This window comes from Microcaecilia unicolor, chromosome 1 (genome assembly GCF_901765095.1).
Source record: "Microcaecilia unicolor chromosome 1, aMicUni1.1, whole genome shotgun sequence".
Taxonomy (NCBI): domain Eukaryota; kingdom Metazoa; phylum Chordata; class Amphibia; order Gymnophiona; family Siphonopidae; genus Microcaecilia; species Microcaecilia unicolor.
The window spans coordinates 763032352-763311486 of NC_044031.1; the positions used below are offsets into that span (position 1 = coordinate 763032352).

Below are 279135 nucleotides of genomic sequence, written 5' to 3' on the forward strand. Positions count from 1 at the left end.
TCCACGCCAAGCACACAGACATCATATAACACACACATACACCATGACAGCAACACAGAGAGGGTCCAAAGTACAGAACAAGTCCAAAATACAACAAAAAACAACCAAGAGCCTTGAGATACGGGACACAGTTCCTTTAATTGTAAAAGTCCATTTTCCAAGATGAACCCGACACAGGCCGTGTTTCGGTGCATAGCACCTGTGTCAGGGGTCAAATTTGTTCTGATATGCAGTGAATGCTGTGTTCAGCAACCAAACTTCTTCCGTGTCAGGTCCATCTTGGAAAACTGATGTTTACGATTAAAGGAACTGTGTCCCTTTTCTGAAGGTTCTTGGTGCTTTTTTGTTGTAACATATAACATGTAACTAGGTTGCGCCATCATGTATGGAGGTTTCCCAGATATCTGATAGACGATACGGATTTTCAAGATTACCTGAAACAAAGGTGGTCCCACTTCTTAGACACTAATGGGGGCCATATGAACGAAGCGAGGTTGTTCTGGGAGATTTCCAAAGCGGTGATTCGAGGGGATATAATTGCCTATATGTGTGCCCGTTCGAAGCGACTGGCTCAGGGAGTGAAACACTTAGAATCCGCATATCAAGCAATGAAGCGGGCACACATAGCGCACCCCTCACAAGAGACCAGGGAGGTTATGCTAGCCTCCTTGGCAGCACTGAATACAATGATCCATGAGAAAACAAAGAAACAATTCTTTCATAGGTCCTTCTCTTTTCATAAACATGGTAATAAGTCTGGGAAACTGTTGGCTCGCCTTAACAAAACCTGGGGAGGGAACAGGTTTATACCAACACTCCGAGACGTAGAAGGCAAACAGGTGAATAACCCGGAGGAGGTAGTGCGGTTACTGGAACAGTATTACACAAACCTATACGCAGCCCCAGAACCACTTTTGGGCCCACCCATAGAAGATTACTTGGCAGATTCCGGAATGCCACGCCTGAACCCTGAGATACTAGAGAAATTAAATATACCCATACAGGCCAAGGAGTTGCAAAAAGTAGTGAAATCACTAAAACGAGGATCGGCCCCGGGCCCGGATGGGTTTGGGGCTGAATATTACCAGTTGCTATTTCCACAAATGTGTGGCCCACTTCTGGATTTTTTTGATGAATCCATTGAATGTGGGGAATTTAGGCGAGAATCAAATGAAGCCTTGATAACCCTAATACCAAAAGAAGGCAAACCCCCAGAAAACCCAAGTTCATACAGGCCTATATCACTTATAAATGTGGATCTCAAGATTCTAGCGAAAGTCCTCTCTGAGCGTCTGTCCCCTCTGATGCCAAGTTTAGTGGGAGAGAGTCAGGTGGGGTTTGTACGGGGTAGGCACCCTTGCCACAATGTAAGGAAGGCATGTTTGGCTATCGCACAGAGTCTTGCCCAGAATGAACCACTGTTGCTGGTTAGCCTTGATGCGGAAAAGGCTTTTGATAAGGTCCGATGGGATTATCTCTTTTCTGTTCTTAAATACATTGGCCTTCAGGGGTGGATACTCAATGCTATGGAAACTCTATACGCAAACCCAAAGGCTTCATTATTGGTCAATGGTTTGGGATCAAGCTCCTTTTCTATATCATGCGGCACGAGGCAGGGTTGCCCACTTTCACCAATCTTATTTTTGTTATACCTTGAACCCCTATTGTGCACTATTCAAAGGGATCCAGATATAAGGGGGGTTAGATTTCAACCACAAGAGCTTAAAACTTTAGCGTTTGCAGATGACATGCTGTTAACCTTGACAAGGCCTCAATCTTTTATATCCCACTTATTTGGCACTCTTGAAGAGTTTGGCTCATACTCGGGTCTTTCTCTGAATATGAGTAAATCCATGGCGTTACCAGTTCAGATACAGACCCGCACTGCTTGGGAGGGTGAATTTCCGTTATCTTGGGCGGAGGGTAAACTGAAGTACCTAGGCATATGGCTAACAGCTGACGTGAACTCTTTATACAAACTGAACATAGAACCTCTTAAGCTGAAAACTAGACAGACGTTGCAGACGTGGTCAACTCTGCCCCTCTCCTTGATGGGGCGGATAGCCCTCTACAACATGATCCTAGTTCCAAAATGGGTTTATGTCTTGCAGGTGTTACCCTTGTTTTTGAAACATAAGGAAGACCTGATGTTGACGAGGGTGGTCACCAGATATATATGGAACGGGAAAAAACCAAGATTACCAATCTCTAAATTATATCTCCCCAGAGTTAAAGGGGGGTTGGGACTTTTAAACTTAAAGCTCTTCTCTGTGGCCAGTAACATGCGACACCTTTCAGATTGGTTCCGTAACACGAGTTACTTCTCGTGTACTAGCATGGAGACCAAAGTGTTTTTCCCCCGTCATTTCAGTTCTTGGTTACATGCTGCTCCAGGGACAGTAAATACACCCAGATATTTCACATCAGTGGTGTCTCCGTTGAGACAGACTTGGCGTTGGCTGGGCCGCAAGTTTGGCTTTCTGGCGACTTGTACACCGCTACTACCGATACGAGGCAACAGTCAATTCCCCCCGGGAAACACAACCAGACTTTTCTCAGACTGGGAAACACGTGGTATAAGATACATTTACCAATTATACTCAGACGAAGGTATTTTAAAATCCATGGAGGAATTAGATAGAGAATATGGTCCCCTTAGTAGAGACTTCTTTGCCTCCTTACAATTACGACACTATTTACGGTCACTTCCTCCCGCACATTTGAGTCCCCAAATATGGAGCCGACTGATGTCTCTTTTGGCTTTGGATGCTCAGGGGTCTGTCCCATTAAAATACTACCATTCGGAAATACGGGAACAACTAGGTGAGAACGATTATGAACACCTGGCTGCACAATGGAATAAAGAACTGACAGTGAACATTCAAGCTGAATATTTGAGGGCATGCTTTCTAGACATCTCCAGAATTTCGGAGAGTGTGGCGCTGCAGGAGACGGCATATAAATTCCTGTCTCGAATGTTTTTTTCCCCACATAGAGCATGGAGGGCTCACATGAGTCAGGACGACAGATGCCTGAAGTGTGGCCACTCCCCAGCAAGGATTGGACACATGTTCTGGACTTGCCCCAGAATAACCCGATTTTGGACACAGGTGGTTGAGCATGTGTCAGAAATGTGGAAGATCACTTGGCGGAAGAAGCCGCAACTGCTATTCCATAAATTTCATTTGGCCCAAAAACCACCTAAGGGGTTGCGCCCATTCCTAAAAAAAACGGTTTTACTGGGTAAGAAGGTCATCTTACACCTATGGATTACACCAGACTCGCCGAGTTTGTCTCAATGGCGAGCGAGAATGATCTTTTTATGCTCTTTAGAACGTAGAGCAGTGGGTGATCTGGCTTCACATAGAGGGGAGTTATTTTGCCTGACATGGGCCCCCTTTTGGGACTCCTTAACAGAGGTAGCTAGAAGTAGAATTTTGAATTCTTAACGGCTGAATGGATGGTTTTGCCCTGGTGCGGCGATGAGGAAAGGGGAGTTGATAGGGTCTCGTGATAAGCTGTAGGAGATAAACCAAAAACCAATGAAGTATTGGCCTAAGTATCCTAGAGACCCAGGTGACTAGGAGTAGCAATATGAGATGATCAATGAAGGAGAACCGAAGTAGCTTGACTGGAAGACATGAACAGGTTTTCTGGCTGAGAAATGAGCTGAATGTTGTATAATTGCATAAGCTGCAGGGCTGATTAGTAACAATCTGACTTCACATCCATAATGAAACTTGGGGTAGGGAGGGGGGGGGGGTGGGTTGGGCGGGAGGGGGAACCTCAACATAAAAGGAAAATGTTAAAACTTGTTAGAGGCTACTGACTGTATAGCAAAGTCTTTCAGTTGTATTTTTGGAAATAGCCCTGTAAATTGTATTGTTCTTTCTTTAATAAACAAATTCAAACATAACATGTCATTCACATTCAGTCATCATATAACCCACACGCACACCATGCCAAGCACACAGATATCACATAACATACACATACACCATGCTAAGCCAAGCCACCATCAAAAATTATACATACACCATGTCACCCGCATTCAGTCATCATATAACCCACACGCACCAAGCACACAGTCATCACATAACACACATATACACCATGTCATTCACATTCAATCATAGAGCATATATGCACGTCATGCCAAGCACACAGATATCACATAACATATACATACACCATGCTAAGCCAAGCCACCATCACAAATTATACATACACCATGTCACCCACATTCAGTCATCATACACCCCACACGCACACCATGCCAAGCACACAGTCATCCCATAACACACACATACACCATGTCGAGCCAAGCTACCATCAAAAGATATACATACACCATGTCACAGACAGTCATCATGTAACACACACGATCTATACCAAGCACTCAAATATCATATAATGCACATATGCACCATGCCATGCCAAGCCACACATTCATCATATACACACATCATGCTAAGCACACAATCATAGATACATATATAACACATTCCAAGCCAATCCACCATGAGAAATTATATTGTATACATACACCATGCCACACACACAGTCACCATATGACACACATAGCACATGCCAAGCTAAGTCACCATTTAAAAAATCTATATACCACACCACATGCATCCTAGTATATAAAACACACCCTCATCATATGACAAACATACTGTAAGCCAAGCTAAACCACCATCCAAAATTACACACATATCCTGTCATCATATTTTTTAATTATTTTGTTTTTAATTTTTGTTACATTTGTACCCCGCGCTTTCCCACTCATGGCAGGCTCACTGCGGCTTACATGGGGCAATGGAGGGTTAAGTGACTTGCCCAGAGTCACAAGGAGCTGCCTGTGCCTGAAGTGGGAATCAAACTCAGTTCCCCAGGACCAAAGTCCACCACCCTAACCACTAGGCCACTCCTCCACTGTTGCTACTATTTGAGATTCTACATGTAGAAGTCGGCCCTTGCAGATCACCAGTGTGGCCGCGCAGGCTTCTGCTTCTGTGAGTCTGACATCCTGCATGTACGTGCAAAACAGAAGCCTGCGCAGCCTTCTACTTGGAATGTTGCTAGTGGAATAGCAACATTCCATGTAGAATGTCCAATAGTAGCAACATTCCATGTAGAATCTCCAGTAGTATCTATTTTATGTTTGTTACATTTGTACCCTGCGCTTTCCCACTCATGGCAGGCTCAATGCGGCTTACATGGGGCAATGGAGGGTTAAGTGACTTGCCCAGAGTCACAAGGAGCCTGTGCCTGAAGTGGGAATCAAACTCAGTTCCTCAGGACCAAAGTCCACCACCCTAACCACTAGGCCACTCCTCCACTGTTAATGTGGCCGCGCAGGCTTGTGCTTCTGTGAGTCTGACGTCCTGCACGTACGTGCAGGACGTCAGACTCACAGAAACAGAAGCCTGCGCAGCCTTCTACATGGAATGTTGCTAGTGGAATAGCAACATTCCATGTAGAATCTCCAATAGTAGCAACAGAATCTCCAATAGTAGCAACATTCCATGTAGAATCTCCAGTAGTAGCAACAGAATCTCAATAGTAGCAACATTCCATGTAGAATCTCCAATAGTAGCAACAGAATCTCCAATAGTAGCAACATTCCATGTAGAATCTCCAGTAGTAGCAACAGAATCTCAATAGTAGCAACATTCCATGTAGAATCTCCAATAGTATCTGTTTTATTTTTGTTACATTTGTACCCTGCGCTTTCCCACTCATGGCAGGCTCAATGCGGCTTACATGGGGCAATGGAGGGTTAAGTGACTTGCCCAGAGTCACAAGGAGCTGCCTGTGCCTGCAGTGGGAATCGAACCCAGTTCCCTAGGACCATAGTCCACCACACTAACCACTAGGCCCACTCCTCCACTCCATAACATACATGCTGCATGCCAAGCACACAGTCATCAAGTGACATACGTATCACATGTCAATCCAGACCACCATCAAAGAACACAAATATACTGTGCCTTATACATCATATCTAATAAACCATATCGTCATATAACATACTCACTTAACACACTAAGTACACACAGTAGTCACCATATAACGAATACATACCACATGCCGAGTGCCTTTCTTATCACACAGCACAGAAACTGTGTTTTCAGCTTACAGCACACATGGATTGCTATAGGGGGAGACGAGGTCTAGCTGGGTGAAATGATCCAGAGCTGTTTAAGACACTCGTAGAGTGTGTAAGAAACAGGGGGTTACACCAGCTCATCAGGCAGTGAACACGACCAAGGCAAATACTGTAACCCAGAGTGGAGCTTGGAGCCACCTGAACTTCTGTGGGTGTGTGAACATGTGTGTTGCCTGTGCTGTGCTCTCTGTATCTGAGCTGCTCCCACACACACACACATCTGTGGGTGTGTGAACATGTGTGTTGCCTGTGCTGTGCTCTCTGTATCTGAGCTGCTCCCACACACACACACACACACACACACACACACACACACACACACACACACACACACACATTGAATTCTGTAAGAGCTGTACAAATCCTGGTCCCTCCCTTCCCCCAAAACTGTATTTTGTAAGAGCTGAACTGAACCCTGGACCCACACACACAGAACTGTATGAGAGGTGCACACACTCCCTCTGTCTCTGAATTCTGTAAGAGCTGTATGAATCCTGGCCTCACCCCGCTACCCCCCCCCCCCCCCCCCCCCCCACACACACACACACACACACTACATTTTGTAACAGCTGTACCAAATTGTGGACCCACACACATGCTACACTGAACTCTGGGCACTTAAAGCACGATGACAACACACACCCAACGTGACAGGCGCTGTGTGGCACAGGAGCAGAGCAGGTTACTAAGCAGGAGCTCAGGGCCCTCGGATTTGAAAGCAGAAACAAATCACAGGCAGTTCACAAGCCAGAGTGAGCCAGGGACCTTTCACATCCTCAGCGCAATCTCTTTTTGGTTGAGCTCAGGCCTTTTCAGTGGTCATTCAAGGGAGTGACAGAGACTTACGCGGTGAATTCTCTGGGGACAGGGAAATTCCTTCTGTACCCTGAATGTGACTCACCTTGAGCGATCACTGGAAAGGTCTGGGCTGAATACTTACAAATTCAGGCAAAGGAGGGGATTCTCTGTTCCTGGAGGATTTATAATCTAAGTCCGTACCTGAGGCAAAGACGGGTTAAAGACTTTGCCCAAGGTCACAGCAAGCAGAAGTAAGAGAAGCGGGATTTGAACCCAGAACATCCTTGATCCTCAGTCTGCCATTCTAATCACTACATATTTCTCCATGGGGATCTAGCTTCATAACTAACATGTTAACTGGGAGAGGGTGGGGAGGGGATACACCCCGAGTGGCGTCCATTTCGCTGGAGTGGGAGTGCATGTTTAGGTCACAGGATTGCTGTTCTTATATATGTGTGTGAAGTCTGTGTTCCTTCTCGTTGAAAGTTTCCCGTACATAATTCTAGCCGGTTACCAAGAATTTCTCCCTTGGACCTTGGTGTGCTGTGGGTATGAGCGTGTTCCTTCCACATCAGATAAATATTTTATAGTCAATAAAAAAACTAGAGATTTTTGGTACGGCCCTCAGGTGTACACACACACACCTTTCAGTTCATGTGACTGAAAAGTACACCTGTGATGTTGTTGTAGACAGGTGAAAAGTAAACACGAGAAAAAGAGTGTCCGTGTTTTCACTTACAGGAAATGTGGACAGGCTCAGAGGTGGACAGGGAGCCACCTGCACCTAGTTCTGCTTTTTCAGTTCTTTGTACATTGTTTCCCATGGAGTAAAGACCCAGACAAAAAAGTAGGTGAAAATCTCTGTTCAAAGAGAAAATAGCCCTGGGCTGAAAGTTGCCCCAAAATGCAGGCTGGCCCTCAGAAAGGCATCACTTAAATCTGGCAGCACAGAGAGACGATGCTTAGCCACTCTCTCACGGCTGAAACCAGTTCCTTCTCATCTGCCGTGGCTCTGGACACATGTTCTCGGCCACTAAGGCCTCTGAGCGTGCCCATCTGATCAGGAGAATTAGGGTCCTGCTGCATCACCAGCTTATGTCTCTGCTGTCTCTTCTGGAAGAAAGTTCCTCTCTCTGTCATCTCCCGTGACACCGTGACACTCATTTTCATAGATGTTGTTCCTCAACCCGTGACTTTCGCCAGCCTCCTCTGTGTTTGCGTCTGTCTGTCTGTCAGTACTTAAGAGAAGGTCTTGTCCTCTGCATCCCCCTTCATCTCCACAGTTCCCCTGTAGCGGGAGGTCGGGGGCTGAGGGGGAGCATCCTGAATGCCACTCCTCAGAAACGGGCATGGCTTTATCCTCTGGCTCCTCACACTGCCCAGCACAGGCTCCTTCAGAGGCTGAGAAATTGGAATGGACGATGACATCGGCTTGCAGTCGACAGCAGCTGGAAGACAGGTCTCTGGGGCTCTGTGTTTCACTCTGCATTGAAGAGAGAGTCAAAGATGAGGAAAGTGAGTTACCTTGGCACAGACATGCACACATGATAGGACTGATGCTACAGGGTCACTGTTCTGTCTAAAGCAATGCTCACAGTCATTTTGGGGTGGGGTCCTGAGAAAAGGATCATAGGGGCACCATGTTCTAGGAGACGTGAGTAACGGGTGGGGCATCCCGTATTATCGAAACAAGATGGGCGTCCATCTTTCATTTCGATAATATGGTCGGGGCCGCCCAAATCTCAACATTTAGGTTGACCTTAGAGATGGCCAACCTCGGTTTTCGCTGATAATGGAAACCGAGGACGGCCATTTCAAAAACGAACAAATCCAAGCCATTTGGTCATGGGAGGAGCCAGCATTCGTAGTGCACTGGTCCCCTCTCACATGCCAGGACACCAACCGGGCACCCTAGAGGACACTGCAGTGGACTTCACAAATTGATCCCAGGTGCATAGCTCCTTTACCTTGGGTGTTGAGCCCCCCAAAACCCACTACCCACAACTGTACAACACTACCATAGCACTTAAAGGGTAACGGGGGGGCACCTAGATGTGGGTACAGTGGGTTTCGGGTGGGTTTTGGAGGGCTCACATTTACCACCATAAATGTAACAGGTAGGGGGGGGATGGGCCTGGGTCCGCCTGCCTGAAGTGCACTGCAGTACCCACTAAAAACTGCTCCAGGGACCTACATACTGCTGTGATGGAGCTGGGTATGACATTTGAGGGTGGCATAGAGGCTGGAAAAAAATGTTTTTTAATTTGTTTTTTTGGGTGGGAGGGGGTTGGTGACCACTGGGGGAGTAAAGGGAGGTCATCCCTAATTCCCTCCGGTGGTCATCTGGTCAGTTCGGGCACCTTTTTGAGGCTTGGTCGTGAACAAAAAGGGACCAAGTAAAGTCGGCCAAATGCTCGTCAGGGACGCCCTTCTTTTTTCCATTATCTAGGGTTATCATATTGTGTCCTCTGAAAAAGAGGACACATGCCACGCCCCCTGACACACCCAGCCCACACCACACCTCCTGCCCCGCCCACACCACGTCCCTTTTGGATCCTCGTCCCGCCCCGTCACATCTTCCCCTCCCCTCCTCTCTTGTCACATATTCCCCTCCCCTGCCCCCCCCCCCCGGTCACCTCCCCTCCACTTACTTACTATCTACTGCCCTGGTGGTCTAGTGACCTCTTCAAGGCAGGAAAGGGCCCCCTCTTTCCTGCTCGAAGCGCTGCCTGCCCTTGCCTGCATCCTTCTCAGTCTCAGCTGGGGATTCAAAATGGCCGCCGAGAGTTGAAGCTGCCTCGCGAGACTTCAACTCTCGCACGCACGCACACACACACGTTTGTCCAGAAATCCGGACAAACGTGCATGCGGGCAAAACCCGCCAGACGCCCCAGACATGCCCTCAAAAAGAGGACATGTCCGGGGAAATCTGGACGAATGGCAACCCTACCTTTATCGGCCGAGGACGCCCATCTCTTAACACGCCCCGTCCCGCCTTCAGTACACTGCCGACACACCCCCTTGAACTTTGGTCGTCCCTGCGACGAAAACGCAGTTGAGGACGGCCAAAATCGGCTTTCGATTATGTTGATTTGGCCGCCCTTAGGAGAAGGTCGCCCATCTCCCAATTTGTGTCGGAAGATGGGCACCCTTCTTCTTCGAAAATAAGCTGGATAGTAACATAGTAGATGACGGCAGAAAAAGACCTGCATGGTCCATCCAGTCTGCCCAACAAGATAAACTCATATGTGCTACTTTATGTGTATACCTGACCTTGATTTGTATCTGCCATTTTTAGGCCACAAACTGTAGAAGTCTTGCCCAGCACTAGCCCCGCCTCCCCCCACCGGCTCTGCCACCCAATCTCGGCTAAGCGTCTGAGGATCCATTCCTTCTGAACAGGATTCCCTTATGTTTATCCCACGTATGAGACTGGCTGATTTTGCCCCCCCCCCCCCCCCCCCCCCCCCCCCATGCTTGTCTATGGCTTTGTCATTCTGCTTTGCTTAAAGAAATGAGAATTACACATCACAGCAAAATCAGAGCTGGCACTTCTGAAATGGAGCCTTTGGGTCAACTTACCTACAACTCGCTCCAAACCCGAAGTGCTGAGAGAAAAGTCAGCACTTCCAGAGGAGCAATCGTATACAGCAACATCACCCCCCCAAAGCAAACCAAAGACTGCCTTTATCTCCTTCAGAAACTCTTTGCGCTTCTACAGGTCGAGAAAACCCAAGAAAGCGCTCTTCATGCACATATAGCGAACGCCCCTGATGGAGTGGGGGAAGGGCCAGTAGTAGTAATGGGCCTGTTGCGGGATCTCCTCAGGCTGGAAGCAGCTCCTCATAGCCCTGACTGGGAGGGGAGGCAGAGGCGGTGGTATTAGAATATAAGAAAGCACAGAGGCGAGAGAGTAGCAGATGTGTGAACCCAATTTGAGTCTACAATAATGACTTACGCATTTACTTCTGCTTGATATCCTGCCACATGGTCTGTTCTAGACTTCAAAGCGGTTTACAATACAATAAAATGAGAGAAGAGAAAACGGAGAGAGGAAAAACAAAATCTTGAAGCAAAGACTTGATTAAACAGGTGGATTTAAGCGATTTCGAAAATGTTGGTAGGTTCCTAATGTGAAACAGAAGGCTCGTTCCACAGTTTTGGCCCAACATAGCAAAAACCAGCGTTCAAATATTTGAAAGGTATTAATCCGCAAACCACCTTTTCCGTAGATGGGAAGGCGGTAGAACGAGAGGACATGAAATGAGATTGAAGGGGGGCAGACTCAAGAAAGATGTCAGGAAGTATTTCTTTACGGAGAGAGTAGTGGACACTTGGAATGCCCTCCCGCGGGAAGTGGTGGAGATGAAAACGGTAACGGAATTAAAAAATGCGTGGGATAAACATAAGGGAATCCTGTTCAGAAGGAATGGATCCTCAGAAGCTTGGCGGAGATTGGGTGGTAGAGCCGGTGGTGGGGGCGGGGCTAGCGGTTGGGAGGCGGGGCTACTGCTGGGCAGATTTCTACGGTCTGTGCCGTGAAACTGGCAGATACAAATCAAGGTCAGGTATACACATAAAGCAGCACATATGAGTTTAGCTTGTTGGGCAGATTGGATGGACCGTGCAGGTCTTTCTCTGCCATCCTCTACTATGTTACCGTTACTATGTGAAGAAGTGAGATGGAGTTCCGAAGGTGACAGCAGACAGAGAAGGTTGAGGTCGGCAGAACAGAGGAAACGGAGGGGAGTGTAGGGGATAAGGAGTTTATGAATGTAGGCAGGGGGAGTAGGCGGGTGTGATTTGTAAACTAGTGTGAGGAGTTTGAAAGTAACACAAGCAGTAACTGGGAGCCAATGCTGAAGCTTAAGCGGGGAGGTGGGGGGGGGGTAACATGGTCAACTTGATGTTCATTGTAGAGCATTTTAGCTGATGTGGATTAAATGAGCAGTAGGCGCTTGAAGGACTGAAGGGAGATGCCAGCAAAGACAGAGTTACAGTAGTCGAGATGAGAGAATAACCACAGAAGGAAGGAAGAGAAAAGAATGAGGCTCAGATGACTGAGTCGATTTATGGTTTGAAAATGAATTTGTTGTCAAGGATGATACCTGAGAATCGGTAAAAGAAACCTGATGAATTTTTGTAAGAATACGTCCACATGGGGCAGAAAACCTGAGGACAGGGTGTTGCACAGGGTCTGCTCTATCAGCCTCTTATTAATATGTCTACGGCCCCATTTTGTAAATGACTACATCTCTTAAATATCTCTTTTTTCAATAGCATTATATTATTAATTGCTCCATTTCTGACGTCGGTGCCGGGGAAAATGGTAGAGGCTATTATCAAAAACAAAATTACAGAGCACATCCGAGGACATGGATTACTGAGACCGAGTCAGCACAGCTTTTGTGTGGGGAAATCTTGCCTGACCAATTTACTTCAATTCTTTGAAGGAGTAAACAAACATGTGGACAAAGGGGAGCCGGTTGATATTGTATATCTGGATTTTCAAAAGGCGTTTGACAAGGTACCTCATGAAAGGCTACAGAGGAAATTGGAGGGTCATGGGATAGGAGGAAATGTCCTATTGTGGATTAAAAACTGGTTGAAGGATAGGAAACAGCGAGTGGGGTTAAATGGGCAGTATTCACAATGGAGAAGGGTAGTTAGTGGGGTTCCTCAGGGGTCCGTGCTAGGACCGCTGCTTTTTAATATATTTATAAATGATTTAGAGATGGGAGTAACTAGCGAGGTAATTAAATTTGCTGATGACACAAAGTTATTCAAAGTCGTTAACTCGCGACAGGATTGTGAAAAATTACAGAAGGACCTTACGAGACTGGGCGGCTAAATGGCAGATGACGTTTAATGTGAGCAAGTGCAAGGTGACGCATGTGGGAAAAAAGAACCCGAATTATAGCTACGTCATGCAAGGTTCCACGTTAGGAGTTACAGGTGTGAGGATGTTATAATGCCGTTATATCGCTCCATGGTGCGACCGCACCTCAAATATTGTGTTCAAAACGGAGTGAATTTGCACCGGGTATCTGAAGTCTTTTACCTCTTAATAAGAGACTGTGTGGAATTTCATAGTTTGCAATAAAGACAGATGTTTATATACGCAATTCATCTGCAGTGCATCCAAATCTGAAGGGGGCATTTCGAAGGCAGGCATAGGGCGTGCGAAACACTTGGACATTTTACAGCAATAATGGAAAAGCATAAATATCCAGGGCTAAAACTAAAACTTTTGGTCTAGACCTGTTTTCAGAACAAATAAGACACAAAAAGGCCCTAAATGACCAGATGACCACTGGAGAGAATTAAGGATGACCTCCCAATACCGCTCCCTCCCCCTGGTGGTCACTGACCCATTCTCACCCCCCAAAAATGTGAATACAAATATGACTTAGAAGCCGCTATGACAGCCTCTGATATTCATCAGGTCTATTAGAGAAGCATGCAGGTCTCTGGAGTTATGTAGTGGTCAGTGCAGTGCATTATGGGAGTGGGGACTCAGGTGGTGGAAACTGTGACCCCACCCAAACTCACCAAAACCCTACTGTACCCATATATACGTGCCCCCTTCACACATAAGGGCTATTGTAATGGTGTACAGTGGGGGTTTAGAGGGTTTTGGATGGATTTTAGAGGGCTCAGAGGACAAGGTAAGGGAGCAAAGGTGAGATGTGTACCTGGAAGTATTTTTATGAAGTGCACAGAAGTACCCTCTAGGGTGCCCCATTGCTCTCCTGGGATGTCTGGGGGCATAGGAGCCAACTTTTCAAAATGATTGGGGGTGCTGAAATTTTTTATTTTACAGGTGGTGCATTCCCCCCTCCCCCATCCCCCTACCTCTCCCTGTCCCCCTCCCTTCCCCCTCCCCTTCCCTCCTCCCCCTCCCCTGCCCCCTTCATCTCCCTCCGAGTTCCAGGCCCCCTCCCTCCCTCTCTTCGAGTTCCAGGCCCCCTCCCTCCCCCTCTCTCTCTCTCCCCCTCCCTCTGAGTTCCAGGGTACCCCCTCCTTCCCGCCGAGTTCCACAGGGTCCCATCCCTCCAAGTTTCACAGGGCCCCCCCTCCCTCCCTCCGGCAGCAGCAGTAAAAAGCGTGCAGGCTCGGTGCTTACTTCAGTTTTCCCTTCTCTCTGTCTCAGCTCTGGTCCCGCCCTCATTTCCTGTTTCCGCAAGGGTGGGACCAGAGCTGAGAGAGAGAGAAGGGAAAGCTGAAGTAAGCGCCGAGCCTGCACACTTTTTACCACTGCTGCCGGCCGCTGTAACCCCGACGAGGTAAGTCAAGATGATTTTTAAAATTCAGAGGGAGGGAGCCTGGAACTCAAAGGGAGGGAGGGACAACGACCATGGAACTGGGAGGGAGGGACGATGACCCTGGAACTCGGAGGGAGGGACGACGACCCTGGAACTCGGAGGGGGGACGACGACCCTGGAACTCAGAGGGAGGGAGGGAACGAACTTCTGGTGGGTGAAATATTGGGGGTGCTTGAGCACCCACAGCACCCACAGTTGGCGTCTATGTCTGGGGGACCAGTCTACTAAAAATGCTGGCTCCGCCTACATCCCAATTGCAAGAATCTCTACGTTTTGGCCTTATTCCTATTTTTATTGAAAATGGACCAAAAAACAAAACGTCCGAAGTACAAAACCTTGTTCAAAACAGAATTTAAAAAAAAAGATAAGATGTTTTTTCTTTTTCGAAAATGACCGCCTTTCCTATTCGGATTTTGAACGTTTTATGCAAAACGTCCAAAACTGGACTTAGATGTCATATCGAAAATGCCCCTCTAAATCATTAATAAGAGAAGAAATAAAATAAATAAGAGGAGGAAACCAGCGTGTGCTGGAAAGGGGTCTCTGCAATGCTGTCGGAGGGTGCAGCTTCATCCATTCTCACCTTGTCCCCTTCTAGAGGAGCGAGCGGATCCTCCTGCCCCTGACCAGACTCTGCAGCTGCTCTCAGAGATCCATTGCTGGCTGTGGCTGGAGACTCACTTGTGATGCTGCTGATTTTACTGGCCCAGGTTTGGCGGACGGATCCATTCCATGTGAGCTGCGTCAGAAGAAATGCCATCAAAACAAGGAAAAGGCAAGCGGGAACCATCCCGATGATACGCTGAAACCTTCTGCTCAGTGTGCTGCTGCGGCTAGGAAAGCGAATAGAATGTTGGGTGTTATTAAGAAGGGTATGGAGTCCAGGTGTGCGGATGTTATAATGCCGTTGTATCGCTCCATGGTGCGGACCGCACCTGGAGTATTGTGTTCAGTACTGGTCTCCGTATCTCAAAAAAGATATAGTAGAATTGGAAAAGGTACAGCGAAGGGCGACGAAAATGATAGTGGGGATGGGACGACTTTCCTATGAAGAGAGGCTGAGAAGGCTAGGGCTTTTCAGCTTGGAGAAGAGACGGCTGAGGGGAGATATGATAGAGTGTATAAAATAATGAGTGGAATGGATCGGGTGGATGTGAAGCGACTGTTCACGCTATCCAAAAATACTAGGACTAGAGGGCATGAGTTGAAGCTACAGTGTGGTAAATTTAAAACGAATCGGAGAAAATTTTTCTTCACCCAACGTGTAATTAGACTCTGGAATTCATTGCCGGAGAACGTGGTACAGGCGGTTAGCTTGACGGAGTTTAAAAAGGGGTTAGATAGATTCCTAAAGGACAAGTCCATAGACCGCTATTAAATGGACTGGAAAAATTCCTCATTTTTAGGTACAACTTGTCTGGAATGTTTTTACGTTTGGGGAGCGTGCCAGGTGCCCTTGACCTGGATTGGCCACTGTCGGTGACAGGATGCTGGGCTAGATGGACCTTTGGTCTTTCCCAATATGGCACTACTTATGTACTTATGTACTTATCCCGGAAACCAAAAGAACTAGGAAAGGTAGGGAGAGATAAAACGTTTTGTGGCTTGAAAGAGGTCCTGGAGCTGGTGGGTAATGCGGGTTTGAGGTAAAGGGGAACAAACAGTACAGCGCATGCAAAAAGGTTTGTGAAGAGGGTGGAGGAGACGGAAAGTTCTGGGCTGAGAGCCTGAGCAGACGTGATGGAGAAACCCTGGGGAGGGTCTGCAAGTCAGCCAATCAGCTGTAAGAAAGGAGGGCAGAGGGGCAAGAGGAGCAGCTACCAGAGGAGGACGCAGTAACAGGGGCAGCTTCAGAACCCTTTCTACTGGCACAGGGCTTCCCAATCCTGTCCCGCCGACCTCCAGGTTTCTATGAAATCCACACTGAATATACTTGACCATAAACTTACATATAGCCCTCGTGTACCTAGATTTACCTGAAGCATGCTCGCTACAACTATGCTGAAAACCCGAATGGCCGTGGGATGGAGGGTCAACCGGACCATATTTGCACAGTTTGATAAACAGGTGCCAACAGCTCTTTAAACCTACCGGTGGGAGAAGAGCTGTTCAAAGCCAGATGAGCGACATCAAACCCCAACACTGCCACTGGCTTTCTATGTCTACCATCTCCCGTCACTGGGAGTCTCCTCCAGGACCCTCCTCCACTGCTCTGTTAGTGCAGCTTCAACTCTCTAGGTTCTCACTACCAGCTCTCCTTCATCCCACGGCATCCAATGAGGACGACTCTCCTCCCACCGCTGTCCTGTGGCCTACTTTATAGTGGCCTCAGGTCTTGTAAAGGAAGGACAAAGCAGCTCTACCTATATAACCAAGGCAGAAAAGTAGGGATGGAGAAATAGTCTTCCAATGAAACCCAATGAGAGGCAATGGATATATTTATCACTTTATTAGTATCATCATCTGTGTAAGGACTCAGACCGGCTTATTTTCGAAAAAGAAGGGCGGCCATCTTCCGACCCAAATTGGGAGATGGACGCCCTTCTCTCGCGGGCGCCCAAATCGGTATAATCGAAAGCCGATTTTGGGCGCCCCCAACTGCAGTCCGTCGCGGGGACAAACAAAGTTCCCAGGGGCGTGTCGGAAGGGTAGCGAGGGCGGGACAGGGGCGTGCCAGGGTGTGCTTAGGACATGGGCGACCTCGGCCGATAATGGAAAAAAGAAGGGCGGCCCTAGCGAGAATTTGGTCCGCTTTTTTTCGACCCTTTTTTTTAGGTCCAAGTCGCAAAAAAGTGCCCGAACTGCCCAGATGACCACCGGAGGGAATCGGGGATGACCTCCCCTGACTCCCCCAGTGGTCACTAACCCCCTCCAACCAAAAAAAACAAACTTTAAAAACTGTTTTTTGCCAGCCTCTATGCCAGCCTGAAATGTCATACCCAGCTCCATGATCGCAGTATGCAGGTCCCTGGAGCAGTTTTTAGTGGGTGCAGTGCACTTCAGGCAGGTAGAACCAGGCCCATCCCCCCCCTACCTGTTACAATTGTGCTGCTTAATGCTTAGTTGTCCAACCCCCCCAAAACCCACTGCACCCACATCTAGGTGCCCCCCTTCACCCATAAGTGCTATGGTAATGGTGTAGAGTTGTGGGGAGTGGGTTTTGGGTGGGATTTGGGGGGCTCAGCACCCAAGGTAAGGAAGCTATGCACCTGGGAGGTATTTTAATGTTTTTTTAAATTTTTAAAAGTGCCCCCTATGGTGCCCGGTTGGTGTCGGCATGTGAGGGGGACCAGTGCACTACGAATCCTGGCCTCTCCCACGACCAAAGGGCTTGGATTTAGTCATTTTTGAGATGGCCAGCTTTGGTTTCCATTGTTGCTGAAAACCGATGCCGACCATCTCAAATCCGCCCAAATCCTAGGCATTTGGCCGGCACCAACCGTATTATCGAAAGAAAAGATGGCCGCCCACCTTTTTCAATAATACAGTCTGTCCCGCCCCCTCACGCCCCCGTCTTCGGAGATGGGCGGCCATAAAGATGGGCGTTCCCGTTTGATTATTCCCCTCCATGTGCGTCAAAGTGTCACCAGACTTGATACAGAGCTATGTTTCAGTGTAAAAACACTAAGTTCCGTGCTCCTCTCATTGGGTTTCACTGGGTGGGGGACAGAAGGTTGAGGAAGGCGAAGGGTGAGGTGGAGCACTGGGAGACACACAGGGAGGGCACGGTACAGGAAAGGATACCTTCAGTTTTGCAAGCTGGCCATCATCCTCTGGGCAGTGAGTCCTGATTAGTTTGGGGTCCTCTGACACAGGGGTATTGCTCAGAGGGAGGAAAAGATCCTCCACCCGTGCAGACATGAGAGATTCCAGCTCGTGAGAGCCTGAGCAGGGGGTCTGGTCCGTGGTGCCCTGATGCATCTGGGGATAGTAGGAGGGATTTCCTGCAACCGCTGGATCCATGCCTGCTGCCTCCTGTCTGTGGCAGGAGATACAATGAAAGCCATTAGTCCCTGCCCAGCCTGACATCGCGATAATAACTGGATTCTTACTGATCTGTACTCGAGGCCCAGATAAAAACTGGAAACGTGATAAAAATAATTGGTTGATTAGTGTACATTAAATCAATTTAGTCTGCATTCAAAGTCCCCTCTTAAAACAATTAGTGACCTTCTATCAAGCTTTTTGGGGTTGCGCTGTCATTAGGGCTTTCTGGAGATCTTTAATCTGATATCTAGAACACATTTCTGCAACAATCTTTTAGGTTTTTCCCTGGGGGTATACTTTTGGGTCAGATTTCAACCTTGGGTGCGCCAAAATCTGGGTCATAAAAGTCTGTATTTTGGGGAAGCAGAAAATGCAAGTAGGAAGCACCATCATACTGGCATTGGAGGAATAATGATTTGCTCTTAAGGGAGCCGAGAGATACACCTCAGAGTTTATTTTACTCAGGTTGGGGGTGTTACGTTCACTCTCTGGCACCAAGGGCTCGTAGTTATATCTTAAATTAGTAACATAGTAGATGACGGCAGAAAAAGACCTGCACGGTCCATCCAGTCTGCCCAACAAGATAACTCATATTTGCTGCTTTTTGTGTATACCCTACTTTGATTTGTACCTGTGCTCTTCAGGGCACAGACCGTATAAGTCTGCCCAGCACTATCCCCGCTGCCCAACCACCAGCCCCGGCACAGACCGTATAAGTCTGCCCAGCACTAGTCCCGCCTCCCAACCACCAGCCCCAGCACAGACCCTATAAGTCTGCCAAGCACTATCCCCGCCTCCCAACCACCAGCCCCGCCTCCCAACCACTGGCTCTGGCACAGACTGTATAAGTCTGCCCAGCACTAGCCCCGCCTCCCAACCACCGGCTCTGGCACAGACTTTATAAGTCTGCCCAGCACTAGCCCCGCCTCCCAACTACCAGTCCCGCCTCCCACCACCGGCTCTGGCACAGACCGTATAAGTCTGCCCAGCACTATCCCTGCCTCCCACCACCGGCTCTGGCACAGACCGTATAAGTCTGCCCAGCACTAGCCCCACCTCCCAACCACCAGCCCCGCCTCCCAACCACCAGCTCTGGCACAGACTGTATAAGTCTGCCCAGCACTAGCCCCGCCTCCCAACCACCGGCTCTGGCACAGACTGTATAAGTCTGCCCAGCACTAGCCCCGCCTCCCAACCACCGGCTCTGGCACAGACTTTATAAGTCTGCCCAGCACTAGCCCCGCCTCCCAACTACCAGTCCCGCCTCCCACCACCGGCTCTGGCACAGACCGTATAAGTCTGCCCAGCACTATCCCTGCCTCCCACCACCGGCTCTGGCACAGACCGTATAAGTCTGCCCAGCACTAGCCCCACCTCCCAACCACCAGCCCCGCCTCCCAACCACCGGCTCTGGCACAGACTGTATAAGTCTGCCCAGCACTAGCCCCGCCTCCCAACCACCGGCTCTGGCACAGACTTTATAAGTCTGCCCAGCACTAGCCCCGCCTCCCAACTACCAGTCCCGCCTCCCAACCACCGGCTCTGGCACAGACTGTATAAGTCTGCCCAGCACTATCCCTGCCTCCCACCAGGGTGCCCTTTCACATACTACTGGTTGATTCTCCACAATCGATCCCCATTCTATCAGAATAATAAAATAAATGTTTTCTCCCTACTGTTACTATGGGTGGGGCGTACGTTTGGGGGCTGGGATTTAGATTGGCAGGGCCATGGGTCAGGTACCCGAGCTGTTAGATGTCAGAGTTGTCCTCACAGGGAGGTGGTTATAAGAAACCAGACCTTTCCTGATATTTTATTTTTCTTCAAAGCTAATTCTTGGGGGGATTTGGATGCGGGAGGTGTGGAGGGGGGGGGGGGGGGAAGAAGGGGATGAGGGTAGTTTGGATTGTTGAACCTATATATAAAATGACGATGACTGTAGTTCTAACTCTGGATTGTTTATTATGCTGTGCTCGTCATCAATAAAAATGTTTAAACTAAAACAATTAGTGGCTAACAAAAAAATCTACCCTAAAACTAAATGTCAGTTCAAGTGAGATGCTTGGGTTAAGTGATCATCCTGCTTATTTTCGAAGGAGATGGCCGGCCATCTCCTGAACCCGGCCAAATCGGTATAATCGAAAGTTGATTTTGGCCAGCTTCAACTGCTTTCCGTCGCAGAGCCGGCCAAAGTTAAAAGGGGCGTTTCGGCAGGGTATGGAAGGCGGAACGGGGGCGCGGTTACGAGATAATGGAAAAAAGAAGGCCGGCTCTGACGAGCACTTGGCCGGCTTCACTTGGTCCAATTATTTTTAGGACCAAGCCTCCAAAAAGTGCCCTAAATGACCAGAGGACCACCGGAGGAAATCGGGGATCACCTCCCCTTACTCCCCCAGTGGTCACCAAACCCCTCCCACCCAACAAAAAAATGTATTTTTTTGCCAGTCTCTATGCCAACCTGAAATGTCATACCCAGCTCCCTGACAGCAGTATGCAGGTCCCTGGAGCAGTATTTAGTGGGTGCAGTGCACTTCAGGCAGGTGGACCCAGGCCCATCCCCCCCTACCTGTTACACTTGTGGTGGTAAATGGGAGCCCTCCAAACCCCCCCCCCCCAAACCCACTGCACCCACATCTAGGTGCCCCCCTTCATCCCTAAGTGCTATGGTAGTGGTGTACAGTTGTGGGGAGTGGGTTCTGGGGGGGGATTTGGGGGGCTCAGCACACAAGGTAAGGGAGCTATGCACCTGGGAGCAATTTTTGAAGTCCACTGCAGTGCCCCCTAGGGTGTTGGTGTCCTGGCATTTGAGGGGGACCAGTGCACTACAAATGCTGGCTCCTCCCATGACCAAATGCCTTGGATTTGGCTGGGTTTGAGATGGCTGCCATTAGTTTCCATTATCGGCAAAAACCAATGGCAGCCATCTCTAAGGCCGGCCCAAATGTTGAGATTTGGCCGGCCCCGACCGTATTATCAAAACGAAAGATGGCCGGCCATCTTGTTTCGATAATACGGTCGGGTATGCCGCTTTCCGGGGCCGGCCTTAGAGAGGGCCGGCCCCATTCGATTATGCCCCTCCATATGTGCAATTTATTAAACGCAGTATCCAATCAAGGGTAGTCTGCTCCTATCCACTCCCAGTAATGTGATTAGTACTACTACTACTACTACTCATTTCTATAGCGCTACTAGACGTACGCAGCGCTGTACACTTGAACATGAAGAGACAGTTTAGGGGCAGCTTTCTCTTCCTTCCCTATAGTCCATAACACATGGCCATACCAGCCAGCTGAAAATCTAACCACAGTTATGCATACATTAGGATTTAGAGAAAAAAAGGGAAAAGGATCATGGACTCCCAAGATGAAAAGGACAATCAGGATACTTGAGAAGATTTATTGATCAGACCCGACCCAGTACTGTGTTTCGGCCGGTGGCCTGCCTCAGGGTTCTTATCCCAATCAATGAATATCAGTGTCTTCGATATAAAATTTGTCCAGTCAGTAATACAATGAAGTAGGTCTTTAAAAATGACTTTGGTGGCCCTGTTGTGGGTCTATCGATCAGAGGACTGAGGGGACGGTATAAGAAACAGAAACCCTGTGGCTAGAATTCTAGGGTTTATTAGGTTTGATATCATACAATTTGAAAGAGAAATTCATCAAAACAGGACAGGGAGTAGAAAGGTGGAGAGAGAGACAGTATAGTAAGAGGACATAGGTGAGACGGTCTCAAACTGCCACATCACTCAAGGCTGTGTCTGGTCGCTGAATGTTTAATTTAAAAAGGTTAAGTTTTAAACAGCACCTTGAATTTGGGAAAGAAGAGTTCAGTGCAAAGCGATGTGGGGAGAGAGTTCCAAAGGACAGGGCTTGCGAAATAGAAAGCGCTCTGGCGCTTAGAATCAAGACGGGCCCGTGAGGCTGGAAGAATAAAGACACCTGCCACGGAGCGAGCAAAGAACCCTTGCAGGGTTGTGAGGGATGATCAGTGAGGAAAGATAAGAAGTTTGAATTGAATGCAGTATTGTATAGGGAGACAAAGATGTTTGAGCAGGAGAGGCATTATACGGTCACATTTTGTTGCTTGAGCGAAGTTGTGGAGAGCTGTATTTTGGATGGTCTGGATACGTTTACAAGAGCATTGGGGTTGGCCAGCACATTCTGCATTATAATAATTAAGTCGGGAAACGATAATTATATAGAGAGACATTTAGGATGAAGGGTCTAGGTATGGGCGAATTGTATGAAACTGGCAAAGGGCAAAAAACATGATTTGGGGCTTGAAAGACAGGCGCGGATCAAGTTGAATTCCTAAATACTTGAAGGAGTTACCTTGTTGATAAGAGTGGTACCAATGGATGGTTGAAGAGGGGAATTCCCACATAGCAACTGTTCGGACCTAAAATTCTCTGATCATAGTACTGCAGTGGCGTACCAAGGGGGGGGGGGCGGTGGGGGCGGTCCGCCCTGGGTGCACGCCGCTGGGGGGGTGCCGCGGCACGCGCCTGCTCCAAGTTCACTAAAGCCAGGCAGTAAACGGGGCTGCGCCGGAGAGCGCACTGAAGAAGGCTTCAGCTGGTGGGGGTTGGGGACCCCTGCCAGCCAAACCAGGGGCCCGGATGAAATTTGCGGGGGCCCAGGCCCCCCGTAGCTACACCCCTGATTGTTGCTACTATTTGAGATTCTATAGGGAATGTCGCTAGTGGAGGGGTAGCCTAATGTTTAGAGCTCACTACAATGTCCCTCCTCTGTGAAGCCCTTGTTATTGTTGCCGAAACCTGCTGTCCGGCCCCTGTGATCTGAGGTTGTGATAGGGTCTTCTACAAAACGAGAGCACCCTCAATCCGTAACTCCCATTACCACAGGATCCACTGAGAGTGTCAGTGTGAATGCTGGACACCCCCAATATTGAGTAAGCTCCATCCTTGTGTCCAGGGAGAGGTAATTTGTATTGTGTTTGGCTTCCCCCCCACCCCAATCATTTTGAAATGTTGCGCTGCTTTATCGATTTCCCTGTGAGCACTCATCTCAATATCTCCAGAGTCCAGCATGTTTGTTCTTCCTTACAAATGGGTCAGAAGAGCAGTCCCGGATTTTCTGCATCTTATTGCTGGTTTAACCCTCCCCACCGCCCGGCCAGAGGGTCTCACCTCACTCACTACTTACCTTCCTATACGCTTGCGACAGCTGACACACACACAGAAGAGGATACAAAGCAGAGCCAAACACACACCAACAATGATTCCTGTGACAGCGTGGATATCCAGAAGTGGGCCTGGGGAAGGAGAGGGGGCACAGATTACACAGACTACCAGTAAATCAGAGCTGCAATATGTATTCCATAGATTTTCCATTATATATATATATTTTTTTTTTGTTACATTTGTACCTCGCGCTTTCCCACTCATGGCAGGCTCAATGCGGCTTACATGGGGCAATGGAGGGTTAAGTGACTTGCCCAGAGTCACAAGGAGCTGCCTGTGCCTGAAGTGGGAATCAAGCTCAGTTCCTCATGACCGCGCAGGCTTCTGCTTCTGTGAGTCTGACGTCCTGCACGTACGTGCAGGACGTCAGACTCACAGAAACAGAAGCCTGCGCAGCCTTCTACATGGAATGTTGCTAGTGGAATAGCAACATTCCATGTAGAATCTCTAATAGCAGCAACATTCCATGTGGAATCTCCAATAGTAGCAACATTCCATGTAGAATGTCCAATAGTATCTATTTTATTTTTGTTACATTTGTACCCTGCGCTTTCCCACTCATGGCAGGCTCAATGCGGCTTACATGGGGCAATGGAGGGTTAAGTGACTTGCCCAGAGTCACAAGGAGCTGCCTGTGCCTGAAGTGGGAATCAAGCTCAGTTCCTCATGACCGCGCAGGCTTCTGCTTCTGTGAGTCTGACGTCCTGCACGTACATGCAGGACGTCAGACTCACAGAAACAGAAGCCTGCGCAGCCTTCTACATGGAATGTTGCTAGTGGAATAGCAACATTCCATGTAGAATCTCTAATAGCAGCAACATTCCATGTGGAATCTCCAATAGTAGCAACATTCCATGTAGAATGTCCAATAGTATCTATTTTATTTTTGTTACATTTGTACCCTGCGCTTTCCCACTCATGGCAGGCTCAATGCGGCTTACATGGGGCAATGGAGGGTTAAGTGACTTGCCCAGAGTCACAAGGAGCTGCCTGTGCCTGAAGTGGGAATCAAGCTCAGTTCCTCATGACCGCGCAGGCTTCTGCTTCTGTGAGTCTGACGTCCTGCACGTACGTGCAGGACGTCAGACTCACAGAAACAGAAGCCTGCGCAGCCTTCTACATGGAATGTTGCTAGTGGAATAGCAACATTCCATGTAGAATCTCTAATAGCAGCAACATTCCATGTGGAATCTCCAATAGTAGCAACATTCCATGTAGAATGTCCAATAGTATCTATTTTATTTTGTTACATTTGTACCCTGCGCTTTCCCACTCATGGCAGGCTCAATGCGGCTTACATGGGGCAATGGAGGGTTAAGTGACTTGCCCAGAGTCACAAGGAGCTGCCTGTGCCTGAAGTGGGAATCAAGCTCAGTTCCTCATGACCGCGCAGGCTTCTGCTTCTGTGAGTCTGACGTCCTGCACGTACATGCAGGACGTCAGACTCACAGAAACAGAAGCCTGCGCAGCCTTCTACATGGAATGTTGCTAGTGGAATAGCAACATTCCATGTAGAATCTCTAATAGCAGCAACATTCCATGTGGAATCTCCAATAGTAGCAACATTCCATGTAGAATGTCCAATAGTATCTATTTTATTTTTGTTACATTTGTACCCTGCGCTTTCCCAGTCATGGCAGGCTCAATGCGGCTTACATGGGGCAATGGAGGGTTAAGTGACTTGCCCAGAGTCACAAGGAGCTGCCTGTGCCTGAAGTGGGAATCAAGCTCAGTTCCTCATGACCGCGCAGGCTTCTACATGGAATGTTGCTAGTGGAATAGCAACATTCCATGTAGAATCTCTAATAGCAGCAAACATTCCATGTGGAATCTCCAATAGTAGCAACATTCCATGTAGAATGTCCAATAGTATCTATTTATTTTTGTTACATTTGTACCCCACGCTTTTCCCACTCATGGCAGGCTCAATGCGGCTTACATGGGGCAATGGAGGGTTAAGTGACTTGCCCAGAGTCACAAGGAGCTGCCTGTGCCTGAAGTGGGAATCAAGCTCAGTTCCTCATGACCGCGCAGGCTTCTGCTTCTGTGAGTCTGACGTCCTGCACGTACGTGCAGGACGTCAGACTCACAGAAACAGAAGCCTGCGCAGCCTTCTACATGGAATGTTGCTAGTGGAATAGCAACATTCCATGTAGAATCTCTAATAGCAGCAACATTCCAGTGGAATCTCCAATAGTAGCAACATTCCATGTAGAATGTCCAATAGTATCTATTTTATTTTTGTTACATTTGTACCCTGCGCTTTCCCACTCATGGCAGGCTCAATGCGGCTTACATGGGGCAATGGAGGGTTAAGTGACTTGCCCAGAGTCACAAGGAGCTGCCTGTGCCTGAAGTGGGAATCAAGCTCAGTTCTTCATGACCGCGCAGGCTTCTGCTTCTGTGAGTCTGACGTCCTGCACGTACGTGCAGGACGTCAGACTCACAGAAACAGAAGCCTGCGCAGCCTTCTACATGGAATGTTGCTAGTGGAATAGCAACATTCCATGTAGAATCTCTAATAGCAGCAACATTCCATGTGGAATCTCCAATAGTAGCAACATTCCATGTAGAATGTCCAATAGTATCTATTTTATTTTTGTTACATTTGTACCCTGCGCTTTCCCACTCATGGCAGGCTCAATGCGGCTTACATGGGGCAATGGAGGGTTAAGTGACTTGCCCAGAGTCCCACTAGCAACATTCCATGTAGAAGTCGGCCCTTGCAGATCACCAATGTGGCCGCGCAGGCTTCTGCTTCTGTGAGTCTGACATCCTGCACGTTCATGCAGGACGTCAGACTCACAGAAACAGAAGCCTGCGCAGCCTTCTACATGGAATGTTGCTAGTGGAATAGTGACATTCCATGTAGAATCTCCAATAGCAGCAACATTCCATGTAGAATCTCCAATAGTATCTATTTTATTTTTGTTACATTTGTACCCTGCGCTTTCCCACTCATGGCAGGCTCAATGCGGCTTACATGGGGCAATGGAGGGTTAAGTGACTTGCCCAGAGTCACAAGGAGCTGCCTGTGCCTGAAGTGGGAATCCAACTCAGTTCCTCAGGACCAAAGTCCACCACCCTAACCACTAGGCCACTCCTCCACTGTTGCTACTATTTGAGATTCTACATGGAATGTTGCTATTCCACTAGCAACATTCCATGTAGAAGTCGGCCCTTGCAGATCACCAATGTGGCCGCGCAGGCTTCTGCTTCTGTGAGTCTGACGTCCTGCACATACATGCAGGACGTCAGACTCACAGAAACAGAAGCCTGCGCAGCCTTCTACATGGAATGTTGCTAGTGGAATAGCGACATTCCATGTAGAATCTCCAATAGCAGCAACATTCCATGTAGAATCTCCAATAGTATCTATTTTATTTTTGTTACATTTGTACCCTGCGCTTTCCCACTCATGGCAGGCTCAATGCGGCTTACATGGGGCAATGGAGGGTTAAGAGTCACAAGGAGCTGCCTGTGCCTGAAGTGGGAATCGAATTCAGTTCCTCAGTTCCCCAGGACCAAAGTCCACCACCCTAACCACTAGGCCACTCCTCCACAAACTGCAAGAAATGACCATCTTACACAACAAGAGACAATTGTAAACCTATAAGTCTTTATCTGCCGTCATCTACTATGTTACTATGAATTGAGAACTTCCAGTACAGTGGCACGGCGAAGAAATGGGACATCAGTAATACCAGAAATGCATTAGCTCTCTCTCTCTCTCCACACTGGTTGACCTTTTGAAGATACTTCAGAGGACTGTGACAGCAGAGGTTAATAATACATAAGTACATAAGTAATGCCATACTGGGAAAAGACCAAGGGTCCATCGAGCCCAGCATCTTGTCCACATGTAGCGCTACAGTAACTGTTGCATTCTCAGAATTACTATTTCTAGAATATTCACTGTTACTTAGAAACATCATCCTGGAGCAAATGGCAGAGCTGGGATTACAATCAAGGCAAGGCAGAAAATATAGGAACCCAAGCTCACACAGGGAGTCAGTGACAGGGCTGGGATTAGAACCCAAGGACATGCAGGGGAATCGATGACAGGACTGGGATTAGAACTGAGGCACAGGGAGACAAATGGACTTGCCCAGGGTCACAAAGATGGTGAGTTCAAAGCTGGGATTAGAACCTATGTCCCAGGTGCTCCCTTAAAGAGAAACAATGATCCATATAAAATCACTTCAGCACAGAATAGTTAGGACTGTAAAGCAAGTGTCTCCCATTCCCCTCTCATCCCCTCCCTCCTTCCCTTGGATATAGGTGCCGAGTCCGTGGGTGCTGTGGGTGCTTGAGCACCCCCAATATTTTCACCCGCCGGAAGTCGGAACCAGAAGTTCCCTTCCCAGCCACCCTCTTCTCCCTCAACAGTCCTCCGCAGGTCCGCCCTCGCTTTCCTGCGTGCCGCCCAGAATTTTAAAACTCATCTTACCTCGGGGTCCCGGCAACAGCAGTGAAAGGCGAGCAGGCTCGGCACTTCAGCCTTCCCTTCTCTCTCAGCTCTGGTCCCGCCCTCATTTCCTGTTTCTGCAAGGGCGGGACCAGAGCTGAGAGAGAAGGGAAGGCTGAAGCGCCGAGCCTGCTCGCCTTTCACTGCTGCCGCCAGGACCCTGAGGTAAGATAAGCTTTAAAATTCTGGACGGCACGCAGGAAGGTGAGGGCGAACCGGCGGAGGACTGTTGTGGGAGAAGAGGTCGGGCTGGGGTTGGGACTGGCACACGGAGGGAGGGAGAGAGGGGAGGGGGGCATGGAACTCGGAGGGAGGGAGGGCGGGCCTGGAACTTGGAGGAGAGGGAGGGAGGGGGGACGAGGAGAGGGGGGAGGAGGGGGGAATGCACCACCTGTTAAAAAAAAATTTCAGCACCCCGAATCGTTTTGAAAAGTTGGCTCCTATGCCCTTGGATTCGTTCTGCTGCTCCCCTGAACGCAGCCAGGCTCAGAACGGGATCACATGTGACTTGAGGCACTTAGGATCTCATTTCTCCATATTAGCTCACAGGACTTAATCTGCTCTGTTCTGAGCCTGGATACTGTCAGGTGTTAAGGGAGCAGCAGAGTGACCGCTGAGATACTAGTGCATGAGAGGGGAGGAGAGGGCGGTCTGTTATTTTGCTTGGTTTGGCTACAGTTCTAAGAGCCTTCATCCATAAGTACCCCCTCCAAATTCATTTAGCCACCCTTTCTGGTTTTAATGCTTCATTGCAATAACCAATATACAAAATGAATAAATCAAATCAAACAGCCCTTGACTGAGGGCCACAAACCACAAGGCTTCTCCAAATCTGACCACTAGGGGGCTCATTTTCAAACCACTTAGACTTACAAAGTTCCATAGTAACCTATGGAACTTTGTAAGTCTAAGTGCTTTGAAAATACACCTCTAGGTGTCACTGTTGAGTAACAGCTGGGACTCTCGCCTTCCTCCTCCACCAAGGAGTTGTACACACTGCCTTCATAGCCCCCCCTCCCCCAGACCCAGCTGGTTGATGAATGGAATACCCGAGTGTAGCCCACCGGAATAAGAGACCCTAAGAATATACAGGGTTTACTAGTCTGACACTACAAAGCTGCAAACTGAGGGTGGTCTCTTTAAGAGCTGTAACACTGTAGGCTAGTATGGATCCCACTAGTTCAAGCCAGTGGCATAGCTAGGCCCACCCAGTGGCAGCACCCCACATCAACATCTCTCTTCTTCTGCGGCGTCCTGGCATCTGACCGCCTGTCGCTGAACCCCGTCCCTCCCTAGAGTACCTTAAAAGTGTCCCCAACACCTCCAGTGATTCAATTATTGCTGCCACTTCCATCGGCCGAGTCCCGCCCTCGCTTTCATCATTCCCTGCCACTTAGTAAACAATTATTGGCACTAATTGGCATTAATTAGAATTTACGTGCACAACTTGCTAGGTGTATTCTGTAAAGTGGTGCGCATAAATTCTAATGCACACTGCCAAAAAGGGGGCTTGACCATGGATGGGCTGTGGGAATTCCAAAAATCTACACGCAGGGTTACAGAATACACCTGCTCCAGGCCTAACTTAGTTTTACTTGGTGTAAATAGATGCGCCTACAGTTAGGCGCAGGCATGGCTGTACGCCTAGGCGGAAATATTTTGGACACCGATTTTTCAGGCACCATATATAGAATCTAGTCTTAATCTCCCCCCCCCCCCCCCCCCCCCATTGAATTCTACATCTGCTTGACAGGAGTATTAGATCTTCACTCAACCCCTTATTCAAACAAGGCTCCCCCTCCCAAAGCCTGCCTTGAATTCACAGACTGTCACTCAGATAACCAGCCTGTCCATCCTCACACAGTCATTGTCTAACGTAAAGCCCAGTCACTTGATGCCGCAATTAGCTTTGCGCACAACAGATTCCCCTTCAATATTGACCTTGTCTGGTTTCCCCTGAAGCAGCCTAGAGACAAAACATGGCCACATTGGGCTTTTGTTGGTCTTCAGCTTTTGGAGAAATAGCCTACGTAGTCTATTTCTTTGCTTGAAATACACTTGATTCATTCTCATCAGAGAATAAGTATCTTCTGCTAATAGACCTCTTAACTTTCCGGGAAGCCTCCTCCAATTTTTGCTGGATATCCCTAGATGTCCGTTCTTTCTCACTTCTGTATCGAATCAATGCTTTCTGCTTTTTTCTCTTTCTTTTTTTTGGGATGCCCACATCAATAGCTTGCCCTGAATGACTGCTTTAAACCAATTCCATATTTCTCCAGTTTCGTTCATCTTGAAGTACTCCTATATTTCTGCTCTTATCTTCGCTAGGGTTCCCTCAACCTCCAACAAGGTGCCATTAAGATGCCAAAAGGTGCGACCCCTTACATGACGTTCTGATTGAACGGAGATAGTTTGATCACAATACCAATCTCACCACCACCACTCCTGGTACTCGTTTCTCATCAACAAAGAAATAATCAGTACTTGAGTATGACCTATGGAGGGTAGGAGAAGATATGGTCCCCTCTTCCTTGGACAAGAAAATCTCCATATAGCCACAGCTCCTAAACTCTCCATAAGCTGTTTCAGCTTTGCTCTGCTCCTGGCTTTTCCCTGGCCTCCATCTGAAACATCCAGACCCATTGTTGGGCCAGGAGCAGCTCTTGGCTGGTTAAATAACACTTAACTGGCTAGTCAATTCTGCCGCATGACTTATATTCCGACAGTGTCACTATGCACGTATTAGCCCTCTCCTCAAGTCACTTCATTGGCTCCCTATCCGTTTCCGCATACAGTTCAAACTCCTCTTATTGACCTATAAGTGCATTCACTCTGCAGCTCCTCAGTACCTCTCCACTCATCTCTCCCTACATTCCTCCCTGGGAACTCCGTTCACTGGGTAAATCTCTCTTATCTGCACCCTTCTCCTCCACCGCTAACTCCAGACTCCGTTCCTTTTATCTTGCTGCGCCATATGCCTGGAATAGACTTCCTGAGCCGGTATGTCAAGCTCCATCTCTGGCCGTCTTCAAATGTAAGCTAAAAGCCCACCTTTTTGATGCTGCTTTTAACTCATAACACTTACTCACTTGTTCAGTACCCATGTCTGTTATCATTTCCACCTTAGTAATTCCCTTATCCCTTATTTGTCTTTCTTGTCTGTCCTAAGTAGATTGTAAGCTCTGTCGAACAGGAAGTGTCTTTTTATGTCCAGTGTACAGAGCTGCATACATCTAGTAGCACTATAGAAATGATAAGTAGTAGTAATAGTAGTACTATCTGTAATCTCTTTAAATTCCCTCTGCCTCCTCAGGGTCACCAGGGCCAAGTCTGCAAAGACTTCCACTTTATAGGAGTTCCAGAGAATGTGGCCCACAGATCGGACTTTCACCGTAATCTGCTCTTTCATCAGAAAATCATGGAAGCATGCTGCTATACCTCTTGACACCCAATGTCCAATGAGCTCTCTCCTCTTTAATAGTGGGAAGTTCTCCCTCCACAAAAAGGCGCAAGCTAGCTGGACCACTGTCTCTTCACAAGTTTCACTGCTTTCGGGCTTTAGTACGCCACAGAACCAAAGGTTCATGTTCCGCAAGTGATTCTAGAGGTCTTCTGGCTCCAACATCTCACTTGGCTCCACATTACTTCTTTGCAGTCCTTCAATCCTTTCTTCCATTTTTTTTTTCCAATTTTTTATTTATATCATTTTTCACAGTTATCATCAATAGCAATAGATCAAATTTCACAGTAGATTAATACAACTTTGGTATTTTTACTTCGCTGAGACTATGAACATCGATTGCTAAACAAGATAGAAACCCTATTTACCCTCCCTCCCTATTCCCTCCCACCCTTTAGAGTGTTTGTGTAATTGGTTCTATATGTTCACATTTGCAGATAGCCAAGTGTTATAAAGGGTCCCATATCTTCATGTGGTGTGCCAATTGTCCTTTGCGCATTGCGGTGAGTTTTGACATCAATTGGATGTAATTCAGTTTTTCCAGCACCGATGGCAGGTCAGGTAACTGAGGCTTCCTCCAAGCTGCCGCCAATACCAGTTTGCCCGCCACAAACCCCTGTGGCAAATTGGTGTACATGCTTTTTGACTACTGGCGGTCTAAAATGTAGAAGACAGTATTCCATACCCATCTGGTATTGAATGTTCGTCACTGATTTTACAAAAGCCAATATCTTTTCCCAATATCGAGCTGCATGAGTACAAGACCACCAAATATGATACATATCCCCCTCCATCCCGCAGTCTCTCCAACAGAGGGCCGAGCCCGACTTATACATTTTCACCAGTCGACTGGGAGTGTAGTACCAGCTATATAAAATTTTGTGCCCGTTTTCAACCATAGCGCTGGACACTGATACTCTAAGCAATGATCTGAAGGCCAAAGCCCATTGTTTGGGGTCATATGAGGCCCCAAGTGCAGTTTCCCATCTATGTGTATAGTATTCTACTGGATAGGTGCGAGCTAGTAGCGCTTTATAAAGCCTGGAGACACCCCCTCTCCCTCCTCCTCCCATCAATCCCTTCTCTAGTTGTGTTTCTTCCAGACTGAGTTCCTCTGCCGCTCTCCGGCTAATAAAATCTTTTGCCTGCCAATATTGGAATGCCTGAAGTGGGGAAAGTTCATGTTCCTGACAAAGTGTTTGGAATGATGGTGACTGACCTTGATCATGCATTTGTCCCAGCTCACATAGACCCATGTTCTCCCATTCCTTGTACGCTGTATCTATTCTACCCAGGCCAAAACGTGGGGCAAATCTTAAGTATGTGTGTTTAAAATATATGCGCTCTGAGAAAAATTGTTCTCTAATCTTACACCAAATTGTGAGTGGCCACTGGAGAATTAAAGGGCTCTTTTTAGTTATTTCCTTAAGCTTATGTATCGGCAACCAGGGTATTGCCCGGAGTGGATATGGGTCTAGCCAGCTCTGTTCTATACAGGTCCAAATTTTCCGTGTGTCTTGTAGCCAGATTGCCAGAATACGCAGGTGTGCTGCATAGTAATAACTGCGAAAGCAAGGCACCCCCATCCCCCCTCTATCTTTAAACTGATACATTGTCTCCCGCCGTACCCGTGGTGGTCTCCTCCTCCAGATGAAGGAGAATACTCTACCCTGTAGACCCCGAAAGAAGGAGTCTGGGATGGATATTGGGAGAGCCATAAATAGGTACAGGAGCTTTGGAAGAACCACCATTTTTACAGCATTAATCCTACCTATCCAGGATAAATTCAGGCCTTCCCAACGCTCTAGTTCCTGGAATAAGTCCTGCACTCTTTTAGGGAAATTATTATTAAAGATATCTTCCAGGCGGCGTGGTATGTTAACCCCTAGATACCTAATGTGCTTATTGGCCCATCTGTATGGAAACTGCTCTTTCAACAATTTTAGGGTGGTACTATTTAAGTTTACGTCAAGAGCTTCTGACTTCTCAAAGTTGATTTTAAATCCGGAGACAGCCCCATATGATTTTATTTCATCCCCTATGATCGGGAAAGCTGTTACTGGATCTTTTATGGTGAGCAAAATGTCATCTGCAAACAATAAGATCTTGGTTTGAAATCCCCCCCCCCCCCCCCCTTCAGGCCCTTGATGTCTGGGTTGGCTCTGATTTTAGTCGCCAATGGTTCCATTACCAGGGCAAATAGCAATGGGGATAATGCGCATCCCTGCCTAGTGCCTCTATGGAGTTGGAAAGGTCGAGTTAAAGTCCCATTAATGCGAACAGTTGCCTCTGGTGTCTTATATATAAGATGTAACCATTCTACAAATTTCCCCCCCATGCCCACTCTTTTCAAGACCGCGAAGAGGAATGGCCAGCTGACCCGATCAAAGGCCTTCTCCGCGTCAAGCGATAGTATACATAGGGGTGTTTTGGTAATTTGTGCCCCTTGCAATATTTGCAAGGTTCGCCTTATGTTATCAAATGTTTGGCGATGTTGCACAAACCCTGCCTGGTCTTCATGTATGAGTAAAGGAAGACATTTCTGCAATCTGGTGGCCATGATCTTAGAGAATATTTTATAGTCTACTCCAAGCAGAGAGATCGGTCTATAAGAGCTACATAGTTGGGGATCTTTTCCTGGTTTTGGCAGAACTGTAATTGTGGCCAAATTCCAGGTGGGTGGTAAACCTGTTGACTCATCTAGTGAATTAAACACTTTAAGTAATATGGGGGCTAGCAATTTCCCAAACAGTTTGTAGAATTTATTAGTAAATCCGTCTGGACCTGGCGCTTTATTGAGGGACAGATCACGGATTGTCTGTTCCACCTCTTCCAAGGTAATAGGGACTCCTAGCTGCTGGGCCGAGAGCTCAGGGAGTGTCGGAAGATCGATGTCTTCGAGATATTTTGTAATTTCTTCCTGCTCCCTTTCATCTTCTGGGCTATAGAGAGCCTTATAGTATCCCCTGAATGCTGATTCTAAGAATTCATTGTTTGAATGGATATTGCCCCCCTCATCTCGTAAGCCCCCTATTAAGTTCCTGCTAGCTTGTTGTGCTAGTTTGTGGGCCAACAGCCTGCTGGGCTTATTACCAAATTCAAAGTGTGTCTGTCTAACTCGTTGTAATTTTTCCACCAGGTCTGCTAATTCAAGGTCATGTAATTGATTACGGAGTTCAAGCACCCGTGCCCTGCGGCTAGAGAGGCCTTGATCTATCCCCTGATGCAATTCTGCCTCAGCTGTAGCCAACTGTTGGTGCAATTCAGTTTCTCTAGCACAACGTGCCTTCCACACCCGCGATCGCAGTGCTATTAAATGGCCCCGAGTGACAGCCTTGAGCCCTTCCCAAACAGTGGTTGGCGACACCTCCCCATTATCATTAAACTGAATATAGTCTCTAATATATTGTTCTATTTGGGAGATATTAGCTGGATCTATCAGCAATGCGTCATCCAGGCGCCAGGTTCTGTTTTTTTGGTGCGGTCCCTGCCCTGTAAGTTGGAGTATCACCGGTGAGTGGTCAGACCATGTACTGGGGAGAATCTGCAGATCTCCAGCTACCCCCACGAGGGAAGCATCCCCTAGCCACATATCGATTCGTGAGGAGGATTGATGCACTGCTGAGAAATATGTGTATGCCCGCTGTCCGGGATTATCCCTTCTCCAGTAATCTAATAGCTGCCAATGTGTTATAAAGTCCTGAAGTTTTTTCCTATCTTGCTTGGCATAGTTTTTTGTGGAAGCTGAATTATCTAGGGATGGGTTGATTGTCAAATTGAAGTCCCCTCCTATTAGCAAGGACCCCTCAATATTTCTAGTAATTACCTGATCTATTTCTGTAAAGAAGTCTCCTTGTGGTATGTTAGGCCCATAGATGTTTACCACTGTATATACTCGTCCAGCTAGTGCCAGGACGATCAACAAGTACCTCCCCCCCCTGTCTTTTTGTACCTTTTTTATTTCCCAGGGCTTCTTGCCACTAAGTGCTATAAGTACTCCCTTGCTTTTCGTACCATCTGTGTTAGAAGCAAAATGAATGGAAGGAAAAAGTTTATGTTTGCATAACTGTTCATATCGGGGTTTAAGATGTGTCTCCTGTATCAACCCTATGTCTATTTGAAGCCTCTGCAGTTCCCGAAATAGTAGCTGCCGTTTCCTAGGTATGTTTAACCCTCGTACATTGAGTGACATACATTTAATGTCTCCCATTATACCTTAGTGTGCATGCTGGTCATCTTCTATCACCGCATGCGTTTTGGTCAATCTATGCCTATGAACCAGATCATATATCATATCTCTGCTTTTCCCACTCTTTCCCTTCCCCTCCGTTATGTCCCCTCCCCCCTCCTTTGTCCCCCTACATAGTGTAGACACCTCTGTGTAACCCAGTGTGTGTCTAAAGTAGGAGGAGTGAGCCATATTACAACTTCCCACAATCATCCCATATACAACAGTAACAAAACTACCTTTCCACCATGTCTGGAGAGTTGCTCAACTTGTGCAGCTCTTTCATCAGAAACAGTAACATTGTCATCAAATTTTGTTCCAGTTTATCAGTCTCCACTGTTTCAAGTAACTCGTGACGCTGACTGCTGGCGCTGTAGCCTCCTTGGGCCTTTTCCTGCTCGTTGCCACTTTGGTGGAGCAGAGCTCCGAGTGAGTTGTTTCCCAGGGGTTGTTGCCGGTCTCTCTTCCTGGCCCGCAGCCTCTGGACAAATTATGCGTGCCTCCTGAATTGTTTTGATCTGATGTAATTTCCCATCTTTATAGAAGACCAAAGCAAAGGGATGTTTCCATCTATATTGGATCTTAAGCTCTCTTAAATATCTTGTGAAGGGTTTTAATTCGCCTCTCCTCCTCAGAGTCGCTGCTGCCAGGTCTTGATAGATTTCAATTGCATATGTGTCCCATTTATACTCTGGGGCCTGCCTTGCCATTTTGAGCACCTTTTCTTTCAATTTATAACTGGAGAAGCAGGCAATGATATCTTTAGACTGATTATTGCGCGCTGGTCCCAGCGCTTTGTGTGCCCTCTCCAGCTGTACTGTTTCTGGATCCATCGCATCTCCATGCGCTGTTAATAGGTCACTAACCAGTTTTTGAATCACTTGCTCGCACTCTTGGTATGATGGCGTCTCCGGGAGGCCCCGAAATCTTAGATTATTACGACGGCCCCTATTTTCCAGGTCTTCAATTTTTTCCAACAATTGTTGATGCTCACCCTGCATTTCTGTCATCTGATGGTCGATGGCGCCCAGCGCTTCGCTATGAGCCTCCACTTGTGTCTCTGTATCTTCTAGGCGCGAGCCCAGTTCTCGAATTTCCCCTCGCAAATTGGCCCCGAGCGTCGCCACCTCAGTTCGCAGGGCTTTTAGGTCTGCGCTGATATTTTGCAGCCATGTTTGTAAATTTGGGACCTCCTCTCCCTCTATTTCCATATCTTTCAGCTGTTCCGGCTGATTTCCTGGGGATCTGGGGCTTTCTGCGCTCGTTGGCTCTTTTGCCTTCCGAGCCTCCGCCATCTTGTTTTTTGGCTCCGCCGCACCTCCGGTATAAGCAAACCGCGAGAGATCTTGTAGCGCTCGAGCGGAGCTCATATATAGCTGCAGTTCTTTATCTGGGCTCAATTTAGCCTGTATTTCGGCTCTCCTGACTTTTTTTTTTTGCGTGATAATCGCTCGTTTTTTCTGCGGGAAGCAGGAGCTGCACTCTTAAGCGTCCATGCAGCTCGATGACGTCACTTCCTCCCCTTTCTTCCATTTTCCACGATCATTTCTGCTTGACCTTCCACATGTCCTTCAGCCTCTGTCACACTCTGTCTGATCTCGATTAAGTCCCCTTTCAGCTCCGATATTACTTCCCTTATTGCCAGGTGGTGCTGATGCTCCTTGAAACATTTGTGCATCTCTCCACGAAGACCTCCATCATTATCTGCTTCTTCCACTGGGGACTGGTCTCTGCTATCCCTCGGAGAAGCATTTCCCACTTCCACTCCTGTTGTTGCCATCTTAGAGGGCTCACCATGGGATGAGCTTCCACCCAGATAGGAATACGCCCTCAGATCTACCTGCTTTTTTCAGGCTGCCATATTTTCTCACTTTTCTGGGGGGAAGGGAGTTAAGACACCTCCACAATCAAATCTTTCTGTTTCACTGTAAGCCATGCAGAGCCTTGGGGCTATGTGACCAACATGGATGGGGATGCCACTTCCAAACTCTATGAAAGCTGTTTGGAGTCTGAAAAAGAGAAAGACTACAGCTTTGAACAGTACACAGTCAAATCCTTTACCAGAGCACTTGCTTATTGGTTTGTGAGGAATTAGAGATTGTAAGGGAACAGACCATTAAAAAACTCCAAACAACCCAAAACACGGCAGCTAGACTCATCTTTGGAAAATCTAAATATGAAAGTGCGAAGCCCCTAAGAGAGAAACTACATTGGCTTCCGCTCAAGGAACGAATTGAGTTCAAAATCTAAATCATTCACGCAGATGCCCCACTTTATATGCTAAACCTAGTGGACCTACCACCCAGAAACGCCAAAAGATCGGCCCGCAAATTCCTAAATCTGAATTTCCCCAGCTGCAAAGGAGTGAAATACAAACAGGCCTATGCTACGACCTTCGCATACAAAAGCACACAGGTCTGGAATGCGCTACCCAAGACCCTGAAAACAATGAACAATCCAACCAGCTTCCGCAAAGCTCTGAAAACTCACCTCTTTAACAAAGCCTACAAAAGTCACCCTCAATGATACAAATCATCCCCCAATCCACCCAAACACACCTAAAACACTTCTCACACAACCTACCCAACATCCGCCCATCTAAATCCTCTTCTACCTCAGCTTATGAGCAACTGTATTTAAATCATGCATTGACTTTATCATAACCTTACTCTGTAAGCCACATTGAACCTGCAAAAAGGTGGGATAATGTGGGGTACAAATGCAATAATTAAATAAATAATAAATAAATAAACTCTTCCTTTCCCTCTCTAAGTTCTCCCCAATTGTCTTTACCATACATGTATCTCACTCTACCATAATATCACCTTGATATTAATCGCAACTTGTATTTGTTCATACCGAAATCGGTTAACGCCAATTACGGTACCAGTAAGCCACATTGAGCCTGCAAAAAGGTGGGATAATGTGGGGTACAAATGCAATAAATAATAATAATAATAACTGAATCTATCTCCTCTACACAGATTGCGCAACGCGGCCACTGAGTTGATGAGCAACCCCAGAGAATCAGGGGCCACTGTTCTCTTTCGTGGTACTACCACAGTGCTGCCCTTTTTAGCACAGTAACTCACAACACCTCATACCTGCAGCTTCCTCTGGTAACGTGTACACTTCCAGTAGGCTTGAGTAAGGTCCTGAACCCACAATGGTCCGAGCTCCCATCCGGAAGAAATACCTGGTGTTGCTCTCCAAGCCATTTACATCCATCTTGAAAGTGTCTCCTGAGAGGGAAAAAAAGGGGGGGGGGAGGTGTCAAGAAATCAGAAATTATCTGAGTAGTTCAAAACATCACGTGTGTTGAGACAAATGTGTGTGTATATATCTGTAAGGGGATAGGGAAGGTAATGTGAGGAGGATCAAAGCAGGAGCCATCCAAGGAACTTGAAGTATCCACAGTCAGGCATAGATCAATCTCCTTGTAAGTATGGCTGACTGCCATGTGCCCTCTTAGTGCTCACTCCATCTTTCTCCAAGAATCTCCTTTCAAAAAAAAAACCAAAAAGGTTGACTCTACTTAGAGAAGAACTAGTTACAATTGGAAGGGCCTCCTGCAGAATACAACATAAAGACAATCCACACTCTCTCCCACAAGAAATCATTACTAGAAGACATACTAGAGATTACCAATAGAACGACTAAGAGCACATTACCAGAGGCTGTACTATGGGATTACCAAGGGAATGAAGAAGAGTTTGTTACCAACCGGGGGATTACCAAGGGAATGAAGACGAGTTTGTTACCAACCGGGGGATTACCAAGGGAATGAAGAAGAGTTTGTTACCAACCGGGGGATTACCAAGGGAATGAAGAAGAGCACATTATCAGAGGACCTACCAGGACATTACCACTCTTCTTTGTTCTCTTGTTAATGTCCTTGTAGAGGACCTACCAGGGGATTACCAAGAGAACAGAGACAAGCACATTACCAGAGGACTTGCAATGGGATTATAAAGAGAATGAAGAAGAGAACATTATCAGTACATAAGTACATAAGTATTGCCACACTGGGACAGACCAAAGGTCCATCAAGCCCAGCATCCTGTTTCCAACAGTGGCCAATCCAGGTCACAAGTACCCAATAGTAGCAACATTCCATGTAGAACCCCAAAGAATAGCAAGATTCTAGAATTCTAAAGACTAAGAAGATTCCATGCAGAATTTCAAAGTGTAGCAACATTCCATGTGGAACCCCAAAGAGTAGCAAGATTCCATTCAGAATCCCAAGCACATAAGTACATAAGTGTTGCCGTACTGGGACAGACCAAAAGTCTATCAAGCCCAGCATCTTGTTTCCAACAGCGGCCAATCCAGGTCACAAATACCCGGCAACATCCCAAAAATGTACAAAACATTTTATACTGCTTATCCCAGAAATAGTGGATTTTCCCCAAGTCCATTTAATAACGGTCTATGGACTTTTCCTTCAGGAAGCCGTCCAAACCTTTTTTAAACTCCGCTAAGCTAACTGCTTTTACCACATTCTCTGGCAATGAATTCCAGAGTTTAATTACATGTTGAGTGAAGAAATATTTTCTCTGATTAATTTTAAATTTACTGCTTTGTAGCTTCATTGTTTGCCCCCTAGTCCTAGTATTTTGGGATGGGTGGTGAGCATGGAGAAAGAAGAAATGTCAAATGGGCAGGAGACCCTGGCAAGTGAGTTGAGAAGACAGAAGGAAACGGAAACCAAAGGCAGGGACCAACATGATTTGAAAAATAAAATGACCAGACAACAAAAGGTAATAAATGTATATATATTTTCTATTTTGTAATTAGAATATGTCAGATTTGAAATGTGTATCCTGCCAGAGCTGGTGGTAGACGTGGCTAGGGCCCGGGGCAGAAATTTGGGAGGGGACCCCAAAGCCCACTGCCAGGCCATGCCTTCTTCAGCTTTCAGCAGGCTTAGGGCTCTCTCTGGCCAGGGGGCAATTGTCCTAGTTGTACTCCCCTAACACCATCCCTGGCACGTGTGATCTTTCTATTTCTTTGTTGTGACTTTTTGGGGTTTTGGTTTAATATATGTTTATCAATTTGAGTCAGCTATTATGTATTTGGCATATGTGTTCTGTGTCTGTGTCCGAGGTATTCTGTTAGCATGAATTTTCTATGTAACATTCTGTAGTAATTTCTCAGTAGTGGAGAGGATACTTGTGAGGGGGGAAGGGGAGACAGGGTTTTTTTAAAAATCCTTGTGATTTATTAAATGACAGTTGTACAGAATATTGTTTCTTTATATACTTTAATAAAATGATTTGAATATAAAATCCTAACTATTTGAGGCTTCTGCGGATGGGATCAGACGGCGCTCGTGGGGATGGGGCGGGGACAGTCCATGGGTACGGGGCAGGGATGGGGGACAGAGCTCACGGGGACAGGGACAAACTTTGTCCCCATGTTATTCTCTATTACCAGAGCTGAGGACAGGTAAGAGAACTCTACTATACAGCCACTAGGGGGCGCTCTATCATAGGCTGATTCCAGGCTTTCTGGCCCTGGACTAGGCCAATGTGGGTTTTAGTTGCACCTGAGCCCTGTCCTCATGGTACTAATGACGCAGGAGAGGAGAAATCATGCAGGTGGGGGGCAAGAGAAGAAAGCAGCATTAGTTCAAGTGGGTGGGGGGAGGAAGTAGTAAATGTGGAGGGAGGAAGCATAGGAGCCAACTTTTCAAAATAATTGGGGGAGCTAAACCCAATGGAAATCACTCCTTCCTGGATAAAATCAAGGAGTTTGTTCAATAGAGCTATCATCTATGGATGGAAGGAGGAGAAGCAGGAAGTGGAAGGGGAGATATTGAGGGGCAGAAAGACGGAGGGATATAGGGCACATCGATACAGCTCTCTGTGCCAGTATGAGTAGGGTTGACCCAAGGAGGGGCCTGTGGCAGATCAGCCTATCTAGAGCATCAGATACAGGTAAGAAGTGCTACTGTAATGGATGGGGACAGGCCTGAAGTACGGGGTCCCTGAAAGCATGGGCCCTGAGGCAGTTACTTAGTTTGCCCCTGCCCCAAGGGTGGCACAGAATATTAACAACCCGCAGGATTTGCTCTTCAGTTGCAAACCTATATCTACTCAGAATTACACCAACCATATCCTGCTGTTAAGACCTTACTACTACCTTCACCTTCCTGGAAGCAGAAGGGGACCCAGCTCCCTCATCCGCTCCCCTTCCTGTCCTCTTACCCAAACCACAATCCTTTCCCCAGCTCCACCTAGGTGCATTCCCACCCCCTGTCAGCTCAAGGGATTTGTACCCAGAGAAAATGCTGCTCATTTCTTGCAAGGACACACAATACTCTAACCTGTACTCTCAGCCTTCCCTCACTTCTGTAGCCTCTTCTATGTGCACACGCAGTCCACTCACACCCTGAAGCACCCTTTCCTACATGCATACACAGCCCTTTCCCCCACGTACCACCTCTCGTATGTACACACCCTGAGGAAGCCTTTCCCACACAAACACACCTGGCCCTCTCCCCCAAGTGCACACACAGCCCTCTCCCCCTCCACCCCAGGCTGCCTTTTGCACACAGCTCTGGCAGGCACCACATTGTATCAGAGCTGGTTCACCTCCTGTCACCAGAAGCGTCCATGTGTCTTCGTGCTGGGTACGGTTGCAGCTGTACACTACGATGTATTCCAGGATCACGCCATTAGGCTGCGTTGGAGGCTGCCAGTGTAGTTGTGCCCAGGTCTGACCAGTCGCCGTTAGTTGTACATCAGAGGGAGGCGTGGCAGGTCCTGACAAAATACCAATAAGAATATAAGAGGCAGGAACAAAGCTTAGGCTCAGTGGAGGAGTAGCCTAGTGGTTAGTGCAGTGGACCTCAAGCCTGGGGAACTGAATTCAATTCCCACTGCAACTCCTTGTGACTCTGGGCAAGTCACTTAACCCTCCATTGCCCCTGGTCCAAAATAAGTACCTGAATATATGTAAACTGCTTTGAACGTAGTTGCAAAAACCACAGAAAGGTGGTATATCAAGTCCCATTTCCCTTTCCCCCTTTCCCTTATGACATCACAATACCAGAAGTGAGCCAAGTATCGGGCAATCAAGCCATTGTGACATCACTGATGAGGTTGGCTCTTATTGGTGGAATGAGTGGAGGAGTAGCCTAGTGGTTAGTACAGTGGACTTTGATCCTGGGGAACTGTATCGGGCAATCAAGCCATTGTGACATCACTGATGAGGTTGGCTCTTATTGGTGGAATGAGTGGAGGAGTTGCCTAGTGGTTAGTGCAGTGGACTTTGATCCTGGGGAACTGTATCGGGCAATCAAGCCATTGTGACATCACTGATGAGGTTGGCTCTTATTGGTGGAATGAGTGGAGGAGTAGCCTAGTGGTTAGTGCAGTGGACCTTGATCCTGGGGAACTGAGTTCAATTCCCACTGCAGCTCCTTGTGACTCTGGGCAAGTCACTTAACCCTCCATTGCCCCTGGTACAAAATAAGTACTTGAATATATGTAAACCACTTTGAATGTAGTTGCAAAAACCTCAGAAAGGCGGTATATCAAGTCCCCTTTCCCATATAGGAAGCCTGGCCCAGCCCTGCTGAGACCTCTGCTAAAGCTTCATTAGAAATGTTGTCAAGGGATTGGTCAGCAGCATCTTTGCGATTGTTGGGACAGATATGGGAGGATGGGAAATGCCATTCGTTTGAAACTTTAAAAGAGGAATTTGGTTTGGGGGACAGGGACAGGTTTCATTATATGCAGATCAGAGATTTTGTGCAGAAGAAAGCCAGAGAGGATCTGTCTCTGGTGGCCACGGAGCTTGAAATGGCAATGAGATCTGGGGAAGGTAAAGGAGGGATTTCCCGAATTTATAGAGCTTTACTTCATAAGTCCCAACCATTAAATGTGGAGTACCACAAGGATCACCCCTCTCACCAACCATTTTCAACCTAATGATGACCCCCTTGGCAAAACTCCTATCAAACCACAACCTCAACCCATATTTATATACACGCCGACGATGTAACAATATACATCCCTTTCAAACAAGACATCAACGAAATCTCCAACGAAATCAACCAAAGTCTACACATCATGAACACATGGGCAGATGCATTTCGTCTGAAACTAAATGCAGAAAAAACTCAATGCCTGATACTCACTTCCCAGTACAACACAAATGAATTCACCGCTTTAAACACACCAAAACTAAACCTTCCAATCTCAGAAACGTTAAAAATCTTTGGAGTCCACTATCGACCGCCACCTAACACTCGAAACTCATGCAAACAACACAACCAAAAAGATGTTCTACTGCATGTGGAAACTGAAAAGAATAAGACCATTCTTCCCAAGATCCGTCTTTCGCAGCCTAGTGCAATCCCTCGTACTCAGCCATCTGGATTACTGCAACTCACTATACGCAGGTTGTAAAGAGCAAATATTGAGGAAAATTCAAACAGCCCAGAACACAGCAGCCAGACTCATCTTCGGAAAACCAAAATTCGAAAGTGCAAAACCCTTACGAGAGAAGCTACACTGGCTCCCACTCAAGGAACGCGTCACTTTTAAAGTATGCACATTAGTCCACAAAATCATTCACGGTGAAGCCCCAGCCTACATGTCTGATTTAATAGACTTACCACCCAGAAACGCTAAAAGATCATCCCGAACTTTCCTCAACCTCCACTTCCCTAATTGCAAGGGCTTGAAATACCAGGGGCTGCATGCATCAACCTTTTCTTACATGAGCACGCAGTTCTTGAACACACTACCACGCAAGAAAACGATCTACGAACAAACCACCTTCCGCAAACTATTGAAGACCCATCTTTTTGAGAAAATTTACGGAAAGAACCAAAACACATAAAGCCCACACTCATTGTTCAGTTATGCATCAATACAGCCACTCCTGAATTCTCATCCCCCGGAATCTTACCATACTCATACCTTTACTCGCAGAAAATGTATACCAAGTGTTTTCCTGTTATTATATATTGCCCCTTTTTGTCTCCCTTGTTTCCTTCCAATGTTTCAGTGCTTTTTCCATGATTATACTCCTTAACGATACTTTAACTTTGACTCAAATAACTCATCACAATGTAATCCATAACCAAGTTGTAACAAATTGTATTTCCATGATTCATAATGTATTGTAAGCCACACTGAGCCCGCAAAGAGGTGGGAAAATGTGGGATACAAATGCAATAAATAAATAAATAAATATGTGTATTAATAAATGGGAGTCCCTATTGGGTTCTACATATGAACCAGAAACTTGGAAAAAGATATTCAAACGACTACTGTCATTTTCTGTGGCTACCCCTTTATTGGAAAATGCGTATAAAAGGCTGTACCAATGGTATATGACTCCCAGTCGGTTGTCCCGTATGTTTAAAATGGGAAGGGCAAGTTGCTGGCGTAATTGTGGGGCGGAAGGAACATTTTGGCATGTATGGTGGGACTGTCCGATGATACAGCAGTTCTGGCAGGACTTACAGATGAGACTGCAGAATGGCTTGGGAGCTGAGGTTACACTAACTCCTGGGCTATGCTTGTTGAATATCCCGCCGAGGGAAGGATGTGGCTTACGTCATGGGCCCTTATCATACATTGTAACTGCAGCCAGGATTCTAATTGCAAGACATTGGAAGCAATCGGCGAGTCCCACCGTGGATCAAGTATTGACTAAAGTGGACTATTGCTGTCTGATGGACAAACTTACAGCCCTACGGCGAGGGGGCCTGGTGAGATTTTCAAAAACATGGTCTTCCTATGTGGAATGGCGAGGTTTAACAGGGTGACATATGTACAATGAGGATACTCTGTTGCAGGGGGAGCCTGATGTATACCTGAGATGCCTAGAAGGGGGGGAGGGGGCAGGGCCGTGCCTAGGGTCTCCGGCGCCCCCCTGCAGTTGGCCCCGCCGGCGCGCCCCCCCCCCCCCCGAAAACGATCGCTACACTACCCGCCCTCTTCTCCCCAGATCCTTTTCCTTTTTGTTTAAATTTACCTCTCCGGCGCGCGGCAGCGTAGCGTTAGTGAGAAGGAGGCGGCGCTCCCCCACCCCGACGTGTCTTCTTCCCTTCGCTCAGTGTCCCGCCTTCTTCTGATGTCATTTCAGAAGAAGGCGGAACCGAGCGAAAAGAAGAGACTGACACATCGGGGCGGGGGAGCGCCGCCTCCTCACTAACGCTACGCTGCCACGCGCCGGAGAGGTAAATTTAAACAAAAAGGAAAAGGATCTGGGGAGAAGAGGGCGAGGTAAGCATGGTGCGGTGGGGCACCCCCCAGAGGATGGCGCCCTCCTGCCATGCTTACCTCACTTACCGTGTCGGCACGGCCCTGGGAGGGGGGGGTGGAGGGATGTTGTTGATATATATATGAGAAAGTTCTGCGATAAATATATTCAGCTATGTGGATGTTATGTAAAGAAAAAGTTAATAAAAAGATTTTTTTTTAAATGTTGTCAAGGGAAGTGGATTTAAAACTGGTCCATTTCCCGCTAGACTGAATCCTGAGATTGTTGATGACATCTTATTCATCCACGGATTAAAAAGTCGTAACAGTGCTTCATAGGGCATATTTCTCCCCTCTAGGGCATACAGAATGGGTTGTATTTGGTACCCCTGGGCATTTTAACAGGGTGGATTGGGATTCCTTGGGGTAGTAGAAGTCAGCTGTTGTTGGGGTTGGAAGGGTAGAGGGTGGTGGGGGTGGGGGTGGGAGGGTTATTATAGCTGCTCGTTGTTATTATTGTTTTCTATTTGTAATTTATACACAACAGTTGCACAGCACATTGTTCCTTTTTATACTTTAATAAAAACATTTAAATATAAAATCATAAGTGTTTGAGCCTTCTGCAGATGAGAGCAGAGTCCGCAGGGACAGGGCAGGGATGGAGACAGAACCTGCGGCAACGGGGTGGGAAACAGAGACAAACTTTGTCCCCGCGTCATTCTGTACTCAAGACTTCAGTCAGTAGGCAAAAAGGTTTACTCTGAACCTTTCAGATGTTCCTTGTGCACGAGGGATTTGGATTTTTGGATTTCATCACTTGCCTTCCCAGACCCAAGCTGAAGGCAAGTTACAGTTTCAGTTCCAGTAGGTAGACCCCCTCCACTGTGGACTTTTAATCTAAGTTTGTCTCCATACAATGGAGAGAGAAGTGAGTTGCACAAGGAGAGACTTTTTGGCCAGTCTTGGATTTCTGCCAACCTTATCATGGTGCATTATGGGTCCTGCTGCAATAATTTCAACGGATAGAATCTGTTCTGCCCCCATATTCATGAAGACAGGGTACGTTGTTATGTATATTTAGTATGAGTATTATCTGTATTCAATTGCATTGTCTGTGTAATAGCACTGTGTACTGGGGCTTCCCCCCTCATTGTAGTTTGCAGAAACCTGTGACTGACTCCTTGCGAGCTTTCCCTATTGGCTCTCAGGTCTGAGCTAGGGCCAGCCATCCCTCTCTGTCCCTGCGGGCTGTGTCCTGTGTGACAGTCTGAGAGCCCAGTCTTCCTAGAATGCCTTTGTGATCATGCCTTTCCTTTGGGATGCCTTCCTAGCAGTTGTTCTAGGAGCTGATCCCTCCTTAATCTACTGTAATCCCTTCACAATTTTTCAGCATCTCCCCAAGTCATTCCCCTTTATTTTCCCCAAGTTTCTCCCCCTTGTTCTCCTTTGAGTGTTACAGCTTTTCCTCTCAGCTGGGCTGAGGTTCTGGCCATCTTCTTGCCTCTGAGGTGGCTAGATACAGACTCTACGTGCAGAAGGCAACAATTCTGTCCAAGCAACTGAACTGTAAATTGGATTTTCTTTGTTTTTCTGAGTACTACAATAAAGAAGATTTGCTTAAGAATTGAGAGTCTGCTGGTAGAGCTTCTACTTGGAGATGGTTTAGCTGGCTGTTTAAGCTACACTACACTTTGCCTAGAACAGCACAGAATCATGGTCTACAAATATTACACTGCTTTGGGCGTTAAGTTTAAAAGCAGGACTGGCCAAAAAGTCTCCCTTCTGGAATGGGTAACTTGGTAGCTCTGCATCTGTTCATTTGTAGGGTTACCATATGGCTCCAGAAAAAGGAGGACGGATTGAGCCAGCCGGGTTTTACTTCCATTGCTTTCCATTGAAAGCAATGGAAGTAAAACCCGGCTGGCGCAATTGCTTTCCATTGAAAGCAATGGAAGTAAAACCCGGCTGGCTCAATCCGTCCTCCTTTTTCTGGAGCCATATGGTAACCCTATTCATTTGCCAAGCACAGGTAGAGGGACAATGTTTATCAGACTGGAGGCCAGCAGTCAAGCAGAAAGACTGATGAGTGAAGGACTCAAGAAAGAATCCAGGAACCTTGTGGCCAGTCTGCTCATAATGAGCCTAGGAAGGGACTTCTGGGCAGTCCGGAGATGTGGACTCCTTTCCCAGCTTCTCTGATTTTTTTTATTTAAAGATGCACACTCATAACCACCGAACACAGAGATACCGAGTTACCCAGTTCCAGGATGGAGATTGTAGGGCAGTCCTGGATTTCTGACCACCCCATCCTGGTGCATTATGGGACTTGCAGCACTGGTTTCAATTGGCAGAATCAGGCACTAAAAATCCCACAATGCCTTGGAATCAGCGGCATTACCTACCTCAGATGCCACCCAGGGTGGAGCACCTCCCTCCTCTGAGCAAGGGGGTGCGTGACGTAGCTGCCAACTCTGCCGGCCCCCTGCCCAGGAACAGGAAATTGACATCAGAGGGGGCAAGGGACCTGCTCCATGCACCCCCTTGCCGACCACCCCACTGTCCACTCTTGGTACGCTAGAGCTTGGAATGTAAATTCAAAACCAGGCCTGGCCAAAAGGGCTCCAGCCTGGAACCGAGTGACTTGACATCTCTGGTTTCAAACATTTACTTTACATTACATTTGCGACATCCCTTTCCCACCACAAAGGTGTCATCGAAACACTGATATTTATCTTTGTATTTTCCAATGTATGACTGATTACACCTGAACTTTGGATCTGCACCCAGATGCCCCTTCTGTAGCAGGCTTCTCAACCCAGTCCTCAGGGCACACCCAGCTAGTCGGGTTTTCAGGCAATCCACAATGAATATGCATGAGAGAGATTTGCATACTAAGGAGGCAGTCCATGCAAATCTCTCTGATGCATATTACTTGTGGATATTCTGAAAAGCAGACTGGCCTTTCTGTGCCCTGAGGACTGGGTTGAGAATCACTTTATCTGACTTTTAATTACACATAAAAAGGCATTTACAATGTATTTTTTTAATTCAAATACTACTTTATTTATTTTATTACATTTGTACCCTGCACTTTCCCACTCATGGCAGGCTCAATGCGGCTTACATGGGGCAATGGAGGGTTAAGTGACTTGCCCAGAGTCACAAGGAGCTGCCTGTGCCTGAAGTGGGAATCAAACTCAGTTCCTCAGGACCAAAGTCCACCACCCTAACCACTAGGCCACTCCTCCACTGTTGCTACTATTGGAGATTCTACATGGAATGTTGCTATTCCACTAGAGAAGTCGGCCCTTGCAGATCACCAATGTGGCCACGCAGGCTTCTGCTTCCATGAGTCTGACGTCCTGCACGTACGTGCAGGACGTCAGACTCACAGAAACAGAAGCCTGCGCAGCCTTCTACATGGAATGTTGCTAGTGGAATAGCAACATTCCATGTAGAATCTCCAATAGTATCTATTTTATTTATGTTACATTTGTACCCTGCGCTTTCCCACTCATAGCAGGCTCAATGCGGCTTACATGGGGCAATGGAGGGTTAAGTGACTTGCCCAGAGTCACAAGGCGCTGCCTGTGCCTGAAGTGGGAATCGAACTCAGTTCCTCAGTTCCCCAGGACCAAAGTCCACCACCCTAACCACTAGGCCACTCCTCCACTGTTGCTACTATTTGAGATTCTACATGGAATGTTGCTATTCCACTAGCAACATTCCATGTAGAAGTCGGCCCTTGCAGATCACCAATGTGGCCACGCAGGCTTCTACATGGAATGTTGCTAGTGGAATAGCAACATTCCATGTAGAATCTCAAAGAGTAGCAACAGTCCATGTACAATCTCCAATAGTATCTATTTTATTTTTGTTACATTTGTACCCCGCGCTTTCCCACTCATGGCAGGCTCAATGCGGCTTACTTATTCCACTAGCAACATTCCATATAGAAGTCGGCTCTTGCAGATCACCAATGTGGCTGCGCAGGCTTCTGCGAGTCTGACGTGCTGCGGACGTCAGACTCACAGAAACAGAAGCATGGAATGTTGCTAGTGGAATAGCAACATTCCATGTAGAATCTCCAATAGTATCTATTTTATTTTTGTTACATTTGTACCCTGCGCTTTCCCCAATCATGGCAGGCTCATTGCGGCTTACTTGGGGCAATGGAGGGTTAAGTGACTTGCCCAGAGTCACAAGGAGCTGCCTGTGCCTGCAGTGGGAATCGAACCCAGTTCCCCAGGACCAAAGTCCACCACCCTAACCACTAGGCCACTCCTCCACTTATCTCTGATCAAAGGGTAAAGTGCGGGAGGATTATCCTGAGCATGCGCTCAGGCACAATCCTCCCGCACTTGTGTGAGAGGTCTGGTCTGTCAGAAGCCCAGACCTGTCAAACACTGGGGCTGGAGGTCAATGGGACCACCAGACCCCAAGTACCCTTACCCCGAGCCAAGCGACACGGGGGCTGGAGGTCCGGTGAACGTCCGGTCCCTGACCCCTAGCATCCCTCAAATAGAACCTTGGTGGCCCAGTGGGCCGAGAGTCAAACCCCCACAGTCCCCTGACCCCCCCTCTGACATAGGTTCAAGGGGGCTGGAGATCCAGTGGGTCTGCAGTCACCCTAATCCCCCATGGCAACCCCTCACATGCAGCCCTGGTGGCCCAGTGAGCCGCGAGTCAATTCCTCCCTCCCCCCCCCCCCCCCGACCTGGTGGTCTAGTGGCCCTTCCCCACCCCCTACTTTCATTGGAGGAGGGAGGTGGCCTCCCTCCCCTTCCATCGGCGCCACCTTGAAAATGGCGGTGCCCAGCCCTGCCCAGGGCGTCCTGGGATGCGCTCGGCGGAGCTCACAACATATAAGGGACTCATTTTGTACCTGGGGCCATAGACTTTCCCAGAGTCGCCAGGAGCTGCAGTGGGAATTGAACCAGGCCTACTCTTCCACTGTAGGTGGCAAGGAAAGCTCTCTTGAGCTGCAAGCACACAGGCCACCAGGGGACCCACCACAAGAAAAAGCCTTGCTATTATTTGAACTGAAAATCATTTAAGGAATCTGATTTCATTCATTAGGTGGCTGAATCTCCATCCCTGGAGGCTTTTGTGAGGGATGAATTGGACTCCTCAGGCCTCTCCTAGCTTGACCTTTCCAGGACTTAAGGTAAGGAAATGTTCACAGCTATATGTATAGGTAAAACAGTGCTTTTCCTAAGGAAATGGGTTATCTGCAAACAGTCCTCCCAGAGTTATGCAACAGGGCTCATGCTTTTTCCCACACCATGCGGAGGTTGACCTGGGACCAGAAATAGAGACGTAAGCGTCCATAAGAAGTTTTAGCTTGGGGAGTGTGTTGGAAACTGGCACAAAGTCCATCGTAGGAATGTACCCACACATTTTGCAACTATGGGGGGAGGGGTAATACTTGCCCCCAAATTTCACAGCAATCTCTGAATGCACCACTTCTGTGCTAGGAGTGGACTAGTCCCCTCCCCCGTCATTTTACTTACGGTCCGGAAGGGTGAATCTCTCCACTGTGCTCCCGAAGGGTCCCTCAATCCCGACACCGTCGGATCGAACTGCAAATTCGTACTTTGTGTAAGGTTTCAAGCCACCAATGAGAAGAGCTTCCTCCGTGCTATCAAAAGAAAGCATTCCATCAGGGGGGGGGCCTCATTTGCTCCCTCCCTCCCCCCCAGCGTTGGTGATTCTGACGGGGCCATACATCTGCTAGGGTTCTGGAAGCCCAGTTTTATTCCCACAGACTGGTACTCAGGAGAACCTTCGCTAGCCCTCCACATGCCGACGCATTATTACCTGGCGTAGTAAGTCACCAGTGAAGTGTTTTTCATCCCCCGGGGGCTGCAGCGCACGGTATAACTGGAGATCTTTGTGCTGCTCAAGCCTGGCTTCTTCCACCTTAACCACACGGAGGTTGAGCTGTTTGGCTCAACGTGGACATGGGTGGGAGGCAGAGGGAGCTCTTTCTTCACCTGGGGGTCTACAATACAAGAGCAGAAAGAGGGGTTGGATCCTTACATGGGGCAGAGAGCAGTGACTGTGGCCAAATCCAGTGGTAGTTAGTGGTGGTGGAGATTTAGGTACGTTCGTGTTGATTCGGATGTGTTTCTAGTTGGTAGGTCAATCATTAACAGACTGGATTTGAAATCTATCCTGAAAGCTGCTGTATTTGGTTTTCAGTGGGGTGAAATTGTCCACCGCTTCTGGCTGCAGTTTTGCACGTTTCTTACCTCCAGAGGGTGAACTATGGTAAATTGAAATAAAAGACTAAGCTCTTTGGGGATGGAACCCTCCTTAGCGACATCAGCTGCATAACTTGTGGGGGTAATTTTATGAAGATTCTTCACACATGAAAGAGGGTTTTCCAAAACCAAGGGGTCCTTTTACTAAGGTGCACTGAAAAAATGGCTTGCAGTAGTGTAGGAGCGGGTTTTGGGCGTGCGTCGATCAGTTTTTCAGCGCGCCTGTAAAAAAAGGCCTTTTTTAAAGAAAATTTTGCCAAAAATGGACATGTGGCAAAATCAAAATTGCCGTGTGTCCATTTTGGGTCTGCGACCTTACCGCCAGCCATTGACCTAGCTGTAAAGTCTCACACGCTAACCGGGTGGTAATGACCTACGCCCGTCAAACGCCACTTGGCACGCCTCCGATATGCGCATCTGAAAGTTATTCAGCCACGCGTATCGGACTCGCACTAAAAATGAAATTAGCACACGAGCGGGGCGGCAAGTCCATTTTGGTGCGCGTTGGGCCCCTGAATGACTCCATCTGCATTCCTGGGAACATTGTTTGGCTGAGGGGAGATATGATAGAGGTCTATAAAATAATGAGTGGAGTTGAACGGGTAGATGTAAAGCGTCTGTTCACGCTTTCCAAAAATACTAGGACTAGGGGGCATGCGATGAAGCTACAATGTAGTAAATTTAAAACGAATTGGAGAAAAGTTTTCTTCACTCAACGTGTAATTAAACTCTGGAATTCGTTGCCAGAGAATGTGGCAGTGGCGTAGCAAGGGGGGCTGCCACTCGGGGCGGTTCGCCGTTGCACCCCCCCCCCCCCCGGGTGCAGCATGATGATCCCCCCCCTCGGCACATCAACACCCCTCCAGCCGACCCAGTGCCTACCCTCCTCAACTTCGTCCAACCAGCTCCTGCACCCTACCTTTAAAGAAATCTCAGAAGCCGTGGTGTGGCGAGGCGCAGCACCTTGCGCCTGCATGTAAAAGAAGTGTGGATCGTCTCATTGGGCCTTCCCTCACTCTGTCTGTCCTGGAATTGCGGAAATAGGAAGTTGCGTCAGCGGAGGGCGGGACAGACAGAGTGAGGGAAGGCCCGATGAAACGATCCACACTTCTTTTACATGCAGGTGCGAGGCGCTGCGCCTCACCTCGGCTTCCGAGATTTCTTTAAAGGTAGGGTGCGGGAGCTAGTTGGACGGAGCTGAAGGTAGGCACTGGGTCTGGGGGTGTTGATGCGCCGAGGGGGGGTGTCATCGTGCTGCACCCGGGGCGGGGAGCTGGCAGGGAGCACGCCCCTTGAGCTGACACCTGGGCGGACTGCCTCCCCCGCTCCCCCTTGCTACGCCACTGGAATGTGGTAAAGGCGGTTAGCTTAGCAGAGTTTTAAAAAGGTTTTGGTTGGCTTCCTAAAGGAAAAGTCCATAGACTGTTATTAAATGGACTTGGGGAAAATCCACTATTTCTGGGATAAGCAGTATAAAATGTATTGTACTGTTTTTGGGATCTTGCCAGGTATTTGTGACCTGGATTGGCCACTGTTGGAAACAGGATGCTGGGCTTGATGGACCTTTGGTCTTTCCCAGTATGGCAATACTTATATACTTATGTACTAGCAGCATTGCAATGTACGGGCATATTTCAGGAAAACACATTTACAGGTGGAATTCTGTGCACTGGAATGTGCAGGCTATGCCTTCCGTTCTAAAACAGGTGAGCACCCTGTTACAAAATCAGAAAACCATTCTTAGATTGCAGGAGGCAGCGGGGACCAGAACTCGGGATTATGGGGAGACTGCCTCTCCCACACATATTACTGACCTAATCCAGTTATTTCAAACTCTTTTTTTTTCTTCTTTATCTTTCTGGGGCCCACACCCCAACTTCCATTTCTGTTAGTCTCGGCCAGGCTCTGGTTGGCTGGTCCCTCGTTGCCCCCTTTCCGGTGATAGAGCTTGTACCCAGATATCTTGGTATGGTTAGCCGGCGGCTGCCACATCACCAAAAGCGACTCCATCCGTGCTTTGACCTTCAAGTCAGTAGGCGCCAACGGAACTAGGAAAAGAAGCCAAAATCAAACATAGCTCTATTGTAATCCAAACAGCTAAATTCCTGACCCCATTACTGGAGTCTCCCCTGCCCCTCGGAACTGTGCTTCTGCATCGTCCCTCCCTTGCTGTGAAGGCTCCATACCATGTGTTTGGTTCTTCCTGTTGGGGGTGCGATGTTGGGTCCATTCAGAAGGAGTGCCGTACCCCACCGCAGTGCCGGCTGCGATTCGCACCTTGTACTCCTGGTGGGCCTGAAGGGATCGCAGCATCACTTGTGTTTGATTTGCTGGAAGTTCTACGGTGGAGATCTGGCCTGCTGTGAGGAAGAGGGTAGAGGGAAAGGAGAGGTAAGCCAGTGACCGGTCTTGGTGACAAGCTACAGATACATGTCCTGTGATCCCTGTAGGGAATGTATGAGGCATGTGTGTACTTCTAAGAAAGCTACACGTGTCTTATGATTCATGTGGGGAATGCATGATGCATGTGCGCAGTTCTAAGAAAGCTACACGTATGTGTCTTATGATTCATGTGGGGAATGCATGATACCTGTGTGCAGTTCTAAGAAAGCTACACATATGTGTCTTACGATTCATGTGGGGAATGCGTGTGCACAGTTCTAAGAAAGCTACACGTATGTGTCTTATGATTCATGTGGGGAATGCGTGTGCGCAGTTCTAAGAAAGCTACACGTATGTGTCTTATGATTCATGTGGGGAATGCATGATACCTGTGTGCAGTTCTAAGAAAGCTACACTTGTCTTATGATTCATGTGGGGAATGCATGATGTGTGTGCACATTTCTAAGAAAGCTACACGTATGTGTCTTATGATTCATGTGGGGAATGCGTGTGTGCAGTTCTAAGAAAGCTACACGTATGTGTCTTATGATTCATGTGGGGAATGCGTGTGCGCAGTTATAAGAAAGCTACACGTATGTGTCTTATGATTCATGTGGGGAATGCATGATGTGTGTGCACAGTTCTAAGCTACACGCATGTGTTCTGTGATCCCTGTGGAGAATGCATGATGCGTGTGCTCAGTTCTAAGAAAGCTACAAGTATTTGTCTTATGATTCATGTGGGGAATGCGTGTGTGCAGTTCTAAGAAAGCTACACGTATGTGTCTTATGATTCATGTGGGGAATGCATGATGCATGTGCATAGTTCTAAGAAAGCTACACATATGTCTTATGATTCATGTGGGGAATGCATGATACCTGTGTGCAGTTCTAAGAAAGCTACACGTGTCTTATGATTCATGTGGGGAATGCATGATGCGTGTGCGCATTTCTAAGAAAGCTACACGTATGTGTCTTATGATTCATGTGAGGAATGCGTGTGCGCAGTTCTAAGAAAGCTACATGTATGTGTCTTATGATTCATGTGGAGAATGCATGATGCGTGTGCGCAGTTCTAAGAAAGCTACACGTGTCTTATGATTCATGTGGGGAATGCATGATGCATGTGCACATTTCTAAGAAAGCTACACGTATGTGTCTTATGATTCATGTGGGGAATGCGTGTGCGCAGTTCTAAGAAAGCTACACGTATGTGTCTTATGATTCATGTGGGGAATGCATGATGCGTGTGCACAGTTCTAAGCTACACGCATGTGTTCTGTGATCCCTGTGGAGAATGCATGATGCGTGTGCGCAGTTCTAAGAAAGCTACACGTGTCTTATGATTCATGTGGGGAATGCATGATGCGTGTGCGCATTTCTAAGAAAGCTACACGTATGTGTCTTATGATTCATGTGAGGAATGCGTGTGCGCAGTTCTAAGAAAGCTACATGTATGTGTCTTATGATTCATGTGGAGAATGCATGATGCGTGTGCGCAGTTCTAAGAAAGCTACACGTGTCTTATGATTCATGTGGGGAATGCATGATGCATGTGCACATTTCTAAGAAAGCTACACGTATGTGTCTTATGATTCATGTGGGGAATGCGTGTGCGCAGTTCTAAGAAAGCTACACGTATGTGTCTTATGATTCATGTGGGGAATGCATGATGCGTGTGCACAGTTCTAAGCTACACGCATGTGTTCTGTGATCCCTGTGGAGAATGCATGATGCGTGTGCTCAGTTCTAAGAAAGCTACAAGTATGTGTCTTATGATTCATGTGGGGAATGCATGATGCGTGTGCGCAGTTCTAAGCTACACGCATGTGTTCTGTGATCCCTGTGGAGAATGCATGATGCATGTGCATAGTTCTAAGAAAGCTACACATATGTCTTATGATTCATGTGGGGAATGCATGATACCTGTGTGCAGTTCTAAGAAAGCTACACGTATGTGTCTTATGATTCGTGTGGGGAATGCATGATGCATGTGCGCAGTTCTAAGCTACACGTATGTGTTCTGTGATCCCTGTGGAGAATGCATGATGCGTGTGCGCAGTTCTAAGAAAGCTACACGTATGTGTCTTATGATTCATGTGGGGAATGCATGATGCGTGTGCGCATTTCTAAGAAAGCTACACGTATGTGTCTTATGATTCATGTGGGGAATGCATGTGCGCAGTTCTAAGAAAGCTACACGTATGTGTCTTATGATTCATGTGAGGAATGCGTGTGCGCAGTTCTAAGAAAGCTACATGTATGTGTCTTATGATTCATGTGGGGAATGCATGATACCTGTGTGCAGTTCTAAGAAAGCTACACGTATGTGTCTTATGATTCATGTGAGGAATGCGTGTGCGCAGTTCTAAGAATGCTACACGTATGTGTCTTATGATTCATGTGGGGAATGCATGATACCTGTGTGCAGTTCTAAGAAAGCTACACCTATGTATCTTATGATCCGTGTGGGGAATGCATGAGGTGTGTACAGTTCTAAGAAAATGTGACACTGTCCAGCTAAACATAACCTGCTTGCCTTTACCCAGAATCCTCCATGTTACGCTGTTTCAGACTATAAGCTAACACGCATGAATACAAGTAGAACTTTTTTTATTTGTACTCTGTCAAGCACATTTATTTTGACACGTGTAATGATGTCAGTTTAGGAAAGAAAATCATCCTGACCTTCCTAATCCATAAACCTCTACAGTAACCGAGACTGAATTACATTGGACCCAATATTCAAAAGGGCTTAACCAGGCAGGACAGGCTCCTCCTGCCCATTCAAACCATGCTGAGAGGGTGGACAGAAGATATTCAGTGGCGTTTAAGTGGGCAGCACTGATGAATATCTCTTCTGACCATGCAGCACTTTCTGGGCAATGCCAGGGCAGCCTGGAAGTCATGCAGCCACCGACAATATTCAATGCTGGACAATAAGTACATAAGTATTGCCATACTGGGACAGATCAAAGGCCCATGAAGCCCAGCTTCCTGTTTCCAACAGTGGCCAATCCAGGTCACAAGTACCTGGCAAGATCCCAAAACAGTACAATACATTTTATGCTGGAGTGGAGGAGTAGCCTAGTGGTTAGTGCAGTGGACTTTGATCCTGGGGAACTGAGTTCAATTCCCACTGCAGCTTCTTGTGACTCTGGGCAAGTCACTTAACCCTCCACTGCCCCAGGTACAAAATAAGTACCTGAATATATGTAAACCACTTTGAATGTAGTTGCAAAAACCTCAGAAAGGCGGTATATCAAGTCCCATTTCCCTTATCCCAGAAATAAGCAGTGTATTTTCCCAAGTTCATTTTAATAATGGTCTATGGACTTTTCCTTTAGGAAGCTGTCCAAACCTTTTTAAACCCCGCTAAGCTAACCGCCTTTACCACATTCTCTGGCAACAAATTCTAGAGTTTAATTACATGTTGAGTGAAGAAACATTTTCTCTGATTCATTTTAAATTTACTACTTTGCAGCTTCATCGCATGCCCCCTAGTCCTAGTATTTTTGGAAAAAGTAAATAAACGATTCACATTTACCCATTCCACTCCACTCATTATTTTATAAACCTCTATCATATCTCCTCCCAGCCGTCTTTCTCCAAGCTGAAGAGCCCTAGCCAATTCAGCCTTTCCTCACAGGGAAGTCGTCCCATCCCCTTTATCATTTTCGTTGCCCTTCTCTGTACCTTTTCTAATTCCACTCTATCTTTTTTGAGATGCGATGACCAGAATTGAACACAATATATGTAAATAGCAGCCCTATCTGCCAGGTTTCGCTATGCAGGAGTGGCACAGAATATCAGCTGTAGCCACGTAACTTCCAGGTATTACTGCTCAACCGTATAATCAATGTTGGTGCCCAGACAAGGCCCAGCATTGAATATCCAGGTCTAATTTGGCCTCCGGCAGTGAGCAGGTTAAAAAACACTGGAGTACGAGTAGTAAACAGGGGGCAAGAGATACAGAAAAACTACGTTTCATTTTTTTAATGTGACTTATCAACAGAGGGTGCCCTGGACTGCAGTGCCAGATCAAACGTTCAGCAGCCAGTACCAAGCAATGAAAAATTCACCTTCTCTTTGTGACATTCCTTTGAAACTTTTGAAAGTTCATTCTCCTGTTTATACTGAGTCCATAAACTGTGGCTCGGGGTGCTTCTGTACTGTTTACCATCAACACTGATGACAAACACAGCTGAAGGAGCAGCCTAAGGATTAGAGCAGCTGGCTTGAGAATCAGGGAAGCTAAATTCTCCTTATGACCTTGGGTACATCACTTCATCCTCCAGTGCCACAGGTACAAAACTTAAGGATTATGAGCCCTCCAGGGACAGGGAAACACTTACTACACCTGAACGTAACTCACTTGGAGCTATTACTGAAAAAGAAGTGAGCAAAATCCAAATAAATAACTAAAATATTCATTATGGATAGCCTGAAAGCATTACTGGTTTGCAGCCCTCCAGGATTGCAGTAAACTTAAGCCGACATGGAAATATACACTATACCTGAATAACTCGCCTTCAGCCACTACTGAAAAAAAGGTGAGGAAAATCCAAATGAAATAAAAATAGATCTGTAAACTGGACAGGGAGAGGCACCTCTGCTGTGTCCTATATGAGCCCTTCCAGTGATCTATGCGAAGGTCTCTTACCTTCCTGCAGAGGGCAGTATTCCACTTTATACTTGATGATTTTGCCATTGCTAAGCTCTGAAGCGAGAGGCACCCAGAGGGCCTGAATATCTCCACTTGATGTGCTGGACAGGGAGAGCTGGGGAGCAGCTGCAGGAACTGCAGAGAGAACAGGTCATGAGTACCTCAAAAACCAGGTGAAAACAGTATCAACAGATATTACCCCTTCCCATCATCCACCCCCCCCCCCCCCCATCTGCTCCATTTTCACCAGACCTCAAGGGAAGAGCAATTCAGTTTTTATATTGCAAACTGTAATCTCTCAGAACACTGACTGAGCATACTTTGGTGTTTTCTCTCTCTACCCTTCATTAATTTAACTTTTTTTTTTTTTTTTAAATATCCAAGCAGCAGCCAGCTCTCCAGGTCCCAGTAGATGCTGAGCACCCCAAATATCGAACAAGCTCGTTCACTGTGTCCAGGGAGGGAGAATTTGAATTGTGTTTGATATCCCCAATCATTTTGAAATATGCAGAAGCTATTTCCCACCGCTAGGTGCTTTGGTGAGAGATGGCTGATGTCTCTTAGTGCAGTGGTTCCCAAACCTGATCCTGGAGGCACCCCAGCCGATCAGGTTTTCAGGACATCCATAATGAATGGCGTGGAAGAGTGGCCTAGTGGTTAGGGTGGTGGACTCTGGTCCTGAGGAACTGAGTTTGATTCCCACTTCAGGCACAGGCAGCTCCTTGTGACTCTGGGCAAGTCACTTAACCCTCCATTGCCCCATGTAAGCCGCATTGAGCCTGCCATGAGTGGGAAAGCGCAGGGTACAAATGTAACAAAAATAAAATAGATACTATTGGACATTCTACATGGAATGTTGCTACTATTGGAGATTCCACATGGAATGTTGCTGCTATTAGAGATTCTACATGGAATGTTGCTATTCCACTAGCAACATTCCATGTAGAAGGCTGCGCAGGCTTCTGTTTCTGTGAGTCTGACGTCCTGCACGTACGTGCAGGACGTCAGACTCACAGAAGCAGAAGCCTGCGCGGTCATGAGGAACTGAGCTTGATTCCCACTTCAGGCACAGGGCAAGTCACTTAACCCTCCATTGCCCCATGTAAGCCGCATTGAGCCTGCCATGAGTGGGAAAGCGCAGGGTACAAATGTAATAAAAACAAGAGAGATTTGTATGTACTATTTGTTACATTTGTATCGCACAATTTTCCACCCATTTGCAGACTCAATGTGTCTTACATAGTACCGATAGGCAATCGCTGAGATCGGTAAAGGAACAAATATAATTAAATGATGGGGACAGGTAGGTAGGTAAATTAGGTACATAAGGGTTGGAGATAGGGAGGGGTAAATAATGTCCAATATGATCTTTAAATTTGTTGTGTTGCGGAGCTGAGGGTCAGTAGGGTATGCCTTTCCGAACAGGTGACCTCAGTTCCCTATTTCTGATGATAAATATTCTATAATGCACCATATCTTCCTCTCCTAATATTACTGAAATATATTTTATCAACTATAATTACCAAAACAAAATTTCATTATTCAAAAGGCTGACGTCGGTGCCGGGCAAGATGGTGGAGGCTATTATTAAGAATAAAATTGCAGAGCATATACAAAAACATGGACTGATGAGACAAAGTCAGCACGGATTTAGTGAAGGGAAGTCTTGCCTCACCAATCTAATGCATTTTTTTGAGGGGGTAAGCAAACATGTGGACAATGGGGAGCCGGTTGATATTGTATATCTGGATTTTCAGAAGGTGTTTGACAAAGTGCCGCACGAAAGACTCCTGAAGAAATTGCAGAGTCATGGAATCGGAGGTAGGGTATTATTATGGATTAAGAACTGGTTGAAAGATAGGAAGCAGAGAGTAGGATTGCGTGGCCAGTATTCTCAGTGGAGGAGGGTAGTTAGTGGGGTCCCGCAGGGGTCTGTGCTGGGTCCGTTGCTTTTTAATGTATTTATAAATGACCTAGGGAATAACTAGTGAGGTAATTAAATTCGCCGATGACACAAAATTATTCAGGGTCGTCAAGTCGCAGGAGGAATGTGAACGATTACAGGAGGACCTTGCGAGACTGGGAGAATGGGCGTGCAAGTGGCAGATGAAGTTCAATGTTGACAAGTGCAAAGTGATGCATGTGGGTAAGAGGAACCCGAATTATAGCTACGTCTTGCAAGGTTCCGCGTTAGGAGTTACGGATCAAGAAAGGGATCTGGGTGTCGTCGTCGATGATACGCTGAAACCTTCTGCTCAGTGTGCTGCTGCGGCTAGGAAAGCGAATAGAATGTTGGGTGTTATTAGGAAGGGTATGGAGTCCAGGTGTGCGGATGTTATAATGCCGTTGTATCGCTCCATGGTGCGACCGCACCTGGAGTATTGTGTTCAGTACTGGTCTCCGTATCTCAAAAAAGATATACAGTGGGGGAAATAAGTATTTGATCCCTTGCTGATTTTGTAAGTTTGCCCACTGACAAAGACATGAGCAGCCCATAATTGAAGGGTAGGTTATTGGTAACAGTGAGAGATAGCACATCACAAATTAAATCCGGAAAATCACATTGTGGAAAGTATATGAATTTATTTGCATTCTGCAGAGGGAAATAAGTATTTGATCCCCCACCAACCAGTAAGAGATCTGGCCCCTACAGACCAGGTAGATGCTCCAAATCAACTCGTTACCTGCATGACAGACAGCTGTCGGCAATGGTCACCTGTATGAAAGACACCTGTCCACAGACTCAGTGAATCAGTCAGACTCTAACCTCTACAAAATGGCCAAGAGCAAGGAGCTGTCTAAGGATGTCAGGGACAAGATCATACACCTGCACAAGGCTGGAATGGGCTACAAAACCATCAGTAAGACGCTGGGCGAGAAGGAGACAACTGTTGGTGCCATAGTAAGAAAATGGAAGAAGTACAAAATGACTGTCAATCGACAAAGATCTGGGGCTCCACGCAAAATCTCACCTCGTGGGGTATCCTTGATCATGAGGAAGGTTAGAAATCAGCCTACAACTACAAGGGGGGAACTTGTCAATGATCTCAAGGCAGCTGGGACCACTGTCACCACGAAAACCATTGGTAACACATTACGACATAACGGATTGCAATCCTGCAGTGCCCGCAAGGTCCCCCTGCTCCGGAAGGCACATGTGACGGCCCGTCTGAAGTTTGCCAGTGAACACCTGGATGATGCCGAGAGTGATTGGGAGAAGGTGCTGTGGTCAGATGAGACAAAAATTGAGCTCTTTGGCATGAACTCAACTCGCCGTGTTTGGAGGAAGAGAAATGCTGCCTATGACCCAAAGAACACCGTCCCCACTGTCAAGCATGGAGGTGGAAATGTTATGTTTTGGGGGTGTTTCTCTGCTAAGGGCACAGGACTACTTCACCGCATCAATGGGAGAATGGATGGGGCCATGTACCGTACAATTCTGAGTGACAACCTCCTTCCCTCCGCCAGGGCCTTAAAAATGGGCCGTGGCTGGGTCTTCCAGCACGACAATGACCCAAAACATACAGCCAAGGCAACAAAGGAGTGGCTCAGGAAGAAGCACATTAGGGTCATGGAGTGGCCTAGCCAGTCACCAGACCTTAATCCCATTGAAAACTTATGGAGGGAGCTGAAGCTGCGAGTTGCCAAGCGACAGCCCAGAACTCTTAATGATTTAGAGATGATCTGCAAAGAGGAGTGGACCAAAATTCCTCCTGACATGTGTGCAAACCTCATCATCAACTACAGAAGACGTCTGACCGCTGTGCTTGCCAACAAGGGTTTTGCCACCAAGTATTAGGTCTTGTTTGCCAGAGGGATCAAATACTTATTTCCCTCTGCAGAATGCAAATAAATTCATATACTTTCCACAATGTGATTTTCCGGATTTAATTTGTGATGTGCTATCTCTCACTGTTACCAATAACCTACCCTTCAATTATGGGCTGCTCATGTCTTTGTCAGTGGGCAAACTTACAAAATCAGCAAGGGATCAAATACTTATTTCCCCCACTGTAGTAGAATTGGAAAAGGTACAGCGAAGGGCGACGAAAATGATAGTGGGGATGGGACAACTTTCCTATGAAGAGAGGCTGAGAAGGCTAGGGCTTTTCAGCTTGGAGAAGAGACGGCTGAGGGGAGATATGATAGAAGTGTATAAAATAATGAGTGGAATGGATCGGGTGGATGTGAAGCGACTGTTCACGCTATCCAAAAATACTAGGACTAGAGGGCATGAGTTGAAGCTACAGTGTGGTAAATTTAAAACGAATCGGAGAAAATTTTTCTTCACCCAACGTGTAATTAGACTCTGGAATTCGTTGCCAGAGAACGTGGTACGGGCGGTTAGCTTGACGGAGTTTAAAAAGGGGTTAGATAGATTCCTAAAGGACAAGTCCATAGACCGCTATTAAATGGACTTGGAAAAATTCCGCATTTTTAGGTATAACTTGTCTGGAATGTTTTTACGTTTGGGGAGCGTGCCAGGTGCCCTTGACCTGGATTGGCCACTGTCGGTGACAGGATGCTGGGCTAGATGGACCTTTGGTCTTTCCCAGTATGGCACTACTTATGTACTTATGTACTTATGTACTTCCCGAAGTCCGCACAAAAGAGCGCTCCTTTGTCGTGCTCCAACGGCGAACCTCCACTGCATGCAAATCTCTCTCATCAATATTCATTGTAGATATCCTGAAAACCTGACCAGCTGGGGTGCCTCCAGGACCAGGTTTGGGAACCACTGTTGGTTTAAGAAACTGTACCCAGAGTTGTGAGGCAGAGGGACCCCCAAGGTGAACGCAGTGGCATTCTGTGGTTCACTGTCACCCGGGGTGGATCGCTGCTGCGTGCACTCCCCCCCCCCCCCCGGCTGCAGGGAAACACAGCACCCCCCTGGCGTGACACGGCGACACAGCATCCCCCCCCCCCCACGACCCAGTCCCCACCTGCCTACCAACTCCATCCACCCGGCGCCTCGCGCGACTCTGCGCTGCTGTAAAAGAAGAAAATCGCCTCGTCAGCCCTTCCCTCACTGTGTCCCGTCCCGCCCTCTGATGTAACGTCCTATTTCCTCGAGGGCGGGACAGAGTGAGGGAAGGGCCGACGGGCAATTTTCTTCTCTTACAGCAGCGCAGACACGAGGCACCGCACCGCACCACACAGCTGCCGGGTGGATGGAGCTGGTAGGGACTTGCCAGCAGAGCACCCCTCCACCCGTTGACACCCGGGGCGGACCGCCACCACCGCCCCGCCCTTGCTACGCCACTGGGTGAACATCTCTCTCAGCAACAAAAAAAACGACCTCTCTCGTATAATAGGAAACTCAATCCTTGTACCATGGTCTTAGAAATTGGTCCTGGAGACAACCCAGCCAGTCAGGTTTTCAGAATACCCACAATGAATATTCATAAGCGAGATTTGCATGCACTGCCTCCATTGCATGCAAATCTATTTTATGAATATTCATTGTGAATATACTGAAAACCTGACTGGCTGGGTTGTCTCCAGGACCAGGCTTGGGAACCACTGTTGGTTTAAGAAACTGTACCCAGAGTTGTGAGGCAGAGGGACCCCCAAGGTGAACGCAGTGGCGTTCTGTGGTTCACTGTCACCCGGGGTGGATCGCTGCTGCGTGCACTCCCCCCCCCCCTCCGGCTGCAGGGAAACACAGCACCCCCCTGGCGTGACACGGCGACACAGCATCCCCCCCCCCCCCGACCCAGTCCCCACCTGCCTACCAACTCCATCCACCCGGCGCCTCGCGCGACTCTGCACTGCTGTAAAAGAAGAAAATCGCCTCGTCAGCCCTTCCCTCACTGTGTCCCATCCCGCCCTCTGATGTAACGTCCTATTTCCTCGAGGGCGGGACAGAGTGAGGGAAGGGCCGACGGGCAATTTTCTTCTCTTACAGCAGCGCAGACACGAGGCACCGCACCGCACCACACAGCTGCCGGGTGGATGGAGCTGGTAGGGACTCGCCAGCAGAGCACCCCTCCACCCGTTGACACCCGGGGCGGACCGCCACCACCGCCCCGCCCTTGCTATGCCACTGGGTGAACATCTCTCTCAGCAACAAAAAAAACGACCTCTCTCGTATAATAGGAAACTCAATCCTTGTACCATGGTCTTAGAAATTGGTCCTGGAGACAACCCAGCCAGTCAGGTTTTCAGAATACCCACAATGAATATTCATAAGCGAGATTTGCATGCACTGCCTCCATTGCATGCAAATCTATTTTATGAATATTCATTGTGAATATACTGAAAACCTGACTGGCTGGGTTGTCTCCAGGACCAGGCTTGGGAACGTCTGAGGTAGGCTACAGGATTAGGGAGGCCGCTGTATTAATTGGCCTTCAACAAAGAAAATTACTTTTTTGTGGTAATTGTCATTGACTGCCTTTTATATGCAAAGTGCTTTGAACATATATTTGAGTAGAGAGATGTGGTAGCCGTGTTAGCCCACTTGTAAAGGTAATCAATAGAAACAGAATAAAACAAAACATAGAAAAGAAACTAAGATGATACCTTTTTTTATTGGACCAGGGGCGTAGCTAAGTGGGGCCACGGGGACATGGGCCCCCACAGATTACGCCCTAGCCCCCTCTACATTTGACCCCCCCCCCCCCGCCACTGCCCCCCGCCGCATCAGGTACCTTGTTTGCTGGCGGGGGTCCCCAAACCCCGCCAGCCTAAGAGTCTTCTTCAGCGCCTTCGTTGTGTGATCATCTGTTTCTGACGCCTTACGTCCTGCACCGCGCATGTAGCCCCATGCAGGACGTAAGGCGTCAGAAACAGATGATCCCACAACGAAGGCGCCGGAGTCGACCAGCGATGAAGAAGACTCTTCGGCTGGCGGGGATTGGGGACCCCCGCCAGCAAACAAGGTACCTGATGCGGCGGGGGGCAGGCGGCAGGGGGGGGGTTTGCGGTGGCGGCGGGGGAAGGTGACTAAACAGTGCCCCCCACCTCAGGCTCTGGCCCCCCCCCTCCCGACGAGGTCTGGCTACGCCCCATAAGTGGACTAACTTAATACATTTTTATTTTTTTTTTTTATTTTTTTTTTATTAATTTAAATTATTTAACAAGCAACTATACTTGTACAGAAAAATTCAGTTAATTATAAACAATAATGTAAGTTAGCGTAATAAAAAAAAAAGAAGGAAAATTATAACTGTTAACTTCACATAAGTCCGCAATGTGGATCCAAGATACCTAATAAATACTTAACACATTTTCAATTAGCTTTCTCAGGTAGCCCTGCTTCATGATTTCTGATCTGATGAAGAACAGCTACCTTCAAAAGCTAATCAAAAAATGTATTAAGTTAGTCCAATAAAAAAGGTATCATCTTAGTTTCTTTTCTATTTGGATAAAAGGGAAGCCAGTGTCCTGCAAAGGCTGGATTCTCACATGCTACCCTAGCTGAGAGTCCTGGATTGCAACTCACCATCCTCCCACGTCCGGACGACAGCAGAGGCAGACGGGCGGCTGGCTCCCAGCTGAGAATACGCTACCACGTAGAACTTGTAGTCTGCGCTTGCTTCCAGGTCTCTGACGTGAAACGCCAGAGTGTCGTTATTCACAGCAAACTGGTATTCTATGTTCTCAACACCTGAAAAAGGAAGCCAGGAGCAGTCGGTGGAAAGATTAAGCAGCCCTCTTGCAATTCAGTCTACCCCATACACTGACATGTGGGTAGGCTGAGTCTGGGAAGAAAAGCGCAGTGTGTGCGAGGCTGAAGTGTAAAGGGAAAGGGGGTGGGATTTGATACACCACCTTTCTGTGGTTACAATCAAAGCAGTATATATATTATATACAGGTACTTATTTTGTAGCTGGGGCAATAGAGGGTTAAGTGACTTGGCCAGATTCACAAGGAGCTGCAGTGGGAATCGAACCCAGTTCCCCAGGATCAAAGTCCTCTGCACTAACCACTAGGCTACTCCTCCACTAGCAACAGTCCATCTAGAAGCCTGCCCTTGCAGATTAGCAATGCGGCTGCGCAGGCTTCTGTTTCTATGAGTCTGACGTCCTGCGTCAGACTTACAGAAACAGAAGCCTGCCCTTGTGGATCAGTGACGCGGCTGCGCAGGCTTCTGTTTCTGTGAGTCTGACTCACAGAAACAGAAGCCTGCGCGGCTGCATTGCTGATCTGCAAGGGCAGGCTTCTACATGGAATGTTGCTAGTGGAATAGCAACATTCCATGTAGAATCTCAAATAGTAGCAACAGAATCTCCAATAGTTTCAACATTCCATCTAGAATCTTAAATAGTAGCAACATTCCATTTTGAATCTGAAATAGGGAAAGGGAAATGAGACTTGATATTCCACCTTTCTGAGGTTTTTGCAACTACATTCAAAGTGGTTTATATAGTATATACAGGTACTTATTTGGTACCAGGGGCAATGGAGGGTTAAGTGACTTGCCCAGAGTCACAAGGAGCTGCAGTGGGAATCGAACCTGGTTCTCAGGCCACTGCGCTAACCATTATGTGGAACATGGAGGTGGGAGCATTGAAAGGAGGGGCGTTACTCGGCAGCTTTTTAGGTTTGTTTGGCTTATTTTATGTATTAATTTTTTTTTTAATGTTTTCTAACATATGTGTATTTATGTCTTTTGTTTTATGTTTTCACTACTTTATTTTTCTGCTTGTTTTCTATACACTATCACCTATGTTTACTAAGCAGCGCTATGGGCGTGTGAGCGTTTTTAACACATGTTTACATGTGTTAAACGCTAACATGCCCATAGAAATGTATAGCGCGTTAGCGTTTAACACACCTTAAATTTACAGGCGCATTAAAGACGCTAATGCACCTTAGTAAACATTCCCCTATATGTGTGTTTAACTACTTTATTTTTCTGTTTGTTTTCTTTTTTTTTGTTTTTCTATACACTATATTGTGGGGGATCTGTTTTGTTCCCAGGAATAGGGTTTATAAAGCTTTTAATTAAATAAAAATTCTGCTTAGTATTTTTCTTGTTTCTTCTTTGGGCTTCCGCTTCTGTCGGACTACGGCACCAAAAGCCCTCATTCATAACCCCCAGGGTGTCTCCCCCTCCCCTTCCTCATTTTAAGTTCAACCATCGCAGCACCAGGGTTCTCAAGACTACAATACCCAGGCACCCTGGAGTCTGACCAACTGAGGTCACCATTGCACAACTACAGGGAGTCCCCCGTGCCCCCTCCCTCCAAGACTGTGAATGCTTCTTCCACTGGTTCCCCAGGCCTAGCTGGCAGAGCTGCCAGGCATGCCCCATATATTGAAATTCATGTAAAATTCCCAGCCAGTCATCGCCCATCACAGCTCAGCCCCTTGCTAATCAGAATGTAGGCGTTTGTATTCAAATTTCCATATGCGCACTTATTAGAAACAACCTTGCCACTTCTGGGCTATCTGAGACACTGCTGTGATATCGGGCAGGCTGAGGACAGCCCAGGACCCTCTCTGAGTACAGTGGGCGTGGCCCCAGAGGCTCCTCCTCCTCCTCCTCTGTCATCTACGCACCGGCAGCCTTCTGGTAATGAAGAGAGAATCCGATGATCTGCTGACTGTTCTGTTCCGGGCGCTGCCAGGACACGGTCACGCTGGTGCTGGAGAGGGGCACTGCAGTCACGTGCTGCGGGGCACTCGGCAAGCCTTCGCGGACAATGACGAAGAGCGTGGCGGTGGCACATACCGTCCCCAGGCTGCTCTCCGCCAGGCACTGGTAGTAGCCGGCATCCTCCAATCCAATCTGATTGATAACTAAGCTGCCGCCGGGCTGGACCTTCATGCGGCCCTTGGTGCTGAGTAGCAGGCCATCCCTCAGCCACGAGACGGCGGGGGCTGGTTCACCTTCTGCCCTGCAAACAAACCGGGCAGTGCTGGCCCTGGTGCGAGAGATGGTCTTGGGATACTGAGAGATAAATGGAGGAACTGAAACAGAAGAACGGGAAACAATTAGCACAGCGCCTTTCACCTGGAACAGCCACGTCTGGCGTGGAAGCTTCCAGGGAGAGATACTTCATTTCTCTGTCCTTTATTACACTTGGGTCCAAGAAAGCAAAATGGCAGACGATCTGCAAACTCCAAGATGGAAAAATAACAGAGCAGATCGTTAAGAGACAAAATGTAATTTATTAATAAAAACCAAAAATGTGTTGGGCTGACTTGTACATTTTTGGTTTTTATTAATAAACTAGTAAAGAAGGCCCGTTTCTGACACAAATGAAACGGGCGCTAGCAAGGTTTTCCTCGGCTCCCCTGCAGCCACCCATGTCCAGCGAACCTCCTCTCTCCTCTGCCCCCCTCCTGCCATCCATGTCCAGCGACCCCCTCCAGCCACCCGTCCAGCGACCCTCCTCGCTCCCCTGCCCCCCTCCAGCCACCCATGTCCAGTGACCCCCTCCAGCCACCCATGTCCAGCGACCCTCCTCTCTCCTCTGCCCCCCCTCCTGCCACCCATGTCCAGCAACCCTCCTCTCTCCCCTGCCCCCCTCCAGCCACCCATGTCCAGCGACCCCCTGCCCCCCCTGCAGCCACCCATGTCCAGCAACTCTCTTCTCTCCCCTGCCCCCCTGCAGCCACCCATGTCCAGCGACCCCCTGCCCCCCTGCAGCCACCCATGCCCAGCAACTCTCCTCTCTCCCCTGCCCCCCCTGCAGCCACCCATGTCCAGCGAACCTCCTCTCTCCTCTGCCCCCCCTTCTGCCACCCATGTCCAGCAACCCTCCTCTCTCCCCTGCCCCCCCTGCAGCCACCCATGTCCAGCAACTCTCCTCTCTCTCCTGCCCCCCCTGCAGCCACCCATGTCCAGCGTCCCTCCTCTCTCCCTGCAGCCACCCATGTCCAACGACCCTCCTCTCCCCCTGCGCCCACTGCAGCCACCCATGTCCAGCGAACCTCCTCTCTCTCCTCCCCTCCCTCCTGCCACCCGTCCAGCGACCCTCCTCTCTCCCCTGCCCCCCCCCCCCGCAGCCACCCGTGTCCAGCGACCCTCCTCTCCCCCTGCGCCCACTGCAGCCACAAAGTGAGACACAGGGAGATAAAGGGGCCCTTTTATAAAAATCTGAGCTTAGCGCATTCTAATGTGTGAAATTCCCATGTGCTGACCGTAGATTTACCACAGCATTAAAGCTGGGCCTCTCCTTTCTTTTTTTTCCCATTATCACATGACACCTGCCAAAACCTAAGTGCTCCCACATTAACCCTGCATTATCTGGTATGCAGGAATGAAGGGGGATGGGATTTAATATGCCCCCTTCCTGGGGTTGCAATCAAAGTGCTTTACATATTACATACAGGCGCTTATTTTGTACCTGGGGCAATGAAGGGTTAAGAGACTTGCCCAGAGTCACAGGAAGCTGCAGTGGGAATCAAACCTGGGTCCCCATTAGACTCCTTCTCCACTCTCTGCCTGTGACATGTGTTTCCCACTAGCCCACTTCTCCACGCAAAAGCCATGTATGGCTGCCAACTGGCTCCAGATTTGCCTGACAGGGTGGATTCCATCCTGGGATTACCCCATTGCATGCAGGGACTTGTAGTCTTGCTTTTCTTGGGACATTCAACTTGGATATCAGAACTACAAGTCTCTGCACGGAATGGAGTAAACCCAGGACTGGATCAACCCTGCTAGTGGGATCGGGAGCCTGTTGCTATCCCTACCCCAAGGTGACTTATGCAATATCACACAGGGATCAGTGGCCGACGTACTATCCCCATCCCTGGCATTATGACTGAGGCGTGTGAAAGTGAATTTTGCTACGATAAGGGATTTTGTGGCTTTTACCAGATACTTTCTTTGAAGGGTTTTTTTTTTAATTGACAAAAGTTAAAGTAAAACCAGCTGAACACATAAGAATTCCCCCCCCCCCACCCCCCACACACACACACAAATACAATTCCCTTGATATTCAAAACATTTAACCGGCAGGAACATCACCGGTTAAATGGCACTTAACCGGCTGTCTGGCAATATTCAGCAGGGGATAGCCAGTTTTCCCCCCGCTGAATATTCCTGGTAGGCAGCAGCAGGGCCGCCAGCCCCCCCCCCCCCCACACACACACACACTCGGGCCACTGACGCCGCTCCCCTACTCGAGCTGCCCCCCTTATCTTCCTGCATCTGCTGCTCCCTAGGTCTGTCACTCTCCTGGCTCCTGTGTGCTAGGACCCAGGTCCCGACACACAGGAGAAGAAGAGAGCAGAACCTTCTGGCGCAGGGCCCCCCTTGGAGACCAGGCATGGGGAATCTTGCCCCCTACCCCCTCCCCCCCTCAGCAGCCCTGGTTAGCAGCCTCAAAGTCCTAGAAATCATTCTACACCAAAACCTGACAACAGACGACCAAATAACCTCAATCAAGCCTTCAGAACACTCTGGAAGCTAAGAAGAAACAGAAGCCGCTTCCCTATCATTCAAACTCTGATACTGTCCCAAGTTCACTATTGCAATGGTTTATACACAGGTTGCAAAGATCTGAGCCTGAAAAAATTACAAACCGTCCAAAACACGGCTGCCCGCTTGATCTTCACGTCTCCCCGCTATCAAAGACCCCCTCCTTTACTGCAAGCACCCCATTGGCTCCCCACAAAAGCCAGAATAAGTTTCAAGATCCCCTCCAGGGCCTAACCCCCGCCTATATGATCAAATTAATCGACCTCTCACTAAAGAATGCCCTGATGGACACCCGAAACTACCTTGGGGGAAATTCACTGCTTTTTTCTGGGATAAGAAGCATACAATGTATTGAACTTTTTTGGGGGATCTTGCCAAGTATTTGTGACCTGGATTGGCCACTGTTGGAAAGAGGATCCTCTTTCCAGATCTGTCCCAGTGTGGCAATACTTATGTCCTTAACACAGGATTCTCCTATCTCGCAACCAAGACCTGGAATACCCCACCCTTAAACATTAGAAAGATAACCGACTACCTTACATTTCGCAAAATGTTGAAATCATTCCTCTTTGAACTTTTTTTTTACTGCTACAGGGTAATCCACCAAAGACGGCTCACACAACAGAATTCGATTTCCCATCACTCTTAACCTGATTCAACAATGATACTTCCCCGTGTGCTAGATTTCGAATATCTTGCTGTCCCAGCTACACTGTTCTCAGTACGTTCTGTGTTACACTGTAAACCTGTTGATTGCAGATCTCTGTTCCAATGTAAGTCAGACTGATTGTTCTTTGTTACACAGTAAAGCCCAGGGGCAAAGCCAGACTTCGGCGGGAGGGGGGTCCAAAACTCGAGGTAAGGGGGCACATTTTAGCCCCCCCCCCCCGGCGCCGACGACCTCCCCATTGCCGACCCCCCCTCATGCCGCCGCCAACTTTGATAACCCCTACCGACGACCCTCTCGACCCCCTCCTCATGCCGCCAACCCTCCCCCACTGTCACCATGGGCTACCTTTGCTGACGGAGGAGCCCAATCCCCGCCAGCCGAGGAGGTCCTCTTCTTCCCGCGAAGGCTTCGTTCTGTTTCTGTGAGTCTGACATCCTGCACGTACAAACAGAACGAAGCCTTGCAGATCAGCCAGCGAGGTCCTCTTCTTCCGACGCAAGGCTTCGTTCTGTTTCTGTGAGTCTGACGTCCTGCACATACAACGTGCAGGACGTCAGAAACAGAATGAAGCCTTCACGGGAAGAAGAGGACCTCCTCGGCTGGCGGGGATTGGGCTCCCCCCGCCAGCAAAGGTAGCCCATGGCGACAGCAGGGGAGGGTTGGTGGCGGGAGGGGGGGGAGGTCGAGAGGGTCGTCGACAGGGGGTCCAGGGCCAAATCTATGGGGGCCCAGGCCCCCCAGGCCCCACGTAGCTACGCCACTGGTAAAGCCACATTGAAACAAACCTGATTTGGAGAATGTGGGATATAAGTCTAAATAAATGGAAGTGGAAAATAGGATACAGCCGGCTATCCCCAAATATTTAATGCATACCTGGTTATTGTAAGCTGCCACATCGGGCCGCTTAAATAGCTGCTATATTTTAGCTGGTTTAAAAGTAACTGGCTATCTTTGAGTATCGATTTAGCTGGTTAACTTTAAACTGGCTAAAAATAAACCAGATATTCAAGGACGGTCACCGGAAACAGCCTGGCATTGAATATCCGGGCTGACCGCCGACCACAGGAGTTAGCTGGGCTCCCTTTTGCGGTCTGAATATCAGCCTCAAATAAATCCCCTAGTTCCCCTCCCTCTTACCCATAAATACCATATGAAGCTGACATACAGGGTCTGGACTCTTATAGCCCCCCTGTGTCTTTCTGGAACAGGTTTCCTCTAAGCAACGCAATCCCAGTATCCTCCAATACCCCTCATTCCCATATACCCCACCCCCACCCTAACGCTCCACCCCCTTGAGGTTTTTTTTAAGGTAGTTTTCATTTTCAGATTGAACTGGTTTGTGTTTGTTTTTGTTTTCTCAATTCTGGTCCAGAAATGGATTCTGCTACAGAACACAGCAAATAAAATGATTATTTTGCACCCATATAGAAGGAGCATTTCCTGTCCCATCCTGCTCCTGGTTCCATCAAACCACTTTCAAGCAGTTCTCTGCCTGGGAATATATGGTATTGAAGGCGACGCCCTGAGACTCACCAAGAACTCGCAGGTCAGCTTCTGCTTGAGCAAAGTGTTGGGTGCCGGGTTTATCGGCACGACACACGTAGACTCCGGCGTGATGGGGCTGCGTGTGAGGGATCAGGAGATTCACCTCTCCCAGTACCAACACGTCTGTAGGGATGGGGTCTCCATCTGCAGAACAAAGAAAGAGAAAAGAGCTTCTTCTGTCTCACTGTATCACATGGTGCAGAGGAAAACAGCCATCCCCAGGTGCCGCTAACAGGCTTATTTTCGAAAGAGATGGACATCCAAAAAGTGACATAAATCAGCATTTGGACGTCCGTCTCACAGAAACGTCCAAATTGGTATAATCGAAAATGCATTTTGGACATCTTTCTCGGAAGTCCGTTGGAAGGACGTCCAAATCTTAAGGGGGTGTATCGGGGGCGGGACTTGGGCATTCCTAAGACTTGGACATCTTTGAACCATAATGGAACAAAGCAAAAACGTCCAGCACTAAAACTTGGACGTTTTGAGCTAGACCTGTTTTTATTACAAATAAGCCACAAAAAGGTGCCCCAAATGACCAGATGACCTCCCCTTATTCCCCCAGTGGTCACTAACCCCCTCCCACCCCAAAAGTTGTGTTGAAGAACATTACTCGCCAGCCTCAGATGTCATACTCAGATCCATGACAGCAGTATGCAGGTCCCTGGAGTTTAGTGCACTTCAGCCAGGTGGACCCAGGCCCATCCCCCCACTACCTGTTACACTTGTGCAGGAAACTGTGAGCCCTCCAAAACCCACCAGAAACCCACTATACCCACATATAGATGCCCCCTTCAGCCGTAAGGGCTATGGTAGTGGTATACAGTTGGGGGGAGTGGGATTTTGGGCGGGGGGGCTCAGCACACAAGGAAAGGGAGCTGTGTACCTGGGAGCATTTTATGAAGTTCAATGCAGTGCCCCCTAGGGTGCCTGATTGCTGTCCTGGCATGTCAGGGGGACCAGTCTACTAAAAATGCTGGCTCCTCCCACGTCCAAATGGCTTGAATTTGGATGTCTTAAACTTTGACGTTGTTTTTTTTTTCTTTCGAAAATGGCCAAAAATCAAAGACGTCCAAATCCAAGGACGTCCATGGTATTTTTGAACACAAAAGATGGACATCCATCTTTTTCAAAAATGACCTTCTCCCTGCTTCAGAATTTGGATGTCTTTGTAAAATGTCCAAATTCTGACTTAGACGTTTCTTTCGAAAATGCCCCTCTTCTATCTCATTGCATCACACAGTGCAGGGAATAAGTAATGGGGTAATTTTCAGTGGTGGTCGTCACCATTGTAATTTGAGTGTCTGCATTAGTGTTTAATATGTGTGTGTGTGTATATACATTTTTTTTTGTTACATTTGTACCCCACGCTTTCCCACTCATAGAAGGTTTAATGTGGCTTACATATTATATACAGGTACTTATTTGTACCTGGGGCAATGGAGGGTTAAGTGACTTGCCCAGAGTCACAAGGGGCTGCAGTGGGAATTGAACCCAGTTCCCCAGAATCAGAGTCTGCTGCACTAACCACTAGGCTACTCCTCCACTAACAACATTCCATGTAGAAGCCTGTCCTTGCAGATCAGGAACGCGGCTGCGCAGGCTTCTGTTTCTGTGAGTCTGACGTCCCGCACGTACGTGCAGGATGTCAGACTCACAGAAACAGAAGCCTGCGCGGCCGCCTTGCTGATCTGCAAGGGCAGGCTTCTACATGGAATGTTGCTAGTGGAATAGCAACATTCCATGTAGAATCTCAAATAGAGAAAGGGGAACTGGGACTTGACATGCTGCCTTTCTGTGGTTTTTGCAACCTACATTCGAAGTGGTTTACATAGTATATATAGGTACACCTGGGGCAATGGAGGGTTAAGTGACTTGCCCAGAGTCACAAGGAGCTGCAGTGGGAATTGAACTCAGTTCCCCAGGATCAAAGTCCACCACTAGGCCACTCCTCCACTCCATATATATATGAAGAATTGAATATCTCTCTCTGATGCACTAAGTGCCTCTGCCTTTAATTTACGCATGAACGTCAGATCTAAACTAACTTGACAGATTATATGGAGAGCTGATATTTGGCCTGATGCTCTCCATATATAGGGTTACCATATTTTGTCCACCAAAACGGAGGACACGTGCCCCGCCCCCACCCCACCCCGCCTCCTTTCACACCCTCGCTGCACCCCCTGTCACATTTTCCCCGCCCCCCTGTCACACACCCTGTCACCCCCCTCCCCTTACTTTACTACTGCCCTGGTGGTCTAGTGACCTCTTCCACCTTCGGGGGCAGGAAAGAGCCCCCTCTTTCCTGCCCTGAGCGCTGCAACTCTCGGCGGCCATTTTGAATCGGCGCCGAGATCAGCAACAGGAAGGAAGCATGCAGGGCAGCGCTCCGGGCAGGAAAGAGGGGGCTCTTTCCTGCCCCCGAAGGCGGAAGAGGTCACTAGACCACCAGGGCAGTAGTAAGAAAGGGGAGGGGAGGGGAGGCTAGCAATCTGCCCGTTTGTCCGGATTTCTGGCCGTCCTACAACACCTCCCCCAACCCAAACACCTCCAGACATCAGCACCACATGCTTAGCCATATCTTATTCTCTCGGGACCTCCCCCAACCTGAAACCTGTCGGCCCTGACATAATTCTTATTCTGAGATCTGACCTTACCCCGCCGCATCCAGGAGATCCTAGGTGAGGGGTTTGCGGCTGCCGCACACTCCAGGATTGCACTCTGACCCGCCACCACTGTCGTGTTCTGTGGAGCAGCGACGATAGTCACCTCCTCAGTGACAGGCTGAGATCCTGCAGAAGAGGTCACATAATCAGTCTGGTTTATGGGAAGCAGTACCATCTTCTTCCTGGTAATAGACGGGGGGGGGGGGGGGGAGGGAGGGTCATATGGCTCCATGCTAAAGGAGAAGACTGAGCCAATCCACCCTTCCCCTCTGCCCCATCCCAATGCATGCAGAATCATGTCATAAGTACATATAAGTACATAAGCATTGCCACACTGGGACAGACCAAAGGTCCATCAAGCCCAGCATCTTGTTTCCAACAGTGGCCAATCCAGGTTACAAATACCTGGCAAGATCCCAAAAAAGTACAAAACATTTTATGCTGCTTATCCCAGAAAGAGTGGATTTTCCCCAAGTCCAATTTAATAATGGCCTATGGACTTTTCCTTTAGGAAGCCGTCCAGACGCTTTTTAAACCCCGCTAAGATAACCGCCTTTACCACATTCTCTGGCAACAAATTCCAGAGTTTAATTACACATTGAGTGAAGAAAGATTTTCTCTAATTCGTGTTAAATTTACTACTTTGTAGCTTCATCACATGCCCTCTAGTTCTGCTTTGTCTAGGTACAACCCGCTCTTGAAGTAAAGCAGGGCTGGTTCCTCTCTCCCTGCAGACCTGGAGCTGTACGCCCCCCCCCCCCCCCCCCCACACACACATAAGCGCATGGCCCAGAATCTTTCCATCATGTTCCTGCTGGAACAGCACAGGAGCCTCATCTGTGTTGAAATATCTCAGACACAAAGAGGGGCATAATCGAACGGGGACGACCATCTCTAAGGGCGCCCATCTGTAAGGATGGCACCGTGAAGGAGCGGGGAAACCCATATTATTGAAACAAGATGGGCGTCCATCTTTTCGTTTCGATAATACGGTCAGGGACGCCCACATCTCAACATTTAGGTCGACCGTAGAGATGGTCGACCTAAATATTGAGAATCGCCGACCTTAGAGATAGGCGACCTCGGTTTTTGCCGATAATGGAAATAGAGGATGCCCATCTCAAAAACAACCAAATCCAGGGCATTTGGTCATGGGAGGAGCCAGCATTCGTAGTGCACTGGTCCCCCTCACATGCCAGGACACCAACCGGGCACCCTAGGGGGCATTGCAGTGGACTTCCTAAATTGTTCCCAAGTCCATAGCTTCCTTCCCTTCTGTGCTGAGCCCCTCAAAAAAAAAAAAAACCAAACCCACTTCCCACAACTGAACACCACTACCATAGCCCTTATGGGTGAAGGGGGGCACCTACATGTGGGTACAGTGGGTTTGGGGGGGGGGGGTTTGGAGGGCTCAACATTTACCACCACAAGTGTAAGAGGTAGGGGGGGATGGGCCTGGGTCTGTCTGCCTGAAGTGCACTGCACCCACTAAAAACTGCTCCAGGGACCTGCATACTGCTGTCAGGGAGCTGGGTATGACATTTCAGGCTGGCATAGAGGCTGGCAAAAAACTGTTTTTAAAGTTTGTTTTTTTTGGTGGGAGGGGGTTAGTGACCACTGGGAGAGTCAGGGGAGGTCATCCCTGATTCCCTCCGGTGGTCATCTGGGCAGTTTGGGCACTTTTTTGGGACTTGGACCTAAAAAAAAGGGTCCAAAAAAAGCGGACCAAATTCTTACTAGGGCCGCCCTTCTTTTTTCCATTATCGGCCGAGGGCGCCCATCTCTTAAGCACGCCCCGGCACTCCCCTGTCCTGCCTTTGCTACCCTTCTGACGGCTTTTGATTATACCAATTTGGGCGCCCATGAGAGAAGGTCGGCCATCTCCCGATTTGGGTCGGAAGATGGCCGCCCTTCTCTTTCGAAAATAAGCTGGATTGTGACATAGGTCCATCTGTAATTGTACTATCCTCTGATGGACATTGTTATATGGAAATTGTTTGGCCTTTTTTTACAGCGATTGATTTTATTAAAGGGGTATTGAACTTTTATCCATCCTCTGGTACCTCTTTCTCCTCTCCTGTGGCAAGCCCTTGGTCCATCCCTACTTGATATTTGTTCCTGCAGTGCTCACAGTCTCCACTAGGTGAAACCAGAGAGCCAGAGATGAGAGCCGGCATTTAGTCCATGTGAAAGGTTCTCATCCTGGAACACAACAGTGCTTAAATGTCTGACACCCAGCATCCAGCACCCACATAAAGCTCCAACTCCACTGAGACAAGCAGCTACTGGGGCTACTCTAGCGACTCTCTGGCAGTTCTGGGCATTGCCATGTGGGCAGGATTGCCAGTTTGTTGCCGACGTTCCTTGTAGCCTTCGGTAAGTTACTTCAAACTCAGTTACCTCAGGTATAAATTGGAGACCGAATATTTAAACTATTTATCCAGGCAGCAGGTGTTACTACTTGAACAAACAGTGCTGACCAGGGTCAAGCAGTAATTGATTTTTTAGGAACTATTATATTCAATAGACAGTAATTAACATTTATCAGGATAGAATTCAGAACAACAAGCAACAGGGATATATACAGTGCATCCTTTCTAGCAAAAAAGGTGCCGGTACTCAAATGCCAGGCTACTCTTCAAGGGTGGGGTGATCACTGAGGGATCCACTCCACAATAGCCAGGACCCTTGCAACCAGAATCTATGACAAGGCAGAATTGGTGTGTAGAGCCTGAGCTCTTTCATTAAAACTTGGGGTCCTTGGGTCAATTTTAGCAGACAATGGAAAAGGTGCCGGTGCTCAGTACCCCCACAAAAAAAGCCCTGGATATATATCAACATTCAACACATAATTAGGGTATTCCCCCAGGCCCCAAGATGAACAGAAGGCCTAACTTGGAGGTACACAATGTCCAGCATTTCTCCAATCTGCTCTTCCTGCTTCTGTTGCGTCTCCTGCCAACGTGGTTCACAGCTCAGACGGGCACTTTCGCCCACGTGGTGCTCCATAGACTTCTGTTAAATAATAGAACAGCCCAGTGCTAATAATCCAATATTTCCTAATGTAATTCAAGGAGAACTCAATTAAACCACAACAGCCTCAGTGGTGACTCATAGTAACATAGTAGATGACGGCAGAAAAAGACCTGCATGGTCCATCCAGTTTGCCCAACAAGATAAACTCATATGTGCTACTTTTTGTATACCTTACCTTGATTTGTATCTGTCATTTTCAGGGCACAGACCGTATAAGTCTGCCCAGCACTATCCCCGCCTCCCGCCACCAGCTGGCTCTACCACCCAATCTCGGCTAAGCTCCTTAGGATCCATTCCTTCCAAACAGGATTCCTTTATGTTTATCCCACGCATGTTTGAATTCCGTTACCGTTTTCATCTCCACCATCTCCCGCGGGAGGGCATTCCAAGCATCCACCACTCTCTCCGTGAAAAAATACTTCCTGACATTTTTCTTGAGTCTGCCCCCCTTCAATCTCATTTCATGTCCTCTAGTTCTACCGCCTTCCCATCTACAGAAAAGGTTCATTTCACACGAGTTCATGGCTCACCTTAATCTTCATAGGCTCCAAACTAAGTGGTGAGATTGCTTTTTTAACATAATTGAATGCAAAATGTAACTATTGTCTTCATAAAAGAATTTCTTTTAACAAAACATCAACTTATCTTGAGCTTGACTGAAAGAGGTCCGACCGACACGGGCCATGTTTCAACGCATCGGCAACAAAGCTCAAAATCATACAATTGAAACAAATTTAGAAAGAAACACTAGTCAACTTTTGAATTATAAGGAGCATAAATGGATCTTTTTAATTAAATCAGTAACCCCGACAGGCTTGAATCTCAATTGAGTATCTTTGCTCTGACACGTCAGGTTCCGATTGGGAGTTTTTCAATCAACTGACCCGTTTAAATTGAGTTTGGGAACTGTTTTGTTACAATTATATCATTTTGAGCTTCGTTACATTTTAGGACCTTCCCTAATGCAGAGTTTAAACATGGCCCGTGTTGGTCGGTCCTCTTTCAGTCAAGCTCAAGATAAGCTGAAGTTTTGTTAAAAGAAATTCATTTATGAAGACAGTAGTTACATTTTACATTCAATTATGTTAAAAAAGCAATCTCAGTACTGTTGTACTTCCTTGAATTGACACGGATAGCAACAGGAAGATTCCTGAGACTTTGGAAATTGAGTGGTACAGGGGTTGGGATGGAGGGGATGGGAAGGGGAAAAGGGCGGTTTACAAGCTGTATGGTTCATGCATTGTATCTTATTGTTTGTAAGTTGGCAATATTGAGTATGTTGTGTGTTGTGTTGCTTAACTTTGAGTTATCAATAAAATTAATTTAAACTTTAAAAAAAAAAAGCAATCTCACCACTTAGTTTGGAGCCTATGAAGATTAAGACGAGCCGTGAACTGTAGCTCGTGTGATACAAGTCACCACTGAGGCTCTTGTGGTTCGACTGAGCTCTCCTTGGATTATAGTACGAACTAAGCATTGGATTATTAGCACTGGGCTGTTCTATTATTTGATTCTGAAACCCCCGCTATAGCGATCCACTCCGGTCCATTGAATTCGATTTACCATAGTCTTCTGTGGCATACAATGTGGCTCAACATTTGGTTATCAAAAGGAAGAGTATAAATCAAGAAAACCCCTTGTGCTACATAGCAAAGCACACAACAAAAGCACAGGTGAAAATGAAAAATGACAAAAAATAATAATGTTACCATAATAAATCAACTGCACATATAATGAGAAAGCTACGTTTATAAATGTGATGAATGACATTGCACCGTGAGACTCAAATGAGGAACCATCTCAGCACATTGACATTCCCCAATCAACACATGCGCCAAAGTACGCAATAAAATACTTATTTTAGCAATTGTCCTTGCGTTACTTAATGACAGTTCCATCCAAAATAAACTTCACAAATTAAATAGTCTACTTATCATTTCTATAGCACTACACTGTACACTTGAACATGTAAGAGACAGTCCCTGCTCAACAGAGCTTACAATCTAATCAAGATAAACAGGACAAAAAAGGGATAAGGACAAAGAGTAGCAAGATTCCGGAATCCCAAACAGTAGCAAGGTTCCGGAATCCCAAACAGTAGCAAGATTCCATGCAGAATCTCAAAGACTGCTACTACTTATCATTTCTATAGCGCTACTAGATGTACGCAGTGCTGTACACTTGAACATGTAAGAGATAGTCCCTGCTCAACAGAGCTTACAATCTAATCAAGATAAACAGGACAAAAAAGGGATAAGGACAAAGAGTAGCAAGATTCCATGGAGAATCCCAAAGAGTAACAAGATTCAAGAATCCCAAAGACTACTACTACTTCTTATTTCTATAGCGCTACTAGACGTACGCAGTGCTGTACACTTCAACATGAAGAGACAGCAGTGGCGTACCGAGGACGGGGCGGTCTGCAGGAGGGGTGCAGGGAGCAGCTGTCAGCTCCGCTTGTTCCCTGCTCCCTCTGCTACTACTTCCTGTTCCGGGGCAGAAGGAGCAGGGAACCAGCAGAGCCGACAACCGCGTGGCTGCTCCCAGCACCCCAGCACCCCAGCAGGTAAGATGAATGGACTCAGGGAGGGAGGGGGCTTGGAAGTGATGCACCAGGGGGGACAGTGATGCACCAGGGGGGGTCGTGCTGTACCCGGGGGGGGGGGGGGTCAGACGACACTGCACCCAGGGGATTGTGCAGTGGCGATCCGCCCTGGGTGGCAGCCAACCAACGAGTACCACTGAGAGACAGTCCCTGCTCGAAAGAGCTTACAATCTAATTAGGACAGACAAACAGGACAAATAAGAGATAAGAGAATTAATAAGGATGTGAAAGATAAAACATACAAGGGTATTGTACAAGTGAATAGGAATTGCGAGTTAAAAGCAGCATCAAAAAGGTGGGTTTTTAGCCTAGATTTGAAGACGGCCCGAGATAGAGTTTGATGCTCTGGCTCAGGAAGTTTTTTCCAGGCATATGGTACAGCAAAAAGGAACGGAGTCCAGAGTTGGCAGTGGAAGAGAAAGGTACAGATAAGAGAGATTTGGGGGTTCCCAGGGTATGTCAGACACGGAAGTGAGGAATGTCGTATCTTGATTGAACAAGGGACTGTTGTGCTGGGAAGGAGAGAGGGATGGTTTGGGGGGGAGCGGGAATCCACAGTGTTTCCTCAAGGCAATCCCCTAGGCGTTCCATGACACAGATCTGGGTTTCGCTAATGCTTCATCGGAAAGAATTGCCGATACGGTAAAGAAAACCTTCAAGTCTGGTCTCTGCAGGGCCTAGGTCAGAGAAAAAATTCACGAAGGGCATTGGTTGAAGCAACTTGGTTCTGCCTGACCCATCTGTAATATGCCCATGCAGCCAGAATGGACTCAAGCCACCATTCTGGACTCTGGCAGAGCACTGTCCACTCATTACACTGCAGATTTCTCAGCTCTCAGTGTGAGAAAGCAAAAGCATTGTGTTCACTGCTCTTTCGTGTATGTGCAGATAAGCTGGGGGTTGAATTTTTCTCAGCACCAACAGCAGGCTTGAGAACCTTGGACCTGCAACATTGTACAGACGACTTCGGGCCCTCATCATCCCAAACCACTCCGCACATGATAAGAAAAGTATTTATTTCTGAGGTGCTATGGAACATCCAAACAGAGAGAGACTGTTACCAGGATTTGGCCTTGTTTGCACAACTTTGGCGCAGACTATGGGAAGAAGGACAGAAGACAGGCAAGGAGAAACATCTAGGGACTGAGAGAGAAAAGACTTCTCTTGCTAATCACTGGTAACAGTGAAGGATCTGCTTCTATTATTTTCTCCCAATGTGGTCCCAAACCCGGGCTCTGTTGTACTTTCCTAGTGGGATATTACAAGCTGTTTGACCCTCAGGGTCAGATGCATCAAACTTATCGTGCCGGGAGCGATCGTTTTGAGCCCGTTTGAACCGGGTTAGCAATCGCGGTATCTAGCGACGAATGCGCAAAAGCCTAGAGCGGCCTGTTTACTGCACTTGCAAACGCGCAATGAAAATTCCATGCAAATGTATTGTAATTATGTGGTTTTCATTTAAATAAAGGCAATGCATGATGCACTGCCGTTTACGGGCAATGAACAAAAAGGTCCGCACATCTTTAATGTGATATATTTAACGGGTGCTCAGGGGCTGCCGGTAACTCCAGCGATCTGTCATCTGTCATCAAAGTGGCCTAGTGGTTAGAGCACTGGTCTTGCAATCCAGAGATGACCAGTTGAAATCCCGCTGCTGCTCCTTGTGATCTTGGGCAAGTCACAGGTACAAACTTAGATTGTGAGCCCTCCTGGGACAGAGAAATATCCAGAGTACCTGAATGTAACTCACCTTGAGCTACTACTGAAAAAGGTGTGAGCAAAATCTAAATATATAAACATAAGCACGTCCATAAAGTGTGTGCATAAGCACTGTCATTGACGTATTATTTATGCATGCATTCGCGTGTGCGTATGTGCACATCCGTGTTGGAGAAGCCACGGCTGCACATGGTCCCCACGGGAGAAAGCCCAACTTCTCCGACATGGATGTGCTCTGGCTTGCGCAGCTCATAGTTATAAATGAGAAGCGCCTCTTCCCCCAACAGGGGAAGAGGAGAAACATAATTAGAATGGACGAGGGCTGTGAGGTGCTGCAACGCCTCTTCAACAGACGGTCTTCGTACCCGAGATCTGTAATTATTTTCATCATTTTTTGTCCCTTCTTCCCTCCCTGCCTCCGTTATCAAACAGTTGGACTGCTGCCTGCATATTATACATTGTATATCATGGATGTTCATAATGTGCCTGTAACCAAAAAAAACCTGCATATTGTTGATTCCCATATTTTCTTCTGTCCGCTATTTCTTTCGTTCTCCTTGGGATCGCAATGACACTTGCATCCCTCTTGTTTTCCAGGTTGAAGAGCTGAAGAAACGCACAAGGACCACCGGGCATGGCTCCAGGAGGTTAAGGCAAACCTCGATAACAGCCCAGGTACTTATTGGTTGGCCACGGGGTTAACTACAGCGGGAGATATAATAATGCCCAGGGGTTGTGACAGTTCCCTTGTCTCTCTGCAGAAGTGTCTTCAGAGGAGGAGGAGGAGGAGGAAGAGGAGAATGAAGATGATGATGAACGGTCCCTGGCAGGTGTCATTCTTCCCCGCCCTTCTGGTCCTGCCCCTGGTCCGCATCCCTGTCCTTATGCCCTCATCCTTCCTGGCCCGTCTTCTGGTCCCCCCCTCCCACAAAACCCCCCCTCATGAGACTGCCCACCCCAAAGCACGGCCCTTTGTGCCTAACCTCTCCCACTCCCCGCCCAGAATTGAGCCCCCACCTTCCCCCCCAGAGCCGCACAGTCCCGCCAGCCCTCCCCTCCTCCAGCCCACCAGCCCTCATCTCCCCCAGCCCACCAATGTGCTCTGGCTTGTGCAGCTCATAGTTATAAATGAGAAGCCCCTCTTCCCCCAACAGGGGAAGAGGAGAAACATGATAAGAATGGACAAGGGCTGGGGGGTGCTGCAGCACCTCTTCAACAGGAACCTCCCCTCAAAAAACTTTCTGCAGGCTCACAGAGAAGACCAGTCAACTCTCTCCTTCCTGCCCCTCTACCAATGCAAAACATGAACAAAATAGGAGAAACGTCTCACACTCACCAACGACAACGTGAAAGCACCACAAAAAAAACGGGATGCAAGCAACGTGGCACAGCACGCGGTAACCGTCTGCAGAGCAATTAAAAAATTGCACGCGGATCGGGGCCTAGAAGGTTCTGCTTACAAGTGACATCTATCTCACACGCCCAAGACACGTCTATGATGCAATCTTTTTACTACTACTACTACTTGACATTTCTAAAGCACTACTAGGGTTACGCAGCGCTGTACAATTTAACATAAATGGACAGTCCCTGCTCAAAGAGCTTACAATCTAAAGGACAAATGTACAGTCGGTCAAGTAGGGGCAGTCAAATTGGGGCAGTCTTTTTTAGACACGCGTACAACAACTACAGCGCTTGCCGTGTGCTTAGCGAATGACTATGGTGCGCATGTGTTTGCTACACCGCTACCGTGGATTTCAACAGGTCAGCGAGACTTTCACGCATCGACCTTTGTATTACCGCGCAGTTCATTTGCATGTGATTTTTTTTGAGCATCAGTTGTTTTTTCAGAATTGGTCTCTTGTATCGTGGACCTTTACGTTTTCGGCTCTTCTACATTTCTTTCATGCATCTGCCCCCTAACGAACACTAGATCCAAGGATTTGCTGTGTGGAGCCTGTCACAGAACCTACCTGGAAGCTACAACATTCCTTAAACTTCAGTGTCTGACATCATCTTGTTGCACAGAAAGAAAGACTGACCGGCTGTCTTATTTTTGCAAGCTGGGTTAGTTAGCTAGTGAAATAAAACTCTGGGAATTAAGCCAAGCTATGACATATCGTTTGGCACAGAGTCTTACTAATTATAAGATAGGATTTAGGTTTTGAAATTTTGTTGGAGGAATTTCCTGTATCTTGCTTATATCAGTTCATAATAAAGCTCATATTTGTTGCAGAATGGGAGGATTTCAAAATTCTCTTCATTGCTAACCAGTGCATTTTTTCCAGCGGAAAAAGGTGCTGGTACTCAAATGCCAGGCCACCCTTCAGGGGTGGGGTGATCACTGAGGGACCCACCTCATAATAGCCAGGCCCCCTGCAACCAGTCACAGAATCTATGACAAGGCAGAATTGGTGTGTAGAGCCTGAGCGCTTTCATTAAAACTTGGGGACCATGGGTCGATTTTAGCAGACAATGGAAAAGGTGCCAGTACTCAAATGCCAGGCCACCCTTCAGGGGTGGGGTGATCACTGAGGGACCCACCCCACAATAGCCAGGCCCCCTGCAACCAGTCACAGAATCTATGACAAGGCAGAATTGGTGTGTAGAGCCTGAGCGCTTTCATTAAAACTTGGGGACCATGGGTCGATTTTAGCAGACAATGGAAAAGGTGCCAGTACTCAAATGCCAGGCCACCCTTCAGGGGTGGGGTGATCACTGAGGGACCCACCCCACAATAGCCAGGCCCCCTGCAACCAGTCACAGAATCTATGACAAGGCAGAATTGGTGTGTAGAGCCTGAGCGCTTTCATTAAAACTTGGGGACCATGGGTCGATTTTAGCAGACAATGGAAAAGGTGCCAGTACTCAAATGCCAGGCCACCCTTCAGGGGTGGGGTGATCACTGAGGGACCCACCTCATAATAGCCAGGCCCCCTGCAACCAGTCACAGAATCTATGACAAGGCAGAATTGGTGTGTAGAGCCTGAGCGCTTTCATTAAAACTTGGGGACCATGGGTCGATTTTAGCAGACAATGGAAAAGGTGCCAGTACTCAAATGCCAGGCCACCCTTCAGGGGTGGGGTGATCACTGAGGGACCCACCCCACAATAGCCAGGCCCCCTGCAACCAGTCACAGAATCTATGACAAGGCAGAATTGGTGTGTAGAGCCTGAGCGCTTTCATTAAAACTTGGGGACCGTGGGTCAGTTTTAGCAGACAATGGAAAAGGTGCCAGCACTCAGTACCCCCTCAAAAAAAGCCCTGTTGCTAACTCAACTAAGGGTTGCAAACACAGTACATGTGGAGCAGTAGTCTGTGCTAATCTTATCTTACAGACTCTAAGCAAAATGAAAACAGTCCCTTGTTCAATCAAATTATTATACTATGGTGACAAAACTATTACAGGACCATCATATCTCACATAGATTTCTCTGGTACCAACTCCACCAGATATGCTGACATGAAGATATAATCACAGGTGCAATAAAAGTTCAGTCAATCTCTCTTGTCAGTCAATAACTGAAAGATGAAGTGACAACTTTTATGGCGCAAATTACTGAGAGAACAGATAAGCAAATAATAAATATTACGGAAGATGGAAACCGATACTGGAATGCAGTTCAATAGCATGGAAAATGATAACGTTTGTACTCTACTACACTCGGAAATTCTAGACTGGTCTTAAAGATCTTGAAAACTGGATGTATGCCAAGGGTGTGCGTTCTGAGAACTAATGGAGGAATGGTCTCAGAAATTGATTACACAGATTAGGGGTTTCTCAACCCAGTCCCTGGGACACACCTAGCCAGTCGGGTTTTCAGGATACCCACAATGAATATGCATGAGATAAATTTGCATATAATGGAGGTAGGGCATGCAAACCTATCTCATGCGTATTCATTGTGCATGGGTAAAGAACCGGGATCATGAATTGTGGATAAAGAAGTTATGATCACCTAGAACATTATTTATTTTATTTTTGTTACATTTGTACCCCGCGCTTTCCCACTCATGGCAGGCTCAATGCGGCTTACATGGGGCAATGGAGGGTTAAGTGACTTGCCCAGAGTCACAAGGAGCTGCCTGTGCCTGAAGTGAGAATCGAACTCAGTTCCACCACCCTAACCACTAGGCCACTCCTCCACTGTTGCTACTATTTGAGATTCTACATGGAATGTTGCTAGTGGAATAGCAACATTCCATGTAGAATATCAAACAGTAGCAACAGAATCTCAATAGTAGCAACATTCCATGTAGAATCTCCAATAGTATCTATTTTATTTTTGTTACATTTGTATCCTGCGCTTTCCCACTCATGGCAGGCTCAATGTGGCTCACATGGGGCAATGGAGGGTTAAGTGACTTGCCCAGAGTCACAAGGAGATATTCCAACTAATAATTTTAATGCAAAAAATAGCAGACATAATAGTGATTTGATTTCATCCTTGCTGCTCCTTCAGTCCCTCCCTCTGTCTGGTGCCTAATCATGGCCCCTTCCAAGCTCCCCCCCCCCCCCCTTGTTAGACCACTGTAGCAGCAGCGTGTTTTAAAAGCGTGTGCTCTTCCACTGCCATAGGCAGTGCCCTTGTGGACATGGCAGTGGAGGAATACGTGCTGACTCCCAGCCTGCATGTCTTTATAGTAAGAGAACATAAGAGCAGCCATACTGGGTCAGAACAATGGTCCATGTAGTTCAGTATCCTCTTTTCCAAACGGTGGCCAAGCCAGATCACAAGTACCTGGCAGAAACCCAAATCGTGGCAACACTCCATACTACAAATCCCAGGGCAAGCCGTTGCTTCCCATGTCTGCCTCAATAGCAGACTATGGACTTTTCCTCCAGGAATCTGTCCAAACCTTTTTTAAACCCACATACGCTAACCGCTGTTATCACGTCATCTGGCATAGAGTTCCAGAGCTTAACTATTCGTTCAGTGAAAAAAAATTTCCTCCTATTTGTTAAAAGTATTTCCATGTAACTTCCTCGAATGTGCTTCTGTTACTGCCCCTGGGCCTCAAACTGGCCTCTACTTTAGCAAAAAAGGATTGATGGGGTGGGGTTAGGCCTATGGGTGGCAGAAAAATGGCAGTTACATTGGCTAAAGATCCTGTCTACTGCCAACCTTCCCTCCCCTCTAATTAAAACTGGTAAGGTCAACCAAATATCAGACTTGATTCCTGGGTAATCTTCTGCTCCGGGATTCTCCAAGGCTTGAGGGATTCTTCAAAGAGCTGAGGTGCACTGATCTTTGATCTGCCCTAGTACTTAAGGAGGGAAGAGAAAGACCTGAAACTCCCTTGAGCTGGCTCTGCAGCTGAGATTCTTGGCATTGGGTGAGTAGGGGGATAGGACAGAGGATGGGTGGAGAGTGGTTGGATTAATTAGTGTAACTTCTCTGCTCATCTGCCCAGAGTGGAAGAGAAAGAAAAGAGAAGACCACAAGCAGTAAACACCTGAAGGCAGATTCGCTTCCACGGTGGACGATAGACAGCGCAATGCGGATGGGAAGAATGGAGCAGACTGGGAGAGGGACCAGTAGACTCCTGAACAGAGAGGGCAGGATATTTAGGAGAACAAAAGGCCACCTTCCATCCAAAACAAGGGGAACCCGCAGTCCTTATGCTTTGAGAAGTGCACAACATCAAGCAAAGGTATCCCTCAGATTGTTTCTCTCAATCCAAGGAAGGCGCTCATGCGGAAAATTAATAATAGCTCGCAATTATGTTTCACTCTCAGGGTAAATTATTACACAGAAGGAAGGTTAATGAACTGGAAAGCCATTTCACACCTGGCACGAAACAGCACATGGCAGCTAACTGCACTGCAAGGAGATCCCGGGCTGGGACACCGACAGATCCAAGTTCCAATCCTCCTCCACTGTTGACTAGTGTTGAGATCAGAGCAGGGGCGTATCCAGACCTCGGCAGGAGGGGGGTCCAAAGCCCAAGGTAGGGGGGCACATTTCAGCCTGCCTCCCCCAACCACTGACCCTCCCCCGCCACTTGCTACCACCCCAGCCGCCGCTCCTCCCCTGCCACTTTTGACTCCCCCACCGCTGCAGGGTACCTTTGCTGGCAGGGGTCCCCAACCCCCGCCAACCTTAGTCTTCTTCAGCGCCAGTCTCCAATGCGTTCGCTCACTTCGCTGATCTGTGCTGTGAGTCCTGACGAACGTGCAGAACATGCAGGACATCAGGATTCACAGCACAGATCAGCGAAGTGAGTGAACGCGCCAAAGACCGGCGCTGAAGAAGACTAAGGCTGGAGGGGGTTGGGGAACCCCGCCAGCATAGGTACCATGCAACAGCGGTGGTGGGGGTTGAAAGTGACAGGGGAGGGTCGGTGGGGGGGGGGGTCAAAAGTGGAGGGGGCCAGGACTAAATCTGTGGGGACCCCTGCCCCCGTGGCCCCACCTAGCTACGCCCCTGGATCAAAGAGCTGTGGTACCTGCAGGCCTGGATTCCATTCCCAGCTCTTCTCACTCTGGGACATTCAGGAAGTCCCCTTAAGCTGCTACTGAAAATGGAGGACTGTTAGCTGTCCAGGAGGTATCCTTCACAGGGCTGTTGGAGGAATACCTTAGTTGTGTCCCTAGAATACAAACTAGGACAGACTAGACTGTTGGACTATTGTCATCCCAATTCAGCTTAAGAGAAGCTCAGTTGTAGGATGAACTATATTAAAAAAATGCAAATCTACCTTTATAACTTGTGTTACATTTAATCCCATTGAAATTGCATTTATTCATATTCGATTTCCCATTTTTTGTTATAGATATAAAAGAAGGTTGAAGAGAAAATCCCTATAAGCACTAGGCATGCCTGAGACTTTACTCCTAAGGGTTAAAATCCCCGAATGTAGCTCCCAAAAGTTGGTCACTCACCCCCCTGTTTACAAAGCTGCCAGCGTGGTAATGCCAACACAGGCCGTTCACTTTTCAATGGGTTGTGTCAGCATTGCCGCGCGGCTTTGTAAACAGGGGGGGGGGGGGGTTAGGTAGCCCCATTAAACAGCTACAACTTTGCTGACATTTATTCCTACAAATCCAATTGGTCCAATAACTTCATTCAAAACCAATTATAAAAGTGACTCCTGGAATTCCAACCTGTCTCATAGTGATGACATCATTGCCGGAGCACATATAACCTGTGGTATCATCAGCCATGGGATAGTTCCGCTGCGTCATGGCAGCAAAACAGTGCTGGCTTTTAGAGCCAGAGAACGTGACCTGGTTACTAAACAGTAGATGTTAGACTCATTGAAAAGCAATTAGTCACCCAGAGCTCAAATGAAATCAATCTTCCAGAATTGAAACTGACACCAAACAGGCTTCTGTACAAGGTTTAATTTACATAAATAAATTAAGGACACTGCTGGCAAAGAGCGTTATGTGCTCTGCCATGACTTCCTGTTCCCCAGATTTCCCTGTTGCTGCCAGTAATCTGCTTTCTTTCATACTTTCCTGCTTATGACTCTGTTGGTGGCAAATGCACGACTTACAAAATGTGCAGAGGGAGGCTACACCGGAGAAACAAGCCATAAATTCAAGACATGTATCAATCTTCATAGATACAACATCAATTAGTACAGAAAACAAACAGAAAGATGGCTCAGTAGCTGAACATTTCTCAAAGGAAGATCAATCCCTTAACCACTTTACAATAAGGGAGCTTAGAGGAAACTTCAAGAGCACACAGCAATGGAAAACGTTTGAAATTGAGACTGACTGACACAAAAAGACTCAATATCATTACCAGCCTGGGAATTACATTCTGCACCTGCTGCAGAGTCCTAATGGATGAATGTGGAAAAGACCACAGTGAAATGGACTGAAGTAATCTGCAGCCAGAGAACTATGCTTTACACATGATTTAGGGCTGGCTTTAATCTATTCAAAGAAAATGCTCATAATCTAACCACAGTTTCAATCTGTGGTTTCAAGGTCAGATTCAGAGGCTGCACCTTATCCTGAACAGCAACAACCAAGATACTTATGGGCCCTGACTCGCCCTCTTCACAGGGAAGGCCTGGCATCTGGGACTGTGGCTGATGAGAACCCCATCTCCCTTTCTACTCCTCCCGGGGGGGGGGGGGGGGACATTAGCCCCACCCCTGTTGTCCAGCAATCCTCAGGAACTGCAGGGAGTCTGCCTGGAGAGGAGTCAGCTCTGCTGTCAGGGACCATCTCCAATTCTCAACCCTCTATTCGGGAGTTTTCCTACTCATGGGGAGACAAGGCCACAGGGATACTGAGCTAGCCAAGCTTTGCCTATCCTGGGATGGGCCTGTAAAAACAGGGACCTCCTCCCTCACCCCCCTTTGCCTGCCATATCCTTCATAGCCTGGCAGCTCTCATGGCTTCTGCCTCCTCCTGGGATGCCCTCCTAAGGAGATGGCTTTTGCCACAACACATTACCAGTTTCTCTACTAAAACTTGGTCCACAGAGGTAATGGACTACACCCAGGGCTGGCTCAACCTTGCCCTTCTGACCTGGAGTTTTTGGGACATCATTAGAGAGAATGTGGTAAAGGCGGTTAGCTTAGCGGAGTTTTAAAAAGGTTTGGACAGCTTCCTAAAGGAAAAGTCCATAGACCATTATTAAATAGACTTGGGGAAAATCCACTATTTCTGAGATAAGCAGTATAAAATGTTTTGTACTTTTTTGGGACCTTGCCGGGTATTTGTGACCTGGATTGGCCACTGTTGGAAACAGGATGCTGGGCTCAATGGACCTTTGGTCTTTCCCAGTATGGCAATACTTATGTAGATCCCCACAGTATGACCCTTGGAAGCTTTGAGATAAGGAAGGGAAGGGAAATGGGACTTGATATACCGCCTTTCTGAGGTTTTTGCAACTACATTCAAAGCGGTTTACATATATTCAGGTACTTATTTTGTACCTTGGGCAATGGAGGGTTAAGTGACTTGCCCAAAGTCACAAGGAGCTGCAGTGGGAATTGAACCCAGTTCCCCAGGATCAAAGTCCACTGCACTAACCACTAGGCTACTCCTCCACCAATAAGCCCGGGAAGTTCCCCCAGGATCAAAGTCCACTGCACTAACCACTAGGCTACTCCTCCACTCATTCCACCAATAAGAGCCAACCTCATCAGTGATGTCACAATGGCTTGATTGCCCAATACTTGGCTCACTTCTGATATTGTGATGTCATAAGGGAAAGGGAAATGGAACTTGACACGCCGCCTTTCTGTGGTTTTTGCAACCTACATTCGAAGTGGTTTACATAGTATATAGAGGTACTTATTTGTACCTGGGGCAATGGAGGGTTAAGTGACTTGCCCAGAGTCACAAGGAGCTGCAGTGGGAATCAAACCCAGTTCCCCAGAATCAGAGTCCGCTGCACTAACCACTAGGCTACTGGTGTGCCATAAGTACAGAATCACCTAGAAAGTCTCTGTAAACAGAAGAGATATTCTTCTTATCGGGTTGCCCTGCAGTTGAGTGTTTTACCCTGCAGTCTCTGAGAGACACCCCTGCTGTCACAGTATGTTCTAGAATGGATAAGAGATTGTGAGAAAGAACATAGGAGAGGCCTAGAAATAGAACAAGCAAGTGAGGAGAAGAGACTGTTCTAGAATAAAGAGCTGCATGGGATTAGGGATTGTAGAAATCCTGCGGATATGACTTCCGGGTTTACGGGATTCCCGTGGGGATGGGAGAAGTTGCTACGGGTTTCCCAATAGGAGTGTAGTCAAAATCTCTGGTGATGTCAGAGTGAGGCTTGGAACACACTGAGAGAGAGGCTATTGGAGCACCAGAATGAGGCTTGGAACACTCACTGGTCGGGATGAAACAGAGGGCTGCAAGCACCCAATGGTATTGCTGATGGAACAGATTAATTGCTGGGATGGATCTTAGTGGGTACGGGATAGATTCCTCATGGGTGAAATTTCTGTCCCCCGTGTAGCTCTCTATTCTAGAACAGATAAGAGGGTGTGAAAATGTTCTAGAAAAGAATAAGAGAGAGCTAGCACGAGGGTAAAAGAAGACAGAGAGATCTATCCACTGGCAGTCTTCCACCTGGCCATACCTTTTATCACAGTGAGACGGGCCTCATTGCTGTACCGCGTCCCCGCAGTGTTGGCTGCAAGACAACGATATGATCCTGCGTCTGTCTCCTGCACATTTCTGATCTGTAGCGCACCATTCAGAAACATTAGGAATCTGCTGGAACAGAAAAGTCAGCCATTACCCATATGCTCTGAAACACTCCTGTATAACATACATGGCATAGAACTTCATCAACATACGTAGAAGAAGCATGCTTCACCTGTACACACTGCTGCAACACACCTTGGATGTTGTAGCACCGGAACTCAACTGGCGGGTTAACGTGGAAGCCCTTATCACCATCCCAATGGGTAGCGGTAAGGGCTCCCCACTGAAATGGCTGTGTGGTAAGTGCTTCACTTACCGCACGGCCATTTCTTCCGCAAAAATGGCCAACCTTTTACCTGCGGCGGTAAAAGGGGATCTACTAGAAGTACTACTACTACTTATCATTTCTAAAGCGCTACTAGACGTACGCAGCGCTGTGCACTTGAACATGAAGAGACAGTCCCTGCTCGACAGAGCTTACAATCTAATTAGGACAGACAAACAGGACAAATAAGGGATAAGGACAAAGAGTAGCAAGATTCCGGAATCCCAAAGAGTAACAAGGTTCCGGAATCCCAAAGAATAGCAACATTCTGTGCAGAGTCCCAGAGAGTAGCAAGATTCCAGAATCCCAAAGACTCCTATTACTACTTATCATTTCTATAGCGCTACTAGACGTACGCAGCGCTGTACACTTGAACATGAAGAGACAGTCCCTGCTCCACAGAGCTTACAATCTAATTAGGACAGACAAGACAAATAAGAGATAAGGACAAAGAGTAGCAAGATTCCGGAATCCCAAAGAGTAACAAGGTTCCGGAATCCCAAAGAGTAGCAACATTCTGCGCAGAGTCCCAGAGAGTAGCAAGATTCCAGAATCCCAAAGACTCCTATTACTACTTATCATTTCTAAAGCGCTACTAGACATACGCAGCGCTGTACACTTGAACATGAAGAGACAGTCCCTGCTCGACAGAGCTTACAATCTAATTAGGCCAGACAAACAGGACAAACAAGAGATAAGGGAATATTAAAGTGAGGATGATAAAATAAGGGTTCTGAACAAGTGAACAAGAGTCAAAAACACATGCTGATGGTAGCACAGGCTCCCTTTTAATACAGCTTAGTAAAAGGACCCCTAAAGTAGATAGAAGGATCCACCACCACGTAAAACAAACAAACAAACAAAAACAACTGACAGAAAATACAGCCTGATGGAAAGGATTGGTTTTTGGATATGTGTATTATATATCATCCAGTGCACCTCAGTAAAAAAGATATAAAGTCCATTGCAGAAAAAGCAAATCAACCTTAATACTGTGAAGACCCATACAAAAAATCTAAATCAAACAGAAATACACTACAGGATACTATAACTGTAAGTATCAGACAAGAATACACTTAGCTAGCCAGTGTTCAGAATACGTAAGAAACATATGAGAAAACATAAGAATAGCCATATGTTGAGGGTCTAAGGCAGACAAAGCCTTCTGAGACCCTAGGCTCGCAAACCTGAAATAAATGGGATCTACAAAAAATATAATTAATCAAATCAAGCAAGATTTATTCAGTGGTTTCAAAGATTACAGAAATGAAGAAGGAATTAATAAAGGCTCAAGATTCTGGAATCCTAAAGAATGACAAGATTCCATGAGAATCTCAAAGAGTAGCAACATTCCATGTAGAACCCCAAAGAATAGTAAGATTCTGGAATCCTAAAGAGTGACAAGATTCCATGAGAATCTCAAAGAGTAGCAACATTCCATTTAGAATCCCAAAGAACAGCAAGATTCTGGAATCCTAAAGAGTGACAAGATTCCATGAGAATCTCAAAGAGTAGCAACATTCCATGTAGAACCAGAACACTGTACCAGTGATTTCATGGTAAAGGATCCTGAAAGGGAACTTTAAAACAATGCAGGAACGTAAGACCTTTGAAGTCAAAATGATTAAATATTTTTACACCCATCAGACAGGACTTAACAAAGATCTGGGTTTTCTAGCCCATTACAAAACATAAAATTGTATTGCTTTGTAAACTGTATTGCTCTCCTGTCTCCTTGTCTCTCACCTATCCACCCCCATCCTGTTAGACTGTCACTGAAATGCTTTGATGTTTCACTTATATATACTGTCATTTACCAACATTTGCTTATTTCCAATCTGACGAAGAAGGGCAACCTTCGAAAGCTAATCAAGAAATGTATTATGTCCAATAAAAAAGGTATCATCTTATTTTCTTTTCCATGTTTTATTTTGTTTGATTTCTATTGATTACCTTTAAAAGTGGACTAACACGGCTACCACCCCTCTCTACGACAAGTTCTCGGAAAGTCCATAAACCATATTAGCCACAAAGGTGTGTGCAAGCCACTGCTTATCTCTGGAATGAACAATAAGGAATGGGTCTGTTCTTTAGGATCCTGCTGGGTACTTGTGACCTGGATTGACCCTGCTGTCAGAGACAGGATACTAGGTCTGACCCAGTATGACACTGCTTATATTCTTAGTACTTTTATTTTTGGATCATGTCTGAAATGTCTCCATGACCTAGAAATAGTATTCCTTGAGCACTGGAGAATCTCCTTCCCCATCGGAGAATCCATGCCAATTCCTGTCAAAGGTTTGTGGCACGAGGGACCTGGATTACTGAGTCTACACTGCTTCAATACTTTTGGACTCACCACCAGAATATAAATAGAAAAATAAAACCTAAGTGAGCCACTAGACTGATATGAGGCCCAGGAAGGGGGGGCTGTACACAAATGATGGGTCCACGCTGTGCCCCTGCTTCTAGTACTGTTGGAAAAAAGTAAATAACTGTTCCTATTATTTATTTAGATTTTGCTGACACCTTTTTTAGTAGTAGCTCAAGGTGAGTTACATTCAGGTACTCTGGATATTTCTCTTTCCCAGGAGGGCTCACAATCTAAGTTTGTACCTGAGGCAATGGAGGGTTAAGTGACTTGCCCAAAGGAACAACAGTGGGAATTGAACTGGCCACCTCTGGATTGCAAGACCGGTGCTCTAACCACTAGGCACCTCCTCTACTAGCAACATTCCATGTAGAATATCAAATAGTAGCAACAGAATTTCAAATAGTAGCAACATTCCAAGTAGACCAACATTCCATGAAGAATCTCAGATAATATCAACATTCCATGCAGAATCTCAAATAATTTATTTGGATTTTGTTCACACCTTTTTCAGTAGTAGCTCAAGGTGAGTTACATTCAGGTACTCTGGATATTTCTCTGTCCCAGGAGGGCTCACAATCTAAGTTTGTACCTGAGGCAATGGAGGGTTAAGTGCAGAGGCATATCTGGACTCCGGCGGTAGGGGGGGCCAGAGCCAGAGGGAGGGGGCACATTTTAGCCCCCCCCCCCCGCCGCCATTGCCAGACCCCCTCCCCCGCCACCAATGACTCTCTCCAGTGGCGTTCCGACCCTAGCTGACACCCGGGGCGGATCGCCGATGTGCCCCTCCGGGTGCAGTGCGACCCCCCCCTGGTGAAATGACACCTCTTTCCCCCCCCCCCAGCGAAATGACACCCCCCGGGTGCACGCCGCTGTTCCGGGGCAGACTCAGAGGGAGCAGTGAACACATGCGAATTGCGAAATCGGACTGAAACAGGGCAACAGCCGCGCGCCGCGGCACCCCCCAGTGGCGTGCACCCGGGGCGGACTGCCCCCACCGCCCCCCCCTTGATATGCCACTGACTCTCTCCACCCCCTCCCGCCGTCAACCCTCCCCTGCTGCCGTCACTTACCTTTGCTGACGGAGGACCCCAGCCCCCCGCCAGCTGAGGTCCTCTCTTCCGTTGCATGCTGCAAGTTGCAAAGCTTCCTGTTCTTCTGAGTCTGACGTCCTGCATGTACAACGCGCAGGACGCAACTCAGAAGAACAGGAAGCTTTGCAACTTGCAGCCTACTGCAACAGAAGAGAGGACCTTGGCTGGTGGGGGTTGGGGTCCCCCGCCAGCAAGGATCAGCAGTGGTAGGGGGGTCCAGGCCAAAATCTGTGGGGCCTGTGGCCCCACACAGATACGCTGCTGGTTAAATGACTTGCCCAAGATCACAAGGAGCAGCAGTGGGATCTGAACTGGCCACCTCTGCATTCCAAGACCAGTGCTCTAACCACTAGGCCACTGTTCCACCCACCTTCATCAGCTCAGATCAGGTCATCTCAGCTCAGGGACCTGAGCTTGTTCAACCTATATTCATAGGGGAGCTGTTCCATCACTGTTATCATTCTGTTCAACCTTCTCTGAACCTGTGCAAGTTCCACTATATTTATTTGTTGCATTTGTATCCCACATTTTCCCACCAATCTTTCTGAAATGGGGGGGGGGGGGGGGGGGAGGAGGGATCCAGAACTGCAGACGTACCGTGGATCAATAAAGAACTATTAAGACATACTCCGCTGCATTTTCTACTCCTTTCAACTGAATCTGGAACTGACCAGTGCCAGTTTCCTGCTTTTTACTGGCCGTGCCGTGTTTTCCGTTCTTTTCGGCTGAATCTGAGACTGACCAGAGCCACTTTCCCTGATTTTTATTTTCCGCTGGAATGTAAGGACAGTGCTGGGCAGACTTCTACAGTGTTTTTTTCCCAGAAATCGAATGGACCAGGCTAAAGTATTTTATACCACATTCTTTACTGGTTTAACCATGAATTAACAGTGAGTGTGAACGTTGGGCAGACTGGATGGGACCGTTCAAATCTTTATCTGTCGTCATTTCCTATAACATAAGAACATAAGAGTAGCCATACTGGGTCAGACCAATGGTCCGTCTAGCCCAGTATCCTGTTTTCCAAACAGTGGCTAAGCCAGGTCACAAGTACCTGGCAGAAACCCAAATTGTGGCAACATTCCACATAGATCCCCAAAGAATAGCAAGATTCTGGAATCCTAAAGAGTGACAAGATTCCATGTAGAATTTCACAGTAGCAACATTCCATGTAGAACCCCAAAGAACAGCAAGATTCTGGAATCCTAAAGAGTAACAAGATTCCATGCAGAATCTCAAAGAGTAGCAACATTCCATACTACAAATCCCAGGGCATGCAGTTGCTTCCCATGTCTGTCTCAATAGCAGACTATGGACTTTTCCTCCAGGAATTTTTCCAAACCCAGATACTATGTTACTCATGTAACCTGGAAGCCTGAAATTGTAGGATCTGCAGCATTACAGCTGACCTAGTGAGCTGAAATGGTCTCTAGTGGAAACAGGGTACTGGGCTAGATGGTTCCTTGGCCTGACCCATTACAGCAGGTCTTAACTGAAGCTCTGGCTCTCTGCTTTCCGCCCTTGGAAACAACTACTACTACTACTACTACTACTTAACATTTCTAGAGCGCTACTAGGGTTACGCAGCGCTGTACAATTTAACAAAGAGAGACAGTCCCTGCTCAAAGAGCTTACAATCTAATAGACAAGTGAACGGTCGGTCCAATAGGGGCAGTCAAATTGGGGCAGTCTGGATTCACTGAACAGTAAGGGTTAGGTGCCGAACGCAGCATTGAAGAGGTGGGCTTTAAGCAAAGACTTGAAGACGGGCAGGGAAGGGGCTTGGCGTAAGGGCTCAGGAAGGTTGTTCCAAGCATAGGGTGAGGCAAGGCAGAATGACCGGAGCCTGGAAACACCCTTGCAGGACACTTCTTGGGCTCTGCTGCAATGGGCAGCTTAATGTTTGCAGGCTCACTGCCTCCAGACAGCTAAGGACTCACAGTTAAGGCAGGAATGTAATCCCCACAAGAATAATTACACTAAATAACACAAATGAGCACTAATTAGCAGGTGCATATAGCTGGCAGGTGCTTCTCTCTCATTCCTTGAAGACATCTGTCACCACATTCCCACTGCAGGTGTCTATTACTATTATAGCTGAGCCTTGGTTCAAAGCCTGAGACTTTGGTTCAGGATCGAAAAATGAGAAAAGCTTAAAGGCCTTTAACTGTAATCTGAACTTTGAAGTTCCAGTAAGACTCCCGAGCTGTTGGGACAAACCAGGCAGCAAACTAAGGAAGGGCTAGGGTGCAAAAACCTCATAGACAGAATGGTGCGGTTTACCAACAGGGCAAAGTCAGTTATGGTCAGAAACGTAGAACTGAGTGCTACTATTACTACTACTTATCATTTCTAAAGCGCTACTAGACGTACGCAGCGCTGTACACTTGAACATGAAGAGACAGTCCCTGCTCGACAGAGCTCACAATCTAATTAGGACAGACAAACAAGACAAATAAGAGATAAGGACAAAGAGTACTACTACTACTACTACTATTTAGCATTTCTATAGCGCTACAAGGCATACGCAGCGCTGCACAAACATAGAAGAAAGACAGTCCCTGCTCAAAGAGCTTACAATCTAATAGACAAAAAATAAATAAAGTAAGCAAATCAAATCAATTAATGTGAACGGGAAGGAAGAGAGGAGGGTAGGTGGAGGCGAGTGGTTACAAGTGGTTACGAGTCAAAAGCAATGTTAAAGAGGTGGGCTTTCAGTCTAGATTTAAAGGTGGCCAAGGATGGGGCAAGACGTAGGGGGCTCAGGAAGTTTATTCCAGGCGTAGGGTGCAGCGAGACAGAAGGCGCGAAGTCTGGAGTTGGCAGTAGTGGAGAAGGGAACAGATAAGAAGGATTTATCCATGGAGCGGAGTGCACGGGAAGGGGTGTAGGGAAGGACGAGTGTGGAGAGATACTGGGGAGCAGCAGAGTGAATACATTTATAGGTTAGTAGGAGAAGTTTGAACAGGATGCGAAAACGGATAGGGAGCCAGTGAAGGGTAGCAAGATTCCGGAATCCCAAAGAGTAACAAGGTTCCGGAATCCCAAAGAGTAGCAACATTCTGCGCAGAGTCCCAGAGAGTAGCAAGATTCCAGAATCCCAAAGACTCCTATTACTACTTATCATTTCTATAGCGCTACTAGACTTACGCAGCGCTGTACACTTGAACATGAAGAGACAGTCCCTGCTCGACAGAGCTTACAATCTAATTAGGACAGACAAACAGGACAACCAAGAGATAATGGGAATATTAAAGTGAGGATGATAAAATAAGGGTTCTGAACGAGTGAATAAGGGTTAGGAGTTAAAAGCAGCATCAAAAAGGTGGGCTTTTAGCTTAGATTTGAAGACGGCCAGAGATGGAGCTTGACGTACCGGCTCAGGAAGTCTATTCAAGAAGATTCTGAGCAATACTTAAAAAAAAACAAGTACGTACGGTAAATGATACCATATATGGTCACGAAGGTGGTGACTATAATATATCCAATAAGGTGTGTTACTGTCACTTTGTCTGTATCCTAAATGGGCATATAAAAAGGAGTGTACTTCCTGTTTCTTTGGTGTGAGACAGTCTCAGGCCAGCACCTTTGTGCACGCAGGGCTGCTCTCTCTCATGAGAAACCAATCAATTGTATCTGAATTGGCAAGTAATCTGATTGCTTTCTCATAATTAGTCTTGAATCTCTTATACATATATTTGGAGAATAATAAATCAAAGCATTTCATTGCTTGTATATTCTTTGGAGTCTCAGACATAGAAGTAATTCTTGTGTAGCGATGTCCTGTACTCCCAGTGAGACATCACTGACCTGCTAATAATACAAATACTTGATAAGGCATCTAATAAAGAGCAAACTGCTGCAGCCTTGGGTGATTTATTTCTTCCTAGGTAGGGATAAATTTACCCTAAAAAAAATTCACAGGCAACACAGAAAAGCGCTGGATAGCATATTGCTCTGTTGTCTAATGAATTAGGTAAAGCAAATGCATACACGCTTACCCCTAGAAAGAAAGGGCGTCCAGCTCAGAATATGGACGCCCACTTCTCATGTATTTTAGAACAAGATCGTCCCACATATAGCCTGTTCTAAAATACATAAGAAATGGACGACCAAGCGCCAGCTACATCCAGTGTGAACATCCATTTCACAAACTATGAACTGGCAAAACAAGGGGCAGGGACATCCGTGTAGCAGCTTGAGAACATCCACGTTATAAAATCACCATTTACGTACATAAGTACATAAGTATTGCCATACTAGGACAGACCAAAGGTCCCTCAAGCCCAGAATCCTGTTTCCAACAGTGGCCAATCCAGGTCACAAATACCTGGCAAGATCCCCCAAAAGGTTCAATACATTTTATGCTGCTTATCCCAGAAATAAGCAGTGGATTTTCCCATGTCAGTTTAATAATGGTCTCTGGAATTTTCCTTTAGGAAGCCATCCAAACCTTTTTTAAACCCCGCTAAGCTAACTGCTTTTACCACATTCTCTGGCATCAAATTCCACAGTTTAATTACACATTGAGTGAAGAAATACTTTCTCCAATCCGTTTTAAATTGACTACTTTGTAGCTTCATTGTGTGCCCCCTAGTCCTAGTATTTTTGGAAAGAGTAAGCAAGCGATTCACGTCTACCAGTTCCCCTCCACTCAGTATTTTATATACCTCTATCATAGTCAGCCATCTTTTCTCCAAGCTGAAGAGCCCAAGCTGTTTCATGCTTTCCTCATGTGGGAGGTGTAGCCATAATCATTAGAATGAGCAACTGAAAACCAGTGCAGAGATCCAGAGGTTGCCGGTTTGAATCCTACAGTAGCCTGCTTGCTTGTTTATTTCTTTATTTTTTTAATTGTGATCCCTCCAAGGACAGAAAAATATCTACTGCGACTTCTCTTATTCCCTCTAGTGGAGAACTGCTCAATCGCAGCACCTTTCTGTAAACTGGCCATGCCAAGTACTGGTTCTAAAGTCCATCTTTTCGGACATGGATATCCCTTCCCCTGGCTTCTGCAATCAGAGTTGGACACATTGCAGCCAACTCTGTGGATGCTTGAGCACTCCCAATATTGAGAAAATTCTTCGGCCCCTTAGTAAAGGACTGAGGTGTCGATGGGCCCGAGGGCAGGAGATGTAACCATAATTCACACTATGTTTATGTTTACTGCTATACAACAATTCAAAACACACCAAAGCATTATACAATCAAATCATAACTGGAAAAGGAAGATGGTGGAAGGGAATGGGGAGGGATAGCTGGAGCTATTTATTCCACTGAGCCTAGCAGCAAAGCCGAGTCTCTCTCCAAATGCCTCCTGGAAGAAATAAGGGTTTCTTTTAATTCTAATCCTCTCCAGCCTCCTACAGGTATTGTTCCAGTGTGGGTTTCATGTGCCTGGCCAGAGACTATTCACCGGTTATCCAGCCGCCCATCAGAGGACGATTTACACCTGCTCTGAGGGCTTGAGGAGAGGATTGTGGAGGAAATTTTCACTTTATAGCAACAGACACTGAAAATAAATGTGTGTGCCTGACCCTGGGGTCACTTTCAACCCTAACACTTTGGAGAACCAGCTACATATTTATAAATAACTCCATCTTCCCCTTGTCGGCCTGTAAAGGTAATGAGAGCCTGGCCGTGTGACACATCTTTTAGCACTTCAGGCTGTCCTCAGCTCCCCTCAGAGTTAACAGGTACACAGGCAGGACTGGTGCAAGGGTATTAGATGCTCTAGTCAAAACTTCAGCTGTGCACCCCCTGAAGTTAACTTTTGTGGCCCCTGAGCTCCCCAGCAGCACCCCCTCCCAGAAAAAGCTGGGTAAGTGGAGTATCTCAAAACTGCCCACCCTCCTTACAGGTAAGGAGTTATTACTCCAGGACTTACATTGGCTGAGGGGTGATATAGATAATGAGCAGGATAGAGCGGACAGATGTGAAGCGTTTGTTTACGCTTTCTATCAATAATAAAACCAGGGGACACAAGATGAAATTAGAATGTGGTAGGTTTAAAACAAATTGGAGAAAGTTTTTCTTTACTCAGCGCGTGGTTAGACTCTGGAACTCATTGCCGGAGAAGGTAGCGATGGCAACTGATCTTGCTGAGTTTAAAGGGGGTCTGGACAGATTCCTGAAGGAAAAGTCCATTGATCGTTATTAAATTTTGGGATTTTGCCAGGTTCTTGGGGCCTGGATTGGCCGCTGTCGGAGACGGAGTGCTGGGCTTGATGGACCTTTGGTCTTTTCCCAGCGTGGCAGTGCTTATGTACTTATGTAAAATCAGGCACCTTCGAATCTCCTCCTTCCTGTGGCGTAAGGGGGGGAAACCCTCTGGTGCGGGTGAGCTGCTTTATTTCCCAGAAACGGTCTGGTGAGAGGGAGCATTAGAGATCCAACATTTTCTGTTCCAGCTGCTCCTATTGGTATTCATCACATACAGACACATGCAGTGACATTAAGTAATGAAGGGATGACTGTTAATGACTGTCAGATTAAATCTTCTGTAAATGTTCCTAATCTGTAAGGGCTGCTTTGTTAAGTTTGCTGCAGAAAGGGCTGCACACCACAGTATTTTCCTATAAAAGATTTTTGTAGCAAAAAAAAATCTATCATCAGGTCAGCAAATTAATATTTTTTATTTCAGCATTTATATCCCACATTTTCCAACTCACGTTGTTTCAATATGGCTTACAAACCGAATAGAGTAGTTGCATTTAATGGGATGATCTGTGTCGGTGATAGGAAAGAGAGGTGGAGTACAGACAGTGGTGGGCGGGACAATTTTTAACAACAGGCTCTCTCTGGGCGTAGCCAGCCGTACAATTTGGGGGGGAGGACAACGAACGCGGCTGCGCCGGAGACCCCTGAGCATCAGCATGCACAGGAGGCGCAAGAAGAAAGAAGAGCAGGGGGCAGGCAACGAACGAGGCTGCGCTGTAGACCGGTGCTGAAGAAGGCTTCGGCTGGCGGGGGTTGGGGACCCCCACCACAAAGGTATTTGTTTGTGATGGGAAGCGGCAAGGAGGAGAGGAGGCGAGGCGTGGCGGTGGGGGGAGTGCGGGGGGACGGCACTCAAAGTGTGCCCCCAACCTCGGGCTCTGGCCCCCTCCCACCGTGAGGTCTGGCTACGCCCCTGGTCTATGGGGCACAAGGCATTTGCATGCGATGAAGACATCTGCTTTGGTGACACTTGATGGAGGATCCTGTCGAAACCTAAACTGTCCTCGTGAATAACTAGGAATAAAGCAAATAGTTATTGCACCAGAGATCCTGCAGCGCTTAGTGGGAGAAAAGGTTTGAGTCTCAGCTCCAGCCCCTGATCTCCAGGCCAGCTGAGAAAGGCACGTGTGCAGTGGGAGGAGCAGGAAAAGAAGTATCACACAGGGGGTCAGGATATAGTCACCTTGGCTCTGAAGGGACAGCTATGTGGTCCTTTTCCCAGGTGATGGTGGGAGCTGGTAAACCATCAATTCGACACTGGAAACGAACGAGTCCGTTCTCATGTACGCTCTGGGGCTCCGGGTGTTGCAGGAACCGGGACATAACTATAGCAGAAGAGAGAAACAGCCATTTCAGTAACACTGACACAGTGAGGTATGAAAGCTGCACTTGTAACCATGTATGTATATGTAGGTGGGTCTGTATCTGTGTCTCTGTGCAGTGCATGCTGTCACTGTGTGTGTGTGTGTGTGTGTGTGTGTGTGTGTGTGTGTGCACGCGTGCGTGCACGAGGAGTGCACACTGTCATGTGTGTACGTCACTGTTTACATGCCAGGGGCGGAGCCAGACATCAGATTTTGGGTGGGCCTAGGGAAGAACTGGGTGGGCACCAATTGTTCTCCCCCTCCCACAACTACCACCCAAAAAATATCGCAACTGGTGGGAAAACGTTTCTTTCCACCTTGGCAGTCCGCAGCAGGCATGCGCTGAAAACTGAGCATGCGCAGGTGCCAGTATTGTGGAGAGTAGCAGTTTCCTTACCATCTGGAGGAAGTCTTCAGCTGGCCAAGCTTGGGATCCCCACTAGCTACCACTAAACGTGTGCTATTGTTGGGTGGGCCTGAGCCCTAATTGGATGGGCCCCGGCCCACCTGTGGCTACGCCACTGTTCCATGCATGTGTGTGTGTGTTTGTGTGCAGTGCATGCTGTCACTGTATGTGCGTGTGTGTATATATGTGTGTGTGTGCGTGTGTGTGCACGCATGCGTGCACGAGCAGTGCACACTGTCATGTGTGTATGTCACTGGTTACATGCATGTGTGTGTGTGTGTTTGTGTGCAGTGCACACAGTCACTATTATGTATATGTGTATGTGTATGTGTGTGTGTGTGTGTGTGTGCTGTACCACTGTGCGATATGTAGCCTGCCTGCCTAGCTATCTCCTGGCACAGGTATCAGCTTTAAGCAAGCTAAAACTCTGCAATCTGCTCCATCTCTCCTCTGACAGTGACAGAAATGTAATATTTTATTTATTTATTTGTTACATTTGTATCCCACATTTTCCCACCTATTTGCAGGCCCAGTGTGCCTTACATAGCACCATGAAGGCGTTTGGAAACAAATACACAGTGATGTTATAGTAGTTTCATAGTTACAGACACAATTGGGAATAGTCAAGAAGGGGAGATGTATAGTGTTCATTACGAGGTTTGGTTACGTTGTGTTGTAGGGGTTTTAGGCACTTAAGTTGGGTCGGTGGGGTATGCTTTTTCGAACAGGTGGGTCTTTAGTGATTTCCGGAAGTTGAGACGGTCATACGTTGTTGTCACAGCTTTTGGTAGTGCATTGCACAATTTTGTACTTATGTGGGAGAAGCTGGATGCATACATTGATTTATATTTGAGACCTTTACACCTTGGGTAGTGGAGATTTAAGTATATTCGTGTTCATCTTGCTGCATTTCTGGCTGGGAGGTCTATGAGGTCCGTCACGTATCCCGGTGCTTCGCCATAGATAATTTTATGGACCAGGGTGCAGATTTTGAAAGCTATGCATTCTTTGATTGGAAGCCAGTGCAGTTTTTCTTGGAGGGGTTTGGCGCTTTCGAATCGTGTTTTTCCAAATGTAAGTCTGTCTGCTTTGTTTTGAGCGGTCTGAAGTTTCTTTAAGAGTTGCTCTTTGCATCCCGCATAGATTCCGTTGCAGTAGTCCAGGTGGCTTAGTACCATTGATTGTGTCAGGTTATGGAAAGTTTCCCTCGGGAAGAATTGTTTCAGGCGTTTAAGTTTCCACGTTGAGTGGAACATTTTCTTGGTTGTCGAGTTCACTTGGCTCTCTAGTGTAAGGTTACGGTCGATTGTGACCCTGAGAATTTTCAGGCTGTCTGAAACAGGGAGGGTGTAATCTGGGGTGTTTAGGTTTGTGGGTTTGTTCGTGTGTGGCCAGCTCAGTTTGGCTCCTCTTTTGGGTGTGTTTTAGCAAGCCTTTTTGTGAGTTAAACTTTTATTCCTGATTTAATAAGGTTTTTAGCTCACAAAAATGGAGTGTTAAAATGTAAGCAAAATCATGCACTAAAATTAGAACACCTTCGTGCAAGGTCCCATTTAAACGGAGGTATTAACTGTTTACTCCGCAGTGCAGGGAAATGTGTTAAAGCCCAGAAGGTTTTTAATACTGGAAAAGTAACACTTAGGTCCGAGACAACATTAACTCACATTTCCAGGGCTAGCATCAGTTTAGGGTGCTGTGCCAGTGGGGTTCTGGACCTGGTACTCTTGGGTGCAGGGATTCCTGGACTCAGGTCTCCCAGAAAGCCTGCTGCATCTGGGTGATTCTGGCCCTCTGGATCCCATAAGCTCTGATGCTATAGTGAACAGCACCTGCCCTATATTGCAGAAAAACAGCCTTCCAATGCTCAAAGTTAATGGTATTCAAATTATATGCACGCTGTGAGACTGAAAGTAAGGAGAAGGAACATGTTTTGGCACATGTGCACAAGAGTTTCATAGTAAGCAAAGGGAGTGGAAAGCATGAAAAAGGATCTGAGGAAGCTAGAAGAATGGTCTAAGGTTTGGCAATTAAAATTCAATGTGAAGAAATGCAAAGTGATGCACTTAGGGAGTAGAAATCCAAGGGAGACGTATGTGTTAGGCGGGGAGAGTCTGATAGGCACGGACGGGGAGAGGGATCTTGGGGTGATAGTATCCGAGGATCTGAAGGCGACGAAACATTGTGACAAGGCGGTGGCCGTAGCGAGAAGGTTGCTAGGCTGTATAGAGAGAGGTGTGATCAGTAGAAGAAAGGAAGTGTTGATGCCCCTGTACAAGTCGTTAGTGAGGCCCCACCTGGAGTATTGTGTTCAGTTTTGGAGGCCGTACCTTGCGAAGGATGTTAAAAAAATGTAAGCGGTGCAAAGAAAAGCTATGAGGATGGTATGGGATTTGCGTTCCAAGACGTATGAGGAGAGACTTGCTGACCTGAGCATGTATGCCCTGGAGGAAAGGAGAAACAGGGGTGATATGATACAGACGTTCAAATATTTGAAAGGTATTAATCCGCAAACAAATCTTTTCCAGAGATGGGAAGGCGGTAGAACGAGAGGACATGAAATGAGATTGAAGGGGGGCAGACTCAGGAAAGATGTCAGGAAGTATTTTTTCACAGAGAGGGTGGTGGATGCTTGGAATGCCCTCCCGCGGGAGGTGGTGGAGATGAAAACGGTAGCGGAATTCAAACATGCATGGGATATGCATAAAGGAATCCTGTGCAGAAGGAATGGATCCTCAGAAGCTTAGCCGAAATTGGGTGGCGGAGCAGGTGGGGGGAAGAGGGGTTGGTGGTTGGGAAGCGAGGATAGTGGAGGGCAGACTTACACGGTCTGTGCCAGAGCCAGTGATGGGAGGCGGGACTGGTGGTTGGGAGGCGGGAAATACTGCTGGGCAGACTTGTACGGTCTGTGCCCTGAAAAAGGCAGGTACAAATCAAGGTAAGGTATACACATATGAGTTTATCTTGTTGGGCAGACTGGATGGACCATGCAGGTCTTTTTCTGCCGTCATCTACTATGTTACTATGTGCTTGAGGCAGGCAAACCCTGAAATGAAGCAAACATTGGCGCCTTTCTGCATCTTTAAATATAAGCTTTTCAGAAATGTTTCCCAGTTGAAAGACTTCTATTTTTACACAGAAAACAGACACCCATGTGTGCTTTCAATTTCACGTTTTTTTGTGCTGGCACTTAAAGGCTTCCTTCCGCTTCCAAAACAAAGGAAAACTAGCAGATTTTAAAGAGAAAAATCACAAGAAACCCTCTCTTCAAACCCCCTAATGCCAGCTCCGAGATGCTGTTATTTTTCCAGAGGTAAGAGTAGGGTTTGTTTGCGTGCTATTCTCTGAGCATTTGGAGGGCGCAGCATAAGATTAATGTCTGTTTGACTACATTTAAATACAATTTTCAGCCATCTTTGGTGCGCATATTTCCTGTGCTAAAGCCCTCTAAGCAGTGCTCAGCATTTTCCCGACACCATCGGTGTTCTGCCCAGAAACTCAATAAAGACAGGACTGACTTGTCCAATGGTCAAAGCTTTACAGTCGAGTCTGAAACCAGAGTACTCGGGGTCTTGCTCGACTCTTTACTCACTTTTGCTTCCCATATTAACCAGCTATGGAAGGAAACACTATTCAAAACGAGACAACTACATCTAGTCAGATCATTCTTTGACCAAAAAGCCTTCGCACTACTAGTCCATAAGAACATAAGAGTAGCCATACTGGGTCAAACCAAGGGGTCCATCTAGCCCAGTATCCTGTTTTCCAAACAGTGACCAAGCCAACTCACAAGTACCTGGCAGAAACCCAAATTGTGGCAACACTCCATACTACAAATCCCAGGGCACGCAGTTGCTTCCCATGTCTGTCTCAATAGCAGACTATGGACTTTTCCTCCAGGAATTTGTCCAAACCTTCTTTAAACACAGATACACTAACCGCTGTTACCACATCCTCCGGCAAAGAGTTCCAGAACTTAACTATTTGGAGACCCCCGCCAGCAAAGGTACCCGAAGGCGACGGCGGCGGGGGAGCGTTGGCGGCATGGGGGGGGGGGAGTTGAGAGGGGCGGCGGCGGGGGGACCAGGGCCAAATCTACGGGAGCCCATGCCCCCGTGGCCCTACGTAGCTATGCCCCTGCCCACTAGCAGACACCTTTTAAAGAGCTCTTGACACCTGGTCACAGAGTTCCATGCCCGCATCTGTCCATAGGCCGCTCAACAAGCCCAATGCTTGACCCAAAACACGATCTCTTCTGAACCTGACCAAACAACCCTCATGCTCAGACCACAGGGCCCAACCAGCTCCTGCACCAGCAATCTATATCAATTCACAATCCATGCTGAGCAAGACCTTATTAATAGGGGAATTATTGGCTTTTTGTTTATCTCTGAAACATGGCTCACAGAAGTCAACAGCCCGATACTACTCCACCCTGCTTCCCCTCACGTCACATGCATGGACGCAATGCGCAGAGAACAGCGCTGGAGAAAGGCTTCAGCTGGCAGGGGTTGAACTCCTGCCAGCCAATCCAGGAGCCCTTGATCTAATTTAGGGGGGGCCCAGGCCCCCAAAGCTACACCACTGCTGGTAGCTTTCCCCAAAGGACTGAGCCCCAACAGCTTGCTTCAATCCTTCATTTTGGCCTTCATCACACCAGGACTCACCTGCTGACCTGACCTGGACTGTCCTGCTAGCCACAGCCCCTAAAGCTGTGTGGAAGGTGCAGGAGTATCTCCCTTCAGGGTCTCGGCTCTCTGCCTCCTCGCTGTCCTTCCGTGACTGTGTAATGACGAGGGAGCCATTGGGAAGCATTCGGAGATGCTCCTGCTCCAGCAGGGGAACACCATCCTTCTTCCAAGTGACGTTCATAGGTTGGTCGGTGACGCCCAGCATACAGTCCAGCATGAGTGTCTCATTGGGCTCCAGGACCACCTGATGTGGGCCAGCGCTACAGCTGAGTTCCAGAGAGGGCATCTTCCCTGAAAGACACAAACAGAAGCTCAAGGTACAACAGAGAACAGAAAGGAACTGGTCACTTTTCACAAGACTTAAGATTTCAGTGAATACAATCAGCAGAAAAGTTACCCCAAGCTAGAATGAACAAACTGTAAAATGAAACCTAAAAATGTCCAAAAGGTAAGTATTACTGATGTTAATTTTATGTGGATGCCACCTAGTGACTCATTGTTATCTCTCACCATTTTCCTACTTCATGTTGGTTGTCGCCTTTTAAACTTTAGTCGTAATGCGGCATGGTTCCTGTGTACAGCTGCATCTGTCATGTCTTTATTTTTAGCTCTGAAACAGTGCGGAACGTACTCTGATTTCCTACCTACGGCAGACAGCGGTGGACTGCAGAACTGAGTACCCAGCATGCCTTGCTGTGACATTGATCAGCCTAAGATTGCACACGTCCTCCCTTGATGTAGAAGCCCAAAAGCATGACAGCTCTGTGGGTGCTGCTTGAGCACCCCCAATATTAAACAAATTCCTTGAATGTGTCCAGGAAGAGGCCATTTCCATTGGGTTTAGCATCTCCAATAACTGTGAAAAGTTGAATCCTATAATTTCAGCATCAAGGCAGCAGCTAACAGCATTCCACCTCTGGAAAGCATGAGGATTAGTGGTGATTTAAGCAGCAATAGGAAAGATTTCAGAGCACAGTTTGAAGACAAGGCTCTCTAGCAACAGACTTAGATGAGAAGTCAGCTGAAGCCACAAGGTCTATAAACATAATTTGAGCTCACGGATGAGCAGATATTCTGCATGCACCCTCAACGTTCTGAGGACACTGACGTCACTGCAGGCACTCAGACACCGGTTCATAAGTTCATGGTGGTGAAGCCAGAACACTCACCATGTCTCCATGCCCTGCCCTCGCGTCACACGTGATGACGTCGAGGGCGGAGCATGTACACAACCACGCAAATGAACGAACGGGGAGGAGTAGGGAAATACGCGTAGCGTGCTTCCCTACTCCTCCCCTTCCAACGAATCGCAGCCGCCGAGGACGTGCCCATAACCCCGCCCCTTTTGCGCCATCGCCCCGCCCCTTTAACGCTACCACCCCGCCCCCGGTCGCCCCCTCTTCACCCCCATCACCTTCCCTCCCCTTACGCTACTATCCCTGGTGGTCTAGAGGTACCTGTTCGCTCGGGGCAGGAAAGAAAGAGCCCCCGCTTTCCTGCCCGGAGCACTGCTGCTAGCTGCCCTGCTGCATCCTCTGTGAGTCAGGCTCTCCGCGTTTCAAAATGGCCGCCGAGAGTTGAAGCAGCCTCGCGAGACTTCAACTCTCGCCGGCCATTTTGAAACGCCGAGAGCCGGACTCGCACAGGATGCAGCAGGGCAGCTAGCAGCAGCGCTCCGGGCAGGAAAGAGGGGGCTCTTTCTTTCCTGCCCCGAGCGAACAGGTACCTCTACACCACCAGGGATACTAGCGTAAGGGGAGGGGAGGGGAAGGGAGTCCCATGCTCGCTAGCGCCCATTTCATGACAGGCAGAAACAGGCCTTTTTTACTAGTATATATATATACCCATGAAAGATTCTACGTTTGGCAGCTACAAAGAGGAGGAGGGTGAATCTACTGACAACTTTGGGTGTTGAGAAAGAAAGCAATGACATGTGTGAGGGTGGCCCATCTCCCTTGTGCCTTCTGTGATGCAGTAGCGTAGCCAGAGTTCAATTTTTAATGGGCCTGGAGGTGGACTGGGTGGGCACGGGCCTCGCATTTCCTCTCCGCCCGCTACCCTACTACTACTACTATTTAACATTTCTAATGCGCTACTAGGGTTACGCAGCGCTGTACAATTTAACAAAGAAGGACAGTCCCTGCTCAAAGGAGCTTACAATCTAAAGGACAAAAAGTGCCCTCCTCCCCCCCTCCCCCTGAACTGTTTCAAACCCAGGGCATTTGGCAGTGTTCTTCCAGATGCTGACAGCCCCCCTGCACAAGGTCAGTTCTGGTCATTTTCACTGCCCTGAAGCGCCTGAGAAGAGGCCCCGACGACGCACGCTGGCAGAAGGCTGGCTATGGGAATCGCCGGTGCTGGAGGGAGAATGGTGCATCAGGGCAGTAAAAGTGAGCAGACCACGCGAACGGGGACAGCGGGCAGAACAGGCAGGAAAAGACTTGAGCCTCGCTTGGGAGAGCTACACCACTGGTTGGGTTGGGGCTAGTTAGGGTGGGCGGGTCTGGGGCAAAAGTGGCTACGCCCCTGCTGTGATGACACCGCTCACACAACCCTCAGAATGAATCTGTCCAGTTCAAGTCCCACTGCTGCTCCTTGTGATCTGAGGCAAGTCACTTAACCCGCCATTGGCTCAGGTTCAAAGTTAGACTGAGAGTCCTCCAGGGACAGGGAAATATCCAGAGTACCCGAACGTAACTCACCTTGAGCTACTATTGAAAAAGGTGTGAGCAAAAATGTAAAAGTAAAGTTTTACTGGTCTAACATTATATGATGTATTTTACGTTCTGTTAATATATTTTGAACATGTTCCTGCTTTTCTAAATGTTATGTAAGCCACATTGAACCCTGAGTTCTACTTGGGCTAGCGCGGAATACAAATGTCATAAATAAAAAAAATTAAATTAAAAAGAAATACATAAATGTATTTACTTTTGAATTCATTTACCCCCCCTGCTTACAAAGCCAAACCGTGCAGAAACGCCAACACAGCCTATTCGAAATGACCGCACCAACAGCCGCTAGCGTGGCTTTGCAAACAGGGGGGGGGGGGGGTTAGTGTTGTAGCCATAATTACATCCACTAATTTATAATTAACCTTCTCTTTGCTTCTTGTACAAGTTCTCGTTCATAATAGATTTTCTAAATGTTAAACATCCATAGCTATCCCACTATGTTTATGAAACTGTATTGTAAAATTGGATTCTTACAACAAATTACTTTCTCATGCTTTATTTTTATTTTTGTTACATTGTACCCTGCGCTTTCCCACTCATGGCAGGCTCAATGCGGCTCACATGGGGCAATGGAGGGTTAAGTGACTTGCCCAGAGTCACAAGGAGCTGCCTGTGCCTGAAGTGGGAATCAAACTCAGTTCCCCAGGACCAAAGTCCACCACCCTAACCACTAGGCCACTCCTCCACTGTTGCTACTATTTGAGATTCTACATGGAATGTTGCTATTCCACTAGCAACATTCCAACATTCCATGTAGAAGTCGGCCCTTGCAGATCACCAATGTGGCTGCGCAGGCTTCTGCTTCTGTGAGTCTGACGTCAGACTCACAGAAACAGAAGCCTGCGCAGCCTTCTACATGGAATGCTGCTAGTGGAATAGCAACATTCCATGTAGAATCTCCAAGAGTAGCAACATTCCATGTAGAATCTCCAATAGTATCTATTTTATTTTTGTTACATTTGTACCCTGCGCTTTCCCACTCATGGCAGGCTCAATGCGGCTTACATGGGGCAATGGAGGGTTAAGTGACTTGCCCAGGGTCACAAGGAGCTGCCTGTGCCTGAAGTGAACTTTGGTCATCCCCGCAACGGAAAGCAGTTGAGGACGCCCAAAATCGGCTTTTGATTATGCCGATTTGGGCGAGCTGGACGCCCATCTCCCGATTTGTGTCGAAAGATGGGCGCCCTTCTCTTTCGAAAATAAGCCTGCTAATCAGTCAGGTTTTCAGGATAGCTACACTGAATACAGTGGCTCCTAGTGGGCTTAACATGGAAGTACAATGGATGACGTTAATCTATTGGGTCCTGGGATGGGTTGGATTCCCGCCAGCTGTTAGTATAAAAAGCTTTTACAAATACACCGCCCGCATCTTGTCCATAGTTGGCGACTGTCGGCGGCTAATATTGAGGTAATTTTAAAAGCTGTGACACTGTACCATTTGATATTTCATAAAAGTTTTGGGTTATGAAGTTGATATAATCTTTTTGTATTTCTAGGGGACTTCCTTGATAAAGCGATTTAGCAAAACACGTGCCGTGGCGGAGAAGAGAGCCCCTTTGCCGACCAGATTAGAAAAACATTTTTTGAAAAGGAGTACATTAATAACTAATTAATATATTTAGAAGACGTATAGAATAATTTTATTTATACTAACAACACAGGAAGGTGGCGGACAATGAAGCAGTGAAGATTGGAACATGTAAAGTCACTGTATATAAGGAGGTTAATACAGTGCGTTACCACTGAGGTTCACTGGCGTTGGTGCTGATTTTCTCTGGAACATAGGGTGGTCTGTGAAGTAGATTAGACATCCTCTTCAATCTGTTCAAAATTCTGCTGCACGACTAATATTCTGCCAGTGTCATTATGCTCATATTAGCCCTCTCCTCAAGTCACTTCACTGGCTCCCTATCAGTTTCCGCATACAGTTCAAACTCCTCTTATTGACCTATAAGTGCATTCATTCTGCAGCTCCTCAGTATCTCTCCTCTCTCATCTCTCCCTACACTCCTCCCCGGGATCTCCGTTCACTGGGTAAATCTCTCTTATCTGCACCCTTCTCCTCCACTGCTAACTCCAGACTCCGTTCCTTTTATCTTGCTGCACCATATGCCTGGAATAGACTTCCTGAGACGGTACGTCAAGCTCCATCTCTGGCCATCTTCAAATCTAAGCTAAAAGCCCACCTTTTTGATGCTGCTTTTAACTCCGACCCCTTATTCACTTGTTCAGAACCCTTAGGAGTGGCCTAGTGGTTAGGGTGGTGGACTTTGGTCCTGGCGAACTGAGGAACTGGGTTCAATTCCCACTGCAGCCCCTTGTGACTCTGGGCAAGTCACTTAACCCTCCATTGCCCCAGGTACAAATAAGTACCTGTATACAATATGTAAGCTGCATTGAGCCTGCCATGAGTGGGAAAGCGCAGGGTACAAATGTAAGAAAAATAAATAAAATATTCCCTTATCTCTTGTTTGTCTGTCCTAATTAGATTGTAAGCTCTGCGGAGCAAGGACTGTCTCTTCATGTTCAAGTGTACAGTGCTGTGTACATCTAGTAGCGCTTTAGAAATGATAAGTAGTAGCAGTAGTTCTGAATTAAATTTGCATGCATTACCCCCATTTTATGCAAATCTATCTCATGCATATTCAGTGTGGATATCCTGATAACCTGACTGGCTGGGTGCGTCCCGAGGACTGGATTGAGAATCCCTGGTCTAGTGTAACTCCATCATTAGAATTAGGAACACTTCTCTTCCTTTGGAAAGTCGTGTGAGGCTGGGGTGAGTGGGTGGATTCTGACAGGTTTGGGTCCTGTAAAGTTCAGAGTGAAATTTCTCATCTCCTGATAATAAATAGAAATAAAACAAGACAAAGAAAAGAAAATGAGGTGATGCCTTTTTTTTTTATTGGACTAACCTAATGCATTTTTTTTATGAGCTTTCGAAGGTAACCCTTCATCTTTGGATCAGAAATGAGCAAATGATGACATATATCAGAATAGATCTGTGAAACATGAAAGCATTCCAATGACAGCCTCATGGAGTGGGTGGGGGGGGGGGTCAGGGGGAGAAACAGGGAGAGATGGATGGGTGATCAGGGAGTGACAAAGCAGTACAATTTTATGGTTTATAATGTAATAGGCTGCTCAGTTTTGTTTCTTTTTCTGTAAGTTTGCTATGTGGTATCTTCCATCTGGGTAAAGTGTAGGAGGGCAGGTCGGGTTATAAATAGCCTAGAGCAGGATACACATCATCAAACCGGCTAATGGTTTATGGTTAATTAGTATTTAATATACCCTTTCAAAGCAGGTAGCAAATAGCAAAGCAGTTTACAAGAAGTCAATAGAAAGGTGGAAAAGGACTCCATGTATTCAAGATTTGATACCCGTGAGCGAGCCTTCTCCGGAGTAGCCCCCACACTCTGGAATGCACTGCCTTAAAGGCTCCGCTTAACACAAGACTACCTCTACTTCAGGAAGCAGGTGAAAGCTTGGCTCTTCAACCAAGCCTTTAACGGAAGAAGTAACTAACTTGTTAGTCTCACTCACACACACAAGGATTGACATACTGCAGCGGGACATGTTTATCCCCTCCTACCCTAGCTGAGATAATATTTAACCATCTCTCTGACCTCATGTGCACCTTTCTTTAAATTGGTCACCTTACTTTCTAACTCATAAGTACATAAGTATTGCCACACTGGGACAGACTGAAGGTCCATCAAGCCCAGCATCCTGTTTCCAACAGTGGTCAATCCAGGTCACAAATACCTGGCAAGATCCCAAAAATGTTCAATACATTTTATGCTGCTTATCCCAGAAAAAAAGCAGTGGATTTTCCCCAAGTCATTTTAATAAAGGTCTATGGACTTTTCCTTTAGGAAGCCACCCAAACCTTTTTTAAACCCTGCTAAGCTAACCGCCTTTACCACATTCTCTGGCAACGAATTCCAGAGTTTAATTACATGTTGAGTGTAGAAAAACATTCTCCGATTCGTTTAAAATTTACTACTTTGTAGCTTCATCGCGTGCCCCCTAGTCCTAGTATTTTTGGAAAGAGTAAAACGATTCATGTCTACCCGTTCCACTTCACTCATTATTTTATAGACCTCCATCATATCTCCCCTCAGCCATCTTTTCTCCAAGCCGAAGAGCCGTAGCCGCTTCAGCCTTCACTCATAGGGAAGTCATCCCATCCCCTTTAACATTTTTTTCTCCCTTCTCTGTACCTATCTATATGTTCCATCTTTGCTTTACCCTTCACTATCAATTAAAATGTTCTATTACATATTGTGTTGACATTGTAGGTAGCATACTATGCCATACTATGTATTGTTATTTGAATATTTTCACTGCTGTAATTGCATAAATTGCTCATGTTTGATCTATTCCTACTGTACACCGCCTTGACAGAATTCCTTCAAAAAAGCGGTAAATAAATCCTAATAAATAAATAAATAAAATATTGACAGGATAATACATAGAGAGAAGTAATAGGCAAGACAGTGACAAGATTATAACAAGAGGAGAAGATCAGTTTAAAATACATCTTAAATGAGCAGATAACAGTCCAAAAGTCCAATCCCACAATTGTCAAACAAGTACGTCTTAAAGTTTGGATATGAGCGTTCTAGTCTAACGTGGGCAGGAAGCAGATTCCGTAAGAGAGGGGCTGAACAGTAAAATGCAGAAGAACCATGTGAAATCCAAACAAGCGTGGGATACGGGGGGGGGGGGGGAGGAATATGCAAATGAGCGGAGGAGTGGCCTAGTGGTTAGGGTGGTGGACTTTGGTCCTGAGGAACTGAGTTCCCACTTCAGGCACAGGCAGCTCCTTGTGACTCTGGGCAAGTCACTTAACCCTCCATTGCCCCATGTAAGCCGCATTGAGCCTGCCATGAGTGGGAAAGTGCAGGGTACAAATGTAACAAAAATAAAATAGATACTATTGGAGATTCTACATGGAATGTTGCTACTATTGGAGATTCTACATGGAATGTTGCTAGTGGAATAGCAACATTCCATGTAGAATCTCAAATAGTAGCAACAGTGGAGGAGTGGCCTAGTGGTTAGGGTGGTGGACTTTGGTCCTGGAGAACTGAGTTCGATTCCCACTTCAGGCACAGGCAGCTCCTTGTGACTCTGGGCAAGTCACTTAACCCTCCATTGCCCCATGTAAGCCGCATTGAGCCTGCCATGAGTGGGAAAGTGCAGGGTACAAATGTAACAAAAATAAAATAGATACTATTGGAGATTCTACATGGAATGTTGCTACTATTGGAGATTCTACATGGAATGTTGCTAGTGGAATAGCAACATTCCATGTAGAATCTCAAATAGTAGCAACAGTGGAGGAGTGGCCTAGTGGTTAGGGTGGTGGACTTTGGTCCTGGAGAACTGAGTTCGATTCCCACTTCAGGCACAGGCAGCTCCTTGGGACTCTAGGCAAGTCACTTAACCCTCCATTGCCCCATGTAAGCCGCATTGAGCCTGCCATGAGTGGGAAAGTGTGGGGTACAAATGTAACAAAAAAAAAAAATCTGTCTCAGAGAACCAAAACCATAACCTTAAATTTCACACTGCCTTGTGTTCTCCATGGGCTGCAATATCTGGATCAGTGTAAATAATAATGTTGTAACACTATTTCGACTTGCTGTGATCTTATTGGACTCTCTTTCTAACCCCCTAACCATGAAACATGTAAAACCACAGTCTTAACTTCCGTGAGAGACCTGTACAGACTCTCGCTGTCTCCATCAAATTACTAATCCCACTCAATACATTATAACCACCCCATTGTTCCATGTAAGTCGCATTGAACCTACCAATAGGTGGGAAAATGTGGGATAGAAATGCAATAAATAAATAGCAAACTCAAGAACACTGCATTCTGGCCAAAATCGAGACTTGAACTAAACTGTACAACAATCCCCGGACAGAGAAAGCACTAACTGTCCATGAAAAACCAAATGTACTGTCATGCTAACATGGACCTTTATAACTAACCTGGGGTCAAACATAACCCCCAAACTGTGATCTTCCAATTGACAGGAGATTCAGACATCGTATAATGGCTAACCCAGCACTTTAAAGGCCTTGGTGTCATATCCTCAATATCTAAGGTTTACAAAACTCTCTCTACTACTAGACTCCTGAGGCAGGCACATTTGGCCGAAACACGGTGCCGTGTCGAGCCTAGAAGCTACTATCAATAAAGAGAATTTATTCAATACTTGGGTGTCCCTTGGTCTGTTTTGAAGAGCCATAATCCATCTTGCAACTTGATACAATCAATGGTACTAAGCCATGTAGACTACTGCAACAGAATTTATGCGGGATGCAAAGAACAAATTATAAAGAAACTTCAGACCGCTCAAAACACGGCAGCCAGGCTTATATTTGGAAAAACGCGATTCGAAAGCGCCAAACCCCTCCGAGAAAAACTGCACTGGCTCCCAATCAAAGAACGTATTGCTTTCAAGATCTGCACCCTGGTTCATGAAATTATCTACGGCGAAGCCCCGGGATACATGACAGATCTCATAGACCTACCAACCAGAAACACAACAGGATCAACACGAACATACCTAAATCTTCACTACCCAAGCAGCAAAGGACTCAAATACAAATCATCCAGCTTTTCCTACTTAAGCGCACAACTATGGAACGCATTACCAAAAGCCGTGAAAACAACTTATGATCACCTAAACTTCCGGAAATCATTAAAAACTAACCTGTTCGAAAAGGCATACCCTATCGACCCAACTTAAATGCCTGTACCCTGCAACACAACGAAACCAAAGCTCGTAGTGGACATATAATAACTCTTCCTCTCTACGATTCCCTAATGTGTCTGTTACACACGAACCTTATTCTACGACAACATTACTGTATTTGTTCATACCGGAATTGGCGAACGCATAATGCTTGGCTGCTCTGAACTGGCTTCCCCTCCTTAGGAAGGAAATCCGTTCAGTTAGTGCATCAGGTGTCCTGGCATGTCAGGGGGACCAGTGCACTACGAATGCTGGCTCCTCCCATGACCAAATGAGTTGGATTTGGTCATTTTTGAGATGGGCGTCCTCGGTTTCCATTATCGCTGAAAACCGGGGACGACCATGTCTAAGGTCGACAATCTCTAAGGTCGACCTAAATGTTGAGATTTGGGCATCCCTGACCATATTATCGAAAGGAAAGATGGACGCCCATCTTGTTTCGATAATACAGGTTTTCCCGCCCCTTTGCAGGAACGTCCTGCGAGGACACCCTCAGGAAAACTTGAGCGCTCCATTCGATTATGCCCCTCCACATATGAAATGTTGGAGCTATTATTAGATTACTGGATATCAGAGAAACATGGTTGGTGCTGGAAACTGGTTTGTGAGTTAACAGTCAATGTTGCACTTTCTACCTCTTTATCCTGTAACTCTCCTTTACGCTCTAAGACGTCTCCTCTCTCATTCTCTGTCACCTGCTATTTTTTTCTTTTTTTTCTTACATTTGTACCCCGCGCTTTCCCACTCATAGCAGGTTCAATGCGGCTTACATATTATATACAGGTACTTATTTGTACCTGGGGCAATGGAGGGTTAAGTGACTTGCCCAGAGTCACAAGGAGCTGCCTGTGCCTGCAGTGGGAATCGAACCCAGATCCCCAGGACCAAAGTCCACCACACTAACCACTAGACGACTCCTCCACTAGCAACATGCCATGTAGAAGCCTGCCCTTGCAGCCGCGCAGGCTTCTGTTTCTGTGAGTCTGACGTCATGCACGTACGTGCAGGATGTCAGACTCACAGAAACAGAAGCCTGCGCGGCTGCAAGGGCAGGCTTCTATATGGAATGTTGCTAGTGGAATAGCAACATTAACATTCCATGTAGAATCTCAAATAGTAGCAACAGAATCTCAATAGTAGCAACATTCCATCTAGAATCTCCAATAGTACCAACATTCCATGTAGAATCTGAAATAGGGAAAGGGGACTGGGACTTGATATGCTGCCTTTCTGTGGGGTTTACATAGTATATACAGGTACTTATTTGTACCTGGGGCAATGGAGGGATAAGTGACTTGCCCAGAATCATAAGGAGCTGCTTGTGCCTGAAGTGGGAATCGAACCCAGTTCCCCAGGACCAAAGTCCACCACTCTAACCATTAGGCCACTCCTCCATATATCTCCATACCTTTCCTTTCTTTAGCTGTGACTCTGTGTCTGGCTGTGTTACTGGTGATGGTAGGTCTGGTGTTACTGGTGGACGGTAAGCTTTTGACTCTCACTGGTGTGCATGTGTTCCCCCGCGGGAGGAGGAGGAAGAAGCCTGGGCCTCATAAAAGACACAGAAAGTCTCACTCTGCAGGGGGGCCCAGTTCCTAGATTTGTCTAAGGAGCAATGCATTCAAAGGTTTAGGTTTCACAAGGGCACAAATCTGCACCTATTCCATCAGCCAAAGGCTCAGCCTTAGTTTGGAGAAGACCTGCTATACTTGGGCACCTGAAGATAACTACAGCCATCAGCTTCTTTATCTCAAGCTAGTCCTAGAGTGCTCTGCATGCCACAGCAGGCATAACCCAGTCAGCTTTCTCTCCCTCACTGAGGGGTCCTTTTACTAAGCTGCAGTAAAAGGGGGCCTGTGCTAGCATCATAAGTACATAAGTATTGCCATACTGGGACAGACCAAAGGTCCATCGAGCCCTGCATCCTGTTTCCAACCGTGACCAATCCAGGTCACAAATACCTGGCAGAAACCCAAAGAGTAGCAACATTCCATGTAGAACCCAAAAGAATATCAATATTCTGGAATCCTGAAGAGTAACAAAGATTCTAGAATTCTAAAGAACAACAAGATTCCATGCAGAATTTCACAGTGTAGCAACATTCCATGTGGAACCCCAAAGAGTAGCAAGATTCCATTCAGAATCCCAAGTATATAAGTATTGCCATACTGGGAAAGACCAAAGGTCCATGAAGCCCAGCATCCTGTTTCCAACCGTGGCCAATCCAGGTCACAAATACCTGGAAGAAACCCAAAGAGTAGCAACATTCCATGTAGAACCCAAAAGAATATCAATATTCTGGAATCCTGAAGAGTAACAAAGATTCTAGAATTCTAAAGAACAACAAGATTCCATGCAGAATTTCACAGTGTAGCAACATTCCATGTGGAACCCCAAAGAGTAGCAAGATTCCATTCAGAATCCCAAGTATATAAGTATTGCCATACTGGGAAAGACCAAAGGTCCATCAAGCCCAGCATCCTGTTTCCAACCGTGGCCAATCCAGGTCACAAATACCTGGCAAGATCCAAAAAAAGTACAAAACATTTTATGCTGCTTATCCCAGAAATAGTGGATTTTCCCCAAGTCCATTTAATAACAGTCTATGGCCTTTTCCTTTAGGAAGCCGTCCAAACCTTTTTTTTAAACCTCGCTAAGCTAACCGCCTTGACCACATTTTCTGGCAACGGGTTTTTGACACATGCTGAAGCCCCTTTTTACTGCAGCAGGTAAAAAGCTGTCTCTCTCTTTTTTTTCCTAAACATAGTAACATAGTAGATGACGGCAGAAAAAGACCTGCACGGTCCATCCAGTCTGCCCAACAAGATAAACTCATATGTGCTACTTTTTGTGTATACCTTACCTTGATTTGTATCTGCCATTTTCAGGGCACAGACCGTAGAAGTCTGCCCGGCATTACTCCGCATCCCAACCACCAGCCCCGCCTCCCACCACCGGCTCTGCCACCCAATCTCGGCTAAGCTCCTGAGGATCCAATCCTTCTGAACAGGATTCCTTTATGTTTATCCCACGCATGTTTGAATTCCGTTAAGAAATGGTTGCGTGGTAACTGAACCATTTTGGGCAGGGGGGGTGCACTTACTGCCACCCATTGAGGTGACAGTAAGGGCTCCTGTGCTGACCTGGTGGTAACCGGCCAGTGTTGACTACCGCTGGGTAAGCACTGCCTCTACAAACGGAGAAAATATTGATGTAGCGCTAGAAATGGCGCACACTGGGGGTACCGGAGTGGCGCACGGCAAGCCGGGCCCCTTAGTATCTGAGCACTTTTCTTAGGACTAGAGGAACATCAAACCATGACAGAATGTGACCTGACAGGAGAGTAGGTATCAACGTCAAAGCCTTCTGTTCCCTAAGGATGTAGCTGGTTTGTAGCACCACCGGTCTCATCAGGGATTTGTGCCCTTGCTTCCCAGGCTCCGTCCTATCATTTTATTTATTGGCATTTATTAACCACCTTTTCGAAGAGATTCACCCAAGGAGGTGTACAGCAGGTACAATACATAACTTACAATTTCGTTAACAGCATAAGAGTAAAAATGAATACAATAAATGAGGTGAACTTGAGACCAGCAAATTAAAACCTAATAATAGAAGTACCAGGAAACAGGATCAAAAATATACACATTTAACAGCACTGAAATTCAAATACCAGAGATATGATACGATGTCAGCATAATACTAATGAAATACCTAACAAGCAGCATTAGAACATTCATTCAACTAACACGGATATGATGCTAATGCTTTTCTACAACGCAACTTAAGTGTAGCCGAAGGGCCAAGTGCAGATACATAAGTGGGGACAAAATGCGGGGTACACAGTCAGTTGGGATAAATAGATGGGTGGCCAAATTCAAAGCAATTTCTTTGTACAGTTAAACAAGATATAAGGAACTGGTCTAAGTTGCAGTGTGTGTAGCAAACTATCATGATACCCAGGTTCAGTGAGTTTTTTCTAGCGAAAAAGGTGCCGGTACTCAAATGGCAGGCCATTCAGGGGTGGGGTCAGTGGCATAGCCAAGGGAGCGGCCGCTCCCCCAAACGGAGTTCTGCCAGCTCCGGTGACTATTTTTTTCTCAATGTGTTGCATTGAAAATGTGCACCAGCAGAAGTCCGCTCTCGCTCCCCCCGCGCCGTCAACCTGGCTCCGCTTCTGGGTGGGATGATTACTGAGAGACCCACTCCACAACAGCCAGCCCCCCCCCCCCCCCAGCAACCAGTCACAGAATCTCTGTTAAGGCAGAAATTGGTGTGTAGAGCCTGAGGACCATGGCTCAGGACCATTGGTGTGTAGAACCTGAGGACCATGGCTCAATTTTAGCAGACAATGGAAAAGATGCCGGTACTCAGTACCCCCAAATACCCCCTCAAAAAAAGCCCTGCCCAGGCTACATTTTGGCACACTTAGACATACATGATCAATTTGAGAGGAACAAAATCAAGGGGAAAGTGTTTTAGTTAAGCAAACGCCTCTTACAATCACTCTCTACCTTAACATCTGCCCGCTTGGCCCAGGAATCACCAGGGCAGCTGCAGCTGTGCTTACAAGCCTCACACCCCCTCATGTCTTAGCTGTGAGCCATTTTATCAGTGGTATGTACTATTGCTCAGTAAGGTTGTGTACTGGTAAGTAGTTTGCACTATTAACCAGTGGCGTAGCCACAGGTGGGCCTGGGTGGGCTAGGGACCACCCACTTAGGGCTCAGGCCCACCCAACAGTAGACAAAGAAAAAAAAAAGCACAACTAGGCCTTCAAGACTGAGACAACAGGAGTCCTTTATTGAGATCAGACCCGACTTGGGCTGTGTTTCAGCATAAACAACGCCTGCCTCAGGGGTCTAGGTTTAAGATCAAGATATGCAATGGTCTGTGACCTGATCGTGGCTGGACAGATTCAGCTTCAGTAGCTGGAGAACAAGGCCAGAGCCGGACAGACTTGTACTGTCTGTGCCCGGGTAATGTGTGCAAACAAAGCACAGACAGAAGAACACCGCATCCACAAAGAACTCTGTCTCAGTGAAACAGTCAAACCTACACCCAACAGTAGCACCCATTTAGCGGTAGCTGGTGGGGATCCCAAGCTCTGCCAGCCGAAGACTTCCCCCTGATAGTAACAAAAACGTTACTCTCCACAATGCTGGCACCTGAGCATGCTCAGTTTTCAGCGCATGCCTGCTGCAGACTGCCATGGTGGAAAGAAGCGTTTTCCCGCCAGCTAAGACATTTTTCTGGTTGGGGAGGGGGAGAACACTTGGTGCCCACCCACTTCTTGCCTAGGCCCACCCAAAATCTGTTGTCTGGCTACACCCCTGCTATTAACAGTGTGCATTTTTCACCAATAGATAAGTGAGTGCTTATTTACAAGGTAAATGTGCAAGCAGAGATTTGCAGTCCCGTGGGCAGCCATGACCCTGCACAAGCAAGATGGCTGCTGCAGCTTTTCAACGTACCCACTGTGATGAAAAGAAGTCTCGTGGGGAGCTACACCCAACCCCACCTCTTCTGCGCCAGCTCCTGCAATGGCTGGGAATGCCTAGTAGATCAGGCCTTAGCCTTAACCGGCAAGACTCGGGGGTACCAGGAAGGAAGATGAGAAACCGGCCAGGAAAGAGGCCAAGACGAACAGTGAGCAGGTAGGCACAGAGGAGGATATGACGAGTGAGTAAGGGGGCGTGAAGGAGCAAGGATCCACGATTCTTCCCGAGAACGAAACCAAGCTTTGGGTGAATTGTTTGGGGCTGAAAAAGTGATTTATACATTTTACATTTTAAAACGCAGGAAGAAAAACAACCTCCTATCAAGGTTCGTAACTTCAGGAGGGAAGAAAAGGGCGACATTCTGTTATTCTGTGGATGTAAATTATCTGGCTTGAGGAGGAATCGCATTCAAGATGAATGACAGCTGCAAGATGCATTGAAGAGAGTAAAGATACAGTAATAAGATTTCCCAAAAAGTTCCTACCTACTACTACTACTATTTAGCATTTCTATAGCGCTACAAGGCCTACGCAGCGCTGCATAAACATAGAAGAAAGACAGTCCCTGCTCAAGGAGCTTACAATCTAATAGACAAAAAATAAAGTAATCAAATCAATTAATGTGTGCAGGAAGGAGGAGAGGAGGGTAGGTGGAGGCGAGTGGTTACGAGTCAAAAGCAATGTTAAAGAGGTGGGCTTTCAGTCTAGATTTAAAGGTGGCCAAGGATGGGGCAAGACGTAGGGGCTCAGGAAGTTTATTCCAGGTGTAGGGTGCAGCGAGACAGAAGGCGCGAAGTCTGGAGTTGGCAGTAGTGGAGAAGGGAACCTACCTCCCAGCTCTGAACCCCAACCTGGCAGCATTCAGAGCAGTGTGTTTTTTCTAGCGAAAAAGGTGCTAATACTCAAATGCTAGGCCATCCTTCAGGGGTGGGGTGATCACTGAGGGACCCACCCCACAATAGCCAGGTCCCCTGTAACCAGTCCCAGAATCTATGACAAGGCAGAATTGGTGTGTACAGCCTGAGCTCTTTCATTAAAACTTGGGGACCATGGGTCGATTTTAGCAGACAATGGAAAAGGTGCTGGTACTCAGTACCCCCAAGTACCCCCCTCCCCCCCAAAAAAAGCCCTGATTCAGAGACACTGTGATTTCATCCCCAATCCCAACCTGGCAGCTTTCAGAGACACTGTGACCCCCCCCCCCCCCCCCCATCCCTGAGCTACAAAGCAAAGCTGCGGAGGAAGAAGCCTTCAGGTGTCCTCAGATGACTCCAGTGGCATAAAACTGCCAGATGAGATTGTGTGAACTAATTATGCAGGCCTCTTATCTCTTATCGAGCACAATCAGCAGCAATCTGTAACCTTTATAAGCTAATCAAATTACAAGCGTGTTTGCCGCTATGATTATGCCTCAGTGCAGCTGTCTGTCAAAATACAGGGAAACGTGACATTATTCATAACAACGTACCTGAGCAAAGGGACAGGGCTTTATTCAGAATGCCGTTGCGGGGAAGAGTGGAGGGATTCGATCATTGACATGTTTGAAGAACACAGCACGTACATGATCCAATCTTTTTTAATTTTTTTGTTTGTTTATACCAGCTGCTTTGACAGCTAACTTTATTTTGGAACCAGGTAGAGAGATTGGAAGCTTTTTTTTTTTTTTTTTTTTTAAAGTTTAAATTAATTTTATTGATAACTCAAAGTTAAGCAACACAACACACAACATACTCAATATTGCCAACTTACAAACAATAAGATACTATGCATGAACCATACAGCTTGTAAACCACCCTTTCCCCCCCCCCCCCCACCTCCCCTTCCCATCCCCTCCATCCCAACCCCTGTACCACTCAATTTCCAAAGTCTCAGGAAACTTCCTGTTGCTATCCGTGTTGATTCAAGGAAGTACAACAGTACCAGTAATCCAGAACTTTTTGGCAGCCCACAGACTACGCGATTACCTTTGTACACTAGGAAAAGCAGCTTGCTACGGGGCAGAGAGGAGGTGGAACCCCCCCCCCACCCACTCCTCATCCAAAATCAACAAGCATTAATAAGTAAACTCTGACCCCTTGGGCTTAGAATCTGAAGATAAGGCATCCAAATCTGGAGAAATTGTTTTCTACGTTTAGGCGACACTTTGGAATCTCTAGCCTCCCAAGATGCTAAAAGGTGCACCTGATTATGCCAATGCCAGTAGGCGGGCGCTTCCGAAGAGGTCTAATATTGCATTATACACTTTCGAGCTACCAAACTCAGCTTTCTGCATAGCATAGTTGCAGGAGTGCTCAAAGAGGCAAAAGCCCTTGGATGGTCTAGCAAAAACTGTCCCTCCGTGCCCTCAATTTTATTCCCAAGCCTGATCAGAAACCCCCGATTATAATCGATTTATAATATTACAACTCAATAAGAGATGATAACTAATTAGAAATAACAAAAATACAACATTAATCTTTTTTCAATTGTCCTAAATAGAGCAACATCAGAAATAAATAATGCCTTTCATCCAAAAATTATAGGCAATTCGATCCAAGATTGAGGAAATTACATATAATCCTATATAATAAAACTCACCCTCAACGTTCTGAGGACACTGACGTCACTGTCAGGTCCTCCGGGCACTTCCTTCCGGTTCAAAGCCTTCGTGGTGGTGAAGCCACCAAAAACACGTGATGACGTCGAGGGCGGAACAATGGCGTCAATGGCTTCACAACCAACGAAACAGCAGAGATTGAAGGTGGCGTGCCGAGGTCCGCAACAATGGCAGACAGTGCCTTCAGAACGCCGAAGGGGTGAGTAGGGGGGGGGAGGTTCGGAAGGAAACCGTGCTAGCGCCCGTTTCATTTGCGCAAGAAACGGGCATGTTTTACTAGTCAATCAATCATTCAAAAAGACAAAACTGCTTCCCAGCACTTCTCCTCAAAGCCTTTCTTACAGTGTGCATCTGTTAATTAACTATTACATCAACCTCCTCTTTACTTAACAAAAATTCCTCTAATTGTTTAGGGTCAAAAAAGTGAAATTGCTTAGATTGGTATAATGTACGACAAACACAAGGAAATTTTAAAACAAAACTCGCACCAAGAGCCAGGGTCCTAGTTCGCATGGCCAGGAAAGCCCTACGTCTCTTCTGAGTTTCTCTAGAAAGATCAGGATAAACTCTTATTTTAGAACCCAAAAACAATGAGTCCAAATGTCTAAAGGAAAGTTTTAAAACAGCATCTCGATCCATTTCAAGTGCAAAAGATGCCACCACTGTAGTTCTTTGAGTAAGTATTTCCAACGACGACTCCAAGAATGCTGTCGAGTTGATAACATCTCCTATTTGCGGTTGAGAAGTCTCTTCATTCGTTTTTCTATTACTTTGTATATATTGTGCAGGCACAATGGGAGGAAGTGATTCACTTGACATTCCTAATACTTCTATTAAGTATTTCTTTACCGTATCCACTGAAGAAATCAAGGGGGATCTTGGAAAATTAGTTAGTCTCAAATTCAACTTCCTAGATTGGTTTTCCAGATATTCTAAACGTCGGTACATAAAGTTCCGATCCCTTAATGAGACTTGACCCATAGTTTCTAGTATTTGTAACTTTCCCCCCCCCCCCCCCCATCTGATTTAATTGAGAAGTTTGTTGCTTCTGACAATACTTTTATTTCGGCCTGCATTTTTTTCAGTCATTTGTGAAAAAGAAGAGTGTAATGTATAGGTGACTCCAATGTCACTACGGCCGGTTTTTCTACGTTCCCCAAAATAGAGACAAATGATGCAATCTTTTTCTTTTCAAGCAGTTCGGCTATGGAACAATTTGCCTTCTTTAACAGAGAAATAAATATATGAGGATGTTCTGTTTATTTATTTGACACATGTGATATTCTGCCAGAGGCCTGTATATAGGCATCAAAGTGGTTTACTACTATTACTACTTAACATTTCTAGAGCGCTACTAGGCTTACGCAGCGCTGTACAGTTTAACAAAGAAGGACAGTCCCTGATCAAAGGAGCTTACAATCTAAAGGACGAAATGTCAAGTTGGGGCAGTCCAGATTTCCTGAATAGAGGTATGGTGGTTAGGTGCCGAAGGCGACATTGAAGAGGTGGGCTTTGAGCAAGGATTTGAAGATGGTTAGGGAGGGGCCTGGTGTATGGGCTCAGGGAGTTTATTCCAAGCATGGGGTGAGGCATGGCAGAAAGGGCGGAGCCTGGAGTTGGCGGTGGTGGAGAAGGGTACTGAGAGGAGGGATTTGACCTGTGAGCGGAGGTTGCGGGTAGGAACGTAAGGGGAGATGAGGGTAGAGAGGTAATGAGGGGCTGCAGATCGAGTGTATTTGTAGGTTAGTAGGAGAAGCTTGAACTGTATGCGGTACCTGATCGGGAGCCAGTGAAGTGACTTAAGGAGAGGGGTGATATGAGTATATCGGTCCAGGCGGAAGATAAGACGTGCAGCCGAGTTCTGAACGGACTGAAGGGGGAATAGATGGCTAAGTGGGAGGCCAGTGAGGAGTAGGTTGCAGTAGTCAAGGCGAGAGGTAATGAGAGAGTGGACGAGAGTTTGGGTGGTGTGCTCAGAGAGGAAAGGGCGAATTTTGCTAATGTTATAGAGGAAGAAGCGGCAGGTCTTGGCTATTTGCTGGATATGCGCAGAGAAGGAGAGTGAGGAGTCGAAGATGACTCCGAGGTTGTGGGTTTGGGAGGGAAGACAATAAGCTCGGTCTTGGCCATATTCAGTTTCAGGTGGCGGTTGGACATCCAGGCAGCAATGTCAGATAAACAGGCCGATACTTTGGCCTGGGTTTCTGCAGTGATGTCTGGTGTGGAGAGATAAAGCTGGGTGTCGTCAGCATAAAGATGATATTGGAATCCATGTGATGAGATCAGGGAGCCCAGGGAAGAGGTGTAGATTGAGAAGAGAAGGGGTCCAAGGACAGATCCCTGAGGAACTCCAACAGAGAGCGGGATGGGGGTGGAGGAAGAACCATGAGAATGTACTCTGAAAGTACGGTGGGAGAGGTAAGAGGAGAACCAAGAGAGGACAGAGCCCTGGAACCCAAATGTGGACAGTGTGGCAAGAAGTAAGTTGTGATTGACAGTGTCAAAAGCGGCAGATAGGTCGAGGAGGATGAGGATGGAGTAGTGACCTTTGGATTTGGCAACAAACAGGTTATTACAGACTTTAGATAGTGCCGTTTCCGTCGAGTGTAGGGGGCGCAAGCCAGATTGAAGCAGATCAAGATTGGCCTGAGAGGAGAGAAAATCAAGGCAACGGCTGTGAACGGCGCGTTCAAGTATCTTGGAGAGGAAGGGTAGGAGGGAAATGGGGCGGTAGTTGGAGGGACAAGTAGGGTCAAGTGATGGTTTTTTGAGGAGTGGTGTGACTACAGCATGCTTGAAGGTGTCAGGAATAGTTGCAGTGGAGAGAGAGAGGTTGAGGATATGACAGATGGAGGGGGTGACAGTAGGAAAGATGGTGTTAAGTAAGTTGGTGGGGATGGGGTCAGAGGAACAGGTGGTGCATTTCGAGGAGGAAAGAAGATGGGCGGTTTCCTCTTTGGTGATGTCAGGAAAAGAGGAGAAGGAGGACTTGGTTGGTTGGTTGAGAGAGTGGGTTGTAAGGTGAAGAGGAGAGAGTTTGGTGGTGAATTCAAGGTTGATCTTCTGCACCTTGTCGCGGAAGTAGTCAGCCAGTGATTGAGGAGAGAGTGGGGGGGGGGGTAGCGTGGGAGCGGAGGGCACTTTGAGGAGGGAGTTAAGGGTGGCGAAGAGACAACGAGGGTTAGAGCTGAGGGAATTAGTCAAATGGGTGTAATAGTCCTGTTTGGCGAGGAATAGGGAGGACTGGAAGGAGGATAACATGAATTTGTAATGAATGAAATCAGTATGGGTGCGAGATTTCCTCCAGAGGCGTTCAGCCGATCGGGCACAGGAGCAAAGGTATCGGGTGCAAGGGGTCAACTAGGGCTGGGGATTAGTACGCCTTGTGGGATGGGAGATAGATGGTGCAAGGGTGTCCAGAGCAGAGGAGAGAGTGGCATTGTAAGTGGAGACCACCTTGTCAACAGACTCGGAGGACATGATGGAAGGGAGGAGATTAGAGATACTGGAGGATAAGGTGTGAGGGTCGACAGCCTGAAGATTCCTGGAAGTAGTGGTTAGTGTTGGGTGGAGCTCAGTTGGAGGTTGAAGGAGGAGCTTAGAATGAGGAACTGAGAAGCGTATGAGTTGGATGGGTTATCAGTGTGTATATTAAAGTCTCCAAGAATGAGGGATGGGGATGAGGGCTCAAGAAAAACGGTGAGCCAGGCATCAAAGTCGGTAAGGAAGGAAGAGAGGGACAAAAACACCAGACTAAAGGAGGAGAATAGTCAGGGAAAGGATACTTTGTAGTAACTAGGGAAAGAAATGGTAAGAGGTGGGTTTTTAAAACTTGTTTGAAGTAAGAGAGGGTAGGCTGGTTCCTGATACAGAGAGGTAGGTCATTCCATAGCTTAGGGCCTAGATAACGATAACTGAGAGCAGAGTCACAGGTGGTGGTGAGATGTATGAGTGAGGGTGGAAAGAGCGTAAGGAGATTGCTATCGATGGAACGGAGACAACAGAGGGAGGCATAGGGAATAAGGAGGTTATTGAGGTAGGAAGAGGCAGAGGGGAACCTACATTTCTACACGAGCAAGAGAATTTTAAATTTGATACGGGCGGTACAAGGGAGCCAATGTTCAGTACGCAGGAGTGGAGTGACATGGTCAAACTGATGAGTGTTGTGTAGAGGTTTAATGGCAGTGGATTGGACCAGTTGCAGATGTTTGAGAGAGTAGACGGGGACAGCGGCAAAGAGAGAGTTACAGTAAACGAGGTGTGAGATGACGAGGGCAAGGATAAGAGGGATGCAACAGAGCAGTGGAAAGAAAAGGCCAGACAGAGCGGACACGGTGAAGTGCGAAGAAGGAAGAACGGAGAACTGCATCTATCTGAAGCTTGAAGGAGAGAAAGGTGTTGAAAATTAGTCCAAGAATTCTGACAGAAGCTTCCAAGGGGAAGGGGTGGTCATTCAAGGAGGGAGCCGGGAATGATACATCACGGGATGAAGGGAAGAGAATGGATTTGCTTTTGGAGGCATTCAAAAAGAGAAGATTTGACTTGAGCCATTCCGATACCTGGTCAAAACAGGCATTGAGATGAGTGATGGAAAATGTATCTGTGACCCTACAGAAGATTTGGATATCGTCCGCGTAACAGAAAGGTGTGCATGCATGGTCTTGAACGATGGTGAGCGCTGGAGTGAGAAAGATGTTGAAGACAGCTGGAGAGAGAGGATAGAGCCTTGAGGTACTCCAGAGAGAAGGGGGAGAGACGAAGTAGAGGAGCGGTTGAAGGAGAGCTGGTCGGAATGACTGGTAGGAAAGCTGGAAAAGGACAGTACCAGAGATACCAATAGAGTGAAGGCGGTGAAGAAGAAGCATGTAAACTACCAAATCAAAAGCAGAAGGTAAGTTGAGAGAAACCAAGATCACAGAACACTGCTGGTCAAGAGAGGTACAGATGAGGTTGTGTAGAGACAGTAACAGTGTTTCGGTGCTGTGATTGGGCTGGAAGCCAAATTGATAAGAATGGAGGACATTACTCTGTTCAATGCGCTGAACCAGCTGAGAGTGGACTAGTTTCTCCAGAATCTCAGAGAAGGGAAGATTAGATATTGGGCAGAAACTGGAGGGCAATGAGGAGTCTAGGTGTGGTTTACGGAGAGGAGGTGGGGAGAATGCCATCAGAAAGTGTTGCTGACAGAAGTGGGAGCAGGTGGGGGATAAGGTGATGGCAGAGGCACTTAACCAGCGATTCAGGCCAAGGGTCTGTAGAGGAAGAAAAGGGATTGAGAGAGGCCAGGGTTTTGGACATGAATAGAGCAGTGGGAAGGTTGAAGGAGGACCCAGATGAAGAGGGCCACGTCAAATTCCAAACACAATTGAAAGCTTAGCTATTTCAGAAAAATCTCCGATAAACTTTACTAAACTTTTACATTATATGCTGAGGCCTTTGAAAAACGTACACCTAAGATGGAAGCCACATTGCCTCAAATCGAAACCAATACAGATACTTCAACCCAGCTTTAGGAATTGCAAGTGCCCACCGCTCACCATCATGCCAATTATCCAATGCATCGCATCCCAGACCGGTGGTGGCGAAAAAATTCTCCGATACCCACAGGCCCTTCAAAGATTTGAAAGACCTAGAGCCCGCTTTGGCTTGATGTATCCCGCAAGAATGAAAATGACTTACAACAATCCTACTGCCATCAGCAATGATCCTGAAGTTCTCCGTGAATGGATCATTCAGATGAAAATAAAAAAGCTGCTTAATATCTGCTTACGTGACATGAGATTTTATAGTCTCTCCCTTGCACCAAATGTGAGAACTACATTCATTTTCTTAATATTCTTAATATACATCTTATCGAGATCCCCTTTTACTAAGCGGCGGTAAGACCAATGCTGGCTTACCGCTTGCTACACAGGAAGTACCGCTGGGCTACCGCAGCAGCCCAGCGGTACTTCCCACCCCTAGTGAGCCATCCTATCCGGAGAGTACCTGGTGGTAATCGGGCAGTGCATCGAGCTGCATGAGAGTCTAGCTGTTTATTTATAGCAGTGTGTAGTGAGAGTGGGTTTGATGTGTGAGTAGTGAACGATGGTGAATATCAGTGGTATATAATGTAGGGTCTATTTATCTCTCTGGGGAGAGTCTAGCTGTTTATTTATAGCAGTGTGTAGTGAGAGTGGGTTTGAGGTGTGAGTAGTGAACGATGGTGAATATCAGTGGTATATAATGTAGGGTCTATTTATCTCTCTGGGGAGAGTCTAGCTGTTTATTTATAGCAGTGTGTAGTGAGAGTGGGTTTGAGGTGTGAGTAGTGAACGATGGTGAATATCAGTGGTATATAATGTAGGGTCTATCTATCTCTCTGGGAAGAGTCTAGCTGTTTATTTATAGGAATGTGTGAGTGAGATGTTAGGGGACTGGTTGGGAATGCCCATGTGTTGGTAGGGGGCATGGGTGTGAGTGTGTGTCTGTCTGTCTGTCTGTGTGTAGGTATGTCATGAATGGGTTTGAGAGTGTATGATAGCTGGTATGGGTGTATGTGTTGGGGGGAGAGGGGCTTGAGCTACAAACTCCAATGGGGCCGAAGGTTCATAGGGCATCAGATATTCTTGGGCCAGCCCTGACTGCAAGAAGGGTTCTGATTTCTCCATTGCCTTCCCTAAGAAAAGCAAGATTACAAGTCCCTGCATGCATTGGGGTAAACACAGGACTGGATGAACCCTTTTGAGCAAATCTAGATCCAAATGGCAACGCTAACTGTCCACCTCCCTTTTACACCCTCTCCTCCACCTCATGCTAACTGTCCCCTCCCTTTTACACCCTCTCCTCCTCCTCATGCTAACTGCCCCTCTCCCTTTTACACCCTCTCCTCCTCCTCATGCTAACTGTCCCCCTCCCTTTTACACCCTCTCCTCCTCCTCATGCTAACTGTCCCCCACCCTTTTACACCCTCTCCTCCTCCTCATGCTGTCCCCTCCCTTTTACACCCTCCCCTCCTCCTCCTCATGCTAACTGTCCCCCTCCCTTTTACACCCTCCCCTCCTCCTCCTCATGCTAACTGTCCCCCTCCCTTTTACACCCTCTCCTCCTCCTCATGCTAACTGTCCCCCTTCCTTTTACACCCTCTCCTCCTCCTCCTCCTCATGCTAACTGCCCCTCCCTTTTATACCCTCTCCTCCTCCTCATGCTAACTGTCCCCCTCCCTTTTACACCCTCTCCTCCTCCTCCTCATGCTAACTGTCCCCCTCCCTTTTACACCCTCTCCTCCTCTTCCTCATGCTAACTGTCCCCCTCCCTTTTACACCCTCTCCTCCTCCTCCTCATGCTAACTGTCCCCCTCCCTTTTACACCCTCTCCTCCTCCTCCTCATGCTAACTGTCCCCCTCCCTTTTACACCCTCTCCTCCTCCTCATGCTAACTGTCCCCTCCCTTTTACACCCTCTCCTCCTCCTCATGCTAACTGTCCCCCTCCCTTTTACACCCTCTCCTCCTCCTCATGCTAACTCTCCCCCTCCCTTTTACACTCTCTCCTCCTCCTCATGCTAACTGTCCCCCTCCCTTTTACACCCTTTCCTCCTCCTCATGCTAACTGTCCCCCTCCCTTTTACACCCTCTCCTCCTCCTCATGCTAACTGTTCCCTCCCTTTTACACCCTCTCCTCCTCCTCATGCTAACTGTCCCCCTCCCTTTTACACCCTTTCCTCCTCCTCATGCTAACTCTCCCCCTCCCTTTTACACCCTCTCCTCCTCCTCATGCTAACTCTCCCCCTCCCTTTTACACTCTCTCCTCCTCCTCATGCTAACTGTCCCCCTCCCTTTTACACCCTTTCCTCCTCCTCATGCTAACTGTCCCCCTCCCTTTTACACCCTCTCCTCCTCCTCATGCTAACTGTTCCCTCCCTTTTACACCCTCTCCTCCTCCTCATGCTAACTGTCCCCCTCCCTTTTACACCCTTTCCTCCTCCTCATGCTAACTCTCCCCCTCCCTTTTACACTCTCTCCTCCTCCTCATGCTAACTGTCCCCCTCCCTTTTACACCCTTTCCTCCTCCTCATGCTAACTGTCCCCTCCCAGCTATCACATTGGTTCCTTTTCTTGCACCAGACGCATAGGCTGAATGAAGGACGGTTCCTCCGGGTTCTGCCCATACTTCTCTTGCCACATGGGCCACAAAAAATGAAAAGCTGTGGTTACAATGCTAGAAGAATGAGATTACAATACTGCTGCCCAGCACACATTCTCCAGTGTCCCCCCTCCCCATGCATTCTCCTTTTAGAGAGCCTGGGACCAGGCAGATGTCACAGTCAGGCACCCTCCCAGTCACCTGGAGAGATACAGTCAAGGGTTACTCAGCCTTCTGCACAAAACCCTCACTCACTTCTCATTTCAACCTCAACTGGAATGAACGAAAAGCTGGAGAGCTTGGAAGTTCGGCTCAGTAGCAAACCATCTCCCTCAGAAGTTAATAAAAATGCACCCAGAGGACAGATTGATGGGGTTTAGAGGCAGATTCACCACACCAGATGTTACTGGAGTGCACAGCAGTGTGCTTGTGCCAGGGTGAGGAGACAGATCCCCCTCCCCATGGGGGGGCCCAGAGCCACAATCCACCCTTAACCTCTGCCCACATCCCTTCCTTCAGCGATTTAATGAAGCAGAATACGAACACAATCCAAAGCAGAAGCTAGTAGAATAAAAACCAACATCTGTTATTAGATCTGAAGACTCAAAGGTTTGGACCCCCCCCCCCCCCCCCCACTGTATTTTCTCATGCACAATATCAGGTCTTTAAATCAGAATTCATCTTCCCTGCCTTGGTTACCATTTGCCCCCTCCCTTCTCCTCCAGCCTCTTTACAGTCCAGCAATAATCCTGTCAATCTGCCCCTGCTCCTTGGGCACCTCCCTGAGCTACCTGGCTTCTCTCCATTGGGAGCCTCCCTCCACCCACTGTGCCATGTGCGTCCTCTCATGGGGGAGGTGGTTCTAATCACTTGTCCTTCAGTATCAAGCAGATGTCGTAGTGGACCAGCCCAAGGTGAAATCTCTTGTAAAGAGTAGACCAGCCCCCTCAGGGAGATACCGACCTTTATGTGGGGTGGAAATGTCCTGAAGTCAAGGTTCAATCTGAGCCTTGGTTATACAAGAGCTGTTTCATTTACATGAGTAAAGACAGTGACAGTAACAGCAGGGTGACACAGGCAGTTCTGGCAACATTGATTCTGGCTGGAGTCCCCACAACTTCCGCTCCAACTTAATGAATTCACTAGAGAGGAACAGTACTGGTTCTGAAAGCTTGGCTTTACTCTGCTCAGGAGTAGCCTAATTGGTTAGAGCACCAGTCTTGAAATCCCAAAGTGACGGGTTCAAATCCCACTGCTGCTCCTTATGATCTTGGGCAAGTCACTTAACCCAAAATTGTCTCAGGTACTAAACTAGATTGCGATCCCTCCAGAGACAGAGAAACACCAAATGTAACTCATCTTGAGCTACTACTAAAAAGGTATAAAATAGCACATCCTTTTCACTTTCTTAATAAAAAGCACAGACATTTTCGCAAAGGTTTTCAGGCTCTTGTTTCTAAATACTCCTCTTCTCTTCTGGATTATTAGGTACAGCCCCCGGCCTTTACTTGGAAACAGCAAATCTTTGTGAATTTAGAGGACATTAAATGGCCTAATGCTTCTGGTCCTTTCCTGACAGTTGGAAAGACAATCTTATGGGAAACCTTCTTACCAAATTCCAGGAAACCCATAATCACTTCAGATGGGATACCTGATACAAACATTTGGTGCAAAGTCAACAGAAAATAAATCAAAAAGTTCATAAAGTAAGAATGTGGTAAAGGCGGTTAGCTTAGCGGGGTTTTAAAAAAAAGGTCTGGACGGCTTCCTAAAGGAAAAGTCCATAGACCATTATTAAAGTGACTTGGGGAAAATCCACTGCTTATTTCTGGGATAAGCAGCATTGAGCTTTTTCGGGATCTTGCCAGGTATTTGTGACCTGCATTGGCCACTGTTGGAAACAGGATGCTGGGCTTGATGGACCTTTGGTCTGTCCCAGTGTGGCAACACTTATGTACTTATGTGCTGGGGATTCTGAATGGAATCTTGCTACTCCTTGGGGTTCCACATGGAATGTTGCTACACTTTGAAATTCTGCATGGAATCTTGTTATTCTTTAGAATTCTAGAATCTTGCTATTCTTTGGGGTTCTACGTGGAATGTTGCTACTATTGGGTACTTGTAACCTGGATTGGCCACTGTTGGAAACAGGATGCTGGGCTCGATGGACCTTTGGTCTGTCCCAGTGTGACAATACTTATGTACATTGAGCTCTTCATTTCTTCATCAACCACCTTGTAGCAAGAGCATTTTCTAGAAAGGGATCTTCCTAGGCCAGGACAAGCAGTACACTTAGTCAGGGCCGTGCCAACACAGTAAGCACGGTAAGCGCTGCAGGGGGGCGCCTGCCTTCAAGGGTGCCGTGACGTCAAGCTGTATTTTTTTTTTTAAAAACCTTACTCCTCCGCTCCATCCCCAATTCCCTGGCACTTTAAATTTACCTCACTCCGCCTCCGATGTCTGCGCAGCGTCAGTGAAAGCGCTGCCTGTCTGATGTCTGTCCACCGGTCTTCCCTTCGCTCGTTCGTTCCCTCTTTGTCCCGCCCTCAAGGAAATGACGTCAGAAGAAGGCGGGACACAGAGGGAACGAACAAGCGAAGGGAAAGCTGGTGGAGAGACGTCAGACAGGCAGCGCTTTCACTGACGCTGCGCAGACGTCGGAGCCGGAGGCAGAGAGAGGTAAATTTAAAGCGCTGGGGAATCGAGGATGGAGCAGAGGAGGCTCTGGCCAAATCCAGCCATTTCCTCCATCGCGCCCCAGACGGCAGCTTCGGGGAGCAGCGCTCGGCTCTTTGGCACCGCCCAGCTCTTCACGCGCCTTGGAGCCAGGCAGGTCGCGCGCGCGCCAACTGATAGTCTGCAGGGGGGCGCCAACTGATGGTCTGCAGGGGGGGCGCCAGAGACCCTAGGCACGGCCCTGCACTTAGTATAGGCAAATCAGTCTTGGATCTGCCTTGCTCTGCAAAACCCTACTGATTGTTTCCCCATCATTCTGTTGTGAAGGAAAGGTCTAAACCTGCTGAATCCACTGCTGCACAAAGAACTCCAGGATAACATGATTCAAACGTACAGATTGGGAGAAGACAATAAGAAAAATTTCAATGTGTTCAAGTGCTCCTTGCAACATTGTCAGAGCCATCATTGTAAAACTGTCAATAATTTGGCATCACCAAGACCCTGCCTCGATCAGGCCATTGCTCCAGTCAGTAGTCATGAGTTAAGGAAAATCCTGAGGAAGGTCACTGTCACGCTTATTTTCGAAAGAGAAGGAAGCCCATCTTTCGACACAAATCGGGAGATGGGCATCCTTCTCGCAAGGCAGCCCAAATCGGCATAATCGAAAGCCAATTTTGGCCGTCTTCAACTGCTTTCCGTCGCGGGGACGGCCAAAGTTCACGTGGGCGTGTCGGCAGGGTAGCGAAGGCGGGACTGGGGCATGATTAAGAGATGGCCGTCCTCGGCCGATAATGGAAAAAAGAAGGGTGTCCCTGATGAGCACTTGGGCGACTTTACTTGGTCCATTTTTTCTTGCGACCAAGACTCAAAAAGGTGCCCGAACTGACCAGATGACCACCAGAGGGAATCGGGGATGACCGCCCCTTACTTCCCCAGTGGTCACTAACCCCCTCCCACCATAAAAAACAAGTTTAAAAATACTTTTTTGCCAGCCTCAAATACCATACTCAGGTCCATCGCAGCAGTATGCAGGTCCCTGGAGCAGTTTTAGTGGGTGCAGTGCACTTCAGGCAGGCAGACCCAGGCCCATCCCCCCACTACCTGTTACACTTATGGTGGTAAATGTGAGCCCTTCAAAACCCACCAGAAACCCACTGTACCCACATCTAGGTGCCCCCCTTCACCCCTTAGGGCTATGGTAGTGGTCTACAGTTGTGGGGAGTGGGTTTGGGGGGGGGGGGGTTGGGGGGGCTCAGCACACAAAGTAAGGGAGCTATGAACCTAGGAGCAATTTCTGAAGTCCACTGGAGTGCCCCCTAGGGTGCCCGGTTGGTGTCCTGGCATGTCAGAGGGACCAGTGCACTACGAATGCTGGCTCCTCCCACGACCAAATGACTTGGATTTGGTCGTTTCTGAGATGGGCGTCCTCGGTTTCCATTATCGCCGAAAACCGGGGACGACCACCTTTAAGGCAAATGTAGTTGCTAAATACCACAGAAAGGCAGTATATCAAGTCCCATTTCCCTTTCTGTTCCCTTTAAGGACAACCTAAGGGCGACCATCTCTAAGGTCGACCTAAATGTTGAGATTTCGACCGTATTATCCAAATGAAAGATGGACGCCCATCTTGTTTCGATAATACAGGTTTCCCCACCCCTTCGCAGAGCCATCCTGTGAGGACGGCCCCAGGAAAACTTGGGCGCCCCGTTCGATTATGCCCCTCCACGTGTGCCAGAGAAATGGTGACCTTGTAGTCACTTTGATGTTATAAATGAAACACAGCAGAAGTACTCAGCTGCAGAGAATCAGTCTCAGCCACGGACAGTAAGTGCAGATGAAACACTGATGAAAAACTTCAGAGAGTCCAGGAATGTTTTTAAACTCCCATTCCTTTTGGCGGTTTCAGTAGACGGTAAGAATTTAAAACACTGACTACACAGCGGCTCGAACCCTATAGCCAGGATGTGGAAGCAAGTGATGGCTCCTACGGTGGAGCAGGTGCTGGCAAAATTAGACTTTTGTTGTATAATGGACAAAATGACAGCTTCTAGAAGAGGAACAATGGTTCGTGTCCTTAAAACATGGAACACATATATGGAGTGGAGAGGTTTGGTGATGTAATTTATTAGTAAGTCCGGACCTCAAGAGTTTGAGATGTACGTGTCAGTGGCGTAGGCAGAAGACAATTTTTGGGTGGGCCAGTGGGTTGGATGGGTGGGCACTACAACCCCCCCCCCACACACACACACACACACACGGTCCAGCACATTTCAAGTTATCGGCGCTGCCTCCACTCACCTTCTCCCACCGTGGCGCTGCCTCCTCTCCTGCACTTCATGGTCTTCGTCTCCCACCCCCGCGGCAGCGCTCTATCGGCGCTGCCTGCCTGACAGCTGACAGACGCGGCGCGATGACGTCCTGCTCCGGGACCTTCCCTCTGCCGCGTGCAATCCGCCCTGCGTAAACAGGAAGTTGAATCAACGCGGCAGAGGGGAAGGCCCCGGAGCAGGAGGATGTTGCGCCGCGTCTGTCAGCTGTCAGCCAGGCAGCGCTGATAGCAAATTGAAAGCGCTGCCGCGAGGGTGGGAGACAGAGACCGTGAAGTGCAGGAGAGGAGGCAGCGCTACGGCGGGGGTGGGAGAAGGTGAGGATGGGCCTGAGACAAAACTGGGTGGGCCTGGGCCCACCCAGGCCCACCCGTAGCTACGCCCCTGGTATGTGTTGAGTTACCTCAGGGGGGGGAGGGGGGAGGACAGGGTGGAATGGGAGGTTGGGGGGTAGGGGGGTTTGGTTCTACTTTCTATAATTAACAGAAGAAGATGGCTTATTGTACTATGTGAATGCCATGTTTGCTGTATTCTGTTGAGTGAAAATTAATAAACACTGACTACAGACTTGAAGCACCTATGACAAGAAAAGCTGGAAGGGATGACAGAAATGCATGCTGGACAGGGCTCCCCATTCCTCCCCAATGCTCCACAAACCCTAACGCCAGCTCCGAGCTGGCATAGGGTTTGCCACAGCAGCAACGCACTGAACATTGGGGAGGAACAGTTAATGCCCTGTTTAGCATGCATTTGCATGCTTCTTGCGGTCAGAATCTGTAAGCATGATATTTCACGCGCTCGCCGGCTCTGATCACGGGGCGGGAACAATATGTCAACAATAGCCACTGGCACTCCTGTTTGCTTCTGATCATTGGCACCCAGGTAGGGTTACCATATGTCCGGATTTACCCGGACGTGTCCGGGCAACCGGGCGGGTTTTGCCAATCTGCCCGTTTGTCCGGATTTCTGGACAAACGGGCAGGCTGGTGGGTGGGCCGTCCTATTGCTAGCCTCCCCTCCGCTTACTTACTACTGCCCTGGTGGTCAAGTGACCTCTTCCACCTTCAGGGCAGGAAAGAGCCCCCTCTTTCCTGCCCGGAGCACTGCCCTACATGCAGTGGTGTGCTGGAGCAGGCTCTCAAGAGCCATTTGTTAAGTTTTTAAGAATTTTGGGAGCCGGTTCTCCATGGCTACTTTAACAAATGGATCCCAAAATGTGAGCTCGGGCCCCTCCTGAATTCTCTTTTACTTTGCTGGCGAGAGAGAGCCCCCTGTTAACAATTTACCAGCACACCCCTGCCTGCCTGCATGCATCCTTCCTGTTCCTGATCTCGGTGCCGATTCAAAATGGCCGCCGAGTTGAAGTGACCTCGCGAGACTTCAACTCTCAGCGGCCATTGTGAATCGGCGCCGAGATCAGGAACAGGAAGTATGCATGCAGGGCAGCGCTCCGGGCAGGAATGAGGGAGCTCTTTCCTGCCCCGAAGAGGTCACTAGACCACCAGGGTAGTAGTAAGGTAAGGGGAGGGGGGGTGACAGGGAGGGGAGTGGCGGGGTGTGTGACAGGGGGGAGGGGAAAATTTGACAGGGGGCGGAGTGAGGGCGTGAAAGGGGGCAGGACATGTTGCCTCCTTTTGGGGGACAAAATCTGGTAACCCTACCCCCAGGAGTATGACAATAGGCCTGGCTGGGACTGAGAGTCCTTTTAAGAGGGGCAGGATCGTAGAGGTCAAAACCTCCCAAGTGCAGAGCCCTGAGTAACTGATATCACAGCTGTAAGCCAGCATCATATCAGCAGAAAATCAAAGTGAATGTCAGGGGGTTCCTCCCCCAGAGAGCTTACAATCTAAGTGGTAGGGAGAGTGGCAGCAGGTTCAGGTCTGCTGTGGTGATTTATCAGGGCTGGGGGGAGTAGGGTTGGATGTAAGGAGACTGATGTAGAAGGAAGAAGTGGAATGTGATGCTGGGTGGGGGAGTCCTTGATCCCTCAGTCACTGTATTTTGGGTGCTACATACGAATTATTAGCTCATTAGAACTAAGGATGAAATACAAGTTGAAGTTATGTCTTCAGTTAAGGAACTGCACTGAGTCTTTTGATGTTTTTTTATTGGAATGAGTATATGTGTTGGGGCGGGGTGTGTCCAGGGAATATTTACTCTAACATCAGGGGTTGCCCATGGTTTAGTTGTTACCTTTTAATGCTCTTCTACAATGAAGGTGATGTGTCATTTCACAGGGGCAAGAAGAGGCTGCCCCAATTTCCCCATCCCCTCATAGGATGAGCACCCCAATATTCAGCAAAATCCTTGTGACCAGAGAGGGGTAACATAGTAGATGACGGCAGAAAAATACCTGCACAGTCCATCCAGTCTGCCCAACAAGATGAACTCATGTGTGTATACCTTACCTTGATTTGTACCTGTCTTTTTCAGGGCACAGACCGTATAAGTCTGCCCAGCAGTATTTCCCGCCTCCCAACCACCAGCCCTTTTTTTTAAACCTCGCTAAGCTAACCGCCTTGACCACATTTTCTGGCAACGGGTTTTTGACACATACTGAAGCCCCTTTTTACTGCAGCAGGTAAAAAGCTGTCTCTTTTTTTTTTCTAAATAGTAACATAGTAACATAGTAGATGACGGCAGAAAAAGACCTGCACGGTCCATCCAGTCTGCCCAACAAGATAATATGTGTATACCTTACCTTGATTTGTACCTGTCCTATTCAGGGCACAGACCGTATAAGTCTGCCCAGCACTATCCCTGCCTCCCAACCACCAGCCCCGCCTCCCACCACTGGCTCTGGCACAGACCGTATAAGTCTGCCCAGCACTATCCCTGCCTCCCAACCACCAGCCCCGCCTCCCACCACCAGCTCTGGCACAGACTGTATAAGTCTGCCCAGCACTGTCCCTGCCTCCAACCACCAGCCCCGCCTCCCACCACCAGCTCTGGCACAGACCGTATAAGTCTGCCCAGCACTATCCCCACCTCCCAACTACCAGTCCCACCTCCCACCACCAGCTCTGGCACAGACCATATAAGTCTGCCCAGCACTGTCCCTGCCTCCCACCACCAGCTCTGGCACAGACTGTATAAGTCTGCCCAGCACTATCCCCACCGCCCAACCACCAGCCCCGGCATAGACCGTATAAGTCTGCCCAGCACTAGCCCCGCCTCCCAACCACCAGCTCTGCCACCCATTCTAGGCTAAGCTCCTGAGGATCCCTTTCTTCTGCACAGGATTCCTTTATGTTTATCCCACGCATGTTTGAATTCCGTTACTGTTTTCATCTCCACCACCTCCCGCGGGAGGGCATTCTGTTGGATTTGGCACCCCCAATCATTTTGAGACGTTGACTCCTATGTCAGCAAGGAAGTGTCTCACATGGTAAGCAAAGAGCTCTGCACCGGAGCCAGGTCAGCGACCCCCCCCCCCCCCCCCCCCCCCCCGAGGAAGTTCTTCTTCCTTTCAGCACAGTGGAGACACGGCATAGGGACAAAGAGACAGACAGATAAGGAAAGGAGCACAAAAACGAGAGACAACGAGACACTGACCAAGAGGAGGGGTAAGATGTGAACAATGAGGGGAGAGAGGAAAAGAAAGCAGCAGACAGTCTATCTAACATAGTAACATAGTAGATGACAGCAGAAAAAGACCTGCACGGTCCATCTAGTCTGCCCACAATAAACTCATATGTGTATACCTTACCTTGATTTGTACCTGTGTTTTTCAGGGCACAGACCGTATAAGTCTGTCCAGCAGTATTTCCCGCCTCCCAACCACCAGTCCCGCCTCCCATCACCGGCTCTGGCACAGACCCCGTATAAGTCTGCCCTCCCCTATCCTAGCCTCTCAACCACCAACCCCTCTTCCCCCCGCCACCCAATTTCAGCTAAGCTTCTGTGGATCCATTCCTTCTGCACAGGATTCCTTTATGCCTATCCCACGCATGTTTGAATTCCGTTACCGTTTTCATGTCCACCACCTCCCACGGGAGGGCATTCCAAGCGTTCACCACCCTTTCCATGAAGAAATACTTCCTGACATCTTTCCTGAGTCTGCCCCCCTTCAATCTCATTTCATGTCCTCTCGTTCTACCGCCTTCCCATCTCCGGAAAAGATTTGTTTGCGGATTAATACCTTTCAAATATTTGAACGTCTGTATCATATCACCCCTGTTCCTCCTTTCCTCCAGAGGAAATCTCCAGAGCTCAGAGGTGTAGAAGGCTGTACCTGCCCCCAGGAGCTTACTGACTCTCTGTTCTCTACCTGCCCCCAGAAGCTGACTGGCTCGCTGTTCTCTACCTGCCCCCAGGAGCTGACTGGCTCTCTGTCCTGTGCCCAGCCCTGGGACCCGGAATTAGAACATAAGAACATAAGTATTGCCATACTGGGACAGACCAAAGGTCCATCAAGTCCAGTATCCTGTTTCCAACAGTGGCCAATCCAGGTCACAAATACCTGGCAAGATCCCCAAAAAGTACAAAACATTTTATGCTGCTTATAAGCAGTGGATTTTCCCCCAAGTCCATTTTAATAATGGTCTATGGACTTTTCCTTTAAGAAGCTGTCCAAACCTTTTTTAAACCCCGTTAAGCTAATCGCCTTTACCACATTCTCTGGCAACAAATTCCAGAGTTTAATTACACATTGAGTAAAGAAAGATTTTCTCCAATTCATTTTAAATGTACTACTTTGTAGCTTCATGGAATGCCCCCTAATCCTAGTATTTTGGAAAGAGTACAGACATTTCATGTCTACCCTTTCCACTCTACTCATTATTTTATAGACCTCTATCATATCTCCCCTCAGCCGCCTTTTCTCCAAGCTGAAGAGCCCTAGCCGCTTTAGCCTTTCCTCATAGGGAAGTCGTCCCATCCCCTTTATCATTTTTGTTGCCCTTCTCTGCACCTTTTCTAATTCCACTATATCTTTTTTGAGATGCGGCGACCAGAATTGAACACAATATTCGAGGTGCGGTTGCACCATGGAGTGATACAAAGGCATTATAACATCCTCATTTTTGTTTTCCATTCCTTTCCTAATAATACCTAACATTCTATTTGCTTTCTTAGCCGCTGCAGAACACTGAGCAGAAGGTTTCAACGTATCATCAACGACGATGCCTAGATCCCTTTCTTGGTCTGTGACTCCTAATGTGGATCCTTGTATTGCATAGCTATAATTCAGGTTCCTCTTTCCCACATGCATCATAAGTACATAAGTATTGCCATACTGGAAAGACCAAATTTCTATCGAGCCCAGCATTCTGTTTCCAACAGTGGCCAATCCAGGTCACAAATACCCGGCAAGATCCCAAAACAGTACAAAACATTTTATACTGCTTATCCCAGAAATAGTGGATTTTCCCAAGTCCATTGAATAATGGTCTATGGACTTTTCCTATAGGAAGCCGGCCAAACCTTTTCAAAACTCCGCTAAGCTAACCGCCTTTACCACATTCTCTGGCAACGAATTCCAGAGTTTAACTACACGTTGAGTGAAGAAAAATGTTCTCCAATTCGTTTTAAATTTACTACTTTGTAGCTTCATCGCATGCCTCCTAGTCCTAGTATTTTTGGAAAGCGTGAACAGACGCTTCACGTCTACCCGTTCAACTCCACTCATTATTTTATAGATTGTAAATAAGAAACAAAGAGGGCACAAACCCCATCTCCTGGCTGTGCCTATCACTACCCTTTCAGCTCTCAGTGCCCCTGACTGGCAGAATAAAAGAAAAACTGGCAAACAAGCTATGGACAGAGCTGAAAGGGGTGGGCGAAGGGGGTCCAGGAAAGCTGCGTTTCTTCCTCTGCACTTGTTCCTTCTGACACATGGCTCCCTCCCTCCCATCCCTGGGGTATTCACAGACACCTGGGGGAGGGGCAGGGGAATCAGAGAGCAGATGAGGTGGTGGAAGAGAGAAAATGAGAAGTGGCTCAGTCCACCCTCACTGGCATCAGTTTCCAAAAGCTTAAGCTGCGATCCTCGGGCAGCCCAGCCCAGGAACAAAATGCTGAAGGCTCAGAGCAGCTAGCTCTTTGGGTGCTCAGCAGGGAGGGTGATTGCTTTGGATTTGGCACCCCGGATCATTTGGAAATGCTGCCTCCATATCCCCTTCCATCCCCCTGTTAGACTTCTACCTCCATCCCGGCAGATCAGACTTAGAGAAGATGCTTTACATTAGGGAAAAACTGTCCACATCTAGCCAGCCTTGTGAATGCCACAGACGGGCCACTGTAAACATTCTCCAGACACATTCTCCAAAGGGATAAAGACACAAGCAATAGCGAAAAACTGTCCACGTCTACAGTCCAACATCCTCATGAATCGAGCGCGGGCAATGCCATGGACAAGCCACTGTATAAACACTTTGCAATGCCACGGACGGGCCACTGTAAACACTTTCCAGACACATTCTCCAAAGGGATAAATACTCGAGAAATAGCGAAAAACTGTACAGTCCAACATCCTCATGAATCGAGCGTGGGCAATGCCACGGACAAGCCACTGTATAAACACTTTGCAATGCCACTGATGAGCCACTGTAAACACTTTACAGACACATTCTCCACAGGGATAAAGACACGAGCAATAGGGGAAAACTGTCCATGTCTACAGTCCAACATCCTCATGAATCGAGCATAGGCAATGCCACGGACAAGCCACTGTGTAAACACTCTGCAATGCCACGGATGGGCCACTGTAAATACTTTCCAGACACATTCTCCAAAGGGATAAAGACATGAGCAATAGCAAAAAGCTGTACAGTCCAACATCCTCATGAATCGAGTGTGGGCAATGCCACGGACAAGCCACTGTATAAACACTTTGCAATGCCAAGGACAGGCCACTGTAAACACTTTCCAGACACATTCTCCAAAGGGATAAAGACACGAGCAATAGGGAAAAACTCTCCACGTCTACAGTCCAACATCCTCATGAATCGAGCATGAGCAATGCCACGGACAAGCCACTGTATAAACACTTTGCAATGCCATGGATGGGCCACTGTAAACACTTTCCAGACACATTCTCCAAAGGGATAAAGACACAAGCAATAGGGGAAAACTGTCCATGTCTACAGTCCAACATCCTCATGAATCGAGCATAGGCAATGCCACGGACAAGCTACTGTATAAACACTTTGCAATGCCACGGACGGGCCACTGCAAACACTTTCCAGACACATTCTCCAAAGGGATAAAGACACAAGCAATAGCGAAAAACTGTCCACATCTACAGTCTAACATCCTCATGAATTGAGTGTGGGCAATGCCACGGACAAGCCACTGTATAAACACTTTGCAATGCCACGGACAGGCCACTGTAAACATTTTCCAGACACATTCTCCAAAGGGATAAAGACACAAGCAATAGGGAAAAACGCTCCATGTCTACAGTCCAACATCCTCATGAATTGAGCATAGGCAATGCCACGGACAAGCCACTGTATAAACACTTTCAATGCCACGGACGGGCCACTGTAAATACTTTCCAGACACATTCTCCAAAGGGATAAAGACACAAGCAATAGGGAAAAACTGTACAGTCCAACATCCTCATGAATCGAGTGTGGGCAATGCCATGGACAAGCAACTGTATAAACATTTTGCAATGCCACGGACGGGCCACTGTAAATACTTTCCAGACACATTCTCCAAAGGGATAAAGACACAAGCAATAGGGAAAAACTGTACAGTCCAACATCCTCATGAATCGAGCGTGGGCAATGCCATGGACAAGCAACTGTATAAACACTTTGCAATGCCACGACGGGCCACTGTAAATACTTTCCAGACACATTCTCCAAAGGGATAAAGACACAAGCAATAGGGAAAAACTGTACAGTCCAACATCCTCATGAATCGAGCGTGGGCAATGCCATGGACAAGCAACTGTATAAACACTTTGCAATGCCACAGATGGGCCACTGTAAACGCTTGCCAGACACATTCTCCAAAGGGATAAAGACACAAGCAATAGGGGAAAACTGTCCATGTCTACAGTCCAACATCCTCATGGATCGAGCATAGGCAATGCCATGGACAAGCCACTGTATAAACACTTTGCAATGCCACGGACAGGCCACTGTAAACACTTTCCCGACACATTCTCTAAAGGGATAAAGACACAAGCAATAAGGAAAAATGCTCCACGTCTACAGTCCAACATCCTCATGAATTGAGCATAGGCAATGCCACGGACAAGCCACTGTATAAACACTTTGCAATGCCACAGACGGGCCACTGTAAATACTTTCCAGACACATTCTCCAAAGGGATAAAGACACAAGCAATAGGGGAAAACTGTCCACGTCTACAGTCCAACATCCTCATGAATTGAGCATAGGCAATGCCACGGACAAGCCACTGTATAAACACTTTGCAATGCCACAGACGGGCCACTGTAAATACTTTCCAGACACATTCTCCAAAGGGATAAAGACACAAGCAATAGTGAAAAACTGTCCACGTCTACAGTCCAGCATCTAACATGAATCAAGGGTGGGCAATGCCACAAGCGGGCCACTGTATAAACACTTTCCAGACATGTTCTTCAAGGCAACACCGGTTTGGCAATTCTTCACTTTGGCTACTGGTTCTGACTGGTGCACAAGCTGCAGGGCAATCTGTAAATCCCTGCAATAAGAAAAGTTTACTCTGATGCCTCCTGACTTTTAACAAAAAAAGACAAACAGAAGCAGGGAGGACAGTCCCCCTCCATGCAGCACCCTGCAGTCAGGGAGGGGTCACTAGGAATCAAGGAACCCCCTCCCCCCCAAAAAAAAAAATCATCCAGCCCACTGCAACTACCACAGAGACAGACAGACAGAGTGCAAACTGTTACCTTGCACCAGCAGGAGAGAGAAGAGCAGAGGGACCCCCCAGATCCAGCACAGGTCCCCCAAAGCCATGAAAAGCAGGGCAGGGCTACTGGTTAACCGCAGAAGGAAGCCCACCGGGAGGAGAGAGCAACCTCTCCCTCCACTTCGTCGCCATTTTGTCGCCGTTTCTTTGACTTGGATCCACCTTTCTACTGCTGCCATCTCCTGGTCAAAGCTCTTTGTCCAGGTCCCTGATCGCACGACGGGGTCTTTTCCAGTCCAGCCCTCGCGCCTTAGAATCTCCCTCTCTCTTGCAAGCAACTTTCGGACATTGCTGGAGTCCTTTGTTTTCCAAATCCCCCTCTTTTCAGAAGCGAATGCTGCTGAAAGTTGCCTTCTTGGGCTCTAACCCCAGCTCTGCCGCTGCCGGGCAGTCATTTTAAATCCCCGTGCCTCGGTTCTAATCCCGGCTCTGCCCTTGCACACATCCCCTTATTACTCCATGCACCAATAACAGAAAGATTCATTGCTCCAACCACGCCTGACATCAGACACCAAAATTAGTATCCAGCCCCCCACCCCCCTTTCTTTGTTTTCTGATATATTCTGCTATAAGATTCGCTGGGATCTTTCTTTGGGTGAAAGACGTATCGTCATCATTCATGAGATGCCATATGACAAACCCTGTGTATCCGCTGAAAGGGGTCAACTCCCAAAAATATTGAACGAGATTAACATACTGGAAGATTCAAACATCACAAGCAGCGACCCAATGTTATATGTGTTCCTGTGCCATTGCTCGGAATGTGTTAAAATGAATAAAACGAAAACCATTAAGCATTTGTTTGGGAGATAATAACTTTATTTATTTATTTATTAGAATTTATTTACCGCCTTTTTTTTCTGTACCCCACTTTTAATGAATTTTAAGGCAGGTTCCAAATCACATATCATCAATAAATATATTAGGGCTACAATGCATGTTTGATAAGGTGCCCATCTAACAATGAGTGACTGTAGGGTTTGAATTCCAGGGTCTCTCAACATGACCAAAACCTGTGGGGTTTTTAAAAAATAATTCTTGCTCTTCTTGTGCAAATTAAGACACTTCATCTGTGCTGAGAATAGCAGAGGGCATTTTGCTCAGTGTGTCAGAGGCACCACTTTCACCAACTAAATAAACCAGAATGCCATCTGGGTACATTTGAAAAGCCAGACCCCAGCCTGTAAGAGTCTCACACAGTGGCTGGAGATGGGTGTTAAACAATTCTCATCCAGTTAGGGGTTGAGACTGATGGACGAGACTGTAAAATATTTGCCACAGACCCAAGGGGTATGGTGTATACCTGTCTCTGGGGAGACCCCCAGACCCACAATCTACAACAGTCTTTTTAAACTTGGAAAGATTTATAGCAACCCAAAACTGCTGTTTGTTATATAGTGCTACAGTCCACAGAACAGGAGGGAGCACTGCCGTTACACTACCTCCCCTGGTTGTCTAATTTTAATCATGTAAAACCAAACCCAAGTCCCCTGATTCTCAGCCCACTGCATTAAGTATTAGGCTACTCTGTGGGCTGGTACAAAGGGAAAGGGAAATGGGACGATATACTGCCTTTCTGAGGTTTTTGCAACTACATTCAAAGCAGTTTACATATATTCAGGTACTTATTTTGTACCAGGGGCAATGGGGGTTAAGTGACTTGCCCAGAGTCACAAGGAGCTGCAGTGGGAATCAAACCCAGTTCCCCAGAATCAGAGTCCACTGCACTAACCACTAGGCTACTCCTCCACTCATTCCACCAATAAGAGCCAACCTCATCAGTGATGTCACAATGGCTTGATTGCCCAATACTTGTCTCACTTCTGATATTGTGATGTCATAAGGGAAAGGGGAAAGGGAAATGGGACTTGATATACCGCCTTTCTGAGGTTTTTGCAACTACATTCAAAGCAGTTTACATATATTCAGGTACTTATTTTGTACCAGGGGCAATGGAGGGTTAAGTGACTTGCCCAGAGTCACAAGGAGCTGCAGTGGGAATCAAACCCAGTTCCCCAGAATCAGAGTCCACTGCACTAACCACTAGGCTACGCCTCCACTCATTCCACCAATAAGAGCCAACCTCATCAGTGATGTCACAATGGCTTGATTGCCCAATACTTGTCTCACTTCTGATATTGTGATGTCATAAGGGAAATGGGACTTGATATACCGCCTTTCTGAGGTTTTTGCAACTACATTCAAAGCAGTTTACATATATTCAGGTACTTATTTTGTACCAGGGGCAATGGAGGGTTAAGTGACTTGCCCAGAGTCACAAGGAGCTGCAGTGGGAATCAAACCCAGTTCCCCAGAATCAGAGTCCACTGCACTAACCACTAGGCTACGCCTCCACTCATTCCACCAATAAGAGCCAACCTCATCAGTGATGTCACAATGGCTTGATTGCCCAATACTTGTCTCACTTCTGATATTGTGATGTCATAAGGGAAATGGGACTTGATATACCGCCTTTCTGAGGTTTTTGCAACTACATTCAAAGCAGTTTACATATATTCAGGTACTTATTTTGTACCAGGGGCAATGGAGGGTTAAGTGACTTGCCCAGAGTCACAAGGAGCTGCAGTGGGAATCGAACCCAGTTCCCCAGGATCAACGTCCACTGCACTAACCACTAGGCTACTCCTCCACTCCGCATTGCTGCCATATGAAATGAAATACTTTTTTCTGCAATAATGTAAAAGTATCACTGGCTCCCTGTAATCATATGGGTTGGAATATGAATAGCATCCTTGGAAGGTGCATCACCAGCTTATCTCAGCTGTTAAAGTCCAAGTTTAAACCTTTAAATAAAGGACTGTTGTGGGTTGTGGGTCACCCCAGAGACGGGTATACACCATACTTTCTGTGTTGGTGGCAAAGACTACTTGACAATCTCGTCCACCAGTCTCAACCCCTAAGTGGATGAGAATCCCCTTGAGAAGTGTCCCACAGGTCTAGGACTTCAGTTAACATCCATCTACAGCCACTGTGTGAGACTCTTACAGACTGGGGTCTGGCTTTTCAAATGTACCCAGATGGCATTCTGGTTTATTTAGTATGTGAGGGTGGTGTCTCTGACACAATGAACAAAATGTCCTCTGGTATTATCTCTTTGTCAGCACAAATTAAGTGTCTTGATTTGTGCAAGAATTAGTTTTTAAAATACGGGTTTTGGTCATATTGAGAGACCCTGGAATTCAAATGTGAGCATTGTGAAAAATTACAAGAGGACCTTACGAGACTGGGAGACTGGGCGTCTAAATGGCAGATGACGTTTAATGTGAGCAAGTGCAAAGTGATGCATGTGGGAAAGAGGAACCCGAATTATAGCTATGTCATGCAAAATTCCACGTTAGGAGTCACGGACCAAGAAACGGATCTAGGTGTCGTCGTTGATGATACATTGAAACCTTCTGCTCAGTGTGCTGCTGTGGCTAAGAAAGCAAATAGAATGTTAGGTATTATTAGGAAAGGAATGGAAAACAAAAATGAGGATGTTATAATGCCTTTGTATCGCTCCATGGTGCGAGTGCACCTCGAATATTGTGTTCAATTTTGGTCACCGCATCTCAAAAAAAGATATAGTGGAATTAGAAAAGGTGCAGAGAAGGGCGACAAAAATGATAAAGGGGATGGGACGACTTCCCTGTGAGGAAAGGATAAAGCGGCTAGGGCTCTTCAGCTTGGAGAAAAGGCGGCTGAGAGGATATATGATAAAGGTCTATAAATAATGAGTGGAGTTGAACGGGTAGATGTGAAGCGTCTGTTCACGCTTTCCAAAAATACTAGGACTAGATAGAGGGTATGCGATGAAGCTACATTGTAGTAAATGTAAATTTAAAACGAATCGGAGAACATTTTTCTTCACTCAACATGTAATTAAACTCTGGAATTCGTTGCCAGAGAATGTGGTAAAGGCAGTTAGCTTAGCAGAGTTTAAAAAAGGTTTGGATGGCTTCCTAAAGGAAAAGTCCATAGACCGTTATTAAATGGACTTGGGGAAAATCCACTATTTCTGGGATAAGCAGTATAAAATGTTTTGTACATTTTTGGAATGTTGCCAGGTATTTGTGACCTGAATTGGCCACTGTTGGAAACAGGATGCTGGGCTTGATGGACCTTTGCTCTTTCTCAGTATGGCAATACTTATGTACTTATGTTTTTCAGCTGTGTCCCGACTGAAAAAAGTTGAGAACCACTGCTCTAACAGAATTCATTAAAACTCATTTTTTTGGTGACTTTAGTCACCTTTTCCCAGAGATGGACACGTATTGGCTGAGATGAAACTTCCAACATCCAGATGTTTTGACATCAAGGCAGACCTTTATCTGTCAAAAGGTTATTAACATAAATAACATTTTAATGCTACCCACTCATCAAATAATTAAAAATAAATCCCTATATAATTACTGTGAACTCCCGTCTCAAACAGTTCAAAACAAATCTACATAAGTACATAAGTAATGCCATACTGGGAAAAGACCAAAGGCCCATCAAGCCCAGCATTGTGTCCCCAACAGCGGTCAATCCAGGTCAAGGGCACCTGGCAAGCTACCCAAATATACAAACATTTTATACAAGTTATTCCCGAAATTGTGGATTTTTCCCAAGTCCATTTAGTAGCGGTCTATGGAAGAAAATGGTAACGGAATTCAAACATGCGTGGGATATACATAAAGGAATCTTGTGCAGAAGGAATGGATCCTCAGAAGCTTAGCTGAAATTGTGTGGTGGAGCAGGTGGGGGTAAGAGGGGTTGGTGGTTGGGAGGCGAGGATAGTGGAGGGCTGACTTATACGGTCTGTGCCAGATCCGGTGGTGGGAGGCAGGGCTGGAGGTTGGGAGGAGGGGATAGTGTTGGCCAGACTTATACGATCTGTGCCCTGAAAAAGACAGGTACAAATCAAGGTAAGGTATACACATATGAGTTTATCTTGTTGGGCAGACTGGATGGACCGTGCAGGTCTTTTTCTGCCGTCATCTACTATGTTACTATGTTTTGGCCTTTAGAAAACCGTCCAAACCCTTTTTAAACTCTGCCAAGCTAACCGCCTGAGCCCCATGGAATATGTATATTGAAAAGGGAAATGATGTATGTACTATAATAGACACCCAAATAATCACTTCCAATATTTAGGGGGGAAGGTATCAACCCGGGTTACTGTTAAAAGACGGGTTATTTTACTTTTAACCTGGGTTATTAGTAACTCATTTTCTTTGCATAAAATGGGACCTTTTTCAAAATGCATATGACAACGTTGCAGGATAAAGAAAAGTAAAAAAAAAAGAAAAATCAACAACATAAATCGGATGCTAAATTACATTTTTTATTATATAGTTTAATTTTGTTCGTGATTGTTAATATTAATCAGCTATTAACTTTTGTTTGGTTGGTTTGCTGTGCTTTCCTATCAAGTACTGGCTTTCCTAGATGTTATTAAATGTGTTTTTATGTGTTTTATTTTTTATGTATAGCAATAAGTAACGGTATAGTGACTAAATAAATGATGATGATGATGTGCTAAGTAGCATGTGAGTAATAAAATCATGGTAGCCCATGTTGATAATTTAGGGCCTCTTTCACAAAGCCGCAGAAGGGCTACTGCAGCAGTGGTGCACGGCAAATCAGCCCTACCTCAGGAGCCCCATGGAAGTTCTGGTGTGTGCCACGAGCTATTACTGGTGCTTGGAAATTTTATTTTTGGGGGCTTAGCCAGCAGTAATCGGGCAGCCCTATGCGCTGCCCACGTATGCCAGGTTAGCACGGGAGCCCTTACCATCTCCTAAAGAGGAAGTGGTAAGGGCCCCCTCCAGGAAATAGCCACGAGGCAAGTGTTTCCTCTAAGGTTCTACAAAAATCCATTCAATGCCATGAAAATAATATGTTCCTCAGCATCCCTCAAGACCACTGCAGACTAATGGGTATACACACTCCTACTAGCAGATGGACACTGAGTACAAGATTCAAAGTCAACCTAGAAGTAGCTTGGCACAAGCCAGTATTTCTCAGTCTGTTCTCATGGTTTCTCTGGACTTTCCAAGGAGAACATGGTTTGGAGACCTAGTTCAGTTGGCAGTAGGTACTCCACTAAGGCTCCAAAGAGCAGAAGGCCTACTTGAGCAGGGCCCAGTGAGGATGTAGGATCCAACACCATATTGTCATAAATTATGGCCTGGCTCTTGAGATGGTGTTGTTATGGAAGTGAATATTTCCAGCAAAGGTCATAGCCACCCAGTTGAATTCTCCAGAGGAGGTTGACCTCCTTGACGTATATCAGAGCATGGAGAGAGTTTGAAGGATGTTATCAGGAACATCAGGTTCTATCTTTGCAGTTATCCGTGCCGGAGGTTCTTGAGATTTTAAAAATGGTTTAGACAAGGGATTGGCACTCAGTTCTAGCTTGCTATTGAGATTTGGTTCAGGGCAGACAGTTGGCTTCCCATCCAGCTGTGGTACATTTTCTCAGAGAAGTGAAGCTATTGAGGCCCTTGAGGTGGCCTATGATCCCTCCTTGAACCTAGTATTGTCAGCCTGGCACCATTTGAACCTTGGAAGGAGGCACTGTTGAAAGATGATACTCGATTTCTACAGCTAGAAGAGTTTCTGAGTTGCAGGTCTTGGTCTTGTTGATAACCATTTTGCAGTTTTCGAAGAAAAGATCATGTTGCGGCTGGTCCCATCCTTTCTCCCAAAGGTGGTTCCATGTTAATCAGTCCATCTCTCTGCCAGTGTTGGAGAAGGCTGGGAGGAATAGGGAGAAAAATAGTTTGCATTGGCTGTATGTTAGGATAGTGTTACAAGGTTATCTCAAGAGAACAGAGGAGTTGAAGCATTCAGAACACTTGTTCATATATTTTGAAGGGCGAAAGAAAAGAGAAGCAGCCTCAAAGATGACCATGGCTCATTGATCAAGGAAGCCATTGCATCTGCATATATTCTGAAGGGAATGAGTTCTGAAGGCCCATTCTTCAAGTGGACAGGTGTCTTTGTGGGCGGAATGGGTCCTCATCCCTTCTTTAGACATCTATAGGGCATCTACTTGGTTGTCTTTGCATTCCGTTGTGAAACATTATTGCTTGGATGTTCAACCACATCAGAATGCAGAACTGGGGAAGAATGCTGACTGTGATATTATTGGTTCCTACTCTTAGATGACACTGTTTTGGTATTTCCCATGCATCTGGATTGGTCTGGAGGGAGGAGCTGCCTCTTCTAATGAGCCTGATCCTCAATCTACCTGCTCACTCCAGAGAGAAAGCTATTAGAGCTATGCACAGTTATCGCCTTGCTATTACATCTCCTTGGGCTGCATTAGACTGCCAACATCACAGGTCTCAAAACCCAGGTGCAGTGGAAAGAGGAGAGAGTATTTCAGTAATGCATCTGACTCCCTGGCAGTGTCCTGGTCATGTGACAGTGGTACTGAGGGGCAGCACAGGAGCAGGAGAAGTTTGGTTGTCATGGAGACAAAGACAGCTTGCATCCATGTGTGCTTTTTAAGGATGCTCTCTGGCCTTCCATAGCTCAAGGCAGCTAACCAGCTGACCTCGTCATTAATCATAGCTTTAGTTCATCAAATATGAAGATTTCTCTTAGAAACACAGAACCATGTCAGAATGCAATTCTTTATTCTCATCTGGGTCAGACCATCTCTTATTTCCTGGTATCTCCTGATGAACCCAAGTTCTACTACTATTACTACTTATCATAGTAACATAGTAGATGACGGCAGAAAAAGACCTGCATGGTCCATCCAGTCTGCCCAACAAGATAAACTCATATGTGCTACTGTTTGTGTATACCTTACCTTGAATTGTATCTGCCATTGTCAGGGCACAGACTGTATAAGTCTGCCCAGCACTAGCCCCGCCTCCCAACCACCAGCCCCGCCTCCCCCCCACCGGCTCTGCCACCCAATCTCGGCTAATCTTCTGAGGATCCATTCCTTCCGAACAGGATTCCTTTATGTTTATCCCACGCATGTTTGAATTCCGTTACCGTTTTCATCTCCACCACCTCCCGCGGGAGGGCATTCCAATTATCCACCACTCTCTCCGTGAAAAAATACATCCTGACATTTTTCCTGAGTCTGCCCCCCTTCAATCTTATCATTTCTATAGCACTATTAGACATACGCAGCACTGTCCACTGGAGATAAAGAGACAGTCCCTGCTCGACAGAGCTTACAATCTAATCAGGACAGACAAACAGGACAAATAAGGGATAAGGGAAGTTCACATTTACAGTTGTCCACAGAACTCTAGTTCACACCCTGGTGCGACAAGAGGTATCAGATTTGGTACTTTTGACTCTCAACACAGACTGGAAGTTACAGGAACCCTTTATGGTTATCCAGCTTTGTTTTGTTTCAATGTAGAATGACCTCTGGAGTCACTGAGCCTCTCACACAACTACATGAATGACCATACAGTCCAGACCCAATATAGAGCTGGGCATGGTGAGCTGATTCCAGTACAATGGGTGACATCACAACCAGTTTGGTTTTCGGGAGATACACAAAGAATATCCATGACAATTTTCCATACATTGCAGACCCAGTGTATCTCTGCATCATTCAGTCATTGTGGGTCTCCTGTAAACCAACTTAGCTGTGGAGTCATATGGGAAGCCCTGCTTTGTTGAGAGAGTTCACAGTCCTGTGCTCAGAAAGGGAAGGAAATGGGACTTGATATACCACCTTTCTGTGTTGTTGTTGTTGTTTTTGCAACTACATTCAAAGCGGTTTGCATATACAGGTACAGGGCAATGGAGGGTTAAGTGATTTGCCTAAAGTCACAAGGAGCTGCAGTGGGAATTGAACCCAGTTCCCCAAGATCAAAGTCCACTGCATTAACCACTAGGCTTCGCCTCCACTAGCAACATTCCATGTAGAATCTCAAATAGTAGCAACAGAACTTCAAATAATAGCAACATTCCATGTAGAATCTTCAAATAGTAACAACAGAATCTCCAATAGTAGCAACATTCCATCTAGAATCTCAAACAGGAAAAGAAAACTAGAACTTGATATAATGCCTTTTGCTGGTTTTACAACTACAGTCAAGGTGGTTTACATAGTATATACAGGTACTTATTTGTACCAGGGGCAATGGAGGGTTAAGTGACTTTCCAGAGTCACAAGGAGCTGCCTGTGCCTGCAGTGGGAATCGAACCCAGTTCCCTAGGACCAAAGTCCACCACCCTAACCACTAGGCCACTCCTCCACTAGCAACATTCCATGTAGAAGCCTGCCCTTGCAGACCAGTACATGGCTGTGCAGGCTTCTGTTTCTGTGAGTCAGACTCACAGAAACAGAAGCCTGCGCAGCCGCGTTGCTGATCTGGGACTTGACATGCCACCTTTCTGTGGTTTTTGCAACCTACATTCGAAGTGGTTTACATAGTATATAGAGGTACTTATTTTGTACCAGGGGCAATGGAGGGTTAAGTGACTTGCCCAGAGTCACAAGGATCTGCAGTGGGAATTGAACCCAGTTCCCCAGGATCATAGTGTGCTACACTAACCACTAGGCTACTCCTCCACTCAAAAATTGTGAAGCCATGCTGATACCTCCCGCTATCTTTTCAAATGAGTCCCTATACCCCAGCCCACTTACTGCACTCATCCCAAGACTTCTGACTGATTATCCCACCAGTTTTCTGCGTACAGCTTGATTCTACTAGGCAAAATGCATTCTGTGCCAGAGCAGTGGAATACCCTCCCAGCGTATGCACAGAACCTTCTCACTGAAAATGTTGGGCAACACTGGACTCATGTTAATATCCTGGAGGCCAGTAGGGTTCTGCAGAATGGGAGCGAGAGCCTTTACTACTACTACTTATCATTTCTATAGCGCTACTAGACGTACGCAGCACTGTACACTTGAACATGAAGAGACAGTCTCTGCTTGACTTTGTTTTCTCTCTCCTGTAGCCCCCACTGGGGGTCTCTTTTCTCTCCACCTGGCCCTAGATTTTATCTTCTTCTCTTCTTCTCTGTGCTTTCCTGTCTTAAAATTGAAGTTCCACTCAGTTTTTAGACTAGTGTAATTTACCTTGTAAACTGCCTTGTAAACTGCCTAATAAAGGCAGTATAACATACATGAAGACAAATGCTGTATTGGGACAGGTTTGGGAAGCCCTGAGAGATAAGGCTGGGCTTCCAAATTGCTTGGGAGGATGCGCCTTCTTGGTCCACCAAACCTGTCAGGAACACCAAACTCACCCACCCGAAGCTTGCTGTCTTCAGACAGGCCCTGGCTGAATTCTTCCAGGCTTCTTGCTGCAGATGGACATTCGGACACCTCTTCCAGACCCTTGTGAGCTGTTTTTCCTCTCAGCTTCTCCTCTTTTATGAGTTAAGCAAGCCATCTTGGAAGGTCTCCTCTCTCTAGCTCCAGGCCTAACCAGTCATGGACAGAGATAGCTCTCTGCTGCTTCTGAACAACCCTGGGCCACAGGGGCTCTGTTTATTCAGTTAATACTGGCAATAATCCTCTAGACCCAAATACTCAGGAACTTAAGAAATCCAGGCTGACGTGATAGTAGATACTCAATCCTTTTTGTCTGGAGGGTTTAGGGCGGTTGGGGTTTTTGAGGGGAGCAGGAGGTGGGTGATTTAATGCCAACCATTGCATTGTATTATGTTTTGGATTTGATATCAAGATCAGGTATACATATGAAGTATCACATCTTATCTTATGTAATGAGTTTATCTTGTTGGGCAGACTGGATGGACCGTACAGGTCTTTATCTGCCGTCACCTACTATGTTACTATTGGGCTCCAAAACCCACCACAAACCCACTGTACCCACATCTAGGTTCCCCCCCCCCCTTCATACCTTAGAGCTATGGTAGTGGTGTACAGTTGTTGGTTGTGGGGTTTGTTTGTTTGTTTTTTTTTGGGGGGGGGGTTGGGGGGCTCAGCACACAAGGTAAGGGAGCTATGTTCCTGGGAGCAATTTATGAAGTCCACTACAGTGCCCCGGCCCTAGGGTGCCCGGTTGGTGTCCTGGCATGTCAGGGGGACCAGTGCACTACAAATGCTGGCTCCTCCCATGACCAAATGGCTTGGATTTGGTCGTTTCTGAGATGGACGTCCTCAGTTTCCATTATCGCCGAAAATCAGAAACAACCAAGTCTAGGGACGACCATCTCTAAGGACGACCAAATTTCAGGATTCAGGCGTCCATGATCGTATTATCGAAATGAAAGATGGACGTCCATCTTGTTTTGAAAATACAGGCTTCCCCGCCCCTGGATGGGGACGTTTTGCGAGGACGTCCAAATCAAAACGAGGACGCCCCTCCACGTATGTAACTTTTATAGCTCCCTCTAAAAACATGGACAAGAAAAGCATTATGAGTGGCAGACACCTGGGCCCATTCTCCAGCACATCACTTCATTACTCAGCACAGACCAGGCCCATATTTAAGGACAGGCAACTCCCTTCTGTGCCAAACTTTGAGAGACATCAGAACACTGCCGCTACACCTCCCTCCGAGCCTTGCTTGGTTTTCCCCGGTCTCTCAGCAGCAGTAGAGAGAGGAGCTCAGAACTAGCACTGAGCATGGCTACTGCTTGCCTTTACCTTTTGACAGCCCTGCAGTGCCCCACTTCTTGTAAATAATTGTCACAAATTGAATGCAGTGAAAAACAGGTTCAGGCTTTCTAAAGTAAACTAGGCCTCTAAAATCATAGCATCTCTCAGCCCTGATACTTCACTGAAGAAATGTGACAGTCTGCTTAACCTTGGCAGAGTTACAAGGTTGGCAAGGGTTGTGTATAGCTGGACATAGGGCCAGGTGAAGAAAAGTTCAATTTAAGGGTAAGCGAAGTTTGGAGATAGGAGAGCTGAAACTTGGTCATAATTGGATAAGAGATAAGCAAACTTGCTAAGGTTGAAACTCGGTCCTAATTGGATGAAAGATAAGAAAAGTTAGAACTTGGGCATAATTGGCTATGAGGGGCATAATTGAATGAAAACGTCTATCTCCATGGGCGTTTATCTCCGAGAACGGGTCCGTGAAGGGGCGGACCGAACCGTATCTTCGAAAAAAATAAACGTCCATGTTTTATTCGACAATTTGTGAGCTGGGCGTTTTTGTTTTTCAGTGATAATGGAAAATGAAAGCGCCCAGCTCAAAAACGAATAAATCCAAGGCATTTGTTCATGGGAGGGGCCAGGATTCGTAGTGCACTGGTCCCCCTCACATGCCAGGACACCAACCGGGCACCCTAGGGGGCACTTTTACAAAAACAAAAAAAAAAGGTAAAAGAGCTCCCAGGTGCATAGCACCCTTCCCTTGTGTGTTGAGCCCCCCAAATCCCCCTCAAAACCCACTGCCCACAAGTCTACACCATTACTATAGCCCTAAGGGGTGAAGGGGGCACCTACATGTGGGTACAGTGGCTTTGGGGGGGTTGGACGACTAATAAGCATTAAGCAGCACAATTGTAACAGGTAGGGGGGGATGGGCCTGGGTCCACCTGCCTGAAGTCCATTGCACCCCCTAACAACTGCTCCAGGGACCTGCATACTGCTGCCAGGGAGGTGGGTATGACATTTGAGGGTGAACATAAAAAGTTGTGAAACATCATTTTTTGTGGTGGGAGGGGGTTAGTGACCACTGGGGAGTCAGGGGAGGTAATCCCCGATTCCCTCTGGTGGTAATCTGGTCATTTAGGGCACTTTTTGGGGCCTTATTCGTGAAAAAACAGGGTCCAGGAAACGTGCCCTAAATTCTAGCTACAAATGCAAACTTTTTGTCTATTATCGGCGAAAGGCCGATAACCACGCCCCAGTTACACCTTCGCCACGCCTCCGACACGCCTCCGTCAACTGTGTACGCTTCCGCGATGGAGTGCAGTTGAAAACGTCCAAAATCGGCTTTCCATTATACCGATTTATTCGTTTTTGTGAGATAAACGTCTATCTCAAGATTTGGGTCAAAATATAGGCGTTTTTCTCTTTCAATTATAAGGTGGTATATGTGCCAATTATGACGAAAGTGCAGGTGGGAAAGTGAAATGTTCATAGGGATCTATGGGACCAAAAATGTATAAAAGGTCTGCTACCTAAGCAGTGTTTTTCGAAGGAGAAGAGTGAAGCCAGCAACCTTTGAAGGCACATGTCATCAGTCGTGAAGTGCTGAACTACCATGTGAATGCCTGAACTGTTTGTACTGTCTTTGAGTGAAATCTCAATGCTAATAAACTATATTTCTTTATCTACTAAATACTGGGTTCCTTTCTAATTACATAGGTTTATTCTGCCTTGACTGTGTAACCCTGTCATGAGCAGATACCAGGTTGGGGTGATTAAGAGGCATATTTTCAAAGCACTTAGCCTCCCAAAGTTCCATAGAAACCTATGGAACTTAGCCTCCCAAAGTGCTTTGAAAATATGCCTCTAAGTATCTAGAGGGGATATGCAGTCCTTTCCAGGATAGTACAGATTGGAAATAAGCAAATGAGGTAGCAGATAGTATATATGAGAGAAACATCAAAGCATTACTTTGACTGTCTGACAGAGTTTGTAGAGTTCTTATGGCCGCTGTTTCTGGTGGGGTAAGATTGTACAGAATTCTTTTTTGTTTGTTGGAGAGTTGTGATTTAACCCTATGTCTGAAACTTTCTATGTAATTATCCAGCTTGTAAAATACTACCGGTACATCGATGACATTTTTATGATTTGGACGGAGGGTGAAGAAACTCTGAAACAATTTTATTCTGCCTTCAATACATACCATCCTACAATCAGATTCAAAATTGACTACTCCCCAGAAAAAGTCAATTTTTTGGACACCACGGTCTCAATCAGTGATGGCTGTATACAAACATCTGTATACAAGAAACCCACAGACAGATGTAGCTATCTCCACAACTCCAGCTTCCATCCTTCACATACAAAAAGATCCATCATTTACAGCCAAGCCACAAGATACCACCGTATCTGCTCTGACCCAGGGGACAGAGACAGACACCTGGAAATCCTGACTGAATCATTCAAACAGAAGGGCTACAACCCCAAAATAATCTCCAAGAATATTGCCTCCTCCCTCAAAACACCCAGGGAGAATCTGCTACAGTACAAAAAGAAAAAATCCACAGACAGAATCCCGCTTGTAGTGACATACAATCCAGAGCTGGAAAAACTGAGAAAAATCATAAGAGATCTACAACCTATACTCCAGGAGGATGAATTACTGAAAGAGATATTCCCATCCCTACCAGTACTGGCCTTCCGACAGCCACCAAATTTAAAACACAAGCTAATCAGAAGTAAACTTCCTACACAGACGGAAACAGAAAAGGGCATGTTTCCCTGTAACACAGCCAGCTGCAAACTATGCCAAAACATTTCACAAGACCCCACAGTCATTCACAAAGGAAAAATATTCAACATAAAGGGATCTTTCACTTGCTCATCTTCCAATGTGGTATATATCATTCAGTGTAAGAAATGTAACGAAGGATGCTATATTGGAGAAACAGGCCAGATGCTTAAGACAAGATTCAATCTACACAGACATCACATGAAAATAGCCGGTGCCAGTCAGGCCCCCACCCCTGTGGGCCAACACTTCACAAGACCAGAACACCGTACCAGTGATTTCACAGTAAGAATACTGAAATGTAATTTTAAAACAATACAGGAACGTAAGACCTTTGAAATAAGAATGATTGAATATTTTGACACCCAACAGACGAGACTTAATAAGGATCTGGGTTTTCTAACTCATTATAAACCATAAAGCTGTATTTCTCTGTTTATTACCCTCCTCTCACCTACCAACACCCATTCTGTTAGAATATCAATGAAATGCTTTGATGTCCCCATGCATACCCCCACCTTCCCACTCTGTTAGACTGTCAAAGTAATGCTTTGATGTTTCTCTTATATATACTATCTGCTACCTCATTTGCTTATTTCCAATCTGAGGAAGAAGGGCAACCTTCGAAAGCTAATCAAGAAATGTATTAAGTTATGTCCAATAAAAAAGGTATCATCTTATTTTCTTTTCCATGTTTTATTTTATTTGATTTCTATTGATAACCTTTAAGAGTGGACTAACACGGCTACCACATCTCTCTACTCAGGATAGTACAGAGAGCCCATGGCTTCCGCTGCCTGAACAGAGGTGGCAGACCTAATAAATTAAACATTTTCACACAGGTTCCCCTCTGGTAATGGGAAACTCATGCAGGGGAAGGAGGCAGACGACCACAGGGTCTGTCAGAACATAAAGGCAGGTTCCACACTCAATTTTTCTTTTGGTCTCTTTCTACAGCCACTGGGGCAGCCATGGGAGAACCAAGACAGAGCTAAAGGTGAGGGGGTAAGGGACCATGGGAAGGATCTGGGGAGCGGTAACAGGAGTGGAAGGATGGGGAGCAGAACCCTTCTCCATGTCTAGGGGTACTTAGAATGTAAATCTGGACCGGCACAGACTGAGAAACGGGGCTCCAGAAATGTCCTCATGCTAAAGGCAGGAGAATAATTTGGGGGTCCTGCTACCTCTGCTTGATAGAAAATGTGCCAAACAGGAACCTTTATGTGCAAATAAATGCAAAGGATAGTTTCCAAGGCACAGTCTGGGTTAAACTTTTGGATTATTCATAAGTTTGGTTGATAAAAGGTTGGCCAACCTAGAGTTTATCTCTGCAAATAAACTTTTCCAATTCAAAACCTGCTCCTCCTCCTCCTGTTTTACGCTATGGCAAATCAATTGCTACCGACTTTTGAAAGAGAAATGAAGGAAGAAAGAGAGAAACCAGCAAAAGCTGCCTTCAGATACTCTTTATGTGGTTTTCGTGGAATAATTTTATATAATTAAACCATTGAAATATCTGGCAGGTTTTATGCCATTGGAGGAAACATCTCACAGCCTAGAGATCACATGAGGCTGGAGGGAGGGAAGGGGAGGGGAGGGTAAACATTTCACTGAGAGGCTGGTGGATACCTGACAGTGACAGACCTCAAGCATGCAAGAGGGGCGGGGGAGGGGGGGAAATAAAGGCAAAGTTGGGAGATGGACAGATATCAAATGAGTGAACACTAGCTCAGTATAAAAATATTCTCTATTAGCACTGTTAAGTGTTAGCTGATCTTTTGATTTTTATGTCTGCTGAACGTGAGAATAAAAGAACCATGGCAAGATCCTGGTTTGGGTGGGGGGGGGGGGGGATGTTGTATAGAGGGAAGTAGGCCTCTTTTTAGCTGAGGCTTGCTTCCTAGGTTGTGGGAACCCTCCCACCCCACCGCTGACCTTCTGCCGCTTTCCCCTAGAGACCCTCCTTCCTTCCAACATGGTGGGAATGAGAAGCACATTGCAAGGCTTGTGGCTTTATCCAAAACATATGGTCTGACAGGCAATGTTCTTTCTTTGGTCAACACTTGCAGGCAGGACAGACAAAGCCTGCAGCTCCTGGAAGAAAGCAGTTGCCTGGGGCCCTGTTAAGGGAGCCCCCGGGGGTTTCTAATCTGCTTTTACTGACAGGCGCAGGTGTGGCCAGAAACAGGCTGAAGCAATCCTATGTTTAGCCACATCACCTAGAAATCAGCACACAGGACTGAGCGATGTGCACCTGAGGAAAGAAGGAATGCAATCGACACTGTGTGATTAGAATAACATTAGCACAACACCATCCGCATACAGTTCAAGCTTCTCTTACTCACCTACAAATGCACTCGATCTGCGGCCCCTCTGTACCTCTCTACCCTCATCTCCCCTTACGTCCCTACCCGTAACCTCCGCTCTCAAGGCAAATCCCTCCTTTCAGTACCCTTCTCCACCACCTCCAACTCCAGGCTCCGTCCCTTCTGTCTCGCCTCACCCCATGCCTGGAACAAACTCCCTGAGCCCATACGCCGTGCCCCCTCCCTACCCATCTTCAAATCAATGCTCAAAGCCCACCTCTTCAATGTCGCCTTCGGCACCTAATCACTACACCTCCTCTCAGAAAACTTATCTACCCCAACTTGACATTTCGTCCTTTAGATTGTAAGCTCTTCCGAGCAGGGACCGTCCTTATTGTTAATTTGTACAGCGCTGCGTAACCCTAGTAGCGCTCTAGAAATGTTAAGTAGTAGTAGTAAGTAGTAGTATGGACCACGTAAATCCAGAGAACATCAGAAGGCAGCAGTAAGCGAACACATGTTCAAGTGTTTGATGTTCACAGAATCATACAACACAGTGAACCTACCAAGGACTTCCCCTCATCCTGGGCTGGACTGACCATTCGGTCAACTGGGCTCTGCCCAGATGTCCGCTGTACACTACTGTCCTCCCGGTGCTACCTTTAAAGGCACGCCGCTGGTGATCCAGTGGTCTCTGTGTGGTGGTGGTGGTGGTGGTGGGGGGTGTACATGTTCTTTCCTGTCCATTATGCTGCCGCTATTCCCCCTGCCCGGCACCGCTGTACTTTAAAAATGGTGGCCAAGACTCCCTGTGGAAGTCTGCCGAGACCCATGAGACTACCGCGGGAAGTCTCGGCCGCTATTTTGAAAACACGACGTCAGACTCACAGAAACAGAAGCCTGTGCGGTCACATTGCTGATCTGCAAGGGCAGGCTTCTACATGGACTGTTGCTAGTGGAGGAGTAGCCTAGTGGTTAATGCAGCGGCCTCTGATTCTGGGGAACTGGGTTCAATTCCCACTGCAGCTCCTTGTGACTCTGGGCAAGTCACTTAACCCTCCATTGCCCCTGGTACAAAATAAGTACCTGAATATATGTAAACTGCTTTGAATGTAGGTTGCAAAAACCTCAGAAAGGCAGTATGTCAAGTCCCATTTCCCATGATGCTTATCGTAGAAATAAGCAGTGGACTTTCCCCAAGCCTGCTTTAATAATGGCTTATGGACTTTTCTTTTAGGAAGCCATCCAAACCTTTTTTAAACCCCGCTAAGCTAACTGCTGATCAGTGCACTTTGAGATTAGCAGCAAAGAAGCACCAATCTGTTAGTTTATAAACGCTTGTGAGCTGAAAGATGCAGGCATGGAGGGGCTGGTACAGCTCATCCCACTAGCCTTGACAGATAGAAAAAATATCAGGCCGGCGAATTCCTCTGTTTGCTGAGTATTAGGAGGAATTCGCACGCTGAGTCCTGCTGTTTGAACTTTCACTTCATAAGCAGAGCACCAAGGTCAAAGGAGTTTTAGAAGTTCGAAACAATTAAACTCTTGTCACTGCATTTAGTGACAGTATCCTGGGGTCGTGTAATGAATGTTTCTTTCATGTGCTTTCATATCAGTTTACAGAATGCAACGATATCCTATTTTTTTCTCCTAAACGATCGTCTCTTATGCCTCTGACTTTCTTATCATCTCAGAGTAATACAACCAGTTTATTGGAACTTTTTGAAAGGCCATTAAAGAGCTGACAATATACTTAGCAAAGGCCTGAGTGATCTGGCCATGACAATGGATGAAGGATAAATGCATCAAGGGATTTCTAAAGCTCTTTTTGCCTGAAATGCCAGAATAAAGGACATGGAACAGTTTTGTTTTCCTTGTGGTCTGAGCCACTGAAATGTCACTGTAGGTCAGGTGGAGAAAAGCATTTACCATGGTCCAAGGCTGCCCTGCTGTACACATGCAGTTTATAGAAATTAATCTAATTTAATCTCCACATTTAATCAAATGATTATCTGGGAAGGAGATCAACCTAAAAGGCATAGAGGGGCATAATTGAACAAAAACGTCTATCTCCATGGGCGTTTATCTCCGAGAACGGGTCCGTGAAGGGGCGGACCGAACCGTATTTTCAAAAAAAATAGACGTCCATGTTTTATTCGACAATTTGTGAGCTGGGCGTTTTTGTTTTTCAGCGATAATGGAAAATGAAAGCGCCCAGCTCAAAAACGAATAAATCCAAGGCATTTGTTCGTGGGAGGGGCCAGGATTCATAGTGCACTGGTCCCCCTCACATGCCAGGACACCAACCGGGCACCCTAGGGGGCACTTTTACAAAAACAAAAAAAAAGGTAAAAGAGCTCCCAGGTGCATAGCACCCTTCCCTTGTGTGTTGAGCCCCCCAAATCCCCCTCAAAACCCACTGCCCACAAGTCTACACCATTACTATAGCCCTAAGGGGTGAAGGGGGGCACCTACGTGTGGGTACAGTGGGTTTGGGGGGGGGGGTTGGACGACTAAGCATTAAGCAGCACAATTGTAACAGGTGGGGGGGGGATGGGCCTGGGTCCACCTGCCTGAAGTCCACTGCACCCCCTAACAACTGCTCCAGGGACCTGCATACTGCTGCCAGGGAGGTGGGTATGACATTTGACGGTAAAAATAAAAACTTGTGAAACATCATTTTTTGTGGTGGGAGGGGGTTAGTGACCACTGGGGGAGTCAGGGGAGGTCATCCCCGATTCCCTTTGGGGGTAATCTGGTCATTTAGGGCACTTTTTGGGGCCTTATTCGTGAAAAAACAGGGTCCAGGAAAAGTGCCCTAAATTCTAGCTACAAACGCATACTTTTTTTCCATTATCGGCGAAAGGCACCCATCTCTGTTCGGGTGATAACCATGCCCCAGTCCCGTCTTCACCACGCCTCCGACACGCCCCCATCAACTTTGTACGCTTCCGCGATGGAGTGCAGTTGAAAACGTCCAAGTTTGGCTTTTGATTATACCGCGTTATTTGTTTTTGTGAGATAAACGTCCATCTCCCAATTTAGGTCGTTCGATTATAAGCAGGATAGATAGGGATAGGTTGGAGTGTAAATTTTAAGGGGCTTCGACGTTAGCTTCAGAACTTTTAGTACAAGAACAGTACTGGGCAGACTTCTACTGTCTGTGCCCTGAGAATGACAAGGACAAATCAAACTCAGGTATACATATAAAGTATCACATACCATGTATAATGAGTTTACCTTGTTGGGCAGACTGGATGGACCATCAGGTTTTTATCTGCCATCGTTTACTATGTTACTATGTTACTCTTTGGGGTTCTACATGGAATGTTGCTACTAACTGGGATTCCGGAATCTTGTAACTCTTTAGGATTCCAGAATCTTCAGAACCTTTAGTACAAGAAGAGTGCTGGGTAGATGTCTACGGTCTGTGTCATGAGAATGGCAAGGACAAATCAAACTCAGGTATACATATAAAGTATCTTGTTGGGCAGACTGGATGGACCGTACCGGTCTTTATCTGCCGTCATTTACTATGTTACTATCCAGCTTATAGTCGAAAGTGATCGCCGGCCATTTCCCGACATAAATCGGGAGATGGCCGGCGATATCAGAAAGGCAGCGAAATCGGTATAATCGAAAGCTGCGTTTTTGACAGCATCACCGCTTTCCCGTCACCTCGCCGGCGAAAGTTCAAAGGGGCGTGTCGCCAGCTAAGCAAAGGCGGGACATGGGCGGGACATGGGCGGGCATGGGCGTGGCTACCAGATGGCCGGCTTTCGCCGATAATGGAAAAAAACCCCCGGCAATAAGCAGTATTTCGCCAGGTTTACTTGGTCCTTTTATTTTCACGACCACACTAAAAAAATAAAATTAAAAACCTTTTTTGCCAGCCTGTATGCCAGCCTCAAATGCTGTACCCACCTCCATGACAGCAGAATGTGTTCTATCCTCCGACAGCCTTTCCCTGGTTGTGAGTGTGACACCTTTTCTGTTAGGTGCACTGCAGAGTCACATCAGCAATGCATTGTGGTGGGTGTAGGGTACTGGGCTGTACTCCCATGCTGCTTTTCCCCCTGCTAACTGGGTGAGAGTGTTTTACTTCCGTTAGTGCATGAGGTAGTGGCCATGTTTGTAAGCCAGTTTTAGATCCCTTTCATGTGTTAGCCACGTTAGAGAACTTAGTTCTTACCTTGAATGTGGCTGAAAAAAGGCATTGTACATCATTCTGCCAGCTCTGATCTACTGCTAATCTCAGTACCAGGGAGACTCTTTGCCAGTGGGGCACAACCTCTGGTTTGCAGTTAACTGTGAGTAAACGTGCTTATTCAAATAAAGGACTTTTTCAAAGAGATTAGTCTTCAGGTCTCAACTGGTGTGGCAAGCTTATACAGCAGCAACAAGTCCTGTCCCTGGAGCACTTTTAGTGGGTACCGCAGTGCACTTAAGGCAGGCGGACTCAGACCCATCCCCCACTACCTGTAACACTTGTGCTGGTAATGGGAGCCATCCAAAACCCACTGTACCCACATGTCTAGGGTGCCCAGTTGGTGTCCTGGCATGTAAGGGGGACCAGTGCGCTACAAATGCTGGCTCCTCCCACGACCAAATGGCTTGGATTTCACCGGGTTGGAGATTGCCAGTATTTTTTTCCATTATCGCTGAAAAACAAACCCAGTCATCTCAAACCCGGCGAAATCCAAGCCATTTGGCCGGGCTAAACCGTATTATCAAAAAAAAAATGGCCGGCCATCTTTTTCAATAATACGGTTCCGGCCAGCTGTAGCGCCGCCGCTGCCACAATAGATTGCCGGCGACCTTTTTGGCCGGCGATGTTTGATTATGCCCCTCCACGTTACTCTTTGGGGGTTCTACATGGAATGTTGCTACTAACTGGGATTCCAGAATCTTCAGAACTTAGTACAAGAACAGTACTGGGCAGACTTCTACGGTCTGTGCCCTGAGAATGGAAAGAACAAATCAAACTCAGGTATACAAATAAATATCACATACCATGTAAAATGAGTTTATCTTGTTGGGCAGACTGGATGGACCGTACAGGTCTTTATCTGCCATCATTTACTATGTTACCAGGTTACTCTGTATGCTACTATGATGTGGAGGAACTGAAAGAAATCTTGGTGAACCTGAAAAATGTACTGAGCCAAATCAACAAATTTAAAAGTAGTAAATCACCTGGTCTTGATAGCATCCAAGTGTACTGAAAGAACTGAAACATAAAATTTCTGATTGCTGTTAGTGATCTGTAACCTCGTCCAGAGTACTTGAAGATTGGAGGGTGGACAATGCAAATGCTGATTTTTTAAAAAGGGTTCCAGAAAAGATCTGGGAAATTACAAACCGGTAAGCCTGACTTCAGTGCCGAGTAAAATAGTAGAAACTATTATAAAGCATAAAATTATGAAACAAAGTTAGCATGGTTTCAGCCAAGGGAAGTCTTGCCTTACCAATTTGCTTAATTTTTTTGAAGGTGTGAATAAGGTGAGCCGGTTGACGTAGTATATGTAGATTTCAGAAAGCTTTTGACAGAGTTCCTCTTAAGAAGCTCCTGAGAAAGTTAAAAGAGTCGTGGGATAGCAACTGGTTATTGGACAGAAAACAGAGGGTAGGGTTGAATGGTCATTTCTGTCAACGGAGGAGGATGAATTGCGGAGTGCTGCAGGGATCTGTATGTGCTATTTAACATATTTATAAAAGATCTGGAAATTGGAACAACGAATGAGGTGATTAAATTTGCAGATGATACAATAGAAATTATAAGTAGTAGTAGTAGTCTTTGGGATTCTGGAATCTTGCTACTCTTTGTCCTTATCCCTTTTTTGTCCTGTTTGTGTTGATTAGATTGTAAGCTCTGTCGAGCAGGGACTGTCTCTTACATGTTCAAGTGTACAGCACTGTGTACGTCTAGTAGCGCTATAGAAATGATAAGTAGTAGCAGTCTTTGAGATTCTGCATGGAATCTTGCTACTGTTTGGGATTCCGGAATCTTGCTACTCTTTGGGATTCCGGAATCTTGCTACTCTTTGTCCTTATCCCTTTTTTGTCCTGTTTATCTTGATTAGATTGTAAGCTCTGTCGAGCAGGGACTGTCTCTTACATGTTCAAGTGTACAGCACTGCGTACGTCTAGTAGCGCTATAGAAATGATAAGTAGTAGCAGTGTTTGAGATTCTGCATGGAATCTTGCTACTGTTTGGGATTCCAGAACCTTGCTACTGTTTGGGATTCCGGAATCTTGCTACTCTTTGGGATTCCGGAATCTTGCTACTCTTTGTCCTTATCCCTTTTTTGTCCTGTTTATCTTGATTAGATTGTAAGCTCTGTCAAGCAGGGACTGCCTCTTACATGTTCAGTGTACAGTGCAATAGAAATGATGATTAGTAGTAGTCTTTGGGATTCTGGAATCTTGTTGCTCTTTGGGATTCTGGAATCTTGCTACTCTTTGTCCTTATCCCTCATTTCTCCTGTTTCTGTCTTGATTAGATTGTAAGCTCTGTCGAGGAGGGACTCTTACGTGTTCACTGTATAGTGCTGCGTACGTCTAGTAGCGCTACAGAAATGATAAGCATTAGTGGAGGAGTGGCCTAGTGGTTAGAGTGGTGGACTTTGGTCCTGAGGAACGGAGTTCGATTCCCACTTCAGGCACAGGCAGCTCCTTGTGACTCTGGGCAAGTCCCTTAACCCTCCATTGCCCCAGGTACAAATAAGTACCTGTATACAATATGTAAGCCGCACTGAGCCTGCCATGAGTGGGAAAACGCAGGGTACAAATGTAACAAAAAAAAAAACTATTCAAGGTTGTTAAAACACGTGCGAATTGTGAAACATTGCAGGAAGACCTTGAGAAACTGGAAGACAGGGCATCCAAATGGCAGATGAAATTTAATGTGGACAAATGCAAGGTGATGCACATTGGAAAGAATAATCCAAATCACAGTTACCTGATGCTAGAGTTTGCCTTGACATTGTTTAAAATGCCACTTAGGAAAGGACAAGGACACAGCTGTGATGGAGGTGTGTTTGGGGGTGGAGTTACTATTTGTGTGTAATCTTTATAAGGACACTTCTACACAGGCACTTTTGTCGGCTACCAGCAGGCCCTCTTCCCTGGTCACAGAACTGAAGCCCGAGGTCTCGAGGGAGAGCTGCCAGCAGGATTCACAGTGACTGGAAATTTGATTAGCATTATTATTTATTTATTGATCATAATAATTGTAATCAGTAAGTGAATGTACTAATCAAACCAAAATTAGCTTGGCAAGCTGCCACGTGTACAGCATAAACAGCTGTGTCATGACGCTATGCTAGGAGCACAGCAGTCATGGAAGTATGATCAGATCTGATCTGGCAGCTAAATGGTGCCCTCCTTCCCCAAAATGACAGCAGTGTCCTCGTGTGCTGAAGGAGGAGAACCCGGCGGACTGCACCACTTTCACTTTTCATATGGTTCAAAGGATTCAGCAAAATAGATCAAAAGTGGGAGAGCGACCAAGGATACCAAAGTCGGAGAAGATGTATAATAGTAGAAATGTTTATTGAAGTATATAGACTCGACACAACGTTGTGTTTCGGCCTTTAGGCCTGCATCAGGAGTCTAAAATAAAATTTAATACACAGGTAATGAAAAATGATAAGAATACAAATAAGTGTGTAAAAATAGGATTCAGCGATAGCACAGTAAATATTTTACCACTAGAGAGAATGTACGGTTACATTTGCTTTTATAACCTGCTTTATCCCCAACAAAGGGTTCAGAGCAGGATAACAGTAAAGAAGGACGTGGGGGAAAGGGAACTTGATATACTGCCTTTCTGAGGTTTTTGCAACTACATTCAAAGCGGTTTACATATATTCAGGTACTTATTTTGTACCAGGGGCAATGGAGGGTTAAGTGACTTGCCCAGAGTCACAAGGAGCTGCAGTGGGAATCAAACTCAGTTCCCCAGAATCAAAGTCCACTGCACTAACCACTAGGCTACTCCTCCACTCATTCCACCAATAAGAGCCAACCTCATCAGTGATGTCACAATGGCTTGATTGTCTGATACTTGGCTCACTTATGATATTGTGATGTCATAAGGGAAAGGGGGAAAGGGAAATGGGACGATATACCGCCTTTCTGAGGATTTTGCAACTACATTCAAAGCGGTTTACATATATTCAGGTCCTTATTTTGTACCAGGGGCAATGGAGGGTTAAGTGACTTGTCCAGAGTCACAAGGAGCTGCAGTGGGAATCAAACCCAGTTCCCAAGGATCAAAGTCCACTGCACTAACCACTAGGCTACTCCTCCACTCATTCCACCAATAAGAGCCAACCTCATCAGTGAGGTCACAATGGCTTGATTGCCCGATACTTGGCTCACTTCTGATATTGTGATGTCATAAGGGAAAGGGGGAAAGGGAAATGGGACGATATACCGCCTTTCTGAGGATTTTGCAACTACATTCAAAGCGGTTTACATATATTCAGGTACTTATTTTGTACCAGGGGCAATGGAGGGTTAAGTGACTTGCCCAGAGTCACAAGGAGCTGCAGTGGGAATCAAACTCAGTTCCCCAGAATCAAAGTCCACTGCACTAAACACTAGGCTACTCCTCCACTCATTCCACCAATAAGAGCCAACCTCATCAGTGATGTCACAATGGCTTGATTGCCCAATACAGTTCCCCAGGATCAAAGTCCACTGCACTAACCACTAGGCTACTCCTCCACTCATTCCACCAATAAGAGCCAACCTCATCAGTGATGTCACAATGGCTTGATTGCCCAATACAGTTCCCCAGGATCAAAGTCCACTGCACTAACCACTAGGCTACTCCTCCACTCATTCCACCAATAAGAGCCAACCTCATCAGTGATGTCACAATGGCTTGATTGTCTGATACTTGGCTCACTTATGATATTGTGATGTCTAAGGGAAAGGGGGAAAGGGAAATGGGACGATATACCGCCTTTCTGAGGATTTTGCAACTACATTCAAAGCGGTTTACATATATTCAGGTCCTTATTTTGTACCAGGGGCAATGGAGGGTTAAGTGACTTGTCCAGAGTCACAAGGAGCTGCAGTGGGAATCAAACCCAGTTCCCAAGGATCAAAGTCCACTGCACTAACCACTAGGCTACTCCTCCACTCATTCCACCAATAAGAGCCAACCTCATCAGTGAGGTCACAATGGCTTGATTGCCCGATACTTGGCTCACTTCTGATATTGTGATGTCATAAGGGAAAGGGGGAAAGGGAAATGGGACGATATACCGCCTTTCTGAGGATTTTGCAACTACATTCAAAGCGGTTTACATATATTCAGGTACTTATTTTGTACCAGGGGCAATGGAGGGTTAAGTGACTTGCCCAGAGTCACAAGGAGCTGCAGTGGGAATCAAACTCAGTTCCCCAGAATCAAAGTCCACTGCACTAAACACTAGGCTACTCCTCCACTCATTCCACCAATAAGAGCCAACCTCATCAGTGATGTCACAATGGCTTGATTGCCCAATACAGTTCCCCAGGATCAAAGTCCACTGCACTAACCACTAGGCTACTCCTCCACTCATTCCACCAATAAGAGCCAACCTCATCAGTGATGTCACAATGGCTTGATTGCCCAATACAGTTCCCCAGGATCAAAGTCCACTGCACTAACCACTAGGCTACTCCTCCACTCATTCCACCAATAAGAGCCAACCTCATCAGTGATGTCACAATGGCTTCATTGCCCGATACTTGGCTCACTTCTGATATTGTGATGTCATAAGGGAAAGGGAAATGGGACTTGATATACTGCCTTTCTGAAGTTTTTGCAACTACATTCAAAGTGGTTTACATATATTCAGGTACTTATTTTGTACTTGGGGCAATGGAGGGTTAAGTGACTTATCCAGAGTCACAAGGAGCTGCAGTGGGAATCAAACTCAGTTCCCCAGAATCAAAGTCCACTGCACTAAACACTAGGCTACTCCTCCACTCATTCCACCAATAAGAGCCAACCTCATCAGTGATGTCACAATGGCTTGATTGCCCAATACAATTCCCCAGGATCAAAGTCCACTGCACTAACCACTAGGCTACTCCTCCACTCATTCCACCAATAAGAGCCAACCTCATCAGTGATGTCACAATGGCTTGATTGTCTGATACTTGGCTCACTTATGATATTGTGATGTCATAAGGGAAATGGGACTTGATATACCGCTTTTCTGAGGTTTTTGCAACTACATTCAAAGCGGTTTACACATATTCAGGTCCTTATTTTGTACCAGGGGCAATGGAGGGTTAAGTGACTTGTCCAGAGTCACAAGGAGCTGCAGTGGGAATCAAACCCAGTTCCCAAGGATCAAAGTCCACTGCACTAACCACTAGGCTACTCCTCCACTCATTCCACCAATAAGAGCCAACCTCATCAGTGATGTCACAATGGCTTGATTGTCTGATACTTGGCTCACTTCTGATATTGTGATGTCATAAGGGAAATGGGACTTGATATACCGCCTTTCTGAGGTTTTTGCAACTACCTTCAAAGCGGTTTACATATATTCAGGTACTTATTTTGTACTTGGGGCAATGGAGGGTTAAGTGACTTATCCAGAGTCACAAGGAGCTGCAGTGGGAATTGAACCCAGTTCCACAGGATCAAAGTCCACTGCACTAACCACTAGGCTACTCCTAGTGGATGGATGTATTTTTATTTATTTATGGCATTTGTATCCCACATTATCCCACCTCTTTGCAGGCTCAATGTGGCTTACAATTCATCATGGATACTGGAAATAGCAGTGAAGATACATTTGGTTTACAGAGGGTTTTGTGTTAGATGGTGGTGAAATACATGAAGGCGTTAAAGCAGAAAGACATTTTAAGACATTATAAGACAGTTCTGGATGTTTTAAAGATTATACCGTTACACATGTTGATCTTTGTGATATATCTTGTCGAAGGGATAGGTTTTCAATAGTTTGCGGAAACTGGTCAATTCATAGACCGTTTTCAGGTTACGTGGCAGCGCGTTCCAGAGTTGCGTGCTCATATAGGAAAAGGTAGATGCATGCATTGATTTGTATTTCAGACCCTTGCACTTGGGAGGATGAAGATTAATGACTGTACTATACCGTAAAAAAAGACCAATGCTGTAAAAACACAACCATAAAGAGTAACAATGCAACTGGTAAGCATAAATTATAAAATCATTTTGTCGAATTTTGTGATTAATGTTTGTTTTCCCATTTTACTTCTCTTCCTCACTGCAAGGTCCAATAACATTTCACTTCCACATATGCCAGTGCAACCTCAACTGACACCTTCACTATGACTGACTTTTACAATTGTGTGTTCAGCCTCACTTGAGGCATCTTCATTGGCGTCATCTCCATTCACATTCCCATTCACCATAGCCATCATATCATCAGGGTCGGTGTTAGACATGATGGGGCTCAAGGCAGACCCTAGGGGAGGGAGCCCCAAAGCTTGCTTGCAGATCAGGGGCGTAGCCAGACCTCATGGTGGGAGGGGGCCAGAGCCCGAGGTTGTGGGCACATTCTGAGTGCCCTGCCGCTCCCCCCACGCCTCACCTTGCCTCGCCTCCTTGCCCCCCAATGCCTCACCTCCCCCCCCCACCGCCTCGCCTCCTTGCCGCTTCCCCCGCCAAAACAAATACCTTTGCTGGCAGGGTCCCCAACCCCCGCTAGCTGAAGCCTTCTTCAGCGCCGGTCTCCGGCACAGCCACGTTCGCTGCCCTGCTCTTCTTTCTTCTTACTACTACTACTATTTAACATTTCTAAAGCGCTACCAGGGTTGCGCAGCGCTGTACAATTAACAAAGAAGGACAGTCCCTGCTCAAAGGAGCTTACAACCTAAAGGACAAAAAGTGCAGTCAATCAAGATTGAGGCAGTCTAGATTTCCTGGATAGAGGTACAATGGTTAGGTGCCGAAAGCGACATTGAAGAGGTGGGCTTTGAGCAAGGATTTGAAGATGGGCAGGGAGGGGGCTTGGTGTATGGGCTCAGGAAGTTTATTCCAAGCATAGGGTGAGGCGAGGCAGAAAGGGCGGAGTCTGCAGTTGGCGGTGGTGAAGAAGGGTACTGAGAGGAGGGATTTGTCCTGTGAGCGGAGATTACGGGTAGGAGCGTAAGGGGAGATGAGGGTAGAGAGGTAGTGAGGGGCTGCAGATTGAGTGCATTTGTAGGTTAGTAGGAGAAGCTTGAACTGTATGCAGAGTATTAATAGAACTAAAAAATGAACTTGCGGAGCTACTGTTAGAAATATGCAATCTGTCCCTAAAATCGAGTGTAGTACCGGAAGACTGGAGGGTAGCCAATGTTACTCCGATTTTTAAGAAGGGTTCCAGAGGAGATCCGGGAAATTATAGACCGGTGAGTCTGACGTCGGTGCCGGGCAAGATGGTGGAGGCTATTATTAAGAATAAAATTGCAGAGCATATACAAAAACATGGACTGATGAGACAAAGTCAGCACGGATTTAGTGAAGGGAAGTCTTGCCTCACCAATCTAATGCATTTTTTTGAGGGGGTAAGCAAACATGTGGACAATGGGGAGCCGGTTGATATTGTATATCTGGATTTTCAGAAGGCGTTTGACAAAGTGCCGCACGAAAGACTCCTGAAGAAATTGCAGAGTCATGGAATCGGAGGTAGGGTATTATTATGGATTAAGAACTGGTTGAAAGATAGGAAGCAGAGAGTAGGATTGAGTGGCCAGTATTCTCAGTGGAGGAGGGTAGTTAGTGGGGTCCCGCAGGGGTCTGTGCTGGGTCCGTTGCTTTTTAATGTATTTATAAATGACCTAGAGATGGGAATAACTAGTGAGGTAATTAAATTCGCCGATGACACAAAATTATTCAGGGTCGTCAAGTCGCAGGAGGAATGTGAACGATTACAGGAGGACCTTGCGAGACTGGGAGAATGGGCGTGCAAGTGGCAGATGAAGTTCAATGTTGACAAGTGCAAAGTGATGCATGTGGGTAAGAGGAACCCGAATTATAGCTACGTCTTGCAAGGTTCCGCGTTAGGAGTTACGGATCAAGAAAGGGATCTGGGTGTCGTCGTCGATGATACGCTGAAACCTTCTGCTCAGTGTGCTGCTGCGGCTAGGAAAGCGAATAGAATGTTGGGTGTTATTAGGAAGGGTATGGAGTCCAGGTGTGCGGATGTTATAATGCCGTTGTATCGCTCCATGGTGCGACCGCACCTGGAGTATTGTGTTCAGTACTGGTCTCCGTATCTCAAAAAAGATATAGTAGAATTGGAAAAGGTACAGCGAAGGGCGACGAAAATGATAGTGGGGATGGGACGACTTTCCTATGAAGAGAGGCTGAGAAGGCTAGGGCTTTTCAGCTTGGAGAAGAGATGGCTGAGGGGAGATATGATAGAAGTGTATAAAATAATGAGTGGAATGGATCGGGTGGATGTGAAGCGACTGTTCACGCTATCCAAAAATACTAGGACTAGAGGGCATGAGTTGAAGCTACAGTGTGGTAAATTTAAAACGAATCGGAGAAAATTTTTCTTCACCCAACGTGTAATTAGACTCTGGAATTCGTTGCCGGAGAACGTGGTACGGGCGGTTAGCTTGACGGAGTTTAAAAAGGGGTTAGATAGATTCCTAAAGGACAAGTCCATAGACCGCTATTAAATGGACTTGGAAAAATTCCGCATTTTTAGGTATAACTTGTCTGGAATGTTTTTACGTTTGGGGAGCGTGCCAGGTGCCCTTGACCTGGATTGGCCACTGTCGGTGACAGGATGCTGGGCTAGATGGACCTTTGGTCTTTCCCAGTATGGCACTACTTATGTACTTATGTACTTATGTACCTGATCGGAAGCCAGTAAAGTGACTTGAGGAGAGGGGTGATGAGTATATCGGTCTAGGCGGAAAATAAGACGTGCAGCAGAGTTCTGAATAGATTGAAGGGGGGATAGATGGCTAAGTGGGAGGCCAGTAAGGAGTAGGTTGCAGTAGTCAGGGCGAGAGGTAATGAGAGCGTGGACGAGAGTACGGGTGGTGTGCTCAGAGAGGAAAGGGCGAATTTTGCTGATGTTAAAGAGGAAGAAGCGACAGGTCTTGGCTATTTGCTGGATATGCGCAGAGAAGGAGAGGGAGGAGTCAAAGATGACTCCGAGGTTGCGGGCAGATGAGACGGGGACGATGAGGGTGTTATCAACCGAAATAGAGAGTGGAGGTAGAGGGGAAGTGGGTTTGGGTGGGAAGACAAAAAGTTCGGTCTTGGCCATGTTCAGTTTCAGGTGGCGGTTGGACATCCAGGCAGCATTGTCGGATAAGCAGGCCGATACTTTGGCCTGGGTTTCCGCAGTGATGTCTGTTGTGGAGAGATAAAGCATAAAGATGATACTGGAAACCATGAGATGAGATCAGTGAGCCCAGGGAAGAGGTGTAGATTGAAAAAAGAAGAGGTCCAAGGACAGATCCCTGAGGAACTCCAACAGAGAGTGGGATGGGGGTGGAGGAAGATCCATGAGAACGTATTCTGAAGGTAGGGTGGGAGAGATAAGAGGAGAACCAGGAGAGGACAGAGCCCTGGAACCCAAATGAGGATAGTGCAGCAAGAAGTAAATTATGGTTGACAGTGTCAAAAGCGGTGGATAGGTCGAGGAGGATGAGGATGGAGTAATGACCTTTGGATTTCTTGTGCCTCCTGTGCACGCTGACGCTCCTAAGGATCCCCGCCAGCCAAACCAGGGGCCCGGATGAAATTTGCGGTGGCCCAGGCCCCCGTGGCCCCCTGTAGCTATGCCCCTGTTGCAGATGCTCCCTCTTTCAACTTCAGGCAGGTTTGGGGTCCCCAGTGGCATGGAGGCCCAGGGCAATTGCCCTGTGTTCCGCCTTCTTCTGACATCAAGGAAATGACGTCAGAAGAAGGCGGAACACAGCGAAGGGAAGGCTAGAGACGTCGGGAGACGAGCGCCGCCTCCTTCACTGACGCTGCACTGCTGGACCGCCACGGAGGTAAATTTAAAAAGAAAAAACAAAAAAAGGGATGTTGGGGGGGGGAGAAGAGGGCGGGCAGTAGTTGAACAATGGGAGTGGGAGGGCAGGGGAGAGACGAGCATGGATGTGAAGGGGGAGGGGAGAATAGGGCGGGCCAGGCCAACTGGGACATGATGGGACCGGGAGGACAGAGGAGAGAGGAGCATGGATGCGAGGTGGGGGGGTCATGGAAGGGAGAGAGGGGAATTGCTGGATAGGGATTAATGGAGGGTGACAGAGGAGCGTGGATGGGAGGGGCAGGGCTCAGGGAGAGAGGGGAATTGCTGGAAAAGGATGAATGGAGGGGGCAGGGGACAGAGGAGCATGGATTGGGAGGGCAGGGCTCAGGGAGAGAGGAGAAATTGCTGGACATAAAGGGGAGGGAAGAGAGATGAAGGAGATGAAATGAGGGAAAAGGAAGAGAGGAGAAAAACTGCACATGGATGAAGAAAATAGGCAGAAGCTGAGGACCAGAAATGAAGAAGAAAGGAGGAAAGGAAAGAAATAAATGGAAAGGAAGCCCTGGAAACGGAGTTAAGAGGACAGATAGCAGCAGAATCGGATACTGGGCCAGCATGATCAGAAAAAGAAAGTCACTAGACAACAAAGGTAGAAAAAAATCATTTTATTTTCATTTTAGTGTTTGGAATATGTCCACTTTGAGAATTTACATCTACTATCTTATTTTGCAATGTATAGCAATTTGTTTCTAAGAATATTGCTGACAATTCCTGTCAGTGTGGCAAGTGGTGAGCAATCATTTTCACGGGGGGGGGGGGGGGGGGGGGCGCTGCCGCCGCCAACTGATAGTCTGCAGGGGGGGCGCCAGAGACCCTAGGCACGGCCCTGGCAATTGCTCTGCTTGCCCACCCCTGACGCCAGCCCTGCATATCATTGTCAGTTATCTCTTCTTGTATATCATCCTCACAAGCATTCTTACAGCCTGGCATTTCCTGTAATAAAGGAAGGAAATCTTCTCCACGATTTTACTAGGGTTGGAGGTTCAATTTCATCCCATAACTGAGTGGTCCAGTAGATAACATCTCTGATGTTCGCTTTCTTTAAAACTTCAATCATTCCTTTCCCTTCATCCAGTGCACAAAGAAGCATTGCAAGAAGCTTGCAGAGATATTTTTTCTTTAAGGCTTCTGGTACGCCCTGGTCCATTGGCCGACGCACTGATGTGACACTTGGAGGCAGAAATAGCACTCTAACCTCAGCACTTCTCAGTCCGTCCTCGTCAGGATGAGACGGTGCATTATCCATGAGAAGGATTGCTTTCCTAGGTGGGTTTATCAGTTTCAAGAAGTTTTCTACCAATGGAAAATGTCTTTGTCCATCCGGGTATTATTCCTCTGGTTCCTGTAGGATACTGGAAGTGTAGCAGGAGCCATGTTTTTAAAGGCCTTAGGATTTTTTGACTTTCCAGTGAAGGTCAGTGGTAATTTATGTTTACCAGTTGCATTGCTACAGGTTAAAATAGTCCCTCTACTCCGTTTAAAACCTGGCGCTAAAGCCTCGAGCTGTGATGCAAGAGTTCTTGATGGCAACATTTTAAAATTTAACCTGGTTTCATCACAGTTATGTATCTGGTCCTTTGATACGCCTTCCTTTTTAAGGAGACACTGAAATTTCGCTTTTGAAAGTGACAAATTCCTCAGAGTTCACTGACAGCTTTTCCTCAGCAATGCAGAGCTGCCTTATTCCATATTTTTTCTTCCAACGATCAAGCCACCTGATTCTAGCAGTGAAATGTGCGCCACGTTACAGAATTCCGGGGATCCGCACCCAACTCGCACATTAGGTTTCAGTTGGTGGAAGAGTCCTCGTGCCCAAAGTTGAGTGTGGGAATCCCCGCTAGGCACCGTTCTGCAAAGCTCACTCATCCCCGAGTACCCTTTATAGAATACACTGAGCGCTGCTCTTCCCAGCGTCTTTCACTGAGTCCAGCTCTTGTATGTAAATGTACAGGATATCTGCACTTCGCAGGGAAATGTGGGCACAGTGACTAACCTGTATTTTGTAAAGGCAGACAGATTTCTTAATACACGAGCGAGACCTAGAATGAATAATTCACACAAACGCTCAGCACTGTTACGACAAAACACAGTTATGTCAATTATCTCAGTGGTGACTCTTTTTGCATGAGCTATCAGTCCATCACTCGCCTGCCTCTTCATCGGTCATAAACAATCCATGTAAAGGTATTAATCCGCAAACAAACCTTTTCCGTAGATGGGAAGGCAGTAGAACTAGAGGACATGAAATGAGATTGAAGGGGGGCAGACTCAGGACTAATGTCAGGAAGTATTTTTTCACGGAGAGAGTGGTGGATACTTGGAATGCCCTCCCGTGGGAGGTGGTGGAGATGAAAACGGTAGCGGAATTCAAGCATGCGTGGGATAAACATAAAGGAATCCTGTTCAGGAGGAATGGATCCTCAGAAGCTTAGCCGAGATTGGGAGGCGGGGCTGGTGTTTGGGAGGCGGGGCTAGTGCTGGGCAAGACTTCTACGGTCTGTGCCCTGAAAATGGCAGATACAAATCAAGGTAAGGTAGCACGTTGTACGTGCAGGACGTCAGACTCATAGAAACAAAACGAAGCCTTGAGCCGGAAGAAGAGGGCCTCGCTGGCTGATCTGCAAGGCTTCGTTCTGTTTCTGTGAGTCTGACGTCCTGCACGTATAACATGCAGGACGTCAGAAACAGAACAAAGCCTTCGGAGGAAGAAGAGGACCTCCTCGGCTGGCGGGAATTGGGGACCCCGCCAGCAAAGGTAGCCCACGGTGACGGTGGGGGAGGGTTGATGGCGGGAGGGGGGGTCGAGAGGGTGGTCGGCAGGGGGTCCAGGGCCAAATCTACGGGGGCCCAGGCCCCCCTGGCCCCACGTAGCTACGCCACTGATGCAGACTGCTTCATCGAGAAGTCGCCCTCATGCAACGACTGCTCCAGACCTGCTGAACATTTTGAACGTTAAAGGTAGGCGCTTCTTTCTCTGCATCGTATGGTATCCTCATTTTAATACTAATGAGCTTGTTGTAATACATTTGCATAAGATTATCGGTAGCTGCTGCTGCAAATGGTAAAAGCAACGCAGAACCCCTTTCTGCATTACAACAGCGGTTCCCAAACTGTGCGCCGCAGCAAACTCTCAGGGGCACCACGGCAAATACTGACCTCCCTCCCGCCACCCATATTCCAGCATTGCTACCTACTTTCCCCTCCTGCAGTTTTGGAATCTGCCACTTCCTCCTTCTTCCCTCGCCGCCGCTGCAGTGCTTGCAGCTTACATTTTCGGGCGTCCGCAATTCACACAGGCACTGCGGGGATTTCCCTCTGCCACGTCCGGCCCTCACAACAGGAATTTGCATCAGACAGGGCTGAACACAGGTGGCAGAGGGAAGGCCCTGGGGGGGGGGGGGGCTAAGCTGCAAGCACTGCAGCAGTGGCAGGGGGAAAAAGAAGGAAGCGGCAGTGATCCTGGACCTGCGGGACGGAAGGTAACAAGTGATGCTGGATTTGGGAAAGGCAGAGGTTCGCTGGACTTATGGGAGAAGGGGGGGCTGCAGGTAAGGGAGAAGTGTGCTGGACTTTCAGGGAGGAGGGGTCTGCAGTGAATGGAGAGGTGTGCTGGACTCATGGGAAGAGATGTGTGCTGGAGAGGAGAGGGCTGCAAGGAAAGGGAGACCTATATGGTAGAGGGGGGTGGAGACCTATGGGGGTGCCGCAAAAAATTGCTGGGACACTAAGGGTGTCGTGAACCAAAAAGGTTTGGGGATCACTGCGTTAGATGCTGAATAACGTGTGCGCTAGACAGGCTACAACGAGCCTAAATCAAAGGTTGCAAGGACGGTAAGCTTTGAGCATGGGGTCCTCAGTTCCTTAGCTCTATTGCTCCCTCTGCTGGCCTCCTCCTTACACCTCACTGCTAAAAAGAAATCCTTTCCCTTTCCGTGTTCATGTGTGCACTTACCCCAGAGGTTCTCAACTTCACCCCCCCCAAAAAAGCACCTGTTTAACCAACACACTGTGGATGCATTTGTATATTTTTCTCAAGAAGGATAGGAAGGGGGGGGTGATAATTCTGTAAGAAGCTGACTAGATATACAGTTCAAGCTTCTCCTCCTTACCTACAAATGCATTCAGTCTGCTGCTCCTCACTACCTCTCTACCCTCATCTCCCCCTACGTTCCCGCCCGTAACCTCCGCTCGCAGGACAAATCCCTCCTCTCAATACCCTTCTCCACCACCGCCAACTCCAGGCTCCGCTCATTCTGCCTCACCTCACCCTATGCCTGGAACAAACTTCCTGAACCCCTACGCCAAGCCCCCTCCCTACCCATCTTCAAATCTCTGCTCAAAGCCCACCTCTTCAATGCTGCCTTTGGCACCTAACCTTTTGGAAATCTAGACTGCCCCACTTTGTCTGTACACTTGTCTTTTAGATTGTAAGCTCGTTGAGCAGGGACTGTCCTTCTATGTTAAATTGTACAGCGCTGCGTAATCCTAGTAGCGCTTTAGAAATGTTAAGTAGTAGTATTTTGATGGTAAGCACACCTGTAAATACCACTGTTCCAGTCATTTAAGTGCATTCACATCCACACCTGTGTGTAAACGAGTGTTTTCTGGTATGTGCTGTTTCTGTGTTTCTACATTTTTGCTTTATTTTTTTTTAATTCTTTATTTATTCTTTTAAATATAAAAGGATATCCTTGTAATAGAAAAACAGGCAAATAGTAGTACAATAATATTCTCAACATTCCTTCAAAAGGAAAAAAAATCAACAAAACAAGAAAATTGAGAATTTTAACTATTCAATTGGAAAACAAATATAGCCTTTCGTAGACTCCAAATGGAGAGGGGGAGTGATGAATTAGAGAAGTAATCAAATAAGTATTACTATACTGAAAGCAAAGGCTGTCTAACCTCCAAGTTACTACATTTTGGCTTTAAAATGAGCCGCAGGGCAAGAATATCCACATACATTTATTTATTTATCTATTTGTTACATTTGTAGCCCACATTTTCCCACCTTTTTGCAGGCTCAATGTGGCTCACATAGTACCATTAGGCGATCGCCAATTCTGGTAAGAACAAAATACAGTGACATTGTAGTAGGGTAAAGTTCATGTGTGACAAAAAACATTTTGGGATCGTGAAGAGGAGGAAGGGTTTAGTTACATAGTAACATAGTAGATGACGGCAGAAAAAGACCTGCAGGGTCCATCCAGTTTGCCCAACAAGATAAACTCATATGTGCTACTTCTTGTGTATACCTTACCTTGATTTGTAGCTTCCATTTTCAGGGCACAGACCGTAGAAGTCTGCCCAGCACTAGCCCCACCACCCAAACACCAGCGGCTAAGCTTCTGAGGATCCATTCCTTCTGCACAGGATTCCTTTATGTTTATTCCACGCATGCTTGAATTCCGCTACTGTTTTCATCTTCACCACCTCCAGGGGGAGGGCAAGGGCATTCCAAGTATCTACCACTCTCTCCGTGAAAAAATACTTCCTGACATTTTTCTTGAGTCTGCCCCCCTTCAATCTCATTTCATGTCCTCTCGTTCCACCGCCTTCGCACCTCCGGAAAAGGTTCATTTGCGGATTAATACCTTTCAAATATTTGAACGTCTGTATCATATCACCCCTGTTTACTACTACTACTACTACTACTTAGCATTTCTATAGCGCTGCCAGGGTTACGCAGCACTGTACAAGTTTAAACATGGGGAAGGACAGTCCCTGCTCAAGAGAGCTTACAATCTAACGGTAACAGACTACGTAGTCAGTGTAGGTAGCAGGAATGGGGAAGGTGGTTAGGCGCCAAAAGCAAGGGAGAAGAGATGGGCCTTCAGTAAGGACTTGAAGATGGGCAGGGAGGGCGCATGGCGTAAGGGCTCAGGAAGTCTGTTCCAGGCATAAGGTGTTGTGAGGCAGAAGGGGCGGAGTCTGGAGTTAGCGGTGGTGGAGAAGGGTACAGATAGGAGTGATTTGTCCTGAGAGCGGAGGTTACGGGTGGGAACATACGGGGAGAGGAGGGTAGAGAGGTAATGGGGGGCAGATACATAATACCATTAGGTGATCGCCAATTCTGGTATGAACAAAATACAGAGTGAAGGTTGTAGTAGGGTAAAGTTCATGTGTATACATGTTCAGGTCATCAAGTCTCTCCTCATACATCTTGTAACGCAAATCCCTTACCATTCTCGTAGCTTTTCTTTGCACCGCTTCAATTCTTTTTACATCCTTTGCAAGATACGGCCTCCAAAACTGAACACAATACTCCAGGTGGGGCCTCACCAACGACTTATACAGGGGCATCAACACCCCCTTTCTTCTGCTGGTCACACCTCTCTTTATACAGCCTAACAACCTTCTAGCTACTGCCACCGCCTTGTCACACTGTTTCGTCGCCTTCAAATCCTCAGATACTATCACCCCAAGATCCCTCTCCCCATCCGTACCTATCAGACTCTCCCCACCTAACACATACGTCTCCCGTGGATTTCTACTCCCTAAGTGCATCACTTTGCATTTCTTCGCATTGAATTTTAATTGCCAAACCTTAGACCATTCTTCTAGCTTCTGCAGATCCTTTTTCATGTTTTCCACTCCCTCCCGGGTGTCCACTCTGTTATAGATCTTAGTATCATCCGCAAATAGGCAAACTTTACCATCTAACCCTTCGGCAATGTCACTCACAAATATATTGAACAGAATCGGTCCCAGCACCGATCCCTGAGGCACTCCACTACTCACCTTCCCCTCCTCCGAGCGAACTCCATTTACCACCACCCTCTGGTTTCTGTCCGTCAACCAGTTCCTAATCCAGTTCACCACTTCGGGACCTATCTTCAGCCTGTCCAGTTTATTCAAGAGCCTCCTGTGGGGAACCGTGTCAAAAGCTTTGCTGAAATCTAAGTAGATTACGTCCATAGCACGTCCTTGATTCAATTCTCCAGTCACCCAGTCAAATTTCCAGTATGGTTTTGGCTTCGTTGTGTTGCAGGGTTCAGGCATTTAGGTTGGATCATTAGGGTATGCCTTTATGAACAGGTTAGTTTTTAGTGTTTTCTGGACGTTTACGTGGTCATAAGTTGTTTTCACGGCGCTTGGTAATGCGTTTTATAGTTGTGTGCTTATATAGGAAAAGCTGGATGCATAGGTTGTTTTATATTTTAGACCTTTGCAACGTGGGTAGTGGAGATTTAGGTAAGTTTGTGATGATCTTGTAGTGTTTCTGGTTGGTAGGTCTATGAGGTCAGTCATGTATCCCGGCGCTTCACCGTACCGTAGATAATTTTGAGTACCAGGGTGCAGATTTTGAACACGATACGTTCTTTGATTGGGAGCCAATGCAATTTTTCTCATAAGGGTTTGGCGTTGTCGAATCTCGTTTTGCCAAATATGAGCCTGGCTGCTGTGTTTTGAGCAGTTTGGAGTTTCTTTATGATTTGTTCTTTGCATCCCGCATAGATTCCGTTGCAATAGTCTAGATGGCTTAGTACCATGGATTGCACATGCTTTTGGCTTGGGTACATTTTTCTTGGGAAATAACTCACATGCCACCTTATAATTGAAAGAGAAAAACGCCTAGATTTCGACCCAAATCGGGAGATAGACGTTTATCTCACAAAAACGAATAAATCGGTATAATGGAAAGCCAATTTTGGACGTTTTCAACTGCACTCCATCGCGGAAGCGTACAAAGTTGACGGGGGGGGGGGGTGTCGAAAGCATGGCGAAGGTGGAACTGGGGCGTGGTTATCGGCCGAGGAGAGATGGGTGCCTTTCGGCGATAATTGAAAAAAAGTATGCGTTTGTAGCTAGAATTTAGGACACTTTTCCTGGACCCTGTTTTTTCCACGAATAAGGCCCCAAAACGTGCCCTAAATGACCAGATTACCCTCAGAGGGAATCGGGGACGACCTCCCCTGACTCCCCCAGTGGTCACTAACCCCCTCCCACCACAAAAAATGATGTTTCACAACTTTTTATTTTCACCCTCAAATGTCATACCCACCTCCCTGGCAGCAGTATGCAGGTCCCTGGAGCAGTTGTTAGGGGGTGCAGTGAACTTCAGGCAGGTGGACCCAGGCCCATCCCCCCCTACCTGTTACAATTGTGCTGCTTAATGCTTAGTCGTCCAACCCCCCAAACCCACTGTACCCACATGTAGGTGCCCCCCTTCACCCCTTAGGGCTATAGTAATGGTGTAGACTTGTGGGCAGTGGGTTTTGAGGGGGATTTGGGGGGCTCAACACACAAGGGAAGGGTGCTATGCACCTGGGAGCTCTTTTACCTTTTTTTTTGGTTTTGTAAAAGTGCCCCCTAGGGTGCCCGGTTGGTGTCCTGGCATGTGAGGGGGACCAGTGCACTACGATTCCTGGCCCCTCCCACGAACAAATGCCTTGGATTTATTCGTTTTTGAGCTGGCCGCTTTCATTTTCCATTATCGCTGAAAAACAAAAACGCCCAGCTCACAAATTGTCGAATAAAACATGGACGTTTATTTTTTTCAAAAATACGGTTCGGTCCGCCCCTTCACGGACCCGTTCTCGGAGATAAACGCCCATGGAGATAGACGTTTTCGTTCATGGGGTCCTTTTATTGAAGTGTGTTAAGCTGCTAACATGCAAATTAAGGCACATTAACCACTACAGCAGTGGCATGACGGTTTGTGAATGCTAATTTGAGCATTAAGGGCCGGATTCTATATAAGGAAAACAGGATACTGGGCTAGATGGACCATTGGTCTGACCCAGTATGGCTACTCTTATGTTCTTATGAGTAGTGCAGGTTAAATTCTGCATATGGCCAATTTAAGTGCCTACTCAATTGAGTAACGAGCCAAGTAGTGATCGGAATTGTCTGATAACAACCAATCATCACCTCTGATTGGCAATAATTGGAATTTAGGTACACTTCTTTGTAGGCATATTCTAAAAAGAGTCGCACATAAATTCCAATATGCGTAGCTGAAAAGGGGGTCTGGCTATGGGAGGAATGTAGGGGTAAGGACAAAGCCAAAAGGAATTCCACGTAGAGCGTAATAAGCAAATGACAGTGGGAAGGTGGAGAAGGCTTTTTGCATAAGTGTTGCCATTCCAGTTCACTACAGGCTTTTTAAAGACCAATCCCTACAATTATTGAAAGGATGTCTCTGCGCCCCACTCAAACACTGTTTTGGATACATCAATGTTTCATGACCCCTGAGGCAGGCACTTACTGCTGAAACACGATGATCATCCTGTGTACCTGGTTTTTCTCAAGCCTTCTCCACCTTCCCGCTATCACTTGCTTAGGAGCGTAGAGGTTTCAGGGGTGTCAATCACATTTACGTGCATTGTTATAGAACTCAGGGGAATGTGTGTACATTTAGGCATGGGTATTTACCAGGGGCATAGCCACACTTCAGCGGGAGGGGGGGTCCAGAGCCCGAGGTGAGGAGGCACATTTTAGCCCCCCCCCCCCACCATTTTAACCCCTGCCCGCTGCCATTTTTTGCCACCACCACCTTTGACACCCCCCAGGTGCCAACCCTTTCGACCCACTCTTCCCGCTGCTGCCAACCCTCCCCCACCACCGCTGTTGGGTACCTTTGCTGGTGGGGGTCCCCAACCCCCACCTGCCGAAGTCCTCTTTTCTGGCGCAGCTGCGTTCCTAATCTACAAGAGCAGTCTTCTGTTTCTGTGAGTCTGGACGTGCAGGACGTCAGACTCACAGAAACAGTAGTCTGCCCTTGCAGATCAGCAACGCGGCCGCATCAGAGAAGAGGACCTCAGCTGGCGGGGGTTGGGGACCACGTGCAGAATGTCAGACTCACAGAAACAGAAGCTTGCCCTTGCAGATCAGCAACGCGGCCGCACCGAAGAAGAGGACCTCAGCTGGCGGGGGTTGGGGACCATGTGTAAGACGTCAGACTCACAGAAACAGTAGCCTGCCTTTGCAGATCAGCAACGCAGCCGCACCGAAGAAGAGGACCTCAGCTGGCGGGGGTTGGGGACCATGTGTAAGACGTCAGACTCACAGAAACAGTAGCCTGCCTTTGCAGATCAGCAACGCAGCCGCACCGAAGAAGAGGACCTCAGCTGGCGGGGGTTGGGGACCATGTGTAAGACGTCAGACTCACAGAAACAGTAGCCTGCCTTTGCAGATCAGCAACACGGCCGCACAGGAGAAGAGGACTTCGGCTTGCGGGGTTGGGGACCTGATAGCGGCGGGGGAGGGTTGGCAGTGGGGGGGCCACGGCCAAATCTATGGGGGCCCATGCCCCCGTGGCCCCACATACCTACGCCCCTGGTATTTACATCAGGTTTTCAGTGGCATAAATGGCCACAGCAAAATATACACACATTACCCCAGCCTCTGCCCTATTCTATAAACCGCATCTTACTGTAGACACAATTTATGGAATATAGCAGCGGTTTTCAAACTGTGAGCCGCATTGAACTCTCAGGGGTGCCACAGCAAATCCTGACCTCCCTTCCGTCACCCACAATCAAGCATCGCTCCTTACTTTTCCCTTCTGCAGTTCCAGAATCTGCCGCTTCCTCCTTTTTCCCCCGCTGCCGCTGCAGTGCTTGCAGCTTACGTATTTGGGCATCCGCGATTCACACAGGCACAGCGGGGATTTCCCTCTGCCATGTTCGGTCCTCGCAACAGGAAGTTGCATCAGACAGGGCTGGATGTGGGCAACAGAGGGAAGGCCTAAACCCACCTCTCCTCTCCCCTCTTTCTCTATTTCTGTGGATGGCACTCTCATTCTCCCTGTCTCATCAGCTCATAACCTTGGGGTCATCTTCGACTCCTCTCGCTCCTTCTCTGCTCACGTTCAGCAGACTGCCAAAACCTGTCATTTCTTTCTCTATATCATTAGCAAAATCCGTCCCTTCCTCTCTAAGCACTCTACCAGAACCCTTATCCACACTCTTATCACCTCTCGCCTAGATTATTGCAACCTACTTCTCACTGGCCTCCCACTTAGCCATCTCTCTCCTCTTCAATCAGTCCAAAACTCTGCTGCGTGACTCATTTTCCGCCAGAGTCGCTATGCTCACATTAGCCCTCTCAAGTCACTTCACTGGCTCCCTATCCGTTTCCGCATTCAATTCAAACTTCTCTTACTGACCTATAAGTGCATTCACTCTGCTGCTCCCCAGTACCTCTCCACTCTTGTCTCCCCCTACACTCCCCCCTCGGATACTCCGTTCTGTGGATAAATCTCTCTTGTCTGTCCCCTTCTCCTCTACTGCTAATTCCAGACTCTGTTCCTTTTATCTCGCTGCACCTCACGCCTGGAATAACTTCCTGAGCCTGTACATCTAGCCCCGTCTTTGGCCGTTTTCAAATCCAGGCTAAAAGCCCACCTCTTAAACGCTGCTTTTGACTCCTAACCACTACTCACTTGCCCTGTACCCTTTTATCCCCACCTCTTTAATTCCCTTACCTCTTAGTTGTTCTGTCTGTTTGCCTGTCCTATTTAGATTGTGAGCTCTTTGAGCAGGGACTTTCGTGTATGGTGTACAGCGCTGCGTATGCCTTGTAGCGCTATAGAAGTGATAAGTAGTAGTAGTAGTAGTAGCAATGTAGAAGTCTGCCCTTGCAGATCAGCAATGCGGCCATCAGACTCACAGAAACAGAAGCCTGCGCGGCCGCATTGCTGATCTGCAAGGGCAGGCTTCTACATGCAACGTTGCTAGTGGAGGAGTAGTCTAGTGGTTAGTGCAGTGGAACATGGGATGTTGTTACTATTTGAAATTCTGGAATGTTGCTATTTCTTGAGATTCTAGATGGAATGTTGCTACTATTGGCGATTCTGTTGCTACTATTTGAGATTCTACATGGAATGTTGCTATTCCACTAGCAACATTCCATATTTAGATTGTGAGCTCTTTGAGCAGGGACTGTCTTTTTTGTGTATGGTGTGTAAGAGGAACCCGAATTATAGCTACGTCTTGCAAGGTTCCGCGTTAGGAGTTACGGATCAAGAAAGGGATCTGGGTGTCGTCGTCGATGATACGCTGAAACCTTCTGCTCAGTGTGCTGCTGCGGCTAGGAAAGCGAATAGAATGTTGGGTGTTATTAGGAAGGGTATGGAGTCCAGGTGTGCGGATGTTATAATGCCGTTGTATCGCTCCATGGTGCGGCCGCACCTGGAGTATTGTGTTCAGTACTGGTCTCCGTATCTCAAAAAGATATAGTAGAATTGGAAAAGGTACAGCGAAGGGCGACGAAAATGATAGTGGGGATGGGACGACTTTCCTACGAAGAGAGGCTGAGAAGGCTAGGGCTTTTCAGCTTGGAGAAGAGACGGCTGAGGGGAGATATGATAGAAGTGTATAAAATAATGAGTGGAATGGATCGGGTGGATGTGAAGCAACTGTTCACGCTATCCAAAAATACTAGGACTAGAGGGCATGAGTTGAAGCTACAGTGTGGTAAATTTAAAACGAATCGGAGAAAATTTTTCTTCACCCAACGTGTAATTAGACTCTGGAATTCGTTGCCGGAGAACGTGGTACGGGCGGTTAGCTTGACAGAGTTTAAAAAGGGGTTAGATAGATTCCTAAAGGACAAGTCCATAGACCGCTATTAAATGGACTTGGAAAAATTCCGCATTTTTAGGTATAACTTGTCTGGAATGTTTTTACGTTTGGGGAGCGTGCCAGGTGCCCTTGACCTGGATTGGCCACTGTCGGTGACAGGATGCTGGGCTAGATGGACCTTTGGTCTTTCCCAGTATGGCACTACTTATGTACTTATGGTGTACAGCGCTGCGTATGCCTTGTAGCGCTATAGAAATGATAAGAAGTAGTAGGCCCCGGAGTGTCTAAGCTGCCAGCACTGCAGCAGTGGCAGGGGAAGGAAAAGGAAGTGGCAGTGATCCTGGACCAGTGGGAAGGAAGGTAACAAGCGATGCTGGATTTGGGGAAGGCAGAGGTGTGCTGGACTTATGGGAGGTGGGTGCTACAAGGAAAGGAGGGGGGTGGAGATACATGTAAACAAGGGTGTGTGTGGAGACCTATTTGGCCAGGCAGAGGGGGGGGGGGGGGTGCTGCAAAAAATTGCTCAGACACTAAGGGTGCCGTTAACCAAAAACGTTTTTAGTGCCTTATTCATTATAAAAACAGGTCATAGTAACATAGTAGATGATGGCAGAAAAAGACCTGCGCGGTCCATCCAGTCTGCCCAACAAGATAAACTCACATGTGCTACTTTTTGTGTATACCTTACCTTGATTTGTACCTGTCCTTTTCAGGGCACAGACCGTATAAGTCTGCCCAGCACTATCCCCGCCTCCCAACCACCAGCCCCGCCTCCCACCACCGGCTCTGGCACAGAACGTATAAGTCTGTCCAGCACTATCCCTGCCTCCCAACCACCAGCCCCGCCTTCCAACCACCGGCTCTGGCACAGACCGTACAAGTCTGTCCAGCACTATCCCTGCCTCCCAACCACCAGTCCCGCTTCCCCCCACCGGCTCCGCCACCCAATTTCGGCTAAGCTCCTGAGGATCCATTCCTTCTGAACAGGATTTCTTTATGCATATCCCACGCATGTTTGAATTCCGTTACCGTTTTCATCTCCACCACCTCCCGCGGGAGGGCATTCCAAGCATCCACCACCCTCTCCATGAAAAAATATGTTGATGTTTTTGCCCTAGATGTTTTGGTTTTGTTCCATTATAGCTGTAAACCGCCCGAATCCCACCTTTGAAACGCCCCAACACGCACCCTTGTGATTTGGATGCACTGCAGGCGAACTTCATATGGAGGGGCACAATCGAACGAAAACGTCTATCTCCATGGCCGTTTATCTCCAAGAACGGGTCCGTGAAGGGGCGGACCGAACCGTATTTTCGCAAAAAATAGACGTCCATGTTTTATTCGACAATTTGTGAGCTGGGCGTTTTTGTTTTTCAGCGATAATGGAAAATGAAAGCGCCCAGCTCAAAAACGAATAAATCCAAGGCATTTGTCCGTGGGAGGGGCCAGGATTCGTAGTGCACTGGTCCCCCTCACATGCCAGGACACCAACCGGGCACCCTAGGGGGCACTTTTATAAAAACAAAAAAAAAAAGGTAAAAGAGCTCCCAGGTGCATAGCACCCTTCCCTTGTGTGTTGAGCCCCCCAAATCCCCCTCAAAACCCACTGCCCACAAGTCTACACCATTACTATAGCCCTAAGGGGTGAAGGGGGGCACCTACATGTGGGTACAGTGGGTTTGGGGGGGTTGGACGACTAAGCATTAAGCAGCACAATTGTAACAGGTAGGGGGGGGATGGGCCTGGGTCCACCTGCCTGAAGTCCACTGCACCCCCTAACAACTGCTCCAGGGACCTGCATACTGCTGCCAGGGAGGTGGGTATGACATTTGAGGGTGAAAATAAAAAGTTGTGAAACATCATTTTTTGTGGTGGGAGGGGGTTAGTGACCACTGGGGGAGTCAGGGGAGGTCATCCCCGATTCCCTTTCGGGGTAATCTGGTCATTTAGGGCACTTTTTTGGGACCTGTTCGTGTGAAAAAAGGGTCCAACAAAAGTGTCCTAAATGTTCGCTAAAAATGCCTTTATTTTTTCGATTATCGCCCTAACGCGTACATCTCTCCTCGGCCGATAACCACGCCCCAGTTCCACCTTCGCCACTCCTCCGACATGCCCCCGTCAACTTTGTTCGCTTCCGCGATGGAGTGCAGTTGAAAACGTCCAAAATCGGCTTTCGATTATACCGATTTATTCGTTTTTGTGAGATAAACGTCTATCTCCCAATTTGGGTCGAAATCTAGGCGTTTTTCTCTTTCGATTATAAGGTGGATAGTCTGTAAAATAGGTTTGGAAAATACCAATTTGGACATTTTGAGAAGAAATTCGTCCAAATGGTGCTTTATGACTCGTTTTCTACATTTTTCTCTTTCAAACGTGAGCCTCAAAGTGATTTCCCAGACTGAAAAGAGCTTTTTGGGGAACTTCTGAACGGAAGAGGAAGTTTTTCCTTCTCTCGCCTGATAAGCTGTAAGAAAACCGGATAAGCCATATGGTCTTTATCTGCCTTTATTTTTCTCTGTTTCTGTGATACAAAAAATAAAGGAGTTTGCTTCACTTTCTGTAGCTACCGTGTTTCCCCGAAAATAAGACACTGTCTTATATTAATTTTTGCCCCCCCAAAATGTGCTAGGTCTTATTTTCAGGGGCTGTCTTATTTTCGGGGAAACATCGGGGTTGGATCGGGGTTGGCCCGCCCGCCCTCCGTCACTCCTTTCACCTTCGCAGCAAGCAGCAGCAGGGCAGGCCACTCCTTCCTTCTGTGTCCCGCCCTCGCCTGACGTAACGTCCGCGAGGGCGGGGCACGGAAGGAAGGAGAGATCTGCCCTGCTGCTGCTTGCTGCGAAGGTGAAAGGAGGCGTTTAAGGTTAGTTCCGGGAGCGACAGAGGGTGGGTGGAGGGGGGGGCCGGTGACCTCGGGTTGGGGGGGGGCGGCCCGAGGGCGGCCTTGTCCTGCTCTCGGCGGCCCTGCTTTCAAACAAAAATTTGCTAGGTCTTACTTTTGGGGGAGGCCTTATATCTACCAATTCAGGAAAACCTCTACTAGGTCTTATTTTCGGGGGATGTCTTACTTTCGGGGAAACAGGGTACTTACCATGGAGAAGTAACAGAAAATATTCCTCCTTACGGGGGCAGCATCATGTCTGTAAGCAGTGAGGACAGAAATCTGGGGGGAGAGGGTGAAACTATTTCTCCCCCAGTGACTGATCCGGCAGGAAGGTGTTTCATCTTTCTGGACAAAAAGGGAACCTGTATTATTATCTCAAGCTCAACAAACTAAACACAATTAAGCAGCCAGTCTAGAGTAAGTTGTTGGATTATTTGTAGTAAATAATTAGCAGATTTTTATACACACAGCTTCAGCTTTAGAAATGTTAATTTCTTTTCTTCATCTCTCTCATACACCCCAGAATAATTCACTGCTGAGTCACTTTAAAGTTGAAGTAACAAAACATCTGTTTACTCACAGTTTGTAGTTAGATTATATTCAGACAGGCTTATATATACATAATACTATACATTTGGATTATCAGCTCTTTCCATGTGCTTAGATGGTAATGGATGCTCACACCACCATAGATCCTCAGCTTAGGAGAGATCATGAGCTCCATGTGCTGTGCCTAACCCCCACAGGAAGTTGCATGGGTGTGACCTCTCTAAGTAATTCACATCAGAGGTCACAGAGTAATCACAGAGAAAAAATTGGTGACAGGTAATGCATGTAAAATACAATACATTATTCCAACAAACCCCTTCTCATGCATAACTGTCATGCAATTATTAATTCACACAAAGTCCAAGCTTTATACGCAGATTCTCAAAACGTTCTCTGGGTAACGGTTTGGTCATGATGTCAGCTGTCATCTCACTGGTGTGACAATAGTGTAGACTGATGACCCCTTCTTTCGCCAACTCTCGCACGTTGTGGTATTTCGTTGCGATGTGCTTGGTGCGTGACTGAACCTTGTCATTCTGTGACAGTCGGATGCAGCTCTGATTATCTTCCATTATCTGGATTGGTCTCTTTTCAGCTATTCCAAAATCCAGCAAAAGTTTTTCAATCCACATCAGTTCTCTGCATGCTTCTGATACGGCCACATATTCAGCTTCTGTAGAAGACAGACTCACAATACTTTGTTTATGACTGGCCCAAGAAATTTGTACATTTCCATACATAAACACATATCCACTTGTGGATTTATAATCAGAATGATCCCCTGCCCAATCTGAATCACAGTAACATATTAGTTTTGGATTACTATTGGCTGAAATCTTTAATTTACAATCAATGGTACCTTTTAAATACCTTACCATCCTTTTAACTGCAGTCCAATCTGATTTGGTAGGTGAGCTGACCCTTCTGCTCAAAATTCCTACTGCATTTGCTATATCAGCCCTGTATGTGGTAGTCAGATATAAAAGCTTACCTATGGCTGATCTATATTGGATGTTATCTGGTAAAGGTTCTCTTACTGTTTCATCCTTCAGAAAATCAGTGATCATGGGAGTGCTTACAACTTGGGCATCTTGCATACCTAAACTTTCAATAAGCTCATTTATTTTCTGCTTCTGGCTTAGAAGATAAGAACCATCATTTTGTTTCTCAATTTCTATACCAAGATAGTATGACACATTACCAAGTTCTTTTATCTCAACATTCAGGTTTAAATATTTTACAATGTCCTTGTACTCTTGCTCACTTTCGCTTGCAATGAGCAGATCATCAACAAAAGCTAAAATGTATGCATATTGTCCATTTCTACACCTAGTGTACAAGCATTTATCTGCTTCACCTTGCTTAAATCCTAAATTTGTCAATATTTCATGCAATTTGTCATTCCAACATTTTGCACTTTGCTTTAATCCATAAAGACCTTTGTTTAATTTACACACTAGCTGTCTTTGTTTTGTATTTATGAAACCTGTTGGCTGTTCCATGTACAAGTCTTCAGTTATATCTCCATGAAGAAATGCTGTTTTCACATCAATGTGGTTGACTTGCATGCCTTTTGAGACTGCAATGCTCAGAAGTGTTCTAATTGTCGTGTGTTTCACTACAGGTGCAAACACTTCATCAAAATCTTCTCCATATTTTTGAAGATATCCCTTTGCGACTAATCTGGCTTTATACCTTTCCACTTTTCCTTGTGCATTCCTTTTTAACTTGAATACCCATTTGCATCCTATAGCTTTCTTGCCAGGAGGTAATTTTGTAAGAATCCAAGTATTATTTTTATGTAATGCATCAATTTCTTCTTGTGCTGCTTTATGCCATTCAGCAGCTTCTTCTGCTGGCATTTTCTCAATCTCATCCCATGTTAAGGGCTCTTGAGCTTCTGCTGACTTTGTTAGGTAAGACAGTCTTGGGGGTGGAACACCTTTGTTTTCCCTGGATGAGCGTCTGACAACAGATTGGTCTGACCTTTCCGCATCCTCTAAATCTGAGAGTCCTTCTCCAATTGATTCCCCTTCTCCAACTGTACTGTCTCCTGCGATGATCCTTTCTGTGTCTGCTTCCTCTGCCTGTTCCTCGTTAGATACAGATGAGTTGCTTTCAGACATCTGCCTTGGTATGGCATTTATATACACTGGCATGTCTATTATGGTTCTAGTTTCATATTCTGGATGATAAGGCTCATCTGGGATAATCCAGCCTTTATCAACCCTTTTGTTTTCATCAAAATATGTAACATGTCTTATGCCAACAATGCCAGTTTTCAGATTCAAAATTCCATATCCTTTGTGTCCTGGAGCATAGCCAACTAAAATGCCCCTTTCTGTTGTGGAATCCAGCTTATGCCTTCTTTGCTTTGGTACATGAGCATATGCTGTACTTCCAAATGTTCTTATGTGTGACAGGTTTGGCTTCCTACCATGCCATGTCTCATGTGGTGTGCGCTCAGCGCCTTTAGTTGGCATTCTGTTTTGTAGGTACACTGCTGTGAGAATGGCTTCCCCCCCATAGTCTTTTAGGGAGATTGCTATCTGACAGCATACATCTGGTCATTTCCACAAGTGACCTAAATTTTCTCTCTGCAACAGAATTTTGCTCTGGTGTATAAGCTACTGTTGTGATATGCTGAATGCCTTCTTGTTCTAGAAATGTGCGCATGCTTTGTGAAGTGAACTCACCACCATTGTCGGTCTGAAGAACCTTTGGTTTTCTTTCAAATTTATTGCTCACCATGGCTACGTATTTCTTCAGCATGTCTGTGACTTGACTTTTTTTTTTTCAGCAAATAGGCCACACAGTATCTAGAGAAATCATCCAAGAATATTAGCACAAATCTGTTATTTCCCAATGATGGGATATTAAACGGTCCACATAAGTCACTGTGTATTAAGTCCAGTACTTTATTACTCCTATTTCCTGTGTATGCAGGAAATGAGGGTCTCACACCTTTTTGAGTAACACAGTCTATGCATTTCTCCATTTTACCAGTATCTGCACTGATCTGAATGCCTGTGGCTAGTTGCCTACTGTAAAGATCCTGGATCACCTTAAAATCACGATGTCCCAGGCGGCGGTGCCAGATTTCCAGACTACATTTACCATCATTCTTCCTTACTTGCGCCATATGTGAGGCTTCACCTGAAATGCTCAGTTTATAAATATCATTATGCATAAAAGCTTCAGCATACACTTCATCATTTTTAGAGATTGTGCACTTACTGTTTTCAAAATGAATCACAATCCCTTCTTATCTAATGTAGATACACTAAGCATATTGCAAACTGCTTGGGGAATATACAAGACATCACTTACAGGAATTTCTTTAACTTCATTAGACACTTTGCATTTTAAGAATCCAATGCCTTTTGCTTGGATCTGAGTAGTCCCTGCGTTTGCAGTTTTAAGAATACCTTCTTCTGGACTCATTTCCTGAAAGAAATCCTTACAATTGGTTAAATGGCATGTGCTCCCCGAATCCAAAATCCAAGTACTTTCATTTGAATTATTATTTACCATAGTCAAAGATTTTTCTACCATTAGAAAGCTCTTATGTTTATTATTGTCCTTCATACATTTCCTGGTTGGAGAATTCTTTAGTTCCATTGGCTTAGGTGAGCTAGAGGGAGTGTTTTGTGTTTCCTTACACCATTTAGATACATGTCCCTCCTTTCCACATGAGTAGCAAATCAGCTTGCCCTTGGGTGGAGTTTTCCCATAGCTCCGCCTTCCTCTGTTCTTTGCCAAGAAATTTGTTTCATTTCTCTCTGACTGACTTTGAGAACACATCTCCTCAGAATCATTAATTATGCATTCCTGCCTCAGTTTTGATGCTGCCTGTTCAAAAGATTGCCCTTCAATGGCTTCATTTACAGACCTAAAAACATCAAACTTCTTTGATAGTGAGGTAAAAAGAAATGCTCTTTTCAATGCATCACACATGGGAATTCCAGAAAGTTCTAACTTTTGAAATGAAGACATAAGATGCATAATGTGATCATTACATTTACTTTTATCCCTTAATTTGGTTTCATTCAACTCTGCCAACCAAATTGGTTGCTGTTTTGCATATGTAGTTGCATACATAGTTCTCAGTTTATATAAGATGTCCTTTGGTGTATCTTTTCCCTCCACTAATATGGCTTGTTTCTCTGAGAGAGCTTCCAAAAACATGCACTTCACATAATAGTTTGCATTGTCCCATTCAGCCATATTTTCAGCTGTTCTGTTTTGGTCTAAGCATATATTTAATTTCTTTGCTTGAAGGAGACATATGAATCTTAGTTCCCACTGCTGATAATTAAATTCAGTTAATTTAGGCACCTTGAGAGAGTGGAAAAATGGTGAATTTCCTCCCTCAGCCATTTTCTTAGCCTTCTGTCTGGTGTGTGGGGGGAGAGAGAGACAGACTGAATCTTTCTTTTAAAACTTAAGAGAAAAATGTGGCTTTTTTACTGCCTGGTAATATTTCTCCCTTTTTCAATTCCTGGACCCTGGGCCCATAACCCTTTTGTTGGATTATTTGTAGTAAATAATTAGCAGATTTTTATACACACAGCTTCAGCTTTAGAAATGTTAATTTCTTTTCTTCATCTCTCTCATACACCCCAGAATAATTCACTGCTGAGTCACTTTAAAGTTGAAGTAACAAAACATCTGTTTACTCACAGTTTGTAGTTAGATTATATTCAGACAGGCTTATATATACATAATACTATACATTTGGATTATCAGCTCTTTCCATGTGCTTAGATGGTAATGGATGCTCACACCACCATAGATCCTCTCAGGTTAGGAGAGATCATGAGCTCCATGTGCTGTGTCTAACCCCCACAGGAAGTTGCATGGGAGTGACCTCTCTAAGCAATTTACATCAGAGGTCACAGAGTAATCACAGAGAAAAAATTGGTGACAGGCAATGCATGTAAAATACAATACATTATTCCAACATAAGTACTGTGAGGGGCATCTCTGGGGTGCAATTTATTAAGGAAGGAATTTGATTCTCACCACAAAATCCAATTTTCTGGTTCTAACTTTAGTGTCCCTTACTCAGCAAGCAACATACCAGTGCATCTTGCATAATACAGCCTGCCCTGTGCGTGTCTTCACAAACTCACACACACACACACACACACACACACACACACACACATACACACACACCCCACAGTACTTTGGGCAGATAATACAATCTGTTTAAACATCTCTGCTCTTCAGAGTCAGCTTCCTTGATAAACACGATGTCACTTGGGTCCTCTGCGATGGGGGGTAGCTGGGAAACTTTCTGGTGTCAGCTCTCAGCTTCTGACCCTGGGGGTATCTCTTCTTACAGAAGAGCTCCAGCGCTTGACTCCTAAAACAATATCCTTCAGATACAGGCTCAGAATTCTGCTTTTTACTTATTAATTGCACACATGCAAGTTACAGAATATTGCCAGTTATGCACGATCTTAATTGTTAAATTAGGCGCTAATTGAGGTTAACAATTATTGGTTCTAATTGGAGTTAATTGGCTCTCATTTGTATTATGGGCATAACTGCTCTTAATCATTGTGTAATTCCTTTAGCGTGCATTTGTTGAGAGAGGGGGGTGGGTGTGGGAGGGGCACGGGCGGGTTGGGAGCATGCCCAGCACTTACTCACTAACTCCTAGATCCTACAAACAGAGACTAAAGTTGCTTGCGCAAAACAGCGCACGTAGGCAATTTGCCAATTTTTTTCACACAATGAATAGTTAAGCTCTGGAACTCTTTGCCGGAGGATGTGGTAACAGCGGTTAGCGTATCTGGGTTTTAAAAGGTTTGTCTAAATTCCTGGAGGAAAAGTCCATAGTCTGCTATTGAAACAGACATGGGAAGCAACTGCTTGCCCTGGGATTTGTAGTATGGAATGTTGCTACTCTTTGAGATTCTGCATGGAATCTTGTCACTCTCTAGGATTCCAGAATCTTGCCATTCTTTGGGGTTCTACATGGAATGTATGTTGCTACTCTTTAAGATTCTGCATGGAATCTTGTCACTCTTTAGGAATCCAGAATCTTGCTATTCTTTGGGGTTGGAATGTTCCCACGATTTGGGTTTCTGCCAGGTACTTGTGACCTGGCTTGGCCACTGTTTGGAAAACAGGATACTGGGCTAGATGGACCACAGGTCTGACCCTGTATGGCTGCTCTTATGTTCTTTTGCATGTGCAACTTATTTGCTTAACAAGCCAATCAGCACTGATAATTGACCACTAACAAGCAATTCTTGGCATGAATTGGCACTAATTAGAATGTGCAACTTTCTAAGCATATTCTATTGGCTATTTCTCTCCCTATGCACCTGAGCATCCTCCTGGCTTTTGTGATCAACTTAGGGTTCAGGCCCACCCAACAGTAGCACACGTTTAGTGGTAGCTGGTGGGGATCCCCAGCTCCACCAGCTGAAGACCTCCCCCTGATGGTAATTAAAACGCTACTCTCTTTGATACTGGCACCTGCTCATGCTCAGTCTTCAGCGCATGCCTGCTGCAGACTGCCAAGGTGGAAAGAAGCGTTTTCCCGCCAGCTGAGACATTTTTTTTTTGGTGGTGGTGCGTGGGGGGGGGGGGGGGGGGGGGGGGAGGAGGGGGAGAACACTTGGTGCCCACCCACTTCTTGCCTAGGCCCACCCAAAATCTGTTGTCTGGCTACGCCCCTGGTTTGATCACCTTAAGATCATCAGATATGATCCCCCCACCCCTCCCCAGATTTTGCTCTTCTTGTTTGTGTTTCATGTCTGAAGAGACATACGTGTTAATAGTTTCCGGAAGCTTCTCTTCCTTAACTGCTGTTTCTGTTAAAAAACTAAAGAAGAGAGGGGGAGGCACTGCTTATCACAATCCCTTGCAGACATCAAATAATAGAGGATGACCCCATGAAGGAGATTTTTCAGCATAGGGGTGTGGCCACAATAAAGGTGGTTATACAGCAAACCAAGAAGGTGAGCTAAAAGATAAATGCAAAAAAGATCCTTAAATACAATTTAAAAAATCACAGACATAAAATCCTACTGGTCAACCGGTGGCGGACAGTGTTTTTTAAAAAGTCGACCATCGCTAGCTAAATTAATCCCCGATATTCAATACTTGGCCTTGTGCAGTTTCCGGCACTGAATACTGATTTATGGCAGGACTTGTGCTGGCCACCAGAATTTATTTGGGTCCCAGCTGAATATTGGCTGGGACCAGCATAAGGGAATAGGGCTAGATCCTGACCACCCCCCCCCCCACCCTAGAACAAGAACAAGTTCACCAGGATCCCCCCTTTCTCCCTCCTTCCCTCCTACACCAAGAATATAAACAGACCCCCCTCAGGATCCCCTTCCCCCCACCCCTGGAACATGCTCATCCAGGATCCCCCTCCCTCCCTCCTTCTCTCCCACACCCACAAGTATTGCCATACTGGGAAAGACCAAAGGTCCATCAAGCCCAGCATCTTGTTTCCAACAGTGGCCAATCCAGGTCACAAATACCTGGCAAGATCCCGAAAAAGTACAATACATTTTATACTGCTTATCCCAGATATAGTGGATTTTCCCCAAGTCCATTTAATAATGGTCTATAGACTTTTCTTTTAGGAAGCCGTCCAAACCTTTTTAAAACTCCGCTAAGCTAACCACCGTTACCACATTCTGTGGCAACGAATTCCAGAGTTTAATTACACGTTGAATGAAGAAATATTTTCTCTGATTCATTTTTAAATTTACTACATTGTAGCTTCATCGCATGCCCCCTAGTCCTAGTATTTTTGGAAAGCGTAAACAGACGCTTCACATCTACCCGATCAATTCCACTCATTATTTTATAGACCTCTATCATATCTCCCCTCAACTGCCTTTTCTCCAAGCTGAAGCGCTGTAGCCGCTTTAGCCTTTCCTCATAGAGAAGTCGTCCCTCCCCTTTATCATTTTCGTCGCCCTTCTCTGCAACTTTTCTAATTCCACTATATCTTTTTTGAGATGCGGCGACCAGAATTGAACACAATATTTGAGGTGCGGTCGCACCATGGAGCGATACAAAGACATTATAACATCCTCATTTTTGTTTTCCATTCCTTTCCTAATAATACCTAACATTCTTTTGGCTTTCTTAGCCGCCGCCGCACATTGAGCAGAGGATTTTAATGTACCATCATCCATGACACCAGATCCCTTTCCTGGTCAGTGACTCTTAATGTGGAACTTTGCATCACATAGCTATAGTTTGGGTTCCTCTTTCCCACATGCATCACTTTGCACTTGCTCACATTAAACATCATCTGCCATTTAGACGCCCAGTCTCCCAGTCTCGTAAGGTCCTCTTGTAATTTTTCACAATCCTCCCGCGATTTAACGACTTTGAATAACTGTGTCATCAGCAAATTTAATTACCTCACTATTTACTCCAATCTCTAGGTCATTTATGAATATGTTAAAAAGCAGCGGTCCCAGCACAGAGCCCTGGGGAACCCCACTAACTACCCTTCTCCATTGAGAATACTGACCATTTAACCCCACTCTCTGTTATCTATCTTTTAACCAATGTTTAATCCACAATAGAACACTACCTCCTATCCCATGACTCTCCAATTTCCTCTGTAGTCTTTCATGAGGTACTTTGTCAAACGCCTTCTGAAAATCCAGATACACAATATCAACCGACTCCCCTTTGTCCACATGTTTGTTCACCCCTTCAAAGAAATGTAGTAGATTGGGATTTCCCTTCACTGAATCCATGGTGACTGTGTCTCATTAATCCATGTTTTTGAATATGCTCTGTAATTTTGTTCTTAATAATAGTCTCTACCATTTTGCCCGGCAGCAATGTCAGACTCACCGGTCTATAATTTCCCAGATCTCCTCTGGAACCTTTTTAAAAAATCAGCATTACACTGGCCACCCTCCAATCTTCCAGTACCACGCTCGATTTTAAGGATAAATTACATATTACTAACAATAGCACCGCAAGTTCATTTTTCAGTTCTATCAGTACTCTGGGATGAATACCATCCGGTCCAGGAGATTTGCTACTCTTCAGTTTGTAGAACTGCCCCATTACATCCTCCAGGTTTACAGAGAATTCATTAAGTTTCTCTGACTCATCAGCTTCGAATACCATTTCTGGCACCAGTATCCCACCCAAATCTTCCTCGGTGAAGACCGAAGCAAAGAATTCATTTAATCTCTCCGCTACGACTCTGTCTTCCCTGATCGCCCCTTTTACTCCTCGGTCATCTAGGGGTCCAACCGATTCTTTTGCTGGCTTCCTGCTTTTAATATACCAAAAATATTTTTACAGGACATGAACAGACCCCCACCCCCTCAGTATCCCCCTCCCTCCCTTCCACCCCTTTGAACATAAACAGGCCCCTCCTGTTCTTTCCCTCCTACACCTCTGCATGAATAGGACCTGCTGGAATCTCCCTCCTTCCCCCCATCCCCCAGGCCTACCTGTCCAATCCTTGGTGTCTAGTGGAGAACAGGCAGGAGCAATGCCCACTTGCTCCTACACATTGAAGCCTGCCCCTTCAATATATTTGCTGCAGTCTTGTAGTACTCTTTGTGCAATCCTAATGCCCACGTAGCTATGCGGACACCAGTACTGAACATCTCTGGCACTTGTATAACTGTTGCTCCTCCCTGACTCCGCCCCCACAACACTCCCATGTGACTGGTTAGTGCTGATAGCCAGTAGCACCGCCCAGTTAAGTGCTAGTGAATATCAAGGGCTGGGCTGCAGAGCACGATTTAAGCAGGCAGGAGCCTCTCCTGCCCACTTGCATTGTTTGAATATTGACCCCATAAAGATAGGACAGCTACTAATCACTTCTGTAGCACTACTAGATGTACACAGTGCTGTGCACATTATACGCAGGTACTTTCTCTGTCCCTAGAGGGCTCACAATGTAAGTTTTTGTACCTCGGGCAAGGAAGGGTTAAGTGATTTGCCCAGGGTCACAAGAAGCTGCAGTGGGAATTGAACCCAGTTCCCCAGAATCAGAGTCCGCTGCACTAACCACTAGGCTACTCCTCCACTAGCAACATTCCATCTAGAATCTCAAATAGGGAAAGGGAAATGGGACTTGATATACTGCCTTTCTGTGGTTTTTGCAACTACATTCAAAGCGGTTTACATAGTACATACAGGTACTTATTTGTACCTGGGGCAATGGAGGGTTAAGTGACTTGCCCAAGGTCACAAGGAGCTGCAGGAGGACTTAAACCCAGGTTAACGGGATCAAAGCCCGCTGCACTAACCATTAGGCCACTCCTCCACTGACCAATCATCACAGCAAAGTGTCCATCCTGAGCAATCTGAGAGACCTGCTGGCTGGTCCTGATGTAGGAAGACCCTTTATCATCCTTTATATTAAAGCAATCTCATTTTAAGAAACTAAAACCAGCAAAATGCCTTACAGATACAGAATGGGAAGGCTCATAATGGAAAGGCTTTAGCTAGAAAATGTTTCATTGCAAAACAATCTATAAAAGAAAGATCAATAAATTTAGAATGGGATTAGGAACAGATTTTGCTCAGAGACACCCTGCAATGTGGGTGTATTTGGGGAAGAGGGACAAGGAAGGACTATCTTGCTTGGCTCGATCCCTCAGTGGTAGCCTGGTTTGGTGTGGACGAGGGGTCCTTCCAGTACTATCCTGTCTCTGTCTCGGTGGTGCCACACAATGCTAGCATGGCCAGAATGTCACAAGGAGAGATTGGCTTGGCTGGCCCACAAGTTTGGATAATGTTTGCAGTGGTGGTGGCACTCTGTGGTCAGGTGGAGTGACTTGCTGACCTTGAGGCTGATTAAAGCCTCTCAGTACTGTTCAGCACCACAGCCTGGACAGCTCCTGTGGCAGACAGATGGACAGCCCAATGCAAAATGCAACTTTTAAAAACTTGTTTGAAAGATTGGGAAAGAGAGAAGAGGTAGGATAGGATAGACAATCAAAATGTCAGCGTAAACAGCTGGACATTGAAATCCTGTAACAGCAAAGCCAGAGGACTAAAAAAAGAAATTAAATAGTAACAGAGACAGAACTGAACCCTGGGGGACCCAATACAGAAGACGAATATCAGCACAGTAACAGTAGACTTCAGTTAAGGCACACAGGACTTGCAGCCAGAATTAAGAACTTGATTTTCTGGGCATGACCTTGTATGGAAGCTGATCTGTTACAGTATGTTAGGATTTTTTGTACAGGAGATTTAATCCACTTACTTTGGTAGTGGTTTTCTTACATTATATTTTCCGCAATGGCATCAGATGCATGTGATGCAAGAAGCCGGTAAGAGAATCAGTTACATAGTAACATAGTAGATGATGGCAGAAAAAGACCTGCATGGTCCACCCAGTCTGCCCAACAAGATAAACTCATATGTGCTACTTTTTGTGTATACCCTACTTTGATTTGTACCTGTCCTTTTCAGGGCACAGACCGTATAAGTCTGCCCAGCACTATCCCCGCCTCCCAACCACCAGCCCCACCTCCCAACCACCGGCTCTGGCACAGACCGTATAAGTCTGCCCAGCACTATCCCCGCCTCCCAACCACCAGCCCCGCCTCCCACCACCGGCTCTGGCACAGACCGTATAAGTCTGCCCAGCACTATCCCCGCCTCCCAACCACCAGCCCCGCTTCCCACCACCGGCTCTGGCACAGAGCGTATAAGCCTGCCCAGCACTATCCCCGCCTCCCAACCACCAGTCCCGCCTCCCACCACCAGCTCTGGCACAGACCGTATAAGTCTGTCCAGCACTATCCCCGCCTCCCAACCACCAGTCCCGCTGCCCACCACCAGCTCTGGCACAGACCCTATAAGTCTGCCCAGCACTATCCCTGCCTCCCACCACCGGCTCTGGCACAGACCGTATAGGTCTGCCCAGCACTATCCCCGCCTCCCAACCACCAGTCCTGCCTCCACCACCAGCTCTGGCACAGACCGTATGTCTGCTCAGCACTTTCCCCACCTCAGATGATCAAGGGTAAAAGGGGAAAGGGAAATGGGACTTGATATACCGCCTTTCTGTGGTATTTTGCAACTACATTCAAAGCGGTTTACATATGTACAGGTACTTATTTTGTACCTGGGGCAATGGAGGGTTAAGTGACTTGCCCAGAGTCACAAGGAGCTGCAGTGGGAATCGAACTCAGTTCCCCAGGATCAAAGTCCACTGCAATAACCACTAGGCTACTCCTCCACTCATTCCACCAATAAGAGCCAACCTCATCAGTGGTGTCACAATGGCTTGATTGTCCGATACTTGGCTCACTTCTGATATTGTGATGTCATAAGGGAAATGGGACTTGATACACTGCCTTTCTGAGGTTTTTGCAACTACATTCAAAGCGGTTTACATATATTCAGGTACTTATTTTGTACCAGGGGCAATGGAGGGTTAAGTGACTTGCCCAGAGTCACAAGGAGCTGCTGTGGGAATTAAACTCAGTTCCCCAGAATCAGAGTCCGCTGCACCAACCACTAGGCTACTCCTCCACTCATTCTACCAATAAGAGCCAACCTCATCAGTGATGTCACAATGGCTTGATTGCCCAATACAGTTCCCCAGGATCAAAGTCCACTGCACTAACCACTAGGCTACTCCTCCACTCATTCCACCAATAAGAGCCAACCTCATCAGTGATGTCACAATGGCTTGATTGCCCGATACTTAGCTCACTTCTGATATTGTGATGTCATAAGGGAAATGGGACTTGATATACCGCCTTTCTGAGGTTTTTGCAACTACATTCAAAGCGGTTTACATATATTCAGGTACTTATTTTGTACCAGGGGCAATGGAGGGTTAAGTGACTTGCCCAGAGTCACAAGGAGCTGCTGTGGGAATTAAACTCAGTTCCCCAGAATCAGAGTCCGCTGCACCAACCACTAGGCTACTCCTCCACTCATTCTACCAATAAGAGCCAACCTCATCAGTGATGTCACAATGGCTTGATTGCCCAATACAGTTCCCCAGGATCAAAGTCCACTGCACTAACCACTAGGCTACTCCTCCACTCATTCCACCAATGAGAGCCAACCTCATCAGTGATGTCACAATGGCTTAAAGTCCATTGCACTAACCACTAGGCTACTCCTAAAAGGGGCACTCAGAGAGGACAAGGTCATAGCGAGCAGACTAAATGAGTTCTTTACTTCTGTCTTCACTGAGGAAGACATGGGAGAGATACCCATGCCAGAAATGGTATTTATTGGAGATGAGTAAGAGGAATTTTTTATTTTTTTTTATTTTTGTACCCCACACTTTCCCACTCATGGCAGGCTAGGGCCCAATAATTCAATGAAAACAGAAAGGACCTCCAATGCATGCAGACAAGTACAGTTACAGTCACACAGGTATCAAAAAACAGAGCAAGGACCGAAGTCGCCCAGTGCCAAGAATAATGTCCAACAAGGGCCTTCAAAAGCAGATCTAAATAGATAGGTATTTAAAGCTGCCTTGAATCTGGGAAAGAAAGTTCCAGGCGGAGTGACAATGGAAGAGAATTCCAAAGGCCATATTTAATGTCAGCACCCGCATAGCTAAGTGACCAGATTGGACATTAAAAAAAGGCTGCCCCATTTTTGGTTCTCTTAGCTAAGCAGGTGCTGGCACTGAATACTGGACGTCACCTGCATAACTTCTAGGTCACAGCCGCCAGGCACTGATCCTCCCCCTAACTCTGTCCTCTAATCTGCTCTCCCCCCCCCCACACCCAATACCGCTGATGCTTCTTCCCCAAACCCAGCACCCTCCAATGCTTCTTCCACCCACCCCCATCCTCTGATGCTTCTCCCACCTATTCCAACCTCTCGAGAACCCTCAGAACCTACCTGGGGACCATTCCAGAAGCAGATCCCCTTCCACCACCACCCTATTTCCAGAGAAAAATGGCACCCACAGTCCCCTGGTGGTAGTCTCACAGTACTACTGCTAGGGGGGGTCAGCCTTTCATGTAAGAGAACTGCCCTCGTATAGAAGGTTGACCTCTAGCAGCAGTGCCATGAGACTTCCACCAGGGGTCAATGCACACCATTTTGCACCCAGAGGCAGATGGGATGGGAGTGGAAGAAGGCAGTAAATGTTCTGCATTAACTCTGTATTAGCCAGTTAACTGACAGTAAGTATAACGCACTAGAGGACCTGTTTACTGAGCTGCGCTGTAGGCGCGCACACTTTTTAACGCATGCTAAAACTTAGAGACACCCATTCTGGATCAGGTGTCTCTGTCATTAGCATGTGCTAATTTTTAGCTTAGTAATCAGAGCCCCTGCTGACTGCTTCCACACCCCTTCATCGCCCACGCCATGCCCCCCTGAGAGAAAATATCAGTACCAAGCAGTTTAATATGCAGCAACAGGCAAAGCACTGCAAAGGCCTTTGTTTCTGTGCATGAACTGCGTGTTAAGTGCTTAACACCCTTTAGAAAAAGGGCCTGATAGTTACTGAGTGAATCAGTGAGACAAAGAGGGGCATAATCGAAGGTGGACGCCCATCTCCATGGGCGACTATCTCCGAGGACAGGCCCGTGAAGGAGTAGGACAGACCGTATTTTCGAAAAAGATGGGCGTCCATCTTTTGTTTCGATAATACGGTTGGTGCCGGGCAAATGCATCAGATTTGAGCTGGGCGGTATCGGTTTTCAGCAATAATGGAAACCGAAGGCGCCCAGCTCAAAAACGAACAACTCCAAGGCATTTGGTCGTGGGAGGGGCCAGGATTCATAGTGCACTGGTCCCCCTCACATGCCAGGACAACAACCGGGCGCCCTAGGGGGCACGTGTAAAAAGTAAAAAAAAAAAAAATTAAAATACCTCCCAAGTCCATAGCTCCCTTACCTTGGGGTGCTGAGCCCCCCCAAATCCCCCCCAAAACCCACTGCCCACAAGTCTACACCATTAACATAGCACTTATGGGTGAAGGGGAGCACCTAGATGTGGGTACATTGGGTTTTGGGGGCGGTTTGGAGGGCGCCCATTTACCAGCACAAGTGTAACAGGTAGGGGGGGGGATGGGCCTGGGTCCACCTGCCTGAAGTCCAGTGCACCCACTAACAACTGCTCCAGGGACCTGCATACTGCTGTGATGGAGTTGGGTATGACATTTGACGCAGGCATACAGGCTGGAAAAAAGTTTTTAAAGTTCTTTTTTTTTTGGTGGGAGGGGGTTAGTGACCACTGGGGGAGTCAGGGGAGGTCATCCCCGATTCCTTCCGGTGGTCATCTTTGCAGTTGGGGCACTTTTTGGGGACTTGTTCGTGAAAAAAAAAGGGTCCAAAGAACGCAGCCCAAATTCTCGCTACTGCCGCCCTTCATTTTTCCATTATCGGCCGAGAGCGCCCATCTGTCCTCGGCCGATAAACACGCCCCAGTCCCGCCTTCACCACGCCTCCGACCCGCCCCCGTCAACTTAGTTCGTTCCCACGGCAGACTGCAGTTGGAGGCACCCAAAATCGGCTTTCGATTATACCGATTTGGGCGCCCATGAGAGAAAGACGCCCATCTCCCAATTTGGGTCGAAATATGCGCATCTTTCTCTTTCGAAAATAAGCTGGAAAGTCAACATGGATGTAGTGAAGGGAAATCTTGCCTCACCAATCTACTACATTTCTTTAAAGGGGTGAACAAACATGTGGATAAAGGTGAGCCGGTCAATATTGTGTATCTGGATTTTCAAAAGGCATTTGACATGAAAGATTCCTGAGGAAATTAGAAAGTCATGGAGCAGAAGGCAGTATCCTTTTGTGGATTAAATACCGATTAAAAGATAAAAAACAAAGAATCTTTTTTTTTTTTTCAAGTCTCCAACATTTTGCTTTAACGTCCAACACTTTGGATACTTGGTTCCGATGCCCTGTCCAGTATTTTTCTTTTGGAGATGAACTTCCCTGGAGAATAAATTTTTTTTTATTACATTTGTACCCCGTGCTTTCCCCACTCATGGCAGACTCAATGCGGCTTACATGGGGCAATGGAGGGTTAAGTGACTTGCCCAGAGTCACAAGGAGCTGCCTGTGCCTGAAGTGGGAATCAAACTCAGTTCCTCAGGACCAAAGCTCACCACCCTAACCACTAGGCTACTCCTCCACTGTTGCTACTATTTGAGATTCTACATGGAATGTTGCTATTCCACTAGCAACATTCCATGTAGAAGTCGGCCCTTGCAGATCACCAATGTGGCCGCGCAGGCTTCTACATGGAATGTTGCTAGTGGAATAGCAACATTCCATGTAGAATCTCCAATAGTAGCAACATTCCATGTAGAATCTCCAATAGTATCTATTTTATTTTTGTTACATTTGTACCCTGCGCTTTCCCACTCATGGCAGGCTCAATGCGGCTTACATGGGGCAATGGAGGGTTAAGTGACATGCCCAGAGTCACAAGGAGCTGCCTGTGCCTGAAGTGGGAATTGAACTCAGTTCCTCAGTTCCCCAGGACCAAAGTCCACCACCCTTACCACTAAGCCACTCCTCCACAAGAAAACATGGAACGTCAGGGAAACAGCAGAACGTTAGAAGAAAGTATTTCCCAAAGGAGAGTATGAGCTCCCTGAACGTACTGTAAAAATAAAATATGTCCACTGCTGTCACCTATACATTACTACAAATATTTCTCTGATTTCCTGTGATCCACCTACCCTCAGCTCCCTTCTGTCTGTCGTCCGACCCCCTGCATTTAATCTCTAAAGCAGCAGCGCAGCGTCTTCTCTGCGAAAGCGGCAGATCGCCTTGGGCGGGCCTTCCCTCACTGTGTCCTGCCCTCCTCTGATGCAATTTCCTATTTCTGCGAGGGCGGGACACAGTGAGGGAAGGCCCGCCCGAGGCGATCTGCCGCTTTTGCAGAGAAGGCGCTGCGCTGCTGCTTTAGAGATTTCTTTTTAAAATTTAAATGAAGGTGGTCGGATGGCAGGCAGAAGGGAGCAGAGGGTAGGTAGGTGGAGACTGGGAACTGTGGCGCCGGCAGCCTGAGAGCAGGAGACGGAGGCGACAGCAGTAGTGATTGAGGGGTGGGGGGCGGGGTGGCAGTGATCCAGGGGCTGGGTTGATGGACCTTCGGTCTGTCCTAGTATGGCAATACTTATGTACTTATGACGGACGGACGGACAGGCTGGCTGGCCTTCTCCCCTCCCCCCCGAGCCTCCCATAGCGCACCCTAGTGGTTCAGTGGCCTCTTCTGGGCAGGAAAGAGTGTCTTGCGAGGCCACTGTTTGAAGTCTTGTCAGCCATTTTCATGAAGCGGTGGTGGCAGCGGGCAGGAAAGAGTGGGGTTCTTTCTTGCCCCGAACAGGCCACTAGACCACCAGGGCTGCAAGGTAGGCACAGGAAGGGACAAGCTGGTCATGGATGAGAGGGAGAGAAGGGGGTAAGCTGCATGTGGTTTGGAGGGAGAGAAGGGGGCAAGCTGCTCGTGGATGGGAGGGAAGGCAGAGGGGAGGGGGCCATGCTTTACACTAAGGGGAAGGGAAAAGGGGGAAATGCAGCACGTGGATAGAAGGGGATGGAGAGGAAAGGGGGACATGCTGCTCATGGATGCTTGCTTTTTTTGAAAAAGTACATCTTTTCTAAATTTGTATTTAGAATAGGTAAGAAAATATAATTTAATTTATTTATTTAATACATTTATATCCCACTTTTATCCAAGGCGGGTAACAATATTCACATACATAATTTTACATAGATGTCACATGCATGGTTTTATCTGGGTGGTAGTTACAATTAAATGGAGAGGACACCTACGGGCTCATTTTCGAAAGAGGACGCCCATCTTTCGACACAAAGAGGAAGAGGGAGGTCCTTCTCACAGAAACATCCAAATCAGTATAATTGAAACCTGATTTTGGTCGTCCCCAACTGCACTCCATTGCAGGGACGGCCAAAGTTCAAGGGGGCGTATCGGAGGCGTAGCAAAGGCGGGACTTCGCCATGCCTAACACTTGGACGTCCTTGACCCATAATCGAAAAGAAAGAAGGATGTCCCTGGCGAGCACTTTTTCACCCGGACCTGCTTTTCTTACGACTAAGGCACAAAAAGGTGCCCGAAATGACCAGATGACCACCGAAGCGAATCGGGGATGACCTCCCGTTACTCCCCCAGTGGTCACTAACCCCCTCCCACCCTCAAAAAACATCTTTCAAAATATTTTGGGCCAGCCTCTGTGCCAGCCTCAAATGTCATACTCAGGTCCATGACAGCAGTATGCAGGTCCCTGGAGCAGTTTTAGTGGGTGCAGTGGACTTCAGGCAGGCGGACCCAGCCCCATTCCCCCCACCCTCCACCTGTTACGTTTGTGGAGGAAACAGCGAGCTCTCCAAAACCCATCACAAACCCACTGTACCCACATCTAGGTGCCCCCTTCACCTGTAAGGGCTATGGTAGTGGTGTACAGTTGGGGGTAGTGGGTTTTGGGCAGCTCAGCACACAAGGTAAGGGAGCTATGTTTCTGGGAGCAATTTATGAAGTCCACTGCAGTGCCCCCTAGGATGCCCGGTTGGTGTCCTGGCATGTCAGGGGGACCAGTGCACTACAAATGCTGGCTCCTCCCGTGACCAAATGGCTTGCATTTGGTCATTTCTGAGATGGACTTCCTTGGTTTCAAAAATTGCCAAAAATCAGAAACATCCATATCTAGGGACGACCAAATCTAGGGACAACCTAATTTAAGGATTTGGACGTCCCTGACGGTATTTTCGAAACGAAAGATGGACGTCCATCTTTTCGAAAATACTGGTTTCCCCACCCCTGGATCAGGACGTTTTGCAAGGACGTCAAAATCAAAACTTGGACGTCCCTTTCGAAAATGCCCCTCCTAGTCATCAGAAGGTGTTTGACAAAGTACCTCATGGAGAGTCATGCGATAGGAGGTAGTGTTCTATTGTGGATTAAAAACTGGTTAAAAGATAGAAAACAGAGAGTAGGGTTAAATGGTCAATATTCTCAATGGAGAAGGGTAGTTAGTGGGGTTCCCCAGGGGTTTGTGCTGGGACCGCTGCTTTTTAACATATTATAAATGACCTAGAGATGGGAATAACTAGTGAGGTAATTAAATTTGCTGATGACAAAGTTATTCAAAGTCGTTAAATCGCGGGAGGATTGTGAAAAATTACAAGAGGACCTTGGGAGACTGGGTGTCTAAATAGCAGATGACGTTTAATGTGAGCAAGTGCAAAGTGATGCATGTGGGAAAGGGGAACCCGAATTATAGCTATGTGATGCAAAGTTCCACATTAAGAGTCACTGACCAGGAAAGGGATCTAGGTGTCATCGCTCAATGTGCGGCGGCGGCTAAGAAAGCCAATAGAATGTTAGGTATTATTAGGAAAGGAATGGAAACAAAAATGAGGATGTTATAATGTCTTTGTATTGCTCCATGGTGCAACCGCACCTCAAATATTGTGTTCAATTCTGGTCGCCACATCTCAAAAAAGACATAGTGGAATTAGAAAAGGTGCAGAGAAGGGCGATGAAAATGATAAAGGGGATGGGACGACTTCCCTATGAGGAAAGGCTAAAGCAGCTAGGGCTCTTCAGCTTGGAGAAAAGGTGGCTGAGGGGAGATATGATAGAGCTGTATAAAATAATGAGTGGAGTTGAACGGGTAGATGTGAAGCGTGTGTTTACGCTTTCCAAAAATACTAGGACTAGGGGGCATGCAAAATGATGTAAAAGATTGATGATGCAGTTAAGATGTCTGTATAGAACTCAGACAGGTTATTACGATCACAAAGTGTTTGACTTTATTGATTCTGTTCAAAATGTTGAATCATCAATAAAAACGGTTGAAACTTAAAAAAAAACGAATTGGAGAAAAGTTTTCTTCACTCAACTTGTAATTAAAACTCTGGAATTCGTTGCGAGAGAATGTGGTAAAGGCGGTTAGCTTAGCGGAGTTTAAAAAAGGTTTGGCCGGATTCCTAAAGGAAAAGTGCATAGACCATTATTAAATGGACTTGGGGAAAATCCACTATTTCTGGGATAAGCAGTATAAAGTGTTTTGTACTTTTTTAGGATCTTGCCGGGTATTTGTGACCTGGATTGACCACTGTTGGAAACAGGATGCTGAGCTCGATGGACCTTTGGTCTTTCCCAGTATGGCAATACTTATGTGTCATATACATAGTCTTCACTTATATGGACACGTAGTCACATATATGGAAAATGCATTTCTATTACTTTTACCAGTATTTTCACTGCTTCTGGAATCTGGCTTTCTTGGGGGATCAAGGTGACAGTGCAGCAGCGGCGGGGTCAGGGCTGCATTTTTTGTTGTTTCCGCAAATATGGTACCCTTAGGTCCTCTCTGCTCTTTATCTATACATAAAAAGTAGCGCAAACGAATCTTTTCCGGAGATTGGAAGGTGGTAGAACGAGAGGACATGAAATGAGATTGAAGGGGGGCAGACTCAGGAAAGATGTCAGGAAGTATTTCTTCACGGAGAGAGTAGTGGATGCTTGGAATGCCCTGCCGCAGGAGGTGGTGGAAATGAAAACGGTAACAGAATTCAAACACGCGTGGGATAAACATAAAGGAATCCTGTTCAGAAGGAAGGGATCCTCATGAGCTTAGTCAAGATCGGGAGGCGGGGCTGGTGGTTGGGAGGCGGGGATAGAGCACAGGTACAAATCAAAGTAGGGTATACACAAAAAGCAGCACATATGAGTTATCTTGTTGGGCAGACTGGATGGACCGTGCAGGTCTTTTTCTGCCGTCATCTACTATGTTACTTTACCCTAAGAAACTGAACTCAGCAGCCCCGCCCCCTTTTCTTTGAATTCTATTTAGTACTGTGTCAACACAAGCAAAACCGCTAGAATCCTGCATCCTGGTGACAAGCAGGAGGCTCAGGTCATGATCAGACCCGCGTGCACGCACGCACGCACGCACTCTCCACCTCCACAACGCTGTTCCGCCAGTCAGCTGACTCAGCTCGAGGCTTCGCGCAGGCGCAGTCGCAGTCGCGAACCAGCCGGGATGGGCCCGGCAGCCCCAGCTCGAGCCGGTCAGGGTCGCGAGACGGCGCATGTGCAGCTCGCTCTCTAGGCTCAGGCTGGAGCTACGGGGTGAGTGACGGTAGCCAGCGCGTGGTGGAAGCAGCTCAGCTCGGACCGCAGAACGTGAGGAGGTGGTTCTGATACCGAGGCCGGTCGCCACCAGGTCCGGAAATGGAGAAACAGATCCTGACTCCGCAGGTTTATTGGGCGCAGCGACACAGGGAGATTTACCTACGAGTGGGACTCAGTGATGTGAAGGTAAAGGGGTCACTGGGGGGGAGGGGGGACTTTACCTGCATTTAAAGGGCGGTCACTGAGGATTTAGCAGCATTTAAAGGGGGTCACTGGGGATTTAGCAGCATTTAAAGGGGGTCACTGGGGATTTACCTGCATTTAAAGGGGGGTCATTGGGGATTTACCTGCATTTAAAGGGAGGTCACTGGGGCTTTAGCTGCATTTAAAGGGGGGTCATTGGGGATTTACTTGCATTTAAAGGGGGGTCACTGGGGCTTTAGCTGCATTTAAAGGGGGGTCACTGGGGCTTTAGCTGCAAATAAAGGGGGTCACTGGGGATTTAGCATTTAAAGGGAGGTCACTGGGGCTTTAGCTGCATTTAAACGGAGGTCACAGGGACTTTAGCTGCATTTAAAGGGGGTCACTGGGGATTTAGCAGCATTTAAAGGGGGGTCACTGGGGATTTACCTGCATTTAAAGGGGGGTCATTGGGGATTTACCTGCATTTAAAGGGAGGTCACTGGGGCTTTAGCTGCATTTAAAGGGGGGTCACTGGGGATTTACTTGCATTTAAAGGGGGGTCACTGGGGATTTACCTGCATTTAAAGGGGGGTCACTGGGGCTTTAGCTGCAAATAAAGGGGGTCACTGGGGCTTTAGCTGCATTTAAAGGGAGGTCACTGGGGCTTTAGCTGCAAATAAAGGGGGTCACTGGGGATTTAGCAGCATTTAAAGGGGGGTCACTGGGGATTTACCTGCATTTAAAGGGGGGTCATTGGGGATTTACCTGCATTTAAAGGGAGGTCACTGGGGCTTTAGCTGCATTTAAAGGGGGGTCATTGGGGATTTACTTGCATTTAAAGGGGGGTCACTGGGGATTTACCTGCATTTAAAGGGGGGTCATAGGGGCTTTAGCTGCATTTAAAGGGAGGTCACTGGGGCTTTAGCTGCATTTAAAGGGGGGTCATTGGGGATTTACCTGCATTTAAAGGGGGGTCATTGGGGATTTACTTGCATTTAAAGGGGGGTCATTGGGGATTTACCTGCATTTAAAGGGGGGTCATTGGGGATTTACCTGCATTTAAAGGGAGGTCACTGGGGCTTTAGCTGCATTTAAAGGGGGGTCATTGGGGATTTACTTGCATTTAAAGGGGGGTCATTGGGGATTTACCTGCATTTAAAGGGAGGTCACTGGGGCTTTAGCTGCATTTAAAGGGGGGTCATTGGGGATTTACTTGCATTTAAAGGGGGGTCATTGGGGCTTTAGCTGCAGAAAAAGGGGGTCACTGGGGCTTTAGCAGCATTTAAAGGGAGGTCACTGGGGCTTTAGCTGCAAATAAAGGGGGTCACTGGGGATTTAGCAGCATTTAAAGGGGGTCACTGGGGGGGAATTTAGCATTTAAAGGGAGTCACTGAGGTTTACCTACGGGTAAAGGGGTCACCTGGGCTTTATCTGCATTTAAAGGGGGTCACTGGGGCTTTAGCTGCAAATAAAGGGGGTCACTGGAGATTTAGCAGCATTTAAAGGGGGTCACTGGGGATTTACCTGCATTTAAAGGGGGTTACTGGGGATTTACTTGCAGATAAAGGGGGTCACTGGGGAGGGGATTTACCTGCATTTAAAGGGGGTCACTGGGGCTTTAGCTGCAAATAAAGGGGGTCACTGGGGATTTAGCAGCACTTAAAGGGGGTCACTGGGGGGGATTTAGCATTTAAATGGGGTCACTGAGGTTTACCTTCGGGTAAAGGGGTCACCTGGGCTTTACCTGCAGAAAAAGGGGGGGTCACTGGGGTTTACCTGCATTTAAAGGGGGTCACTGGGGCTTTAGCTGCATTTAAAGGGAGGTCACTGGGGCTTTAGCTGCAAATAAAGGGGGTCACTGGGGATTTAGCAGCATTTAAAGGGGGTCACTGGGGGGGAATTTAGCATTTAAAGGGGGTCACTGAGGTTTACCTACGGGTAAAGGGGTCACCTGGGCTTTACCTGCAGAAAAGGGGGGTCACTGGGGTTTACCTGCATTTAAAGGGGGTCACTGGGGCTTTAGCTGCAAATAAAGGGGGTCACTGGAGATTTAGCAGCATTTAAAGGGGTCACTGGGGGGGGGATTTAGCATTTCAAGGGGGTCACTGAGGTTTACCTACGGGTAAAGGGGTCACCTGGGCTTTACCTGCAGAAAAAGGGGGGTCACGGGTTTACCTGCATTTAAAGGGGGTCACCTGGGCTCTACCTGCAGATAAAGGGGGTCACTGAGGTTTACCTTCGGGTAAAGGGGTCACCTGGGCTTTACCTGCAGAAAAAGGGGGGTCACTGGGGTTTACCTGCATTTAAAGGGGGTCACTGGGGCTTTAGCTGCAGATAAAGGGGGTCACTGGGGCTTTACTTACGGGTAAAGCGGTCACCTGGGCTTTACCTGCAGAAAAAGGGGGGTCACTGGGGTTTACCTGCATTTAAAGGGGGTCACTGGGGCTTTACTTATGGGTAAAGGGGTCACCTGGGCTCTACCTGCAGATAAAGGGGGTCACTGGGGCTTTACTTATGGGTAAAGGGGTCACCTGGGCTTTACCTGCAGAAAAAAGGGGGTCACTGGGGCTTTAGCTGCAAATAAAGGGGGTCACTGGGGATTTAGCAGCATTTAAAGGGGGTCACTGGTTCTGATTGTTTTAAGAAAACGATCAAAACTTATTTATTCCAAAACTATGTTTTGGGTATTGTTAATTAATTAAATTATTCTTTTTCTGGAAAATTTGAGATGTATGACCTAGAACTCTTAATGTAGCGGTTCCCAAGCTTGGTCCTGGAGGCACCCCAGCCGGTCAGATTTTCAGGATATCCACAATGAATATCCATGAAAGATATTTTTGAATGCATCCCTTCCACTGCATGCAAATCTCTCTCATACCTCCAGGACCAGGTTTGGGAACCACTGTAATCCTCTTTGAACTATATCTGGTAACAGCAGAATATAAGAATTGTAACTGTCACTGTCTCCGTTCTGATTTATACGTCCTTTCTAGAGTCTAGAGATGGAAATAGCTGGATGAAGGCCCCAGGAGAAGGGGAACGGATGCTGCTTAACTCAGGGTTTAGGAAGAAAAAGACTTATCACCAAAAAGCAGCTGGAGGGAGACAGGGACAAACATTTCTCTTTTTAGCAAAAGATATTTTTAAAGCAGATTTATTGTGAAAACAGATCTGCAGACGCTGAGACATCAGTCAGAAGAAATTCATCCTCAGATATAGTTTTCCTTTTCCCGAAGATGAGAGAACATGCACAGAACAGCTGGACTTCTCTGATAGTGTCATTATGCAGCCACATAAGTGAAACCTGTCAGCTGTCTTAGGCCAGTGTCCAAAGTGTTTGTGGGGTGTTCTGGTTGTAGACGTTTGTCCGTGCCAAACTGACAGCCCCAAAGAAAGAAAATGGAATCGGCCTCTGAACACTCGACTGTCTTGTGAGTTTGGCCGTACTCCCCACTGTGTTCCAGTTAAACACAAGAATAAACCGTGGAGCAGTTTGAGAAGAGAGGGAAGGGTAGCTTTGAGATACAGTTGTAGACGGCTGAAACCCTGGGCCAAGCCATTCGCTTCCAAGTGTACAACTGTTGACAGGTTCACGGTAGACTGGATTCTTCTCCTTTTATCCTTGGCTACTCTCCATTTTGAAATGCCATATGATCAGCTTGTAACCTCGGGGTCATCTTCGACTCCTCCCTCTCCTTCTCTGCACATATTCAACAGACTGCTAAAACCTGTCGTTTCTTTCTCTATAATATCACCAAAATTTGCCTTTTCCTTTCTGAGCACAGTACCAGAACCCTCATCTACACTCTTATCTCCTCTCACTTAGACTATTGCAACTTGCTTCTCACAGGTCTCCCACTTAGCCATCTCTCTCCTCTTCAATCTGTTCAAAATTCTGCTGCACGACTAATATTCCGCCAGGGTCGTTATGCTCATATTAGCCCTCTCCTCAAGTCACTTCACTGGCTTCCTATCCATTTCCGCATACAGTTCAAACTCCTCTTATTGACCTACAAGTGCATTCACTCTGCAGCTCCTCAGTACCTCTCCACTCTCATCTCTCCCTACATTCCTCCCCGGGAACTCTGTTCACTGGGTAAATCTCTCTTTTCTGCATCCTTCTCCTCCATTGCTAACTCCAGACTCCGTTCCTTTTATCTTGCTGCACCATATGCCTGGAATACGTCAAGCTCCATCTCTGGCCGTCTTCAAATCTAAGCTAAAAGCCCACCTTTTTGATGCTGCTTTTAACTCCTAACCCTTGTTCACTTGTTCAGAACCCTTATTTTATCATCCTTACTTTAATATTCCCTTATCTCTTGTTTGTCCTGTTTGTCTTAATTAGATTGTAAGCTCTGTTGAGCAGGGACTGTCTCTTCATGTTCAAGTGTACAGCGCTGCGTACGTCTAGTAGCGCTTTAGAAATAAGTAGATAGATGGGGGGGGGGGGGTTTGCCAGGGCTTCAAGACATTCTGCCACTGCTCTTAATCTCCTGTTTCTTTCCTTCCTTTCAGACACCTGAGATCAGCATTACCAGAAATGCTCTTCGTTTCAGAGGTGAGTACAGGCACCTAAATACTGACCTATTGCCCAGTTCGGGACTTGCTAGAGCAGCGGCCAGGTTACTGCTGGGCATTTTGCCATGTAGGTCTGTGTGATGCCACTGAATGAGACTGGATAAACTTATTTGATGGGCAGGAGAAATAGTTACAAACAGTGGCGTAGCTAGGGGGGGCCTGGGCCCCTGTAGATTTGGCCCTGGACCCCCCTGCAGACGACCCGCCCGACCCCCTCTCCCGCCGCCAACCCGCCGTCACCTGCCTTTGCTGGCGGGGGACCCCAACCCCCGCCAGCCGAGGTCCTCTTCTTCTCGCAAAAGGCTTTCTTCTGTTTCTGACGTTCATGTCAGAAACAGAAAGAAGCCTTTTGCGAGAAGACGAAGACCTCGGCTGGCGGGGATTGGGATCCCCCGCCGGCAAAGGTAGGCAACGGTGGGTTGGCGGCGGGAGGGGGGTCGAGAGGGTTGGCGGCCGGGGGGGGGGGGGGGGGGGGGGGGGGGGCAAAGTCAGCAATGGCGGGGGGGGGGGGGGGGGGGGCTAAAATGTGCCCCCTCACCTCGGGCTCTGGACTCCCCTCCCGCCGCTGTCTGGCTACGCCCCTGGTTACAAAATAACATCAGTTTCTTTCAGATGAAAACAGCAGCAGATCACAAATTCAAAACCAAAGCACAGTTCCAAAGAATTTTATTCTTTTAACTGTAGGAGAATCAAACAAAGGAAGCCCCTTTTTTGATTCACACCCGTCTTTAAGAACTTAGGGACCCTTTTACTAAGCTGCGTAAGCGTCTACGTGCGCCCAACATGCGCCAAAATGGAGCTACCACATGGCTCTTGCAGTGATTTCATTTTATACGCATGGCCGAAAAATATCGGACGTGCGTCAAGTGGCATTTGACGCGCATAGGTCATTGCCGCCTGGTTAACGCTTGAGACTTTACCACTTTACTGCTGGCGCTACTAGGGTTACGCAGCGCTGTACAGTTTAACATAGAAGGACAGTCCCTGCTCAAGGAGTTTACAATCTAAAGGACAAATGTACAGTCAGTCAAATAGGGGCAGTCTAGATTACCTGAATACGTTGTAATATCTGTAATCCCGGTAGCAAACCTTCAGGGGGTGGTAGGCTCCCTTCAGCAGTCCACAAACAGTCCTTCCAGATAACACAGCTTTTAGTTCCAAACAGTTTATTTCCCCTCCTCCACAAAATCTCAGTTCAAGGGGTTAAAGTCCCAGTCAGTTTCCCAAATAAAGCAACAAGAAAAAAAAACTTCCCTTTAAATCCAAGTTCTCCCCCAGTTCAACAGCCTGGGTTTCAGTTTTAAAAGTCTTTCCGCTTGGGTGGTTGGTTGCAGAATGGCAGTACACCGCCCACAACACAGCTAATTGACTCCTGTGACCACCCACTGCCTTCAGTCCCTGCAACTCTGCCCCAAAGTACAATTACAGTCCATGTCCACCGGCTCCTCCAAACCTGGTGTGCTGGTCCCCCCAGACTCTCCTTCCTCCAAGCACTCCATTAACTCTGCTTCTCTGCTAGGCTGTTGGTTGGAGACCTCCTCCCCCTCCCAGGTGGAAGGAATCTTGTATTGATTTCTAACCCAAGGGTATTGAGCTTTGTCATCCCTGCTCCCCCTTCTGGCCCTCGCCTGCCATAGCAGCTGCTCTTTCCAGTCCTTTTCCCCCTCCCTTCCACGTGGGGGCCATACCGGGTTTTGGGACCTACCACCCCGATCCCTTCTCTCAGGGCCTTGTGGGGAATGTAGTCTGGCCCCATACCTCCTCCTGAGCTGCTTAGACCCTCCAACCTCCTTACAATGTATAAAGGTTAGGTGCCGAAAGCAACATTGAAGAGGTGGGCTTTGAGCAAGGATTTGAAGATGGGTAGGGAGGGGGCTTGGCGTAAGGGCTCAGGAAGTTTATTCCAAGCATAGGGTGAGACTTTTTGATTATTAGCCCGGCTCCTGGTCCTCCCCAAGTAACGGAAGGAGTCCACTGGTGGGATGGGTAGATCAAATCGGTCATGAGGGAAGACCAGGGAATGCGACCTGTAATCCATTTTTGATACTGTTTCACGGTAGTTCTATTATTAGGTATCAATTTACTGTTTTCAAGTTTACCTCTTTTATCGTATTTGTGTTTATTCTTGGTTATTTTAGTATTGTTGTTCTGTTAACAAAATTGTAAGTTTTATGTTAACCTGTACCTACTGTACACCGCCTTGGGTGAATCTCTTCTTAAAGGCGGTTAATAAATCCCCTCAAATAAATGTTTGTTGCCTGGTTCCATTGAGCAACTGGTCACCTGCCTTCACTTGTCCGACAGCACAATTCACAGTACAAAAACGGAGGATGGGCCCTCTTTCACTGTTCCTTTTCTGTTTCTTGCAGCCCGGGGTCATGGTGCGAAAGGTGACAACGTCTATGAGTTCCACCTGGAGTTCCTAGAGCAGGTGAAGTCACAGGTAAGGATTTCGCTGGTTGTTGCTGAACTCCTTTTTTTCACGTCCTTTCTGCATGTCTTCCGTCTTTTTCTTGAGCTCCTTCTAATAGTAAAGAAAAATATGGCAGCTGGGTTGAAAGGAAGCCAGAAACCTCCCCACCTCGTTGCCCCTCTTGGTTGTCTTCAATTGTCTCTGCTTCTAGGAAGAGACCCAGAGAAATACAAACACAATTCTCTCCCAGCAGTGTTGGAATGGATGTACGTAATATATCGGCAGATCTCCAGTCCTCCAGGCAGGATATAAATCTCGGATGAGGTTAACCTGCCCTTGACGTGATCCACATCCCATCATTTTAGCATCTCAGCAGCCTCTCTGCTCCGAGGATGCTGCTTTTTCTGCTTTCTTGCCAGTGAATCGGAGACAAAGTCTTACATGTACGCACCAGAGTGCTCCAAGTTCCAACTTCCGTTCCTTCCTTGCCTGCAGTGCTGTGGCTTGAACCCAGAGAGAGACTGAGAGAGCCGACCGGAACCATTAAATTCTTGCGGGGATGGGTGGGGACGGGTAAGATTCCAGCAGGGATGGCCAGGGACAGGTAAGATTTCTGTCCCTGTGCAACTGTACATGGGAAGAGTGCTCTTACAGAGTTTTAATTACGTTTCATTACTTTCTAAGAAGAAAACACTAAATAAATCACACATTGTACCATATAAGCTAAAGACTTTTTTTTTTTTTTTTTAATCTACTAATATCCTTAATGTCTTAACAAGTTTTAAATTATTGAAAAACTCAAAATTACTAAGCTGGAGACAGCAGTCCAGTAGCGAGAGGGGTTCTGTCCAGTCCTTTGCACTGAGTGTCACATGTATGATTATCTCCCAAGTTGGTGAGCGGTTATATGTATGTGCCCGATGCAAAGAGCTCCTAGCTCTCAAAGACTTGAGTCCAGAGTACCAGACTTGGAGGAGCTGAGGGAGATAGAGATGTACATAGATGAGACCTACAGGTACATTGTAGAAAAGTCCCCTCCTCCTAAGAAAATTAGAGAGTCATGGGATTAGGAGGCAAGGTTCTGGTTATTGGACAGAAAACAGAGGGTAGGGTTAAATGGTCATTTCAATCTATGGAGGCGGGTGAACAGTGGAGTGCCGCAGGGGTATGCACTGGAACCGGTGCTATTTATGGAAATTGGAACGACAAGTGAGGTGATTTAAATTTGCAGATGATACAAAACTATTCAAGGTTGTTAAACCATGAGTGGACTGTGAAATATTGCAGGAAGACCTTAGGAAATTGGAAGACGGGGCATCCAAATGGCAGATGAAATTTAATGTGGACAAATGCAAGGCGATGCACATTGGAAAGAATAATCCGAATCATTGTTACCTGATGCTAGGGTCCACCTTGAGGGTCAGCGCTCAAGAAAAAGATCTGGGTGTCATTGTAGAAAATATGCCGAAATCTGCTCAGCGTTCGGCGGCCAAAAAAGCAAACAGGATGCTAGGGATTATTAGGAAAGGGATGGTGAATAAGACTGAAAATACTATAATGCCCTTTGCTCCATAGTGTGACCGCACCTTGAGTATTGCGTTCAGTTCTGGTCGCCGTATCTCAAAAAAGATATAGCGGAATTAGAAAAAGTTCAAAGAAGGGTGACCAAAATGATAAAGGGGATGGAACTCCTCTCGTATGAGGAAAGGCTAAACAGGTTAGGGCTCTTCAGCTTGGAAAAGAGACAGATGAGGGGAGATATTGAGGTCTACAAAATCTTGAGTGGTGTAGAATGAGTAGAAGTAAATTTATTTTTTTTACTTGTTCCAAAAGTACAAAGACTAGGAGACACTCAAAACAAATAGGAGGAAATTTTTTTCACTCAACGAATAGTTAAGCTCTGGAACTCTTTGCCGGAGGATGTAGTAACAGCAGTTAGCGTATCTGGGTTTAAAAAAGGTTTGGACAAATTCCTGGAGGAAAAGTCCATAGTCTGCAAATTGACACAGACATGAGAAGCAACTGCTTGCCCTGGGATTTGTAGCATGGAATGTTGCCACGATTTGGGTTTCTGCCAGGTAGTTGTGACGTGACTTGGCCACTGTTTGGAAAACAGGATACTGGGCTAGATGGACCATTGGTCTGACCCAGTATGGCTATTCTTATGTTCTTATGTACTTTCTGGTTAGGCTTTTGTCACTCAGTGTCCTCTGTATCCACCCTGTGCCATGCTTGTTACATCACTACTTTTTCCATTAAGCACTTTTTTTGGAGAGGGGTAGCCCTATCTCTGAATTTTCCACAGCACTGTTCGGATAGTTCCACTGAAAGTCTTAGACTACCTTGGAGTGAGGGCAGTCTGCCTAACTTGGCAGATTAACTGAGGCCAGCAAAATGGTCTCCTAAATTTAACCTCATAGCAATTCAGATAATAGCTGTTAATTCTACAGTCCGTAGAGCCAGTGTTCCACTCGCTATTCAGATAATGATGCTGAGTTTGTGAAATATATTTAAATACCACGGCTGGTGTTTAAAAAAAAAATAAACCTGAATGCTTCTACCTTGTCTAATATCCCTCCTGGCGGTGGATCATAAAATCAGTATTTGTCATTCACGATCCAGATGTTACTGGACAGATGTTTTTTTCTTGTAGAGCTTGGGAAATTTGAAACCTGTGGGGTGATGGCTTTTTCATGCACATGCCACAGGCTTGCAACAGTTTTACCAACCAGAGCTGGGAATGGAACGCCTATCTGCCAAGAGGCCACAGCATCACCTGCCATATCGGAGATAAAGTATCTTTAATTTTCTTTTCTTTTTTTTTTTTTTTTCATTTTATAGACTGTCTGACCCAAGAGCCCTGGAGCCTGGCATAGGAGTTTAGTTAAATAACTAAAAACCAAATTCTTCCCCTGATAAAAAGGAAATTCTCTAGGAAGAAAACTATGCTGAGCTTCAGCTGAGCTGCCCTGTTTTTTATGGGAGGGATGTGGCCTGGTTTTGTCTCCATAGTGTAACAAAGAGAGGGAACTGAGCACAAACGAAGTCCAAGCAAAAAAAACAGCACAAAGGGCCTTTAAAAACAAAAGGGACGCAAAACTTATAGTAACACTAGTAAAAGAGGCCTGTTTCAGAGCAAATGAAACGGGCGCTAGCAAGGTTTTCGTCGCCAACACCCCCCCTCCCTCCCTCCCTGGCCAACCCCTTCGTTGTTCTGGCATTGCTCCGCCCCCAACGTCATGACGTTAGACGCGAGGGTGGGGCCCGGAGCGATTTCCCACCCACCCCCGCCTCCCTCCCTGCCAACCCCTTCGTTGTTCTGCCATTGCTCCACCCTCGAGGGCGGGGCCCGGACCGATTTTGGTGGCTTCACCACCATGAACCTTCGAACCTTTTTGAAGGAAGTCAGGGCTTGGCTTCACTGACATCAGTGTTCTCAGAACGTTGAGGGTGAGTTTTATTATAGTAGATGACGGCAGAAAAAGACCTGCATGGTCCATCTAGTCTACCCAACAAGATAAACTCAGAACGCTAGTAATCTGAACCTTTCTCTGGTCAGGGGCTTCCCTGTGCTAAGTGACTGGGTCCAGAGTGTCCAAGCCCAGATGGGAGGAAAGTTTTTTTTTTTTTTTTTTTGGGGGGGGGGGGGGGGGTGATGAGCCTATTCATGCACAAGCCAATCCTATGTTGAAAAACTTTTTAATGATCAAATTTGATTGAAGGAAGACCCGACACGGGCCGTGTTTCGGTGCTACCGCACCTGCGTCAAGGGTCACGCCAATGACAGGGAGGCTTATACAGACAATATTCAGAACATCTGTTGAATTTCAAAGTTGTCTATCAATAGAAATCAAACAAAATAAAACATGGAAAAGAAAATAAGATGATACCTTTTTTATTGGACATAACTTAATACATTTCTTGATTAGCTTTCGAAGGTTGCCCTTCTTCCTCAGATCGGAAATAAGCAAATGTGCTAGCTGACAGTGTATTCAAGCATTACTATGACAGTCTGACAGGGTGGGAGGAGGGGGGTGGGTAGGAAGTATGCATGGGGACATCAAAGCATATCATTGATATTCTAATAGGATGGGTGTGGATAGGTGAGGGGAGGGTGATCAACAGAGACATACAGCTTTATGGTTTATAATGGGCTAGGAACCCCAGATCCTTGTTAAGTCCTTTCTGTTGGGTGTTAAAATATTCAATCATTCTGACTTCAAAGGTCTTACGTTCTTGTATGGTTTTAAAGTTACCTTTGAGGATTCTCACTGTGAAATCACTGGTACAGTGTCCTGGTCCTGTAAAATGTTGACCAACAGGCGTGGGAACCCTGCTGGCACCACAAAAGTTGTCTATAAATGTATTCCTTCATGACGCAATCCGCCCTCCCCGCCACCATCCAGCGCGTGCTCAATAACTGACGCAGGTGCGGTAGCACCGAAACACGGCCCATGTCGGGTCTTCCTTCAATCAAATTTGATCATTAAAAAGTTTTTCAACATATGTTTTGTGTCCCTTTTGTTTTAAAGGCCCTTTGTGCTGTTTTTTTTTTTTGCCTGGTTTTTGTCTCCAACATTGTCCCTGCAAGGTTAACATTGCACCGCTCTAGTAGAACTGTGTCATCTGATGTGGAAGTCTTTTGTGTGTGTTTTTCAGCCGGTGTACAAAGTGACAGAAAGACAAGTCTGCATTACAGTACAGAAGGAGGTGAGCAGGTGGTGGGACAGACTGACCAAACAAGAGAAGCGGCCTGTCTTTCTAGCGCCGGACTTTGATCGCTGGCTGGATGAATCTGATGCTGAAATGGAGCTCAACGCAAAGGTTAGTTTGGAGGGCAGAGTTCTTGGGGAGGGGGAGGGGGAGGCAGGCCGAGGGCACTGATCCTTTGTAGTGCGTTGTAACGAGAGATGGTTCCTGTAGTTTCCAGTGTTCTGGATGCGTTTCCTACAGCTCATTTAACATGAAAGAATACACTTATTTAATTATAAAATTTGAATACTGCCTCCTTGGGCTAAAGTGGAACGTTCGAAGCAGATTACAGATGTGTACAACATATTACACAGCTAACGTTTAAGATCTATCTCCCCCATTTCTGTCTTTGGCTAATATTACACATGAGAGGTCACTAGTAACATAGTAGATGACGGCAGAAAAAGACCTGCACGGTCCATCTAGTCTGCCCACGATAAACTCATATGTGTATACCTTACTTTGATTTGTACCTGTCTTTTTCAGGGCACAGACCGTATAAGTCTGTCCAGCAGTATTTCCCGCCTCCCATCACCGGCTCTGGCACAGACCCCGTATAAGTCTGCCCTCCCCTATCCTAGCCTCTCAACCACCAACCCCTCTTCCCCCCGCCACCCAATTTCAGCTAAGCTTCTGTGGATCCATTCCTTCTGCACAGGATTCCTTTATGCCTATCCCACGCATGTTTGAATTCCGTTACCGTTTTCATCTCAACCACCTCCCACGGGAGGGCATTCCAAGCATCCACTACTCTCTCCGTGAAGAAATACTTCCTGACATCTTTCCTGAGTCTGCCCCCCTTCAATCTCATTTCATGTCCTCTCGTTCTACCGCCTTCCCATCTCCGGAAAAGATTCGTTTGTGGATTAATACCTTTCAAATATTTGAACGTCTGTATCATATCACCCCTGTTCCTCCTTTCCTCCAGGGTATACATGTTCAGGTCAGCAAGTCTCTCTTCATACGTCTTGGAACGCAACTCCCATACCATCCTCGTAGCTTTTCTTTGCACCGCTTCCATTTTTTTAACATCCTTTGCAAGGTACGGCCTCCAAAACTGAACACAATACTCCAGGTGGGGCCTCACCAATGTCTTATACAGGGGCATTAAAACCTCCTTTCTTCTGCTGGTCACTCCTCTCTCTATACAGCCCAGCAATCTTCTAGCTACGGCCACCGCCTTGTCGCACTGTTTCATCGCCTTCAGGTCCTCAGATAGTATCACCCCAAGATCCCTCTCCCCGTCCGTGTCTATCAGGCTCTCCCCGCCTAACACATACGCCTCCCTTGGATTTCTACTCCCTAAGTGCAGCACTTTGCATTGAATTTTAATTGTTTGAATAGGTGAGACGGTACATCACCTGAGGGAATGATTACAGTGTTACCCCATCCCCCATGCATCTATGAATATGAAAGTAATGAAATTGTGGTAGTTAGCTAGTTTTCCTTTTACGAACTATGAGGCCCTTTTACTAAACCACAGTAAAATTAGCAATTATCACAGCTTAACACAGGACTTTACCTTGTGGTAGCTGAGGTTTGGTGTGGAGGAGTAGAGCAGTGGACTTTGATCACTCCCATTTATCTTGTAACAGGACTGGCCAGCACTCTAGAATTGTGGTGAAACGCCTCTGAAGAGGAGAGAGAGTCATTTTGGCATCACTATATGAGCCCCAGAAGCAGGCTGAGTGAGTAGCCGAAACACCTTTATTGTGGGTGCTGAGCAGTCCTGCTACAAGATAATCCTGCTCAGAAGGAAGGGATCCCCAGAAGCTTAGCCGGTGGTGGGAGGCGGGGCTGGTGGTTGGGAGGCGGGGATAGTGCTGGGCAGACTTATACGGTCTGTGCCAGAGCCGGTGGTGGGAGGCGGGGTGGGGATAGTGCTGGGCAGACTTATATGGTCTGTGCCCTGAAAAAGACAGGTACAAATAGTAACATAGTAGATGACGGCAGAAAAAGACCTGCACGGTCCATCCAGTCTGCCCAACAAGACAACTCATGTGTACTACTTTTGTGTATACCTTACTTTGATTTGTACCTGTGCTCTTCAGGGCACAGACTGTATAAGTCTGCCCAGCACTAGCCCTGCCGGCCAACCACCAGCCCCGGCACAGATCGTATAAGTCTGCCCAGCACTATCCCCGCCTCCCACCACCGGCTCTGGCACAGACCGTATAAGTCTGCCCAGCGCTATCCCTGCCTCCCAACCTCCAGCCCCGCCTCCCACCACTGGCTCTGGCACAGACCATATAAGTCTGCCCCGCCTCCCACTACCGGCTCTGCTATCCAATCTCGGTTAAGCTCCTGAGGATCCTTTCCTTCTGATCAGGATTCCTTTATGTTTATCCCACGCATATGTTTATCTTGTTGGGCAGACTGAACGGACCGTGCAGGTCTTTTTCTGCCGTCATCTACTATGTTACTATGTAAGATAAGAAGGTGTTCATTTATTTTTCAATATTTGGATATTGTGATTCAGCACTTGTATTTGGTAAGGGTTGGTGAATGTTTTGAAACTTTTGAAGTGTCATCATAAGAGGAGTAGCCTAGTGTTTAGTGCAGCGGACTTGGATCCTGGGAAACTGGGCTTGATTCCCACTGCAGCTCCTTGTGACCCTGGGCAAGTTACTTAACCCTTCACTGCCCCAGGTACAAATAAGTACCTCTATATACTATGTAAACCACTTCGAATGTAGGTTGCAAAAACCACAGAAAGGCGGCATGTCAAGTCCCAGATCAGCAAGGCGGCCGCGCAGGCTTCTGTTTCTGTGAGTCTGACGTCGATCTCTGTGTTCCCTTTGTTTTTGCAAAACGTCCAAAGTCGGACTCGGACGTTATATCGAAAATGCCCCGCCACGTAACTTTGTAAGTGCAAGTGCTTTGAAAGTACGCATCTATGTTTCCTAAGTATTGCATCTCGTATCTGGGGTGCACGGGTTTAATGGCACCTCTGCGCTGTTTTATCCACACCGGCATCGGTTAACACTGGTTTTCTTGTGCTTCAGGCAGACAAGAAGATAAATTCTGTCAGGATGGAGTCCCGAGTTCCAAAAGACCGTAAGTCTTTGAAACTGGTTAAATAGATTACAGTGGAATTGCAGGATTGTACCACAAAATCATGCTTCTTGTTGTACTGGTCCGTCTTTAAAATGTATTTCTTTACCAACAGAATAGTTATCAATTTACAGAGCCAAAACAACTCGAGGGTTTTTTATGTTCTAAGGAGACTGAGAATGTTATTGTTAAGGTTTAAGGTCCCTAATGTAGAGGAGTGTGGTAGCCGTGTTAGTCCACTCTTAAGGTTATCAATAGAAATCAAACAAAATAAAACATGGAAAAGAAAATAAGATGATACCTTTTTTATTGGACATAACTTAATACATTTCTTGATTAGCTTTCGAAGGTTGCCCTTCTTCCTCAGATCGGAAATAAGCAAATGTGCTAGCTGACAGTGTATATAAGTGAAAACATTCAAGCATTACTATGACAGTCTGACAGGGTGGGAGGAGGGGGGTGGGTAGGAGGTATGCATGGGGACATCAAAGCATATCATTGATATTCTAACAGGATGGGTGTGGATAGGTGAGGGGAGGGTGATCAACAGAGACATACAGCTTTATGGTTTATAATGGGCTAGGAACCCCAGATCCTTGTTAAGTCCTTTCTGTTGGGTGTTAAAATATTCAATCATTCTGACTTCAAAGGTCTTACATTCTTGTATGGTTTTAAAGTTACCTTTCAGGTCCCTTATGGACACTGGATGATAGAGAATGTTTTTCGGGAGTGTAATCGTCTGATAAATACTATTTCCTTTGTAAATGATATTTTGTATCTTGGATCTAGTTAGGTATTTCCAATCTTGAGGTCGATATTTGAAATATTATTTCATTCAATGAGATAACTAGTTTATCTCAAGAATGTAAGCTTTTCCTGTTTTTGATTATTGCAATTGTTTTTATGCTTCTTTGATAAGATGTATATATTGAAAATTATAAATAAAATTTAAAAAAAATTAAATGTATTTCTAGAACCAGCTGGGCTGCTTGCGGACAGCACAAGGACAAATAGCATCGGAGGGACGCTGCTGGAAGTACACGATTGCCTTGCTTTTAGGGGGGGGGGGATTGTTTATCAGTTGGGGAGGGGGGGTTATATAAAGATGCCACTGTCAGTGCTGGAATTAAACGCTCGCTGCAGTTTAGCGTTACATATATTTGCAGCTTTAAAAGGCCAGAATTGCATTCTTCCGTGCTTTTGAAGTTAGAGCCCAACCGAACTCAGAATTTTTGGTTTCTGCTGAAACCAACTCTGTGACCGAAATGTGGCCGCTCTGTTTCAGCAAAAACTGAAACTGTAAACAAAAATGCACCCTCAGCAGAGGCAGTGGGGCCCCCTGCAATTACCCCTGCCCTGCCCAACACTGGTAGGCCCTCCCTGTGCCTACCTTAGCAAGTCCCTATTGGTTTAGTGGTCTTTTCAGGGGCAGGAACAAACCGCCCCTCGTTCCTGCCCCGTGCACTGCTCCAGTGGAAATGGCTGCCAGAACATCTTGCAGCAGCCTCACGACCGCTGTGGGAAGTCTTGGCAGCCATTTTGGAAACCACAAAATGGCTGCCGGGACCTCCTGCGTCAGTCTGGGCAGCCATTTCCATTGGAGCAGCGCACAGGGGGCAGGAACAAGTGGAGTTCGTTCGTGAACCCGAAGAGTTTATAGTTTTTATTAAAACTTGATATACCGCCCGAGCTGACTAGCAGAACTGAGCGGTTTTACAATTTAAAAACAAAATAGTTGGAAAGGAAGTACATCAGTACGATAGGAAAGTAAATAAGCAATGAAACCATGGTGAGGAGACCAACAGGGAGGACCTACCAGTGTGGGGGGAAGGGGGAGCTGCATTTTCAGACGAAACCCAAACCTGGAGTTTCGGCTCGGTTTCAGTGAGCCTCCATTTGACATTCTTAATTGTTTGTAAATACACATGTCGGAGTTCCCAGTTTTACAAGGTAGTGTGTCTGTTTCAGGAAATAATACGTGACCCACCTTTTACATTGTGAAAGTTTTTTGCCAGATTTTGTTTGGCCTTCACCTCCTGCTTGGAGATATACTAAGCAACGCCTTTCCCTTGCATTAAGGCAAATGGCAGCATCTTCCTATGTCACTTATCATTAGTGTCTTGGTTTGCCTTTCCCTCCCCAGTGATGCCTCTTTTCAGGTACATCTGTCCCCTCCTGGTTTGTCGTCCTAAGGAGAGGGGGGTGGGGCTCACATAGAGGTGTCTCCCTGTTCTCCTTACAGTTCCCACTTATTTGTTTTTGCCAAGACATCTGACTGTTGATAGTTCACTTGTAAATCCTTCTTCACATCCTGCACTGTTGGCACAACTGAAACACTCTTATGCTATAATATCCAGGTGGTTTGCTATGCAGTTTCTTTAAACGTCTCTCTGGTTATTGACTTTCAGCTTTTGTAAACTTAAAGCGAGGATACCTGTTCATGTACAACCTGGTTCAGTTTTTGGGCTTCTCCTGGATCTTTGTGAACATGACAGTCAGACTGTTTGTCTTAGGAAAAGGTAAGTTACCAGACTCAACATGACACTGTGGGGGGGGGGGGGGGGGGGGGGAGAGCGGGGTCAGGTCACGCAATACAGACTTGAACCATGAAGCTCCTGGGGTTCCCCTGCCACAAAAATCAGCAAACTGAACCACTTAGCCCCTCCCTGTTCTCAATAAAACAGGCCATTTGTTTCCCAGAAAATCACTCGCATCTATAAGACTGGCATGGAGAAGGCAGCTTTTCGGGTCATGGAGCAGGATTATCTGACTTTACAGCAAGAAATCAGGAATCTTGAATAGAACGGTTAATAAATGTATAATTAAAGAGATCCACCCAAGGTGGTGAACAGCAGGTGTAGCTGGATTTAGGCAGCTTACATTGTAATAACAATATAACTATAATGACGTGTCCAAATGTCAGCGTAATATACAAGTCGGACAGTGAGGTAAACTTGAGAACAGGCAAATTAAATTATAGTAATAGCAATATTATGATACACTTTAGAAACAGAGAAACATGACGGCACTAACTCCTCCTTCCTTAGCGTCCCTCCGGACCGGACCAGGATTGGACTGATGGGTTGTGCTCGCCTTCCAGCAGGTGGAGACTGAGAAAAGAACTGACTCTAGAGAGCCAATAAGAGCCCTGGTCATGTGACCTTAGCCTCAGTATTTTCTCAGTCTCCCAGCAGGTAGGAAGCGAGCCCATTAGTCTCTCTCTTTCTCTTTCTCTTTTAGAGGTTCATAATTACAACAACAATAATACTACCTCTTCTTCTGTGCCTAGGAATTCTCTATTAGATGCTGGGCAGGTAGGAATTTCTTTTCCTTTCTTTTACAGCCTCTGGGGGTGTTAAACTCGGGTGTCCCCGGGTCCCTCCCCCCTTCCTCCCCATCTCCCACATGTAGCTGGGAAGGGCTACCCTTTGTTTAGAAAGGTGTATGTCTTTGGGAGAGGCAGCCACTCTAGAAAGTCACAATTTTAATGAGCAAGCTCAACTGTTAAAAAAAAAAAAAAAAAATGTATATACCCAGGCTGTTAACGAGCAGGCAGCTCTGTGCTATTCTACTTCTCTTCAGCACTGTCTTTTCTAACTCGGGGGGGGGGGGGAAAGAAACTTAAGAGAATATTTCTCTTTGGGGATTGTACTTTAAAAGAGTTAAAACAAATAGAAGGAAATTACGAGAAGAAGCCCTTTTTTCTTTCCCCAGATTTTTCCTGGCAGTCAGCTCAGTTGTGATTTATTATGCTTGAGGAGTTTTTTCTTTTCTAGTTCAGCTGTGCAAAGATAAATAAATAAATAAAAGATGGGAACAATTCAGTGTTTGAGACTTTAAAGGGCGATTTTTTTATTTTCACAATTATGTTCCTTCGTTTTCTGGCGAACCGCTTCGGCACGCGCCCGCTCTTCTCCGATCGGTCTGAAAAGCTCAGGATGTGCTGCGCTGTCTATTAGCGTCGGAGGAGAGGCTAAAGCATGTTTTTGCTCGGCACCGGAGGGTAACTTTTTTCTTCCTCTACCAGCGGCAGCGATTTCCTGCTTCTTCGTTTGTGATCGCATCTCCTTTCATGTCCTCCGTGTTTTTTCTTCTTTGATCCTCGTTCTTTTACTTTTGGCGCGCTAGGTAGCCATGTTTGCCTCCAGCTGCAGTTTCCTTTACGAGGCAGCGTTTCTCCGGTTCGGTTTTGTTTTTCTCGGGAGTGTAGAAGGAAACGGAGATGTTGTTTCTGGGGTAGTCTGGGGATTTGCAGCAGATGGGTATTTCCCTCAGGTCTTTTCTTCTTTGGCCCAGGGTCAATGGCTGCTCCTCTATACTATATGTTACATAAAGACTCATGTAAGCTCTATGGAGCAGGGATTGTCTTTCTTTGTAAGGTGTTCTGCGCTGCGGGCATCTGGTACCGCTATACAAATGTTAATAATAATTATAATAATAATATTTTGCTTGTCCCTTATGTTCTTAATGTCAGGTCACCCTTTAGGAGATACCTGTATGTTTTGGTGTCGATATCTTTTGCTTTTGTATTTGGTCAGACTGTTTGATTTTTGTGTGTGAGTAGATAGCGCACAGTGAGGACCTCTTTCACAGTATTTTTGCCTTTTCTCATGTCAGGTATCTGATTTTTGTGGCAATTCAGGTAGCCTGCACTTGCTGTAAAAAAAAAAAAAAACGGGGCAGGTGCAGGTGTGCATTCCGGATAACGCAAGTGCCCAGCTCATCAGGAGCGGTCCGGGTTCACCACTGGAAGGCGGACTGGGCATCATAATATTGGTAACAGTAACCAGATTTAAAAAAAAAAAAACCACTGAGAATTTTCTTGCAGCAGTTTTTCTGCCTGGTATGGATTGTACTGGTTGGATGTATATTTTTTCTCATAACTTACTTTGTATGGGTACATGTTTAATTTGTTCAATTCTCACCTCTCTGGTTTCAGGGGAGGAAGTAAGATGTGGATGACACTATTTGCGCATGTCGCTATCTGCTTCTATGTGGCCAATAGTTTAGCACCTACCTTTATCAGGTGAGGCTTGGTAGTTCAGGACCCTTGTTTTTTCAGAAGGGCCTATATTTTCTCTGTTCAGTGGGGAGGCTATTCCTTACTCTTGGTCCAGTTTCGTTTCCGCGTATGTTTACCGGCTACCTGTCACTATCACGGTACTGCAAGCTCTGTAAGAGACAAGTAGGAGTTTGTAGTTCAGGATTCGTGTTTCCACTTTCTACAGTTGAGGCGGAATCATTGCAGATTTTTCGAGACGGTTATGCCTCTAGCTTTGTCAACTTTCTTTCAGCCGTCTTTCTAGAGTCTTCCTGTCCTCACTGCACTGCTAGTGCGGTAGGGGGCAATCTACAGCGGCTCTTGGACCCTCAGGATTTTGGATTTGTAATCCTCCTATTTTGTTTGTTGGCGGTTCTTGGATCTTCAAGCTTTTGACTTTGCAAGCAGCCTATTGTGTTTGTTTTCAAGGTACCGCGTTCTCCATGTCACATGTTTTTTTCTATGGAGTCATTTGAATATGGCATACTCTTTTTAATATCCTTGGATCTGATGGCAACTTACCGGTTTGAGATTCTGGGACACCATTTGTTTTTTTCGCTTTCTTGCACTGCTGTTGTATCTCGCAACAGTCACTCCCACTGTTACCAAGCTTTTGGTAGTGGTGGCAGTAGTTCTTATGGAAGAGAGAATTCTACTTTCCAGTATCTACATGTCCGGCTCATCAGGAAAACATTTTATCAAGCAAGTTGACCGGTCTTAGACTGAGCGGCTGGCTACTAAGGTGGGGCAGATTCAAATATAGTTCCTAGGTTGCGTTCTTTATGTTTGACATTATATTCAGGTTACTGTCCATGACAGCGATTTGTTCGAGTTCTTTCCTAGGCTATATTTTTCTTTTTTTTTTTTTTTTTTTTTTTAATCGTTTATTTATATATTTTGCAAAATTGTACAAAACCAGTTTAAAACATCATTTTTCTCCAAAATATAACATTCTAATACACATACATACTCTCCATTTCCACTTTGTTACCCATCATCTGTTCTCTGGCTTTTCGCCCAACACTCCCCCCCCCTCCCCACCCTCACCCCTCCCTCCCCCCTCCCCCCTCCCCCCCTTGCTAAGTATGTGGCATTAGGATTGCACAGAAATTTCTCTCCAGGCCGTATAAGAGTCCCAAGTCTTTAGGTACTTAGCCATTCGTCCTGACCTCATAGCTGTGAGTTTAGACATTAAATGAATATATTCCAGTTTTTCCAACACTGTGGATATGTCCGGTAGTCTCAACTTCCTCCATGCAGCTGCTAATACTAGTTTGCCCGCCACAAATGTCTGAGTAGCAAATTGATGTATATGCCGTGGTACCTTGGGCGGTCGAAGATGTAGCAAACAGTATTCCATTTTCTGTTGATATTGTATGGCAGTCACTGAACTGATAAAGTCTATGATACTTGCCCAGTATCGTTGTGCATATGTACATGACCACCAAACATGAAACATATCCCCATCCTCCCCACATTCTCGCCAACAACTTGCTGAACTTAATCTGAACATTTTAGCCAAACGGGCGGGTGTATAGTACCAGCTATATAATATTTTATGTCCATTTTCCACCATCTTGCTGGACACCGATACCCGAAGTAATGATTTAAACATCTGTGCCCATTGTGGGGGGTCATATGTTGTTCCTATTTCTAATTCCCATTTTCTTGTATAGTGCTCCACTGGGTTCTCCTTTGCCAACAGAGCTCCATAAATTCTAGTAATACTCCCTCGACCACCCCCACCCGTCATCCCCTTTTCCAGCTGTGTTTCTGTTAACTCCAGTTCCTCACCCGCAGTTCGTTTAAGAAAAGTTTGCACTCTGTGGTAGTGAAAGGCCTGTAGCGGGGAGAGCCCATAGTCCTGACATAACTCCTGATATGTGGGGATCCTCTCCTCCTTGCACATTTGTCCCAATTCACACAATCCCAATTCCTCCCACTCTTTATACATGCTATCATATCTGCCCATATCAAATTGGGGAGCAAATCTAAGGTAAGTGTGCTGAAAGTAGATGCGTTCTGGAAAGAACTGTTCCCTGATCTTGCTCCAAACAGTCAAAGGCCACTGTTTGGAGCAAGATCAGGGAACAGTTCTTTCCAGAACGCATCTACTTTCAGCAAGGGCTTCCTTTAATTACCTCCCTAAGTGTACGTGTAGGCAACCATAGAATTGCTTTAAGTGGATATGGACTCAACCAATGTTGTTCTATACTAACCCATAATTTCTCAGTACTCTGGTACCAATTAGCTAGTAATCTAAGGTGTGCCGCGCAATAATACTCATAAAATGATGGGACTCCCATCCCTCCTTTATCTCGGGGTTGATACATTGTATCCCTCCTCACCCTCGGTGGTCTCTTTCTCCAGATAAAGGAAAAAACCCTACCCTGCAAGCCACGAAAAAAGCTATCTGGTATCTCTATCGGTAACGCCATAAACAGATAGAGCAATTTCGGAAGGATGACCATTTTAATAGCATTAATTCTGCCTACCCAGGATATTGTCAATCCCTCCCACCGCTCCATTTCCTGAAATAGTTCTCGCACCTTCCCAGGGAAGTTATATTCAAATAAGTCTTCTATCCGACGGGGTATGTTTATCCCCAGATACCTAATATATTTATTAGCCCATTTGTAAGGAAATCGTTTTTTCAAAAAGGCGAGAGTAGAGTTTGGTATATTTATATCGAGTGCTTCAGATTTGTCAAAGTTAATTTTAAAGCCCGACAACTCCCCGTATTTTTGTATCTCTTCTCCCACCACCGGTAAAGCTACCCGAGGATCTTGTAGTGTCAGTAAAATGTCATCGGCAAAGAGAAGTATCTTAGTTTCTATACCTCCACCCCTAAGGCCCCTAATCTCTCCATTCCCACGAATTTTAATAGCCAATGGCTCCATCACCAATGCAAAGAGTAAGGGCGACAGTGCACACCCCTGTCTGGTACCTCTTTGTAGTGAAAACGGGCGTGTCAGCGTCCCATTGACACGCACTGCCGCTACTGGGGTCTTGTAGATGAGATGTACCCATTCTAAGAATTGTCCCTCTATTCCCATCTTTTCGAGCACCCCAAAGAGAAAAGGCCAGCTAACTCTATCGAAGGCCTTTTCCGCGTCCAAAGATAATATACATAATTGGGAGTTCAGTATATGGGCCCCTTGGAGCACCTGTAGTGTTCTCCTAATGTTATCGAACGTCTGGCGGGAATGGACAAAGCCCGTCTGGTACATAAGTACATAAGTACATAAGTAGTGCCATACTGGGAAAGACCAAAGGTCCATCTAGCCCAGCATCCTGTCACCGACAGTGGCCAATCCAGGTCAAGGGCACCTGGCACGCTCCCCAAACGTAAAAACATTCCAGACAAGTTATACCTAAAAATGCGGAATTTTTCCAAGTCCATTTAATAGCGGTCTATGGACTTGTCCTTTAGGAATCTATCTAACCCCTTTTTAAACTCCGTCAAGCTAACCGCCCGTACCACGTTCTCCGGCAACGAATTCCAGAGTCTAATTACACGTTGGGTGAAGAAAAATTTTCTCCGATTCGTTTTAAATTTACCACACTGTAGCTTCAACTCATGCCCTCTAGTCCTAGTATTTTTGGATAGCGTGAACAGTCGCTTCACATCCACCCGATCCATTCCACTCATTATTTTATACACTTCTATCATATCTCCCCTCAGCCGTCTCTTCTCCAAGCTGAAAAGCCCTAGCCTTCTCAGCCTCTCTTCATAGGAAAGTCGTCCCATCCCCACTATCATTTTCGTCGCCCTTCGCTGTACCTTTTCCAATTCTACTATATCTTTTTTGAGATACGGAGACCAGTACTGAACACAATACTCCAGGTGCGGTCGCACCATGGAGCGATACAACGGCATTATAACATCCGCACACCTGGACTCCATACCCTTCCTAATAACACCCAACATTCTATTCGCTTTCCTAGCCGCAGCAGCACACTGAGCAGAAGGTTTCAGCGTATCATCGACGACGACACCCAGATCCCTTTCTTGATCCGTAACTCCTAACGCGGAACCTTGCAAGACGTAGCTATAATTCGGGTTCCTCTTACCCACATGCATCACTTTGCACTTGTCAACATTGAACTTCATCTGCCACTTGCACGCCCATTCTCCCAGTCTCGCAAGGTCCTCCTGTAATCGTTCACATTCCTCCTGCGACTTGACGACCCTGAATAATTTTGTGTCATCGGCGAATTTAATTACCTCACTAGTTATTCCCATCTCTAGGTCATTTATAAATACATTAAAAAGCAACGGACCCAGCACAGACCCCTGCGGGACCCCACTAACTACCCTCCTCCACTGAGAATACTGGCCACGCAATCCTACTCTCTGCTTCCTATCTTTCAACCAGTTCTTAATCCATAATAATACCCTACCTCTGATTCCATGACTCTGCAATTTCTTCAGGAGTCTTTCGTGCGGCACTTTGTCAAACGCCTTCTGAAAATCCAGATATACAATATCAACCGGCTCCCCATTGTCCACATGTTTGCTTACCCCCTCAAAAAAATGCATTAGATTGGTGAGGCAAGACTTCCCTTCACTAAATCCGTGCTGACTTTGTCTCATCAGTCCATGTTTTTGTATATGCTCTGCAATTTTATTCTTAATAATAGCCTCCACCATCTTGCCCGGCACCGACGTCAGACTCACCGGTCTATAATTTCCCGGATCTCCTCTGGAACCCTTCTTAAAAATCGGAGTAACATTGGCTACCCTCCAGTCTTCCGGTACTACACTCGATTTTAGGGACAGATTGCATATTTCTAACAGTAGCTCCGCAAGTTCATTTTTTAGTTCTATTAATACTCTGGGATGAATACCATCAGGTCCCGGTGATTTACTACTCTTCAGCTTGCTGAACTGACCCATTACATCCTCCAAGGTTACAGAGAATTTGTTTAGTTTCTCCGACTCCCCCGCTTCAAATATTCTTTCCGGCACCGGTGTCCCCCCCAAATCCTCCTCGGTGAAGACCGAAGCAAAGAATTCATTTAATTTCTCCGCTACGGCTTTGTCCTCCTTGATCGCCCCTTTAACACCATTTTCGTCCAGCGGCCCAACCGACTCTTTGGCCGGTTTCCTGCTTTTAATGTATCTAAAAAAATTTTTACTATGTATTTTTGCTTCCAACGCTAATTTCTTCTCAAAGTCCTTTTTTGCCCTCCTTATCTCCGCTTTGCATTTGGCTTGGCATTCCTTATGATCTATCCTGTTACTTTCAGTTGGTTCTCTTCTCCACTTTCTGAAGGATTGTTTTTTGGCTCTAATGCTCTAATGGTCTTCATGTATTATCTGTGGTAAAATTTGCTGAAGTCGTGTGGCCATGATCTTTGTAAATATTTTGTAATCCACCCCTAACAAAGATATGGGTCGATATGAGCTACATAATTGGGGATCTTTGCCTGGTTTATGTAAAACCGTAATTGTGGCCATATTCCATGTCGGGGGCAAGCTCGTGTTTTTATCCAACGAGTTAAACACTTGTAGTAACAATGGGGCAAGTAGCTTTACGTAAATTTTATAAAATTTGGGAGTGAACCCATCTGGTCCTGGGGCCTTCTCTGGGGAGAGTGCTCGGATTGTCTGCTCCACCTCCTCTAACGTGATAGGAGCGCCCAAGGTTTGCGCAGCCTGTTCTGGTAATTTCGGAAGGTCTACACTCTCCAAGTAATCCCGTATTTCCTCTTCTCCCCTTTCCTCCTCTGCCCTGTATAAATTTTTATAATAGCTTCTGAATGACGATTCCAGGAACTCTGGCTCCGAGTGTATCTCCCCTCCCGCATCTCTAAGTCCCCCTATCATATTCCTATTGGTGTGTTGTGTTAATTTGTGGGCTAAAAGCCTGCTTGGTTTATCACCAAATTCAAAGTGCATTTGTCGTACTCTCTTTAATTTTTCGGCTAGTTCAGCTAACTCGAGCTCCTGTAACTGAGTACGCAGTTCATATGCCTGTCCCCTTAATTGTAATGGGTTCTGGGCTGTCCCCTCTTGCAGTTGTTTCTCTACCTGTGTTAACCTTGAACGTAAATCTTTGTCTTTCGCGCATCTTTCCTTCCAGCATTTAGAACGCAACGCTATCAAATGACCTCGAATCACTGCTTTAAATCCTTCCCATATCATGGTCGGAGATACCTCCCCAGTATCATTGAATTGGATGTATTCCCTGATATATTGCTCTATCTGTATTATGTTTGCTGGATCTGATAACAGGGCGTTGTCCAAACGCCATTGCCTTCTTGGCCCCGGTGGACCCACCCCCCGAAGCCGCAGAAGCACCGGGGAGTGGTCCGACCAAGTCCGCGGCAAAATAGAATGTTCTCCTATTGCTCCCATTAAAGATAGGTCCCCCAACCACATATCAATTCGGGATGCAGATTGATGTACTGTGGAAAAGTATGTGTATGCCCTTTGATTAGGATTGTCCCTCCGCCAGTAATCCTGTAATTGCCAGTGATTTATAAATTCCTGAAGTTGCCTTCTATCGCTTTTTGCATAATTTATCCGTCTTACCGTATTGTCTAATTGTGGGTTCAGGGTAAGATTAAAATCCCCTCCAATCAATAGGGACCCTTCAACATGTCTGGTAAGTATTTGGTCTAGTGCCTTGAAAAATTCCCCATGTTGTGAGTTTGGGCCATATATATTCACTAATGTATAGGTTCGCCCTACCAAAGCGAAGACTATCAACAAGTATCGCCCCCCTTTATCTTTGATAACTTTTTTAATCTCCCATGGCTTCCCTCTACTAAATGCTATAAGGACCCCTTTGCTTTTCGTATTGTCTGTGCTCGAGGCAAAGTGTATGACAGGGTATGCCCTATGAGTGCATAGTCGCTCATATTTGGTTTTTAAGTGGGTCTCCTGTATCAACCCTATGTCCACCTTGTGGCGCTGCAGTTCCCTGAATAACAGCTGTCTTTTCCTGGGTATATTTAGCCCCCTGGCATTGAGCACCAAACATTTAATGTCCCCCATCTCTTTTAATATACATATATCCTTTCTTTATCCTCGCCCGCCCTTTGAGCCCTTGTCCTATAATCAGCCTGTATCCCATGCCATGTTAAATTGTTTCTCCCCCCTCTCCCACCCCCCCTCCCCCAATCCCCTCCCCCTTCCCATCTATAGAGTTTAGGCATCCCTTACCCTCAGGTGATGCCTATTCTAGGAGGAAGGAACAACCTGTTTCAATCCAGTCCCCCCCCCCCCCCCCGCAACAACAGCATCCCAACTTTCTCTTATGATCCTGCGCTGACTATCAGCTCACATATTTAACCTTTAACCCAACTCGTATTTTAACAGTTTATAACTTTACCAACAATAATGTTCGTGTATCTTCAGGTGATTCTAGTTGCAGATTGTTGGCGCTGCAGTCTTCTCGGTCCCTTTCCAGCCCGTTGCCATTTCGGTGGGGGTGGAAGAGATCCAAGCCTCGGTCTGTTGCTCCTTTCCGACCCAGTGTCTGTAGTTGTTGTCTCCGGGAAAAGTTCTTGTGCTTCCAGTAGGGATCTAATTTGATGCTGTTTCCCATCTTTATAAAACACCAATGCAAAGGGGTGCCTCCATCTATACTGGATCTTGAGATCTCTGAGATGTCGTGTAAATGGTTTCAAGTCTCCTCTCCGCTTTAGCGTCGCCGCCGCCAGGTCTTGGTATATTTCGATATTGTATGAGTCCCATTTAAATTCCAGTGTTTGGCGTGCATATTTCAGCACTTTTTCTTTTTGCTTAAAGTTGGTGAAACACGCAATAATGTCTTTTGGTTTATTGTTGCGCATTGCTCCTAGTGCCCTATGTGCTCTATCTATTTGGATAAGCTCAGATTCCACTGTTTCGCCATTTGCTGCGTACAGGTCCCGTACTATGTCCTGCACCACTTTCTCACAGTCCTGGTAGGTCGGAGTTTCTGGAAGGCCCCGGAATCTAAGATTGCTGCGGCGCCCCCTGTTTTCTAAGTCCTCTACTTTGTCTAGCAGTTGTTGCTGGTCGTTCTGCATCCCCACAACTTGTTGGTCCAACGCCCCAAGAGCCTCCCCTTGTGCCTCCACTTGCGTTTCTGTCTCTTCCAGACGTGTGCCCAGCTCTCTGATCTCACCTCTCAAATCAGCCCCCATTGTCGCCACCTCCGCTCGTAAGGCTTTGAGATCGGAGCTGATATTTTGTAACCATTGTTGCAGGCATAATTGATCCATCTCAGAGGATTCGGCCGCCGCTTGTTTCCCCGGCTGGCTGCCCTGAAGCTGGGCGCTACCCGGCTCCATGAAGCTCTTCGTTTTTTTCCCGTCCGCCATTTTGTTTATATGTTGCGGTCCTGTTCCTTCGAACGCAAACCGGGATAAATCCACTCCCGAGGATGGCGGTTGCATATGCAAAGTCACGATCTGTTTGCTGTCTAGCGAGTTGTTATTTCAGCTCTCCAGCTTCGTTTAAACACGCTAATTTTGCCGTTGTCGCCGCGGGGGGACCGGAGCTAATCTTTCAAGCGTCCATCTAGGTTGGTGACGTCACTTCCTCCAGGCTATATTTTTCTTGACATTTTTCTGCTATTCTCTGTTCTGGTGTTTCAACCATAATGACCACTACCACCACAGTACTAAGGTTACCACACCTGTTACTAGTAGTAATGCTGGCTCATTCTTTGTAAAAGAACACTCTAAAGCATCCTTACTGCACATATGTCTCTATAATATGCACAGTGGACATGTTTTATCGTTCCTTGGCAGTTTCTGTGGCGGGGGTGCCTGTTGGTTAGGCAGGCTACCCCATTTTCAGTGGGCAACTTCTTACTTCTTCAATATCTTCACAATTTGAATAATTTCTTTACTTCTGGAGGCGTTTCTTTCTCTGTGAGAGTCTGTCGAACAATTCCTTGACAGCCTATGTATTTTCTCAAAGATCAATGTAGAGGCTACGATTCATATGGCAGAAGGCGACTTTATTAGCATGGGTAGTTTTTCGCCTTACTGTCGCTCTGTTTTTCATGTGGTTGGAGTTAAAAAAAAACAAAAACCGAGATTTATTAAGTGCATTTTTCTCTTTTGTTTCTCCCTAGTTTCAGAGGAATGGACTCTCACCTTATGAGTGTGGTCAGCTGATAGTTCCTTAGTGGGACGCTTCAGTTCTGCAACCTTTTGCTTTCGCTCTGTCCTCACAGGCTCCTCGCTTAGTCTCTCACTGAACTGTCTCGTCAGCGGCAGGGGTAGGTGTCCTATGGCAGCGGTAATCTTCTCTATCTCTTTCCTCCGTTTTTTCTCTGGAGTCGTCTTTTACAAGAGATAGAGACACACGGGGGCCCAGTAGATCTGGCAGCTCCATATTGGTCCTGAGATCCGGGATATGCGGATCTTTAGCGTCTTTCTTGGTGTCTATTCTACATCTTCCTGTTCGCAAGGCCCTGCTGTTCCACAGTCCCATCTTTCATTCAGAACAGGTTTGTTTTGGTCTTCTTCTTTGGTTTTTTTTCTACGGCCTTGTTGAGCTAAGACAGGATTTGCTGCGTCAGTAATTGTAACTAGGCTGCAGTTGCATCGTCGGACCGCGTCTCTCTCTCTCTTTTCTTTACCTGCAGGTTGCAGCTGTTTTTTCTTCTGGTTCCTTCTTTTCTGTCTTCCGGAAGGTCATGTTTTCATCTTTCTCAATCAGTTTTTTCTTGCTGTTATGGGGTCTTCTTCGTGATCTTAAGATAACAACAGATTCAATGATTTCGACATTAACGGGGATCTTGCCAATTAAGGGAGCTGTTACATGATATTTCACAACTATTTCCCATTTTTCGGCGTTGGGATTGTCCTGTCCTTCTGTTACATGGTGTTTCACCACTATTGAACATTTTTGGCGCTGGGATAGTCCTTCTGTCCTTCTAGCCGATTGGCGTAACGTATTGGTCGTTTCTGCTTCACTATATTTCGCTGCATTAGGAAATTCAGACCTTCTAATTGTCTTCTTTCCGGGGGTACAGTTACAGTAATGAAATTAATTTCTCAACTAGATAATCGGTTGTCTCTTTGCAGAGGGATTTCTTTTGGGGGCCCTCAAAGTCCTTTGTATATTGAATGGTCCCTGTCGCCAGTAGGCGGTCTTGGCAACTCCAGTATTCCCTCAGGGTTTTCATAGGGTCCCTCCCGTTATATTACTGCTTTGGTACTTCCCATCAGTCAAATCCTGGTCCGGTCCGGAGGGACGCTAAGGAAGGAGAAATTAGATCTTACCTGCTAATTTGCTTTCCTTTAGTCCCTCCGGACCGGACCAGGCCCCTCCCAGGTTTCGTCTTTTGTTTTCAACAGAATAATAAAAAATAAATAAATAAAACAAACAAACCAGATGCTATTATATATAGTGGCCTTTAAGTGGGCCATGCCATGTCTCTGGTCGGAGTTGCTGGTAGGCTCAGTTGCTGGAATTTATATGTAGCTATAGGTATGTATGGGTTTATATATATAAAGAACTTTAAATAGGGTCTTACCTTTTTTCTCTGCTGTGAGTTCCTGGTGAGTTATAATTCATGTGAGCCATCTGGTGGGAGTTGCTAGTAAGCTTTACTGCGAGAGGGACATACCTCTTCTCTAGTGAGAGTTGCTAGGGTGCTCAGTTGCTGGTATGTATATGTAAAACTTTAAGTGGTCTATACCACTGCTCTGGTGGGAGTTCATAGTGAGCTATAATACAACTGAGACATACCTCTTCTCTAGTGAGAGTTGCTGGTATGCTATAATACAAGTGAGCCATTCCACTTCTCTGGTGAGAGTTGCTGGTAAGCTATAATACAAGTAAGCCATACCACTTCTCTGGTGAGAGTCGCTGGTGAGCTGTAATACTTGGCATTGCCTAGTGCTTTGTGGCTGCTAGGATTCCATACGGCACAGAAGGTCTTTCTTTCCTGCTTTGTTAGTCAAATACTGAGGCTAAGGTCACATGACCAGGGCTCTTATTGGCTCTCTAGAGTCAGTTTTTTTCTCAGTCTCCACCTGCTGGAAGGCGAGCACAACCCATCAGTCAAATCCTGGTCCGGTCCGGAGGGACTAAAGGAAAGCAAATTAGCAGGTAAGATCTAATTTCTCCTTTTCCTAAGGGATCCCACGCTTTCTTAAATTCTGACACAGGCTTCGTTTCCACAAACTCCACTGGGAGGCCATTCCACGTTTCCACCACCCTTTCTGTGAAATAATACATTCTTAGATTCCTCCTAAGCCCATTTCCTCTTAACTTTATCCTATGCCCTCTCATTCCAGAGTTTTCCTTCATTTGAAAAAGGATTGCCTCCTGTGTGGAGGAGTGGCCTAGTGGTTAGGGTGGTGGACTTTGGTCCTGGGGAACTGAGTTGGATTCCCACTTCAGGCACAGGCAGCTCCTTGTGACTCTGGGCAAGTCACTTAACCCTCCATTGCCCCATGTAAGCCGCATTGAGCCTGCTATGAGTGGGAAAGCGCGGGGTACAAATGTAACAAAAATATATTGATGCCTCAGAGAATTTAAACATCTCTATCATATCTCCTCTCTCCCGCCTAACTTCCAGGGTATACAAGCTGAGGTTCATGAGCCTATCACTGTTTATAACTGAGACCACTTACCAATTTGAGTACTACTACTACGTAACATTTCTAGAGCGCTACTAGGGTTACGCAGCGCTGTACAATTTAACAAAGAGAGACAGTCCCTGCTCAAAGAGCTTACAATCTAATAGACAAGTGAACGGCACAGTAGAACATTTATGTAACTGACATGTCAGCATAATACAATGAAACATCTTAATAGGCAGCAGCAGGTACACAGACAGGATGGGTAAGATGAAGGCGCTGGGCAGGGGTGTAGCTACTATGGGGCCACGGGGGCCTGGGCCCCGTAGATTTGGCCCTGGACCCCCTGCCGCAACCTTCTTGACCCCCCCCCCCCTTCCCGCCGCCAACCCTCTCCCGCCACATACCTTTGCTGGCGGGGGACCCCAACCCCTGCCAGCCGAAGTTCTCTCCTTGGCCGCGCGGCGTTGCTTGCTGAATGATCTGATCAAGTTTCTGTGCATGCATCTGACATGATGTCAGATGCACACTCAGAAACTTGATGATATTCAGCAAGCAACAAGGCGTTGCCGAGGAGAGAACTTCGGCTGGCAGGGGTTGGGGTCCCCCGCCAGCAAAGGTATGTGGCGGGAGAGGGTTGGCGGTGGGAAGGGGAGGGTGGGGAGGGTCGAGAGGGTTGCAGTGGCAGGGGTGTGTGTGTGTGAAAGTTGGCGGCGCCTCGGGCTCTGGACCCCCCTCCTGTCGAAGTCTGGCTACGCCCCTGGACTGCTGGGATAAATAAAAGTGGGTGACTAGATTAAAGGAGAATTGGAAGTTGCGCAGCAGGATAGTCCAGATGTGTTGTGAATGTCCGGCTGGTCAGTCGCCACAGTCATTAAAGGGTAAAAGGTCATGTGTTTGATGTACTGCAGGTTATGTATTAGATACAGGTACTTTGTCCCTAATGGCCTCACATGCTAAGCGTTTGTACCTAGAGAAGGGCCAGGCTACAGGCATCTGTTCACTTTACACAATACTGATATGTCTCTTGTACAATTTGTTTCATCTTCGGATTTACTTATTGTGTGTCTCTGCAAAATAAAGGGTACAACATGCGCTGTATTAAGATTATTTTTCTGAGATGTGCTGATAGCAAAACGGACACATTTGTTTTTAAGGGCTTTTCTTTTTAGGTTCTTGCATTTTTTGTGCACGAAACCTGCCCAAAGACCTTAAATAAAATAAACGTGCTGTCGATTTTCTCATTCTGTATTTTTTCAATATTAATAAAAACAGTTTAAAAAATATATATAAAACAAACACCAGCCTCCCAAGTTATTAGTCAGTCGCAGCATGTGCAGAGAGATCCAGATATTGAAAAAGAGTCTGGTCTAAGGAGACTTTTTTATGCTTTCTTCCCTCCGTAGATTCCTTTTATGATACCTTTCACACCATGGCTGACGTGGTGTACTTTTGTCAGATGCTGGCCGTGCTGGAGATCATACATCCGTTAATAGGATTAGTCAAATCAGGAATTTTCACATCAGTACTTCAGGTGAGTGTGTTGCTGGGGTCCTGAAAGCTCCCCCTAGAGCATGTGCTGCCTTATTGCAACCTGGCTCCGTCCCCCGGACTGTTCTCCTAGGTGTCGCCCGGCTTGTAAGAGAGTCCGATCGCAGGTCTTTGCAGGACAGGCAGAGCACAGCAATGCCATTCCAGACGTGCATCAGGACAGGAGGAGCTCTGCACAGGTCAGAGCGAATCTAGGAGTGCTTGGGGGAGGGAGAGGGGGGCTTATTCTTAGCACACAGTCTTTCCTAGAGATGAATTATTTCATTTGCTGTCCATTCAGCTTGTCTTTGAAAGAGTATTTAATTTTTTTTTTTGCCATATTCTTCTAGGTATGAATATTTCAGACCAGGACATGTTAGGGTCAGCTAGGTAGAACTGGCAAACTCTTTGGGGCCCTTTTACTGAGCAGAGGTAGAGCTAGTGCGTGGGTAGCACACGTCAAATTGACACTTCCGCCAGGGTAGCGCGGGCACCCAGCGACAGTTTGAAGTTTGCGCGTGCTGTTTCCCGCAATAGAAAATATTTTTCTATTTTCTACCACGGGGGGGGGGGGGGGCGTTCCCGGTGGTAATTGGCAGCATGGTCACATTGGCGTGCACTGCGTGATTACCGCATGGCCAGTGGCATTCCTGGGGGGGCTGGCACCCGGGGCGGATCGCCGATGCGCCCCCCCCCCCCCCCCCGGGTGCACACCGCTGGGGGGGGTGCCGCACGCGCCTGCCCTCCGTTGGTCCATGCTTCTCTGCCCCGGAACAGGAAGTAACCTGTTCCGGGGCAGAGAAGAAGCATGGACCAACGGAGGACAGGAGCGCGCGGCACCCCCCCCCCCCCCCCCCCCCCAGCGGCGTGCACCCGGGGTGGACCACCCCCACCGCCCCCCCCCCTCCCCCCAGGAACGCCACTGCGCGTGGCTACTTCTAGGTCTGTAGGTGGTGGTGAGGACTCTGGCAGTAAATAGCTGCACGCTACTTTTGATTTTAGTGCACGGCTATTTACTGCCCCATTAAAAACAAACAAAAAAAAAAGCTAAGACAATAGACTCCAGTATCTTTTATGGGAGAAAGGATTCAGATGTTCCCAGATGTGTCAAGGGCGACACAGGAAAGAAGGAAGAAATTTCTGCTAATGCGACAAGAGACTCTGTCTTTGGGAATTAAATTCCAACTAAGGTTTCCATGTAAATGTGAAATACGTTTAGAAAATACGATGTATCATTTCTTTGAACCATCCCAATTACGTACATTTATGGATGCGAGGTTCCCCAAAGGACTACAGGGATCTACTTTATAAGTTGGGAATGTAAATAGAGTGTAATCTAAACTCTCGATATCCATCATTTTTTTTTGTTAAATTTATTCTTTTTGAGTATCCTTATCCTCTATTAAGGTTGTTTATGTCAGTCTCCTCCCCTGTTGTGGACTACTGCATTGTTAAATTAATAATTGATGGGGTATTAAACTCCCCAAAATATTGTTGCTTGATAAACTTTATGGCATATTTCCTGACAAAGCTCGCTTTGGAAAAGTATTGAAAATTGTATAAATAAAGAATTAAAAAAAAAAAAAAAAAAAAAAAGCCTTTTTTCTCAGCCGCGGTAAAAATTGGCCCAGCGTGCACCAATTTCATGCGTCCAAATTACCGCAGCTTAGTAAAAGGGTCCCTTTGTGCACTCAGAGGAAAAGCTACTGCCATATCCGACTGTGAAATGAATCCGTATTGACCAGAGCTCTCTGCCATGACATTGCGCTATAATCTGTTCTCTTTCTTTCTACCAGGTCTTTGGGAGGAATTTCATTTTGTTTGTTGTCCTTGGATGTTTGGAGGAAATGCAGAATAAAGCTGTGGTCTTCTTCATTTTTTACTCCTGGAGTATTATTGAAATTATCAGGTGCGACGATGCCTTAGCATTGGCAGAAATTAATCTGGATAAAGTTGAAGCTACTTTGGATATAGTCAGCACAGGGAAAAAGTCAGTATGAAACGAGACAGAGGGGGCAGTGGCCCGACTCATGCCACGATTGCAGCTCTTAGACTCTTAGGGGGTTTCAGTCTGTGGTATCTCTCTGGCATTTTTTAAGTGGAAGCTGTAACTTTTAAGGGCCAGCAAGGTGAAATTAGGCCTTATCTGCTAATTTTCTTTCCTCTAGATCCTCCAGACCAGTCAAGACGCTTGGGTTATGCATGCCTACCAGCCGCGGGAGACTGAGAACACCTGACTTTGGATACTGTATATCTATCCTGTGCAGAACCCAACCAGTCAGTATATAGATATCAAAGCAGAGAAAGAAAGTAAGAAAGAAAATTTTAAAAAACACCCTAAGATCTCTGTACCTTGGAATACCATAAAAAGAAGTGTGCTTCCGCAGACACTGCAACCAGCGGACTGACCTGCACCAGTCGAGAATTTAGCAAAAACAGAACATGTCTGGAATCTCTTTTGACTGGTTTTGTGCTCGTGTACTAGTAAACAACTACAGCAAAGTCAAGCAACACACAACAAACAGGGAGGGCTCTTGACCGGTCTGGAGGGTCTAGATGAAAGAAAATTAGCAGGTAAGGCCTAATTTCACCTTCCTCAGCAACCCTCCAGACCGGTCAAGACGCTTGGGAAGTACCAAAGCTGTAAAGCTCTAAGGGCGGGACCCCCGGAGATTAGAAGTCAAAACAGCCGCCCTAAAACCAGCATCCCCTTTCGCCTGCACATCTATTCTGCAATGTTTCACAAAGGAATGCAAAGAAGACCACACCACCACTCTGTAGATGTCCTGCAGCAGAATCAAACTGCTCTGTGCCCGGGAGGTGGCCACCTCCCCAAGTTGAATGCTCCTTAAGTACCAACAGAACATCACGACCTTTGAGCAAATAAGCTGAAGCAATCGCCTCCTTCAGCCACTGAGCTATAGTCACCTTGGAGGCTGCTGCCCCCTTCCTCAGACCTCCATGGAGGACAAACAACCTATCTGAAGTACGAAATTCCTCCATCCTTTTCAGATAATGCTGCAAAACTCTTCACATCCAACTTCACCAAGTGATGCTCTGAATTCCCTGCTCTATCTCCCAGGAGATAACCTGATTCACTTGAAAGGCCGAAACTACCTTAGGTACAAAAGAGGGAACTGGCTTCTAAGAAACCTTCCTGGAAAAGGACAAGAAAGGTTCTCTCCAGGACAAGGCCTGCAACTCTGAAATTTTCCGGGCCGATGAACTCGCCACCAAAAACAGTCTTCAAAGTGAGATCCTTACAGGTGCTCTCGCCTTGAGCAGTTCGAAAGGAGTACTCACCAAGAAGAGATTCAGATCCCAAGGAGGCACAAAAGGACACCGCAGAGGCTGGATGAGTTTCATCCCACGAAGAAAATGCACCACATCCAGAGAAGAAGCCAAGGACGATGCCTGATCTTTACCACGAAAACAAGCCAAGACCACAACCTGTACTTTCAAGGAAGACAAAGCCAGACCTCTGTCCAAACCATCCTGCAGAAATTCCAAAATCTCCGTGATCGAAGTATGCAAAGGCCAATAAGACCTATACTGGCACCTGCTTTCAACAATCCACCACACTCTGACATAGGCCAAAGAAGTCGACTGTTTTCATGACTGCAGCATCGTAGAAATCACCTGCGGGGAATAGCCCTTCTTCCTCAGCCAAGCTGTAAGTGAGAATGGAGACGGGTCAGGCATCACAATCGGACCCTCTTGCAACAAGTCTACCAACCTCTGCAATGGCAGTGGCTCCTGCACCGCCAGACAGACCAAATCTCCATACCATGGATGGTGCAGCCAATCTGGAGAGACGACCAGAATCACTGAGGCCAAGTGTTGCTCTATCCGCTGAATGACCCGACATAAAGCAGCACTCAAGGCGGCCATGGAAGAATCAGCGCAACGATCCCTTCGGAACGAGGATCCCTCTGATGACTGAAGCGAGGCACCTGAGCATTGTCAGCAGCTGCTGTGAGATCCATCTGAGGCAGACCTCATTTCAACATGATACGATCGAAAACTGATCAGTGAAGAGACCACTCGCTGGGGTCTAGAGTCTGCCTGCTTAGGAAATCCGTTTACACATTGTCCATGCTGGCTACGTGAACTGTGGAGAGGTCCTGAAGATGTGACTGCACCCTGTGCACCAACAACGCCATCTCCTCTGCCAGAGCCCGACTCTTTGTGCCACCCTGCCAATTTACATAGCCCACGGACGTAGCTTTGTCTGAGAGGACCTGCATGGCTCTGCCGACGACAAGTGGTTGGAAGGATTCCAGAGCCAACTGGATTGTCCGGGTCTCCAATCGATTGATCTACTAGTGAGACTCTTCCAGCAGCCCTGAGCCACCTGCCTGAGACAATGAGCTCCCCAGCCCCTCAGACTGGCATCCGTGGTGACCACTATCCATTCCGGTGACTCCAGAGGCATGCCATTCTCCAGCTGAGTTGTGCAAAGCCACCTCTGTAGACTGCGCCAGGGAGCCCCCAGAAGAGGAAGCTGCACCTCCGAATCCAGCGGGAAGAAGAGCTCGCTGTAGTGAGCCCTGGCCCCACAATGTTAACAAATCTATGTAAGCCACATTGAACCTGCAAATAGGTGGGGGAATGTGGGATACATATGCAATAAAATAAATAAGTACCACCTCCAACGCCAAGGACCAGGCTGAGGGGGTGCTCTCCAACAGGAGCACCCAAATCTTCCCCTGCAGCCTGCTGATCTGAGTGGGAGGCAAAAACATGCCCCACCAGCGTGTTGATCTGAACCTCCAAATATTAGAGGGGCTGTAAATGGCTCTTGGCTGAGTTCACCATCCAGCCCAGCGATTCCAGAAAGCTCACCACTTGACCGGTTGCCCTCCTGTTCTCCAAATGGGACTTCATTCAGCTCAACCAGTTGTCTAGATCAGTGTTTCTCAAGTCTGGTCCTGGACCTGGAGTACCCCTTGCCAGTCAGGTTTTTGGGATATCTACAATGAATGTGTATGAAGAGATTTGCATATAATGGAGGCAGTGCATACAAATCAAGTTCATGTATATTCATTGTGGATATCCTGAAAACCTGACTGGCAAGGGGTACTCCAGGACTGGAAATACTTTCAAAACAAATACGAGGACATATTTTTTCACTCAATGAATAGTTAAGCTCTGGAACACTGCCATAGGATGTGGTAACAGCAGTTAGCGTATCTGGGTTTAAAAAAGGTTTGGACAAATTCCTGGAGGAAAAGTCCATAGTCTGCTATTGAGACAGACATGGGAAGCAACTGCTTGTCCTGGGATTTGTAGTATGGGATGTTGCCATGATTTGGGTTTCTGCCAGGTACCTGTGACCTGGCTTGGCCACTATTTGGAAAACAGGATACTGGGCTAGATGGACCATTGGTCTACTACTACTTGACATTTCTAAAGCGCTACTAGGGTTACGCAGCGCTGTACAATTTAACATAGAAAGACAGTCCCTGCTCAAAGGAGCTTACAATTTAAAGGACAAATGTACAGTCAGTCAAATAGGGGCAGTCTAGATTTCCTGAAAGGTATAAAGGTTAGGTGCCGAAAGCAACATTGAAGAGGTGAGCTTTGAGCAAGAATTTGAAGATGAGTAGGGAGGGGGCTTGGCGTAAGGGTCTGACCCAGTATGGCTACTCATATGGACTTGGGAAACACTGGTCTAGATATAGATAGACAAAGATGCCCTGCTTCCAAAGGGCTTCTGCCACCAGTACCACCACCATCACCTTGGAAAACATCCGAGGCGCTCTTGTGAGCCCGAACGGCAGAGCACAAAATTGAAAATGCTTCCCTATGACAGCAAACTGAAGGAACTGCTGATATGCTGCTCGAACAGAAATGTGCAGATAAGCTTCCGTGAAATCCAGGGAAGTGAGAAACTCCACACACTGAACTGCGACAATGACTGAGTGCAACGTCTCCATGCAGAAGGATGGAACCTTGAGAGCTCCGTTGACCCGTTTGAGATCCAAAATGGGCTGATAGGAATCCTCCTTCTTGTGAATCACAAAGTAAATGGAATAACAGCCCGTCCTCCGTTCCCTCTGAGGCACAGATACTACCGCACCGAGATAGACCAACTGAAGCAACGTGTCCCGAATCTCCCTCATCTTGCAACGAGAATGACAGAAACAAATCTGAAAGTGGGCTCTCAAACTCCAGCACATAGTCCTCATGCACCACCTCAAGGACCCACTGGTAGAACTGCTGCAAACCTAGCGCTCACCTGCACCAGAGGCTGAACCCCCACACTCACATGCACCAGAGGCTGAACCCCCACACCTTTACTGAGAACTGTGAACCGGCCCGGGAGTCCTCGAGGTGGAGTACCGACCTCCACGATGGCCATCCTAAAAGGACTGTGTCTTCTGAAAGAAATGACCCTTAGGAGCTCTCCAGACCTACCAGGCCAATAATGCCTAGCCTACCAAATGGCTATGCACCAACACACCATGGCCACTCAACTTAGACTGATCTTCTGGTATCCGAGGAAGCTTTGCCTCTCCAAGACCTCGCACCAAGTATTCCAACTCCTCCCCAAAGAGCATGGAACCTTTAAAGGGAAGAGAATGCAATTTGGACTTGGCCGCATCTGCGGCCAAATCCCTTAGCCAGAGCACCCGCTGGGCAGCCACCACAAGGGACATATTCTTTGCTGAAGCGCACAAGTCATAAAGGGCATCAGCCAAGAATGAGGAGCCCGTTTCCAGCTTGGCCATCTCCTGCTCCAAGGCAGCTCTAACACCTTCTCTACCCAGCGAAAACAAATGCGAGCCACTGGACCCCCCACAGATGGACACCTGCAGCGCCAGCACCAACAGATCAAAACTGCATAAGTATTGCCATACTGGGACAGACCAAAGGTCCATCAAGCCCAGCATCCTGTTTCCAACAGTGGCCAATCCAGGTCACAATATACCTGGCAAGATCCCAAAAAACTACAAAACATTTTATACTGCTTATCCCAGAAATAGTGGATTATCCCCAAGTCCATTCAATAATGGTCTATGGACTTTTTCCTTTAGGAAGCCACCCAAACTTTTTTAGACTCCGCTAAGCCAATCGCCTTTACTACATTCTCTGGCAACGAATTCCAGAGTTTAATTTTCTCAGATTCGTATTAAATTTACTACTTTGTAGCTTCATCGCATGCCCCCTAGTCCTAGTATTTTTGGAAGCGTAAACAGACACTTCACAGCTACCCGTTCAACTCCACTCATTATTTTATAGACCTCTATCATATCTCCCTTCAGCCGCCTTTTCTCCAAACTGAAGCGCCCTAGCCGCTTTAGCCTTTCCTCATAGGGAAGTCGTCCCATCTCCTTTATCATTTTCGTCGCCCTTCTCTGCACCTTTTCTAATTCCACTATATCTTTTTTGATATTGAACACAATATTCGAGGTGCGGTCGCACCATGGAGCGATACAAAGGCATTATAACATCCTCATTTTTGTTTTCCATTCCTTTCCTAATAATACCTAACATTCTATTTGCTTTCTTAGCCACAGCAGCACAGTGAGCAGAAGGTTTCAACGTATCATCAACGACAACACCTAGATCCCTTTCTTGGTCCGTGACTCCTAACGTGGAATCTTGCATGACATAGCTATAATTCGGGTTCCTCTTTCCCACATGCATCACTTTGCACTTGCTCACATTAAATGTCATCTGCCATTTAGACGCCCAGTCTCCCAGTCTCGTAAGGTCCTCTTGTAATTTTTCAAAATCCTCCCATGATTTAACGACTTTGAATAAATTTGTGTCATCAGCAAATTTAATTACCTCACTAGTTACTCCCAACTCTAGGTCATTTATAAATATGTTAAAAAGCAGCGGTCCCAGCACAGACCCCTGGGGAACCCCACTAACTACCCTTCTCCATTGAGAATACTGACCATTTAACCCTACTCTCTGTTTTCTATCTTTTAACCAGTTTTTAATCCACAATAGAACACTACCTCCTATCCCATGACTCTCCAATTTCCTCTGGAGTCTTTCATGAGGTACTTTGTCAAACGCCTTCTGAAAATCCAAATACACACTATCAACCGGCTCCCCTTTATCCACATGTTTGTTCACCCCTTCAAAGAAATATAGTAGATTGGTGAGGCAAGATTTCCTTTCACTAAAACCATGTTGACTTTGTCTCATTAATCCATGCTTTTGAATATGCTCTGTAATTTTGTTCTTAATAATAGTCTCTACCATTTTGCCTGGCACCAACGTCAGACTCACCGGTCTATAATTTACCAGATCTCCTCTGGAACCTTTTTTTAAAAAATCAGCGTTACATTGGCCACCCTCCAATCTTCTGGTACCACGCTAGATTTTAAGGATAAATTTCATATTTCGACACTTCGCCCTGGGCTCCTTTCCCAGCGTGCACACGAGCGGCAGCGCAACAGCTTGGCTGCAAACATCACCATGGGGCCCGAACAGGAGAGAGCAGAGCGTGGTGGGAAGAGAAACCTGACCAGCACAACAACAAAACTCCCTGCCACCCCCCACCCCCCCGAACAGCCAAAAAAAAGGACCGGCACACAGCATGGTGTCTGATTCTTTTTCTTTTAAACCCGGTTGCTGCAGGCTGTTTAGGGCACTCGAGTCCTGCCCTTACACAGCAGCCGAGGCACACTGCTGTCCACTCCAGCCAGAGGGCAGAGAAGGGGGAGGGACCCAGCCACCTGGGTGTAACACCCCAAGGGGGAGCTGGGGGCCCCACTGGACACACACCCTCAGAAGTACGCCAAGGTACCATCAGTACAGGTAACTGTTGGGGTCTGTTTGTTTTTTGTTTTAAATTTTCAAAGGAGAGAGGAAAGAAAGCCAGGGCACCCAAGGTACCCCACTGGGCCTACCAGACCGCTCAGGCTGCACGTCTGCCCTCTGCTGGAGACTGAGAAATACTGACTGGTTGGATTGTGCACAGGATAGATATACAGTATGCAAAGTCAAGTGTTCCCCTGACCTTTTTCCAGACAGCTACTCAAGGATGATCACCAGTCTGAGGGCTAGTGGAGCACGACTCATTTTTCCTTTAGGAATACTTTTGAAAGGACTCTTGATAGAAAGTAATTACATATTTCTCATTCCCTCAGGTACCCCTTCTACATGCTTGCTTGCATGGACACAGAATGGAGATATCTAACGTGGCTTAGATACACCATATGGATCCCCCTTTATCTTATTGGAGGAGGCTCAGAAGGTACAGAATGATTAAAGCCCTCTGGGCTGCTTTATCACTTCTACAGCTGTTACGAGCTCAGTGCAGTGCTTAAAATGACATATTTCGTAGTGACCAAATAGAATGCAAGGAATTATTAGAAAGTAAGACAGCTATAGTTGCCTCTGTATTGCTTTATGGTGCGACTTCAGCTCAAGTATTGTGTGCAGTTCTGGTCACCCTATCTCCAAAACGATATTAGCGGAATTAGAAAAGGTTCAAAGAAGGGTGGCCAGAATGATTAAGGGGGTGAAACGCCTCTCATACGAGGAAAGGCTTAAGAGCTTAGGGCTCTTCAGCCTGGAAAAGAGACAGAGCTGTGTGTGTGTGTGTTGGTGGGGGTGGGGGGGCGGGCGGCGGCGGATATGGTAGAGGTCAGAGTGGAGTACAATGGGTAAACATAAATCAGGTTTTGTTTTTTTTTTTTTAACTGTTTCCCAAAAAAAAAAAAAATACAAAGACCAGGGGACACTCAATGAAATTACATGGTAATACTTTTAAAACGAATAGTTGGAAATATTTTCACTCCGTGAATAGTTATGGAAATCATTACCAGAGGATGTGGTAAGAGTGGTTAGTGTACCTGAATGAAAAAGTCCATAGTCTGCTATTGCAATAGAAATGGGGACAGCCGCTGTTGTCCTTGGAATTGGTAGCATGAATCCTGCTACTATTTGGGTTTCTGCCAGGTACTTGTGACCTGGATTGGCCACCGTTGAACCATGTAGTCCAGTTTCTTGCCCCAGTACGGCTATTCTGACCACATCTTATATGAGATGGTTATGTGTGTGTGTCGTTCCTCCCCCTTAATATGTGGGTAGCAAGAGAAGCAATTATCTCACACCCTATTAATTTAATGAGAAATTACTTGATGAAAAGGGTTTAGAAACCTCAGATTTGCACATAGTCTATACACAAGACCATTTCGATACATTATGACCGATCTGATTTTGTTTCCAAGATCTTCCTGTTTTGACAACAGCCACCCAGAAAGTAGCAAGCAATGTTTTTCTTTAGTGTGGACAGAGAAATTGCTCCTGAAATTTCCCTTGAATGAATGCTGAGAGCTTGGGGTGGTTATGCACCAAACAGAATCCTGTACAGAAGGAAGGGATCCTCAGGAGCTTAGCCTAGAATGGGTGGCATAGCTGCTGGTTGGAAGGCGGGGCTAGTGCTGGGCAGACTTATATGGTCTGTGCCAGAGCTGGTGGTTGGGAGGCAGGGATAGGGCTGGCCAGACTTATAGGGTCTGTGCCAGAGCTGGTGGTTGGGAGGCAGGGATAGGGCTGGCCAGACTTATACGGTCTCTGCCGGGGCTGGTGGTTGGGAGGCGGGACTAGTGCTGGGCAGACTTATACGGTCTGTGCCAGAGCCAGTGGTGGGAGGTGGGGCTGGTGGTTGGGAGGCGGGGATAGTGCTGGGCAGACTTATACGGTCTGTGCCAGAGCCAGTGGTGGGAGGCGGGACTGGTAGTTGGGAGGTAGGGATAGTGCTGGGCAGATTTATACGGTCTGTGCCAGAGCCGGTGGTGGGAGGCAGGGATAGTGCTGGGCAGACTTATACGGTCTGTGCCAGAGCTGGTGGTGGGAGGCGGGACTGGTAGTTGGGAGGCAGGGATAGTGCTGGGCAGACTTATACGGTCTGTGCCAGAGCTGGTGGTGGGAGGCGGGACTGGTGGTTGGGAGGCGGGGATAGTGCTGGGCAGACTTATATGGTCTGTGCCAGAGCCAGTGGTGGGAGGTGGGGCTGGTGGTTGGGAGGCGGGGATAGTGCTGGGCAGACTTATACGGTCTGTGCCAGAGCCGGTGGTGGGAGGCGTGGATAGTGCTGGGCAGACTTATACGGTCTGTGCCAGAGCCAGTGGTGGGAGGTGGGGCTGGTGGTTGAGAGGCGGGGATAGTGCTGGGCAGACTTATACGGTCTGTGCCAGAGCCGGTGGTTGGGAGGCGGGGATAGTGCTGGGCAGACTTATACGGTCTGTGCCCTGAAAAGGACAGGTACAAATCAAGGTAAGGTATACACAAAAAGTAGCACATGTGAATTTATCTTGTTAGGCAGATTGGATGGACTGTGCAGGTCTTTTTCTGCCGTCATCTACTATGTTACTATGTTTTGCTGACTGAATATTTTCTGTCTCCAGCCATTGCTGTGATTCAGGCCATACCAATTGTGAATGAAACGGGAAAGTTCAGCATCATGCTGCCTTATCTGGGCCTCTCTATTTCATTCTCGCTCTTCTTATATGCTTATCTCATTCTCTCCATTATAGGTAAGTTTTTGGTTGATTTACTTTTATTTTGATCCCTATATGTAACCATCACAAAGTCAGAGCTAGGAAAGATCCATTTTATGTACTCTGAAGGTTCTTCCTAAATTGTAGAACGAACATCAAATAGTTTTAGTTCAGCGATGAGTGAACAAGACAATCAAAATTAATAGCAAATTTACAAGGACAATTTTCCTGCAGAAAACAAGATTAAAAAAAATATTATCAGGCCTCTGTCTTCCAACCTCTCTCACAACCCCAACTAGAAATGGGGGGAAGGCCGACAGTCGCTCAAAAGAGCATGGTTCGGGATAAGGTATCTTTCAAAGATATCACCATAACAGGGAAGATAGAGTATCCTGATAGTGAGGTTGCAAAAGAGATTGTAGTAGATCGGGTATCTTTAAATAACAATAAAAATCAGACAAAAGATTGCCAATTAATACTGTCAAGTACTAAGCATGATGTACTTAGGAACAACAAACATAGTTTGAAATGTCTATATGCGAATGCCAGGAGCCTAAGAAATAAGATGGGGGAGTTAGAATATATTGCACTAAATGAAAAATTAGATATAATAGGCATCTCTGAGACCTGGTGGAAGGAGGATAACCAGTGGGACACTGTCATACCGGGGTACAAATTATATCGTAGTGATAGGGTGAATCGGATTGGTGGAGGGGTAGCATTGTATATTAACGAGAGCCTTGAATCAAATAGATTGAAAATTCTGCAGGAAGCAAAACACTCCTTGGAATCACTGTGGATTGAAATTCCATGTGCAAAGGGGAAAAGGATAGTGATAGGAGTGTACTACCGTCCGCCTGGCCAGGACGAACAGACGGATGCGGAAATGTTAAAGGAAATCAGGGACGCAAACAAACTGGGCAACACAATAATAATGGGGGATTTCAATTACCCGCATATAGACTGGGGTAATGTAACATCTGTACACGCAAGGGACATAAGATTTCTTGATGAAATCAAGGACAGCTTCATGGAACAGCTAGTTCAGGAGCCGACAAGAGAAGGAAAAATACTAGACTTAGTCCTTAGTGGTGCTCATGATCTAGTGCAGGGGGTAACGATACGAGGGCCGCTTGATAACAGTGATCATAATATGATCGGTTTTGATATTGGCATTGAAGGAAGTGAAACTAGGAAATCAAGTACGCTAGCGTTTAACTATAGAAAGGGTGATTACGACAAAATGAGAAAAATGGTGAAAAAAAGACTGAAAGGAGCAGCTCGCAGAGTAAAAAACTTGCATCAGGCGTGGATGCTGTTTAAAAACACCATCCTGGAGGTTCAGGACAAATATATTCCACGTATTAGAAAAAAGGGAAAAAAGACTAAACGTCAGCCGGCGTGGCTAAACAGTAAGATAAAGGAAATCATTAGAGCCAAAAAACAATCCTTCAGAAAGTGGAGAAGAGAACCAACTGAAAGTAACAGGATAGATCATAAGGAATGCCAAGCCAAATGCAAAGCGGAGATAAGGAGGGCAAAAAAGGACTTTGAGAAGAAATTAGCGTTGGAAGCAAAAATACATAGTAAAAACTTTTTTAGATACATTAAAAGCAGGAAACCGGCCAAAGAGTCGGTTGGGCCGCTGGACGAAAATGGTGTTAAAGGGGCGATCAAGGAGGACAAAGCCATAGCGGAGAAATTAAATGAATTCTTTGCTTCGGTCTTCACCGAGGAGGATTTGGGGGGGACACCGGTGCCGGAAAGAATATTTGAAGCGGGGGAGTCGGAGAAACTAAACAAATTCTCTGTAACCTTGGAGGATGTAATGGGTCAGTTCAGCAAGCTGAAGAGTAGTAAATCACCGGGACCTGATGGTATTCATCCCAGAGTATTAATAGAACTAAAAATGAACTTGCGGAGCTACTGTTAGAAATATGCAATCTGTCCCTAAAATCGAGTGTAATACCGGAAGACTGGAGGGTAGCCAATGTTACTCCGATTTTTAAGAAAGGTTCCAGAGGAGATCCGGGAAATTATAGACCGGTGAGTCTGACGTCGGTGCCGGGCAAGATGGTGGAGGCTATTATTAAGAATAAAATTGCAGAGCATATACAAAAACATGGACTGATGAGACAAAGTCAGCACGGATTTAGTGAAGGGAAGTCTTGCCTCACCAATCTAATGCATTTTTTTGAGGGGGTAAGCAAACATGTGGACAATGGGGAGCCGGTTGATATTGTATATCTGGATTTTCAGAAGGCGTTTGACAAAGTGCCGCACGAAAGACTCCTGAAGAAATTGCAGAGTCATGGAATCGGAGGTAGGGTATTATTATGGATTAAGAACTGGTTGAAAGATAGGAAGCAGAGAGTAGGATTGCGTGGCCAGTATTCTCAGTGGAGGAGGGTAGTTAGTGGGGTCCCGCAGGGGTCTGTGCTGGGTCCGTTGCTTTTTAATGTATTTATAAATGACCTAGAGATGGGAATAACTAGTGAGGTAATTAAATTCGCCGATGACACAAAATTATTCAGGGTCGTCAAGTCGCAGGAGGAATGTGAACGATTACAGGAGGACCTTGCGAGACTGGGAGAATGGGCGTGCAAGTGGCAGATGAAGTTCAATGTTGACAAGTGCAAAGTGATGCATGTGGGTAAGAGGAACCCGAATTATAGCTACGTCTTGCAAGGTTCCGCGTTAGGAGTTACGGATCAAGAAAGGGATCTGGGTGTCGTCGTCGATGATACGCTGAAACCTTCTGCTCAGTGTGCTGCTGCGGCTAGGAAAGCGAATAGAATGTTGGGTGTTATTAAGAAGGGTATGGAGTCCAGGTGTGCGGATGTTATAATGCCGTTGTATCGCTCCATGGTGCGACCGCACCTGGAGTATTGTGTTCAGTACTGGTCTCCGTATCTCAAAAAAGATATAGTAGAATTGGAAAAGGTACAGCGAAGGGCGACGAAAATGATAGTGGGGATGGGACGACTTTCCTATGAAGAGAGGCTGAGAAGGCTAGGGCTTTTCAGCTTGGAGAAGAGACGGCTGAGGGGAGATATGATAGAAGTGTATAAAATAATGAGTGGAATGGATCGGGTGGATGTGAAGCGACTGTTCACGCTATCCAAAAATACTAGGACTAGAGGGCATGAGTTGAAGCTACAGTGTGGTAAATTTAAAACGAATCGGAGAAAATTTTTCTTCACCCAACGTGTAATTAGACTCTGGAATTCATTGCCGGAGAACGTGGTACGGGCGGTTAGCTTGACGGAGTTTAAAAAGGGGTTAGATAGATTCCTAAAGGACAAGTCCATAGACCGCTATTAAATGGACTGGAAAAATTCCTCATTTTTAGGTATAACTTGTCTGGAATGTTTTTACGTTTGGGGAGCGTGCCAGGTGCCCTTGACCTGGATTGGCCACTGTCGGTGACAGGATGCTGGGCTAGATGGACCTTTGGTCTTTCCCAGTATGGCACTACTTATGTACTTATGTACTTATGTAATAAACTTTGAACTTCCAGCTGAGAATAAACTCGCTGATGCCAAAACTACTGCTCCCAGAGCCACGAGGTCCATATGGGAGAAGGAAGTGGGTTTAGGGGTCTAGAGCAGGTTTACCGTAATGAATATGCATGAAAAGAAAATTTTGGTCTTACCTGCTAATTTTCTTTCCTTGAGTCCTCTAGAACAGTCCAGAACCAGTGGGTTATGTCTGCCAACCAGCAGATGGAGACAGAACAATTTTTTTATGTGCCCTGCACCTGTAACGGGCACTGTGCAGCTTCTGTTCACCGGTATTTTTGTAGCAACGTAAGTACATAAGTATTGCCATACCGGGAAAGACCAAAGGCCCATCAAGCCCAGCATCCTGTTTCCAACAGTGACCAGGTTCTTCAAATGACATATAGGATACATTTTACATCCTATATTCCCACCCAAAACTTATATATTTTTATTCCAATTTATATATTTTTTTTATCTCTATTTTCATTTGTACTTTCACTTTCGTTTACCATCTAACGTCATTTCCCAGAAATTTGGCGCCTTTTTGGCCTTTTAAGGGACCATCTGTGTAAACACCCCTCCTTTGGCTAACGCTGGAAACTATACCCTTCGACAACTGAGTCTTTTTTTCATAAAAGGTCTTTCTAAAGGTAAGTTTGCGATTCACAAGCAAACACTGCCATCCACAAACCTCCCAGTACTTCCGATAGACTTTCTGTGCAGTCGTGTTAAATTTTGAAAAGTATATTTCAAAAGTAACGTTCATTGTAGATGTCTCTGTTGTCTGCTACTTTGCCTAGATTTCATAGTCCATATACATCATGTTTGAAATCAACAACCCTTTAGACCAGGGGCGTATCTGAACTGCGGCGGTAGGGGGGGGCCAGGGCCAGAGTGAGGGGGCACATTATAGCCCCCCCCCTGCTGCCGCCATTGCCGATCCCCCTCCCCCCAGCCGCTGCCATTGCCAATCTCCCCCCACCGTTGCTGTCGCCTACCTTCGCTGGCGGGGGACCCCAACCCCCGCCAGCCGAGGTCCGCGTCCTCCTGCCGCTGCCGGCTGCCTGTAAAAGAATTCCGTCAGCTCATTCTGTTTCTGAGTCTGACGTCCTGCACGTACAACGTGCAGCGACGTCAGACTCGGAAGAAACTTTCGGCGCCAGCTTTAGTGGAAGAAATGAAAGGACCTCGGCTTGGCTGGCGGGGGTTGGGGGTCCCCCGCCAGCTGACGGAATTCTTTTAAAGGCAGCCGGCAGCGGCAGGAGGACGCGGTCCTCGGCTGGCGGGGGTTGGGGTCCCCCGCCAGCGAAGGTAGGCGACAGCAATGGAGGGGGAGGGTTGGCAGCGGTAGGGGGGTCCAGGGCGAAATCTGCGGGGGCCCAGGCCCCTGAGGCCCCACGCAGATACGCCCCTGCTTTAGACACCGTGAGCTGACTCGTTGTTCAAATGTCCATATTGTTGCAGACCGACCTTTTTGAAATCATTGCATATTCTACATTTGCGCATCAGATGTTCTCCATCTACTGAGGTCAGTACCTGTTCAGTATGGCAACACGTAGTTAACTTCATACTTCATATACCTACAACTATTTATTTAAAGTCATTCACACATCATCTATATATATAAAAGGCAAGACCAACGTTCTGAAGCCTCCAGCCGGAAGTGTGAAGCGCCAGAGATATCCGGTTTCCCCATGAGTGAAGGAAAACAGCAGGAAATCCCTCTCTCTGTAACAGTGAAGGACTCAGAGGGGGAGGGGAGAGAGATGCCCTCACTCTCTCTGTAACACAGAACAGCAGGAAACTTAACACTGAAGGACTCGACTCCCAGGGGGGAGGGGACAGAGAGCAGAGGGGAAGGGACAGAGGGCAGGGACCCACACACTCCCACATGCACACTCTGAAGAAAACCTTGCTAGCCCCCGTTTCATTTGCATCAGAAACGGGGCTTTTTTACTAGTTTCTTAATAATTTTTCAAATAATGTTTTAGAACATCAGGGCACAGCCTGGTGAGGCTAACTCGTCACTTTAATTCCCCCAAAATATACACATAATTTCGATATAATGCATCCCCACCAACCAAATAGACGTCTTTAATCCTTTTAGACTGAGATCGTTTCTGCCCTTCCCCGTTTCCCCCTTCTTTCTCTTATTTTTTTCCTCTTTTTTTTCTTCTTTATTTTTCAATTTTATTAATTTTTTTAAATCACTTATTATTACTTTTATTCTTTGAATATTTTTCACCACCATCGTTAGTATCACATGATACTACATACCATTCAGTCAGTACATTCTTTATAAAGAACATTTTATGTCGTTATTAGGACAGTTGCCTTTTTATATTCCCATTCTCATAATATGGATCCAAATGAGGCACAATTTTGTCACTATGGTCTTTCACTATTGGTTTTTATCATTTGTCTCGTATGGACTAGATTATAAAAAAAATTGTCATCTTTTAATATAATCGTATCATGATAATATGCATATGTATATATAATTGTATATATATATTCTAATTATGTCTTTGGAAGTATATACATCTTTTATTCATGTACACAAATATTGCCATGAGAGAGATTTATGGATATATTCTTGGTCAGGCCCTATACACACATACTTTTTTTATACATATTTTCAAATACTTGTCTTTACTTTATGCCATACACAAGGCACAATCTCGTCACTATGGTTTTTATTATTCGTTTTGTTTGGACCAGATGATTTGCATTGAGCACATAATCTTACTATATAATATATTATTATATATCTTTATTATTTTAGTGGGAAAGTGCGGGATATAAATATAATAAATAAAATAATATAACCACCTACCATTCAGAAAAGCACTAAAAACCCATCTATTCAAACAAGCCTACCCAAAAGACCCAGATTAATCTCATGAACCCATCTGCCTTACATATACTGAAGAGAAAACGACATTGACCCAGAATCTATCTCCCACCTTATCCTCCTCTCTATCACCTGTCTCTACCTATCTACCCATCCATCCTTCTATTATGTTATACTTAATTTCCTACTTTACATAACAAAATTCTGTGTTACCTATTACTATGTAAGCCGCATTGAGCCTGCTTTTAGTGGGAAAGTGGGGGATACAAATATAATAAATACAATAATTTTCATGATATTATGCACATGCATATCTCTATATATAAAAGGCACCACCAACGTTCTAAATGAAGCCTCCAGCCGGAAGTGTGAAGGGGGAGAGATATCCGGTTTCCCCATGAGTGTCTGCCCCGCCCCGCCCTCTCTGTAACACAAACAGTGAAGGAAAACACAGCAAAGCACGAAATCAAATCGCTCTCTCTGTAACAGTGAAGGACTCAGAGGGGGGAGGGGAGAGAGGGCAGAAGCCCTCGCTATCTCTGTAACACAAACACAGCAGAGCAGGAAACTTAACACTGAAGGACTCGACTCCCAGGGGGGAGGGGACAGAGAGCAGAGGGGAAGGGACAGAGGGCAGGGACCCACACACTCCCACATGCACACAGAAGAAAACCTTGCTAGCCACCGTTTCATTTGCATCAGAAACGGGGCTTTTTTACTAGTGTATACATAATTGTCTCATATATTTTAATTATATTTTTGAAGTATATACATCTTTTATTCATGCATACAAATATTGTCATGAGAGATATTTATGTATATTCTCTCTCATTCCCAATACACACATACATATTTTTTTATACATATCTTATATGTATCTTTTAAAATATTTGTCTTTATTTTATGTTTAAATACATTTTTTAATGTCTTAATATCCCTGTTCTTTTTATCCTCTTTGTCATTTTATACATATTGTTGTCATTGCTTTGCAAACCAAAAAAATATATGTATATGTGGGCTTTTTTTTGTAGACTCCTGATGCAGGCCTAGTGGCCGAAACACAACGATTGTGTCAAGTGTTTTTATTTAATAAACGTTTGTTTCTTGAAGAATCCACCTTTCCCGTCTTTGGTTTCCATGGTCAAACATCCCACTTTTTCTTCTTCTCCAACAGTGGCCAATCCAGCTCACAAATACCTGGTAAGATCCCAAAAAAGTACGAAATACTTTATAATGCTTACCCCAGAAATAGTGGATTTTCCCCCAAGTCCATTTAATAATAGTCTATGGACTTTTCCTTTAGGAAGCCGTCCAAACCTTTTTAAAACTCTGCTAAGCTAACCGCCTTTACCACATTCTCTGACAACGAATTCCAGAGTTTAATTACACGTTGAGTGAAGAAATATTTTCTCCGATTTGTTTTAAATTTACTACATTGTAGCTTCATCGAATGCCCCCTAGTCCTAGTATTTTTGGAAAGCGTAAGCAGACGCTTCACATCTACCCATTCAACTCCACTCATTATTTTATAGACCTCTATCATATCTCCCCTCAGCCGCCTTTTCTTCAAGCTGAAGAGCCCTAGCCGCTTTAGTCTTTCCTCCTAGGGAAGTCATCCCATCCCCTTTATCATTTTCATCGCCCATCTCTGCACCTTTTCTAATTCCACTATATCTTTTTTGAGACGCAGCGACCAGAATTGAACACAATATTCAAGGTGCGGTCACACCATGGAGCGATACAAAGGCATTATAACATCTTCATTTTTGTTTTCCATTCCTTTCCTAATAATACCTAACATTCTATTTGCTTTCTTAGCTGCAGCAGCACACTGAGCAGAAGGTTTCAACGTATCATCAACGACGACGACACCTAGATCCCTTTCTTGGTCCGTGACTCCTAACGTGGAACCTTGCATGACGTAGCTATAATTCGGGTTCCTCTTTCCCACATGCATCACTTTGCACTTGCTTACATTAAACGTCATCTGCCATTTAGACTCCCAGTCTCGTAAGGTCCTCTTGTAATTTTTCACAATCCTCCCACGATTTAACGACTTTGAATAACTTTGTGTCATCAGCAAATTTAATTACCTCACTAGTTACTCCTATCTCTAGTTCATTTATAAATAATGTTAAAAAGCAGCAGTCCCTGCACAGACCCCTGGGGAACCCCACTAACTATCCTTCTCCATTGAGAATACTGACCATTTAACCCTACTCTCTGTTTTCTATCTTTTAACCAGTTTTTAATCCACAATAGAACACTACCTCCTATCCCAGGGGTAGGCAGCTCCATTCCTCAAGAGCCGCAGGCAGGTCAGGTTTTCAGGATATCCACAATGAATATGCAGGAGATAGATTTGCAAGTACTGCCTCCTTGGTATGCAAATCTATCTCCTGCACATTCTGAAAACCTGACCTGCCTGCGGCTCTCGAGGACTGGAATTGCCTACCTCTGTCCTATCCCATGACTCTCTGATTTACTCTGGCGTCTTTCATGAGGTACTTTGTCAAACGCCTTCTGAAAATCCAGGTACACCATATCAACCGGCTCACCTTTATCCACATGTTTGTTCACCCCTTCAAAGAAATGTAGTAGATTGGTGAGGCAAGATTTCCCTTCACTAAATCCATGTTGACTTTGTCTCATTAGTCCATGCTTTTGAATATGCTCTGTAATTTTGTTCTTAATAATAGTCTCTACCATTTTGCCCAGCACCGACGTCAGACTCGCCGGTCTATAATTTCCCAGATCACCTCTGGAACCTTAAAAAAAAAAAAAATCGGCGTTACATCGGCCACCCTCCAGTCTTCTGGTACCACGCTCGATTTTAAAGATAAATTTCATATTTCTAACAATAGCTCTGCAAGCTCATTTTTCAGTTCTATCAGTACTCTGGGATTGATACCATCCGATCCAGGAGATGTGCTACTCTTCAGTTTGTAGAACTGCCCCGATTACATCCTCCAGGTTTACAGAGAATTTAAGTTTCTCTGACTTGTCCGCTTCGAATACCATTTCCGGCACCGGTATTCCACTCAAATCTTCCTCGGTGAAGACCGATGCAAAGAATTAATTTAATCTCCTCGCTACGGCTTTGTCTTCCCTGATTGCCCCTTTTACTCTTTGGTCATCTGACGGTCCAACCGATTCTTTTACTGGCTTCCTGCTTTTAATATACCTAAAAAAATGTTTTTACTATGTGTTGGAGGCAAAAACACAATCTTTTTTTCGAAGTCCCTCTTAGCCTTCCTTATCAGCGCTTTGCATTTGACTTGACATTCCTTATGCGGTTTCTTATTATTTTCAGTCGGTTCCTTCTTCCATTTCCTGAAGGATTTTCTTTTAGCAAATATACAAACTCCCAACTTTCTGGAGAGGAATAACAGGGTAGCCAATCAGATAACAAACAAGCTCATGGGAATCATAGAAAACGTCCTGGAACCATCTCCACTCTGAACTTGGACTAACTCACTGACAGAATATAAGAGCAGGACTCTGGTCTGATGTGGAGGACTCAAGGAAATAAAATTAGCAGGTAAAACCAAAATTTTCCTTTCCCAGACCAGTCAAGAACCATTGGAATGAAAAAAAAAAAGTACCCCTTTGCTTGGGGTTGAGACGATCCTAAACTCAGGCAGGTGTCCCCTAAATCTATGAAAAGTTCCGGTAGGCCTCTGGCTTTTCACCTCAGATATGCTCGGTGCAGGAGCAGCTCCTGCCAGAATAATTGAGAGCTAGTTGCAATGTATATGTGTACAGGCTGCATGGTGCCCTTTATAGGGACAGGGTACACAAGAAGTTGTTCTGTCTCCATCTGCTGGTTGGTGGACATAGCCCATTGTGTCTGGACTGGTCTGCAGGACAATAAGGAATTTTGCATTTGTTTCCAAGATATGCAGATATTTATGAAGTATATCTTGAAAACTTGACCGGCAAGGTTAGGAAGCCCTGATCTAGGATCAGAAGGGAGGACCTCGTTCCCAAAAGGTGAGGAGTGGCCTAATGGTTATTGTAGTGGGCTATGATCCTGGTAACCTGGATTCAATTCCCACTGCAGTGCCTCGTGACCTTGGCCAAGTCACTTAACCCTGCATTGGCCCAGGAACAAACCCTTGTGAGCCGTCAAGGGACAGAGAAAGTACCGGCATATAATGTGCCCAGCTAGTGCTATAGAAATGATTAGTAATAGTAGACAATTGCAGTACAGGCCTAGTATTGTGGGTTTCATGATTTGCATTAATTTTTCTGAGCCTTTGCTTTCTCCATTAAAAAGGAGACAAAACCAGTTTCCACTTCTGATGCATTTTTCTCACTAGCAATTCAGATCAGAATTAAATGTGTCCTCTGCTGTTTCTTTTCAGGGCTAGCTCTAAATTACCGGCATCTTTACAAACAAAGACAGCGCTGCCTTGGACAGAAGAAACGAAAGGTGCACTGAGCAGTATTAAATCTGGCCTGAGACTGTCTGCTTGCCTGCGTCATCCTGCTCTTTGCTTTACAAATGCAAACTGGTTCTTGTAAAGCCAAAGTTAGCAGTTCAGTATTTCTGGCTAATTGCTGTATGATAAGGATACAGCATTCGTCTGTGATCTCATTGCTTTCCAGTACCAGCCACAGGACAGTTCACGCTGTGCTCTTCTGATGCTTTAAACTGGCTGCTGCCTGCATTCCCTTTACACCAGAGTTTCTCAAGCTAGTCTTGCATCCTCCACCCCCTCACATGCACATACATTCTGGATATCCTGAAAAGGGCGTGGGTTTGGGGTTACTCCAGGATCAGCTTGAGAAACTCTGCTCCACGTACTTGCCATATAGAAATAACATCAAACTGTGGTACAGACCAGGGGTGTATCTGGACTCTGGCGGTAGGGGGGGCCAGAGCCAGAGGGAGGGGGCACATTTTAGCCCCCCCCCCGCCATTTCCGGACCCCCCCCCTCGCCACCAATGACACTCTCCACCCCCTCCCGCCACCGCCAACCCTCCCCCGCTGCTGTCACTTACCTTTGCTGGCAGGGGACCCCAACCCCCCGCCAGCCGAGGTCCTCTCTTCCATGCAGGCTGCGCCGCTGCAAGTTGCAATGCTTCCTGTTCTTCTGAGTCTGACGTCCTGCACGTACAACGCGCAGGACGTCAGACTGAATTCCAAATTCTGAGTCTGACGTTCTGCACGTTGTACGTGCAGGACGTCAGAAGCATTGCAACTTGCATCCTGCACGGAAGAGAGGACTTCGGCTGGCGGGGGCTTGGGGTCCCCCGCCAGCAAAGATCGGCGACGGGTTGGTGGCGGAGGGCGAAATCTGCGGGGGCCCAGGCCCCTGTGGCCCCACGCAGATACGCCCATGGTACAGACAATAGCAACAGGGCTGTTCAACTCCAGCACAAAGGATCCTTTATGCTAATTCTAGCTTATCTTGCTCTCACCTCCCTCCAGTTGCAGATTCAATGCAGCTGACCCCTTTTTGTAAAAACATTGCCTTAGCTGAAACTAGATTTTATTTTTACAGCTGGCTGAACAGTTGCTGTGCATGTATGTTACTCAAACTCTGTACAGAAGAGCACTTTTATTAAATACGTTACCCCTGTTAGCTGCCCTTTCCCCCAGTAGGGCACTGACTTATGCATCTTACCTATAATCATGATTGGATGAAAGTAAAGTCATACAGATAATTTGATATGTATGGATTGGTATTTAATGATATTTTATATATTTCTGGTAGATCATGTATTTACACTATAATAATTAAAAGAACCTGGACAGTTGTAATATAGATAGAAGTTTCCTGTGTGTATGTTAAGCCATGGGACCAGGTCTCACCAATCCCTTCTGGGAGTAGCGGGACACAGCTGGTGAATGTTTTGGTAGGTCTTTCCTTCTTCCTGTACTGCCTTACACTGTAATCAAATCTCTCTCATGAATACTCTGAAAACCTGGCTGGCTTCCAGGACCAGATTTGGGAATCACTGTCTTAAATGAAGATACTTGGGTCAATATTTAACTGGCAGCTGGTGCCTAAATTAGACCCAGATATTAAATGATGGCTCCACGTGGGTGCCAGCACCTGCATGTCAGTCTGGCTTGGTCTATGAGCACTGGAAGAAATACGCTAAGACAGTGTTGGCCATTCAGGATATCCGCAATGAACATTCATAAGGTTGATTTCCATACACTGCTTCCATTGTATGCAAATCGTTCATGCATGTTTGTGGTGGGGATACTGCAGGACTCACTTGGGAAGCACTGCCTTCTTCAGTGAGCCAGAGCCAGGAGTAGGTGGTACATTTCTGGTTAGCTTTGCATAAAGGAAAGGAGGGGGCAGCTTAAACAGAATTCAAACTTGGGAGTAAAACAAGTGGCAGAGCTGAAAGCACTTAACATAAGGGTCAACTGCAGTGCCGAGCCTGGCAGCAATGCTGTTATCCAGACTACACTCTGCAAAGTAGATTGCAGGCCTTTGGTGAAAGGTTGTATCAGATTAAAATGTTGGAATTAAACTATAGATTTATGTATTATTTTTTTTTTTGCCAAAAATCAGGATGGGAGTAGTAAATGCTACTTAGCTACTAACAAAGGCAGGAAAGCAGAGGACCTCACATTTTGATGGGACCTTTAGTGGTAAGTGATTAGGAGGAAGATCCAATACCAGGGATGGCGAACCTTTCAGAGACCGAGTGCCCAAACAGCAACCCAAAATCTAATTATTTATTGCAAAGTGCTGGTACTTATTATGGGTGGGGTCACCACATATGACTCCACCCCTATGATAGCCACACCCCCTTACACCAGCCATGGCACATATAAACAGACATTTTTTTCTCCTGTACTAGTATAATATTTTCAATGATAACATGATTTTCTTTCATTATAAATCATTTCTATAAGCTGTTACAGCTCCAGTATACCCAGTGCAAAATAAGGCAGCAGATGTAAATTCTCAAATTGGACATATTCCAAACACTAAATGAAAATAAAATAATTTTTTGTACCTTTGTTGTCTGGTGATTTTGTTTTTCTATCCATATTGGTCCTAGTCGCTGATTCTGCTGCTCTCTATTTGTTCTCTTAACTCTGTTTCCAGGGCTTCCTTTCCATTTATTTCTTTACTTTCCTCTTCTTCATTTCTTGCCCTCCATCCATGTCCAGCCACCCTCCTCTCCCCCCAGCCCTCCCAGCAGCAGGCCTCGCACCCAGCATCAGGCCTCCCTCCCACCCAGCAGCACCAGGCCTACCTCCCTCCCACCCAGCCCTGCCTCCCGCCCTCCCTCGAACCAAACATCAGGCCGCCCGTCCTCCCTCCCACCCACCACCAGGCCTCCCACCCAGCAGCAGGCCTCCCTCCCAGCCAGCAGCACCCAGCACCAGGCCTACCTCCCACCAACCAAACAAGCATCAGGCCGCCCGTCCTCCCTCCCTCCCAGCACCAGGGCCCCCTCCTCCTCTGAAATTTAAAAAGCGTACCGGGTTAAGGCAGCGGCAGTGGCAACGAAAAGCGTGTTCTTCGGCGCGCCTTCCCTTCTCTCAAGCTCTGGTCCCGCCCTCAGCTTGAGAGACAGAAGGGAAGGCACGCCGAGTGAAGAACACGCTTTTCGTTGCCGACGCCAACACCTTAACCCGGTACGCTTTTTACATTTCAGAGGAGGGGGGGGCCCTGGTGCTGGGAGGGAGCACGGGCGGGCGGCCTGGTGCTTGGTGGGAGGGAGGCCGGCCTGGTACTCGGAGGGAGAGTGGGCGGACCAGCGACGGCACGCGTGCCATAGGTTCAACATCACTGCCCTATACCATGGGCAAGATCCAGGAGGGAGAGGGGGGTCACATCACTGGAAACCTGTGATGGCCAGCAAATGGTGCATCCTTCAGTCTTGCACTGGATCAGCTTCCAGGCTATAGCAGAGATATCGATAGTATTTGGGGTGCGGTCCACTCCAGCTGCAGGCAGCAAGGGGGTGAATGGAGCAGACGCACGGGTGCCAGCTTTGCTGGTCCCCTGCCCCTGCTGATGTCAGTTTCTGTTCCGGGGCTGCACAACTGCTTTGTGCACCCCTGTGCTAGGAGGAAGGGAGGGGGGGTGCAGCAGCGACCCGGCCAGCCACCAAGCCAGATACACCCACTGCCTTTGCAAGTTGTTTTTCCAAAGCAAAACCAGCTGATGCACTTTTGTGGCTCACATTAGCCACATGTACTGCTAGCATGAGGAGGCAAGTTTGACCTAATTTTTCTTTACAACATCCGTAAAATCCGCCCCTTTCTTTCCGAGCACTCTACCAAAACCCTCATCCACACCCTTGTCACCTCTCGTTTAGACTACTGCAATCTGCTTCTTGCTGGCCTCCCACTTAGTCACCTCTCCCCCCTCCAGTCGGTTCAAAACTCTGCTGCCCGTCTCATCTTCCGTCAGGGTCGCTTTACTCATACTACCCCTCTCCGGCTCCCTATCCGTTTTTGCATCCTGTTCAAACTTCTTCTACTAACCTATAAATGTATTCACTCTGCTGCTCCCCAGTATCTCTCCACACTCGTCCTTCCCTACACCCCTTCCCGTGCACTCCGCTCCATGGATAAATCCTTCTTATCTGTTCCCTTCTCCACTACTGCCAACTCCAGACTTCGCTCCTTCTGTCTCGCTGCACCCTACGCCTGGAATAAACTTCCTGAGCCCCTACGTCTTGCCCCATCCTTGGCCACCTTTAAATCTAGACTGAAAGCCCACCTCTTTAACATTGCTTTTGACTCGTAACCACTCGCCTCCACCTACCCTCCTCTCCTCCTTCCTGTACACATTAATTGATTTGATTTGCTTACTTTATTTTTTGTCTATTAGATTGCAAGCTCTTTGAGCAGGGACTGTCTTTCTTCTATGTTTGTGCAGCGCTGCGTATGCCTTGTAGCGCTATAGAAATGCTAAATAGTAGTAGTAGTCCTCCTTCCACCAGGTTTCTGAGATGCCTGTTATATCTCTCTCTTCATTTAGTAAATCCTTCTTATGTGTTCCCTTCTCCACTACTGCCAACTCCAGACTTCGCACCTTCTGTCTCGCTGCACCCTACGCCTTGAATAGACTTCCTGAGCCCCTACGTCTTGCCCCATCCTTGGCCACCTTTAAATCTAGACTGAAAGCCCACCTCTTTAACATTGCTTTTGACTCGTAACCACTCGCCTCCACCTACCCTCCTCTCTTCCTTCCCGTTCACATTAATTGATTTGATTACTTTATTTATTTTTTGTCTATTAGATTGTAAGCTCTTTGAGCAGGGACTGTCTTTTCATTTATGGTGTACAGCGCTGCGTATGCTTTGTAGCGCTATAGAAGTGATAAATAGTAGTCTCTTGTAATCAGAGGTGATATTGTGATGTCATAATGCCTCAGGCCACCAATAAGAGCAAACCTCATCAGTGATGTCACAATGGCTTGATTGTCCTATACTTGGCTCACTTTTATTACATAGCTCTTTGAGCAGGGACTGTCTTTCTTCTATGTTT

At 46.6% G+C, this 279135-nt stretch overlaps 2 protein-coding genes across 2 annotated transcripts; one reads left to right on the forward strand and one right to left on the reverse strand.

The window, feature by feature from the left end:
* Positions 1–5839: 5839 nt before the first annotated feature.
* IGDCC4 (immunoglobulin superfamily DCC subclass member 4) lies at positions 5840–150107 on the reverse strand. The gene is made up of 20 exons (XM_030189779.1): positions 149981–150107; positions 110377–110691; positions 105126–105267; positions 93866–93999; positions 76441–76575; positions 73769–73924; positions 68694–69104; positions 66631–66795; positions 59181–59318; positions 54323–54496; positions 53951–54184; positions 51691–51874; positions 51384–51511; positions 42244–42414; positions 38752–38889; positions 23454–23562; positions 18043–18277; positions 14882–15037; positions 6720–8456; positions 5840–6683 (listed from the first exon to the last, which is right to left on the reverse strand). The coding sequence occupies exons 1-19, from the start codon at positions 150045–150047 to the stop codon at positions 8067–8069; spliced, it is 3582 nt and encodes a 1193-aa protein (XP_030045639.1). The 5' UTR covers positions 150048–150107; the 3' UTR covers positions 5840–6683; positions 6720–8066.
* A 68518-nt stretch (positions 150108–218625) lies between these two features.
* Positions 218626–274500, forward strand: HACD3 (3-hydroxyacyl-CoA dehydratase 3). The gene is made up of 11 exons (XM_030189784.1): positions 218626–218919; positions 223432–223474; positions 225864–225937; positions 230567–230731; positions 233665–233716; positions 236122–236232; positions 251702–251829; positions 253622–253734; positions 260939–261045; positions 263204–263332; positions 274021–274500. The coding sequence occupies exons 1-11, from the start codon at positions 218833–218835 to the stop codon at positions 274095–274097; spliced, it is 1086 nt and encodes a 361-aa protein (XP_030045644.1). The 5' UTR covers positions 218626–218832; the 3' UTR covers positions 274098–274500.
* Positions 274501–279135: the final 4635 nt, after the last annotated feature.

Excerpts from the sequence above, each read along its gene's own strand:
- IGDCC4 (XM_030189779.1), bottom strand. The coding sequence starts at position 150,047 with ATGGCTTTGGGGGACCTGTGCTGGATCTGGGGGGTCCCTCTGCTCTTC. Across the intron at positions 66,796-68,693 it reads TCATTACCAGAAGGCTGCCG|GTGTTGAGAACATAGAATAC; the intron begins GTGCGTAGATGA and ends TTCCTTTTTCAG. Across the intron at positions 8,457-14,881 it reads CTCCTCTAGAAGGGGACAAG|AGTGAAACACAGAGCCCCAG; the intron begins GTGAGAATGGAT and ends TCTTCAATGCAG.
- HACD3 (XM_030189784.1), top strand. The coding sequence starts at position 218,833 with ATGGAGAAACAGATCCTGACTCCGCAGGTTTATTGGGCGCAGCGACAC. Across the intron at positions 223,475-225,863 it reads AAATGCTCTTCGTTTCAGAG|CCCGGGGTCATGGTGCGAAA; the intron begins GTGAGTACAGGC and ends TGTTTCTTGCAG. Across the intron at positions 230,732-233,664 it reads AAATGGAGCTCAACGCAAAG|GCAGACAAGAAGATAAATTC; the intron begins GTTAGTTTGGAG and ends CTTGTGCTTCAG.